This window comes from Engystomops pustulosus, chromosome 5 (assembly GCF_040894005.1).
Source record: "Engystomops pustulosus chromosome 5, aEngPut4.maternal, whole genome shotgun sequence".
Classification (NCBI taxonomy): Eukaryota; Metazoa; Chordata; class Amphibia; order Anura; family Leptodactylidae; genus Engystomops; species Engystomops pustulosus.
Window position 1 is genome coordinate 69,166,234 of NC_092415.1, and position 240,400 is coordinate 69,406,633.

The 240,400-nt window shown below is 41.1% G+C and overlaps 1 protein-coding gene across 4 annotated transcripts; it reads right to left on the bottom strand.

Moving 5' to 3' along the window:
• Positions 1-11,033: 11,033 nt before the first annotated feature.
• Positions 11,034-154,585, bottom strand: RTTN (rotatin). Of its 4 annotated transcripts, none has more exons than XM_072152310.1 (50): positions 154,567-154,585; positions 146,401-146,471; positions 144,721-144,908; positions 141,478-141,652; positions 140,537-140,620; positions 135,891-135,984; positions 127,540-127,654; positions 126,958-127,108; positions 125,871-126,030; positions 121,599-121,780; positions 120,481-120,596; positions 119,871-120,041; positions 117,346-117,558; positions 109,068-109,177; positions 108,056-108,182; positions 100,233-100,358; positions 98,446-98,562; positions 96,778-96,914; positions 94,560-94,731; positions 94,250-94,349; positions 93,119-93,207; positions 90,722-90,842; positions 90,286-90,382; positions 87,261-87,320; positions 83,005-83,196; positions 81,944-82,183; positions 78,970-79,114; positions 75,037-75,191; positions 68,263-68,482; positions 67,602-67,730; positions 65,758-65,868; positions 64,308-64,466; positions 62,787-62,864; positions 58,251-58,434; positions 55,987-56,069; positions 49,479-49,560; positions 46,731-46,929; positions 43,032-43,122; positions 40,764-40,914; positions 33,164-33,301; positions 30,089-30,285; positions 29,305-29,410; positions 28,825-28,922; positions 27,826-27,903; positions 25,274-25,400; positions 23,636-23,835; positions 20,356-20,623; positions 18,975-19,078; positions 13,487-13,556; positions 11,034-11,769 (listed from the first exon to the last, which is right to left on the bottom strand). In XM_072152310.1, exons 2-50 carry the CDS (start codon positions 146,429-146,431, stop codon positions 11,690-11,692), a joined length of 6,621 nt encoding a protein of 2,206 aa, XP_072008411.1. In that variant the 5' UTR covers positions 146,432-146,471; positions 154,567-154,585; the 3' UTR covers positions 11,034-11,689. The 4 variants fall into 4 exon arrangements, with proteins under 4 accessions (XP_072008411.1, XP_072008412.1, XP_072008409.1 ...); XM_072152311.1 differs by lacking the exon at positions 154,567-154,585 and adding an exon at positions 149,000-149,176 and having other exon boundaries at positions 90,722-90,839; XM_072152308.1 differs by lacking the exon at positions 154,567-154,585 and adding an exon at positions 149,000-149,176.
• Positions 154,586-240,400: the final 85,815 nt, after the last annotated feature.

A 240,400-nucleotide genomic window follows, 5' to 3' on the forward strand; every position in this document is an offset into this window, starting at 1 on the left:
AGAGGTGTCGGACGATGAGGAGACACAGTTGTCAGACAGTGGTGAAGTTGTTGTCAGGGCAGGAAGTCCGAGAGGGGAGCAGACTGAGGGATCGGAGGATGATGAGGTGACAGACCCAAGCTGGGTTGATAGGCCGGGTGAACACAGTGCTTCTGAGACGGAGGCGAGTCCTATAACAGAACAGGTTGGAATAGGCAGTGGTGGGGCCAGACGGAGAGGCAGGGCCAGAGCTGGTGCATCAGCGCCAAATGTTGCCCGTGGTCAAGCTCCCGTGGCGAGGGCTAGATTTTCAGAAGTCTGGAGGTTCTTTAAAGAAACACCGGATGACCGACGGACTGTGGTGTGCAACCTTTGCCAAACCAGGATCAGCAGGGGTTCCACCACTACTAGCTTAACTACCACCAGTATGCGCAGGCATCTGAATGCTAAACACCCCACTCAATGGCACCAAGCCCGTTCACCTCCGGCCGGGCACACCACTGCTCCTTCCCCTGTGTCATCTGCTAGTCAGCCCCCTGCCAAGGACCCCGGCCCAAACACCTCCCGTGCGAAAACCCCATCTTCGCCTCCACGATCCTCCACAGCATCCACCAGCGTTCAGCTCTCCATTCCCCAGACGCTGGAGCGCAAAAGGAGGTATAGCGCAACCCACCCACACGCCCAAGCCCTCAACGTCCACATCTCCAAGTTGCTTAGCCTGGAGATGCTGCCCTATAGGCTGGTAGAGACCGAGGCCTTTCGAAACCTCATGGCGGCGGCCGCCCCTCGGTATTCGGTCCCCAGCCGCCACTACTTTTCCCGATGTGCCGTCCCAGCCCTGCACAAGCACGTGTCAGACAACATCATCCGTGCCCTGACCAACGCCGTTTCTGACAAGGTCCACCTGACCACGGACACGTGGACGAGTGCTGCCGGGCAGGGCCACTATGTATCGCTGACGGCACATTGGGTTAACTTGGTGGAGGCTGGGACCGAGTCTGACCCTGGGGCTGGTCATATACTGCCGACGCCGAGGATTGCAGGGCCTATCTTGGTCCAGGTCTCAAAGGCCTACTATGCCTCCTCCTCCTCCCACCCCTCCTCCTCTGAATTACCATCCGTGGGCATGGCGCCATCAGTCGGTAGCTCTAGGCACAGCAGCAGTGCCATCGCTAAGCGACAGCAGGCGGTGCTCAAACTGCTGAGCCTAGGTGATAAAAGGCACACCGCCCAAGAGTTATTACAGGGCATCACGGCGCAGACTGATCTGTGGCTGGCACCGCTGAACCTGAAGCCAGGCATGGTTGTGTGTGACAACGGCCGTAAGCTGGTGGCAGCTCTGCAACTCGGCAGACTGACACATGCCATGCCTGGCCCATGTGTTAAATCTGATAGTTCAGCGTTTCCTCAAGACATACCCCAATCTGTCTGATTTGCTCACGAAGGTGCGCCGCATCTGTGCGCATTTCAGGAAGTCCAGCACAGATGCTGCCACTCTCAGGGCAGCGCAGCGCCGCCTCCAACTGCCCGCTCACCGACTGTTGTGCGACGTGCCCACGAGGTGGAATTCAACACTAACCATGTTATCCAGAGTTTACCAGCAGCGCAGAGCGATTGTAGACTGCCAGATGTCAACTTCCACCAGAACTGGTAGTCAGGTCAGTCAGCTTCCTCAAGTCTACAATGAGGAGTGGACGTGGATGTCTGATATCTGTCAGGTGCTGAGTAACTTTGAGGAGTCAACACAGATGGTCAGTGGTGATGCCGCCATCATCAGCCTCACCATCCCGCTGCTTGGCCTGTTGAAAAACTCTCTGGTCAGCATGAAGTCGGAAGCTTTGCGCTCGTCACAAGAGACGGGGGAAGAAGATTCCCTTGTTGATAGCCAAAGCACCCTTAGGTCTGTTTCTCAGCGCATATCGGAGGAGGTGGAGGAGGATGAGGAGGAGAATGTTGGCGAGACAGAAGAGGGGACCATTGTTCAGTCCTTTACTGTTCAGCGTGTATGGGCAGAAGAAGAGGAGTTGGAGGAGGAGGAAATGGACAGTCAGGCCAGTGAGGGGAGTGAATTCTTGCGCGTTGGGACTCTAGCGCATATGGCAGATTTCATGCCAAGCTGCCTATCCCGTGACCCTCGCGTTCAAAGAATTTATTCCAGCACCGATTACTGGGTATTCACTCTCCTGGACCCACAGTACAAGCAAAATCTTTCCACTCTCATCCCTGGAGAGGAAAGAGTGTGAGAATGCATGAATACCAGCAGGCCCTGGTGCACAAGCTGAAACAGTATTTCCCTTCTGACAGCGCTAGCGGCAGAGGGCGTACTTCTGCGGGACAAGTAGCGAGGGAGAGTAGGCAACCAGGCAGCTTGTCCAGCACTGGCAGGGGTACGCTTTACAAGGCCTTTGCCAGTTTTATGTCACCCCAGCAAGACACTGTCACCTGTCCCCAGTCTCGGCAGAGTAGGGCTGATCTTTACAGAAAGATGGTGAGGGAGTACGTAGCTGACCATACCATCGTCCTAAATGATCACACAGCTCCCTACAACTACTGGGTTTCAAAGCTGGACATGTGGCACGAACTGGCGCTGTACGCCTTGGAGGTTCTTGCCTGCCCTGCCGCTAGCGTGTTGTCCGTGCGGGTTTTCAGTGCAGCTGGTGGCATCATCACCGATAAGCGTACACGCCTGTCGACTGACAGCGCTGACAGGCTGACGCTTATCAAGATGAATAAAGCCTGGATTTCTCCGCATTTCCATTCTCCACCAGGTGAAAGAAGCTGAACCTGAATAATGTATGCACTCCTCCTCCTCATTGTCCTCCTTCTCCTCCTCTTTGTACACTAAAGCAGAGGAAACTGGCTATTTTTTTGCCAGGGACAACTGGCTCTGGCTATAGTACTCTATGTATTTAATTTTTCTGGAGGGCCAACTACCCTGTCCTCTGTTTTAAACAATTTTTGGGAGTGCCACATACAGGCACTCAATCTATGTAATTTTTCTGGAGGACCAGCTACCTGCTCCTCTGGTTTGAAAACTTTTTTGGACTGCCACATACAGGCACTATCCAAATTAAATTGTCTCCATAGCAGCCTCCACACGTCATCTTTTTAGCTGCCTTCACACGTTGTCTCCATTGCTACCTCCACACGTCATCGCCATAGCTGCCTCCAAAAGTAGTCCATATAGCTGCCTCCATACATGGTCCCCTTATCAAACGAGCTGTGTCAGGCAGAATTTTGGATTGTTTTCATGGCTTCCATGTTAACTTTGTCGCCACCCTGCTGTGTAATCCACAAAATATACTGGCAAACTTTGATCATTTACCAATATTCAGCGCTTCTTGTGCATCTGTTTACATTCCCCTCACCCGCCAGAACCCAAACTTATAAGAACGCTACTACACTTGATCTTATACAAAAGGTTCTTAGAAGTGCTGTTTGGGGAGTAGCCTAGAGACAGGGGCTTGGATTGGCGAAAGCTCGCCTGGCAGCGGAGCGCCAGCTCCATCCCAAGATCCAACTAACATAGTTTTAACTGCAGCACCTTTAATCTACTACTAGTTCACTGCCTCCATACATGGTCCCCTTATCAAACGAGCTGTGAATTTTGGGTTGTTTTCATGGCTTCCTCATCAAACTTGTTAACTTTGTCGCCACCCTGCTGTGTAATCCACAAAATATACTGCCAAACTTTTATAATTTACCGATATTATTTCAGCGCTTCTTGCTCACCTCCTTTGGTTCCTCTCTGCCACCCATTGGTTTTAAGCCTGAGTCCATTTGGGGTATGTTGCCAAGACACTCTCTAGCCTGCCGCTGCCTCTGCATAGTCCCCTATAGTGTCAGGGTCAATTATTGGATGTTTTAGATGCTATCTAGCCTCATTCGGTCACTCTGTCATTGCCATGCTGTTGCCCATAGTTTTGGCATAATGGTGCGATTAAGAAGCCTCAGAGGCATCCATGCATGCTGCCCCTGCTGTTTCCTGTCCATTTCCGTGGTGTTTCCATCCTTTTCTGAGGTTCCCAGGTGCTTGGCCAAGCTTCCCTGTGCAGATTCTTGGTCCCCTTGAAAAATGCTCGAGTCTCCAATTGACTTCAATGGGGCTCGTTATTCGAGACGAGCACTCGAGCATCGGGAAAAGTTCGTCTTAAATAACGAGTACCCGAGCATTTTATTGCTCGCTCATCTCTATTATAGACCCTTCCAAAGTCACAGCCACTCTCAGAAACCTTTGATAAGCTGGATGGATTGGTACATGATAATAGGCATTTGACAAATTATTGATGCCATGACACAGTCCTGAAAGAGCGAATTTACTTTTGACTTTAGAGTTTCCATCTTGAAACTTTCTACTAACAAATACCTGTTTAACGGTCTTAAATTGATTATTGTTTGCAGGGATCCATCTGGTTTCTTGACATGGAATAATGTGGAATAGAAAGCTTGACCCCTTTCTTGGGATGGAACCTCCACCAACACAGCTCTCTGAAGTAGGTTCTTTTTACTTTGGCTTTTAGAGCCAATTGTGCAGTTTGATTTGACATAACCATAGTCCTGAATCATGGTGGGGGTGGGGGAAAGGATAGGAAGCTTTAGACCCTTTTGTATGATGTTCAGCACCTAGCTGTTGTTGGAGAAATTCTTCGATTCCTGGAAAAAAATGCAAGAGGCTTCCCCCCACTGGACTTCTGGCGTCATTGCCAACTGCTTTTTCCAGCGAATCCGGAGGATTATTGAACAGGAATCCCATGGGGTTTTTGAGGACTTCCAGACCCCTTTTTTCTTATCTCGGGTTTTTTAAGTACAAAAGGAAAAAATTCTTGAATTCCTGGAAATCCTTTTTTTCTGCCTGAAGCCTTCTCTAAGATTTTGTCTATCATAGTGCCGAACATAAATTCTCTTTCACACGGGAGGGCACATTGACATCTTTTGGAAGCCACATATCCATACCAGCCTTTTAGCCATATGGCCCTTCTAGCTGAATTCGATAAGGCCGAAGATCTTGCCCTGAGTCTTAGGGCATCCACGGAAGCATTCGGAGCTTCCTTCAGGGCACCTTCTTTCAATTTCTCTTCCATCTGAGTTAGCCACATGAGGAGAGATCTAGCCACACAGGTAGCTGCAATATTTGGTTTGAATGGCGCCAATAAAGCCTCCCACAACCTTTTAAGAGACTACCAGCCTTCTTGTCCATCGGGTTTTTTTTAAAGCTCCTGCATCATCAAACATAAATGGGGACTTCTTTGATATTTTTGAATTGAATTTTTGAATATTTTTGGTGGCTTGTCCCAAAATTCTGTCTTTTTCGTCAAATGGGTATTTTCTCTTGCCAGGTTTAGGAGTAAACCCCCTTTTTCAGGCTTTTTTCATTCTGTTTTGATTAATGAGAATATGTTCAAATACAAGGGGAACACTCATCGTTTTTTTCTCACCCAGACCCTGGAACATGAGATCCTGGACTGAACGGTGCTCTCTTTGTTACTCAAGTTCCATAGTTGATCTGGCTAGTTTAACTAGATGGTCTGCGTCCTCCATGGGAAACAAGGGTCTTCCTGCATCCTCTTGCTCTAAACCTGATAAAGAGCTACCAGTAGACACATTGTAGTCAGTCCCTGAATCTGACACATACACCTTAGAAGAAACAGGAAAGGAAAAAGTAGATGGCTTTTTTGACGTGTTTTTAATAGAACATAGCTGAAGATTCTCGTGCAATCAAATCCTGTACACATGCCCACTTTTTTCACGGTAGCTTCCTCTCTCTGAACTACAAAAACATAGAAGAAGCCATATTAACAAAAAAAACCCCACCCGTTATAAAGGCCGGGAAAGGCTGTGCTCCACACTGTATGTCATACAATACGTTTGTCCCCTGAAGACTCTGGATTTCTCTTATCCATTTCGCAGAAAGGTTGTATAAGTCAGCGATACAATAACGCCAAGGAGTGGTCCAATATACAGCAGACGTATCAGCACTAACGCATACACGCATATGAGCATACACAGAATGATAACCAGCATAAGTATACAAAAAATGGATACATACAATGCTGAGGCGGCAGGAGTAACAATCCTGAGGTCGGCTGGTAGCATGGAAAGCTCACAAACCTGTGAGCTAGGCCTTTTAAGAGAAACCCAATTCAGATTTCCCACCCTGCGGCTTGGATCACGTGATATGCTGCAAGGCACGCCCACTTCCGGTTTGTGCACTGATGCGGCCTGCGGCTCCACAAAGTGCCTCGACCATAAGAGTTCAGAGGCAGAGAGTGGTGCCGCCTAGGAAGAGGTCCTCTCCAACTCCCAGTCCGGCACGCATTAGAAGGCCATCCGGGTCCGACTCCGCACCAGCCCCCCCACTGGGTATGGCGTTCCGACGGAGGGTACTCACAACTAAGCTGGGAGACCAGAGGACTCCCGGTCTCCCCCTGAGCTACGCATAGACCACCAGAGAGATCTTAAGGGATCCTAACTTGGGATCCCTCTGGGTCTCCCACAGGGACAGGAAACCATACTGCAGTGGAGATGGAGGTATGGAAATTTATGGGCTGGATTTCCTGTCCCTGGGGGCAGACCCCTCTCTCCGGTGGTGATATCTTGCTGAGGAGGCAATATTAGTCCTCAACCCAAGTTGAGCAAAGATGGGTAAACATATCTGTATGACCTAAAGGGAATCGGTGATGAGCTACAGTTGCACATGCGTTCCGTTTTGTCTCTCTGTCAGCAAAAAAGGTTTAACATTGCTTTGAATGCATCACACCTGGATTTTCAGCCTCACAGTAAAAAAAAAAATCAGACTTCATCAGTTCTTTTGCAGACCCAAAAATAGGACAAGTTTCATAATTTTTCCATGGACAACGGATGAGCGAAAATATAAGCCAATGTGAAAACACCCATAGAAATCAATGGCATTGTGAGGGATCTGTGGCAATCACTGAACCATGGAAGTGAAAACCAACACCAATGTGAAAGAGCTCTAAGGGCCAATCGTTACAACATGACATGATGTCAATAGTGGCAAAGTTCTACATCAATCATGGGGCAGCCCCATCTCCATTTATAGCACAGAACTGTTCTCCATAAAGTGCACTTTTGACCAAAGGGAAAATAATAGAGAAAAAAAAATTGTTATATCTTTTATGAAACTCTACATTTTTATTCACTATCAACTGTTAATGGCAATAGTTAGCAATTATGCAATCGTGCTTAACTCTTAAAGGAGCCCGCCTCTTTATTTAATTTATTTTTAGCTTGCTACCTTCGAAAATATAGAACTTTTTCATTCTTCTGTGTACTGAGCTGAATAAGGGCTTTTTGTCTGTGTAACAAATTGTACTTCATAGTGATCATATTTATTATTCTGTGCCTTTTACTGGAAAGTGGGAAAAAAAATCCAAAAAAGCACATTTCTGCCATTTACTTCTGGGCAGTTTTTATGGCTTTTACTGTACACTCCAAATAACACTTCTACTTTATACTTTAGTGTGGTACGACCACGGGAATACTATATTTATACAGGTGTTATAATACATATTTTAAAAATAAAACCATGTGTACAAAAAAAAGTTTCGGCATATTCTGACACTAATAACTTTCACACTTCAGTGTACGGAGCGGTGTATGTTGATGACGTTTTCATTGTTACAATTTGGGGACTGTACAACCTTTTGATCACTTTTTGTTAAATTTAGTATATGTTGCAAAATGGAGAATAAGTGGTGCTTCGGACATTTGGTGACTATTTTCTGCTGTTCAATGCTGGGAATAATTTATCAGTTACCTAACATGTTTATGATTTTACTTGTTTATTTTTATATCAATTCTAGGGAAAGGGGGCAATTAAAAAAAAAAAATTAATAAAACCTAAAAGTTCAACACTATTTTTCACACCCAAATTTGTTTTCTGCCTTTTCTAAGCATTTCCATTACAGCATACTTGTGTGTTATAACTTATCTTGCACTCTGACAAAAATCCTCTTTTAAGTTACAGGGGTTGGGCTTTGGATGCAAATCAAAAATCAACATGTGACTTGTCTGTGCTGCAGACTGTTCAGCTCTTGGCCCCCACCTTTGTGTTCCTGTACAGCTTCCCTCTCCTGCTCCTTCACAGAGGTCACAGTCTGGTGAGCTGACATCAGTGGGGGAGGGAGCTGCTGCACAGGATCATAAAGGTGGGGGCCAAGAGGTGAGGAGTGAGTAGTACAGACAAGTCACATGTTGTTTTTTGAAATGCATCCAAACCAAAGCCTAGGGCTACACAGAGGATTTTGTCAGGGTGCAAGATAAGTTATAACACAGAATTATATTGTAATGCAAATGCTTAGAAAAGGCAGAACGACATATTTGCACTACAGGCTTCTGTGAAAACAAGGTCCCTGGTGTCAGGTTCCCATTAAAACTACAGTATGGCAGTGTATGTGGATTGTCCATATTATATATCACAATGTGCAAATTGCACATTGTAACAGATCTACAAAAACAGTCATCCTCAGGTACATCTGGTGGATGTTGCCAGAGCCCCCCAGTGCTGCAGCATCACAGGTTGTTACATTAAGCCAAACATATCTCATCCTCCTCCTGCTCTCTCCCATTGTAATGTAGCAAAAGCAGGAAGTGGATGGGGAGGGGAGGGAAACTGGCTCTAATATCCTTTAAAAAGGCATAACTGGGCTGAGATGGGAACACCCACCAGAGCCCCAAAGGGTCATTAGAATAATTTTAAAAGTTGATTGTAGATGAAGGATGCCATGGGTAACAAATTTAATATTACCACAGTCACAGTGCCTGGACCTATTAGTAAGTGCCCCTGGTTTATCATGCTTGATTTTGAGTAGATATTTTCTAATAACAGGAATTCTTTTTTAAGTGTTTTTTGGAATATTGGACTCCAAATGAAAGAAAAACTATGATATTTTTTTTTAAACATTTTTCTTTACTTTTGCACATTTTATGCACTATAACAGTACAGCTATGGGATACTTTAAATGACCAAAGAAAGTAGGTTTCAGTATAATATGCAGGTAAGAAAATGTTAATACAAAGGAGTTAGTACAAATGCTGTGGTTCAGTCTGTCTGTCCAATTTAGTTTTCTTCCATTGACATTTAGAATGTGAATCTTGTATTTAAAAAGAAACAAAACAGATCCCCCACCTACCACATTTTTTATTAGCTACAGACAATTTCTGATGCTGCTTATGAAATATACATCACTTCTACTTGGTGACTTCTGCTTCAATTCACCAATTACACCAATTTCCCTTTTAACAATGAAATATAAGTGGATTTCCTTCCAGAGGTAAAAAGAAATGTGCCTTTTTCATATTCTCAAAACACTCAAAAATTTTTTATTGGATTCATTCCAAAAAACATTCGTTCATAGCACATGCTATAGCACGTAGTATGATACCCTTTGAGACCTATGGTTCACCACATGAGAATAGAAGGTTATACAGAACTGTTTCATACATATGCACAGGTAGATGGTTCTAAAGTTCCCATTGTTTAATGAGAGCAGATTCTCCATAACTTGACCTTATCAAATACAGTGACATTAAGTGGGCTGCCCAGGGCATGGTAGAAAAATGACACCTCTGCTTTATTAGTTCATAGATATTCTAAGTGTATATTCACACAGCAGATTCAAGTCTACATTCATTAGCTAAAGTCATGTTGCAAATTAAATTTATCTGCAAGTAGAAAATCAAAGACTGTGTCTCAATGACATGAATAGGAGACCTATTATGGTTGTTTCTTAAAGGAAACTTGTCAGTAGGAGCCCTTTTTTTGGCTACCCCATGTCCCCATAAAGAATAGTGTGTACATTGCCAAAGTGTTTTTATAATAAAACTGTCTTTTTTCCGAAAAAAAAAAGAAGAAAAGTTGGATGAAAGCTCACCTTTCTCTCTGCAGAGCAGTATCCTCTGTCCTATGGGAGTGGCCACCCTAGGGAAACCGCTCCATAATTTCAAATAGGAGGGAGAGGGACGACTTTTTTAAATTTGAAAGACTCATGACGGATCAGTTTCCATAGGGTGGGTCGGGTGGTGGTGGTGGGGGGGACCGCTTCTCACTGGCCACTCCCATAGGCAATGGGACACTGCTTTCCAGAGAGAGAGGTAAACTTTCATCTAACTTTTTTATTATTGGAAAAAATACAGTTTTATTATAAAAACACTTTGGCAATTGCACACTCTATGGTGACATGTGGGAACAAGAAAAAAAGCTCCTGATGACAGGTTCCCTTTCATGCTGTTTTTCTGATGGATGGACGTGCAAAACAGTCCCTGTGTTATGTTGTGATACGTTCCATTCTTCCATTGGAGGTATCCATCAGGAGGATCTCTACTGCAGTATTTCTACTCATTGTATACAGTGTAAGGCTTCAATCACACTACCGTTGCCCGCCATAGCGTAGCATGGCAGACACATGGCAGCGCGTGGAGAGGAGGAGGGGGAAAGTGCTGCTCACCCCCACCCCTCTCCACAGGGATACATTGCGCACGGCGCCGTATGGCGTGAAAAAATAGGACATGTCCTATTTTTTCACGGGGTACGGAGCGGTACGTTGCCGCACGTGTGCTGCACCGTACCACTCCCGTAGGGCGCCATGCGCCCATTGACGTCAATGGGGGACGTATATCGGCCGTACATATGTCCCCCATGAGACCTAAAGTATGCAAAAAAAAAAAACACATTATTGCAGAAGTATAATCTTTTGAAATATTGGAAAGAGAGGCTATGGCCTAGAGTCAGTGTTTGGGCAGTGACACAAATGTAAAATAATTGTGATATGAACAGATTCTAAATTTTCATATGTAACGTCTATGTAAAACTCATTGTTTCTCCGCACGCAGAGAGAATCATTCTTCAACTTCTTATGAACAGATATGCTTAATATGTATGCCTGAAGCTGTGCTCACTGCAGTTTTAATGAAGACTGATTTAAAAGAAATTTTTTCTCTGTGAAAACTAATTGTCAAAATTAAGTCAAAGACAATCAAAGGCTTGACTTATAAAATGTAGTAGAGACAGATTTTAGAAATATTTTAAACTGATACTGCACATTATAGAAACGATCATTTTATTATAATAATAAATACTTACAAATTAAGTTTTGCTTATATAAAACACACACAGAAAACATGTATCACACATAAAAGAGAAGACACAACCCCCTAAGTTAAAGGATGAAAACTACCAAGAGCTTGTAATTCAATTTTTAATCCAACCTCCAATCCTGAATTTATCACCTGTCATCCCCTTGAAATTATAGGTAGAGATTTCTAGACGTAGCTGGTAAATTCTTTTAGCAATCAGGATTCTTAGCTTTATTGCTCGTGTAAAGAGAAAACAGTCTTTTGTCATTTTAGGAAATTGTTTGACATAAATAGTACATGATGGAATTTAATGACCGCCATAGGAGTCAGAGCACTTCAACCACTGCTAGAACAATAAAACGCCTTAATGTGCTGCAATATGTTGTTCCACCTTAATTATGAAGTCAAGTCTTTCAGTGAACTCTCATGCTGGTAGGCAGAAATCTTTACCCGGTGTTTAACAGTGGGTAAATATTATACAAAAATGCTACATATGAAATAACATGCTACTGTATAGTGATGGCTGCCAGTGCTTACAACATCTGCTCTTCATGCAGTACAAGACAGAAATCGTGGCAGCGGCTTGGTCCGAGTATCATTCATTGGTGCATTATCTTCAACTAGCAAGAACAAGCTCCAAATTCTCCAGACATTTCAAATGATAAACTTCAAGCCTTTCTTCGAAAGAAGTACCGTCTGTGAATAGATAAACATAATGTTGTGATGCTCACCAAATGACCCAAACCGGAGATAATGGGAACACAGTACAAACCAGATTGCAAAAAGAATATATAGTATAGTGTGAGTTCATTACAAATGTGACATAATATGCAGGCGTCATTGTTCAGAAAACATCAATACTCACCACTGCCAGCAATTAAAACGCCTCGGGGCAAGCACACACATGGTAAATATGTGGGGGAATTTTGGTTCAAAATTCACACTGAACATACTGCACAATGTAAGTGAATGTTGTTTCAAGGCTTTATAGGATAGGTCAAGAATATAAGATTACTGGGTCCTAAAACTGGCAGCACTGAACAGCTTTCTGCAGCAACCATTACACAGACGAAACAGTCTTTCATAATTTCATGTGCTACTTGTGGCTCTATCCACTGTGTAGTGCTCGCTGTGAAAGGCTAGTCTTAAGGGGCGACAGATTTCAGATCCCTAGCAAATTAACATGCTCCAGTTATTGTATAGGACAAGAATATGCAAAAGAGAGGTGCACGGGACTGTAAGCAAATGAGGGGCTCCCGGCTCCATAGGTGTTAAAGGAGCTGGAGCCCCTCAGGCTGATTAGCATACAGTCTTTCATCCACGTGGTAAGAGGTCTTTTAAAAGACAATATGCATGGGGAGTCTCCCACCTTGCCCATGTTGTTTATAGTGCACACTGTATTCATTACATTTTTTCTTATAGTCATATGGTTTGCACCTGACATAACACACATTATTTTCTTGTCAAATACGTATAGCATTAAAAACAATTCTGCAGTGATTTAATAATAAAAAAAGAAACAAAAGTGATCAAAATATAATGGCTGGTCCAGAATAAGGGCCTCCAAAGATAATGCAGTTCTTTCAACACCTTCTCACTTTTCAAACAGTTCCAAACAGTCAATGAAGTGTCATTGTAAAATCTCGCTGAGAGCAGCATCTAAGTTGCCTGGGACAGCAGGAAGATTTGATGGATTTGGTCCTGTATGGTGACCTCTGTCCTGGGGCAATGGCCTGAGTGCCCACAGAAAAGGCTCCGAGTGCCACCTCTGGCACCTGTGCCATAGGTTCGCCACCACTGCCTTAGAGTGTCAGATCATTATTATTTTGTTGCTAAATTTGCTAAGGAAGTATATACCTTAAAGGGGTATTCTCATCTGGGCGTCCACATTCTGTTTCATTAATCTGCCATGTATACACATTTCTTAAATGAGATTAAAAAAATGTACCTGGGTGAAGATAATTTCTCATAAATGTAGTTGTGTGATCCCTTAGAAACAAGACTGACTCCTCGGATACGGCCACCTCTGAGGGAGGGATTGTATAAAGAAACAAAAAGTTTTTGTATATGAAATGTCCAGGAGTTACTGCATGTCCCACAGACGTCCTGTGGTAATGAACGCTGAAGCCAGGTGGTCAGGCAGGGCTTAATGGCGATGTCTGGCCACCGCTGCCAAAATGTGAGGTGGTCGTATCTGAGGAAGCTATCTCGTTTCTAAGGGACAACATGACATTATCTTCACACAGGAACATTTTTTTTTAATAACATCCAATTGAAGAAATGTTTACATAAGGCAAATGAATGAAATGAAATGTAAATGCCGAGATGGGAATACCCCTTTAAATAATATACACTGTACATCATCTGAAAAGTACAACATTTTACCAAAACCCAATCCCTTCACTTTACATACTCTTCCTCAACGTAGATAGTGCCTCTTCTACTCTCCCTTTTAACAATGGAGTCTTCAGAGTAACTTTTGCCTAAAAGACAAAATTAATTTAATCTGTTATTAGAAGAAATCTTACATAACAAATATCACACTATCTTAAATGAAATTCAATTAAATATCTCATTTCAGTCATCTGTTTTTTCACCCACAGTTAAAGTATCTTTAATTATTTTACGCTTTCATGAAAAAACTTACCTTTCTGATTAGCCTAAATGGGTAGTTTAGAATAACTAGGATTATTTAGTGAAGTTTCTTTTTTTAAATAAAAAGGAGACGCAACATACAAAAATAAATAAGAGCTATACAAAGGACTAAGGACTTTATTTACACAAGTCCCTCACCGACCCTCCCTTGGACTGATGTCATTCGCTGCTCTGAACTGCTAAAGGGAGGGGGGATGAGGGACATACCAAGAGACATGAGCCGAGAGACACACTGCGAATAACAAACACCCTTGCGACTTGCTTCTGACAGGGTTCCAGGTAGCCTTAAACTAAGGCCTTAACTACACATTTTTTTTAAACTATAAACAGTGTGAGCAAGAATTACTATAGTGTAAGGGTAACCTGTCATTAAATTTATTAGCAAAACCAGTAATTACTCACTAATTGTGTTTTCTTGAACCACAACAGCACTCAACTGGAGAGAGAGGTCTGGGGGCAGGAAACCTAGAACTTTAAAGATGTGGCCCCACCTTCATGCTCCAGTGGATTACAGAGACTGTATGGGACTCCATGATTGGTTATTTCCGACCACCGGTCTCATTCAAGAAGATAGATGCTTATAAATTCAAGCAGCATCACCCAAGGTTAAGATACACACACCTGTGCCACACACACATAACTGAACCACAAAGTGTGAGAAGAGGGAAAAACAAAAGGTGGGAATGCCCAGGAGGGGGTCGTGGTTCAAGGAAACACAATTAGCGGTGAGTAATTACCGGTTTCCCCTCTCACCACTTCAACACCCAACCAGAGAGAATAGAATTTAGGGAGGGATTACCGAAGACAACACTCTTTGCCCAAAGGTCAATATGCACCCGCCACTTCCAATCTACAGTGCTTGTAGAAGGTGTTTCGAGAAGACCAGGCAGCCTGACAGATCTGGCTTACTGACCCCTCTCTAAATTCTGCCCATGAAGAGGAGACTGCCCTGGTAGAATAGGCTCTAGGCCCTTCAGGCACTGGCCGATCTGCTGCTACATACACTGAACTAATGGCTAGCTGAATCCACCTAGATAATGCATTAGCTGAGGCCTTCCTGCCCTTATTCTTTCCTCCAAACAGTATAAATAGGCTGTCTGAATTCCTCCATTCCTCCAATCTGGCTAGGTAGATCTCAATAGCTCTTTTCACATCCAGCTTACTGTACCATCTTTCCCTGACTGTAGATGGATTATTACAAAAAGAAGGGAGTCTAATCTCCTGCGACAAACGGAACTTTGAGGCTACCTTGGAAAGAAAAGCCGGGTCTGTTGTCAGTAAAGCCCTATCTTCCAGGATCTTAGTGAAGGGTGCTCTACAGTATAGGGCCGACATCCCCTACCCCATCGGCTGAGGTAATTGCCACTAGAAAGACTCCCTGCAGTGTTAACCATTTCAAAGGGCATGTATCTAGAGGCTCAAACGGGTCCTTTAACAAATAATTCAGGACCAATGTGAAGTCCCAAGGAGGAACCGAACATCTCCTAAAAGGGAGAAATTCGAGATGCCGCTTTAATAAACTGGGCTATCCAAGAATGGGAGGCTAAGGCAGATTCAAAGAAGAAGGGAAAAAGTCTGCTTCCAGACGATCTTTTCTTCTTATGTGCACTGCTGAGAGCGAAGTTGATTTCTGCAAATCTGAATATTTGATCTGTCAGGCCCATTATTAGAGGTCCGCTCTTGGTTCCCCCCTGGCGATTTATGAAGGCTACTGCCATCACATAATCTTCAGAACAGTCCCTTGGACTAGTGGTAAGGACTCTCTGACTGCTCCCAGGGTGACTCTAAATACCTTGTAATTCAAGGACATCCTCTGAGCCTCCTTGTTCCATGCCCCCTGGTACAGAAGCTCTTTTACCTGAGCTCCCCATCCCCATGCATCCCCTTGCGTCCGTCACTATGGTCAGAGATCTTTCCTCTCTCCATAATCTTCCCACTTGTAGGTTCTCTTCTTTTAACCACTAACATAGGGATTCTAGCACCACCTGAGGAAGTGGAATCTTCCGGTCTAGGCTGGCCTGGTCTCCGCCCCAGACCTTTAACATATACAGCTGCAAGGGCCTTGCACGGAACATCGCCCAAGGCACTGCTGGCATTGCTGCTATGCACAGGCCTAGAGTTCTCATTACCGACCAGGAAACTCGTCCCTGCATAAATCTTCCACTGAGGTTCTTATCTCCAAAACCTTTTCGGGAGGAAAAACAGATTTATGGCAATCTGAATACTGTCGGATTCCTAGAAATATTTTCGACTTGGAGGGTGTGAGGGATGATTTTTTCAGATTCACCATCCACCCCAAACTGTGTATGATCCAAAGAACTAGATTTATCTGGACTGTTAGCTCTTCTATCTTCCTACTAGGAGAAAATCGTCTAGATATGGAACAAAAATTCCATGCCTTCTTACATAGGCTGCCACTTCTGATATTAGTTTTGTGAATACCCTTGGGGCTATAGCCACTCCAAAGGGTAGGGCCCTGAAATGGAGATGCGTTAGAATGCCCTGTAGCATTACCACTACTTTCAGGTACTTTTGGAAACTGTGATATATAGGAACATGGTAGTAAACATCTGCCATATCTATAGATGCCATGTAACACTCGATTTTATGGACTCCATCTTGCTCCTGTCTACCTGTAGGTTTTGATTTAGAGGCTTCAGGTTTATAATGGTTCGAAGGGAACCATCCAGCTTCTTTATGAAGAAAAGGGTTGAATAAAACCCTGTGCCTCGCTCCTGAGCACCTCCTTTTCCAGAAGGGTCTACACCTCTGTCTCCAAGGGCTGTTGAGCTTCCAGACCTGATACTAATGTTACTCTGAAGCGCAGTGGGGGAAGAGATACAAAGGGTAACTTTAGTCCATCCTGAATGATCCCCAGGATCCAGCCGCTTCCTGTGATCTTCTTCCATTCCTCCTTGAATAGAGAAAGTCTTCCTCCCACTGGTCCCCTGACATAATTGCTGACTGGGGCCGGAAAAAATGAAGCCTTCTTGGAGGATTTCCCTCTTTTTTTGTCTCTGGATCTCTGTGGAGACCTATATTTCCTTGAGGGATGAAAATTCTTCCCCTTGGCCTCATGCTTGGGAATCTTTTTTTCTTCTCTGCTGCCTTTTCTAAAATCTTATTCAGCGTGGACCCGAAAAGGAACTCTTCTTCACAAGTGATACTGCATAAATGACTTTTTGATGTAAAGTCCCCTGACCAATTTTTCAGCCATAAAGCTCTTCTGGCTGAGTTTGAAAAGGCTGATGACCTTGCTGACAACCAAAGTGCATCGACTGATGGGTCCACCAAAAAGGCTAAGGCTTTTTGTGCTGTAATGACATCCGCAATCAGTTGTGATCTTGGAGTGCCTGTCTTAATTTTTTTCTTCCAGCTGTGTGAGCCACATCAGAAGTAATCTTGAGACACAAGTGGCCGCAATATTCGGCTTGAAAGTTCCTGCAGAAGCCTCCCAGGAACGCCTGCCATCTTGTCCATGGGGTCCTTGAGGACGCCAGTATCCTCCACTGGAAACGCCACCTTCTTGGAGACCCATGAGATGGCTATGTCCACTTTGACTGCCTTGTCCCAAGAGTCTGTATTCTTTTCCGGCAAAGGGATACTTCCTTTTCATAGCCCAGGGAAAAAATACTTTTTTCTCCGGTTTCTTCCACTCTGCATTGATAAGCGAGGAGAGGTTTTCATGAATGGGGAATAACCTCTTCTTTCATTCCCCTAATCCCTGGAACATGACATCTGTCACAGAACATTCCTCGTTTTCGTCCTCCAATTCCATTGTTGCCCTGGCCAATTGTATTAAATGGTCAGTATCCTCCACTGGAAACAGAGGTCTGCCCGTAATCTGACTCTTTAGAAGTGCCTGGAGAACTATGGGACCCAAAGGACCTGCATAGAACTACGCACTTCCTGTTGTATTAAAGTGCGCATTGCCTTAAATAAAGCCAATTCATCCTGGTCTATCATACGTCAAATACACAAATCACAATTTAGCTTCTCCAGGTCATCTCCACAAATTCTACATACACGATTAGTCTTAGTAGTAGATTTTACCCTATGCGTCTCTTCCCTCTATATAAAAAAAAAAATCACATAAGAGACCATCAGAACCAGTTTAAAGGCTTGGTAAGGCCGCACTCAGCGGACTATCCCACTATCTGCAATTACCGAAGCGATGTCCACCGAATCTCTACCACCCTCATCCAAACTCATCGGATGAGAGAAAGCTGTCTTTGCGGGGTTCTCTGATGAAAGCACAGCAGCAGTCTGGAGCTGAATAGATCCTGTGGCCGGCTGCAGGTGTAGAATACACAAAGAGACTCCGGTGCGGGATCTCCAATTTAAATCTGCCGACTTCTGAAGTCACAGTCACGTGGGAAGCCAACTAGCGCATCACTTCCGGGCCCCGCTGAAAGTGGGGCAGAGACGCAGCACCCCGCCATTACTAAGCGGTGGCGGCTAGATAGCAGCTATGTGGAGCATTCCTGCAGCGCTCAGCCGCGTCCACTCCTCCTGTACGACCACCTCCAGACTTCAGCTACACCCGGCTGAGGCATACCCCCACTGTGGTAAGCCTCAGGCAGGGAATGATTTTCGGCCACCCGGGACTCCCATTTCCCCTCTTGCCACGCGTAGGAACCTCACCATGGTTTCCTGGGTCCCAGTCAGGGACAGGAAACCACAGAAGGATAAAGGTGGGGCCGTGCCTTTAAAGTTCTGGGTTTCCTGTCCCTGGGGGCGAATCCCTCTAATCCGGTTGGGTGCTGTTGTGGTAATAGGAGGAAAATATGGTGATATGTCAGCTTATTTAAAGGAAACACAAGTCAGGAGGCTAAACTGTGAACACCTTATTTATAACCAGATGACAAGAAGCAAATCAAAAATGAGTTACTGTGATCAAAATGTCTGTCTGATGAAGATGAATTGTCCATGCAATTGTCAAAACAGGTATTGCAGAAGTATGCATAGGCAATACGTCAGACTTAGAAAGCGTGCAGATTCCAAGTGATGCTTAGCAATCATCCAAGAGTAATATATAGCTATAGAAACAGCAAGAAAACAGGTGGGAGACCATGGAATAACTACTGTTTGCCTTTGCTGTATTGTCCCTTTAAAAACGGATTTTTTTGGTTTAGTTCATATACTCTTTGCAAGTAATTTTGAAAAATAACAACAGCATCTTTACACAGCATTGTAGAAAAATAAAATTATAAAAACTCTCCTGGCTTCTCCCTCTATTTACCAACCTTCTGATAATTGTGAAGTAAGGCCCATAAGGCAGAAGCTCCTATCCTTTGTATATTGGGATCGTCATCCTCCAGACAGGCAAATAGCAGAGTCATAATTTTATCTAGAATACACAAGAATACAAAAGTCCATTAACTATTGATGTAGTAATATGTACAAAGAAGGCATTAAATTACAAAAGAACTGTAAAATGGCTAACATAAAACATAGGAGTTACCAGAGCAACCCAGTGCTGTAGCTTCGCAGGTTGTTACACTGTGCAGGAGCACATCACCTCCCTCAGCACTTCCCCTTCCCCCTGCCTGATGTAATCTTGCGGCAGCAGTGAGTTTTAGCACACAGTGGGAAGTGGAAATGCTCCTGCACAATGTAAGTCTGTGAAGCTACAGCACAGAGGTACTCTAGTCAAACAACCCCAAACCCTTCTGGCTCATTAGCATAATTTAAAAAGTTGATTTTAGAAGGAAGGAGACCATGGATAACAAATATAAGAACAATATCACAGTCACAGTGCCTGGATCTCTGGTTTATCATGATGAATTTTGATGGTAGATTTCCGTTAACCCAATTAAAATTCATTTAATCTTGGACTTCTTGATACAATGTTAAGTAGAGGGGTTGTCCACTTTACACGAATCATATCAATTATTTGCTGAAAGTTATACAATTTCTCAATATACTTTCTGAATCAATTCCTCGCGGTTTGCAAGATCTCTGCTTTCCGTCATTCGATAGAAAACTTCTTTGTTTACTTCCAATGGATAGAAATCTGTCAGTGGTATGTGGTGGACATGTAGATGCATGATCTGCTAGTACCATACAGCTCTGATGCACCTATGTGTACATCACAAGGACAAGGACCATGGACAGATTTCTAGAAAACTGTGAATGTGTGCGGAATTGATACGGAAAGTATATTGGAAAATTGTATAACTTTTCCTTACACAAAGCATATTAATTATTTGCTCAAAGTGGACAGCCCCTTTAAGGTAAAGAGAAAACAATATTTTACAGTTATAGAGAACGTGTCATGACTGTCCGCAGATCATACTGACAAAATCTACTTCCTATTATAAGGAAGACAATGCTGTAGAAGCCTGCGCTTTCAGGTCACGAGCACAGACTATTAAAAGGAGTAGAATCTGGACACATCTTCTTTAATGACATTCACCATATTACGTATGCACAGTTTCTTCTACAATTGCCCTGTAATTGGACTGTGTTAAATTAGATCAATACCAAGGAAGAATTCCTGTTTGCTGCCTTCCCTGGTCCAGCTTATAGAAACGGAATAATAAAACAAACAAACATTCACCTGCAAATTGGCAAAACTTTTACAAGATAATGGGACAAAAAGAAAAGACCTTGATGACTCCTTACCATTGGAAAGGATCTTTGGTTTACTGACTTGATTGAAGCAGATGTTATGTATGATCAGTAAGGCGGTGGGGAATTTAACCTTCTGCTTGTGCTGTGTAAGCTCCAGAAGAAGGTCCAAGCTCCCCTTAAGCTTCATAATCATCATCTGACCGTCACTTCCCAATGACAAATTCCACAAGAATCTCAGCCACAGATTACAAGCAACATTAAGGCTTTTGTTACTGGCTTTTGACAAGGACAGGGATAAAAAGTTTTGTAGAAAGTTGCTCTGTAAATGGGAAAAACATAACATCAACATTGGTTCACATACAACATAAATCAGATATAACCATATTAAATGCTTAGTTAAAGGGGTTGTCCCTTTTCAGTAAATAATTGATGTTAGTTTAATTATTTCTCAAAACCTAGGCTTGTGTGCAGTATCCACATACTTTTACTTATAATTTGAACTTATCCCTAAACTAAACAGGTAAGTAGTCTCTTGGACGCACATACCTCTGCATATTTTTTGTTTCTCCTCCAGCGCACACAATTCATTTTCCCTGTCACTCTATAATAAGAAAAGCAATCCCTTTCAATAGAACGGCTTGTGCCACGTATAAAGTGGTGTTCCCCTGACAGGGCAGGATGTAAAAGTAGCAGTGCAGCATTTAGCCCCCTATCCCAGTCTTGTGGGTGGCAAAAATAGCTAATATTGTCTGCCTGGCTATTATTGCCCCTCTTTCTAAACGAGAGTTCCCACCTTACAGTAAGGCTACAATCACATGGCCGTATGGGGGACCTATATATAGGCCGGACATGTCCTATCTCTCCCCCTAATACAGTGCTGTGCGCCATACATTGCTATGGAGAGGGAGGGGGGTGAGCAGCTACTTCTCTCCCTGGCTGCGACGTGTGCCCGCTGTGCTACGGTACGACGCGCACACGTGTGTGTGAATATAGCTTAACGCATGCGTTTTCAAACACATCGGAGCAGCTGAGAAGAGATTTTGATTTCATAGCTGTTAACATAATGATTACAAAATGCACACGTTAATGCAATGTTAAAACATGTGCTTGTTAACACTATGTTAAAAAAAGTTAACACATGCGTTTTGTAAATGCAATGTTAACAGCTATGTAATCAGGCAAATCTCCACTTAACAACTGTTCTGACGCGTTTGAAAAAGCATGTGTTACTGCCACGTGTGAGCGGACCCTCACATAAAAAGGAAATCAGAGCATGTGTGTAGCCACTTGTCTCTAACCAAGATCAGACTACCACTTTAAAGTTTAACCCCTTTGCGATTGAAGGTCAATTTTTTCAGTTCTGTTATGCGCTCCTTTAAATGATGATACCTTTGAAAAGACATCAAAACTATTTTTACTTCATTTCTTTCATAACATGTGAGACTGTAACTTGATAGGATTGTTTTATTAATCACATTTCCTTTATAAAATTAACTGATAACTGACGACAAATTTGAAAGAAAATATTTTTTTGTCATTTTTCTGATTTAAGTTTCTATAGTAAGTAGTAAAACTGAATAAACTTAACAAAATGTTATAAATATGCACAGCATTATTCCATCTCCCTTTCCCAGGGTCAGCTACGAATGCAGAGAGTGCATGTACTTCTGCAATTCTGCAGATTGTAAGCGAAGTCTTTCCTGCAGCTCCTTCTACATTCAGCCTTTAGCTGACAGGCTGGATGGGGACACATTTCAACACCTATACCTCTTGAACCCTGGCACCTAGAAACACAATTCTGGTGTCATATTAAACAGAATCTTCACTTTAATACTGTATATGTTATATAATAGGATTGTGTATGGATGCTTCACAGAACTGGAGATATCCACTCTTAAAGTTACGATCTGAGAATCTCGGAAACAGAAAGTTGTACATAAATTTTTTTTTTTTTACTACAAATTTAAGAGTAGTTATCTCTGGTTCTGTGAAGCATCCATTGATAATCCAGCTATCATATTAAAGAGGAATTCCTCCTGTTTAATATGACACCAGAATTATAGGTGCCAGGGTTCAGGAGATATTTATAAACGTGATGACAGTGACCAACTTCAAACGGCTATGTCCTTTCTGCACAGGGCATTTGCAAATAGGACATATACAGATAGCCGTAATGCAATCATGAAAGTTTAAAAAGAACCGGTCACTGTTTGTACCTCACTAAACTACTGGTCCCCTCAGGTAGGGTATGAAATATCTTTTCTAGAATTTCCTCTTTTATGCTTTTATCCGAAAGATCACCTGTTTACCTATATATATAAAAAAAATGTCAGACAGACTCTTCTGATCTCATTTTGCAAGGGAGGGTCACTTCAAAATTTCTCATCTTTCCGATCACATCAGGCTTATGGCTTTGCTACAAATGCTAGCTGCAGATCCAGTTTTCTTCTTACTATCTATATGTTCAATTGTGAAGATCACAGAATGATAAGCTTGATGGGATCTGTAAGATGAGATTGTTTTCTTTAATGACATATATGCTATAGAACTAAAGAAAGCTTCTGAATTGACACTACCCCTGCAACCAGTAAACTTAACTCATCTCATGTGGAAATAAGATTAGAAGAGTAATATTTGCCTCAGTTTGGGGGAGATTTTGTTATAGGTAAATTATGATATTTCAACAAAAAAAGAGGGAATTCTAGAAGAGAGCTATTTCAACCTGAGGGAGCTAGTAGCTTAGCAGAGTAAAACATGACGACACGGTCCCTTTAAATTTTACAACCCCTAGAATCTATACATACAAATTAGGCATTCCTAATTATGCATTAGCTGCTAATTTGCTAATTAATTAATATCTTCTACACTCTGAGCAAAAATCAGTAACAGCAACCATCACATTCAACCTTAAATTCTACCCTTAATGTGCCTATGTCTCCATGTGCATCGTCCTCCTCTTCTACCATCCCCCTCCTCTGACTGCTCAATGCGCTTGACAGGAAGTGGAGAGGGGTGAGGGAGGAGGCAAAGGCTGCAGGTGCCCCGACTCGGGACTCACCACACACTGCTGGCAGAGAGCCAGGTAATGTAGAATAAACTACTGAAATGATGCAGATAAAGGCATTTTTAAAATCAGCATAGAATAGGCTATTGGAATCTGTCACCAGATAAAAATAACATTCCTGATGACAGGTTTATTTTAACATTATTACAATCCAGACAATAGATGACAGAAGATCAGGAAAGAATTATTACAATCAAGAGAAGATGATGCCAGTTTTAGCTGTAGAGCTGGCCATATTTTTATATCTAGTCCTCTTATTTCCCATACCTTCTGAATGATACACCTGCAGTCTTGAATATCAGCAACATTAGAAAGGAGACCAAATGCCCCTTGTAGATTGCTGCTACAGGATGATGGGTCTGCAGCAATCTTTAAAACGTTATGTAGAATGGAGTTGCCTGTTGGCGATTTCTGTGATGGCTGAGTCTGCGTTACCCCGCTGTGAGTCCAGGATAAAGAAGAACATGCTTGATAAGAAGGGAAAAAAATGCACCTTTTATTAAAACTTGTAGAAACAAAAATCTTGAGATACAGTGAATTATGGTCCCTATTTGCTTTCCGTACATACTTGAGCATAAGCAAAGTTTTTCAGCACAATTTTAGTATTCACCCTCAGGTGCTGACTCCCGGAGTCCTCTTTGGGTTCCGGCTGGCAGATCCACGTCTATGCACAGAACATAGTCATGCATCTGCCGGCCGGAACCCAAAGAGGTGGTGCAGGGAGAAGAGGATGCCTGTAATCAGAGCAGGAGGGGGCAAGTACTAGCTTTATTTTTTAAGGGGCCTTTGCTGTGCATTATACTAATGGGGGCACTTTGCTGGACATTATATTAATGGGGGTTCCCTGCTGGACATGATATTAATTGGTGGGGCTGCTGTGGACATTTCATTCATGAGGGGAAACTACTGGACACTTTATTGGATAGTAGTGGCTGCATTTCCCATCCTAGGCTTATAGTGGAGTCAATAAGTTTTCCGAATTTTTTTGTGGTAAAATTAGGACCCTCGGCTTATACTTGAGTATATATGAGTATGTGTGGTATCTTGTATAAGTGAGAGATAAATAATCCTGCACTATTCAAGATGAACAAAAGATTCAAGATTTTAAAAATGTTGGATTGTCATAACAACCAAGATTAAAAATAAAGCTTAATTTTAGACACCTTTGATAACTGTTATAGGTGTTTATTATAGCCTAAGGCTAAAGTACAGTAAATTACCAACATCCAGAGGTCTGTAAGTTGGCTGTTCCTTTAAAGCGGCTGTTCGTTATAATTACTGGCCTATCCCTAGAACAGGTTATTAATGAAGGGAATGAAGAAGAGCGCAGGTGAGTATCCTTACATGGTTTCTTGTTTTTTTAAATGGTTGACTTTTAAAAGAAAATCACTAGTGATTCCCAGCCCCCATTTTTTACATAGTGTAAACCATAGAGTAATACCGTTCATCACTGGTTAAAATGAAGAGGGGATGAGCTGCAAAGATTCAGCACAGCAAAGACAACGGGACAGATGTGGTTTCATTTAAGCACTGGCTGTGTAAAGTTAATATCTATGAGCACATTTACAAAAAAGGCAGTAGAATACAAGAAAGTGTCAACCACAGCACTAAGTTTGTCTTGCACCGCTAGAAAACTGGAATAGATCTGTGCCTTAGTGTGCAACCTTTTAGTAGCACTTCATAGAACAGTCTACAATATCTAGGTTGAAGTGAATAATTTGGAATAATTTTCTGAAGTGCAACAATTTACACCATTTTAAAGACATAAAACCCACAGTTTTTCAGATAGTAAGCAGAGGAAAATGAAGGGCTTATGAAACTCATCTTTTCAGTTACACTTAGAGCATGAAGTGACATTTAGGCATGATCGATCTAGGAGCATGGAGAATTTGTTCTTTTTTTTACCTGCTGGAAAGTTTGCCGTGTAGACACAAAGTAATTGCAATGCACCTTGCATCAGCGTATCATCCATCAAAAGCCATGGCCAAAGAGAACAGAGCACAGGAGCAAGCTGACACTCCAGGGCAGCTGCCTGCCAAAAGACAAACAAAACTTTGTGGTCTAGTTTGTTTCATGAAGACATTTAAAGGCAATCTACCATCTGGAATCTGCGTACTGAAAGTAGATCCGGTGGCATTTTCCGTAGGGAATGGTGAGGTCTTTCTTTAGGTAGTTTAGGGCCTCCTTTATCCATAAAATGTAACTTTTGTAATATACAAATTTGCTGCAGGGGTTACTATGGCATCACCATTTCCTCTGTTACCTCCGGGGTCTATGGCTTTTAGTAGTCCTGCATAGACGCCATCTTGCACGTCTGAGATTATAGTGAAGAGCCACGGGCCCACGCATGCACAGTTGTACCAAGGCAGCTGTGCGCAGTAGACCCTGTTAACCTTCCGGCTGCAGGGAAGCTGTGCGCATGCACGGAGCATCCCTAAAGCTGGCAGCACAACAAGAGCCACTGCACATTTAGCGGATCATGCTGCCCCTAATACCCCATGCAGCAATTTGACAGATTAAAAAAGTTATATTCCATAGACAAAGGAGACTTTTAACTAATTAAAGAAAGACATCACCATTCCTTGAGGAAACTGCCACTGCTTCTACTTTGGTAAGTAGATTCCAGATGGTAGATTTTGGTTAACACAATATGTATACTGCCATATAATACTTACCAGGATATTGCAATGTTAAAAGAAAAGAATAACCAACATCACTAACAATATTTGCTGAGCCAGGTATACTGGATTTCTGGCCCTTACAAACATGTAGACAGAATTTTATGGATTTTGTGAATTAGAATAAAAAAGTAAAGAGTGCATGTAAAACAGTCCGGTCACCAGCTAAAAATGACATTCCTGGTTGCAGGTTCGCTTTAAAGAGAACCCATCATGCAAAATAACCCACCTAAACTAAATATATTTTCATAAACTGCCATTAGAGAGCATTGCCTCTATCCCTTCATTGTCCCTCTACATGCCTGTAAACCTAAGCAATGAGGTCCTAAAGCTCTATGCAAATGACCTGTGAAATGTCCAATGAGTCATTAGCATATTCAAGCTGTTCAGCTTATTCATGAGAGAGCGGCACAGCCACTCCCCCAGTGCTTGACTGACAGCCTGTATAATGGTGTGAGGCTGTATAATGATGTGCTTCCTGGTGCTGGCGCCCCCTGCAGTCTGTGTGCGTGTATAGGAGAGATACAACAGCTGTGTATAAGGAGGGAGCAGCATGTCAGCAGATGCAGCACACACACTAGCAATGCCTTACTATACATTACACACAGACATGAGCAGGGGGAGGAGAGAGGATGAGAGGGGAGGGGTAACAGGGGTAACATCACTGCCTCTGACCATGTGACCAGCTTCATTTACATACTAAAGAAAAGATGATTTTGCAATGATTAATGTATGAATTGACTAGATAAAGGCTGCGCTGGAATCCTTGAGAGCTGCTCCAACAGGTAGTAGTGGAGGTAGACTAGTGACACAGACCTGATGACAGGTGTCCTTTAAGGTTCCTCTTAATAAAAAATGGTAACGCTTATTCCTGGGTTATATTTACTTTGTGACTGCCTGTATTAATACATTGCATCTATATATCTATATACATACATACAACAAAATCTTGACGCTTTTGCCATTGTCAATACATAAGCATGTACAAGGGCTTAACTAGGTGAGGCAGGGCCCCAAAGCAGACTTCTCAATGGGGACCCCCCTCATATCATATTCATAAATATGTATGTATATACATATTTATTTATACCCAAACACATTTATGAATTAATATATTTATACACAATCCATACATAATACACTTACATAGATCTGCCCCAGGTCACATGCGTGTACTTACACCCCTGAGCACGTAGACACCAGGTCTACTTCATGAGGGCCACATTCCAGCCTTCTAACTAGATCATGAAATGGTATTTTGCAGTTAAGACTACTCTTATAATAGACACTATGTGAGTCATATCACAGCTCTTCCATTCTTATTCAGCCCAGAGCAATGATTTTCATTATGATTAAGGAACAAGTGTTTTTGTTTCCTGCAATCTGTAACAAAACTGATAACATATCATCTAAAAGATTTAGGTATAAAGCTGTCAATACAAATAACAATACACATTGAGTGGGTGGAAAACTGATAATCTCTGCTGTATTCTTTCTTGTGCCAGTGCCAGCAGACCAGGGCAGAGCTGCGTAATCTGTGTGTGCTGTATAAATAAAGGGATTATTATTATTTATAACAGTGCAGGATTTGCAAGGTAAAGGTTGGTTGATGCCAAGGTTCCCATTTAGCCCCAGTCTTACAGAAACTTCTCCCTATCATCACAGTTTAGGGTATTTTTGGGAATCCTCTATGTGCCATTCTTTTATCTCTATTCTTTTATGTACAATATTTGCCCAGAAAACTGTCATTTCAAATCCCAATGGTCAATAACTACTTACTTTGCAATCTTCATTTTTGTAAATGCAGTTCCTCAGAAGATACATATTAACTTTTAACTGCTTGCAAAGATTTTCTTCCTATAAAACAGAATAAGAAGCACACACTAAAAATGTTTTTTTCCTTTTCAGTTTGCGCCAAAGTTAGATCAAAGCCCAATTGGGGATATAATCATAACCATAGTGCCCACCATACAGCTTTTTAAGAAGCAAAAAAAGGGTGTAGCAGGGACGATAGGGGGGATCTAACTACACCATTTTTACATTTTAAACATGTAAACAAAAATAATTAATTAATAAATAGACAAAGTTTACTAAACGATTTGATAAAAGTGATCAGATGCGCTGACTACAAAGTTGTCAGTATGGTATCTACTTTATGGGGAACATTTACTAGGCTCATGTGCCAGTTTTCTGTTGGACTTTGCACATTCTTTTAGGTGCAAACAGCAATATTTAAGAAGAGTCTACGCCACATTTGTGTCACAAACAACCCTTTTGTGGTGCAGCTGCACTATTTTCTGTACTGAAGGGGGTGCTCAGGGTGTTCCGGTGCTCAGTCAGACCAAGCGTCACATTTATCAAGCAAAGACCGACAAATGTGTTGCACAGCCAACGTTAAAGGTGAACCAGAGTCATGAAGAACGTGCGTCACAAATCCTGCATCTGGAGGACTCTGCACTATACACAGGTAAACTACACATAGTGCAGTTTGCACTGTTCTTAGTAAATGTGCCCCTTTGTGCAGTCATTGCTTGTGAGATGGACAGAAGAGGAAATGGAAGAAGAGCTCCTCTGAATTAGCATCTGTAAACTTGTTGCCATTACCGATAAGAGGTTTCACAAGTTAACCACACTCAACGTGCTATATATGCTCCCGCATCCTTCACCCACTTCCTCAGGAAGCTTATTTGTGTTCTGATAAAGTGCATGAGGCAGCTGGTATTAAAGAAAAATGACTTTTTCAGATTCACCATGTGTATAAAAAAAAACTTTATTTACCTTTCTTTTCTGTGAAGACTTTCCTTGTTTAAGTGACTCCAGAGTTAGCTGTGCATGGATATGCTTAATCTTCTCAATGCTGGTATCAATTAGCTGAGCTATAACAATCAGTATAAAAATGTTTAGAAAATAAAAACTAGACAACTTCATTTCAGAGGCTACAACTGGAAAACACTTCCTACGCAATGTAAAAATGAATGATCAGAAAGCCAACGGATGCCAATATCATCTGTTAAAAGTTCATCTATATTGCCACTACAGTAAAATCCTATACTTTCTGCTCAAAATTCTTGTAACAAATGAACACTTGTGAGGGACCCAAACCTTGAGTTTTTTCTTTCCACGGAGCCCAGAGATTTTAAAAATGTGAATAGAGAATAAGTATTTTTTGTGATTATTTTAGGCACTGAAGCAGAAAATAATCCAGGAGATTTCTGCACCTCTTCTAGTGTAATTCATTGTGTAAGTATAAAAGCTCACCTTGTAGACTGTACGCCTGGGCTCTTCTACTGACGGCCAAGAGTAGAATTAAACAATTCCCACAGATCTGTCTTAGAGGGTCCTCTGAAGATTTTTCTTCATATGTCTACAATAATGAGAAAATGTTATATTGGAAGTAATATAACTACACATACAAACCATTCACAAAAGTCAAACATTCGCTCCCATTGCCAAAAATCTATTTTTCCAGTGAACTTGACTATAGTGACAAGCACCATACTATACAAAGAAACAATGCCTGTGCATGTCACCCCGATGAAAGGCCAAAATGACATTGTCTGCATTGCAAAATGAGATTTTATACATGTTTTCTTTAATACAAACCACAATGTGCCAAGGCTTGGATAATTTATCAATCATCTGTAAACCGCTGTGACAACCAATGAGTAAAAACAAAAAAAGTTTCCTTTAGATTTCAAAAACTTGAAATTTGTGGTGATCAAAGTCAGAAGATAAATTACCATCTACCATGTCTGAAACCGCATGGTTATTATTGTAAAGAGGAACTTATTCACTGCCAACATATGTCAAAGAATTGTACCACAGCCCAAATGACACGATTCTCGCTTCTAAGACCATCTGCTTAGCGGTTTCTAAATAGTATCCAGCATACAGTAAGATACTAATACTGGAAGTAATAGTGAGACAATAGATCTGGTCCATTTAGATCCACTAAGTTATTGACTTTATTAGACTTCTGTACATTTGTATTATATTTGTATGTCCTTACATATATACAAACTGCAGACAAAACAACACTCACCTGTAAAATGATTTTACAAAGGCTACTTCCCATTCGGAGACTTCCGTCTAATACTGAAGTGAGTGTTGTATTTGAGTCATGGTCCTCATCGGGCTGCCGATGTCCTTCTTCTGCTAGAAGAACTGATAGAAATTGCAGGCTGCCGATGTACAGACTCAAATGTTTTCCAGAAAGTGTTAAGCATTCAGAAATGGTATCTAGACAAAATACATAAAACTTTGATATCAGAAATGTCCACAATATTTTAAATTTAACCCCTTAGCGCTCCGCGCCGTAGCTGTACTGCGCAGCTTCCGACGATTAGCGCTCAGCGCAGTACAGCTACGGCGCAGAGCCGATGCCGGTTCAGCGCTGCATAGCAGCCGAACCGGCATCGTTAGCCGCGGGATTTCAGCGGTGATTTACCGCTGACATCCCCGGCTAACACCCGCGGTCGGAGTGGGCTCTGATCGCGGGTGTTTAACCCGTTAAATGCCGCGGTCAACGCGACCGCGGCATTTAACTTGCCTTCTGGGGCTCTTTACCCCACGATCGGCCCCCCCGCACCGTTTTCGGGGGGGGCGATCGCTGTTTTGGCTCCTCTGGGGTCCGATCGGGACCCCAGAGAAGCCTGGAGGGTTTACCTTTAAGATGGCGTCTGTGACGTCATCTTAAAGGCAAAGTGTCAGCCTATGCATTTGCATAGGCTGGCACTGATAATACCCTGCAATACATTAGTATTGCAGAGTATTATCAAGAACAAGCAATCAGATGATTGCTTGTTCATATCCCATGGTGGATCATGTAAAAAATGTACAAAATAATGTTTTTCAATAAAAAATTACCTTATAAATCACTAAAAATGCCCATAAGCCCCAAAACATATAAAGAGACATATAACGCTCAAAAAAGTCTAAATCATAACACAAACCCCACATATATAGTATCACCGCGTCCGTAACAATCCGTAGAATAAAACTAAATAACTATTGAACCCATATGATGAACGCCGTAAAAAAAAAAACGTCAAAAACCCGCCAAAAATTATGATTTTTACCTATTATATCCCACTAAAAATGCAATAAAAAGTGATCAACAAAACATATGTACTCCAGAATGATATTGTTGCAAAGAATAACATGTCCCGCAAAAAACAAGCCATCAACCAGCTCTGTAGCCAAAAACGTAACAATGTTATGCCACTTGGAAGACAGCGATGCAAAAATGATAGATTTTTCCCCACATTAGGGTTTTATTTGGCAAATTTAGTAAAACATAAGAAAAAATATTCATGTCTGGTATCCCCGTAATCGTATCAACCCATAGAATAAAGATAACAGGATTATTAGGCTATACGGTGAACACGAAAAAAAAAAAAGTAAAAAATCCAGTACAGAATTGATGCTTTTCTACTCATGACCTCAAAAAAAAAGTTCCAAAATTTTCAACAATAGGTGATACCAACCCCAAAATGGTAACACTGGAAAAGGCATCTCGTCCCGCAAAAAAAATGCCGTCACATGGCCCCAATAACGGAAAAGCGAACATTTTATAGCCTTCAAAAGGGGGCAACCAGAAAACTAAAATCCTGGCAGCTGCATGGTGCTCCTTCCCTTCTGCGCCTCGCTGTGCCCCCATAACACAAGTAATGTCCACATGTGGGGAGTCGCTGCACTCAGGGGAAATTGTAGAACAAATTTTATGGTGAGTTTTCTCTTTTTATCTTTTGGAAATGTGTAAATTTTAGGGCTAAATGAACGTATAACCGACAAAATTTGACCATTCTAAATTTCACCGCCATTTTGATTCAATTACTATGAAGATCTCAAGGGGTTAACAATTTTTGTAAGTGCTGTTTCTGATAGTTTGTGGGGTGCAGATTTGAAAATGGGTTGGTTATATAGGGGGTTTTGTTGCTAAATATGTAAAATTTGATTTCAAACAGTATTTATCCCCAAAATAGTCAATTCCGAAAATACGGAAAATCGCTATTCGATTTGTAGGCCGCGTGACGTCAAAATAAATTATCCAAACATTTCAAAAATTATGAAAATGAAAAGTAGACAAATGGGAAATGTTATTCTGCAAGTTATTTAGGTGGTAAATCTATCTGCCTGAAAACGCGGTGATTTTGAATTTCGAAAATGGCAAATTTTTCTAAAAATTCATCATTTTTTTCTTTTTTTTGTAAATAAACGCAAAACTTATCAGCCAAAATTTACCACTAAAATGAAGTACAACATGTGGGGAAAAAACAATCTCAGAATCGCTTTGATAAGTAACAGTGTTCAAAAGTTATTACCACAGGAAGAGACACTGGTCAAATTTCAAAAAAAAGTTGCGAGCCTTAACCTGCAAACAGGCTGCGTCCTTAAGGGGTTAATATACTTAATATTAATGTATTAAATAAGCTCTACAGGATCTCCTCTCTTTGTGCAGTGCGTGGTAGACATCATCTTGATGTTTACAGCCATCACAAACAGAAGCTGTGGAGTAATCTGTGAGCAGCGCTCCCTAGTGGGGACTAAAGGTAGGCAGAATTTCATAGAACAAGGAAATCAAAAAAAGTTGGCCATTCTTAGGTATTGGGGGTCATTTGCTAAGGGCCCGATTCGCGGTTTCCTGACGTGTTACCTGAATATTTCCGATTTGCGCCTATTTCCCCTGAATTGCCCCGGGATTTTGGCGCATGCGATCGGATTGTGGCGCACCGGTGCTGGCATGCACGCGACGGAAATCGGGTGGGGGTGGGGGGGGTTTCAGGCGTTGCCGGACGAAAACCTGACGGATTCGGAAAAACCGCTGCTTTAAAAAAAAAAAAAAAGTGTCACGGGACTCGCGCTTATCTTCGCTCGGTCCAGCTTGGTGAAGATCAGTGCATTCCAGGGAACTTCAGCGCAGCAGCGCCACCTGGTGGACGGAAGAACTACCTTAGTGAATCCCGCCCGGACCCGAATCCACCGCAGAGAACGCGCCGCTGGATCGCGAATGGACCAGGTAAGTAAATCTGCCCCATTGTATGAAAGAAACTCAGTTCTACTTTGCCTGTTCTATAATACTTAACATTTTATTTATAATGTACAAAATATATCTTACCAAAGAATGCAATCCCACACTTTGTCAAAGCTGCTGTTATGGGAGTGATAACAACTGCTCCATTTTTTCTTAGTAAGGTGGTTAAAAATGAAAAAATGTCTGCCCATGTCTGATAGATTGCAGTTTTTAGCTCTATATCTGAAAAGAAACATATTTAAAATACATTATACAAGAATAACACCACCACCTACAATGTCTACATTCTGAGACATGTTTGGTAATTGTGTAAAAGAATAAAAGCTTCTACCATTTGTTTGATGGGCTGGCAGTAACAAACATACTTGTGCAGGTTTATGCAATGGGAAACAAGACTTAGTTTCATAAACTGCGGTGTCTTGCAGCTTGATGATGACGGCTATGATCAGTGACCGTATCAATCATAGATCTGTAACCCCTTAGATCAGTGATGGCAAACCTTTTAGAGACCGAGTGCCCAAACTTCAACAAAGAATTATTTATCGCAAAGTGCCAACACAGAAATTTAATGTGTGATTTATACTCCCTTCTCTGACACAGTTTTCATTGATAAAAGCACCCTGAGGCACCCATATAATAGAAAATAGTCCCAGGCACAGCAAGTCCTGGGCTGTCTGGGACTGCAGGAAGATACCTGGAGTCCTCTCTGGTGATGGCCTGGGTGCCCACAGAGAGGGATCTGAGTGCCACCTCTGGCACCAGTGCCATAGGTTAGCCATCACTGCCTTAGATGTTGTGGTCAATAGCCGTCTAAGCTGTTAGGCTGTATGGAGGCCACTAACTATAACCGTTGTTCCAGTGACAACAGAGGCCTGAGATTGGTAGCAGAGGTCATGGGATGCTCTGCACTTCCAGTCTGTCCTGAACTGTACACAGATCGGGGGGGGGGGGGGGGGGAAGGAAAGGGTTGTTTATAGGAATGGGGAGTCAGGCTGGGGTGATCATATTTAATTTTGTTTACTTCCCCATTCCTTGGTCTCCCTAGTAAAAGTATTCGACACATTACTGCAAAAGAAACACTTTTCTCATTGATGTTTACAAAAAGAAGAACTAGGATCCAGGCAGTTACAGACGTTGTCAAAAATGAGAGCTGCAGATTAAAATCCAATTCCCACTTTTTAACCGCCTACATCTCTGGTTCTGGAACTTAGAGCCCCTATCCTGATGTGATCTGAAAGATGAGATTCTTAAGTTTAATATGACACCAAAAGCATTGCACCATGGACCAGAGAAGCGTCTGAAGCAATCCCATTCAACCGCTAAAAGTGACAAAATTGTGGCAAAATGTGACTCTTCTCTGCTCATTTGCATATGACTTGTGAGGTGATTTACCTTTAAAAAAAACAAACAAACAAAGGTTTATATTTCACATAAAAAAGGCAACTTTTTAAAAGATATTTCCCCAGGAAGCTAGTAGTCTGGGGCTTTCATTTGTACCGACACCAATCTTTGACAGATTTAACTGGGTTAAGGACCTACAGTTATTCATAAGAAAATTAAAGTGGAAAAAATTTTTTGTTCAAAACGATAGGAGACAGTGTTATGAACTTGGGCTAGAGCAGAGTGACCTTGAGTGTCTGGAAGTCATGAATGAGCTTATCAATGAAAATGAACAAAACCCGGGTGAAGGCCCGTTCACTGACTTAAAGAGATCTTCTAAGAAATTCCCCCCTGTGAGTAATGACTCCCCACTAGATGTATTCCTGAGTTTGGTCATGGAAGATTTAAAAACTCTTGACGACCACATACAGGGTCCATACTCAAACATCAATAAGGAAGAGCATCAAGCTATCCAGGGATTGATATGTGATGACTCGATAGTCATCAAGCCCTCAGATAAGGGGGGAAACTTGGTCATTCTAAATAGGGAACAATATATAGGGATGTGCAAAAATATCCTGAAGGATGGGGCCTGTTATCGGATATTGGATGAGAATCCTACCCCTACCTTTACAAAAGCTCTTACATACATCCTTGATAAAGCTAGATACCTTAACCTGATCAGTGAAGTAGAGAGGGACTTCCTCAAACCACAACATCCGAAGATTGTGACATTTTACAGCCTTCCCAAGATCCATAAGGGATGTAATCCCCTTAAGGGACGCCCAATTGTATCTGGCATTGATAGTGTCACTCAGAATGCCAGTCTATAAGTGGACCGTATTCTTCGTCCGTATGTGCTATCGCTATCATCGTACGTAAGAGACACTACGGACGTGCTAAAACGGATCGAGGGCATAATGGTTGATTCAGAAACCTTCTTAGCATCATTGGATGTTGAAGCCCTGTACAGTTCTATACCCCACGATATCGGGTATCCTGCTGTGAGCACCTTTCTAAAAACCAGGGTGACTCAATTCAGTGAACATAACGAGTTCACGTTATCCCTCTTAAAATTTGTGCTTGAGCACAACTTTTTCACTTTTAATGGCAGATTCTACCACCAGCTCAGGGGGGTTGCTACGGGGAGCACTAAGATATATAGAAAATCGACAGCAACAAATTCCCTTCTTTTATGGAGCAGTTGGCACCCGAAACCACTTAAAAGGGGAATGAATACCCAAGGGACAATATCTCCGGGCGAAAAGAAATTGCTCCAAAATGTCGGAATATCTATCTGCAGCTTCAGATCTGAGATCTAGATTTCAGGACAGAGGATATCCTGATACGGTATTGAAAGAGGCACATCAAGCTGTGATGATAAGTAATCTGGACGATCTACTTACACCTAAGGTCAGAGATTGTTCAAAAACAACCACGCAAATCATAGGGACCTACGATTCTCGACACCAATCAGTGAGGGACATCTTGGCGACACATTGGAAGGTCCTTAAGTTGGACCCTGATATAGGAGACCAGATTGGTGACTTTCCCCAAATTACATACAGAAGAGGCCAAAATTTACGGGAAAAGCTGGTCCACAGTCACCTTGGACCACCGTCTGGGGATACACGGATGCCCAAACCACCGGCAGGTACATTCAAGTGTGGTGGTTGTAAAGCCTGCCAATCTATCTCCCCAAGCAGATCATTCACTAGTGGAGTTACATTCAAAAATAGGCAATTCAATAATTGCAAGAGTCCTGGAGTAATATACCTGATGACATGCCAGTGTGGCATTCAATATGTTGGAAAGACATTAAGAGAATTCAGGGTATGAATCAGAGAACACGTGAGGGACATAAAAAATTCGAAGGACACCACTATTGCGGGGAAAATCACAATGGCGACATCCAGAGCATTAAATTTCAGGGGGTAGAGCTGTTGACACCCCCAATACGGGGAGGGGATCCTGATCGAATCCTCCTCCAACGTGAAGCTCGTTGGAAAAACCTTTAGGTCTGAATGATCAAATCATCTACAGTTGCTTTTTATAATCTAGCAATTGCCTTGTGGTGGCTACATCATCCAACCTGGTTGCTTCATCTTTATGGATCAACTAATTCAATTGAGTTGATCGTGTTATTTTTTTGGGGGATGAGCATGTTCATCTATGCCCCCCATCCTGGATAAATTGAGATTGAGGTGTTACCCAACTTGTAATCACGTTATATTTAGTGTGGCCGAGGTATCGACTGTAGTACCTGGCCCCCTGTTAGGATGTTGCAGATACCCTCCAACCCTAATCATAGGAATTGTACAACATGATACATACATCTCAGGGATCCCTCCCTATATATATATACCTCTAACCCAACAACACTTTAATGTCTAGTGACTAACCGCAAAACGATCCCCTGTTTTAACTTGTATATGTCTCAGCCTGCCGTCGGGACTGCTCAATAACTGGATAATAGCCATGACACCTGGACCGTATTTGAATAATATAGGTCCAGATGGATACCGTGGACATGAGTACTCCGTGATTCAACAATCCTGTCACTAGGATTGATAGGCTATGCGAGTCCGTGCGGTGACCTTATTGGTCGTGCATGGACGAGCCCTCTTCCAGTTGGAGACGCTGTGATTGGCTCTTCCCCGTGAGGGGGCGTGGCGTTCTCTGTATAATCCGCGCGCACACGCGGCCTCAATAGTGCCGGAGCATGTCGGCAACTGCACGCACAAGGATAGGGTGTTAGTGCAATATAAAATCCTATAGTTTATTCTATAAGCCTCTGATGATGCGCTTCCAAATAGGGGAGTGTTGAAACGCATAAGGCGGAGGAAGCATATAGGAAAGACATGTGTGCATAACTAATGTGAACAGCACCTAAGTAGTGTGTTTGCTACGAGGCACTTTGCAGTGATCAACAACTGATCAAATTTGACTGCAGGGTAGCGAGACACACCTCACTCAGTGGGAGACAGGGTGGCTAATATTTAATGGGACCTTGAAAAGTTAAGGGTTACTTCGAATCTACCTCTGAGTACCCACTGAATTGCCTGTTTTACTTAATCTGTGGCTGAAGAGTGGCCTCAATTTTAATACATTATCAATAAAGTATTGTAGTTTTAAGTGTTCTAATTCTCAGGCAGTATACATAAGCTAGTAGTTCACCAGGGTAAAAGCTAGTGACATGGCAAATAGTGAATTTAGACACCTTTTTGGAAAAGTATTGTGTGGTAGTTAAAAATTTGCTAAACAACACTTAATATTTGTATGCAATACCAGGCAGTCCCCGGGTTACATACAAGATAGGGTCTGGAGGTTTGTTCTTAAGTTGAATTTGTATGTAAGTCGAAACTGTATATTTTATAATGGAAGTTCTAGACAATTTTTTTTCTTTTGCCCCAGTGACAATTGGAGTTTCAAAATTTTTGGTGTAATTGGACCAAGAATTATCAATAAAGCTTCATTACAGACACCTTACAGCTGATCATTGCAGTCTGGGACTATAGTAAAGCATCCAGAGAGCTTCACCAGAGGTCACAGTGGGCAGAGGGGTCTGTCTGTAACTATGGGTTGTCTGTAAGTCGGGTGTCCTTAAGTAGGGGACCGCCTGTACATTTATAGAAACAGCTCAACTACTTACACTTGTGTCCCTGAGATACAATTTATCAGTTCCAGATTTTTAATATAATCGATGGTTCTGATGAGTTTCAGATCTGCACTTGTCTAAGTCTTACTACTATACTTTACTACAAAAACACACTGCAACCCCTAAAGGGTAATGCTCCGCAAAATTTTACCATGTGCATTTTGTCTTGAAAAGTCCATTAGCTCAACGATTTTTCTGCTGTACATTGCTGAGTTACCATTAATTTTTGTTCAACCGCACTTAGTAGAGTGAGGAAAACAAACCTGGCAATTTGAATGGAATCGTAGAGTAAGTACAATTGCAGGACTACTTAATGGCGCATTACTGAATGTAAATTACAATTACATCTGATGCTAGGAGGACATCCCATTAGAGGGATAGTAATAGGAAGATGTAAAAGAGAGCATCAAGGTAAAGGCTTGTTTAAAAGGAATACATTTAATGTAAGCCTAAATGCCTGATTCTCCAAATTTATTACTTCATGTTTTTTTATATGTCAGAGTAACACTGTCATTAGTGCAGAGCATACTTTCTTCATCTAGATCAGTGGTTCTCAGCCTTCCTAAATCCACAAGCCTTTAATACAGTACCTCATGTTGTGGTGACTCCCACAATAAAATTATTTTTGTGGCTATTTCATAACTGTAATCCCCACTGTAGTCACACAGACGCCCCCAGTAGCCAGCAGTCACACAGACGCCCCCAGTAGCCAGCAGTCACAGCGATGCCCCCAGTAGCCAGCAGTCACACAGACGCCCCCAGTAGCCAGCAGTCACACAGACGCCCCCAGTAGCCAGCAGTCACAGCGATGCCCCCAGTAGCCAGCAGTCACAGCGATGCCCCCAGTAGCCAGCAGTCACAGAGATGCCCCCAGCAGCCAGCAGTCACACAGACGCCCCCAGTAGCCGGCAGTCACACAGACGCCCCCAGTAGCCGGCAGTCACACAGACGCCCCCAGTAGCCAGCAGTCACACAGACGCCCCCAGTAGCCAGCAGTCACACAGACGCCCCCAGTAGCCAGCAGTCACACAGACGCCCCCAGTAGCCAGCAGTCACAGCGATGCCCCCAGTAGCCAGCAGTCACAGCGATGCCCCCAGTAGCCAGCAGTCACAGAGATGCCCCCAGCAGCCAGCAGTCACAGCGATGCCCCCAGCAGCCAGCAGTCACAGGGATGCCCCCAACAGCCAGCAGTCACAAGGATGCCCCCAGCAGCCACAAGGATGCCCCCAGCAGCCAGCAGTCACAGGGATGCCCCCAGCAGCCAGCAGTCACAGGGATGCCCCCAGCAGCCAGCAGTCACAGGGATGCCCCCAGCAGCCACAGGTATGCCCCCAGTAGCCAGCAGTCACAGGGATGCCCCCCAAAGCCAGCAGTCACAGGGATGCCCCCCAAAGCCAGCAGTCACAGGGATGCCCCCAGTAGCCAGCAGTCACAGGGATGCCCCCAGTAGCCAGCAGTCACAGGGATGCCCCCAGTAGCCAGCAGTCACAGAAATGCCCCCAGTAGCCAGCAGTCACAGAAATGCCCCCAGTAGCCAGCAGTCACAGGGATGACCCCAGTAGCCAGCAGTCACAGGGATGACCCCAGTAGCCAGCAGTCACAGGGATGACCCCAGTAGCCAGCAGTCACAGGGATGCCACCATTAGCCACAGGAATGCTGTAAGCTCCACTGCTCCACTTCCATATGGGGAAGCTGGCACTCTCCATTGTCTTGATTCCAAAGGCCATCAGAAAACAAATATTTCCGGTGGTCTTAGGGCAACCCATGTGAAAGGGCCATTTGTCCCCCAAAGGGGTCTCCGTACTAAAGCATTATTGACTTAAGTATAAAATTGGTGGTCAAAGTAATGGTGTTCACAACACAAGTCTAATGAAAATCATCACACCAACTTTATGTTTATAAAAATCTGCTGTGGAGAATGAAAGCTGGAATCTGATGTACACACTATACATCTGACTTTTCAGGGCTTAAACTATAGGATAGGTTATTTATGTGTGATGGGTGTTGGGTATCGCACCCTAACCAAAGATAATCAAATGCGGAGCTGTTGACCACACCACTATGTTATAGACTGGCCAGGGTACAGGAAACGCTCTAGTGCAGTGGCCCTATTGTAGCCTTATTTGTGCAAGAGTGGCGCCTGCAGAGTTGGGACAGTTGCTAAACCCAAAGTCATCCGCTTCATCTGTAATGAACAGATCATGAATAGTTTGAAGAAGGAAAATCCCTTAACTCTTTTCTCACATAAAGTATGTAGCTTATAAATGATGGCATGGTGGCACTTCAGTAGCCAAGAACAAAAGAAACACAATTTTGGATCTCTTCCACAGTTCTGGTGTCATTTTAAACATGAGAATATGAGAATTACACTGTAGGTACTAAAGAGCCAGAGGTATCTCCAAATAAAGTCAGGAGTGGAAATGGAATGTAAAGCTCTTGTTTCAGGCTTTATGTGGATATATCCAGTTCTGTTGCATGGAGCAATCTGAAAGATTTAAAGTAATGGGCATCTGAAATACCAGCCTCCCCCAGCCTCTCAACTAAGAGAGAATCGTGATTGAGACCAGGGGCCACAGAAGTGTTGGGGAGTTAATAAATTGTGTCTTTAGAAAAAAATGAAACAAACTACAATAACCATACATACCAAAAGCTTTCTTTTGTTGTATAAACAGCACCGAAAACAAAGTTGCCAATAATGGAGATAACTTGTCTTCTGTCAGCAAACTAACATTAACCAGCAAACATGACTCCAGAAATCTGGTCAATGCAGACAGGTACTGAAGCAGGATATGCACCTATGTAACACAACAAATACAACAGTAAATACCATAGAAAAAAGTAAACCATAATTGTGATGTTAGAGAGTGGAAATTTCCATGCTATTTTCCAAGTTATAGAGAAATCTGATTACCAGTAACGCTATCTTGACTCTTTCACTATATATTCACAACAGCGCTATACTATGAGAATTGTTTTAGGAATAAACCTGCTATGGGGTTCAAAACCACAATTAGTACAAACAGAAGCTAGAGAGAAATCTAGCTTGGTCCATTACCTGAACCTTTTTGGTGTAGGGATTTAGATCCAGTAGCAGCCCTGGAAATTTGTCTGTAGGGTGCAAAAGCACTATTCAGCCCAATTGGTGGATATAATTATGTAAAAGGAGGGGGATTTTGAAATGGTCTTCTTGTCACAGCATTTTTTATTTGGAATTGGGGATCAGGATGAAACTGGCAGGACTATCTACTTCTTAAAAAGGTAATAAAAAAATTAGCATAAAATGATTATACTTTTTCATTGTTTTTTTTTTATGCCCGTCGAACGCCTTTTCGCCTCATGCGCGTGAAGCCGGAATAATACCCCAGTTCATTGCACATGCGCCGTACCCATGTGCATGCTTGGTAAAGTCAAGATTACTACTCTGGTGATTAATGCCCCAAATTGACCCTGAGAGGTTCTCTTTAAGACTACATTCAGAGGATATGAAGGACCGATGGCCTATTGCTGAATTAACCCATAAAAATGTTCAAAATAAAAACACATGCTATAGATGAAGGGAAAGAAGAAGAGGACTTAATTTCCATGTTTGATAAAGGGCAATAAATGCTTTGGGTTTCTCATAGATTTTTTCTTTTGGGTGGCAATAACATTTATCTTCGGAATTCTCCATCTTACTATGAAAAGCTGAAAGATCTTTAGATTTCACCCCTTAATGACAGACCCCTTACTGTGTACAGAGCTCTATGAGGGTTTATAGCTGCGTAATAAATGGCATTTCACAGTGATGGTATTTATTATTCCATACCTTGTACTGGGAAGCGGGAACAAAATTCCAAATGTGGTAAAATCGGTGAAAAAAATGTATTAACATCTTTTTCTAGTGACATCAGTTTTTACGACATTCACAATACGCTCCAAATTTTTTTTAGGAGATTGTCTAGATAAAATAGCAGGAGATTTCCCCAAGTCCATCACCGTCATCTGAGAGTTGCATTCCCCGGGCTATCGGACCAATAACCAACCTCCAAAGTTTCAAATGTGCTCTTAAAACCCATCTCTTTAGGCAGCCTATCACACTCTCTAACTGCATGAAATGTCAACTCTCTCTTTACTAATCTATATCCAATGTCTTCCTGGCGTCTGTTATACAGCAAACATCAGATACCAAGCTCCAGGCTTCTCTGCAGTCCAAATGACTTTGGACTTTGTATACAAGATGGCGATGGCTGGTTCAAGCAACAGCATTATTATTTATTAATAAATTATTTTACTTGGTTCCCTTGGAAAGAATGGCTGGAGAATTATACAAGCTCTTATATCTCTTGAGTCACCCCTCCATCCTTATGGACTGTAAGCTCTTGTGAGCCAGGCCCTCACTCCAATTGTTCCATTTGACTGTTTGTATATTATTATACATGTATTATTATATTTGTATATGTCCCGGATGATTTGTAAAGTGATACACAATATGATGGCGCTATTTAAAGATTATATATTATTATACAGACTGAATGGAGAGAAGGTAGATGAAGGTCAAGGAGAGACATAATTGCATATGTGAAGAATCTCTGGTTTATAGGGAAGTGAAAATAGGCATCCTATGGAAATTATATAGCAATCCTTCCATTGCATATTAACAATTGAATAGGAGAGTCTCATTGTTCCACTTTTAACAACGGAAGAGATTTAGACCAGATTCAGGTAGTGAAGGGTAGATGGGGTCCTCAGTTTTTTGTAACCAACAGAACAACATACTAGATAATAACACATTTCTATCAGAAAACAGCTCAATAAAGGTAATTCCACTGATTCTAAATGAATACAGCCAAGTACCTAGCGAGCTGAAAAGTTCAACACAATTCCATTACATGGTGCTAACTGTATTAGCCCATGTGTGGGAAGGAAAACTGACCTGTGACTTTACATTTCTAGCACGACCTTCAGGGCTGAATGAAGTCTTGAGATCAGAAAAACATCTTTCTAGCACAGCTGGCTTTACGAGACTGGAAATGAGAGGACACAAAGGAAAATCAGGAGCTTTTTCTACATGGTCAGATTACATTACACAGCAGATGCAGCAAGGACACACTGAAATGTACAAGGGATGGCTGCCCTGGGCTCCATCATTTCAGCTATGCAGCTCTTACTCATGCAACACACACGTAATGACATATATACATTTGTGCTTCCATTAAACTTTAATCACATGAAGAAAAAAAGACAAAACAGGAACATGCAGCCATGAATAGTAGAGAATCTGTGTTTATAGAAAAATATTTTACAAATGGTTTATTCGATTGTATACAGATGTATATTTTCCAATACTGTACCTAGCACATGGATTCTACTTTATGCAGATGACTAGATAATTTTTGGTCAACATTTTAATGCAGTATTCTAAAACTTGAATTAATGGCTTAAATTTAGGATATGCCAGTAACATTAGATTGGTGGAGGTCCAACTTTCAGTACCTGCTTGATAAGCTATTTAAAGAAGACTTTTAGCTCTCACACCATTAAAGGGAACCTGGCACCAGGAGACCCATTTTTAGCACTCTTATAGTCCCCACAGAGCATAGTACATACACTGCCAAAGTGTTTTTGTATTAAAAATTGGTTTTACAGAAAAACAGATATGTTATATTGTATTTCATTAGCATCTGCTGTGTGACTAGGCAGTTGCCAAATGGGAGGAGCTGGAAAGGAGCAGTCCCCCCCCCACACCCTTGGGGAACAGCTTCTCCATGTGACCTTTTCAAATATATGAAAATACCCATCACTTGGCTTAGCGACGCCCCCTGCTCCTCTACAGCCAATCCCCTCTACGGTGTGGGGAGTTATTCATATATTTGAAAAGGTCACATGTGTCCCAAGGGTGGGGGGAAACTACTCCTTTCCAGCCCCTCCTATTGGGCAACTGCCTAGTCACACAGCAGATGCTAATGAAAGATACAATATAACATATTTTTTTTTCTTTAAAACCAATTTTTTATACAAAAACACTTTGGCAGTGGGGACTGGGGGAGTGCCAAAAATGGGTCTCCTGGTGACAGGTTCCCTTTAATACCTGCTGGTAAAGGGTTAAAAGTCCTCCCCATATCATCGAAAATGATCTGCTACTGAGGCTCTGTATCTTTAAAACAACTGTTTTTGGATATGCATATGAGTAGACACTGGGGCACAGTTACCTAGCCAGTCGCCGTAGTTCACAGAAAGTGCATTGTCCGGCGATAATGAACTGTGCCGCGATTCACTAAGATCGTTCGCCCGATATCCTGCATCGCTTCCCTGCTCAGGTACGCCAGAGTTCACCATCTTTTAAGTGGTGCATGTAAGTGCTAGGGCTTGCAACATAATTTGAAAGTTAAAACCCACACTCACTCCAAATCAGTCTGACGGCATGCCGCCTAATTTGTGTCACATGGAAGTGTGTGACACAACTCCAGCGCAGGCACCCATTAAATACCTGTGCAAGCCGTGTAATCCCTGAAAAAGGTGCAAAGTCAGGCGAAAGTGAGCAGTGCGACCCTTAGGGTACATTCACACCCGGTATGCCCGCCGTGCGGGCATACCGCCGTGTGCTGGAGAGGAGGAGGAGGAGAACCCCTCCTCCCTCCATAGAGAATAGCGGCGCATGGCCGCACACACGCCGAAAGATGGAGCATGCTCTATCTTTTTGCGGTGTGCGGCCCGGATCGGTGCTATAAATGTGTGGCACCGTATCTGCGCTATTGCCGTCTATGGGGACGTACATGCGGCCGCAAATTTGCGGCGGCATGTACGTCCCCGCAGACGGCCATGTGAATGTGCCCTTAGCAAATAAGCCCAAATGAGTCAATTCTGAAGAGAAGAGTCACAATTTCTCCAGGCTGAAAGTGAACCACATATCCTTCTATTCACTGACAGCTCAGTGTCTCTTCAGATCTCAGTCCGGCAGACAGGACGTCCTCTCCCTATCCTTACCAGAATGCAGTCCCTCGCACTGCATGGTGAGCGAGTAACTGCAGATCTCAGCACCATTTCACGCAACCCGCCTTGTGATGGGCGGAGTGAACATAGACAGAAAAGGTTTGGTAAGCAATTTTACTGGTGGGGGGAGACAGACTTAAGCTGAGACCCCTGCACTGCACTTTTCAGAAAAGGCACAGTGGAAAGGTGTGGGGGGGAGTGGGGTGAGTGAAGGTTATTGTCCTTATTGTTCAGGACAGGTTCCCCCTTTAAAGAGCTATTGTTGCTATTGCACCACGATCTTTACAATAACATGTACACTCTAAAATCACAAAAAAAAAAATTATAAAACAAAAAACAAAAAAACCCACATCATGCTCTGGTATGATGACCAGGCCACCGTGACAATACAAGCTGTTTAATAGCAGAAGGCAGGGGAGATGTTTGGTGCAGTGACATTTTGTCCACACAGATCTAAAGTCCCAAGGCAGTCATTAGACTATGGGATCGCGTGGCGTGACATTACATTAGTCACACTGTCACTGTGGCCTAGTTAGTGAGGTGACTGGTAGCAGGGGACAAGCAAAGAGAAAGGATATTGCAAACATTTTTATTCCATCCATGTGTTGCAGGTTGACACAGCTTCTGCTATATTTGGCAAGGCCATATATTAGGTTTACATGAAAATTTCCTGCAGGTAGTAAGGACACTGCTGACCCTTACTGTCCAATCAAGACAAAATAATCCCATGTACAGAAAACACTACTGAAGAGCCTGTAGTTGGAGTGAACTTCTATGGTATATCCTATAGAGCAGTGGTGGTGCATGGGTGCCAGACGTGGAAATCAGAGCCCTTGGTGTGCACGTGGGCCATTGCCTCAGCACCCAGTTCACCAGACAGGACTCAATGCATGATCCACACCAAGGCAGCCCAGAAGATACCACGATCGGTGCTATTTTAAAGGGACACACAGTACAGGAAGAGCGAGAAACTGCAGACCGTATCGGATTATTGGAGCTATTAAAGTTCCTGTTTTGAGCAGCACAGTTTTCACTATTTTGGGGGTCATAGAGGGAAGCTACAATGACAATCCAGATTTCCTTGAATGGAGGTGTGAATAATTAGCAGACAATGGATCAGAAGGGACTCCTGTGAAGTAGGCAGCATCATTTGCATAATTTTAAAAGAGGTTTTCATCAAAAACTAAGCGAGTAGAAGAAAAAAAAGAAGAACTGATGCTGTTCCAGGAGGCACATGACAACATGTGAGTGGGCTTGGTATAGAAGTGATGCATCCATGTAGTAGAAGTCTTTTAAATTGCCATGTTAGGAGTTTCCTATAACCAAGTGGGTTTTGGGTTGCTGTTTGGGTACTTGTTTCTAAAAGGGTTGCCATACAATTCATTTTTACATTCAGAAGACCTGAACACAGCAAGTATATATGAAATAGCTTATGCTTTATCAAGTAAAAATATATATATACACAAACACATACATACATAAATACATACATACACAAATATACACACCAACAACATCAAATAAACGTTTAACTTTAAATAAAGCAGTTTTATAGAAACAGAAACTTTACAAAAATGAGTTTTTCTTAATGAAAACTATTGAAAGCAATAATAAAATAAACAAACTAGCTCTTTCCTTGCACCTTATCAGATCTGTCAAGAGATGTCTGTCAGACAAGATGTTTCCTACATCTTCAGGATTCAGTACAAGCAAATTCTCCAATAAGCCACATACAGCTGACAAGAGAGATGGAGTGACTAAAGATCGCTGGTCAGGCATGCACACAGAAGTGCAAATCTCATCTGAGCTCAGAGATGCTGTTCTGGCTTTATTGTTTTGACCTGCAGTAAAATGACAAAGGGTAATCCGTATTATATTAAAACAAAGGCAAATGATTCCTATTCATGACACAGTAAACTCTGTTAGAAAATATTAGAAATTAGAAAATATCATAGGCTTGTTAGATAAAAACGCAACATTTCTATATGCTGAACACTAAATAATATTTCTACGTCAGCACAGGTATAAATGCCCCAATAAAAAAAAAAAAATATTTAATAAATAGAAATGTACAAAAAAAAAAAAAAAAACCCATCTGTGCTTCAACTTCATGAGAAAAAGAGTTTAGACCAGAATGGGTTTTTGATTTCCTCAAACTTCTTCTATTAAAAATAGTAAATAAAAAGAGAAATGGACAAAATAATTGGAGGAAGCAGGATTCAAGAAAGCGGATCCTCCTGACAACCACAATGTAAATAGTTATTAGGAAGTTGGACTTGATTGAAATTCTGCATGTTGTGTTTGGAGTCAAATGAGGCAGTAGTTAAAGGGGTATTCCTACGAAGACAATATTCTTATCCACTTAACGACCAGGTCCTTTTTTGTTTTTTATTTTCATTTTTCAATTCAAAAATCTATAACTTTTTTACTTTTACACGTAAGGAGCTCTGCGAGGGCTTGTTTTCTGCGCCATATTTGCGCCGGTTTCTTGTGGGCTTGGATTTTACGGCACGGCTTTCACTGTGTGCCCCAAATGAGAGGTGTATGTATTCTTTGAACCATCGGCGTGCCACCTAACTGACTTTTTGATGATTCCACCTGAGTGCAAGTGCTGTGGGGGGTATTTATGGGAGCTGTACACCATAGGGGGCATCTATACTGGTTGGGCCGGCTGGTCCAACTAGGAGTTTGTTGATATGTACTTGTACATGTTTTAAGCGATTTTAACTTGCTCATGTTTTTGTCAGGATAAGTTATTTGTCATATTTCTAATAAAGTGATATTTATTCATACAGTCTTGTTGCCTATTGACACTCATTTTTTTCTCTTTCACATTGATATTCATATTACTGTTTTGGCAACTTTTCACATTAGTTGTGCAGGGACCATTCTTCTATATACCCCAAATGACAGTTTTAATTTATTCTTTGGGTTGGTGCGACTTTTTCATACGTCGGTGTACGGAGCTGTGGGTGGTGTAACTTTTTGCAATTTCTGATGACATTTTCAGTGCTACCATTTTTCGGACTGTACAACCTTTTGATCAATTTTTATTGAATTTTGTTACATTTTTCAAAATGGCAAAAAAGTGCCATTTTCAACTTTGGTTGCTATTTTCCATAATGGGGTTAAATGCAGTGAAAAACCATTATTATATTTCGATAGATCAGACATTTTTGGACATGGCGATACCTAATGTGTTTATGATTTTTACTGTTCATTTATATCAGTTCTTGGGAAAGGGGGCGGATTTGAATTTTTAGGTTTATTACAATTTTTATTTTTACATTTTTTTCAATTTTTACAATTTTTTTTAGACCCCCCCCCCCCAGGGTACTTTTAACCCTAGGTTGTCTGATTGATGCTACCATATACTGCCAGACTACAGTATGACAGCATATGGGGATTTTCCTCCTCATTCATTACAATGTGCAAATCGCACATTGTAATGAAATGGTTAAAACAATGCACTATGCAGCAAAGACTTAACGTCAATGGAGAGGGCTCAGCCCGTGAGCCCTCTCCATGCACTTGCACCAGACGCATACCATACTATTAGGGCATGCGTCATTAAGGGGTTAAATATACACAGGATAACGAAATAACACATTCTGGTGGGACAGGGCATATACTTCTAATGAATAGCTTCTCTTGTCTGCACATTGCAGTGCTCTCCGCATCCAGCCCCTACCCTCTGCATTACAAGACCAGCTCAGACACAGACAATTCCTGACGGCAAGCAGCATTGCGCAGAGACTTCCTCTACAAGCGACAGATAAGAGAAGGTCTTTAACCAGGGCAGGGAGGCATGCTGTGTGTGTTATAGCTGAGATGTAGCAGAGCTGAAGTCATTGTGTGTTATATCCATCTCATGGATCTCATCATCTACGAGATGGGCTAAAACAGTAATAAAACTGTAAAGTAAGGAGGTTAATAATGAGCTTTATTGTGTAAAAATCACTAGGGGATTAAAATTTGAGAACCTTTTGTAAAACAAAACAAAATGCAGCTCCGTATTGTGTGAGACCTCCACATGGCTGTATGACCCCCATAAAACGCCACGGCAACCCACACAAATGACTCAGGTAGTGCAGCTCATCCAAGACGGCACATCAAAGAAGGTTTGCTGTGTCTGTCAGCGTTGTGTCCAGAGGCTTGAGGCGCTACCTGGAGACTGGCCAGTACACCAGGAGACGTTGAAGGGGCTGTAAGCGGGCAACAACCCATGAACTGGACCACCACCTTCACTTTGTGCAAGGAAGAACAGGAGGAGCACTGCCAGAGCCCTGCCAAAGGGTTAAAAAATCGACTCCAATTTACTTGGTTACTAAAGCCTTAAACTATAGATATAAATCCAGGAAAGTAAGAGGTCCAGTTACTACACACATACCTTGATCAGCAGCATTTTCTAAGATAGAAGAAGCACAGATTGGAACCATGCGGTCTGAACTGCTCGCAGATGACGAGAGAATCTGTAAACATAAAACAAGCTCAGAATGCAAAATGAAGTACCGTAACTAAACTTAAACTAAAGCCTCAGGGTGCAACAATCTTAAATGCAGAATGCCATATCATTAAAAGCAAACAGTCTCTAAGGGCCGGTGTATAACACTTGCATTCCTCTTCATACAGTAGTAACATTCAGCAAAAAAGGTAATGCCAAGATAAATGCCATTTTACTTCCATAGAGTTCTGTTTACCTTAAAATGTTCAGCTTCAGTCTGTAAAACTTAAATTTGTTGACCAACTATAAATTATACAAAGTCCTACTGAATGGAAAGAAATTGACAAATATTGTTGGTTTGAAAAATCAATCTCTCCTACAATGAAGTGCACCTTGGGCAATTTGGTTTCACACAATGCTGCTCTTAATGGAAAAAGCAAAAATGCACAGCTATCTACAGAATAGAGAAGAGTCCTTTCTGAAGATGTACATATTGCTTTAAGGCAATAAAGGGCAGAGCACAAAAGTGAGAGGGGCAGCAATGTGTTACATACAAATGAAAGGAACAAATGTCACTCACAGGGAAAAGAGAAAATCACATCTACCGTATGTCTAAGTATAGGAACCTCAGTATTTATCCATGAAAAGTACAAGCTGATCAATACAATAAAAATCATGCTGTAACTTTTAAATTGTGCCGGACTCAACTTTTTAAGTTTCATGAAATTCTGGAGGCTGAAATAATGGGAGTTATGATTGCCAATTACGGTAATTCGATCTTGAAGTTACCAACAATTATTATTTTTATTTGCAACTGGTGCCACATTTTAATGCCAATAATAGATCTTTATATATCGTCATGATATTCTGTTTAACAGATCATGGGGTACATATACAGACACAATAAGGCAGCACGGACCAATAACATGACCACATGAAACAATAGGACCTGGCAAGAGAGGACAAGTTATACATACATCTCATTAGGGTAGGCAGTCATTTATAGGGCTGTGGAAGCATAAAGTCAGTAAGTTATGACTTTGTTTTAACTCAGACTCCTGACCAAATACCAATAATTGGTAATAACAAATTCACTGTAGCTAAATGATAAAATAGTGTTTTTTCTCACCATAACATCATTCAGGCTACTTTGACAAAAAAAAAGGTAATCACTGCAATATTTCTTTATTGCAATGCATTAGAATGGCCAGTCTTACAATGACCTCCAGTCTTTTAGACCCAGCCTATAGCAGGCCTTAATAGGCTTTCATACTTGGCAGACCTGAACATGCATCCTAGTGCCATGGCAACTCTTTGGCACCCTGTGAGTGCGTCGCTGTGGTCGGAGGAGCGAACCCTCCATCTGCAGAAGTTCAATGGGTATTCCAGGAATCAGCAAAATTCATATATAAATGAGTCCTTAAAATATAAGCTTACCTGTAATTAGTTGTTATTTACAATATGCCCCTCTTAAAAATTTTTTTTTTTTTTAATGTAAAAAGTAAAATAAATTACAGAGTTTTGGCCCCCACAAACCAAAATAAATGAAATAAAAAGTCTGCTGCGCCAGCACAAGCAGGTTCTAGGGGCTCTGCTGCGGCAGCCCAATCTGGTCTAAGGGGTCTGCTGCGGCAGCCCAATGTGGTCTAAGGGGTCTGCTGCATCAGACCTAACCTGATCTAAAGGGTCTACTGTGGCAGCCCAAGCTTGATCTAAGGGGTCTACGGCGGCAGCCCAATGTGGTCTAAGGGGTCTGCTGTGCCAGCCTTAGCCTGGTCCAGAGGTCTGCTGCTTTATTGTGTAAATAGACGTCTATTAACACTGTATACGCAAATGAGTTATTTATTTGTATTTTCTAAAAATATTATACTCCTCGATGGCTTAAACTAATCCTCAAAATTGGTAAGAGGAGCAATATTACGGTTCTGGTAAAATGTTAATGTGACCTCTGGCTGGGAGGGGACTCTGTGCTGACACACAATGGAGGGGAGGCATTTCTTCCTGTGTCTAGAAAAACTTCCATTCAATTGATGAAACAAAAATAAAAAGTGTTCTCACTTCTACCTCTGTTTCTGCTCTAAACACTAGCACCTTTCTTCAGCAGAGCTTTCCTTTTCAGGCATGATCAGGCAGCCTCCTCCCATGTATCAGTGTTGATCACTACATTTTCGCCAATACAAATTCCATTTGCGGCTGGGTCACAGTTTAGGCTTTGCTGCAGTGGTGACCAGGCTAAAATGTCACATCACACTGCTGAAAACAAAAGGGGAGCAGCACCAGTGCTGGAAACAGGGAGCCCCCTCTACTGCCAGATCATAAAAAAAATGGACATGACATTTATTTTATTTGTAGTTCTGCTAAACAGATAGATAGAAACACATTATGTCTGTGCAGCTGATTAATTAACCATTTAACAAAGCCTGCTCGTGTACTGGCATGACTCGAGTTGAATCATTTCTTTCCTAATTTCATTTCTCATTTGAAGTTGTGTGTCCAACAACAGATTGCACTGTCACTGTGTCACAGCCTGGTGTCTGCTTATCTTCCTTGGCACGCTGATAAGGGCTGTGCAGTTATGGCTGCAGAAAGCTGCTGCTGACTGACAAACATGGACTTGTTTAAAATGCAGTTATATCCTCAAAAAAAAAAAGAAAGTGTAATCCCCCGCCTTTTGGGGTTTTCATACCTTATGTATAATATTTTCTAATAAAATATATAAAAGTACCGTATATATTCGAGCATAAGCCGACCTGAGCATAAGCCGAGGTCCCTAATTTTACCACAAAAACTGGGAAAACTGCAGAGTGCCCCCCTGAGTGTAATGTCCACAGCAGAGTGCCCCCCTGAGTGTAATGTCCACAGCAGAGTGCCCCCCTGAGTGTAATGTCCACAGCAGAGTGCCCCCCTGAGTGTAATGTCCACAGCAGAGTGCCCCCCTGAGTGTAATGTCCACAGCAGAGTGCCCCCCTGAGTGTAATGTCCACAGCAGAGTGCCCCCCTGAGTGTAATGTCCACAGCAGAGTGCCCCCCTGAGTGTAATGTCCACAGCAGAGTGCCCCCCTGAGTGTAATGTCCACAGCAGAGTGCCCCCCTGAGTGTAATGTCCACAGCAGAGTGCCCCCCTGAGTGTAATGTCCACAGCAGAGTGCCCCCCTGAGTGTAATGTCCACAGCAGAGTGCCCCCCTGAGTGTAATGTCCACAGCAGAGTGCCCCCCTGAGTGTAATGTCCACAGCAGAGTGCCCCCCTGAGTGTAATGTCCACAGCAGAGTGCCCCCCTGAGTGTAATGTCCACAGCAGAGTGCCCCCCTGAGTGTAATGTCCACAGCAGAGTGCCCCCCTGAGTGTAATGTCCACAGCAGAGTGCCCCCCTGAGTGTAATGTCCACAGCAGAGTGCCCCCCTGAGTGTAATGTCCACAGCAGAGTGCCCCCCTGAGTGTAATGTCCACAGCAGAGTGCCCCCCTGAGTGTAATGTCCACAGCAGAGTGCCCCCCTGAGTGTAATGTCCACAGCAGAGTGCCCCCCTGAGTGTAATGTCCACAGCAGAGTGCCCCCCTGAGTGTAATGTCCACAGCAGAGTGCCCCCCTGAGTGTAATGTCCACAGCAGAGTGCCCCCCTGAGTGTAATGTCCACAGCAGAGTGCCCCCCTGAGTGTAATGTCCACAGCAGAGTGCCCCCCTGAGTGTAATGTCCACAGCAGAGTGCCCCCCTGAGTGTAATGTCCACAGCAGAGTGCCCCCCTGAGTGTAATGTCCACAGCAGAGTGCCCCCCTGAGTGTAATGTCCACAGCAGAGTGCCCCCCTGAGTGTAATGTCCACAGCAGAGTGCCCCCCTGAGTGTAATGTCCACAGCAGAGTGCCCCCCTTAGTGTAATGTCCACAGCAGAGTGCCCCCCTTAGTGTAATGTCCACAGCAGAGTGCCCCCCTTAGTGTAATGTCCACAGCAGAGTGCCCCCCTTAGTGTAATGTCCACAGCAGAGTGCCCCCCTTAGTGTAATGTCCACAGCAGAGTGCCCCCCTTAGTGTAATGTCCACAGCAGAGTGCCCCCCTTAGTGTAATGTCCACAGCAGAGTGCCCCCCTTAGTGTAATGTCCACAGCAGAGTGCCCCCCTTAGTGTAATGTCCACAGCAGAGTGCCCCCCTTAGTGTAATGTCCACAGCAGAGTGCCCCCCTTAGTGTAATGTCCACAGCAGAGTGCCCCCCTTAGTGTAATGTCCACAGCAGAGTGCCCCCCTTAGTGTAATGTCCACAGCAGAGTGCCCCCCTTAGTGTAATGTCCACAGCAGAGTGCCCCCCTTAGTGTAATGTCCACAGCAGAGTGCCCCCCTTAGTGTAATGTCCACAGCAGAGTGCCCCCCTTAGTGTAATGTCCACAGCAGAGTGCCCCCCTTAGTGTAATGTCCACAGCAGAGTGCCCCCCTTAGTGTAATGTCCACAGCAGAGTGCCCCCCTTAGTGTAATGTCCACAGCAGAGTGCCCCCCTTAGTGTAATGTCCACATACTCCAGTATGTACGATCATAAAAAAAGAAATAGCATACTATAGTAGCTTACTATGAAACAGTAACAAATTCTGTACATCGCTAAAAAAGTTACACTTTTTAGAAACATTTCTTTGCTAAAAATATCAAATAAACACAATTATAACAAAACCCAGTGAATAGATTTATACTATTGCAAAACAAATGTACCAGTACACGTCAGGATTCAAAGGAAGGTAAACAAATATTAAAAGAACAAAAAAAAAAAAAAAAAAAAATCGAATTTCCAGACATTTATCAAAATTTCCACATTTATCCAAACTAACCAAGTGTGCCGAGTGAGCCCGATTCATCAAAACTGGCAGATTGTATTAATCTGGAACACCCTGCACTGCTTGGGAAGTGTGCTATTTTAACATAGGGCGTTCAACACTGTTCTGTGGAGTCTGTGTAATAAATAAGGCGCAAGGTCCGACTTTGCACCAGAGCGCCCCTTTAGGTGCAGTTGCAACATAAAACTGGCGCTTACGCTTCATAAATACATGTGCAAGTAGTTTGCACTTTTTTTTCAGTGCAAAGTCAGACAGAAAAATGGTGCAAACACTTTAATAAATGGGTTTCACCATAAATGAAGCCAGGCGGCCATGGTTTTTTCTTTCTTATGAATCCATTTTAAAAATCTTTCAGTTGTTCTGATTATAAGCAGCAGCAGTATATCTTGGATACTTGCATTTTGACTGGTGTATTTTGAGAAGATCTGTAAGGAAAACTGAATTGTATGGCCTCTAACAAATTTTATAAGAATAGAATATTTCTGTATAGAAGCTGAATAGAAGCTTTCCCTGTGTTACATTAGGGACAATAATTAATAATGGTCTCAGCAAAAGTAGAACATTTTTGGACTGTAATAAAATGCCCTGCAGCAGACCCCTTAAAATAATAATTTTAAAGGGAACCCTGTCACTACATTTTCATATACACAACAAGTGGTAGGGTCCTATAGAGCCCTATTAACTAAGTTACACACTTCTTTTAGCTAAAAATTGTTTCTCTTAAATCATCATAAAACAACTTTATAATATATTCCCTGGCATCAGAGAAGGTTTTTTCCTGTTCATCCAGCCCCACCCATCTATTCTTTCCCATGTCCATGCCTCTTCTCAGCAGGTCATGCAAGCAGGGTGACATCATCCAGGGTCCTTTAGCCTCCTAAGATCAGCAAACTGTACCCCCTGTATTTATCTGATCAAATTAAATCACATCAGCCTCTATGGACTTCAACTCTTCCTCATCCTTTAAGGAGTTCTACTTTTCCCCATCCTCCATGCAGGCATGCTGTGATCTCATTTAATTAGATACATACATAGGGTAGACATTGCAGATCTAACATGACCATGGATGATGTCATCCTGGTCGGATTACTTTAAGTGCCAAATGATGGAACAGAGCTCTCACTCAATGTTCCATACAGCAGGATATCAAAGCACTTACACCTGTCAAATAGGAACAAGGAGGCAGGGCAATGAAAGTCAATTTTAATGTGCATACTGTGAAATATAAGCATCAGGAGAGTTGCATATTAGTTTACAAACTGTCAAAGACTGAAAAAGTCTATTTTGGTGGGTTGATTCGCATTTTTAATATTTACCTCCAGCGCTCACCCCGGCTGTCCTCTTCTCTTCGTGTATTCCTCCCGGCTCCCAGGATCAAGATTATTTATATACATATGCACTTGAGTATAAGCAGTGTGGGGATTTTTCAGCACAATTATGCTGAAAAACTAGGCTTATACTCGAGTATATACCTATACGTATTTTAGGGACCATGCATAAAATACTGAAGACAAGCAATAACAAGTGGTTTTTCTAATGTCTTTTTTATGAAACGGTACAGTGCCTCTAACCACGGATTGCAAAAAATTATTTGAGAATAAAAAAAAATAATACAAGAAAGAACAACAGGTGACTTACTATTGTGCTCAATGTGGATTCTGACTCAGAGATGCTTGATATAATGGGAGCACTATTCCAAACATAAAGTGAATCTTCTGAGCCTGAAAGGAAGGCCATATGAACATCACATCAAAATACAGCCACAAATTATAGTAAAATGGGGTATGTATGGAGCAGCGGATACCAATCTGGCGCTTTAGTCCTTTTATATTTATTATTTAAAATTGCAACTATATTGTACTATGTCACATAAAAAACTTACATGGTATTCTATTTTTAATATATATTTTATATTCTTCTTATATATTGTATATATTTATAATATTTTTATTATAAGATGGACTTTTTAGCAAAGCCTGTGTTTTCTAGTCCAAAAGTCAGAAAGATCTAGCATCGTCAGACTCTTGGGACTTGGGATTTCCTGGAGATCGGGTGAAGAGCTAACAAAGCATTTCTCCTGATTTTCATGAGAGAGGCGCCTCTGCCATCCCAACTTGTAAAAAAACTGGACCTGTGGCAATTACATTGGGTTATTTGACAGTATCAAGTCACATGGGAGCAGGGCTCTGATTATACACTAGGAGCTGCCTCTGCACAGCAGCTACAGGTTGCAAGCAGCTGGGAGTTGCAGAAGAATGGGAGGACAGAGTTACAGAGGTAATAAAGAGCAGACTGTAGATGGGCCCAGGTCCAGAGTCTGCAGCAACCTCTTTAGATGTCGCTGTAGTTTTAAATGCTTCCGGACTAGCCCGGGACACTCAGAGACGCTAGGTAGAAGCGATTCGTTAGTGCTTTTCCCCTCTCCGCTCCTCACAGCATTGTGCTGAAGGAGCACAACGCACGGAGGAGCAGAGTCGGCACTGCCACCGGCTCCATAGACTCGGCGGTCACATGACCGCGGGGTCTAAAGGGGTTAAACAAAGCTGCTGGGTCTAATTAGACCCAGTACAGCTCTGATCGGAGTGCCCAGTCACAGGTGGCTATTTACCCTGTAACTGAGGCTCTTATAGATGCAGTTACAGTGGAAATATTTGTGAGAGAAATTAAAGTAAAATGTAAAAAAAAAAAAGTGAAAAATGCCCCCCAGGGGTCTTTTGTGACATATCAAATAATAACACGCACAAAAAAAAATATTAATATTCAGAAAAATAAAATGACATTCCGCATATAATAAAAAAATAGTCACCCCATTTACATCGAGATTATACATATTATATATCAAAACAACCTAAACAAAATAGGGAATTCATTAATAATAATTATTTTGAGTTAATTTGAAAATTGAAAAAAGTACCGCACTATGAATTATAAAAAAAAGTTTTTTTTCCCCACTTTTAACCCCAAATAAAAATGGAAAAAAAAAGTAAAAAAAACTTTTATTACCTTTTTAACTAGCTCTATGTGTCCTGATAAAACAAGGTAGCATGCAAAAAAAAAAAGCCATTGCCCTACACCAATGCATACAAAAATTCGCTAAAAAGACTTTTCAGTCCTAAGGGGTTAATATAGAGAGTTGATGTTATATATGCATGTATATATTTATGTATATGTGTGTATGGGGAGCTGAGGAGATGTAGGGGGTTTAGAGCTAAAAAAAAAAAAAAGCATGTGTGTGGAGGGATGTCTAATGTAGTAGACATGCAGATATAGCAGAGCTATCTGTGTGCATGTTACAGAGCCATTTGTCCAGGAACAATTGCACAGATGTTTGTGTGACAAACAGGAAATTTTATTTGGTGCCAAATAAAATTTTTCCTTTTTTTGATGTCCAAATCTGGGATGTGTCTTAGAGCTTGAAAAATACAGACTATATTTTTTACAGCGAGTGTCAACAACTATAGTACACTACACAATTGCATATTTTGGGGCTATATGTTCAGCATGTATGTCAGGAGGTTTACCAGCATGTGATATGTGATGAATACATGTGCGGTCATACTGCTGAAGGCTTTGATAGTGAACTTCCCAGAATTTCCAGAACAGGATTACACTGCTGGCTTTGAAGGGGATCCTTTTCATTCTAGAAATCAGTGGTGGTCTAAGATCAGAGGCTACACTAAGGTGACAATACCCATGACGGACGAGAAGATAGTGTCCACTAGATATCACCTTCAAAGAAACAGAACTTTCCTCTAACAAAATACAAGTAAAAGCTGAGCGGCTTCAGAATAACATTAATTCCCAGTTACACGATGCTTAGAGTCCCTTTAGATCTGATTATATACATTATAAAAGTTCTTTAAAACTATTTGCATAAGGATAAATAGTTTACCAATACTTACAATTTGTATTTTCTTGCGTTTTATATTGCTCCATGGAATTATCAAAGTCAAAAGTAAAACAGTCAAGATAGCAGTTCTTAGCCATATGGCTCACATGTTCATAGAAGTGGTAGTCTCTCAAAAGGGCTTTAATTTCAGGTTGTCCTGTTGGATGTATTTCTGACTCTTCGTGTATGCTAGGATCCTGGAAAATAGAGGAAACCAAAACACTTCAATCACATTACAAAGAGGTTAAATTCTAACAGCATGTCAAAAACACTGGAGTATAACTTGCTTGGAGTCTGTAGATGACACTTGGACTTGTAACAAAGACAAGAAGGCAATAAATTTACTGTAAACTGATATGTAAAAACGTCTCTGATCTGAAGAGATGTGAAGAGGGTGCGGGCTGCTGCGGGACTGTAGCCTGTGCTGGACCTTGTATAAAACTACCCTACCAATGCTATGCTGCCGGGGTAGAAATAAGATCACATGCTGCCACAGATAGCACAAGCATACGTCTCCCCCATGTTTATTTTTTGTTTTTTTTAAATGGCAAAAAAAATTATTTGTGTTACCATAATCTTAATATTGATCCCAACCCTAACGAAAAAAATAATTTGCTGAAAATTATTGATACGAGATAAGACCTTTTTGTAACGGAAAAAGATTGGAGGAATAGAGGGGGTTATACAGTACTCTGCAAGACACATATATATATATATATATATATACACACACACACACAGTATATATAGAAAGTATATATTTGTACACATTGAAAGCCTCAGTAATCTCCATGAAAATTGTGTTCATTGGGGCTGTCATCATTTCTATATGCTGTTTTATAATGGTGAACAATCAAAAACGTTGGGCCTGCTTTAAATTCCCATTCATTCCTGTTATGCCTTACTGAGTGCTGCCAAAAATAACGTTCGCGATATAATTAAGAATTAGATAACACAAGTTCTGCTACTTTACGTGCTGTACAAATGCAGACTAAGCGATCTCTATTGCAAGGAAATGTAAATCAAGAAAGTGAAAAAGCAGGAACTTTGCATAGTTATTAAGAGAAATATCAACATAAGCAGTTTTTGTGCTTGACTGCTAAAAGACAAACATTGAATCACTAGATCTGTGTAATTGAAGCTTAAGAAAAAGAACGGTCTATGAAGGAGACCTGCTTATTAACAACGATGACTTTTCGGATGTGGAGAAGCAAACATTTTAAGGCTATAGAATAAATTATTTGGAAACAAAAAAATAAATGAAATAATAAAATAGAGAAACAACACTGAAGTTCAATGGGCTCTCTGGCTATATATATCTGCTTGGAAAGAGAAATTTACAGACAATTATTCTGCTGGCAAACAATATTAGTGCCACTTGTTCTGGTGGCCTTCCACTGACTATCAATGAAAATAAAGAGTAATTTAAATGATCAAGATATGCGGTGCTATGTCACCTGACACTGATGACATGGTGGAAGTGATTGCTGAGGGTCACATCGGGAGGACATCTACCACACCATTCCATCAGTGTCAGTCAAAAGACAACCATTTTAAATGCTATGGACAACTTCACATTTAGAATTTTTTTTTCTTGCCCCTTTTTATTCAAAATGAATGGATATCTACAAATCAAATCCAAGCATGGATAAAGCAGAGATCCAGGCACTGTGACTGGCAATCTTCTTATATTTGTTATTAGTTTTATGAAGTCCATGAGGCAGAGAGTTTAACGCTAAAGGCTACTTTCCCTGCCCTAGAACGCCCTCTTTACTGTAACTGATGGTCCTCCAACCATTGATCTGATCTCCTGAAGTCTGGTGAATGAGGTGTTTAGAGGCAGGGAGAGTTTGACTTCGGTGTTAAACTCTCTGCCTCCCTGACTTTATACGTCTAACTTACATCTCGGTAGATTTTCTTGATGATGTCTTTACACTGAGGCATGAAAGAAACAAGATCTAGAAGTTGTTCAACTGCTTGACAATATACTGTTAGTGGTTTATTTGTAAAATTTGCTCATTTGCTAAATTCTAAAAGCCTTTAAAAAAAAAAAAACAGGGCATAAAAAGAGCAGATCCTGATTTACAATCCTTGATCCTAGTGGTAGATGACCCTTGGGCCTTTTTCCACAGTCCCGCTGCTACTAACTACATTCAAAAATAAATGTATTAATGGTTAATAAGACATTTCATTGTTAAACTAGTTAAGAAAATTTTGTAGAGTACGTCTAAATAGTACAGAAATAGACTAACTACTGTACTTTGTCAATATATACATTATATGTATAACAGTCAATAGATATCCAATACAAGTATAGCAAATATAAAAGAATATATCCCTTCCAAACATCACTCAACCACCCTAACCCACACACAGGTTTCCCACCAAGAAAAAGTAAAGTATCACATTAAAAAAGCTACATTGTATCTATGAATAACTTGAATAAAGAAGTTTAAAAAAACATCTAGAAATCACATTTAGGATGTGTTATTGGTAGGGATAGTAAACAGTGGTTGCTCATTTAATTAGTTCTCCATTTATTATTTCTGTGCGGTCAAAGGACCCCCATAAAAGTAAAAGAACAGTGGCCCCTTCAATTTTTTTTTATCAACAATGGGTGCCAGGTCTAGCATTGTAGCTCGCCATCTGTCACAAGAGCTAAATCTTTGAGTTACCAGCCAACATTAACATTTGATCATTCTCAAATCTTATGGCCATGACTGTACAGCTGCCCCTAGACACAACCCTGTAACTTCTGACTTGGGGTCGGGTGCCCGCCATCTTGGATTTCTGTGCGACAGCCGTGCTGCTGAGATTTCTGTCTCTCTGCTCTGAGCCTGTAGCCCCGCTCCCTGCATGGAGCTCACACTGATCACTTCCTACCAGGAGATTGTCAGCAGAGAAAGAGGCTGCAAACTACAAACTATAAGCAAATAAGTCATTCGGGGGAGCCAGGCATATAAGGAAGGGGGAGGCAGGCAAATATCTGTAAGATGTAGCAGTGCTCACAGTGTAAAAGTCTGTCAGCCTCTGTGTAATCTCATGCATCTCTTATATGTCTCATCTCTCTCTATGTGTCAGTGTGTTAGTACAATGTCAGAACCCAGATGAAACTGTATATACACCTGTACCCTGATAATGTAATCCCATTGTCACCCCACAGAACTAAATGGATAATAATGTGTCCGATTACAGAGTCCCCACACACACCCTTTAATTTTGCATTGAGCAGCCTAGGGAATGATAGGGCCTAAACAGCTACAACACCGAGTAACATTGAAAAGTAAGGGTTAAAATGATCTTTATTGTGTAATCATCAATATTGGATTGAAATGTGAGAATTTTCTTTGGTGGGAAAACCCCTTTAATGTTTACTTCCGGTGGATAGAAATCTGCCTATTGTCTTGTGATGCACGAGCGTTAGTATCACGGAGAGTAATGATAGTAATGGCTTGTGCACATGCCTGTCTATCACATGACCATGGACAGATTCCTATCCCCTGGAAGTAACATAGAAGCAGAGATCTAAAAAAAAAACCCATGAGGAATTAATACAGAAAGTATATTGGAAAACTGTATAACTTTTCTTTGCTCAAACCATATCAATTATTTGTTGAAAGTGGACAATCCCTTTAACTCTTTGATCTCTGAAGTGATTAGACTATGAAGGGACTGTCTGCAAAGTCATCAAGGGACTTTCTAGGTTTGGAAAAAGTTAATCACGTGCCTGCTTGACTCTGGATGCTTTCAGATACACTGCTAACTGCTTGAAAAAAAGCAGAATCAAGGAACAGAGATGCTGCTTTACTTAATGAAGTATATAACAAAGATTTAGATTATCAACTGCTCTATACATTTTTTAAAATAAAAACATGTTTCAAAAGGTTCAGAGAATATAGCACTGGTTTATAGCTGTATTCACCCATAATGCTACTGGGTAGCTCTCACCAGGGTGAATAAGGCAGTACGTTTTTAGAAGCTGTGCTGCTGTATTTTGATAGCAATTAACTTTAATATTTATGTAAATGAAGTGAAAGGGCTCAAGGGGGCATCAATAGAGCCCCTCTTGTCTCAAGGGCACCGGCTCTCTTTCCCATCCCTCCTGTATGTTATATACAGTTCTCATAACTGCATATATAACATACCCTATTGTTAATTATTGTAATTACAGAACCACTTAAAAAAAAAATAATATTAAAATCTAATGGGAAATAAACTGCATATTTTTCAGATTTTTCTTAGTGCTTAATCCATGCTTTTTTCGGCCTTTCTAGGCTGCAAAATACCAAACTGTCTGCAGTTTTGTACTTTATTTTAACTTATCTGCTGGAAGAGCAAAGAAAGGGCAGTAATTTGATGTTACATTAATATACTAAGAGAAAAGTCAAAACAAAGTTTGAGGCAAAGAAATTTGTGTCACAGCATAATTACACATGTTACAATAAGTGTGAGTATCATTATTATCATGCGGGCAATAATTATGTTTTTTATTCTACAAGGGAATCATGAAACGGAATTGCGGATTTTCTGGACATAAATTGCTACTAACCTGAGAAGTTGATTCTTTAGAATCTTCTGCATTCTCTGACATTTGGATAACAAGCATGTTTTGCAGAATAAATGCAGCCTGCAAACAAAGAAAAAAATAAGATCTCAATACTGCCATCTAGCTGATACTGCATACAAGTGCAGTCAAAAAAAGGAATGAAATTGAAATCAATTGTCTCCGATGAATACATTGCACTGCTTATTCATGTAGTCCATAGCATTCTAACAGACTGAGTAATAAAAGACTGACACTGTTCTAACAACACTGGCAGAAAATACAGCTACAGATCTGCTTCTGAATATGTAACCAAGGCATGCATTACATGGACAACATGAGCAAATGAGAACAGAGCAATGTTTTGTGTACCCCTGGAGGTGACATGTGAAAAAATGCTCTGCTCTCTTGATATGTCTGGTTAAGTAAAAACCCTATAGCAAAACCATGACACAAAACACTGGCACGATGCAAACATAAAATAATAACCAAATATATTACAGCTTGTGGTTCAGTGTGTGTACTTATGGTACTGAGAAGTCTAGTGGAACTTTCTAACTCTAAAATATTTTGGCAAGTACACAGAGCATGGTTTGGGATAACCTAGTATTACGCCATTACTTTGTTAGAAGTACCAGTAAGACATGATTGGAAACAGCACAGTTGAGTGTGCTAGTAAGGTCCACACAGAAGTTAATTTTAGGTATTGCTAGTTTATTTTAAGATGACGAGTTTCGGAGGTGGACCACCACTTTCATCAGATCCTTGGGGAATCGAGGAGCTGATGTCATGTGTAGACATAATGTCATGTCCGCACACGGAATCAGCGCCTTGATTCCCAAAGGTTCTGACAAAGGAGGAGGACCGTCCGCCAAACACAGTACATTTAAAAAAAAAAAATAATACACATTACATCAGCGCCTTGATAAGCAAAGGATCGGAAAAAGTAGGTTTTCCAAAATGCGTGATCTTTAAATAAACTAATGATGCCTAAAATTAACTACTCTGTGGACCCTACTAACATTCTCAACTATCCCCTGGTGCCGTTTCCAGTCACATCTAACTGGTACCCTCACCACTGAAGAAACAGAGCACATTTCGGTTGACCGTTGAGCAGCCGTTTCATGGGATATTTCTAAGGCTACCATACAAGAATCCATAAGAGCGCACTGACTTGATTTAATCTTCCCTACTAGCCTTGTTAGTAGTGAACAGTGTGCGACCATAACCTTTATCAGATGGATTTGTTTAATATGGTCTGTAATGTCTAAAAATTATCCTTCTTGGTCCAAGCGCCAAAAAGCATTTTGTAATAAATCTGTACAAAAATTGACTGCAAGTGAAAATCTCTGGTATCTGATGTACAGAAACCTGCAAAAGAAACGGATCAATATAACCTGAACATTCCAGCATTTCAGCTTTCCATGTACTCTATTAGCTCTAAACCTGCATTTTATCTCTGTCCTAGTAAACATGAAAATTTGATGAGATGAAGTTGTAAATGTTAGGCAAAAAAAAAAGACTCACCTCTCTACGCACCATACTACATTCATACTGGTCAACAAAGATACTCAGCACTGTTCCCCATAAGCCTCCAGAAATGTTCTGACAGCTGTCAGACAGGATGACACAGCCTTCCTTAATGGATGTCAGTGCTGATCCAATAGCCAGGCTCGTAAACCTCACCTAGAAATAAGACAAAGAATTTTAACTGCTTACAATACTGTATTGCATGTAAAAAAAATAAAATAAAACATCAAATACACAAGATACACAGTAGTTGTCACAACAAGTTATCCTCGATCCAAAAGATAAAGGATAACTAGCTGATTTGTAGGGTTCTTAATGGATGATGATGGATCACGAGAATGGGAGTCTGTTGTACCACAATTGAATGGAGCAGCAGCCTGGACATGTGTACCGCTGCTCCATTCACTGCACATTCCGTCTCGTGTGACCACATGTGACTTGTTGCGCTAATCATTCTCATCAGACACCACCGTTCAGCAAGTTATCCCCTATTCCCAAAGGAGCAGTATTCACACTGACTGCTGACTTTTCAGAGGCACCACCGTCCTCTGTATAAAAAAAAAAACCCAGTACAACCCCTGACTACAATAAAAGTAAAATCCCCTTGTCCATCCTGAACCCTACACAGTAAGTAACATAAGTGTCCCCAATTATCACATTATATATTGTCCTATACATGAAACAAATAGACTTTAATCAAAGCAGCACTTTAATGCTTCATATAGTTCTTCTTCAAAATCTTTTCACTGAGTGGATGATACCTTTAAGTTTATTAAACTATTTAATAGCAAGAAATTTAAAGCAGATGCTCACTGTAGCTGATCCTCCGTGAAAGGTCAGAAACAAGTCAATGACATTTAATTACCAAGTAAATTAAAGATACATTCTATATTCTGTACGGAGGGTTCCCTGGAGCATTGCAGAGAAGAGCAGCACACACATCACAGGCCCATCACATCATTTATTTAAGGACAGAGCAGCACAACTGCAGATAACACGATGAATGTAATGTGCTTAAATATATTACCCCTAAGTTACTCGTACAAGATCCTACCAGCAGTGCTATCTATGTACTAGGATCTGTGCATGTGAGGAATTAAGGAATGTTATCATTTTTATTCTTCATTATTAAAAGGTGACAAATAAAATGCTCAATATACTTCATCCTAATTTAAAATGATAAAACATAACATAGCTAGCTGGGATGTCTTACAATACTCCTTTATTAAATAATTTATTGATGTGAATCTATAGATCTGACTTATTAAATAAGAGACATCTGAAAGAAAAAGAATATAGCAACAGCAAAAAAATAAATAAAAATCTAGTACTATAATAGCAAATACAGAACATAACTTATTTATAAGTTCTTACAATACTTCTTTCCATTTAAGATAAAAACAAGGTCAAGAAATTGTTTACTTCAAAGGTTATAATGTGTACTTACCTCTGGGTCTCTATCTACCCACAAAGGTATCAACCACTCTAAGCCCAGCCTTGGTATGACTTGCTCTTCGCTACCATGATCATAAGGTAAAGACCAAAGGTCAATCCAGTCCTGCATAGAGATATAACAAAAGATATTGTCCATCCACCTTGTACTTTTAGAAAACTTCTAGCATCTAGGGAAAGTGCTGCCAAAATATAAACATTTTTAAAAATATTTGTTCTAGAAAAATAAGGCAGCCTGTAACTCCATTGCTGTACACTTGGGCAGTACACTGTGTTTTATAATGATGTCAAACTAGAAGGGCTTGTCTTCTTATTAATAATTATGCAGTGCCATTTTGTTGTTCCCTGCAAAGTGGTTATGTTGTCGAGGAAAGCAGAAGATGGACCTACTTCCACTGTAAAGTATAACTTAACTCACCAGTCGCGTCTTGCAGGACTCTGCCCCAGAAACACCTTCCCTGACGCCTCCATATGATGACACCCAATACATTACGTGCACCCCCAACTTAACATGGCCCATACACAGCTTTTACCTATGCCCAATCCTTGATACCTGCAACTCTCAACTCTGATAATGATGGCCTAGACCAGTGATGGTGAACCTTTTGGAGACAAAGTGCCCAAGCTACAACCAAAACCCACTTATATGTCTCGAAGTGCCAACATGACAATTTAAGCAGTAAGTTATTGGAACCTGCTGTATCACAGGTTTTAATTGAATCGACGTCCTGAGTTCACCAATACAATTGAAAGATGATGGAGAAATTTGGATCATAGCTTCCTGCCAGGGTCCCCTGAAGAGGAAGGATCAGGTATCCCAGAGCAGGAGCTCCAACGATAATCCATCTCTATCCACACCTTCCCGCTCCTCCTGTAGTCCTGGCACTCAAGGATGTTGCTTTAAAATAGCACAGAGCTTGGCACATCCTGGGCTGTATTGGATCACAGGGGAAAGCCTTGAGTCCTATCTAGCAAACTCTAAATTGGGGTGAAGGCCTGGGTGCCCACAGAAAGAGCTCCGAGTGCCACCTCTGGCACCCGTGCCAAAGGTTCGCCACCACTGGCCTAGACAAAGGATGGCCAATCAATGCAATGGTCTATGGATATACCACTAACCATAAAAAAATAAATAGTCTCATTAAGAAAACTCCTGTCCATATTAGAGCATATGGATATTTTTCTTGGAAGATCCCCACTCTCTACCAACAGGGATTCCATCAAGGTCTCAGATCACAGACTTCATTATTTTTAGCACAAGAAATTCAGGTTCATGATGCTTCTGTTCTACCAAGACGTACATAAAATGTATGTCTCCGGCACCTGCTGCACTAGTGAACTTCATGTGACCCAGTAAAGACACATTACGTAGAAATAGATTTTAAAACGTGTGTACTAAGACAATATTTAGTGGGAAAAAAAGAAAACAAATCCAAAGAAATAAGGAACAAAACAAAGCTAAAGTACGCCATAAGGAGGAATTAATTGGTATTTTGCTTCAGTGCCTCAAAGGAGATACAGTTTCAAACAGCCATCTGCACATAATCTGATAGGTAGAAAAGAGATTTCAAAGGATGAATATATTTTTGTAAACCAAGCCATTGAACCATTGTTGTCAACAAATATTCCTTTTTAGCACACGGAACAAAAACATTTTCCACATTTGGAATTGCAGTTTAAAGGAACAGCATATCTCAGTATGGATTCCACCTTAAAAGATAAAAATTCTGCAGCAATTCATGCCTTCACAAAATGACATAGAACAAACATGAAAATCCATTCTTGACACTTCACAGATATAATTCTTAGCACACATCCCAAAGAGCATGATTCCTCTCTTACCATATTCTTGGCTTCAGCTGTCATCTCATGGGACAAGTGAAGCAAGCACAAGACCGTGCTCTTAGTGACACCTTTCCCCATATAGGAAAGAGCATTTCCTCCCCATTCCACATAAAAGGATGAGATGATCTGATAACAGAGGAAAACAATTTCATGGTAAATGGAGCAGTACTGCTGTAAACTCTATTTCTAAGTATACTCTATAGCAATGCCGGGCAATGAGGTCTTTAGTATGGGAAGAATCATTTGACTAGAAGTTTAAGTTAATAAGTATTACAGCATGATCTAAGGGAATTCTCACATCATGGAGAGCCCCTCTGAAAAAACTAAATCTAAAGCCATCACTACTTTGTGTGGAGGCGTTGATGTGTTGACTAACCAGGGTTTAGGTCTCATTTTCATACAAGGAAAAATTGATCAGCCACAATGACAAGAGTGCGATAAGAGGACTTCACAAAGTACTGGGTCATGTTTACTAACCATTGCTGCTTATGGACTCCTTTGTTGTGCCTTCTGTTAAAACATTTTTTTTTTTTTTTTTTTTTAACTTTGAGAGGTCCATACTGTTTATATGTACTATTATGTGTGCGTGTTGCAGAGTTCTGTTATTAAGTGGTCACAAATAATGGATCATGTATAAATATTTTGTCTGAAATGTTACCTCGAGAAGACTGGTCAGGGCCTTCACACAGATTGTCATTGGTTCAGTCGATGGACCATGTAAGCTCCAACCTGGCATTGATGTCACATGCACCATTCCTTTCAGAGTTCTTGCCAATGATGGAAGTCCATAAAAATGGGGAGCATCTGATACTTTCAAACAGTGAATCAACTGTAAGGACAGCTGCGTTCGGAAGGATGCAGCAAGAGCCAAACACTTCCTGGAAAGAAAATGTGACTATAATAACACAATAGAGGTCCCTCTTTATTCACAGCAAAATGTTAGATACAACATGTACAGACAATAACAATATCTCAAAAGAGCAGGAGCATGGGATATCGGCTTGGATTAGCATAAAGAGAAATAGAGAGCAAGAGATGATAGAAACCAGGAAGAAAAAAAATAAAAAGAAGATCCATTATTTGTAATAGGCACAACTTGTACCTGTACTTTATTAATACACATCTATAACTGCCCTTTTTTTGTGGAGGTCACACAACATTTATCTATGTATACAGACGATCCCCGGGTTATGTACAAGATGGGTTCTGCAGGTTTGTTCTTAAATTGAATTTGTACGTAAGTCGGAATTGTATACTTTAGAATTGTAGCTCCAGGCCAAATTTTTTGGGTCTCAATCCCTATTGGATTTTAAAAATGTTGGATTGTCATAAGAACCAGGATTAACAGTAAATGCTAATTGCAGACACCTCTGATTAATGTACTTTAGCCCAGGCTACAATAATCTGCTGTAACAGTTAATTGCCAAAATCCAGAGGTCCGTTTGTAACTAGGGGTCGTCTGTAAGTCGGGTGTTCTTAAGTAGGGGACCGCCTATATACACACATCATCTTACAGAAAATATCCACCACAAGTCATATGAACAGGGAAGAGTAACTTTTTGCAGGAGAAATATAAGAGAATGATGTTGTGTAAGGACTAACACAATGAATGGGAAAAAAGAAACATTGAGTGATATATATTTTAATGACGAGAGGAGTTAAATCATCTTCTGGGGAGCTCCTCTCCGCGATCCATGATAGACCAGACCTTCATGCACTTCATGTTGGACACAGACATATTCTGTTCGAGCCAAGGCTATAGATGAGTCGGCAGAGTAGTCAAATAACAGTATTAGAAGATTCTAATTCATGTAACTCACATCGAGAAGGCAAATCACACATCAACCCTGCAACATACTAGCCACTTTTAGAGTCTGAAGTGGAGGAGGGGGGAGTCCCTTCACATTTCTTTGGCTCTCTATAGTACCTGAAAGTCATGGGGCAGAGTACAGCCTTGTCCAGTCATGCAGTCTTTGTACTAAATTACACCCTGAGCCTGACATGTCTCTCATGGTCTTCTTTCATCTTCCTGCCCCTCAAACCGCCAAACCTCATGTGACATGGTGTGATGACTGCACGACTAGACAAAATTGTTTCTATGTAACTTTACGCATGCTGACCAATGAATCAAAAGTATATAAGTTGACTGGACAGAGCATTGGACGTCAGCCCAGGCATAGATTTCAGCTATAACCTCCGCCCCATCTAGCCCTAGGCACTGGGAAGTCCACTTTGAAAAAAGAAAGGTGTAAATTTCCTAGCTGTACGCCAGCCGATGCAACTTTTTCATGCCTTGTACATCAGAAAACCAATGTATAAGGCATGATAAATCCCCCCCACTAAGTTTAGTGTGCTACACCATTGAAATCTTTATTACTTGTTGCTCCAAATAGGAGTTAAGGGTGAAAAAAAAGACTGAATTCAGCAGAAATATAACAAGGTATAAACATAAGAGACTGTTCTCACACACTCACAAACTTCTATGCATTATTTTGGGAAAGCTAAGCGTCATTCTGCCATTTTCCCTAGAACTGTATCTGTGCCTTTGATGTATGACACAATAAAGGTATTTTCCAGTATAATATATGTCACATCAGAAAATCAAAAGACCCTATACATTCACATGTTATCCCAATGACAGCTTGTCACTGACCAGTAGTCGCAACCGCAGCATTTCTGGAAATTGACTGTGTATAACAAGCCTTCAAATAATGTAAAAAAATGTAATAAAAACAAAAAATATGAATGTAGCAAACATATATAAATCACAAACCTGTACATAAAACCAGCAGTCACTTTACGGTTAAATTAACAGCCAAATCTTGATGTAAGGCAAACATGAAGCGGGGACACGGAGATGGAAACACATCTGTTTAATGATGTACAGAGATCTGTATTCCAGGCCATACTCTGGCAGCAAACAAAGCAGCCGCCAAATTGTAATGTCTGTTATAGAGCATAAATTACATCAGTGTCATACGTTACTCTAACCTGCACAAAGCCTCGCAGTGTGGAAAAGAATTATAGGTTTTAAAAGAACCTTTCCAGTGACCTTAAACCAGTGACATGTTCCCCAAGTGACAGAACAATATACAACAAGCTCCCAACACACACGAGGTAAAAATTCTTTATGACTGCAACAGATGGGCTGATCCTGTTGATCAAATGCCAGTTTTAGTATCCAATTTGGCAATAAGCGGAGGTGGAAAACGAAAGGAGAAAATGGGATGAAAACTGGCAGGCTGACACACTGGTCCAGTCAAATAATCTTACCAGCCTGCTAGTTTACCTCAGCTATTTTAAAAGAATTACATTTTATAAAACTGACTTCGTATATGAAAAAAATAAAATAATTATGTTAATCACATTTCCATTTTATTTCCACTGATGTAAAAGGTGGTTTCTTAAATACAAGTTTTTACCCCACCTATGATATAATGTTAGAAACCACTTCTGTGGGTGTGAATCCTGGATGAGCTGGGGTAATTGTTAAGCGAGGGTCAAAGGGGGGGGGGGGGTAAGTCTCATTGCAGTTTTCTCAAAAATATGATCATTTCCTGTGGTTGAGGGACCAGTGTGAAGACACATTGGGTTGAGATGAAGGAGGGTAGCAGCTACACTTCTGTGGGCGTCGCACCATTCTCGGGCCTCGAGATAAAGGAAGAAAGTGTCTACAATTCGTACAAAGGATTCCCCGACCCAAAACATCTATACAAAGGATTCCCTGCCCGATATCTCCTCTGAAGATCCCTCTGTAGAACAGAATAAGGCATTTAGTACCGAAAATGACAGAAACCCATTATTGAACCTTTCTGAGTATGAAATTATCAAAAAAGTACAGAGGTTTCAATACATTGTGTAACCCTAGCTTGAAGATAGTTTTCTTTTAAACTATAAACCCCCCTTTAATGCTCATTTTTTTAATATAAATAATGATGCCAAGATTTAGATAACTGGGAGAAAGACCAGAATGTACAGTCTAAAGCAAACTTATCTTGATTGTCAATGGAGACCAATGCACTTTGCTTTACAAATCCAGGCTCCAAATGTGAAGGCAGAGACAAGAAAAGGGGGTAATGAACCTTTTAGGTTCTGTGTGGATAGATAGAACTTCATTTTTGATACAGCATTCATTAAAGGTTAATTACCATTAGAAAATTTATCAACCATGAAAAATCCTATTAAGAACGAAGTGAAAAAAAGAACCGGCAGCATCCGAGTGAGGCCATTTTATCATTAGATTTGCTGGTAGCCAATACCGCACTGCAGAAACAGATATGTCTTAAGACTCCTAAGCAGCAGGCATTCAACTATTAAAGTTAAGAGGATTAATTATTTCACAGTGTAATAAGCAACAATTAGTTCTTGTTTCCTAATAAAGTTTTCTCCCTTTATCTTTTCATACTAAACCAGATATGTGTGCTGAATTCTGAACAAAGCAACCATCATAAAACATTATGCTACATACAGGAAGGTTTATCTACAGTACAAAACAAACTGCAGAAAAAAAGAAAACCTTTACTACGTGTACCCCAAATACAGTTACTGGAGAAAAATCAAAAGAGAGAAGGCTTCAGGTCACAATTATGTAACACTGGATGACAATAACAGAATACATACCGTATGTGTGACAATTACACTCAAACAGGGAAAGATCTAAGCTATTTTAAACTTTAACACTCAAGATTTATGCAACTTTAATCATAAATGCGTGCCGACACATGATGGAATTTTTTTCATTTTTTTGCATATTGATGACCAACTCTGAGGATAGACAATTTATATTAGATTTGTAGGGGCTCCAACTTTAGGCACCCCACACTTTTCAATAAGGCTGTGGCATTTTGGTAAGCGCTGGGGACTTTTCTTGTTTAAAATGCTTCATATAGTAAGCTAGGTACAACTATTTTGTTTTATTCAGATCAAAACAACTTAGTATCTAGGCTAATCTAATAAACCTATCTTTACAACTATTTTTGCACAAATCAAGAACAGAAATTCCGTCTTTATTCAAATAAAATTTTAATTGTTTACTGGAGCACCTCAAATCCGCAGTAAGGTACTGAAGCGTTTTGAGCTTAAAGGGGGTTTCCCATTATTTTTCCTACATACACAAGTTAGGGCCCTATCCAGATCACAGACCCCCCGCTGATCAGAAAGTTAGTACCTATGCTGTGTTTGTGGGAAAACCCCTTATTTTATTACCTTTTCCGCACTCTAACAATAACAGTAGAACAAGCAATTTGGCACATTGGGCCACAATACACTTGTAACATACGAGCAAAGCTATGATTACAGCTTAAAATATAGTACATACATTCCATGCTTGGTTTTTATTGATCATTTGTTTCAGTCTTGCTTTCTTCCCTATTAGGTCTTCATGACAAGAACCAGGGAAAGCAAGAGTATGCTCACGTTTGTTTGGATTTTGGGGAAGGATTATAGGGGATGTATTAGGGTCCCTTTTTGTCCACAGCCTCGCCAGAAGTCCGGGGAGTGGAGGGAAAAATTAGCTTAATCTAGCTTAACAAAAACTCTTAATCGATGTGACTCTGAAAACCTGTCAATCTGTGCCCTTACTGGTGATTTTATATGCTTCAGTAAAGAGACACAGAGGGAGATTTATCAATGTTTCGCACATTAGACTAGTGTAGAGTTAGACAAACACCCACCACTAACACCTGTGTCAATCACAGGTGTTAAACAATTAAATGCTGCCGGCGCATGGGCACCACCATCTTGGGCCGGATCGCCACTAGCCCCTATGATGTCATCTGGCAGTGATAATCCACTGCCATCACATATGAGAGTCTATGTGAGAATCTCGGCCTACAATGTAACCCAATCTATAACCACGTGCCGGAGGAATACTGTTCTAGGAATATCCACCGTATTACTGGAGTATATGCTAGGATTGAACAGATCACTGGGGTTCAATTACTTTAGGGGATCTAAAAAAAAGGGAAAAAAATAAAATAACCAAAAACAAAAACATTTTTTAATAAAAACCTAAAAGCTCAAATCACCCCAAATCACCCCAAATCACCCATTGTCCCTTACAACGGATTTAAGATAAATATTTAGTCAGTCACTAAAATGATATAAATAAAAGAGTCTTCTAATCCTGCAAAAATGACACATTGTACAAGTACTTTGAAGTATGAAAAAGTTACTGGCCTCTGAATATGGGAAAGTGAAAACCTTTTAAAATCAAACTTATACAGAATAAAACATATATAAAATGTGATATCTCTGCAATCCTACCAAAAAATGAAAGTGTCATTTGGAGCGCACAGTAAAAGTTGTAAAAAAAAGGCCCAAAAGAAAATGGTGCAACTGTGTTTTTTCACATTTGGAACTTTTTTTCTACTTCCAAGTACACTGTATAGAATATTAAATACCATCACTAGGAAGTACTATTTGTTATGCAGAAAACAAGCCCTCATAGGCTCTGTACACAGAAAAAAAAGCGTGTAAAAAGTGGAAAAACCAAATCGAAAATGGGCTTCGTCCTTAAGCGGTTAATCCTGCAAATAAATGATTTTTGTGGTGCACTGACATAATCTTTTGGCGCATAGACTCTTTGCTATGTAGTCACGCTCCTTTTAGTACAAGTCGTGGAAGTGCCTTAAATGGACTAAAACCCTTTGTGAAAAACCTTACGCCACATTTATAAAGTCTATTAATCCAGAACCCTCACATAGACATATCTCCCCCGCAACACCTCTCCAATGAGCTTTCTGAGACATTACAGGCGGTCCCCTACTTAAGAACACTCGACTTACATACGACCCCTAGTTACAAACGGACCCCTGGATATTGGTAATTTATTGTACTTTAGTCCTAGGCTACAATAATCAGCTGTAACAGTTATCAAAGGTGTCTACAATGAAGCTTTAGTGTTGATCCTGATTCTTTTGACAACCCAACATTTTTAAAATCCAATTGTCACAGAGACCAAAAAAGTTCTGGCTGGGGTTACAATGATAAAATATACAGTTCCGACTTACATACAAATTCAACTTAAAAACAAACCTACAGACCCTATCTTGTATGTATTACTGCATTACTGAATTTTGCATAAAGAAGCAGTCTTTTCTACACTAAGCAAAATTTGTCTTTGGGTATGGGAAACAGGATCAGAAAGATGGTTTTATATTTACTTGGACTAATGAGCACCATTATATTTTCAAGCCTTATTATTGGGTATAAAAGGATTAAAAATAAAAGGAAGATGCAAGGTTCACTTAACTTACACATAAAAGGAACAGTTCTTAATTTACTGCTTGGCGAAAAACAAACAAGTAAGCAAAGAAAATGTTCCAATCTTAATGGTTCATAAATCAACAAAAAAAGTCAAACGTCCTTAAAGCCCTGCGTGACTAATCCGGCATACTCAAAATCTGGAATTAAAATGCAAGTTGGCACTTACCGATCAGTAACTGAAGTTAAACAGAGCATTAGCGTGTTAAAAAACCCCATCAGCTCTTTCTGCAGATGCTGCCTCACAGCTGCTTGTGTATCATCCAAGTCCTTTTTGGCCGTTTGCTCTTTCTGGACGATTAGATCTAGTAGTGGACTTGGACTCTGAAAAGTAACATTAAAATTAACTGTGTGCCTTGGCGATACACTTGCCCAAGAATTACATAATGATGGAAAGTTGTGATTGACATCAGAGGTCTTTAAACAAGCAAATAAAATTAATAGCACAGAACAGTGAACGGCAAGGTGACATTTGCAACCTGTTCCCACAAATTACCGACTTTGTGATGTAACCGTAAAAGAGAAACACATATGCTTGTATTTTTCATATTTTTATAACAATGTAATAACATTAAACAAATTACTCTGCATAAAGCAAAATATGAGTTTAGCAGCCAAAACCTCTATAATGCTTGCAGCTGCAGTGCTCAAAAAGCTACAAAATATTCATCATAAGCTACAACACAATACATCATTAACTAGATCCATCATCCCTGATAGCTGCACTAGAACTGAAAACATACTGAACCAAGAATCCAGTTAGAAAAAAAAAAGATACTATTAGGGGAAGATTTATCAAAAAACAGCAAAACTCTTCTATTTGCTCATGGCAATCAATCAGAGCTCCCACAGCAGTTTATAAAATGAAATATTAGATTTGATTGGATGCCATGTGCAAACATTACCGTTTTGCTAAACGAGGCTCATGTTTTTGCTGCTGCAAAATTGGGGCATATATCTCAGGGCGTAGAAGCACTAGCTTATTGCTAGCACTTGTATTTTCCCCTACCCCCCACCTTCATGCCAGTGGGACATGAAGAAACGTGAAGGGGGGACGCGGGCGGCCACGCGAAGGGCGGGTCCGGCTGGGATTTGACCGGCGTTGGGCGTTACTGTCCCATACCTGCGCACTCACTGCAGCCAGCAAAAATTGTGTACTTATATGGTAACCTCTGAGGCAACACGGCAACTGCGGGGGAAGGGTCCAGACGTAACTTGCAGATAATACAGGAGTGAGAAGGCAAATGGAGAATGTATACAGAAAATGATTTCTGTTCTCTCACACAAAGAGCTAAACTTTGCCTCTGACTATGAGCTATGACAGTTTGTAAGGAGGTAAGTTAGTAAACTGTATCAGGTGGCTTTATCTTTTGGCTGTCAGTGGAGTACAGGTGGGAAAGCAATCTACTTAAAACGCTAAAGCCGGGATGAAAGGCAGAGGGAAAAAAATGCATACAGGAACAATATTCTCTGATACTATTCACTTATGTACCTTAGTTACAGGGAACCGATCACCGCCGACAGGTAGGGTATGAAATATCCTGCCCAGAATTCCTTCTTTTAAGTTGAATCACCGTTTATCAAAAAAAAAAAATTCTCCAAAACTATGTGCAAATTAGCTGAGAAGGGCCTAATTTCCATGGACTTTAACCCCTTAACGACCAGACCAGTTTTTGTATTTCCATTTTTCACTCCACACCTTCAAAAATCTCTAACCATGTATAGAGCTGTGTGAGGATTTGTTTGTTGTGTAACAAATTGCACTTCAAAGTGACAGTGATCAATATTCTATGTCGTGGACTGGGAAGCGGGAAACAATTTCCAATGCAGTGAAATTGGTGATAAAATGCATTTGCGCCAGCTTCTTGTGGGCTTGGCTTTTACAGCTTTCACTGTGCACCCCAAATGACGTGTCTATTTTCTTCTATTTGTGGGTACAATCATGGGAATGATAATTTATATAAGTTTTATAATGTCTTCATACATTTAAGAGAATTAAAACCTCCTGTACAAACAAATTGGTGTCATTATTTGCAAGATTAGATGACATTTTCTCTGCTACCATTTTAAGGACTCACAGCCTATTGATCACTTTTTATTACATTTCTTATATGTTGCAAAATGGCGAAAAAGTGGCATTTTCGACTTTGGTCGCTATTTTCCGTTATACGACTGGGTAAAACGACTGGCTATTATATTTTAATAGATTGAACATTTTGGGACATGGCGATACCTAACATGTTTATGATTGTAACTGTTTATTTTTATATCAGTTCAAGGGAAAAAGGTGATTTGAATGTTTAGGGGTTTTTATTTATTTTTTATTTTTTCCATTATTCAGACCCCATAGGGTCATGGTGAGCGGCAATTAAAGCCAAGATGCTTTTTACTGACACCGCAGCTTTGTGATCTGAGAGTTGACACCCGTGGGTGGTACTGGTGGGTGTTTGTTGCAATATGCAGTAAACGGTTACTATGTATGGTGAGGGCTCAGCCAGTGACCCCTCTACATTCACCAGCAGCTGATGTGTGAGGTACATATACGTCACAAGTCGGTAAGGGTTTAAAAAGCTTTTTGTTTTTTTAAGCTAAACATGTGAGATTCTAGAATGGAAGCAAACTTAGAGCTGACTCTGCATCTCAGGACATGTAGGATCATGCGCTGTGACCAATGTAGAAATGCATGTTTTATCTCTGTCTATGGGGGTTCGGCCCCACTGTTATGGGCATGACTATATTTTTCTAGTTGAAGTAATGCGAGAAAGAATTAACGTTTGTTATGGACATAACTCAGTTTCATATTCGGAAGCTATGCAGGATTGTGTCTACGTGGTATGACCTCCAAGACAACATCATCTCCAACGTAGCCTTGAAGAGGGTACATCATGTTCCTCATGTGAGGACTACACTGTAAGGACTGGAGCCTTATTGTATATCTATATCACATGATATGTGCAATTTCACGGTTAAAATGAACAACATATCTGGAAACATGACCAAATTAGGATAAGCCAATCACAACCAAGCATAGCACCCAAAGGGGCTCCTCCCTTTTAATCTAGATAAAATACCCCGTAGTTCAATAATAAATAAGAGATTGTCTCTGTGATGTTGATTTCGCAGAGCTGCTTGTAATAACTATAGCTTCTATTCTAATTTGGAGCTGGATTAAATTCAAGGAGTAGTGCGCTGAAAATGACACTGACATCTTTAATGTTTTTCCCCCTACTATTGCCCAATTCTTTTTTAGTGGCAACTGTGGTGCAGACAAAAAACAAGAACAACCTTTTACTTTTCCGACCCAAAATGCAGAACTGGAAAATCAAAGTTACCCAAAATAAATAATATATAAACATTTATGTCACATATGTCCATAAACTCCAAACAAATTTTACTTTCATATGTGTAAGCTGCAATAGCACACAGCATGATCGGTGTGGAACGGTTTCTGGAATGCTACTCTTAGATGACTGCTTTACAACTAAATAATCCCAGTGCCTATACACTGGCTGTCATTTGCCAAAAGGTTATGAATGAATACGGCACTTAGGGTCAGCGCCGCAGCGTGAATGTTCCTGCAGATGTCCACAAGGGAAGGTGAAAGCAGTATTCAATTAAGAACCCCAAAATTAGTTTCAAAAGAGAAAAAAAAAAAACAATCTTGAAGCCTTCCATTAGCGGTCATAAAATAAATTCCCATCCTGACTTTAACCTTTAGAAACGGAAGCAGACGAGTTAGAAACAGAAGGGATATGTGGGGCAACAACAAAGGTCCAATTTCCCAGTCCTGCATTATTCCATAAATGCGAGGCAGAATACGAGCAGTAAGAGCAGTCAGGATGAATGGCTCTGTGAGCCAGCAAGCAAATAATAATGCTCTCTGATTATCATACAATGTCACTCCTGCCGCAGTATTTGCTGTTTTATAGAGACCCGGAGCATTGCGGGAGACAGATTCACTGCTCCCATCAGAATTCCACTGGCAGGTGAACAAAATAAATGTATACTCTTTACAGCTAAATTATCTTTATTGGCCATGGATGTTAATGCTGTGTCATCTGTCAGAAGTGGCAATTGCAATACTCCAAGGTACTGTTCTTACTTGTTTAAGTAGCATCTCTAGTATCCATTGGAGATCCTGCGAGTCTGAGTTTCCACTCTGTTCTCTCAGGATCTTGTTTAGGAAACTTATCACATCTGCCAGTAGCTTTTCATCTTCAGCACATGCTGGTTGAACCAGCAAAAACCTACAGAGGAAAAAGAACAAACATTAACCTTTCTTCTGCTTGGGGCAAAGGAAACTCTGACGGCAAACTACAGCCTGCATTTATGTGCTTATTGCAAAAATAACAGCGTTTGGGTTTGTGTATGAGTAATATCATGCTGGTGTAGTAATCCATGTAAAGATACAGCAGCACAGATAAAGGCAAGGAAACATAATCAAAATATTTCCAGTTAATATGGATAAAACCACTTAGGAATATGGCATAACTTTGTACAACTTATTGTGGCCTGCATAGCGTCAATGGTGTCTATAATGTGTCCTATCCAGCAGTGCCCAGGGACTCCCTTACTAAAAGGATTCCAAAATGTTAGTGTGAGCCTCCATACAGGAATATCCAGAAGAGAGATACCGTATATACTCGAGTATAAGCCGACCCGAGAATAAGCCAAGGGTGGAAAATGCATTGGTCACAGCCCCCACCGTATATAGCCAGCCCTCATGTAGTATACAGTCAGACAGCCAGCCCCCATGTCGTAGTCAGACAGCCAGCCCCCATGTCGTAGTCAGACAGCCAGCCCCCATGTCGTAGTCAGACAGCCAGCCCCCATGTCGTATACAGCCAGCCAGCCCCCATGTCGTATACAGCCAGCCAGCCCCCATGTCGTATACAGCCAGCCAGCCCCCATGTCGTATACAGCCAGCCAGCCCCCATGTCGTATACAGCCAGCCAGCCCCCATGTCGTATACAGCCAGCCAGCCCCCATGTCGTATACAGCTAGCCAGCCCCCATGTCGTATACAGCCAGCCAGCCCCCATGTCGTATACAGCCAGCCAGCCCCCATGTCGTATACAGCCAGCCAGCCCCCATGTCGTATACAGCCAGCCAGCCCCCATGTCGTATACAGCCAGCCAGCCCCCATGTCGTATACAGCCAGCCAGCCCCCATGTCGTATACAGCCAGCCAGCCCCCATGTCGTATACAGCCAGCCAGCCCCCATGTCGTATACAGCCAGCCAGCCCCCATGTCGTATACAGCCAGCCAGCCCCCATGTCGTATACAGCCAGCCAGCCCCCATGTCGTATACAGCCAGCCAGCCCCCATGTCGTATACAGCCAGCCAGCCCCCATGTCGTATACAGCCAGCCAGCCCCCATGTCGTATACAGCCAGCCAGCCCCCATGTCGTATACAGCCAGCCAGCCCCCATGTCGTATACAGCCAGCCAGCCCCCATGTCGTATACAGCCAGCCAGCCCCCATGTCGTATACAGCCAGCCAGCCCCCATGTCGTATACAGCCAGCCAGCCCCCATGTCGTATACAGCCAGCCAGCCCCCATGTCGTATACAGCCAGCCAGCCCCCATGTCGTATACAGCCAGCCAGCCCCCATGTCTTATACAGCCAGCCCCCATGTCTTATACAGCCAGCCAGCCCTCATGTCGTATACAGCCAGCCAGCCCCCATGTCGTATACAGCCAGCCAGCCCCATGTCGTATACAGCTAGCCAGCCAGCCCCCATGTCGTATACAGCCAGCCAGCCAGCCCCCATGTCGGATACAGCCAGCCAGCCTGGCCCCATGTAGTAAACAGCCAGCCTGGCCCGAGGTAGTATACAGCCAGCCTGGCCCCATGTAGTATACAGCCAGCCTGGCCCCATGTAGTATACAGCCAGCCTGGCCCCATGTAGTATACAGCCAGCCTGGCCCCATGTAGTATACAGCCAGCCTGGCCCCATGTAGTATACAGCCAGCCTGGCCCCATGTAGTATACAGCCAGCCTGGCCCCATGTAGTATACAGCCAGCCTGCCCCCATGTTGTATACAGCCTAAAAACTATGATTAAAAAGCATTGCCCTTATTATTTAATGGTTCCTTTCCATGGCTACAATGTTTGAAAAATCACTTTGTAAAGTTATATGCAACTCACCGAATGGGAGTCTAATCACACTAAGGGAGTCGAAGGAGGCTCAGCATATTCACTGGTTACTGCATTGCTCTGCTTCCTTATTCCTGATTGACATGTCTAACTAGGACAGTATTCTTTGTGGAATATTGAGAGAGCTCTGTCACACCATTAGGCAATTAAACTCATGTGACCGGGGTGATGTCATCTAAGGTCCTGTTACATTTGCAACATCTACCCCATGTATGTATCTGAGCACATGAAATCACAGCAGAGAGGCATGGGGGGGGGGTGTAGAAGTCCATGGAAACATGCTGTGATTTCATGTGATCAGATATATAGATGGGGCAAACATTGCAAATGTAACAGAACCTTAGATAATGTCACTCTGATTACATGAATTGCTGTGAAGAGGCATGGGACATGGGGAGTAGATGTGAGGGGTCGGCCAAGTGGAATAGCCCCACCCCCCCATTCTCATGCCAGGTAATATAAGAACGTTGAGTTATAGGAATGTACGGGAAATGATTTTTAGCTTAAAGAAGGGTGTTTTTTTTATTAGAGTTCTATGTGAATCTGCCTCTAGCTGTAAATCTATTTTGTTGTAGCTACAGCTAATAAAAAAAAAAATTAAATATTACACACACAAACACATATACATACAAATTCACATACGCACACATAGATAGATATAGAGAGAAAGAAATAAATATACTCATAGCCACATTTATACATATACAGGGATTTTTACCAGTAGTAACTTATTTCAGATATTCCATGTCCCCTAGTAAATATTTAACTCAAAAAAGAAATATTTACAATCCCTGAACGGAGATATAAATACGATGGAAAGTAAAAAGCTGCTTCCATGCCCCACTTTAATCGCCACGCGTGTGTGTGCATATTTTATGCAGAGCAAGCACATATTTGAAATTGCGCAGTGGGTCTTACCTGCTTAATGCAGTATGCCAAGGCAAACACTTCAAGGAAGACATGTTATAGTCAGTCAGGCAGTTTAGAACCAGTCTGTCATTTAGGAGATAAAAATTCATCCTAGCAACAGCAGAACGAACTTCCCCATGAGACACAGCCTGAATGATATAACTCAGGCAATCTTGCAGTCCACTGGTTGAGTGTGTCATCCTCAATGTCAGGACTTCTTCTGGGGATAACTTTAATGTATCGGAAAAACTTAGGAGAGGAAAGAAAAAAACACAGTCACAGTTTGAAATGTTATACACACAGGTACAGCAATAAAAATCCTAGCTGACACGAGGCACTGCTTGTCATAGTAATGTCTAATGGTGAGCTAAACAGCGGAAACAGGCCTTTCTATAGGACACAGCATTACTAATCATCCATATAGCTCAGTTTATCATGTCATACAACACAGGGGAAATGATACATACACAACTGTCAGCGATCCAGTCAGAGAAATTTTATAATTTTCTGAGAAGTCATCCATAATTTAGTGGAGTTTATCAGAATGATCTCTATGACCACCTAAAGTTATTTTAGTTTCTACCATACATTATTGTTTATCAATGTTATTACATATTGCAGAATCTACACTCAATACCAAGTTATGAGATTTAAACACTAATAGAAAATAAATTCAATAAATATATGAATAAATGTGTGAAACATTATAAAATAAATAGAAAACACTAAAACCAATAAAAATACTGTATTTTTATTCGGATTATAAGGTGCACCATCAATAAATGCCTGCTAAAACGTCTAGGTTCATATATAAGGCGCACCGGATTATAAAGTGCACCTGATTATAAGGATGAATGACCAGTAGGTGGCAGACCTGTGCACAGTTCAAGGCAGCTGTTGGCTGTAAGTACGGTTCATAGATGAGGCGCACTGGACTATAAGGCGCAATGGACTATAAAGTGCACCTTTGATTTCTGAGAAAATCAAAGGATTTTTTGTGTGCCTTATAGACCGAAAAATATGTTATACATATCATAAAAGGTACATATATTCTGTGTGTATTTACTTACGTTTCATTTTTATCCTGTTCTTTTTCAAGATTATTCAAAAAGTTATCCATTCCTTGGTTCCAGGACATATTCCATGCTATGCGCAGCATATCTGATACTGGCTTTGTGGTTATCCAGTCTGAACTCAAAGGAGAAGCCATGGTGTATGGACTTACTGCATGATGGCTGCTCACAGAGACAGGAAGGTGAAATCTAAAATAAAAAAAATAATGCACATGCACTGAAGAATGCAAAAATTGATCAACACTTTTTGTTACCTTTCTGCATTGTAGCAATTAACTTTCACAATGGAGTTCAAAATACCTGAGCTGAGTGCTCATACAGTGGGATAGGCCCTCTGGTTCAGGGCATCTCTGGACAGACTAAGCCGCCCTTATGTGAACAGTTACATCACTAGGGAACTACCAACAGTGTACACTCAGTGGATGCCAAGGGCTGATGCCATAACAGTTGCATCCTCTGAAGCTCTTATGGCTTCCACTAAACATAAACTTCACTCTCCAGTATAAAGCAGGATGAAAAGTGATGACTGCTGCATTTTTCATTAAAAGGGTTTGCCCATGAAAGAAAGTTGCTAAATTTTAATACTCTATTGGTGTTTCCAATATTACTCAGTGATGGTCAGTGTAAGATTCCAGAGTGTGGGTGGGCGCTCCCTAAGCAGACACTTCATGATTCCTCTGTGCTATAAAACGCTGTGTGCTGACAGTGTGGTTAGATTATCAAAGTACAAGGTTTATCTACACTTATTTAGCTCCTGAACATTCTACTAGTATCTAGAGAGATGAGACAGATCAGAGATATTGAGGTCCATGAGATGGATATATAAGTACAATGACACTCTCAGCTCTGCTCTCTCACCTAAGTCACTGCTATAAAGGCATTATCTTTCTGTAGCTTGTAGAGTAAGTCACTTCATGCTGCCTGATGGCAGGAAGTGCCTGTGTCTGAACTCGTCTTGTAATGCAGGAGGCAGAGAGCACTTCAGTGTGAAGGCAAGAGAAGCTATTCATGAGAAGAATTCGACCATAGTCAGAAGATTTACGGTCGGATCCAGTGCAACCAAAATTGTCAACACCAGGACTGATAGAAACAGGTTGGAATTATATAAGATTTAAGAATCTTGTCTTTGTGGGAATACCCCTTTAAAGACAAATTTCTTAAATGTACTCAGGTTAACAAAATAATAACATTGAATTAGAGAATGTGTTAACAAAAATGCAGCATTCCATAGATATAATTCCAACCTGTCTCTATCAGTCCTGCTATACACAATTTCAGTTGCCCCTAGACACAACCCTGTAACTTCTGATTTGGGGTCGGGTGGCCGCCATCTTGGATTTCTGTGTGAGATTGTGCAGATGAGATTTCTGTCTCTCTCTACTGTGTGCCTGTAGCCACGCCCCCTGAATGGAGCTCAGAGACTCTCACTGATTACATCCTGCCAGCACATGGTGAGCAGAGAGAGAGGCTGCAAACTACAAGCTACAAGGAGATAAGTGATCCGGGGGAAATGGGAGGCAGGTTCATATCTGTGAGATGTAGCAGAGCTCACAGTGCAACAGTGTAAAAGTCTGTCAGCCTCTGTCTGTCAGCCTATGTGAAATTTCATGCATCTCTGATCAGTCTCATCAGAAGCCAGATGAAAGTGTATATACACCTGTGCCCCGATAATCTAGCCACATTGTCACCCCACAGAACTTGATGGATAATAATGGGTCTGCTTAGAGAGTCCCCGCCCACACCCTGGAATTTTGCAGGCCTAAAGAGTGATAGGAGCTAAAGCAACAATAAAACTAAGTAACATTGTAAACTATGGGGTTAAAAGGGTAAACTAAGGGTTTATTGCATTAACATCAGTAGGGGATAGAAATGTGAGAATTTTCTTTCGTGGGAAACCCCTTCAAAGGAAATCTACCATCAAAATCTATCAGGATAAACGAGGGACACTTACTCATAGATCTAGGCACAGTGACTGTGGTAATCTTTTTATATATATCCTTGGCCTCTTTCCTTCTAAAATCTATTTTTTTACTTTATGCTAATGAGCCTCTGGCCGTACTTTTGCACAATGGGAGGAAGTAGTGCTCCTGCGCATTGTACGACCCTGTGAAACCATGTTGTTCTTCTGTCTGACGCTGCACTGAGCTGAGCTCCTCTCTGCAGTGGCTCCCACCATTGCATTCCAAGACGAGCTCACACACACATGGACCTCCTGCTGGTGTGTAAGGAGAGTAAAGCTACAAGCTACAGGCAGATAGGTCTTTATCCAGGGGAGGGAGGCATATAGCAGAGCTGTGTATGTTATGGCTGTGAAAGGAGAGCCGAGAAGGTCATGTGTTATATGCATCTCATGATCTCCTCATCACTGAGTGATAGGGGCTAAAACAGCAACAAAACGAAGTAAAATTGACAGGTTTCATGCATACTCCAGGAGCTTTCCTGATGTATACAGTAAACCTGTCCAAAAACGTGCTGTGAAAGTAGCCTTTGTCCCTTTTAATTTTTTTATATCCTAATAGACACACTCATTACTTTGACTTATGTGTTTTAATAAGAATTATAACAAGAAAGCTGACAAATCCTTTTAAAAGACTCAAGCTGCCTGTATATCAACATTACCCCCAACAGTAATGACAGGTTTACAGAAATCCTCCAATATAGATAGCTTTGATTGCTGCATTTCAGGAATAAAAATGGGTCTGAAAAAACTAAAACATCTACAAGATAGATTTTAACAGATTTAAGAAGAGCTCAATTTGCATACAGATAGCAGTGACACCAGCTGAAAATGCTAAAGCAGCAGCACTGGATAGTATTTACTAAGGGAACCCAGAGTTTTTGCAGCCATATGTAGGTAAATCAAGCCACTTTTTTCTTTCATTCATTAGTTTGTGGCAAAAAAGGAATGTTTCTTCTATAAAAGATCTTTATGTGCAATTATATTGGTATGGACAATACTATCAAAATCAAGCATGATAAACCGGGGACACTTGCTTCTGATATTTGTTCTCCATGTCCTCCTATCTTCTATAACCAACTTATAAAATTATGCTCATGAGCATGGAGGGTTTCTGGGGTGTTAACAGAGCCCCTCCGTGCTGAAGCTTCACAGGTTTGTACAATGCGAAGGGCAGTGTAACAGCTTGTGAAGCTGCAGCACGGAGGGGCTCTGGAAACGCACAGGGGCTCATTAGCATAAATTTAAAAAAAAAAAGATTTTAGAAGGAAGGAGGCCATCGATAAATGTGAAAAGATTACCACAGTGATGGTGCCTAGATCTATGAGTAAGTGTCCGTGGTTTATCCCGATGGATTTTGATGGTAGATTTCCTTTGAAGGGGTTTTCCCACAAAAGAAAATTCTCACATTTCTATCCCCTAGTGATGTTAACACAATAAAGATCATTTTAACCCCTTACTTTCCAATGTTACTCGGTTTTATCGCTGCTTTAGCTCCTATCACTCTTTAGGCTCCTCAGTGCAAAATTCCAGGGTGTGGGCGGGGACTCTCTAAGCAGAGACATTACGATCCCTCTAGTTCTGTGGGGTGACAATGTTTAGATTATCGGGGCACAGGTGTATATGCACTTTAATCTGGCTTTTGACATTGTACTAACACACTGACACAGTGAGATGAGAAAAATCAGAGATGCATGAGATTACACATAGGCTGACAGACAGAGGCGGACAGACTTTTACACGGTTACACTGTGAGGTCTGCTACATCTCACAGATATCTTCCTGCCTACCACTTCCCCCGGATCACTTATCTCCTTGTAGCTTGTAGTTTGCAGCCTCTCTGTCTGCTCACCATATGCTGGCAGGATGTGATCAGTGAGAGTGATACAAAAAACTTGTATTCATGGGAATACCCCTTTAAGAGTTTGATAGTCTCCTTAAATAGGCAGGATCATTGAAGTTTGCTATATTGTGAACGGTTGTCAGGGCTTACATGTGTGTCCCAAAAAGCCGGTGTTCCCCAGAGCTTTGGACATTCTCATTCATCCTGATCTCTTTGGGCTTTTCATGCTGCCTACCGGGCAGACTGCACTAGGGTTAAAAGTACAGGATGAATAGACTACTTGCAGAGGCCATTGGACACATGGATGATCAAAAGTTCCTCCACATTCCATAAGTGTCAAAGGGGTAATCTGCTCTAGAATAGATAACAATCTTTCCATGCAACACCTTTTCAAACCATTACAAAAAATGACATTTGGAAGGAAGTTATACAACATTTTCCTAGGTTACTTACCTTCTAACTACGGCTACAGGCAAACTGAATGGAGGGAAAGAGGTAGGTGCATCCTCTGACCTATGAATACAACACAGGTTATTAGTCGACTAGGTTCACACAAGCACTGGGGGTTCTATTGTTGTGATCTATTACACAGAATCCCCTATACGTAAAACAACAGACACTCCATCAAAAATGTTGGCAGAGTCTGCTAAGAATGTAAAGCGTGTATCTTCTTCCCCCTAATGGTTTCCTATCGAAATCCGGTGAAAAATTTGCGCCAACATCCTCAACACTTTCTGTTTCATTGCCGCCAAATGGTAAGATCAAAAAAGTTCTATTTTTTTTGCTCATGAATGTATACTCTGCACCCCATCTTGACAGAAAAAAACAAAAATGTAGATATTTTAACTAATTTAATAAACAAGAAAAACTGAAATATCATGAATATTTCATGAAATATATATGTAGTCAGACCCTTTGCAGTTGCACTCATATTTAACGCATCGGTGTCCATTTCCTTCTGATCCTGAGATGGTTCTACTTCTTCATTGGGGTCCAGCTGATGAAACTGATTGGACTTGAATAGGAAAGGCAAACACCTGTCTATATGAAGCCTCACAGTGCATGTCAGAGCACATGAGAATCATAAAGTCTAAGAAACTGCCCATGGAGCTCAGAAACAGAATTTTGGCAAGGCACAGATATGTTCAAGGTTACAAAAGAATTATTGCAGCACTCAAGGTTCCTTAAATGGAAGAAATTTGGGATGACCACCTGGCTGTCCAGCTACACTAAGCAATTGTGGGATAAGAGACGTGGTGAGAAAGCTAAAGAAGAGCCCAAAGATCACTGTGGCTGAACCCCAGAGGTCCAGCAGGGAGATGGAAGAAAGTTCTACAAAGTCAACTATCACTGCAGCCTCCAGCAGTCGGGGTTCATAGCAGAGTGTGCAGATAGAAACCTCTCCTCAGTGCAAGACATATGAGAGCTGCATACAGTTTGCAAAAGAACACACGAAGGACTCCCCCCAGACTATGAGAAATAAAATTCTCTGGTTTGATTTGACAAATATTTCATTTTTTGGTGTTAATAACCAGGTAACCAGGTACTGTTCATCACCTGCCAAATACAATCCCAACAGTGACGCAGGATGGTGGCAGCATCATGATTTATTTTCAGCTGCAGGGACAGGACAACTGTACTTGGACGCATTCATTTTGGGCTATAGGATCACCTTTCAACAAGACAATGACCCTAAGCACACAGCTAAAATAATAAAGTAATGGCTTCAGAACTTCTGTGATCATTCTTGATGGGTCCAGCCAGAGCCCTGACCCAAACCCAATTGAGCATCTCTGGAGAGACTTGAAAATGGTTCCACCAATGTTCACCATCCAACCTGAGGGAACTGGAGAGGATCTATAAGGAAGAATGGCAGATGATCCCCAAATCCAGGTTTGAACATCTTCTAGCATCATCCCCAAGAAGACTCATGACTGTACTAGCATGACTGTACTAGCTTCTTCTCAATACTGAGCAAAGGGTATGAATACTTATGACAATGTGATATTTCATTTTTTCTTGTTTAATAAATTAGAAAAAATATCTACATTTCTGTTTTTTCCGGTCAAGATGGGGTGCAGTGTGTACATTGATGAGCAAAATAGAACTTTTTTCACCATATCAAATGGCTGCACTAAAACAAAGAGTGAAAAATTTAAAGGGGACTGAATACTTTTCATACTCACTGTACCTCACAATGTGCCCCAATGGTTATTAGTAGGTGATTCTAATGGAATCTATGATGGAGGCTCCTAACAAAGAATCGAATACAGAAGTGATCATAGCCCATAGCTATAAATGTAAGTATTCAACCAAGGATAGTGTATAATCCTGATCCCATCAATGCCAATTTCACTCACTCCCACATCAGCTGCATTTTACATGTACAACTATGCTGTCAATGTAGATTTAGTTCTACCCAAGGAGCCACTTTAGATTTGTGTTACTACCCATGCTGGGAACACATTGCTCCTCTCATACTGTCCAGGTTCCTAGGTAACATTTTAACTTTCATAGACTCCATGACAAATGACAATCATATATAGAATTGGGAACAATATGAGTACATGGTTTCGATCTTGTAAAATTGTGTCAGTATTTAAACATTATGTTACAAAACATACACTATAGAGAATTAGTCAGCAGTGTTGACCATGTAAAACTGCAGGTGATTTAAGTTAGCAGCCCAAAAAAGCTATGTAAATTTTTCTTTAGGGGTGTTGTCAGTAGCAGTAGGACAAATGCAAAAAAGCATTTATAATCCATGATTGTGGCTGGACTTGGAGCACTTTAATGTAATTGTGCAGGAGAAAGCTTTACTGCACACAGTGCAGTACTCCCCTGAGTAACTTCTGTAGTATTCTTACAGCAGTGACTCATAGTAGGGGGAGGGGCTGTGCTGTGTTCAGGGAAGAGCTCTCACCAGCTACAGTCCCGCTACAGTCCCTGGACTACTACCTACATCCCCAACAATTTCTACTGCTGTTATATAGTCATAATAGCTGAATTTTTTTTTTAATCCAACCACAGGAGCTGGCAATAACTGAAAAATGTTTGCTAACAAGAATTTTTTTTACCCCAAAATTCACCTGGAGTACAGGAATGAATAATAATAACTACACTTCTTAAATATTAATATACAGTGTTAAAAATATCATCAGAGACCAACCACTACATACATTAGCCTTAATAATGGGGCTGCATACACCGTGCTTAAAATCTTCAAGGATGAAGACTGTAGAAGGCAGGGCCACTTTTTTCCTTTCTTTAATTGTATGGCACTAGATCTAATATGCTGCATGTATCAGGCACAGTATGTGTCAGAATAATCTTAGAAACAAGTATCCTTGTCGTTTAGGGAAACCAAATTATTTTTTTATTCTACTGGATCAGTTCACTAATTTGGACACTTTCTTTTCAAATATTCTGACCCATCCCCAAAGGGTGTGAAGGCAAAGAGCGATGAAACGTGTCCTACCATGTGTCCATTCGTGATACTTCATCGAATAAAAGAAGGCACATCACAGCTGCAGCTTCACCCAATAACACACTGTCATTTTGCGACAATAAGGATGCTGAAAATAGATATAAAATGCATTGCTTTATCATGTTACTTTTATCAAAGTAATACAGAGCTCATACACATCTAACAATAACTGAAAAAAAATGACCTACTGGCCAGTATGTTACTCTACTGTGCAGCTCAGTTACTTAGTAACACTACATACAAGAAGTGACTGCAGCCAGCGACTGTTCCTGGGGAAGAGGTCATTATTTAGGAATCTTTTACTTGGTTTTTACTATGACTATGGTTGGCACTACTATGTTTGCAGAGATGGTCTACTAAGACATTTCTCTACTCCGCGCACAAGACAGTCTGCGACACGCTAGATATTGCTTTAGGTGAAAGTTACCTCTAAATAAAGTTAAGATGAACTCTGCATCTTGTGCTAGAGACAAGCGCGATACAGGATCAGCATACACCATCTTTCGCAGCAAAGACAGACAAGGCAAAACCACATCCTCAAAATCCTGCTGATTACAAAAAGACAAAAACAATAAACTGAGCATAAAATACACATTCAAGGGCCTGTTGTATCATTTTAGGTCAATTGAGAATATAATTATCCAAGTACAACAAGCATTACCATCAAGATATATAGGGTATTATAGTCATATAGGCAGAACAAGGCACATATTCCCACGTCACATTTTCTGTATTAGTATTTTACATGACCCTTTATCATCACTGGTTAGATGTACAAGATGATTATCTATAGAAGTGCACATAGTGTTTAATGTACTGTGCCATGTAATACGTTGGTGCTTTATTAGGAATAAAAATAAGAGGACAGACACTTCATAGGGCTACATTTATCAATACTGTGAAACAAAGCTGTCCATTTTCTTTTTACCGTCAGACTTTGATAAATTAGGCCCAGAATTGTGACAAACCAATGACAAAAAAAAATGACACCAAACCCCAGCTTTGATGCACCGTCATGCAAACGTTTTAAAACTTTTTTGGTGAAAGTATTTGATGAATAATAATATATTATTTTTCATGGTTTTTTGCTTTTTATGCTGTTCACCGTGTGGGTTCAATATTGTTTTAGAGTTACTGTACTTATAAGTTTTTTCTTTGTATTTTTTCTTTAATTTTTATGTGTGGTGATTAGGGAACTTTTATTTTATTTACTGTTTTATATTATCTAAAAGATTTTACCCCCCTTCCCCCCCACTTGGACTTGAAGAAGCATTCGTTGAATCGGTTGTTCAAGCCTTTACACATTGTAATACACATGTAATTGCAGTGTGTACTGTATGTAACTGAATATGCTGACGGATGCTCAGCGACTTACATTCTTGTCCTGCAGGAAGCAGAGCCCGGTGTACAGGGGACCCAGCAGCCTCCGGGCAGATGGTGGACCCCGGGGCTGCACCAGGATTGATTGGATCCCCTTGTAAGCTCACAGGGTGGTTCGATCCAAGAGGCCGTGGCGTGTAAGGTGTTAAAAACACCCAGGATCGGAGCTTTTCAGATCCCGGGCATTAGTGCCGAGTCTGAGCTGTAATGACACAGTCCAGCAGCGTCACTTGCAGGACTCGACCTCTTGCAAACGGCTACTGACGCACCACCTTTCTATGCCAGCACGTCAGAAGATGGTTGCAGGAGATAGGGAACCCTTAAAGGGGTTTTCCCATGAAAGAAACTTCTCACATTTATATCCCCTAGTGATGTTAACACAATAAAGATCATTTTAACCCTTTACTTTACAATTTTACTCAGTTCCATTGCTGTTATAGCTCCTATCTCTCCCTTGGCTGCACAATGCAAAATCCCAGTGTGTGGGTGGGGCCTCACTAAGCAGACACATTATGACACATTTAGTTTTGTGGGGTGACCATGTGGTTAGATTATCAGGGTACAATGTGTATATGCACCTCACTATTCTGACCAGAAGACATCTGTAGCCACAACCTTGAACACATCCAGCTCTGCTACATACACAGAGAGCACAGTCACATGACCTCATCCTCTGTGAGAAGGGAGCAGCACACCCTCCCTCCCCTTCTCGAAATACGTAGAGTTTGTTTATACTACGGACTCCAGGGCTTGTCAGCACAGGGAAAGGAAGGAACTACTGCAGAACTGAGATATTCTGAGTGGTATAGCAAAGAAACTTCTGGATATAGGTAACAATGATAATCAACAACAAAAGTTGTTTTACATCCTAAGAGCTATTGATTTGTGGAAAAAAAAAACATTTCACACCCTACCTGAGGGGGCTGCTAGCTTAAAGTGATAAAATCATTTGATATGTTCCCTTCAACTAAATGGGAATTAAACCAGCAGTTTGAGCATGCTATGCTGCAGACAGTGTTAGGTAGCAGCCTGGAGATTCGTGTAACCATAGCTTTTTGTGAAGCAGCAGAACAGTGAAAATACATTTATATTCTAGGATAGTAATTGGAGCACTGGGGAAGTGTTCTCAATGTGATGTGTTCTTTCCTGTAATATCTACCCAGAAGCCTGCTACAACTCTCACCCTCAGAGATGAGGGCACTGGCTGTGCTACTAGTCCTCACAAGAGTGGTCCACGTCCAGTTACAATCCTGGAATATAAATGCATTTACATAGTCCTACCGCTAAGGTATGGCTACCCAACACTGTCTGCAGCCCTGTCTTACAACCCCATAATGTCCTATAACACTGAATAAAGTTGAACTAACAGCAAAGCACATACCAGGCTTAACTCAAATCATATTAGAGTGTTCATTTTCCATCCTTTCACAGTAGCTGCACTTACCTTTCCACTTTGATGCACACATTTTTGTAATATGTTACGGATCTTTTCCACTATCCCCAGCTCCTTAATAACACAGTGCATTGTCAGATCTGTAAATAAAATGCCAGCTAGAATTAACAAATCGCTACAAAGCAAAACTATCATTTTAAAATAAATTTCCTGAAATTGAAAATGATAACCTCAGATGTGATTATCACAAACTGGTATAAATGTTTTTTTTTCCCCTAATGTCTGTATTACTAGCAAGATGGGAATAAGCTCGTTGAGGAGTGAGATTACATAAAAGGCAAGGGGGAGGAGTAAGCAGGAGCTGAATCACAGCAACTCAGGCATAACTGAAAATCACACATACAGGGGGAGATCTATCAGAAATGTCAGAGGTAAAACTGTTCTGGTTGCCCATGGAATCCATTCGGAGCTCAGCTGTAATTTTATAAATCAGCAGAACCCCGATTTCTGCTCTCAGACACTTCTGATAAATCTCCCCCAGAGTGTGAGAGAGCCTACAGAGGGAGAAGGTTTAGAATATAAGTAAGGCCTCATGCACACGACCGCTTGAGCAGACATGTGCCTTGAGCCGCAAGCCAGCTGGAGAAGGAGGTGGTGAGCCCTGATCACCCCTCCCCTCTCCATAGGTCTCAGACACGGTGCAGGGAGACAAATGTCTGCTCACCGCACAGTGTCCGTATACAGTGTATGTCTATAGCAGCTGTGCCACGCTGACGATTTTGTGGCTAGCTCACGCGCATGTGTATACGAGGACTAATATTGGAAACTTTAAGTACATACAAGTATATGGACTGCTGACTGATTCATTAAGATAAATATGTTTATGGCACATATGTACAGAGCCTTCAGTTTATGTAATTGGACAATAAAATAACATGCAGTACTTAAGTCAGCTTTACAGGCAGAGCATGGTTTATATACTGTATACTCATCTCATGCTTAAAAAAATCCATTTAAATTAACTTTCCAAAAGAGATTTTAATAGCGGCAAGTCTACGAGAAGTAATGTAATGGATTTTGTGCGACCTGCTGATGTATCCTTTCTGTAGAGGACCAAAGTCAATCTAACTGATTATTCTCCGGTGACACGGGGAATAAAAACAAACATCTTGCTTATCTTACCTTGTGCTATAACTGCCAGCTGTTCAGCTGCTGATTTGCGAAGTGCCATGTCCACAGTTTCTGAAGTAAAGATTTCAGCCACTTTCCTGACAGTGTCTGCCTACAGATTCAATGCACATTGAATACTGATTACAAAATACACTGCAATAAACGCACACTGCTTGTGGTGATAATGGCGACATGTATTAAACAGCTCCACAAGACAAACTCGGGTACACACAGTCCTAACAATACGTACATGTATATACTTACAAACACGTCATGAGGCAAGAGCAGGGACTTTACACCAAAAATGAACATCAATACTAACCTTGAAAAAGGATGTCCCTTTGTCATCCAGCTTTAAGTCAATAGGTCGATCTGTGATATAAAGACTGACAGCCTTCGATATTACATTTCCTTGTAGTTCAGGGCGCTTGAAGTTCGACTCCTTCTCGTTCATTAAATGGACTGCTAACCATTTAATACCCAATGAACGCAGCCTGGAAAAATAAGACAATAAAAAGAAGATGAAAAACTGTAAAGTGACTTATAAAAGTAGAATGGGTCATTGTAGGTATTTGTGAAAGCTTCTCTTATCAACTATCAATATACAATTTTATGATGGCTATAACATTTTCCTGCAGTCAAAAGCACTTTAGCTGAATGTTTCAAAGTACCATACTTTCAAGAAGGTTCTTCATTATAGTAGCTAAGGTAGAAAAAGATGCTGGTCCATCAACTCCAACCTATAAGATGAAAGGATTCCTGCGACGGACAGCACAGGGACACGGAGAAGATTCCGGAGCAACGATGGATAGAAGAGGACCTGCCGGGGGGCGTCTGAAGGGGAGTACACAGTTTTTTTTGTTTTTTTTTTTACACAGGCTATATACAGCAGAGAGCTGGCAGGCTATATATACTAGAGGGGGGCGGCAGGCTATATACTACTAGGGGCTTGCTGGCTATATACTGGGGAGGATGTGACCAATGCATTTCCCACCATCGGCTTATACTCGAGTAAATAGGTTTTCCCACTTTTTGGTGGTAAAATTAGGGGTCTCAGCTTATACTCGGGTCGGCTTATACTCGAGTATATACGGTACCTTGCGAATGCTGTAGCTACACTGATGCAGAAACATATCTTGTTTAATCCCTGAACCTAGTGGTTTTGCTGGAAAAACTATTATAAAATTATGATAATGAGGCTCTGTTGCTCCTGTGGCGCTTCTCCTCTTACCCTAATTATGCATTGCTTCGGAGAACGCTCTATTCACTGTGTAATCAATCACTGCACCATCCCCCCAGCTGCTGTGTATGAGTCATCCAGCTCAGTTTGATTAGTCCTGTCTAGACAATTCAGGAAGCTCTATGAAATACAGCAGCCAGTATGCACCCAGATTTCCCTAGGTGCTGAATTTTATAATAGTTTTTTAGAGCAAAAGCAATCAGATTAAACAAGATATGCATCTGCATCAGTGTAGCTACAGCATTCACAAGGTATGTTTGGTTCCTAATATGGTTCATATATGGTCCATTATACGTGATATTTTTTCTCTCCAGAAAGGCATCCAGGCCTCTCTTGAACATGTACATAGAGTCCGCCATTACAACCTCCTGCGGCAGAGAGTTCCATAGTCTCACTGCTCTTACAGTAAAAAACCTTTGTCTATGTTGATGGTAGAATCACCTCTCCTCTAAGTGTAGAGGATGCCCCTGGTCACAGGCCTAGGTATAAAAAGATCTTTGGAGAGATTCTTGTACTGTCCGTTCAGGTATTTGTACATTGTAATGAGGTCTCCCCTCAGTCTTTTTTCTTAGCTGAATAATCCCAAAGTTAGTAATCTGTCATTGTATTCTAGTCCCCCCATTCCCCTAATGAGCATGGTTACACCTCAGCACCTGTTCCAGCTCTACTATGTCAGTTTTATACACTGTTGCTCAAAACTGTACACAATATTCCATGTATGGTCTGACTTGATTTGCATTATCATTTCATATTTATTTATCATAAGTCTCTAGTTACCCATGGCAACCAATCAGAGCTCAGCTTCCAAGAATAAAGTGCATCTGACATTTGGAGTTCACAGTGAAAGCCGTAAAAAAAAGAGACCAGAAGAAGATAGCGCAAAAGTGTTTAGTGTGAAGCTCACCACATTAGGAATTATTTTTCCTGCTTCCCTGGGCATGGAAAGTGAAATATCTTAAAAAAAGATTATGGATTTTTTAAAGAAGGGGAGCAAAAAATGATCCCAGACCCAAGAGAACTTTTGGAAAACAAATGTCTGCTGATAAAAGCCTGGGCTATGAATATAAATAACCTCCATGTAACGGAGGGAGCAAAATAGAAGCCTGTGACTACGGTCTAGCTTGGACAGCTTTAAAAAAATAAAAATCTTTCACAGAAAAACCATATGAAAAATATATCTAGTAGAGTTCTCATTTCTCAAGCACAAACTTTAGTAAAACCTTAAAAGTCTATTGATCCAAAAACAAGAATTGGGAGAAAGTTTTGAAATCTCTAGTTTAATACAGAAAACTTTACTCACGTCAGTTTTTTGGCAAACAGGAATCTAACCGCTGTTTTTAAGAGAGTTGTTTTAGGCAAAACTCCTTCCCCTCTCTCTGATGTTTCACATAAAGCCACAATTGCGGTTCCTAAAGTTTCCTCCATGTCGCCAAAGCCCTGAAGAATGGAATATTGACAAAGTGAATCTTAGTAGATGCTGCTACACAAAACCCTGCAGAACTGGAACATTTCTTAATAAAGGATCTTTAGTACACAATACAAAGTGCTGTGCAGTAACACAGACCAGACAATGTTGAGTTACATGAAAGCTGCTGGAAGAATGAAAAAGAATAATATAGTGGACGGCAGCTGGTCAGGAAATGGTAAAGAAAACAGGGATTCTCTTACTAGACTGAGGCATTTTAATAGGAGGCCATGAGGAGCTTTTCCCAAAGCAATGCCAGATCCAATGATAACCAGTAGCTGCGATCTATAGCCCCAGTAATCTCCCCAAGTGCCATGCTTATCTTCCCATCAAAAAAGACAATAACAGGACAAAACTTGGATTTCTTGGCATAACTTGCGGTGTTTGATAAGTGTGCTTCATTATAGTAACAGAAGTATTACAGCCCTAGTCCAACTCATTTACTCACCAGAACTTGCAATGTTCAATACTGCAATAACTGGACCGGCACAACATTACTACTCCTTCAGAAAAATTTAAACTTAAAAAGGGGTTTGCCCATGGAAGAAAAGTCTCAAAGTTTAATCCCCTAGTGATGTTTACACAATAAATTATCATTTTTAACCCCCTTGCTTTGCAATTTGACTCAGTTTTATTGCTATTTTAGCTCCTATCACTCAGTGATGGTAAGTGTAAGATTCCAGAGTGTGTGTGGCGGGGGAGGGGGGTCTCTCTCAGTAGACACTTCATGATTCCTTTAGTGCTACGAGATGATGTGTACTGACAATGTGCTTAGCTTATCAGGGTACAGGTTTATCAGGTACAGGAGGAGGGGCAGGAGACAGAGAGCACTGCCTGAAACAGACAAGAGAAGCTATTCATGAGAATAAATTTAAAGATTTAAAGTAGTATCCAGGGATAACCAAAATGGTAAACACCAGGACTGATAGAGACAGGTTGGACTTATATCTGTGAAATGCTGTATTCCTGTTAATAACAGTGAATTAGAGAATGTGTTATTTTGAACTTGTCAGAAAGACATCATCCGTCTCTGGGCAGTTCCCGAGCACGCATGGTTGGTTTTTCTTTGCGCAGCCGGACTGTGATACAGCCGGATGGACAATGAAGGGCTGAGGGTCTGGTGACAACACTGGCTCTCTGGCAGGACCGCAAGATGAAAGAGGAGGGAAATAAGGGCTGCTGAGTGTGTATTAGTGTGTGCCAACTGAGCAACTTTTGAAAAATTATTTTTTTAAGAGCTAAACGATATAACAGCTAACAAAAAGCAGATGTCAGCAGAGGGTGTAAGTGACGCTGCTTTATATTATTTAATTCTCTAGGTAGAATCCCTTTCAAAGGTTCATGAATCATGTTTTTTTTTTTAAATTGGGGCATCAGTGTAATAATAACATATGTGCTTTACTCATTACTCACATCTAATTCTTGTTTGTTTATCCCCCAGGACTAATTTTTAGAAATCCCGAACAACCCCAGTTTCATGAATTTCAGAAAGATGGGAATTACCTGTAAAATTGGTAATACTGGATACAAAGCTTCAATAAACTTATTCCAAGATGATGCAGTCATCACAAGACGTCCTTGCAGGAGATATGTGAGAATGGCCTTAGCAGCTGAGCAAACCTAAAAGAAAAGTAATGACATTCCAACTGTTTTGTGCAAACCTTATCGTCCTGAGCAACATATTTAATGACTACAGTAATTGAATTTAGCCAATATTTGTGATGTTACACACAGATAGCGGCTCCCATTCATTTTTTTGTCCGACTTTGCACATTGTTTTTAATGCAAACTGCTTGAACATATATCTATACCCGACACATACAGCCAGCCTGCCGGCCCGCTATCCTATACAGCCATCCCAATGTAGTATATAGGGATCCTGGCGGCCCACTGTAGTATATAGGGAGCCTGCCGGCCCACTGTAGTATATAGGGAGCCTGCCGGCCCACTGTAGTATATAGGGAGCCTGCCGGCCCACTGTAGTATATAGGGAGCCTGCCGGCCCACTGTAGTATATAGGGAGCCTGCCGGCCCACTGTAGTATATAGGGAGCCTGCCGGCCCACTGTAGTATATAGGGAGCCTGCCGGCCCACTGTAGTATATAGGGAGCCTGCCGGCCCACTGTAGTATATAGGGAGCCTGCCGGCCCACTGTAGTATATAGGGAGCCTGCCGGCCCACTGTAGTATATAGGGAGACTGCCGGCCCACTGTAGTATATAGGGAGCCTGCCGGCCCACTGTAGCATATAGCCAGCCCTCTGTAGCATATAGCCAGCCCTCTGTAGTATATAGCTGTCCAGTCCCCACTACATAAAAAAGTAAATACTCACCTTTCCGATGCCCGCTTACAAGTCCTTTGCTTGCTTCCTCTTCTTACCTCTGGCAGCAGCAGGTCCGTGCGTGCTGGCAGCGCACACACTATGACGTTAGTTGCCCCCGGCTCACACGGACCTGCTGCTCACAGAAGTAAGAAGAGGAGGCAAGAGGAAGACCTGTGGGGGTCGTCGGAAAGGTGAGTATTGACTTTTTTTTATTTTTTGACTTGCGTATAAGCGGAGTTTGGGTTTTTCAGCACATTTTTTAATACATTTTGATGCAGGCAAAGGGTTGGGCACTTTACTTCCAGTTTTCTGTAATATTTGGGGGTAGGATATTACCAACATACATCTACTTAAAGTTCTTCACCGCTTTCTCGATATGTAAAGTCAATCCTGCTTTAGAAATGCCTTTTACCTTAGCAGCAGTCATTCCTATCCATAAAATAGCAGCAAATGGAAGGTCACATGACCAACCACCCACCGCTCACACCCACGGCCGATGCCGAGGCAGGTACATGACAGCGGCGTGTAGGTGACCCATTTTGGATCAAGGAACTGTCATTTGGCAAGATGTCTAGAAAATTCTGTAGTATTGCAGTATGTGGTAGGAACGTTCACACCCCAAGGGTTAAACTACCCTTAGGGGGGGGGGGTCATAAAAGTAGAACAAAAAAAAGAAAAAAAAGAAAAAGGAGCCTTAATATTCACATCACCCCCTTTCCCTAGAACTGATATAATAGTAAATAAATATAATCATAAACATGTTAGGTATTGCCGCATCCAGAAAGTCCCGATATATCAAACTATAAAAACTATTATTCCCGGCAGTGAACCCCATAACGGAAATTGGCAGCCAAATGTTAGAAATGCCACCATTTAAACTCCTGATTGACTTTAATAGCGATTTCTGGAAAACCCTTTTAAAATTAAATTGACAAGTATTTTAGAAAAAAATAACATTTTGTAAGCACCTCACTGTTGGTGTCCTGTAGTCCAAAGGTAGCGATTTCATAGAGAACTTTCGGATGAAGGAGGAAATGTATACCATTGCAAATAGAGGATACTGGCTTGGTAACATTGTGAATTCCTAAAGAATCCTAAAATGAGAAAATATTAAACATAAATAAAACAAACATTCAACAGTCTAGAATACCTGCCAGCTGTTAATTCTCAATCGAATGTAATTATTGTAACCAGTCAGTCCTTGATCTAGTGTAATCACTGCCACCAGTCAGTTCCCAGTCTAGTGTAATCACTGCCACCAGTCAGTCCTCAGACTTAAAAAAAAAAAAAATCACTGCTAGCATTTAGTCCTTAGACTAGTATAACCAAGGCCACCAGTCAGTCCTCATATAAATCACTACCACCAGTCCTGTCTGTCTTTTTGTTTCCTTATCACACCAATAAACAGCATTGTGCCATGCTACAAAACAAACAAATTGACATATAGTTATATATATTTTTTTAATTATTACTGCTTTTTATGAATAAGTGACAATATGTGTCCTCAAGGCCTAAACAGGCTACAACCTGAAAGTGTTATATTAATAAATATGTAGAAGCTAAAGTAAAAAATACTTAGTGTGCGTGTGTCTGGTCAGTAAGTCATTTGAAGGCTCAGTCATGGATTTCCTCAATAATACCGGGTTCATACTACAGAAGGAGGAGAGGGTGGGGTTTGAGTGGCAGAGGAGTATCTTTTCAACCCGCCCACTTCACTGCAATTTACATGAAAAAAAATCTCTGATATTTAGTTGGTGAAATTACCACAACAGCACTGGCGATTATTATACTTACCTTCTCAAGGGACGAGAGCCCCAGGTACATTTAGATAATTTAAATCCATAAAAATATTTTTTTTTTCTGTTAACAATGTTCATTTGAATTTAAAGACACTATAGCACGTTTAGATGGGTCTTAAGCTTTTCTACTACTGGTGAGATAGACAAAGCTTATTTTGAGCTACAAATATCAGATATAAAAAATTAAAATATCTTTGAAGAAAATCCCAATGTTTTTCCCTGTTCTCTTCCACAATGGAAGTGCTGTTTTTTTTTACAGCTGCCATTTAATAGTATATGTAAGAAATACACAGGTGGACAAAATTGTTGGTACCCCTCCTTTGATGAAAGAAAACCCACAATGGTCACAGAAATAACTTGAATCTGACAAAAGTAACAATAAATAACATTTTTATGAAAATGAACAAATGAAAGGCAGACGTTGTTTTTAAACAGACTTAAAAAAAAACTAATGAAAAAGGTCTGGACAGAAGTGTTGGTACCCCTGGACATGTTAAATGAAGGGGTGCCCACTAATTAGCATCACAGGTGTCTACAATCTTGTAATCAAGTCAGTGGACCTGTATATAGGGCTACAGCTATTCACTGTGCATTTTAATTTTCATGAAAACGTTGGAAAGAAGAAACTGGCTCTCCACAAAAGATGAATGAAGAGGCGAAGTGGCACTCACCAGTCGTGAAAGCAGTCTTCTTTATTCATGTGTTCATACAGTGAGTACACTGGGGGGCACGCAGTGCCGCTAAGCCGACGGGCCGTTTCGCGCCTGCCGGTGCTTTCTCAAGGCAGTGACGACGCATGCACGCACCTCACCGGATATGAAGAGGAGGAAGCGCGCACTTGTCGTCATGGTAACAATAAACAATCTACTAAAACATACCGGTGCTGCCGATAAATCCTATATCAAGACAGAAGTTGTATACTGCTACAGCGTTGGGCAGTAATAGCTGTACAGATAAACGGTAATCATGTCAAGCAGCAGGGTAAGGCAATGTGTTAGTGGGTGAAAGGTCAAGATACAGACCGTGCTACCTGTTAAAAACACACTTAGTGGGGACACGACGTCATGTATACAAATAGAGCAATAAAGAGATACGGTCTCCGGACACATTATAGGGTTTTAACCCCTTCCCGACATTTGACGTAATAGTACTGCATGGCGGGAGGTGACTTCCCGCAAAATGCAGTACTATTACGTCAAGCTTCTGGCGCCGGCTCCTGAACGGAGCCGGCGCCAGAAGCTGCGGGTGTCGGCTATATATTATAGCTGACACCCGCCTCTAACACCCGCGATCGGAGATTTCTCCGATCGCGGGTGTTAACCCCTAACACGCCGCGGTCGCGCTGACCGCGGCGTGTTAGAGGCATTTAAATTCAATTACATGGCAATCGGACCCCCCCGCGGCGCTTACCGGGGGGGTCCGCAGCTCCGATCGCAGCCCCGGGACTGCCGGTGCCTGGGGCTGCGCGATCTTCCTCCGGAAGCCGGGTCCCTGCCTCCTGGCAGGACCCGGCTGTAAGACACTGAGCATGCGCAGCATGCTCAGTGTCTTACATTACACAGTGCAATACATCTGTATTGCACTGTGTAAGCTGTAAAAGAGCTTGAACAAGTGATCAGAAGATCACTTGTTCAAGCTAAGATGTTAGTAACTGTAAAAAAAGTAAAAAAAATAAATAAAGCTTTTTTTTAAATAAAAAGAAATAATAAAAGAAAGTGAAAGTCCCCCCAAACACCACATTTCCCTTTACACAAGTAATAAAGTATAAAAAACATTAAATCACAAAAAAAACCCACTTATTTGGTATCGCTGCGTCCGTAACAATCTGTACAATAAATCCTAATCATAATTGGACCCGCTCGGTGAACGTGGTAAAAAAAAAACCCCAAAAACTTGCCAAAAATTAAAACTTTTTATCAAATTTCTTTACAAAAAATGTTCTAAAAAGTGATCCGAAAAAGTTACAATCACAAAAATGATACCAATGAAAAGAACATCTTGTCACGCAAAAAATAAGCTTACAACCAGCTCCGTCAACCAAAAAATACTATAGTTATGCCGCTATAAAAATGGCAATACTAAAACAAATGCAATTTTTTCTATTCTAGTTTTCCTTCAATAAAATTGGACAAATATAAAATAAACTATATAAATGAGGTATCACCGTAATCGTAGTGATCCGTAGAATAAAGATAATATATTATTGTTATGCTACAGTGAACACCCCCCCAAAAAAATGCTAAAAATCCAAAACAAGAATTGATGATTTTATTTTCCTCCACACTTAAAAAGTTAATAAAATTGCTTCAATAAGCTAAATACCCACTAAAATGAAGTTTTTTTACAGTGCATCTCATCTCGCAAAAAATAAGCCCTTATTTGTCTAAATTGCTTAAAGGGGTTATCCGGGTTTAATTTTTTTTTTATGGCCGGGCTGGGGAGGGATAGTTAAACATAATAAACATGGACTTACCTCCTCCGGCGCCGCCGATGTCCCGCGCCGCGGTCACTTCGTTCCGTGCCCCTGTAAACAAACAGGGGCACGGAACCCGCGCACAGGGAGCTTCCGGTCCGCGTTGTGGACGGCTCCTCCCATCCGTCCCTATCTCTCAGCGTTGTAAGCGCTGGGAGATGGTGCGCATGGGAGCTTCCGGCCGGCCGGAAGCTCCCTGTGCGCACTGTTAGTGAAGCTGGCGCACGGAGAAGACGGGCCGCGGCGCGGGACATCGGCAGCACCGGAGGAGGTAAGTACATGTTTATTATGTTTAAATAGCCCTCCCCAGCCCGGCCATAAAAAAAAAAATTAAACCCGGATAACCCCTTTAAAAAATAAAGATTTGTATAGCCTATTCCCAACGTGCGTTGTTATAGAACGGTGCGGCGGGTAGTGACTTGCCAACACGGTTCAGACACAGTGATCGGGGCAAGATGGCGGCTGTTCCTGACGGCCATCCATCCTGCCCCATGGAACAGAAGGGTTACGTCCCACCCACATGATCGCTGCTATTGGCTCATCAATTCAGACCAGCCAATAGCAGCGAATTTACTTATGACGTCAGTAATACCGATCACCATGTCTGTTGACACGGTGATCGGGGCAGGGTGGCGGCTGTTCCTGACAGCCACCAATTGTGCTTTGCGGTCCAGAGGGGTTTTGTTTCCCCCCTCTGTCCATGTTTGCCGCTATTGGCTGGTTGATTTGGTCCAGCCAAAAGCAGCAGTATTCGTCACAATGGGCATCGCTAGGGTGAATAAGAGCAACACTTGGCGATAATTTCCCTACGAAAAAACGAAGATTTGGTACAAAAGCGCTGGCCGTACACATTGTAGAGATGATGCTGTACAACTCTTACGAGCTGTTCCAATGTGCAGGTCCTGCCGTATCATTTCTCCGTTTTCAAGAGGAAGATATTAGGAAACTAATATTGGGACAAGAAGGACGGGGCCCCAGTCGCTCTGGTTTAGATGTTCCTGTGTTTTGCCAGGACAGAATTTTCCCGGTGAATTCTGCTGCTTGTAAAGGTAGGACTCACTAAAGAGTCTGTTCCAAAAGAGGAGTTAGGATGGACACTACATACTACTAAGAGACCTGCGACACCTCCAGAGTGACAAAAGTTTAGATGGTCCCCTGGTCTATTCTACCTCCTTATACGCAACACATTCACAATTCACGCCTAACCTGTTGTGAATTAATTTTCGGTAAAATTAATAATTGTAACAACTGTTAGGTCCCATTGCTCCCTATACCCCTCCATTATTTCATAAGGGGCGCCATATAACGGGCACTGAACTCTCCAGAAATAATTGCAATTTCCATCTTGGACTGCATTGCACATCATATTTGGAAACCCCCATATGTTCAAAATGCTCATTTCACCACGTGTATTACCCTACACCACATATTACACCTTGCTAAATTCCCCAAGGGGTGTACATTCAACAATTAGGGTCACTTTTTGGGTTTTCCTCTGTTTTGGTACCACTACGGCTCTCCAAATGTATCCTGACACATGTGAAGGATTTCTGTCAAATTTGGCCTCTAAAAGACAAACATCCCTCTTTTCCTCTACTGTGCGCCCATAAAGCATTTTATATGCACATGTGGGGTACTTCTACACTCGGGAGAAATAGTTTTACACCTTTTTTGGGGTTATTTAATATATTATCCCTTGTGGCTTACAAAAATTAGGGGTAAAGTGACATTTATAGGAAAATTTTCACCTTTTTAATGTTTAGGGCCTAATTGGATCATTTACCTGTACGGGCAAATACATATATAAAACATTGCAAAATTCTCTAAGGGGTGTACATTCAAAAATTAGGGACACTTTTTCGGATTCTTATCCGTTTTATACCACTAGGGTTCTCCAAATGCATGTCAAACATTTGTCAAATTTGGCTTCTAAAAGGCAAACATCCCCCTTTCCTTTTACTGTGCGCCCATACGACATTTTATATACACATGTGGGGTACTTCTACACTCGAGAGAAATAGGTTTACACATTTTGGGGGGTTATTATATTTTTTTATCCCTTGTGGCTTACAAAAATTAGGGGTAAAATGACCTTTATAGGAAAATTTTTACCTTTTTCCTATTTAAGTCCTAATGAAATTAAACACCTTTACGGACAAATACACATATTACCCCTTGCTAAATTCTCTAAGGGGTGTGCTTTCCAAAATGGTGATACTTGTTTGGGTTCTCCTCTGTCTTGGTACCACTACAGCTCTCTAAATGCATCCTGACACATGTAAAGGATGTATGTCAAATTTGGCTTCTAAAAGGCCAACGCCCCTCTTTCCCTTCTGAGCTTCACTGCGTACCCATACAACATTTTATTTGCATGTGTGGGGCAATTTTATACTCGGGAGAAATGCTAGTACACATTTTTGGGGGTTGTTTCATCTTTAATGCCTTATGGGATACAAAAATTAGCCGTAAAAGTGACTTTTTTGGGAAAATGTTCATCTTTTTCCTTTTAGGGACCTAATTGAAACAAACACCTGTAGGGGAAAATACACATATTACACCTTGCTAAATTCTCCAAAGGGTGCACTTTCCAAAATGGTGACACTTGTTGGGGTTCCCCTCTGTTTTGGTACCACTAGGGCTTTCCAAATGCCTCCTGACACATGTAAAGGATGATTGTCAAATCTGGCTTCTAAAAGGCCAAAGCCCCACTTTCCCTTCTGAGCCCTACTGTGCACCCATACAACACTTTATATGCAAAAGTGGTGCAGTTCTGTGATTAGGAGAAATAGTTTTACACATTTATGGGGGTTGTTTCATCTTTTATCCCTTGTGGCTTACAAAAATTTGGGGTAAAAGTGACTTTTTTGAGAAAATTTTCACCTTTTTTCCCTTTTGGGGCCTAATTGAATCAAACATCTGTTGGGGGAAATACACAAATTACACCTTGCTAAACTCTCCAAGGGGTGTACTTTCCAAAATGGTGTCTCATGTTGGGGCTTTCCTCTGTTTTGGTACCATTATGGCTCTCCAAATGCATCCTGTCACATGAAAACTTTTTCAGCCATATTTGCCCTCCAAAAACGAAACAACGCTCTTTCCATTCCAAGTGCCCCCCTGTGCCCGTACAGCAGGGTACAGTGACAAAATGGGTATTGGCATGCTCAGGAGGAATTGCCCTAAACATTGTAAAATGCATTTTCCTTTTTAACCCATTGTGAAGGTGCAAATTTTAGTGTTCAATGAATCTATAGTAAGATAAAATTACATTTCTGTAATTTCACTTTCATTTATCTTTCACCCTCATGAAACGCTCATAGGGTTAACAAAATTCCCAAAGGTTGTTTTGAATATTTTGAGGGGTGTAGTTTCTAAAATGGTGTCATTTGTGGGGGTTTCTTGTCATGTGGGCCTTATAAAGTCACTTCTAACTAAATTGACCCTCCAAAAGTAGGTTTTGATGATTTTCGTGAAAATCTGAAAAATTGCACCTAAAGTTATAAGCCTCCTAACATCCTAAAAAAAGGAAAAGATTTTTGAAAAATGATGCCAAGTTAAAGCAGACATATGGAAAATGTTAGTTATCAAGTTATTTTAGTGATATGACCAACTTTCCAAAAAGTAGAAAATTTTTAATTTGGAAAACATTGTTTTTTTCAAAATTTTTGCCAAATTTCCATTTATTTCATTAATAAATACTAAACATATTGATTAAATTTCTCAACCAACATGAAGTACAATGTGTCACGAAAAAACAATCTCAAAATCAACTGGATATGTTAAAGTGTTCCAAAGTTATAACCACTTAAATAGACACATGTCAGATTTTAAAAAATGGGCCGTGTCAGGAAGGTGAAAAGTGGCTTCAGCGTTAAGGGGTTAAAGAAAAACCTTCATGTCATTGCGATCATTAAAGGAAACCTACCACTTCTGATGGTAGGTATGAGATGTAAACAGCGGGCACCAGCTCAGGGTGAGCTGGTGCCGGAGCTTACCTTAGCGAGTGTTTTAAACCGCTATATCGCGGTTTAAACACATTTTGATTTATCTCTCCGAGGTAGCTTCGGCGCTGCGCGCGGCCGTGCGCGCCTCCATGCGGAGTGCCGGAGGCGTCACGCGCGCAGCGCCGAAGCTACCTCGGAGAGGTAAATCAAAATGTGTTTAAACCGCGATATAGCGGTTTAAAACACTCGCTAAGGTAAGCTCCGGCACCAGCTCACCCTGAGCTGGTGCCCGGTGTTTACATCTCATACCTACCATCAGAAGTGGTAGGTTTCCTTTAAGTCCCAATGCACCTAAGGCTCCGAATTTCATAATACACCTACTCTCACTGCGTAGGACATTAAGGGAACGGTCCCCACCCTTCGGGCCACATTCCACCCTCTCTATGCCTGCAAACCTTAGAACATCAGCATTCCCATTGTGTTGCTGCCTTAAGAAACTGGCTCTCGCAATGACTCATACTTCATAAAATAATACAGTATTATGGAGTATAAAAGTTAAAACAATCGATCATTTGTACCTTAACGATTTCCAGGCAACAATGATAAGCCTCTGCCCGGACCGCAGGCACCCAATTAGACAACATGCGCAGCAGCACTTTCTGGCTTTCCTCCAATAATACAGGACCACTCTGAGCAGAGGTGTAGCTTTTTATGGACAAAAGAAAGTTAAAGATTAGTTTAAGAATACTTTCACTTTGAAGACCATTTTCCCATTTGTACAGTAAAAAATACAATGCTGTAAAGACTTCTAGTTGCTGCCCGTACTAATGTACACTGCTGCATCCAGATTACTGCTAGCTATAATAGGAAAAGATTAGGGAACATAGGACACCAGCAAGTCATTCTGGGCATGTATGCTACAACTTTTCCGCCCAAGAGTTGGAAAACATGGATATGTTCTTCCATACCTTTCATGGCTCATGGCTGGACATGTCCTTATGTGCGGGTCACAAAAGTGAACTGCTTTCCATGATACGTTATCACAAAATGATAGAATAACACAAAGCAATATGCCATTTATCCCATTTGGTCCATATTATCAAAGACTAGCTGCTTACTAAATGTCAACCAATGTACAGCATAGAGAATAATTTTACATTTTTCTCAATGGGTGACATATAACATATAGCTGTGGGAACTAATGCAGTCAAGACATATTGCAATTTAAAGAGAAAATAATGTAAAACATTAAAATATCAGATTAACAAATTGGAGGTATTTTCATCAGTCTTCATGAATAAAAAACGGTGTTTACGTGCTTTGTACAAATGCATGCATGTAAAAGCACAAATGATACAAGGAGAAATAAAGCTATGTAAGCAGGACAGCTCTTTATGTGGTATTGCCTGACCTCTGCTGGCTTCAAACACAAAGAGCTGTGCCGTTATTTTTATTTACCAGGAATAAACTACTGTAAACGATTACAAATTTTTATTACGATAATCAGAAAAGTAAAAGAAAAAATTATATATACACATACACTGAAAAACTACCAATATAAGTAAATCTAAGAAATAGATAATACTTTACATGTTTGAGCAAATGTGGATGAACTTCCGAACCAAAGGGAAATGTTTGTGGTAAGGGAGACTAGTGAGCGCTTTTTCAGCCAGCTCCACCGCTTCCAAAAAGTTTGTGCCCTGCGAAGAAGAAAACTAAATTATCATCAATCATGTACATCACTAGGACAAAATTATATTCCAACTACATAATACAAATACATGAAAAAAAAAAAACTATATAAGCTTAGTATCATAATTTGAAAAGTTGATATTAGAAAGCCATGAATAACAAATATTTACCACAGTCACAGTGGATCTACGAGTACGTGTCCCTGGTTTATCAGGCTTTATTTTGATGGCAAATATCCTTTAAATCGAATCCATTTAACATTAGAATGGAAGAGAATAATGAACATCTATAATGGTGATATGTACTTGACCTTTTAGATTTGTATAGAAAAAAGATTTTTAAACTTTACAGAAAAAAAATAAATTTATATATACACTCACCGGCCATTTTATTAGGTACACCTGTCCAACTGATTGTTAACACTTAATTTCCAATCAGCCAATCACATGGCGGCAACTCAGTGCATTTAGGCATGTAGACATGGTCAAGTCAATCTCCTGCAGTTCAAACCGAGCATCAGTATGGGGAAGAAAGGTGATTTGAGTGCCTTTGAACGTGGCATGGTTGTTGTTGCCAACAACGTGGCTGGTCTGAGTATTTCAGAAACTGCTGATCTACTGGGATTTTCACGCACAACCATCTCTAGGGTTTACAAAGATTTTGCCGAAAAAGAAAAAACATCCAGTGAGTGGCAGTTCTGTGGGCGGAAATGCCTTGTTGATGCCAGAGGAGAATGGGCAGACTGGTTCGAGCTGATAGAAAGGCAACAGTGACCACAATCGCCACCCGTTACAACCAAGGTAGTCAGAAGAGCATCTCTGAACGCACAGTACGTCGAACTTCGAGGCAGATGGGCTACAGCAGCAGAAGGCCACACCGGGTGCCACTCCTTTCAGTTAAGAACAGGAAACGGAGGCTACAATTTGCACAAGCTCATCGAAATTGGACAGTAGAAGATTGGAAAAACGTTGCCTGGTCTGATGAGTCTCGATTTCTGCTGCGACATTCGGATGGTAGGGTCAGAATTTGGTGTCAACAACATGAAAGCATGGATCCATCCTGCCTTGTATCAACGGTTCAGGCTGGTGGTGGTGGTGTCATGGTGTGGGGAATATTTTCTTGGCACTCTTTGGGCCCCTTGGTACCAATTGAGCATCAATGTACCCAACATCTGATGGCTACTTTCAGCAGGATAATGCGCCATGTCATAAAGCTGGAATCATCTCAGACTAGTTTCTTGAACATGACAATGAGTTCACTGTACTCAAATGGCCTCCTCAGTCACCAGATCTCAATCCAATAGAGCATCTTTGGGATGTGGTGGAACGGGAGATTCGCATCATGGATGTGCAGCCAACAAATCTGCGGCAACTGTGTGATGCCATCATGTCAATATGGACCAAAATCTCTGAGCAATGCTTCCAGCACCTTGTTGAATCTATGCCACGAAGAATTGAGGCAGTTATGAAGGTAAAAGGGGGTCCAACCCGTTACTAGCATGGTGTACCTAATAAAGTGGTGTGTGTGTGTGTGTGTGTGTGTGTGTGTATATAATATATATAATCCTACACCAAACCAAAATAATGAGGGAATGAGAACATGCCATGCTGTTATAAAATAAGTAATCTTTATTTTTTTACATAATTTGTTAAAATATTACCGTATATACCCGTATATACTCGAGTATAAGCCGACCCGAGACCCCTAATTTTAACACCAAAAACCGGGAAAACCTATTGACTCGAGTATAAGCCGAGGGTAAGAAATGCATTGATCACAGACCCCCCCAGTATACAGCCAGGCCAGCCTGCCCCGTGTAGTATACAGCCAGGCCAGCCTGCCCCGTGTAGTATACAGCCAGGCCAGCCTGCCCCGTGTAGTATACAGCCAGGCCAGCCTGCCCCGTGTAGTATACAGCCAGGCCAGCCTGCCCCGTGTAGTATACAGCCAGGCCAGCTTGCCCCGTGTAGTATACAGCCAGGCCAGCTTGCCACGTGTAGTATACAGCCAGGCCAGCTTGCCCCGTGTAGTATACAGCCAGGCCAGCCTGCCCCCAGTAGTATACAGCACTGCCCAGCCTACTCCCAGTAGTATACAGCACTGCCCATCCTGCCCCCAGTAGTATACAGCACTGCCCAGCCTGCCCCCAGTAGTATACAGCCAGCCCAGGCAGCCCCCAGGCTACATGGCGCATACACACATGGCGTTTGTTTTACCTTTACAAATTCTATGAAAAGAACCTGGAAACAAAGATGCAATCACCACAAGCCCCAGCCCCATGAACGCAACGCAAACACCACATGTGAACACACCCTCATAGTTTACATCCACAAAAAGCAGTGAATGGTCATGTGATGTTAAACAGATATATACTCAACTGTGTGAAGTCGCATGATCACAGAAAAATAAACAACCCATTTAGTTTCCTTCCCATTCCTACAATTTTCAGTTAACAAATGGCCAAGGGGCAGGACTAGGAGAAAACCTAGTTTAGCTTGGTACTATTGTTCCTTTATCGCAATGATACGGGAACCGCTTTCTACATACTGCCATAAGGGTGGCAATACTAATGCATCTAATGATCTTCTATTTCGTTGCACTGCAACCTCCTGCAATTGCAGCATAACCAATTGGATATTTTATTGACTTCTTACCATACAGCACAAATCAATTTAAAAGAATATCAATTTATAGATAAAAATTACATTTGTACACAAATTATTTCTTAATTCAATAGCTCTAGTCATGCAAGACAACTTTGCCTATTACTTTCATTGCCAGCTTTTTCTTTGCTATCCTCCTTAGTTTAGCGTGTCACTGAAGTTGTTGATTGCTCTATCAATGGCAAATCTCTGTTAAACTGTTTTTTTTTCAACACAAAAAATGATTTGGACTGACTACAAGAGGGGAGGGTCTGCTGCTCCCTGCTAACTCAGGAGAGGGGCAGATCATCTGCTGCTGCCATGTGTAGCTAGAAGAAGAGCCTTACATCTGCGCAGCTCTGTGGATGCTAAATTCTTCTGCAGAAAATACATGGATAGAAAGGTTCCCTAGTTCATCATCAGTCCTTGAAGGCCAGTCTGTAAATCTGCATAACTTTCTCTGTCTCTTTATGCACCTCAAGCTTTAGCAAAGATTCTTCAATCCTACTCCCAGCTATCCAGACACCATCTTAAAAGCAGGGAAGCTTTGAACTATTCGTGCTCACACAGAACAGAACTATACACTTAGTCTAACTATTTAACTGCTGGTTTCCATGTGATGAAAGCTGCCAGGATAGTCACTATATAGATAGCAAGTGTGCAGACCATGGTAACCAAGACCGTCAGAGGTTGCAATAACATTTTCTCTAGAAGGATAATAAAAATCCTTCTCACCATTTTTGAGGAGACACAACCGTTTTTGTCTTCTCAGAAATTTCAACCTACAGACCAGGCTATGGCTGATGCCCCAGCCCCCCTAATTCCCCCTACTTCCCATCCAGGCTGTGGCTGACACCCCAGACCCGAGCCCCTGTCCTGCCCCTTGCCAAAGTACAGGATCAGCCTGTCAAACTGACAGCTCGATCCTGCCAATGGCAGGAGTCTGACAAGTAGTTTTAGAATTGTAAAATGCCATAACTGGGGGGAAAAAGGCAAGCAACTCAATATGGCAATCTGTTTGTTTTAAAAGACCGAATCACATAATAATCATACTGATTTTACTATATTGTACTGAGTTGAAGAAATGAAGTAAATTTTTACCTAGCTTACGAAAATGTTTTTAACAATCCTAACATTTAAAATATCCCAGTAATTTACAGAACAGAACAAACTGTCCTTGCAGCCAGCCCAGTGGCAAGAAGGATCGGTAAAGAATGTAACATGTCATGTAATCCTCTGTTATTTTGGTAAATTTTATCAGATAAGACAAGAGAAGTTTGAGTATACTTTTCACAAAATTAGTTTTGCGCTCAAAATTTTGTCATCCAGGTAGTCACATTTTCATACACTTTATTACGACACATGGAGACTATAGATGGGATCGATGATCTGGACGCCCTTTCGGTATCCATTTCAGAGAGTTTTGTAAAATAACACTTGTACAGGAGTTTTCTTGATAAGACAATACTTCTTACAGTTAAAATAAAGAATGTATAAGGACACAATGCCAATATGTTGACATTTTCATCTAGGTTCCTTGCAGTTGTTTTCATGGTTTATTGCCACCTTTGCTGTTGAATTAGGCCCTACTATCATTATTGCAATACAGTACAAATGGTATAAACAGTCTTTAATGGGAAGAGTCTGTCAGAATTATTGTAAAGAAAATTATTAGAATAGTAAAAGTTATATAAACAAGAGAAGAAAAAAAAAAAAAAAAGGTAAATCAGCAGCACTACCTTCTACTGAACCAAGAAAATGGGATCCCTCTGGGGACACAGCGGCATACGTGGGGATATGTACATTTTCTTCATTTTAGTTTAAAACAACTAATGGACGTTTCACAAAACAGTTTCAAGCCTTTTTTAAAGCCAAACTAATTCTTTGACTCTAATATTTTAATCGCAAAAGTTAATATAAAGTATAGTACCTTTTTACTGGGTGAAATATTTTGAAAGATATATAAATATTCTTAAAGCACATTATACATGTTTTGTTTGTACAGTGCTAGAAGTATATATCCAGCGTTACATTAACTGTGTATTTGTTTATAAAAACCTTTCCATATTCCCATGGGTGACATTTTTCATTGATGGACTTACTCCCCTTACATAAAGCAGTGATAATGATAATATTGTTAATGACTCTATAATTATATTGATAGTGGTGGATAAATACAGTAAGTGGAGCAACTGAGACCTACATGTTAGCTGTTATGGAAGTAGACCGAGAGAGACATTTCATCATATGTATTATTGATAAAAACAAAGTCAGAGCAAAGGCCTGACTTCCCGTTTAAAGATCCTGAAATACCTTTTGCATCAGATTATAAAGTAGCTGGACCACATCTCCTCCTGTTTTATGCTCTACACAGTTAAATACACTTTGTAGCCTTCATTTTTGCTCCTAGGTCTATAATAAAATACGTCTTAGGTGCCAAGGGAAAATTCCCACCACTTGACAGCACGGCAATAAACTGATCAAAAGAAGCTACTATTTCCAAAGATCAATGGCCCTTAAGGCACTGAGAAAAATTCTGTTTGGTTATTTATTCATCAAAGACAGGAACATATTGCTGCCGATAAAGTGTAGAGTAGCAAATGGAAGAAATAAATAAATAAAAATCAAGAAGGGGAACCCTATTATTTGAGTTGGTGTTATAGTTCAGAAGAAAAATAACCGGTCCTGTAGAGAAAATATGGAGGTTCAAGTACATCTAAGGCCCTGAATGACGTGCCATCTATAAGGCTATGCTCACATTCAGTTTTTGCCCTACAGTTGAGTCATACATTTTTTACTGCTCGGTGTGTCAAAATAAATAAATACATAAAAAACACAGTAACTAGAAAAAAAATATACTGCTAAAATAAAACTGTGTGCACCAACAGCTGGAATCTACATCCACTGAGAATGGGGTCTCTGACATTCACAGTATGCTGTAGTCGTGGGACAAAACCTATAGAGACCTCTAATAACCTGCCCAGATGAGCCGCACACCGGATGTACTCTTATCTTACAGGGGTTCTTAGAAATCTGCATCAGTTATTATACTCTTATAATGTAAACAAAAAGAGAAAAAAGTATGCACCAAAAAGCTCTATCAGATAAGTATAAAGTGAATAATACAAACTTTATTTAATACCAAACAAAGAACATATATGACACACAATTAAAAACATCTAAAAAATGTAATATACATGCATTTCAACTAGTGACCAAGATATAGGTCTACCCAGTAATAACACCTGCTGGATTACCCTGTGGTGATCACAATTCCTCCCAAAAAGGTATATTAAAGGGTTGTTCCCATTACAGCAAATTCATGTTATTATTTGTTATTTAAAAGTTATACAGTTTTCCGACATACTTTCTGTATCAATTCCTCACGGTTTTCTAGATCTCTGCTTGCTGTCATTCTGTAGAAAGCTTCGAAGTTTATTAGCAGTGGACAGAAATCTGACCATGGTCAGACAGGTGTGCGGCTCATTATATCACACAGCTCTGATTACTCTGTATGATACTAACGGGCCGCACACCTATGTGACCATGGTCATGATCAGATTTCTGTCCACTGCTAGTAATCTTAGAAGTTTTCTATAGAATGACAGCAAGCAGAGATTTAGAAAACTGATGAATTGATACATAAAGTACATTGGAAAATTGTATAACTTTTTAAATTACAAATAATAACATTAATTTGCTAAAATGGGGACACCCCTTTAAGGATTATAAAGTATCAAAAACATGTAATGCCGTTTCCCCAGCTTTTTCTCCCGCCTGTATGCCAGCCTGTTAGGAGCACTTAGGATGCCGACATAGTGAAATATTTTGATATTTGTTGACTCCTTACCATGTGGTGACTATAATTTTTTCTAATGCACTTGCACTTTAAGAGCAGTTGATGAATTTTAGTAGAATCTGACACGCTACAGGGACGTACCAGATACAGGGACGTACCACTATGATCCATCTGTGACATTACACGTTTTTGATACTTAATTCTTTATATACGTTTTTGGGAGGAATTTTGATCACCACAGGGTAATCCAGCAGGTGTTATTACTGGGTAGACCTATATTTTGGTCACCAGTTGAAATGCATGTATATTAAAATTTTTAGATGTTTTTAATTGTGTGTCATATATGTTCACTGGTTTGATACTGAGATATACCATTTTGAAAAATATACTGGCCCTTCAAAATCATCCTTTGTATGCATACTATGTGTATGAATATATGTATATATTTGTATCTAGTAAAAAAATATGCCGGTACAGGCGGTCCCCTGCTTAAGAACACCTGACTTACATACGACCCCTAGTTACAAACGGACCTCTGGAAGTTGGCAATTTACTGTACAGGCGGTCCCCTACTTAAGAACACCTGACTTACAGACGACCCCTAGTTACAAACGGACCTCCGGATATTAGTAATTTACTGTACTTTAGTCATAGGCTACAATGATCAGCTATAACAGTTATCAGAGGTGTCTGAAATGAAGTTTTATTGTTAATCCTGGTTCTTATGACAATCCAACATTTTTTAAATCCAATTTTTACAGAGACCAAAAAAATTCTGGCTGGGGCTACAATGATAAAATATACAGTTCCGACTTACATACAAACTCAACTTAAGAACAAACCTACAGACCCCATCTTGTACGTTACCCAGGAACTGCTTGTACTTTAGTCTTGGACTACAATAAACAGCTGTAACAGTTATCAGAGGTGTCTGTAATGAAGCTTTATTGTTAATCCTGGTTCTTATGACAATTAAACATTTTTAAAATCCAATTGTCACAGAGACCAAAAAAAATTTGGCTGGGATTACAATGATAAAGTATACGGTTCCGACTTACATACAAATTCAACTTAAGAACAAACCTACAGACCCTATCTTGTACGTAACCCGGGGACTGTCTGTATTCAAATTAAAGTGAAAAAGATTTACGGTAATTTATTTACCATTTGTCAACAACAGCAACATTTTGGCTCCTTGTAGATAGAGACTTCTTATTTTAAGTATCATATTCCAAGAATGCTCCTTTAATTGACACTAATTATGTTTTTGTGGTTTTGCATATATGATGGACATATGAAGGACCTAACCTTTTTATTTGTGGGCATACTAAATCTTACCACCTCTTTTGAGAACATGTAGAGCTGTAAATTAGCAACCCATCAACAGTACTTTTCACAAATAACATTTGTCTCTGAGAGAACGGCTCTCATACCAAAACAGATTTGTTTTAGAGGAAATTAGAAAAGGAGTTGCTTAAGGTTCTTCTAATGAAGGCTTCCTAGACTGCAGGTCTACGTGGTCCTAGTGGCTGCTGTAAAGCATACTTCTACATGCTGCGAATACCAGCTCAGGTAAAATGGCTGTGCCAAATTCATGTATAAAAAACACAATCAGCATCTGGTCCCAATTTGTAGAATACATACAGCTATTTCATTCCCTTGGATGGTTATGCACATTATTAAGTGTGGTTATACTATCCTTACACACATACTTATAAATATGCTCCATACAAACCTCTTTTGTGGCACAGGACATAAAAGAAGTTGTGCATTCGATGGAATAGGCGGTCTCCGAGGCTTGTTTATAAACCCAATAGTCGTCAGAATTCAGCTGCTCCATAAAAGCTATAACGGATTCATGAACGCTGGGGTATGAAGTCCGGAACGGCAGGTCGACAGATAAGAGAAACAACGCGTTCATCAAGCTCTCTGGTATCACTTGATTTGCCTTTAGAAACAGAATAAAGGACATGTAAAAAAAAAAAATATATATATATATATAAGCATTCAGGAAGGTCACAACATCATTGGTACTGTAATGGCCTTCTGTTAACGCCACAAATTTTACAAATATCTTAAATATTTTATTGAGGAACATTAGATTTAAATATTTCATTGAGCGACACAAAGACATAAAACCCTGCCATAAACGTGCCCAGTGCAGTTCCCTAAAGGACCAATTTGGAGAAGCTTGTTCAGTGAGCTCTGTGGCTTTCTCCGGAATATCGCCAATGCTGATTATAATTCCTAGCTCCACCGTAATGTCTTCAGAAATCAAACCCACTAAAGGGAGTCACTTTTGTGACTTAATGTGCTTAGCACAGCATGTATTTTCAATGACTAGGAATATGAGCAGAATATCAACCTATCTTTTCTGTCCTCATTATTTTATAGTCACTGGAGTGAAGACAAGATCCATCACAAGGAGTGTTTTTCTTCCCTTACATCTGGCTGATCATATGTAGCAAATCTCTCCGAAATGGAAATATGAATGAGCAGCGACAGACGAGTTCTGGATTATTAATCCTATGCTAAGCAACCTGGTGGTGCTAAATACTAGAATATTGTCATGTATTTTACTGGGAGGAAAATTGGTGGAGATTAAATTGTCAAAAATAAAAAGGAAGCAGATACACTGAGAGGATTGCAGCATTTATCTGTAGACAGGCAGAGGGCAGCAGAGCCCCATGAATAGCACAAGAACCAACTTTACATCTAACTGCTATGGACCACAGCATGGAAGACGTAGTACAGGGAAATATAAAAATCTATTTTCTCTATATCTTTTGATATAGAAATATGATAAACTTGTTTCTCTCTACAGTAGTACTAGATGTGCTTTTTATGTGCCAAAACTGGTTTCTATCCTGGATTTAGGCCACCCATCTCATTAGGCTTCATGAAGGTAATGTTTTCCTTATCCCATCCTGGAAAATGTACAGTATTTGCATATTTCCCAGAATCCCCTAGTGGAGAATCATTTGCCGTTAGTCTCCACACGCCTATAAGGCTGCCTTAATTGGCAAAGTTCTCCTAGTCAAAAGCCTCCTACTCAGCTAAACCACTTCACTACACTTTACTGAAGAGATGCAAAGACATTGAAACAGCATTGTCTACAGTTTGGAATCTATTCCTTTGGGAACAGATATACTGGTTTACCTTTAATCATGTTATTAGGCTTCCTGAAAGTCATGCTTCATGTTAAATGAGGCTGCCTACCTAAGATCAGGAAGTACCGTATATACTCGAGTACAAGCCGACCCGAGTATAAGCCGAGGCCCCTAATTTTACCACAAAAAAACTGGGAAAAACCTATTAACTCGACTATAAGCCGAGGGTGGGAAATGCATTGGTCACAGCCCCTGCCCCAGTGCATATAGCCAGCTCCCTGCCTTGTCGTGCAGCCAGTTGATTTAAAAAAAAAAATAAAAAAAAAAATAAAAACTCACCTTTCCGGCAGCCCCTACGGGTCTTCAATGCGATCTGTCCGTCAACCGCAAGTCCGTGCAGCGCACAGTTTTGACGTCAGCCGCCACCGGCTGCCGGCACACACAATACCATTATTGCATGTGCCTACAGGGGCTGCCAGAAAGGTGAGTTTTTATTTGTTTTTGACTCGAGTAAAAGCCGAGTATATACATTAAGAGTTCTCCTTATGGAGACTTTTTTAATATAGGCTGCTTTGTAGGAGTGTGAAAACGCAACACAAGCACCACATGTGACTGCACCCAGAGACACCTCTAGAAAAGGGTTATCACACAAATATTTGGCATGAAGAAATCCAATATTATTGCATTAGTGGAGACCAGGCTCTCCTTTACACATTAGCTGGTTGGCAGGTTTGGCTGAAATGTTATTAATGTATACTTGGTTCTCTATGAAATGTTAATTTTGGGTAGATTGTATCCGGCTGTAACAGATTTATATTAGGCTTCAGCAAGCATTTCCCACAGCATACAATTCACTTTGGACAGCAATGGGAAGAGAAATAAACTACAGTGTATTATACGTGCATATCATGTTTGCTGCCTCTGTATTATTTCACAAAGGGTAATGGACTGATCAATACAGTGTATAGATAAACGATTCCCGACTGTAAATTTAAGTCTAAAAGTGGTCACAAAACACCTTCAACTCAAAGTAGAGCTCAGGAGTGAAGATTGCAGAGAATAACCTGGGGCATTAATATTAACCAAAACAATCTTGAGAAAGAAGCCTTTAAAAGGTTTCTGCTTTTCAGGATTGTTCTTCATCTCTTACCTTTTCCACTGGGATAAGTGTTTGCAGAAGTCGCATTGTAAAAAGAGAGATGCTGATAAATGCCATTCTGTGGTTCACAAGAGAAGAGTCAGGCTTCTCAGAACGATTGTTATTTTTATGATGCAATATAGTCTCCCCGAGTGTATCAAGCACGAAAAGCAGTTTACATCTCTGGAAAAAAAAAGCCAAGCCGAGGTTCTTATTACATTATTGGAATAGGTTTAAATCATATAAGAAGGCTGCAATTTATAGGAAAAAAAACATACAAAAAAAAAAAAACACACACAGGCATCCCTCTCCAAAAATCATTTGTAATCAGGTTCTGCAGCATTGTCCTCCATGCATAACCTTTAGGAGATGAAGAAATATCAGAGAAATAAAAGGCGTTATTGGCATTGTCTTATTGTTTGCCTTCTTAGGTTGTCACAGCAACCAGGGCGCCTGGCTAGGCCTTTTATATCAAGATAAGCCAAGAAGTGCTTTGAAGGAAAGTTTTTATTGATGCAAACTTATTATAGGTTGAAGAGCGAATATCAACATCTAATAGTCTGAAAAGGAGATATTTAGGGCATGTATTATCCCTTCCATAATCATAACACTGCTCTCTCACCAGTTCTCGTCCTATGAGGCTTCCGTCCTCCCAGACATTTTCGGAAATGGCCCTTTCAAGAAGAACCAGGTTTTCAGTAAGAAGCTCGAGAACCAAGATCAAAAGCTTTCGCCTTTCTGAATGGGGAGGGAAAAAACTATAAGTTAATGGAATCAGAATAATGACAATAAAGAAAAACATCCTGACTATCCACAGGGATGTACATATTGCTAGGTTTTCCACCAAAGGTTAATCTCATGTGTGATGGTGTAAGCATGAGACAAATATCAAATTGATCCAGTACCAAAAATCTCCTGTTATTTAAAAAGTTTTGTTTTCAGACGTTATTTGAGAAATTCCAATCATTCTATCAAACATATCCGGCACAGGTAAAGGGATCATGACATCATCTAAGCCTTTACAGCTCGTAATCATGGCCATGACTGACAGAAGTTACCTGTACCTGTGCTGGATATGTTTTATGGACCGATTGGAATTAATCAAATAAAAGTCTGAAGACAAAACCTTTTAAATAGCTGGAATGTTTTGATGCAGTGATAAGCCCTCATCTATGTGGATGAACTCCCTCGAAAGCATAACTTTTGTACACATATTAGCAACCAACCATAAGTACAGACCTCTAACTTCAAAATAAAAGGTTTCTGAAGTTATGGTGGGGCTCCAGTTGACAGTTAGAGAGCCTGGAGTCCCTCAGGCTCATTTGCACAGCTTGTAAAGCTTTTATTTTGTAAAAAGAAGGGCAGAAAAAGCCAAAAGAAGAGCAAATCCTACCAGAGGGGGCAAACACCAGTACGTCAATCAGTACAATCCTTGAAATTGGTGGTAGATGTTGTTTAAAACCTACACATTTCCTGCTGCATCTCAATTAGGAGATTGACGATTTTCCTGTGTACCTTAAAGGGGTTGGCCCCTTTTCAATAAATGTATTCCATTTGATATGCCTCTGCATGTATATGTACCTGTGTCTTTGCCTCCTTCAGCCTTCCCTGTCAGTAGGCACACAGGCAATTTACCTTACAGAGTGGCCATTCCCTTTAAATCCTGTTAGATTAAGGTTTTACTAGTAAACAAATATCTTATTCTACCAATTAATAAATGTGCACATATGTTAAACTGACCTGATTTTAAGAGAGGGGCAGCATTTTCCAAAACCAGAACAGAAAACTGTGGGAGACTGAGCTGCTGAAACTGGAGATCTAAGGTATCTTCATTCTCAAGTTCTGCAGAGTCTGAATTGGCTCTGTCCAATGGAGACCAATGTGAAGTCCTGGAGTTTGCATGTGCTTGAGTACTGTTTCCACTTTTAAAAAAGAAGTAAATAATTCAATTCTGACATGATAAATAGATGAGATGAAAGATCACCCTGTGTATTAGGCATAAAGGAGAGGTATAACAGATTCTTAGCTTTTTAGCACAGATGCAAGGGTCCTCAGCATCAGATTTACATAAAAGTACAAATATCTAGTATTTAATCTACTTTTAGTACTTGTATATAAACAATATTTTATTTGACCATTAAAGTGAACCCTTCTCCAGATTTTACCATACAGTAACAAACTACTGGTCCCCTCAGGTAGCATTTAAAATGTCCTTTCTACAACTCCCTTTGTTATGCGAAATCTCCTCCAAAGTAATTTGAAAATGAGCAGAGAAAAAGACGCCGAGGGCATTTAAATGCTGGAGGCGCGTGGCCTCCATCTTGGGCTGGATCGTCAGCACAATCTATACAGTGTTATTGCAGTATATGTTAAGATCTGTTAGACCACCGAAGGTTCAAGAATTTATATAAAGATAAACAATAAACAAATGAAATCATAAACATGTGAGGCATTGCCGCATCCCCAAAATGTCCAATGTATCAAAGTATAAAACCAGTTATTCCCGGTGGTGAACCCCGTAACGGAAAATAGCCCCCCAAATGTCAATATAGCCCCTTTTTCTGCAATACATAAACATTTTAATAAAAAAATGATTAAAAGGTTGTAGGAGTCCCTGTATTGGTAGCAATGAAAACTTAATGACTCCGTACACAGCTTAGTACACTGAACTATGAAAAAGATATTTTGCCATATGCTGAGATCAATGAATTTTTTTTTGTATAAAAGATTACATTTTTTTTTAAAATCTACTAAACCATAATGCTTATATAAATTTGGTATCTCGATGATTGTATTGATCCAAAGAATAGCACAGTGAAAGCCATAAAAACAGGACCTAAATGAAAATGTGGTTTCTTTTGTCAATTTCACCACATTTGGAATTTTTCCCAGTACATGACATAGGATATTAAATATTTATAGCAATAATAGCAATAATAATTACTGTAGTTAACAGTTTTGAAAAAAAAAAAAAAAACAAGCCCTTATGATGCTCGAAATAAATTTATGGAATTTTGAAAAAGTGGGGAGTAAAAAAATAGAAACACAAAAATGAAAAAAGGGCTGTGTCCCCAAGTGGTTAAACAACTATGATCATCTTTAACAATACAACACCAATATTTCTATTCTCTGGAAGAACATTTGAGAATCTTTGCTGCAGGTTCCTATATTTTTTGGTTCAGGATGTTGTTTAACTGCTTTTTTAAAGGTTCCAAAAAGAACTTGAAAAAAAACTTGGGCCAAATAAGATGTAAACTCTGAGTGAGTTTCAACATCATACACAACAAAATGTGCATTGTTTTCTAGCTCCTATTTCAAATAAAATGAAGTTATAAAAACTACTTGTTAAAATGCATGGAAAACCTAATTGACAAGATATTGCTTCATAAAATGCTACATGCTCTGCTGATCCACTTGATGCCCTGGTACTGTCAACTACGCTCCTTATGCTTCTAAAATAACATTTTCCTGGACAGAAAAACCCACACAACTGTGATATCTAATCCCAGGGGAACAATCTGAAAAGCAAAAATGAAACAAAAACTAAATGTCTGTTCACTATGCCAATAAGTAATAAATAATGCAACTTAAAAAAGGCTCTATTACCGTATATACTTGCGTATAAGCAGAGTTTTTCAGAACAAAAAAATGTGCTGAAAAAACTCATCTTGGCATATACTCGAGTGTATAAAAAAATAAACTTGTATACCTGCCCTCCAGCAGTCACCCCCGGTGTCCTCTTCTCAATGAATATCCATATTCCTGGCAGTGCGGGCAGAGGAACGTGTATGCTCTCTGCCTGTGCACACACTATAACACAGCGTGTTTCCACCGAATGAAGTCAGTGTGTGCGTACGGACGGGCAGAGCGCATATATCTGCCCGCACTGCCAGGAACCCGGAGATGCAGTGAGAAGAGGGTGCCGGGGTTGCTGGATGTTTCGGGGGGCTGAGCTGCTGGACATTTAATTATTAGGGGGGCTCTGCTGCTGGACATTTAATTATTAGGGGGGCTCTGCTGCTGGACATTTCATTAAAGAGTACCTTCCTGTATTTCCCACCCTTAGCTTATACTCAAGTCAATAAGTTTTCCCAATTTTTGTGGTAAAAGTAGGTACCTCCGTTTATACTCGAGTGTATACGTTATCCAGTTTTTAGCATTCACAAATACATGCATTATTATGTAAGCATATTTATCAAAGAGAATAAACCTTACAGTGTGTTTTAGCCTGCATTATTCCCAACAAATATACCAAAGGCTGCTGTGAGAACAAAGTGGGCAGCGGGCTCACTAAATATACAGTATTAGGTCACTCCTAGGTCTCCGGCTCTTACTGCACACATGTTCTTCCCACATCCTAATGTTACTTGAATTCCTGGTCACCTACAAAAAGGTGGTAGTCCCTGCTGATCTTGATCTTTGGGCAAGAGCTGGCAGCACAAACTGCAGCCAGATAACAGCCCCATAGACTTCAATTGTGCATGGTCACAGTGCAATAAGGCACGGCGCATGCATCGGTCGCTCATTTTCAATGGACAATGGTGGGGGGAGTGGTGTTTCCCCTCAATGTCCATATAGCTATAACAGTACAAACCTCCTCCTTTACTAGTTGAAGACTAAGTAGGGCTATGCCTACACTTGTCACCCATAACTTTGTTTTTATTTTCATGCCAAAGGTTAAAGGGAACCGGTCACCACATTTTTGCATATACAGATAGTGAAAGGTTCCTATAGAGTCCTATTAACTAACTGACACCCTTCTTTTAGCTAAAAATTGTTTCCCTTCAGATCTAGTACAGACCTGATCCACCTGATTGGAACTGCCCTAGATTACGCTAATTGGCAAGAGGTTCTCAGAATTTATTCCTAGGGCCAATCTTCTATTACGACTGGATAAATTTGTCTACCAAAAGCAAAATTCAATTAAAACATTTGAAGCCATATGGGGTCCCTGGCTTGATTCCCCAGGCTTAGCTCTTCTAACCCTAACTAGGGATAGAAGAATTCAAGGTACAGGCAGACCCCTACTTAAGAACACATGACTAACAGACGACCCCTAGTTAAAGACGGACCGCTTTGCCCACTGTGACCTCTGGTGAAGCTCTGTGGATCCTTTACTTTAATGATCAGCTGTAAGGTGTCTGTAATGAAGTTTTATTGATAATCCCTGGTCGCATTGCAGCTAAAATTTTGAAAATCTAATTGTCACTGGGGCAAAAAAAATTTTTTGTCTGAAACTAAATATACAGTTTTTACTTATACAAATTCAACCAAAGAACAAACCGATGGTCCGTATCTTGTACATAACCCGGGGACTGCCTGTATTGTAAGATAACCGTCATCACCATTCTGTTAGACCATGGCAGGAAACGCTAATTGATGTTATAACACATGTTTGTTTTATACCTATAAATATAATTATTTGACCCAATGTATAATGTATGAACTGTGAAAGGCTTTTGGATATCCTGGATGGACTTTCTCTCTGGCCTTATAAGCCCAACCAGATGCGCACTGGATCCAAGCTATATATGCTCTATATAAGCTCTGTATGGATTCCAGGACATTCTACCCACCAGGAAATGGAAGGGAGGGGGGTTGGGGAGGCTTTCTTTATAAACCATCTTTATCTTATATTACCTGGCATCAGAGGGGGGGGGGGGGGTGTCCTGATAGGCCAGCCCATCTTATCCTCCCCATACCTTGTGCCTTTTAGTTGATGGGTAGCACTTGTATCCCTTTATCAGCATGCATTGTTGCTTAGGGGGTGAGGGGGGGTTAAATTCTGGTGACAGGTATCCTTTATGAAAATTACACTAAAGTGCTTGGTGGAGGGGGTTAGTTAGAAGAGCACCTCAGGGTTTTTGGTCAGGAGGGGAAAGTAAGAAAGGAGTCTAGTCTTTCATGGATTGCAGCTCAAACTATGTAGCCTTCAACATTTTAATAAATTTGGCATCAGAAACAACCGTTCGATTGTACACACACAGTAAATTATGGACATGTGTATCTTGCCTGGAAGATGTAGCATCCCAATCCTGTCCATCTCCACTCAGTCTTTGGTTGGCACGTCCCACCACAGAAGGTCGGAGAAGCTCATTTTCAGGGGAAGGATTCTGTGAATTCCGAGCGCCTGGAGTGTGGTAGGACACAGAGGAATTCTGGGAAATGACATCTGCAAAATATGCAATGCATAGAAATAGAATCTGTAGAAGCGTAGAGTGAGCAGGGAAAGCCTGTAAAGCTTTTAGCTTTTCTGACAGAGAAGATCCATAGTTCATAGTATACTACAGCAGACTACAAAGATACTACAAAGTTCACTTTTCTCAGTCCTTCTGCCACACACATAGGTATGACGGACCCCTCCCCGCTCCTCAGACTAATGGAGCAGACAGCCGCGCATTACCATTCCGCTGCATAATTCACTATAGAGCTGACAGGGATCTTGGAGCATGGCGCTCGGCAATTTGCGGGCTGGTGATGCTTTGTAGTCATTAATTAAAGTGATAGATTTCCTTTAAAAGAAAACTACCACCAGGATTAAGGATTGTAAACCAAGCACACTGACATACTGGTGTGTGCCCCCTCTAGGTTGTTTTTACAAAAAAAAAAAGAAAAAAAATTTGCAAATAAGCCTGAGAGGCTCCAGGTTAAATAAACATCTATGGAGCCCACAGCCTCTCATGCTCATTTGCATATTTTTAAAGGGTATTTTTTGGAAAAACAAAAACATATGAAGCTAAAAGAAGAGCAGATTCTGCCAGAGAGAGTGACACCAGTATTTCAGTGGTGGTAGACTTCCTTTAAGGAGTGAGCTGATGAAGGGAAATAAGTATGGCTTTTTACAACGACCTCTGGCAAAAATCATACTGTACGTTTGTCAGGGGAAAGCAATTAAAAATGCAACCAACAACATTTTTTGACCATAGTAACCATTATGACATTAACAAATGCAGTAGTTATACAGCCATTCAGAATAATGACCTTCAATGTAATACAGCTCAACCAGAGCAGGATCCGTTACTAACAAATCCATTAAAATCAAGTTTTCATTCACTAAACTTATTTTCTACCAAAAAAAGAAATGATAGATTCTGCTTACCTTGTTTAGTACTCAAGAAGCCGGGGTCTCTATGAAAGTTCAGTCGGCTTCTCAGCAGTATACACAAGCGATGCAAGCAGCAAGCAGACTGAAAGGCCAAATGTTGCTGGCCATCTTTTTCAAATGCAAGACTCAATAATGACAAAAGACTCTAGGTACAATAGCAGGAGAATATCACATCAGTCTCAGAAAGGAAGTCATTAAAATTACAGAAAGGCAAGTCTCGTAGCAATTAAATTAAAAAGGGGTACACTAAGATTAATGCTATAAAAGTAAGTCATAGTAAGTGTAACCAGACAAAGTACAATGCAACGCGTCTTCTTATTCTGGGTGCAAACTATTCACAGACCGAGGTGTCCTGTTCTGGATAATCTACTAAGAAAAGATAAGTGGCAAATCTATCTGCAGGCACAGGCTTCTGATGCTTAATCTGTAGTCTACTATGGAGAAATAGGTGTCCGTTGCAGTTATGGCCACAATTTTTAATTACCAGCAGGTTGCAAAAGTTGACTTGTCATATAAGAATGCTACATATCGGGTAATAAAATAGAATATTTAAAACATCACATGTTTTCAGCTAACCTTCACAATCTTCGGTCTCTGGAGAAAGATTTCAGAGGGAAAATCTTCCATCACAACATCTTGTAGTAGATGACAACTTCTCCAGATTAAACCGTGGTCTTTGCTTCTCAGTGAACTAAAATGAGTCATGTGTTAACAAGTCCAATTTCAGCGGCTTACATTTTTGTTAAATACTTGCATCACATTAACAGTAGAACATTATATTTTGATATGTGAAAATATATGCAAATAAAGGAATATAAAAATGCACAAAATGAAAAAAAGGACAGGTCATAATTCCCTTATGGCAGGGTGTTGTAGTATTCAAGATTCTGACAAAGGAATTTTAGAATCAGCAAAGCATAAGTTATTGGAACCTTTCACCAGCTAAAAATGACATTCCTGGTGACAGGTTTGCTTTAAGGGATCATTCAGATGGCCATCTATGTGCCCCATATATGCCGCATATACGTCCCCATAGACGGCAATGGCGGCACGGCGGTGCCACTGCTCCGCACTGCACACCGGGAAAAGATAAAGCATGCTCTAACTTATCCCGAGTGTGAGCATACCGCCATGTGAATGCACCCCAAAAGTTGATATCTGGTCTTTTAATAAAACCTGAAACAGCCGTTTGCGCTTCCATTCACCTCTCTGCAAATTTGTAACTTGCAATGTGGTGACATTGTATACTCCCTGAATGAGACTTATCAGATCCTCATGATGTCACCCCCCCCCCAAACAGAAACCTCTCTTATCGGACATTTCCTCCAGTGGTTGTTGCTCCCACAGACAAAAACATTCCCGGTAATGTGACAAGGAGGTAAAGAGAAGGATAGGGGAGGATCATGACTTTTTTGGCATTAAGGCTAGTGTAATTGTCAGTAAGAGACGCATGTTTTTAAATAACAGGTTTGGTGACATATCAAAAACTACTAACAGAATAAAAGCAAAAGTTTAGATTATTTTCCCTCTTTTTTTCTAAACAAAGTAAAGGAGACAGCACAGCCAGTGGCAAAGGCCCTTTGGGGACAGGGACTCCTCTGTTCACGCTATATAAATAAAGGAATTATTATAAAGGGGTATTCCCACTTCTGCAAATTTATGTTCATTTTTGTATGATGAAAAAGTATACTATTTTTCAACAGTTCTTTCTGTATCAATTCCTCATGATTTTCTAGATCTCTGCTTGCTGTCACTCTAAAGAAAGCTTCTATGTTAACTTCCAGTGGAGAGAAATCTGACCATGGTCACACAAGGATTGTTAGTATAGAGAATAACCAGAGCTGTAGTTTATAACTAGCTGTGCACCTGTGTGACCATGGTCTGATTTCTCTCCGCTGGAAATGAACAACAAAGCTTTCTATAGAATAACAGCAAGCAGAGATATAGAAAATGTTGAGGAATTGATATAGAAAGTATATTGAAATGTGTATAACTTTTCATCATTCAAACAGTATCAATTAGTTGCTGAAATTGGAACACCCCTTTAAGAACAGGAGGTACAGCTCTAATTTTCAAAATGCACCCCATTCCTTAGGTCTTGCAGCCAACTCAAGTAACTGGCTTGCAAATCACATCTAGAAAGAAAAAAAAAAGAAATAGCTTTGATTTTAGAACGTTTAACCTAATGGAAGATAAAGGTATGTAACCAGGGTTTATTTACTCCTTTTGATTTCTCAAATTAGAAAGATTTGAGTCAGACAATTCTCCATGCAATTCATGAAACCAGAAGACAGCAGAGTAGCAATCTTGTTCTAGGGATCCTTTCACACAGTACAAAGAGTAATAGCTAAAATTACAGTCATTTTATGTGGCCTACATTCTTACAAACAGGCCATCTCACCTTCATTTTCACAGCATGCGCCATCATACTAAATACTTATCAGGAAATGAAGACACATGTTATTATTTCTCAAACATGCCTACAGTAGTTAAAATATATATATTTTTTTAAATATAAAAACAACTAGAAAGGGCTTAGTATTTTATTTCTAAAATACACAAAAATGTAAAACCTCTTGTGTTGTGAAAGGAATTAAACTGGAATATCATTGACAAGGGGGGCAGTTTAGAAACCTTAGTGGGAAAGATGAACTAAACTTTTTTATAACATAGATGTTCTGGCATTTTCTGATCTGCAAGTGTTCGACAAAATTCTTTCTTACCAGAGGTGAAGTGGGCGGAGACTAATATCTGTCAGTCTATGCCAGTGATGGCGAACCTTTTAGAGAGCGAGTGCCCAAACTACAACCAAAATCCACTTATTTACCATGACATCCAAACATGGCATTTCAAGCAGTAACTTATTGCTACCTGTTTTTCAACATCATTCAATGTATTGGCTCTCCTAAGGCCACCAATAGAGTTGAAAGAAGGTGGGCAAAAAAATTCAGACCATCATTGTAGCTTCTCTCCAGGAAGAGTGGTGGGTCCAGCATGATGACCTCCAAAGACAATGCAGTTCTGTCCACACCTTCTCACTTTTCCCGCAGTTCGAACAGCCAATGAAATGTCGCTTTAAAATAGCTCTGAGAGCAGTATCTTTTAAGACGCTGGGGACTGCAGGAAGATTTGGTGGATTTGGTCCTGTTTGGTGAAATTGGGACATTGACCTGAGTGCCCACAGAAAAGGCTCTGAGTGCCACCTCTGGCACCCGTGCCATAGGTTCGCCACCACTGGTCTATGCCCTCACGATGAGGCCAGTTAGCTTGCCCACAGATCCCATGATGCCTTGTGTTCGCTCTCAAAGTAATTTAGCATTTAGTTTAAGTAAATCCACTGAACACTGCACAGTGCACCTACAGGATGTATATGGTGACCAGCCTTGCCGCTTCCATCACATGGAGGAGCAGGGAACATGTAATAAGGGAGAGAAAGCATAAGTACATGAAGTCTATAGCCTGTGCTGTGTGAGCACTAAGGGTAAATAGCTTATCTGCACAGAGCTGATACTGCCGATTACAAGGTGGGGGAAGGGAGCAGCATAAGGCTGAGAGACAGAGAAAGTTCTGTAGAATCACAGACTGGGATGTAGGTACTGTTAGGGAACAGGGAAGATCTTGTACCTCACTATTCTGTGAAGGAGACGTCTGTATTCACCATCTTAGACACATCTACCTCTGATTCATACACTGTCACATGACCTCCTACCCTCCCATGAAACCAACCAAGAAACAAAGTGTAAACGAGGTACAGATTCATAGGGCTTATCAGCACATGGAGAGGAAGCAGCCATTGCAGCACTGAGGTAATCTGAGGCTACAGCAAAGAAACTACTCAATAAAGATAATAGGCAAAGTTGTTTTACTTCCCAAGAACTATTGATATGTGGAAAAAAAAACCTTTACAGTTAATCTTTAAATTCATACCTGAAAATGGCCAAAAATTTTATTTCATATTTTTTAGGTGCACAGTGTTAGAAACATGCCTTTTTTGTACAGGTCGTTAAATTGACAAAAACCATGAGTAAAGAAAAAGAAGGGGTGGAGATAAACTCTCTGCTCTATAGTTATCAGCCTCATTGACTGTTTAATACTACTACAATTAAATACAGAAGACAGATGAAAGCATGGAGGCGTTCAACACAAAATAATAGCCACTATGGCTAAAGGGTACCAGTCAGTGGCCTGAGCGTTTCTCTACCCTGTATTAACAAATGTCTACAGCATGCTTTCAAGTGCCCCCCCCCCCCCCAATAACATCAAATTTGATTCACAAATCAATAGCTTCTGTGTTCTAGGAAAACTTTGCCTATTACGTTCATTGCATATATCCAGCAGTTTCTATTCTGAGTATATCCTCTCATAGCAGCAACTTTTCAAAAGAAAAAAAAAAAAAAACAGTAAGGCCATCATAGACTGGGGGGCTGTGGCTCCCTGATAAGTATGGAGGGAGGTGGAAGCAGGGGTGACCATTTGATGCTGCTCTGTGGGTGCAGAACTCTACTGCAAAGAATAAGGGTGGCAGAGGTTTTCCCCTGTTCCCTGTGATCACTTCCATATAATCTGTGATCCTGCAGAACATTCTTCATCTTTCTCTGCACCTCAAGACCTATCACTCCTCGGCAGTCATCTTATCCCAGCAGCTACTCTATGGACACTTTCTTCACAGCAGGGAAGCTTTTAACCCTCAGTGCTTACACAACATAGGTTACACTTCATGAAACTATTTAACTTCGGTTTTTACTACTTATTCAAAAATTCTGCATGTGTTAAAAGCTGACAGGCTAGTCACTATATAGCTCCTGTATGTACTGAATGTGCTGCGATTAGTGGGTTGACTTGGATAGTGGAAATGAGTGGAGAGTGGAAATCTCATTTGCTGCTGATCTCTTTCATGAGAGAAAACAAGACATCATGTTAAGTGAGGGCTGTAGACAACACACTCAATTCTATGCCAAAGACTGGAAGAGGAAGTAGGAACAACACATGGGTATCATTCGATTGTTTATAGGGTAAAATCAGATAGGAATATGCATTACGTTATCCACTCATTTTGCGGATGCTGGCATATTCACCGTTCCTGCAGCACTTTCTTTTGCAGTTGCGCCAGAATTCTGGTGCATTGTGCATATTTGATCTCCCTTTTTGTATTGTTCATGGAATTTGGGTCTGTTTGAAGCCAATCTTAGAATAAACCATGCAAATGACAGCAATTAGAAAGGACTCAAATGTCTGTACTTTCCACGCGGACATATGTTTTTCGAGTTGAGAACGCCTGTTCCCTTAATGAAATTGACTGAGGTACTGAGCCATTTATTGAAATCACAAACTAAATAAATATGATAAACCAAACAAGTCAAATAAATCACTATGAGAGCTCCTCGAGACACCAGCCTAGTGGTTCTGTCCAGAACAAGAGATGACACTTTAAACACTATTCAGCGACAAAGATTTCAATCATCTAAGCAAAATGCAATGCCATCAGCGACTTAAGGAAAAAAAAAAAAAACTGCACTTCAAACCTCCATTGACTTAGCTTTTTTTACATGATGCAGACTCAAATGTCACCACATAAGAAAGCTAAACAAAAACAGGTCTGGGAATAAAGGTTTACGAACAGCACTAAATTCTCAGCGGACTGGAACAAAGCTCTGTATTCGGAGTATTTATGCCTTGTATCACTTGCCTGATAACTACATATCTTTTGCCCATTTGTTTGGCTCAGGGGACTTGAGAAATATATGCATGTGTACTGCGCCAATTGTGAAATCTCTTAGCTGTTCTTGTGTCTGCAGTTTATCTGCTACAGCAATAAATCTACAACACAGAACCTTACCCTGGAAATAATAAGGAGAGATCGTAAATGGAAAATGCAATAAAATGATGCGGAGTCCTCTCATTATAGGGGAAAACCACAAGTCGCATCAATACTCTATACATGGTGGGGGTTACAGAACCCGTCACCTGTAATAAAACTAGATCATTGTACACAAGGGAAGATAAAAGGCAATTATCTGTACATGTGTACTCTCTGCACTTATCCCACATGTATGTAAATGACTCCTTCAAGGAAAAGCCTGCTTGTCACATTGGAGAGTGGCCGAATGCATCACCAGATGTGTCAAGTTTACTGCTCTATAAAAAGGATGGTGCAAACGGACCAGGGAGTTCTGGGAAGGGTCATCTGTGTATATGGCAAGGGTGTTTTCTGATACCACAATCGTTCTGGTCTTTACCATAAAAGCAAAGGTCTATTTGTGAGGAATAAATAGTTACAGGTTAGCCAAAACGCTGTGAAAGGCAAAATAAATCTATTTACTCCTTATAATAAAGAATCACACATGTTGTGGTCATCACACACATCTTTCTACAAGAAAAGGGGTCTAAAAACTATGGACATTATTGGCTGATAAGGCAATTCAGGCCCTTAACCCCTTAATGACCAGACCCTTTTTTTGTTTCTGCATTTCCATTCTTTATTCCCATAAATCTACAACTTTTTTATTTTCAAAGTAAAGATGTCTTGTTTTCTGCGTAACAAATTGTACTTCATAGTGACGGTATTTAATATTCCATGTCATGTACTGGCATGGAAAAAGTGGCATTTTCGATCTTGGGCACTATTTTCAGTTACAAGGGGTAAACGCTTGGATTAACAGTTATTATATGTTGATAAATTAGACATTTTTTGACACGGCGATGCCTAATACGTTTATGATTTTTACAGTTTATTTCTATATCAGTTCTAGGGAAAAGGGGGGGGGGGCTATTTACTATTTTTCAAACCCCCTAGGGTACTTTGACCCTAGGTTGTCGGATCGATCCCACTACATACTATTCCATACTAAACTATACACTATGGCAGTACATGGGGATTTTATTGACCAATTGCTAAATTGTAACAAAATGGCCAGAAATCATACAGACAGATCATGGAGACAGATCGTCAATGCCCAATGACATTGAAGGGAGCGAAAATCTAAGGCAAACATGGCGGCACCGTTGGCTTTTTACCGTTGGGACTTATCGCGGGTGTTATCAGCGGGTGTTTGCTGCAATATGCAGCAAAAACAAACCATGGACGGAGGGTTTGTCAATAAAAGAAAAGTTCTCAAATTTTAATACCCTAGTGAGGTATACAATAAAGATAATTTTAACCCCCTTACTTACAGTTTTATTGCTATTATTTCGGCACTAGGAGCTGCTTACCAAAGTAAGCAGCTCCTAGTGCTTAAACAAATGCCGCAGTGTTAGAAGGACAGTGTTACCGGAAAACTCCGGTAACACTATCTAACACTGCGGCAGAGTACAATTTAAAAGTGGGACCGCTCGCAAAGCGGTCCAATGTATTCATGAGGGGGCAGGGTTGGGGCATGGTTAGGGACCTATGGAGCGAGCAGGGCGGTCGGGGGAAGAGGCAGCACCTCGGACTGCCGCCTCATGAGTAAATTGGACCGCTTTGCGAGCGGCCAGACTTTTACATTGTACTCTGCCGCAGTGTTAGGCTATATTCACACTGCCGTTGCTCGCCCGTACCGTACCGTAGCGGGCAACGGCAGTGTACGGGGAGAGGAGGAGGAGGTGAGCGCAGCTCACCCCCGCCCCTCTCCATAGCAACCTATGGCGCACGGCGCCGTATTACGGGAAAAGATAGGACAGGTCCTATCTTTTTCCCGGGTACGGAACGGTACGGTGCCGCACGTGTGCTGCACCGTACCGCTCCCGTAGGGTGCCGTGCACCCATAGAAGTGTATTGGGGACGTATATCGGCCGTATATACGTCCCCCATACGTTAGTGTGAATGTAGCCTAAGTGTTACCGGAGTTTTCCGGTAACTCTATCCTTCTAACACTGCAGCGTTTGTTTAAGCACTAGGAGCTGCTTACTTTGGTAAGCAGCTCCTAGTTCTGAAATTATGTGTGACAAGTCCTCTTTAAGGATCGGTTTAATTTTTTGGGAAACATGGTAGTAATATTCTTGTATGTAGAGGGTAATTTTATAGTGTGTATAATCTTTAATAGATGGTGGTGTAATTGTACTCTTATTCTTGTACATAAGGAAAAGTATTATTGCAATTATATCGCACATAGACGGCAATATTATAGTATTTACATTCTTTCATAGTAGGCATTAGCATTACATTCTTGTACATAAGGGGGCAGTATTATAGTAATTATATAAATGTACATAGGGGACAGTATCAGAGTAGTTACTATGGTTTGCAAATGTATTCATAACTCATAACCAACTAATTTTTGAAGGTTACAGCCACAAAAGTATATCTATTTTATTGATATTTTATGATAGAGCAACATAAAGTATCAAGTATTTTTGAAGTGTAAAGAAATCCTGTTAGAGGCTGCAAAAGATTTGAGACTGAGGTGAAGGGTCACCATCCCTAAATATACAGAGCTACATTGATATGGTATACGACAAACCATATTCATGTGTTAGAATGGCTCAGTCAAAGTCCAGACCTAAATCCCATTGTGAATCTGTGGCTTCACTATGCTGTTCACAAAGCAGAATGGGCAAAAATACTAGCCTTTAGATGTGCCAAGCTGGCAAGACATGCCCCAGACTTAGATGTTACTGCACCTGCTTCATTTATCCCCACCAATGACATAAGGCCACCGTTAATTTTTTCCAGGAACACTTTAAGCTCCCAGTTGGCCCATGTGTTTGGGCAACTGGCGGGTATAAACTAAAACAGGTTTGGGATTCTCATGGCTTACAGATTCAAAATGAGCTGTGAGTTGTAAATGAACATTTTAATGGAAAAAGCACTGTGGTAATTCAGTGAGACATGTCACTTACCACTCTGTACGTAGTAACAAGATCCCATTAGAACAATATTAATAAATCAGCCGCAATACCCATTCCTAAGCAGGCATTTTTTTTGCAGTATAACATTAAAAATGACTTACGATTCATTTGATGAGAGCACATGCTTATCTGTTGTAGTCAACGTCAGCCAGGGAAATGTAGAGAACTTCAAACACAAAGTTTTACCATGATGTACTGTAAGAGGATAAAGAAAATATGATATGAAAATACCACATATAGAAAATGCATAACACATACATGATGGACATAAAAAAGTATGCTTCTATTTCCTCAAACAACATGACACAAAAGCATTTGTATTAGATTTGGATTCTAGATACGTGTACGATAGCCGTATGCAATTCAATCATTCCTTATTTGCCTTCAACAAAATGAATAGATGTAAAACAAGTCTTTCGCTATATTCACACTGCCGGCAGCTCACCCCCGGCCCTCTCCATAGCAACCTATGGCGCACGGCCCCGTATTACGGGAAAAGATAGGACAGGTCCTATCTTTTTCCCGGGTACGGAACGGTACGGTGCCGCACATGTGCTGCACCGTACCGCTCCCGTAGGGTGCCGTGCGCCCATAGGAGTGTATGGGGGACGTATATCGGCCGTATATACGTCGGCCGTATATACGTCCCCCATACGTTCGTGTGAATGTAGCCTTTCTGTTGTCATTTCAGCACAAAAATCTGCATGTACATACAATACAATAAAGCTTTATTGATCCCTTATGAAAGTGTGGTGTACATGGCTCCAGCATTTAGATTATACAAAAGAATCATCAACAGTTAGAAACAAAGATGATAACACATGAAATAGGGGTACAATATGGCTTGGGGGTGGGACTTTTGTTGGAGGGGCAAGTGGGGGTTATTAAGTTGATTTGGCTGCTCCTCACACTCACCCTTGTGCTCCTCACACACCCTCACCTGCTCTTCAACATTGGAGAGGATTATAATAGTCAGATATCAGAACTGACAACCCATTATAAAATCCTATTTTCTTTATTATGTAAATGAGGCTGGCCATATGGTCAGAGGCAGTGATGTCATCCCTGTTACCCCTCCCCTCTCTTCCCCCTGCTCATGTCTGTGTGTAATGTATAGTAAAGAATTGCTGGTGTCTGTGCTTTATCTGCTGACATGCTGTTACCTCACATACACATGTGTGAGACATAGACATTAGCTACACAAGTACCTGACAGGTTCTGCTATAACATGGCTGCCTGGAGCTGTTGTATCTCTCCTATACAAACACACAGGCTGCAGAGGGCCCCAGCACCAGGAAGCACATCATTATACAGCCTCACACCATTATACAGGTTGCCAGTCAAGCACTGGGGGTGTGGCTGTGCCTCCCACTCATGAATAAGCTTGACAGCTTGAATATGCTAATGACTCATTGGACATTTCACAGGTCATTTGCATACAGCTTTAGGACCTCATTACTTAGGTTTACAGGCATGTAGAGGGACAATGAAGGGATAGAGTCAATGCTTTCTAATGGCAGTTTATGAAAATATATTTAGTTTAGGGGCTTAATTTGCCTGATGGGTTCTCTTTAAGCATAGTTTACTGACCACAACTGCATTCAGAGCAAATTCCCCCTGGATTATCTATGGATTTTGTTGTGGGTCAGCCAGATGTGCCTCAGCTAATGCAATGGTTGGTGAGCGAGTGTCACTTCTTAGTGACAGCAGTGAGTGGCAAAGGGAGCATATGAGGTGCTCCAAGGACAAAGGCAATGTTTCGGTGCACCAACTGCCCAATTTACATCAACCTTCAGGATCATTTTCTAGAAACGGAATACCGCTTTCTAAAGTTATGTTCTAGATCTAGCTTATCAGTGTTAAGTCCAACTGTCTGAAGCAATAGTAAGCTATTACAGTAGTAATTGGCTATAAATAAGCAGCCAAAACACTTTTCTAACATAAGGTAACTGAAAATAGTGACTGTCTTGAACTTATTTGTTGCCCTTTCTTTCTTCACAGAAGTATCACTCAATTCAGGAGAGGGCTGGGGCTGATGCAAGTATTTAGGAGCTTTTACACCCCCCCCCCCTCACTCTTCCATTCAGTCACCTACTACAGTAGTATTAATGTTTGGAGTTATCTGAATACATACAAATATTTCAAGGAGCCTTCGACAGTCTTTTTGAGCGGCTACCACTTTGTCTATGGGGAGATTTATCAGAGGTGTCTGAGAGTAGAACTGTTCTAGTTGCCCATAGCAACCAATCAGAGCTAAAGTTTCATTTCCACACAGCTGTTTATAAAATTACAGCTGATCTCTGATTGGCATAGGCAACTGGAACAGTTTTACCTCAGACATTTGTGATAAATCTTCCCCCATCTCTGTATTCCTATCCATCTTACCTCACAAATAAGTGTCTTCTACTCATTGCCTATAGTAACCAAAGCTCAGACAGAGCTCATATTAACCCCTTCCTGACATTTGACGTACTATTACTGCATGGCGGGAGGTGCGTTCCCGCAAAATGCGGTAATAGTACGTCATGCTTCTGGCGCCGGCTCCAGAACGGAGCCCGCGCCAGAAGCTGCGGGTGTCGGCTATATATTATAGCCGACACCCGCCTCTAACACCCGCGATCGGAGATTTCTCAAATCGCGAGTGTTAACCCCTGACATGCCGCGGTCGCGATGACCGCGGCGTGCTAGGGGCATTTGAGAAGAATCGGACCCCCCCGCGGCGTTAACCGGGGGGGGTCCGCTGCTCCGATCGCAGCCCCGGGACTGCTGGTGCCCGGGGCTGCGCGATCCTCTTCTGTGAGCCGGGTCCGTGCCTTCTGGCAGTGTGTTACATTACACAGTGTAATACATCTGTATTACACTGTGTAATGTGAAGAAGAGCTTGAACAAGTGATCAGTGGATCACTTGTTCAAGCTAACCTGTAAAAGTTAATTAAAAAATGTTAAAAATACTACATAAAATAATTTTTTAATAAAAAGAATTAAGTTAAAGTCCCCTAAACACAAAAATTTACATTTTTCATAAAATCTCTACACAAAAATGTTCTAAAAAGTGATCAAAAAAGTTATGTGCGCCAAAATGGTACCACTGAAAAGAACAACTCAACTCGTAAAAAATAAGCCCAAAACTAGCTCTGTCAACCAAAAAATATTAAAGTTACGTCTCCGAAAAGATGGCGATGCAAAAACAAATGAGATTTCCTCTATATTACTTTTTATCCAGTAAAATTGTAAAAATAAATGAAAAACTGTATAAATGAGGTATCACCGTAATCGTAGGGACCTATAGAATAAAGATAATATAATACTTTTAGTGTACGGTGTACGACCCCCAAAAAATACGAAAAAAAAGTAAACCAAAATTGACAATTTTCTTTTCACCCATACATTCAAGAGTTAATAAAATCTCATCAATAAGCTAATGACCCACGAAAATTAATTATTTGTAAAGTGCATATCATGTCGCAAAAAATAAGCCCTTATATGTCCAAATTGCCAAAAAAATAAAGATTGTATAGCCAATAAAAAGTGACAATGCATAATCTGCTCTGAATGGCGCAGCTTCCCCGCGATGCCCTGGCGTGTGCCCATACAGCAGGTTACCACCACATATGGGGTATTGTTATACGGCGGAGGAATTGGGTATCAAATTTTGTGGAGCGTTTTGGTATTTTATCCACTGAGAATTTGTAAATTTTTTGAAAAACACATTCATTTAGCCAAAAAAGTTTACTTTCAAACTTTCAAAATTGTATCCGATTTTGTTTTAACCCCTGTAAAATAATTAAAGGGTTAATAAACTTCATAAAGTTGTTTTACGTACGTTGAGGGGTGTAGTTTCTATAATGGGGTAATTTATGGGGTTTTACTTTTATTTAGGCCTCTCAAAGTGATTTAAAACCTGAGCAGGTCCCTCAATAGCAGGATTTTGCGTTTTTTATGAAAATGTGAAAAATCGCACCTAACGTTCAAAGGCACATAACATCCTACAAATATAAGAGTATGCATAAAAAACCATATCCACATAAATTAGACATTTAGTGAATGTTAGTTATTACGTTTTTTTGCGGTTATGACTATGTATGGAAAAAGTAGAACATTTTGAATTTCGAAAATCAAGAATTTTTCCAAATTTTCACCAAACATCTGATTTTCTCATAAATAAATGCAAAACATACCACCAAAATTTTTCAACTAACATGAAGTACAAAGCGTCACGGGAAAACAATTTTAAAATCACTTGTATATGTTAAAGCGTTCCGAAGTTATAACCATTTATAGTGACACAGGGCAGATTTGAAAAAATGGGCTGTGTCAGGAAGGTGAAAAGTGGCTCCAGCGTTAAGGGGTTAATGACCTGTGGCAGAACAGCATCCAATCACGGCACAGTTTCCAACTGACACAGCAACAGCCAGTGGTTACTGTATATGGTGGTTAAAAAGTGGATTTTGGAAAGCGCGGGGTGAAAAATTTGTCTCAAAACCAAGTCTGTGACATAGTCACAGAGAGCGGCTGTGTAAAATTTGGTGACTTTAAACTCGACGGTGCAGATTCCTTTAGCGAACATACATACATACAATCAGCTTTATATATTAGTTGAATAAATTCATTATTATAACCATGTATGGTTACAAAAATTGCAACACAATTATTTCTGTAGAACCACAAGAGAACAACATGAAGGAAACACGTAGGCACAACCATCTCCAGTTTATCCTTAATAATACAGATGCCTTATGATCCATACCTCGGTTTTCTTGACATACTTCTGTGGGTTGAAGCCTTAAAGTGTCTTGCTGAAAATATCCAACATCTTCCTTTTGCTCTACGGCTACAGAGAGAAAGCACAATTGAGACTGCAGCAGTACATTCTGTCCCCTGGCACAGGCTTCTAGCCAGATATTGTATTTTGTAGTGTATATTTTTAGCAGACATTCTGCCAGGCAAAATTGCTAGAGGTAATACTGTAACAGGCTGTACAGGACATGTTCTATTGTAACAGTTAATACTCCCATTATATCCATAGGAATAGGAGCCTCTATCAGATCTGATCTGTTACAGAGATGTCCTTTTTAACTTCTAAATTTAGCATGTGTTAACAAAGGAAGATAATACAATTACATCTAAAGCATTTCTTTCGTTTTAATCTAAAGAGGATGCAAATTCTGCGCTTATTCATTTCTTAATACGTCTTCATAGCGGTCTGATATTTGATGCTAACTCTTGTTGTGTTACTGCCGGGCACTGAACCCGGAACAATGGCAAATCCAGGTGCATCGCGCCAATCAGTGGCAGCTAATTACCTTTAGGAATTAAATTCTGAATTACTACCCCCTGCTTTGTACATAGAGCAGCAGGGATGATGAGGCTGCAAACTATCTTCCACAAGTCATGTACAGCTCTCCTCTCTGACATCAAATGAATTCTACATGAAAGCGCCAGATATAACCTTTGCCACCACTGTGAAAGAGGTAAATCTATATTTATCAATCTAGATATTTCCAGAGCTAGGCAGCAGAAAAACTAAACTTTGTTTTCATTCAACATTTTCTAAATGAAGAAATAAGCGGATTCTACTCCCCAAAAGACAATAGTGGCAGCCCAATAACACCAGAGGTACCCACAGCAAATAAATCTTCTCTCTTTCTGCTATAATGGAAATATCTGAAATGTATTGTAGATAGTTACCTGGATAATCTTGTGCTGGCCACGGTGAATTACATGGCATTTCAGTGGGGAGAAGGAAAAGGCCATCCAAAATATCATCTACTATAGCTTGGAGACATGGTTCTACATGTGGTCGCAGCTGAGAGAAGAAGTCAACTGCCTCCATATCAATCAACCACTGAGCAGCTATAGGATGCTGAAAAATATAATGCAGAATAATGAGAATACAGGTATGTTCATTTTTTTACTTCCATAGATAAAGTGTTTGACTAAAAGGTTTCGTTTCAGGTTTGGTGGGTCCAGGACCCAGTACCCACATGATCAGCTGAAGCTACAAGAGACATGAACACTGGCCAGCAGCGTCTTAGTAAGTAGTAAACTACAAGAGTCCCTTTATATGTAAACGCTAGGCAATCAGGACAAGCTCCTCCCCACAGCATTTTAATTGCATTTCAAAACTCAAATCCCGTGTGTGAACCCGGACTTAAGGAATCCTTAAGCCTTCTGTGCCCTGTTCTTTACTTGTTCTGGGTTTTCTAAAACCTTCCCAAGAAATTTGTCACAATATCATTTGCATGTCTTGTGTGCTCATCTTAGACTTATTGGCAACATAAAACACTTAACCCCTTAACGCTGAAGCCACTTTTCACCTTCCTGACACGGCCCATTTTTTCAAATCTGCCCTGTGTCACTATAAGTGGTTATAACTTTGGAACGCTTTAACATAACCAAGTGATTTGGAAATTGTTTTCTCGGGACACATTGTACTTCATGTTAGTTACAAAATTTTGGTGGTATGTTTTGCATTTATTTATGAGAAAATCAGATATTTGGTGAAAATTTGGAAAAATTCTCAATGTTCTACTTTTTCCCACACACGAGTCATAACACCAGAAAACGTAATAACTAACATTCACCAAATGTCTACTTTATACCTCCGTGGTTTTTTATACATACTATCATTTTTGTAGGATGTTATGGGGCTTTGAACGTTAAGTGCGATTTTTCACATTTTCATAAAAAAAGCTAAATCCTGCTATTGAGGGACCTGCTCTGGTTTGAAGTCACTTTGAGAAGCCTAAATAAAAGTAAAACCCCATAAATTAGCCCATTATAGAAACTACACCCCTCAACGTACGTAAAACAACTTTTATGAAGTTTGTTAACCCTGGTTTACAGGGGTTAAAACAAAATCAGATGCAATTTTGAAATTAATTTTTTTTTTTTACTAAATTAATGTGTTTTTCATAAAATGTACAAATTCTCAGTGGATAAAATACTAAAACGCTCCACAAAATTTGATACCCAATCCCTCCCGTGTATAATAATACCCCATATGTGGTGGTAACCTGCTGTATGGGCACACGCCAGGGCATTGAGGGGGAGCTGCGCCGTTCAGAGCAGATTATGCATTGTAACTTTATAATGGCTATACAATCTATTTTTTTGGCAATTTGGACATATAAGGGCTTATTTTTTGCGACATGAGATGCACTTTACAAATACTTCATTTTAGTGGGTCTGGAGCTTTTTGATGAGATTTTATTAACTCTTTAATGTATGGAGGAAAAGAAAATTGTCAGTTTTGGGTTCTTTTTTTTCTATATTTTGGGGGTCGTAAACCGTACACTAAAAATACTATATTTTTATTCTCTAGATCACTACGATTACGGTGATACCTCATTTATATAGTTTATATATTTTACAATTTTAGAGGAAAAAAACGAATATAAAGAAAATCTCATTTGTTTTTGCATCGCCATAACTTTAATATTTTTTGGTTGACAGTGCTAGTTTAGGGCTTATTTTTTACATGTTGAGTTGTCCTTTTCAGTGGTACCATTTTGGTGCACATAACTTTTCTTTGATCACTTTTTGGAACATTTTTGTGAAGGGATTTTATGAAAATTTACATTTTTGTCGTGTTTTGTTTTTACAGCGTTCACCATACGGGTCCAATAATGTTTCTGACTTATTGTACAGATTGTTACGGATGCGGCGATACCAAATATGTGGGTTTTTTTAATGATTTTCAGGTTTTTTCACTTTATTAGATGTGTATAGGGAATGTTTGTGTTTAGGGGACTTTAACTTTATTTAATTAATTCTTTTTATTCAAAAGTGTGTTTATTTAGCGTTTTTCACTTGTTCAAGCTATTCTTCCCCTAATACAGTGTAATACAGATGTCACAGCCGGGTCCTGCCTTCTGGCTCCCGGAAGGAGGATCGGACTGGCAGTCCCGGGGCTGCAATCGGAGCAGCGGACCTCCCCCGGTAAGCGCCGTGGGGGGGTCCGATTCCAGCTAAATGCCCCTGACACGCCGTGGTGTTAGGGGTTAACACCCACGATCTGAGAAATCTCCTATCGCGGGTGTTAGAGCTTCTGGCGCCGGCTCCTGAACGGAAGCTCCAGAAGCTTGACGTACTATTACTGCATTTTGCGGGAACGCACCTCCTGCCATGCAGTAATAGTACGTCAAATGTCGGGAAGGGGTTAAAGCATAAACACTCTGAAAAAGCAATGGGTGCAGCCATCCATATGGTCTCCCTAGACAGTAACAAGAGCAAATCTATAGGGTGTAATGCAGCATGTTACAGTCACATCTACTCCTCTGCTATAACATAAAGGATAGATAATATGACATGCTCGCTTTCTGTTTGTGGTGATCCCCTGTGCACCAATTTATCACTATGTATGTGTTATATGTCTGTATGTGAATTTTATTTGAAGCATGTATATTGGCATCCTAGCACAGCTAATGATGTCTCGTTTGTAGTGTCGGAACTGAAAGAACTGTATGGCCAGCAGACAGGAAGTCTTTGCATCACATTTCTGCGTGATGCAAGGACTCCCATTGTGTGCAATCTGTGCAGTTTGTGGGATCAGGCCAATATATGAATCTGTTTCCAAAGGCAACTCTTTTCAGCACATTTAAATAAACAGGGCATTTCATACTCTCCCTAAGGGTGCTGGTAATTCAGTGACGTAAACGATGGTGAAGGGTTTTATTTAATGGGAATTTGTCAGATTTGACTGTACAAAACTGCAGACTATAAGATGTTCATGCACACTATTTACCAGTTCTAGTAAATGGGTTTTTGGAAATAGCAAATCACACATGGGCTGATTCTGGACACAGTCAAGAATGTAGCCCAACACAGATATTTCTTCTATAGGAGAACTTCTATAGGACCACAAAACTTTCAGCATTAAACCTGTCACATGTAGAGGTATTTAACAATGCATATCAATCATATACGCACCTTTATCAGCTTACTTAGGAGTTGTAGTACTTCCTCCTTCATGGTTACTTCAGGGAAGTTGAACCATTCAAGAAGACAGACAAACAATGACTTTTCCTGTATTAGATCCACAGGGGTAAGTAGGTTATGATCCAGTTTACCAAGTATGTTTTTTAGTGCTCGCTCTCTTATTTCTGTAAGATGATGGCCTGAAGGAGATAAAACCAAGTTGTGTCAATAACAGTTTAATCTTTAGAAATTCCCTAAAAGTAGCCAAAATGTTATCATAGGGTCATCAAAGCAGGAGGAGGTGAGCTGAGCAGTTCTCATTCTTATTAATTAGTCTTTTATTCCTGCTTGTTCTGGGCTTAGGAGTCTGATGGGTGGTCCTACTTAGTGATTGAAAGCTTTCCCTTTATACAGTACCACCATTCCTGGATTCCTGAGACCTCCTGCTCTATAACATACTGTCTTCAGACTGAAATGCGTTTTGAAAATAATGGGGGAGAAGCATTAGGCTACATGCAGACAACTGTAGCCTAATGCTGGGACACAAACCTTGGGTTAGCACAGGGCCGTGTTCTGAAGAAGGGGGCAAGTGCTTCTCACTCTCCATAGAAAGCCAAGCGGCCACAATACAACACAACATAGGACATGCTCAATGCAATGTTACCAGGTGCCATAGACATCTATTATGGGGGCCATGTTCTGGTGCAGCTATATCATGGCCACCATTACAGTCGTGTACATGGGCCCTCTAAGTGTCGCACATTAGACCAGTGCAGAGCAGAACTAGATAGTATTATGCTGCGCCAGAATTATTAGTGGGTCTGATGCTGGATAATTAATCTGGTGCAGTAGAAGACTGGCGAGTCGTAACGTGCACCTCCTATTAGCTGTTCTTGTTTGCTGCAGCATATTTCTCATATTTTATCAGCATAAGTCTGAAAAATTACCCTCAATAAATGCATCGGTTGGCATTTCAAATGCAAAGTACCCCAGTATTCACGCATAGACAGATTAACACATCTCTGTATCCACGGGATAGGGCCTAACTTGCTGATAAGTGGGGGTCTCGGACCCCCAGGCCCCTCGTCCCTCTATCAGACTAACGGAGAAGACGGCCGAGCATGACGGTTCTGCTCCATTAATCTCTATGGAGCTGATGAAAATTGCCCAATCCCCGTCAGCTCCACAGAGACAACTATAGGGGTCCGAAGGACTTCTCGTTTTCGCGAACTGTGGGGGTCTCAGCACTGAGTCCCCCACTGATCAGTAAGTTAGGGCCTAGTTCATGGGAAAACCCCTTTAACAACCCTCAGCTACGGAAATGGCAGCCACGTCCTGTACCTGCTTTTTCTAGGGGTACATTCACAGAGATCTATACCTGACCTGCTGTAGCCGTCTGCGCTGCTCACGACTCCCCTATCCATAGAAAATAATGCTGCACGGCCATTCTTGCGGACAAAGATAAAGCATGCTTTATCTTTTTTTAGGCCACGGCTCGGAATGCTCACCATACCGAGCGCCATAGACTCCTTTGGGGAGTGTATATCCAGTTGTAAATTTGCAAATATACGTCCCTCATACGTTTGAGTTTTACTATCACAAAGTGGTAGATTTCTTTTAATAATATAGAACATTCTGACTGTAAGATATCTCGACGCTTGAGGTATACGAGCAGAGAAAATAAAATCTTACCAAGCTTCTTCACTAGTGAAGATAGATCCATGATGGTTTATTAAATCTTCTATTCTTAAGTTTACTATGTTCTGTTAAACAAAAATAATGCAATTTAATACAAAACACAGCATTACAAATACATCAGTAGTAACTCAGAGCATTCCAAAACCCCAAAACATTTTATTTTTATGTCAAAATACTATACCTCTATGGATGCTTGTTTTTTGTAATTTATATTATTCAACGATACCAATATTGTGCATTGTGAAGGAAACGCTAATTTATACATAGCAGTTTTACCCTCAACAACACAATGAGCTAAAAATAAAAATAAACGTGTACTCACCTCCTCTATTGCTACTGATGACTCTCGCCAGGGTCCGTCTGATCTGTGTCCCGATCTGTCTACAAGGGCACGGAAACTGTGCTTGGGGAGCTCCCGGCCGGCGGAGGTGGCTGGTCACTCCAACCCTTCCCTACCTCTCAGCACTGTATCAGGCGCTGGGATATGGTGACGGGTGGGCGTACCAAGCAACCTCGGCTGGCCGGAAGCTCCCCAATCAGATGGACCACGGCGCGGGACATCAGCAGTGACGGAGGAGGCGAGTACTAATTTTTTTGATCTCTCGGACAACCCCTTTAAAAGGGTTTGCCCATGTAATAAAGTTCTCAAATTACAACCCCCTAGTGATGTTTACACAAAAAAAAAAATAATTTTAACCCCTTACCTTACAATTTTACTATTGCTGTTTTAGCTCCTATCAATCCGTGATGGTCAGTGTGAAATTCCAGAGTGTGGGTGGGGACTCTCTAAGCAGACACTTCTCCTGTCTGCTAGATGCAGTGTGATCTCTGCCCCTCCCGCTCCATTACAAGACAAGCTCACACACAGGCACTTCCAGATACTTACAACCAGCAAGCAGTGTGCACAGACTTACTCTACAAGCTACATGCAAGATAAGGTCTCTATTGCAGGGGAAGGAGGCAAGGTCTGACAGTGTGTATTATAGCTGAGTTAGCAGTGTGTCATTGAGTGTTGTTATATCCATCTCATGGATCTCATTATCTCTCATCTCTGACCTGTCTCATATCTCTTGGTAAGATACTGGTGAATGTTCAGAAGCAAAATGAAAGTGTACATAAACACTGGATCCTGATAATCTAAACACATTTTAAACACACAGCATCTTATAGACCTAGAGGGATCCTAAAGAACCTGTCCTGTTTGACCATAGAAGTTAGAAGATTTATGGTTGGATCCCAGTGCAACCAAAATTGTATACACCTGGAAAATGCTGTATTTTTGTTAATAACAGTGAATTAGAGAATGTGTTCTTTTGTTATTCTGAGTAGATTTAAGATTCTAGTCTTTGTGGGAATACCCCTTTAATGAATCGGTTGCAGTCTGTTAAAATAATATCTGTGGGCACTGATATATTAAAAGGTATAACATTTAGTGCAGCCAAATGCTGTCTGTTCATAGGGGGAGATTTATCATACGCTGGCACCCCTCGCCATCATGAGGCTTAAAGCTCATGATGTATCTGCCAACACGCTGCGCTGGGGGACAAAACAACCCCCGGTCCGACCTGCGAACATTCAGCGGTATGTGCAAGTGCGCAGTTGCAGGGCAAGTGGTGTGGTTGTAGAGGTGGCATAGCCGTGATAACCACAATTTCTTGCATTACTGGAGTAGAAGCCAGTGGCGTAACTAGGAGTGGCAGGGCCCCATAAGCAGGCTTCTGCATGGGGCCTCCCACTTAAAAACTATATACACTTATGCTCATAAAGAGCATATACACACACATACAGTGACATTTACGGACACACAGCATATATACACACATACAGTATATGCAGACGCCATACACACATACACATCACAGATGCAGCATATATACATCACATATATGTTATATACATATTATGCAGCATAATATGGATATAATGATGCACATCCTCCACTCTTTAGTGTGTCAGGTCGGATGCTGGGGCCCCCTGACACTGTGGGCCTCATAACGGCTGTTATGGCTGCTACCACTGTAGTTACGCCCCTGGTAGAAGCACTGATAATTGTCCTCCATAAAATGGACAGTGCACAACCAATTTTAACTGTTGTGTACATCAGCCCTTAATGTTATCGGCTATTGACAAGATAGTGGATAACATGCGGATCCGTAGGGCTCCAAGTGCTGGGATCTCCAATGACCACAACAGGAGTCGCAGATGAAGTGAAAGTCGTACATGAGCGCAGCAGCTTCATCTATCTCCATGGCATTGGAGGAGATAGTGGAGTATCATTACCACTGAGGATTATCAGAGAATCAACAGGGAATGCATACTTCCCCAGTGCATGGAAACCCCCTTTAAGGATAGGTTTAATACTTGTGAAGTGCTCCAGCTCCTGATACACTGATGTGTTGATCTGCTGTAGCCAAAGATCAATAATCGAATGTCCGAAAGAGCACACAAATAGAAGCACACCTTACGGCCAATACCTGGATACATGTAAGGGAAGCTGCACCTGTGTGACCTGGACTGCTGGGCTTTCTAGTGCAGCTACAGGTGCATTTCTCCATCAGCTCATCGTCGGATGTGAACACAAAGCGTCACCTACCTCTCCCGGTGACAGCCGCGGCAGCCAGGCCCCTGCACACCGGCTCATGCGCTGCAGGTGACAGATACAGGTAACGGACGGTTACCGGGTACAGAAAGCTTCACACTAACCCGAAACCACTGCACTTCCCGGCTGCTCGCAGCCCCGCCCACTCACAGCTAATCAGCATAGCTTTTACCAGTAACTAATCAGCGGCGCTGTTACATTTTCTGCAGCATGAGGCACAAACGAGAGAAGCGATAGGATTGGCTGGCAGCATTTGCCTGAGGGTTTGTCTATGTACACAGTGAGCTGTGGAGGGAAGAAAGGAGGGAGATTTGTAAAACTTTCCTGGTGGAGCAGTGAAGCATGTCATCCCTGCGGCCACTCTCCACACCACTGGAGACATAAGAGTACTGGATAATCATTACATTATTTATTGTTCAAGGCTAGCCAGATCCATGAGGTATAAACAGCTAAAATTTGCATGAAAACAGAAATAAACAACCATAGAATTGGTAAAATGAGTTTATGCCACTGCTCTGACTCCACCATCAAACAAAGCAGTCACATTGTTAGGGAAACCTGCCAATACCTCTCCTCCCTCATCCCAGTACGACAACCAGGTTTGTAACTACAGTGGTAGCAGCCGCTATGGGGCCCTCAATGTCAGGGGGCCCCGTCATCCAACCTGATAATAAAGAATGGATGTATGCACTCACCGGCCACTTTATTAGGTACACCTGTCCAACTGCTCGTTAGCACTTAATTTCTAATCAGCCAATCACATGGCGGCAACTCAGTGCATTTAGGCATCTAGACATGGTCAAGACAATCTGCAGTTCAAACCGAGCATCAGCATACCTCCCAACTTTTGGGCGAGAGAAAGAGGGACAAAAAGCCCCTCCCCTTTTTCCAAACCACGCCCATTGCCACACCCACAAGCATAATATAATATTGACCTTGATGGTCCCCACATAGAACAATGCCCCTTACTTTGCCTCCACCCCCCGTGGACCCGTATAATTACACTTAATGCAACTCTCCAGTATCCTCCTGTTCCCCATCCTTCTCCAGTATCCTCCATCCTCCTCCTGTCCTCCATCCTTCTCCAGTATCCTCCATCCTCCTCCTGTCCTCCATCCTTCTCCAGTATCCTCCATCCTCCTCCTGTCCTCCATCCTTCTCCAGTATCCTCCATCCTCCTCCTGTCCTCCATCCTTCTCCAGTATCCTCCATCCTCCTCCTGTCCTCCATCCTTCTCCAGTATCCTCCATCCTCCTCCTGTCCTCCATCCTTCTCCAGTATCCTCCATCCTCCTCCTGTTCCCCATCCTTCTCCAGTATCCTCCATCCTCCTCCTGTCCTCCATCCTTCTCCAGTATCCTCCATCCTCCTCCTGTCCTCCATCCTTCTCCAGTATCCTCCATCCTCCTCCTGTCCTCCATCCTTCTCCAGTATCCTCCATCCTCCTCCTGTCCTCCATCCTTCTCCAGTATCCTCCATCCTCCTCCTGTCCTCCATCCTCCTCCTGTCCTCCATCCTCCTCCTGTCCTCCATCCTTCTCCAGTATCCTCCATCCTCCTCCTGTCCTCCATCCTCCTCCTGTCCTCCATCCTTCTCCAGTATCCTCCATCCTCCTCCTGTCCTCCATCCTCCTCCTGTCCTCCATCCTCCTCCTGTGACCTCCATCCTCCTCCTGTGACCTCCATCCTCCTCCTGTGACCTCCATCCTCCTCCTGTGACCTCCATCCTCCTCCTGTGGCCTCCATCCTCCTCCTGTGGCCTCCATCCTCCTCCTGCAGCTCCTGTCCTCCAGCCTCTTCCGGTGTCCTCCAGCAGCCTCCTCCAGTGTCCCCCAGCAGCCTTCACCTGTCCCCCCAGTAGCCTCCTCCTGTCCCCCCAGCAGCCTCCTCCTGTCCCCCCAGCAGCCTTCACTGTCCCCCAGCAGCCTCCTCCTGTCCCCCAGCAGCCTTCACTGTCCCCCAGCAGCCTCCTCCTGTCCCCCAGTAGCCTCCTCCTGTCCCCCAGTAGCCTCCTCCTGTCCCCCAGTAGCCTCCTCCTGTCCCCCAGTAGCCTCCTCCTGCCCCCCAGTAGCCTCCTCCTGTCCCCCAGTAGCCTCCACTGTCCCCCAGTAGTCTCCACTGTCCCCCAGTAGCCTCCTCCTGTCCCCCAGCAGCCTTCACTGTCCCCCAGTAGCCTCCTCCTGTCCCCCAGTAGCCTCCTCCTGTCCCCCAGTAGCCTCCTCCTGTCCCCCAGTAGCCTCCACCTGTCCCTCAGCAGCCTCCTCCTGTCCCCCAGTAGCCTCCTCCTGTCCCCCCAGCAGCCTTCACTGTCCCCCAGCAGCCTCCTCCTGTCCCCCAGCAGCCTTCACTGTCCCCCAGCAGCCTCCTCCTGTCCCCCAGTAGCCTCCTCCTGTCCCCCAGTAGCCTCCTCCTGTCCCCCAGTAGCCTCCTCCTATCCCCCAGTAGCCTCCTCCTGTCCCCCAGTAGCCTCCTCCTGTCCCCCAGTAGCCTCCTCCTGTCCCCCAGTAGCCTCCTCCTGTCCCCCAGTAGTCTCCACTGTCCCCCAGTAGCCTCCACTGTCCCCCAGTAGTCTCCACTGTCCCCCAGTAGCCTCCTCCTGTCCCCCAGCAGCCTTCACTGTCCCCCAGTAGCCTCCTCCTGTCCCCCAGTAGCCTCCTCCTGTCCCCCAGTAGCCTCCTCCTGTCCCCCAGTAGCCTCCTCCTGTCCCCCAGTAGCCTCCACCTGTCCCTCAGCAGCCTTCACTGTCCCCCAGTAGCCTCCTCCTGTCCCCCAGTAGCCTCCTCCTGTCCCCCAGTAGCCTCCACTGTCCCCCAGTAGCCTCCTCCTGTCCCCCAGTAGCCTTCACTGCCCCCCAGTAGCCTCCTCCTGTCCCCCAGCAGCCTTCAACAGTGCCCTGCAGCCTTCACCTGTGTCCTCCAGCTCTCCTTGTCCTGTATCCTCCTCCTGGCCCCCTCTTCCTGTGGCCCCCTGTCCCCATGTTCTTACCTACTTCTCCCGGGCTCCGACTTGACTCGCGGAGGGGGCGGGGCCAGCCGGGGGCGGAGCTACCGTCTCACATGACTTCATCATGTGAGGAGGTAGCAGGGGCTGGTCCCGCCTCCTCCTGGCTCCGATGCTTCCGCTGCTCTGCAGCTCTTATCTACGGGGCCAGGAGGAGGCGGGACAAAGCGGGGGAGAGGGGGGGGAGCCGTGACATTCTCCCAACCGCCCGTGACGCGTGTACAGAGCCCAAAAAACGGGACTGTCACGTCAAAAACGGGACGGTTGGGAGGTATGCATCAGTATGGGGAAGAAAGGTGATTTGAGTGCCTTTGAACGTGGCATGGTTGTTGGTGCCAGAAGGGCTGGTCTGAGTATTTCAGAAACTGCTGATCTACTGGGATTTTCACGCACAACCATCTCTAGGGTTTACAGTGAATGGTCCGAAAAAGAAAAAACATCCAGTGAGCGGCAGTTCTGTGGGCGGAAATGCCTTGTTGATGCCAGAGTTCCAAGGAGAATGGGCAGACTGGTTTGAGCTGATAGAAAGGCAACAGTGACTCAAATCGCCACCCGTTACAACCAAGGTAGGCAGAAGAGCATCTCTGAACGCACAGTACATCGAACTTTGAGGCAGATGGGCTACAGCAGCAGAAGACCACACTGGGTGCCACTCCTTTCAGCTAAGAACAGGAAACTGAGGCTACAATTTGCACAAGCTCATCAAAATTGGACAATAGAAGATTGGAAAAACGTTGCCTGGTCTGATGAGTCTTGATTTCTGCTGCGACATTCGGATGGTTGGGTCAGAATTTGGCGTCAACAACATGAAAGCATGGATCCATCCTGCCTTGTATCAACGGTTCAGGCCGGTGGTGTCATGGTGTGGGGAATATTTTCTTGGCACTCTTTGGGCCCCTTGGTACCAATTGAGCATCGTTGCAATGCCACAGCCTACCTGAGTATTGTTGCTGACCATGTCCATCCCTTTATGACCACAATGTACCCAACATTGTTGCCGCTATTTGTGATTGGCTGATTAGAAATTAAGTGTTAACGAGCAGTTGGACAGGTGTACCTAATAAAGTGGCCGGTGAGTGTATACATAGTCACAGCACATTTCCCCCAGTATATAGGCGTCACGGGTGCTTCCGCAACCCACATCTCGGATTGCGTGCTCACTTGTACCCCAGCGCCCCCATTGATTGGTGCTGGCCATTCACAGAATTCCTGATAAGCCAGTGCAACACCCCTGCCAATACATGGTCAGAGGGGTAATTGCGAACAGTGTCCTTTTCAGGTTAGGAGCTGACAGAGGGAGTCGCAAACCTTCCAGGAAGGTTCTAGACCTGGTCATCAGGGGTTAACAGTGGTAGATACTGCCTATGCAGGCAAAGGTTAACTATTCTAAAGTTATCATCCAATTGTATTCCTTTATGTGAACTGGAGTGTGATTGGAGACAGAGCCACCACCTGACTAGGGAATGACCAAACCCCTGGAAAGGAAGGGGAAAGGTCTTCTTCTACAGCCACAAAGAGATAGTGTGACGCACACCTTCAATGCTACACACAGAATACGCAGGACAAAGCTGCAGCTTCCATATCTGGACACAGCTACATCCCAGCCTGCACCTACCGCTACATCCCAACCTACACCTACTACTATTTCTGAGGATCACTCTCCATGGCCACTCCAGTAATCCAGAATCTCCAACAATCCGGCATCTGTAACAAGAACGTTTGGCCCGTTGCCTGCAGGTGTTGTAATAAAGAACCGTGAATTATTTTGCACAACGCTGCCTCCGTCTGTTCCCTGGATACGGCTGTAACACCAAGGGCTCCCCATCCATTACCAAGGGGCTCATAATACAGACACAAAAAGTTGCACCAGGGAGATCGAGTACATCAGCATCTCCCTCCATGTTTCTTGCACACACCACCTGCTGTAGACCTGTCAGGCTGCAGGACAGCCCTCTGGTCCCCATACCAAGCACTGTAACAACAGCGTTCCCTAGGCCGCAACCACCAGCCACTCCGGTATTCTGGGCTAGGCCCTGGTGGGGGATGTTGCACCAGCCTCTTTCTGCACACCCCGCCGGATCTTTGTGCCTTATAGCTATTGAGAAAGCTTGTTCCTGATGCGCTGTTTTTACTCTGTGATTTACGCTGTGATTTCCTGTTGTGACCCTGGTTCTGTTAAATGCACTCAACCTTTAACCCCTTAGCGACCAGTTCCTTTTTTGTCTTTGTGTTTTCAATATTCAAAAATCCATAACTTTTTAGTTTTCCATGTAAAGAACTCCGTGGGGGCTTGTTTTCTTTTTAGCAAAATTGCAATTCATAATGACAGTATTAAATATTCCATGCCATGTACTTGGAAGTGGGGGAAAAAATTCCAAATGTAGTGAAATTGGTGAAAAAAATGCAATTGCACTGTTTTCTTGTAGGCTTGCTTTTTACAGCTTTCACTGTGCGTTATGGTCATCTTGTACCGTGCATTAATCCTGATGTGAGTTTTGTGCTTTTAGTACTATGTTCTGCTATAAGTTTTAAATCTGCCTTTGACTACCTTTCTGAACCTTACCCACAACCTCTCCTGGCGGTTCCATGAACCATGAACCAGATAACAGGGGCAGCACAAACCATCTTCTGATGCTTCTTTGAAGAGCTCCAAAGCTTGAATGAGCAGTGAGGCTGTCCCAGCTGCCAGCTGAACCTGGCCCTTTATGATGTCATAGTCCCAGTTTCCAAGGAGCTCAACTATGACACATGCAGTGTTCTGTTTTATGCAAGTTAGCCTCAAGGTTTATTCTTGTGGCAGCAAACTTGAATCTTTTCCTCTGGGGAAGCCATTTTTAATCTCCATTGCCAAACTTCTCTGATACACAAATGGCACTTTGAAGCACCTAAAATAAAGACAACTGTCTACAAGGTAATAGGATTGAGCACAAACCAGCAGTACAGACAACTCTATTGATGTTTTTTAATATTCACTTTTCATGTTGCATAACTCATATCTACATTGACATTGATGCTTCAGATGTTGCAAAAAACTTGTGGAATTTTCCTTAAATTGTTATACAAATGAAGCATGGATAACCCTAATTAAAAGGATTCAACTTACGAAAAAAGAGGACAATGACACAATAGGTAGGAAACTAAATGCAATTCAAGAAGGAGGTCTTGCATCCAGGTATATATGCTTCCATTAGATAAAACCTTTCATTCCAGTTAAAAAGTCAGATTTTTAATTGGATTAATAAAGATGGCTGTTTAGCAGCAGAAGCAAGCATCTCAGGCTGATGCTACTTTGCATTGAGTTATCTGGGCATGGGGAGTGCAAGTCTTGATATGGATTTGTGCTTCTGGTAATATGCACCAAAAACATATTTATGTGTAGTAAGAAAGGGGATAGGTTAGGGGAAAAGGGAGACTTACTTCTACCTTATGGTCATCTTGTACCTTGCATCAATCCTGATGTAAGTTTTGTGCATTCAATATTATGTTCTGCTTTAAGCTTTAAATCTGCCTCTGACTACCTTTCTCGACCTGGCCCATTACCCCTCCTGGGGGTTCCATGAACACTCAGATAACAGGACTAGCACAAGCCATCTTCTGATGCTTCCATGAAGAGCTCCAAAGCTTGAATGAGCAGTGAGGCTGTCCCAGCTGCCAGTAGAATCTGGCCCTTTATGATGTCATGGTCCCCGTTTCCAAGGAGCTTAACTATGACACGTGCAGTGTTCCATTTTATGCAAGTAAGCCTCACAGTTTCTTCTTGTGGTCAGCCAACTTGAATCATATCCTCTGTGGAAGCCATTTTGAATCTCCATTGCCAAACCTCTCTCACACACAAATGGCACAAATGGCTCTTGTAAGCACCTAAAATGAAGGCAGCTTCCTACAAGGTAAAATGATTAAGCACAAACCAGGAGCACAGACATCTATATTCATGCTCTTTAATATTTCTTTTTCAGTTTGCATAACTCATAACTACATTGACATTGATGCTTCAGATGTTGCAAAAAAACTTGTGGAATTTTCCTAAAATGTTATAAAAATGAGGCATGGATAACCCTAATTAAAAGGATTTAACTGAAGGCAAAAGAGGACAATGACACATTTGGTTGGATGTAGGGAAGTAAATGCATTTCATGACGGAGGTCCTACATCCAGCCATATATGCTTCCATTAGATGTAGACCTTTCATTCCAATGAAAAAGTATGATTTTTAATTAGATTAATAAAGATCAGTGTTTAGTAGCAGAAGCAAGCATCTCAGGCTGATGCTACTTTGTATAGAGATATCTGGGCATGGGTAATGGAGGTCTTGATATTAATTAGTCCTTCTGGTAATATGTACCAAAAACATATTTATGTGTAGTATGATAGGGGATAGTGTAGAGGGATAAGGGACATTTACCTAAACGTTATGGTCATCTTGTACCGTGCATTAATCCTGATGTGAGTTTTGTGCTTTTAGTACTATGTTCTGCTATAAGTTTTAAATCTGCCTTTGACTACCTTTCTGGACCTTACCCACAACCTCTCCTGGCGGTTCCATGAACCATGAACCAGATAACAGGGGCAGCACAAACCATCTTCTGATGCTTCTTTGAAGAGCTCCAAAGCTTGAATGAGCAGTGAGGCTGTCCCAGCTGCCAGCAGAACCTGGCCCTTTATGATGTCATAGTCCCAGTTTCCAAGGAGCTTAACTATGACACGTGCAGTGTTCCGTTTTATGCAAGTAAGCCTCACAGTTTCTTCTTGTGGTCAGCCAACTTGAATCATATCCTCTGTGGAAGCCATTTTGAATCTCCATTGCCAAACCTCTCTCACACACAAATGGCACAAATGGCTCTTGCAAGCACCTAAAATGAAGGCAACTGCCTACAAGGTAAAATGATTAAGCACAAACCAGGAGCACAGACATCTATATTCATGCTCTTTAATATTTCTTTTTCAGTTTGCATAACTCATAACTACATTGACATTGATGCTTCAGATGTTGCAAAAAAACTTGTGGAATTTTCCTAAAATGTTATAAAAATGAGGCATGGATAACCCTAATTGAAAGGATTTAACTGAAGGCAAAAGAGGACAATGACACATTTGGTTGGATGTTGGGAAGTAAATGCATTTCATGACGGAGGTCCTACATCCAGCCATATATGCTTCCATTAGATGTAGGCCTTTCATTCCAATGAAAAAGTATGATTTTTAATTAGATTAATAAAGATCAGTGTTTAGTAGCAGAAGCAAGCATCTCAGGCTGATGCTACTTTGTGTAGAGATATCTGGGCATGGGTAATGGAGGTCTTGATATTAATTAGTCCTTCTGGTAATACGCACCAAAAACATATTTATGTGTAGTATGTTAGGTGATAGTGTAGAGGGATAAGGGACATTTACCTAAACGTTATGGTCATCTTGTACCGTGCATTAATCCTGATGTGAGTTTTGTGCTTTTAGTACTATGTTCTGCTATAAGTTTTAAATCTGCCTTTGACTACCTTTCTGGACCTTACCCACAACCTCTCCTAGCAGTTCCATGAACCATGAACCAGATAACAGGGGCAGCACAAACCATCTTCTGATGGTTCTTTGAAGAGCTCCAAAGCTTGAATGAGCAGTGAGGCTGTCCCAGCTGCCAGCAGAACCTGGCCCTTTATGATGTCATAGTCCCAGTTTCCAAGGAGCTCAACTATGACACATGCAGTGTTCTGTTTTATGCAAGTTAGCCTCAAGGTTTATTCTTGTGGCATCAAACTTGAATCTTTTCCTCTGGGGAAGCCATTTTTAATCTCCATTGCCAAACTTCTCTGATACACAAATGGCACTTTGAAGCACCTAAAATAAAGACAACTGTCTACAAGGTAAAAGGATTGAGCACAAACCAGCAGTACAGACAACTCTATTGATGTTTTTTAATATTCATTTTTCATGTTGCATAACTCATATCTACATTGACATTGATGCTTCAGATGTTGCAAAAAACTTGTGGAATTTTCCTTAAATTGTTATACAAATGAAGCATGGATAACCCTAATTAAAAGGATTCAACTTACGAAAAAAGAGGACAATGACACAATAGGTAGGAAACTAAATGCACTTCAAGAAGGAGGTCTTGCATCCAGGTATATATGCTTCCATTAGATAAAACCTTTCATTCCAGTTAAAAAGTCAGATTTTTAATTGGATTAATAAAGATGGCTGTTTAGCAGCAGAAGCAAGCATCTCAGGCTGATGCTACTTTGCATTGAGTTATCTGGGCATGGGGAGTGCAAGTCTTGATATGGATTTGTGCTTCTGGTAATATGCACCAAAAACATATTTATGTGTAGTAAGAAAGGGGATAGGTTAGGGGAAAAGGGAGACTTACTTCTACCTTATGGTCATCTTGTACCTTGCATCAATCCTGATGTAAGTTTTGTGCATTCAATATTATGTTCTGCTTTAAGCTTTAAATCTGCCTCTGACTACCTTTCTCGACCTGGCCCATTACCCCTCCTGGGGGTTCCATGAACACTCAGATAACAGGACTAGCACAAACCATCTTCTGATGCTTCTATGAAGAGCTCCAAAGCTTGAATGAGCAGTGAGGCTGTCCCAGCTGCCAGTAGAATCTGGCCCTTTATGATGTCATGGTCCCCGTTTCCAAGGAGCTTAACTATGACACGTGCAGTGTTCCATTTTATGCAAGTAAGCCTCACAGTTTCTTCTTGTGGTCAGCCAACTTGAATCATATCCTCTGTGGAAGCCATTTTGAATCTCCATTGCCAAACCTCTCTCACACACAAATGGCACAAATGGCTCTTGTAAGCACCTAAAATGAAGGCAGCTTCCTACAAGGTAAAATGATTAAGCACAAACCAGGAGCACAGACATCTATATTCATGCTCTTTAATATTTCTTTTTCAGTTTGCATAACTCATAACTACATTGACATTGATGCTTCAGATGTTGCAAAAAAACTTGTGGAATTTTCCTAAAATGTTATAAAAATGAGGCATGGATAACCCTAATTAAAAGGATTTAACTGAAGGCAAAAGAGGACAATGACACATTTGGTTGGATGTAGGGAAGTAAATGCATTTCATGACGGAGGTCCTACATCCAGCCATATATGCTTCCATTAGATGTAGGCCTTTCATTCCAATGAAAAAGTATGATTTTTAATTAGATTAATAATGATCAGTGTTTAGTAGCAGAAGCAAGCATCTCAGGCTGATGCTACTTTGTATAGAGATATCTGGGCATGGGTAATGGAGGTCTTGATATTAATTAGTCCTTCTGGTAATATGTACCAAAAACATATTTATGTGTAGTATGATAGGGGATAGTGTAGAGGGATAAGGGACATTTACCTAAACGTTATGGTCATCTTGTACCGTGCATTAATCCTGATGTGAGTTTTGTGCTTTTAGTACTATGTTCTGCTATAAGTTTTAAATCTGCCTTTGACTACCTTTCTGGACCTTACCCACAACCTCTCCTGGCGGTTCCATGAACCATGAACCAGATAACAGGGGCAGCACAAACCATCTTCTGATGCTTCTTTGAAGAGCTCCAAAGCTTGAATGAGCAGTGAGGCTGTCCCAGCTGCCAGCAGAACCTGGCCCTTTATGATGTCATAGTCCCAGTTTCCAAGGAGCTCAACTATGACACATGCAGTGTTCTGTTTTATGCAAGTTAGCCTCAAGGTTTATTCTTGTGGCAGCAAACTTGAATCTTTTCCTCTGGGGAAGCCATTTTTAATCTCCATTGCCAAACTTCTCTGATACACAAATGGCACTTTGAAGCATCTAAAATAAAGACAACTGTCTACAAGGTAAAAGGATTGAGCACAAACCAGCAGTACAGACAACTCTATTAATGTGTTTTAATATTCATTTTTCATGTTGCATAACTCATATCTACATTGACATTGATGCTTCAGATGTTGCAAGAAACTTGTGGAATTTTCCTTAAATTGTTATACAAATGATGCATGGATAACCCTAATTAAAAGGATTCAACTTACGAAAAAAGAGGACAATGACACAATAGGTAGGGAACTAAATGCACTTCAAGAAGGAGGTCTTGCATCCAGGTATATATGCTTCCATTAGATAAAACCTTTCATTCCAGATAAAAAGTCAGATTTTTAATTGGATTAATAAAGATGGCTGTTTAGCAGCAGAAGCAAGCATCTCAGGCTGATTCTACTTTGCATTGAGTTATCTGGGCATGGGGAGTGCAAGTCTTGATATTGATTTGTGCTTCTGGTAATATGCACCAAAAACAGATTTATGTGTAGTAAGAAAGGGGATAGGTTAGGGGAAAAGGGAGACTTACTTCTACCTTATGGTCATCTTGTACCTTGCATCAATCCTGATGTAAGTTTTGTGCATTCAATATTATGTTCTGCTTTAAGCTTTAAATCTGCCTCTGACTACCTTTCTCGACCTGGCCCATTACCCCTCCTGGGGGTTCCATGAACACTCAGATAACAGGACTAGCACAAACCATCTTCTGATGCTTCCATGAAGAGCTCCAAAGCTTGAATGAGCAGTGAGGCTGTCCCAGCTGCCAGTAGAATCTGGCCCTTTATGATGTCATGGTCCCCGTTTCCAAGGAGCTTAACTATGACACGTGCAGTGTTCCATTTTATGCAAGTAAGCCTCACAGTTTCTTCTTGTGGTCAGCCAGCTTGAATCATATCCTCTGTGGAAGCCATTTTGAATCTCCATTGCCAAACCTCTCTCACACACAAATGGCACAAATGGCTCTTGTAAGCACCTAAAATGAAGACAACTGCCTACAAGGTAAAATGATTAAGCACAAACCAGGAGCACAGACATCTATATTCATGCTCTTTAATATTTCTTTTTCAGTTTGCATAACTCATAACTTCATTGACATTGATGCTTCACATGTTGCAAAAAAACTTGTGGAATTTTCCTAAAATGTTATAAAAATGAGGCATGGATAACCCTAATTAAAAGGATTTAACTGAAGGCAAAAGAGGACAATGACACATTTGGTTGGATGTAGGGAAGTAAATGCATTTCATGACGGAGGTCCTACATCCAGCCATATATGCTTCCATTAGATGTAGGCCTTTCATTCCAATGAAAAAGTATGATTTTTAATTAGATTAATAATGATCAGTGTTTAGTAGCAGAAGCAATCATCTCAGGCTGATGCTACTTTGTATAGAGATATCTGGGCATGGGTAATGGAGGTCTTGATATTAATTAGTCCTTCTGGTAATACGCACCAAAAACATATTTATGTGTAGTATGTTAGGTGATAGTGTAGAGGGATAAGGGACATTTACCTAAACGTTATGGTCATCTTGTACCGTGCATTAATCCTGATGTGAGTTTTGTGCTTTTAGTACTATGTTCTGCTATAAGTTTTAAATCTGCCTTTGACTACCTTTCTGGACCTTACCCACAACCTCTCCTAGCAGTTCCATGAACCAGATAACAGGGGCAGCACAAACCATCTTCTGATGGTTCTTTGAAGAGCTCCAAAGCTTGAATGAGCAGTGAGGCTGTCCCAGCTGCCAGCAGAACCTGGCCCTTTATGATGTCATAGTCCCAGTTTCCAAGGAGCTCAACTATGACACATGCAGTGTTCTGTTTTATGCAAGTTAGCCTCAAGGTTTATTCTTGTGGCAGCAAACTTGAATCTTTTCCTCTGGGGAAGCCATTTTTAATCTCCATTGCCAAACTTCTCTGATACACAAATGGCACTTTGAAGCACCTAAAATAAAGACAACTGTCTACAAGGTAAAAGGATTGAGCACAAACCAGCAGTACAGACAACTCTATTGATGTTTTTTAATATTCATTTTTCATGTTGCATAACTCATATCTACATTGACATTGATGCTTCAGATGTTGCAAAAAACTTGTGGAATTTTCCTTAAATTGTTATACAAATGAAGCATGGATAACCCTAATTAAAAGGATTCAACTTACGAAAAAAGAGGACAATGACACAATAGGTAGGGAACTAAATGCACATCAAGAAGGAGGTCTTGCATCCAGGTATATATGCTTCCATTAGATAAAACCTTTCATTCCAGTTAAAAAGTCAGATTTTTCATTGGATTAATAAAGATGGCTGTTTAGGTGCAGAAGCAAGCATCTCAGGCTGATTCTACTTTGCATATATCTGGGCATGGGGAGTGCAAGTCTTGATATGTATTTGTGCTTCTGGTAATATGCACCAAAAACATATTTATGTGTAGTAAGAAAGGGGATAGGTTAGGGGAAAAGGGAGACTTATTTCTACCTTATGGTCATCTTGTACCTTGCATCAATCCTGATGTAAGTTTTGTGCATTCAATATTATGTTCTGCTTTAAGTTTTAAATCTGCCTCTGACTACCGTTCTGGACCTGGCCCATTACCCCTCCTGGGGGTTCCATGAACACTCAGATAACAGGACTAGCACAAACCATCTTCTGATGCTTCCATGAAGAGCTCCAAAGCTTGAATGAGCAGTGAGGCTGTTCCAGCTGCCAGTAGAATCTGGCCCTTTATGATGTCATGGTCCCCGTTTTCAAGGAGCTTAACTATGACACGTGCAGTGTTCCGTTTTATGCAAGTAAGCCTCACAGTTTCTTCTTGTGGTCAGCCAACTTGAATCATATCCTCTGTGGAAGCCATTTTGAATCTCCATTGCCAAACCTCTCTCACACACAAATGGCACAAATGGCTCTTGCAAGCACCTAAAATGAAGACAACTGCCTACAAGGTAAAATGATGAAGCACAAACCAGGAGCACAGACATATATATTCATGCTCTTTAATATTTCTTTTTCAGTTTGCATAACTCATAACTACATTGACATTGATGCTTCAGATGTTGCAAAAAAACTTGTGGAATTTTCCTAAAATGTTATAAAAATGAGGCATGGATAACCCTAATTAAAAGGATTTAACTGAAGGCAAAAGAGGACAATGACACTTTTGGTTGGATGTAGGGAAGTAAATGCATTTCATGACGGAGGTCCTACATCCAGCCATATATGCTTCCATTAGATGTAGGCCTTTCATTCCAATGAAAAAGTATGATTTTTAATTAGATTAATAATGATCAGTGTTTAGTAGCAGAAGCAATCATCTCAGGCTGATGCTACTTTGTATAGAGATATCTGGGCATGGGTAATGGAGGTCTTGATATTAATTAGTCCTTCTGGTAATATGCACCAAAAACATATTTATGTGTAGTATGATAGGGGATAGTGTAGAGGGATAAGGGACATTTACCTAAACGTTATGGTCATCTTGTACCGTGCATTAATCCTGATGTGAGTTTTGTGCTTTTAGCACTATGTTCTGCTATAAGTTTTAAATCTGCCTTTGACTACCTTTCTGGACCTTACCCACAACCTCTCCTAGCAGTTCCATGAACCATGAACCAGATAACAGGGGCAGCACAAACCATCTTCTGATGCTTCTTTGAAGAGCTCCAAAGCTTGAATGAGCAGTGAGGCTGTCCCAGCTGCCAGCAGAACCTGGCCCTTTATGATGTCATAGTCCCAGTTTCCAAGGAGCTCAACTATGACACATGCAGTGTTCTGTTTTATGCAAGTTAGCCTCAAGGTTTATTCTTGTGGCAGCAAACTTGAATCTTTTCCTCTGGGGAAGCCATTTTTAATCTCCATTGCCAAACTTCTCTGATACACAAATGGCACTTTGAAGCACCTAAAATAAAGACAACTGTCTACAAGGTAAAAGGATTGAGCACAAACCAGCAGTACAGACAACTCTATTGATGTTTTTTAATATTCATTTTTCATGTTGCATAACTCATATCTACATTGACATTGATGCTTCAGATGTTGCAAAAAACTTGTGGAATTTTCCTTAAATTGTTATACAAATGAAGCATGGATAACCCTAATTAAAAGGATTCAACTTACGGAAAAAGAGGACAATGACACAATAGGTAGGGAACTAAATGCACATCAAGAAGGAGGTCTTGCATCCAGGTATATATGCTTCCATTAGATAAAACCTTTCATTCCAGTTAAAAAGTCAGATTTTTAATTGGATTAATAAAGATGGCTGTTTAGCAGCAGAAGCAAGCATCTCAGGCTGATGCTAATTTGCATTGAGATATCTGGGCATGGGTAGTGCAAGTCTTGATATGGATTTGTGCTTCTGGTAATATGCACAAAAACATATTTATGTGTAGTAAGAAAGGGGATAGGTTAGGGGAAAAGGGAGACTTACTTCTACCTTATGGTCATCTTGTACCTTGCATCAATCCTGATGTAAGTTTTGTGCATTCAATGTTATGTTCTGCTTTAAGCTTTAAATCTGCCTCTGATTACCTTTCTGGACCTGGCCCATTACCCCTCCTGGGGGTTCCATGAACACTCAGATAACAGGACTAGCACAAACCATCTTCTGATGCTTCCATGAAGAGCTCCAAAGCTTGAATGAGCAGTGAGGCTGTCCCAGCTGCCAGTAGAATCTGGCCCTTTATGATGTCATGGTCCCCGTTTCCAAGGAGCTTAACTATGACACGTGCAGTGTTCCGTTTTATGCAAGTAAGCCTCACAGTTTCTTCTTGTGGTCAGCCAACTTGAATCATATCCTCTGTGGAAGCCATTTTGAATCTCCATTGCCAAACCTCTCTCACACACAAATGGCACAAATGGCTCTTGCAAGCACCTAAAATGAAGACAACTGCCTACAAGGTAAAATGATTAAGCACAAACCAGGAGCACAGACATCTATATTCATGCTCTTTAATATTTCTTTTTCAGTTTGCATAACTCATAACTACATTGACATTGATGCATCAGATGTTGCAAAAAAACTTGTGGAATTTTCCTAAAATGTTATAAAAATGAGGCATGGATAACCCTAATTGAAAGGATTTAACTGAAGGCAAAAGAGGACAATGACACATTTGGTTGGATGTAGGGAAGTAAATGCATTTCATGACGGAGGTCCTACATCCAGCCATATATGCTTCCATTAGATGTAGGCCTTTCATTCCAATGAAAAAGTATGATTTTTAATTAGATTAATAAAGATCAGTGTTTAGTAGCAGAAGCAAGCATCTCAGGCTGATGCTACTTTGTGTAGAGATATCTGGGCATGGGTAATGGAGGTCTTGATATTAATTAGTCCTTCTGGTAATATGCACCAAAAACATATTTATGTGTAGTATGATAGGGGATAGTGTAGAGGGATAAGGGACATTTACCTAAACGTTATGGTCATCTTGTACCGTGCATTAATCCTGATGTGAGTTTTGTGCTTTTAGTACTATGTTCTGCTTCAAGTTTTAAATCTGCCTTTGACTACCTTTCTGGACCTTACCCACAACCTCTCCTGGCGGTTCCATGAACCAGATAACAGGGGCAGCACAAACCATCTTCTGATGCTTCTTTGAGGAGCTCCAAAGCTTGAATGAGCAGTGAGGCTGTCCCAGCTGCCAGCAGAACCTGGCCCTTTATGATGTCATAGTCCTAGTTTCCAAGGAGCTCAACTATGACACATGCAGTGTTCTGTTTTATGCAAGTTAGCCTCAAGGTTTATTCTTGTGGCAGCAAACTTGAATCTTTTCCTCTGGGGAAGCCATTTTTAATCTCCATTGCCAAACTTCTCTGATACACAAATGGCACTTTGAAGCACCTAAAATAAAGACAACTGTCTACAAGGTAAAAGGGTTGAGCACAAACCAGCAGTACAGACAACTCTATTGATGTTTTTTAATATTAATTTTTCATGTTGCATAACTCATATCTACATTGACATTGATGCTTCAGATGTTGCAAAAAACTTGTGGAATTTTCCTTAAATTGTTATACAAATGAAGCATGGATAACCCTAATTAAAAGGATCCAACTAACGGAAAAAGAGGACAATGACACAATAGGGAGGGAACTAAATGCACATCAAGAAGGAGGTCTTGCATCCAGGTATATATGCTTCCATTAGATAAAACCTTTCATTCCAGTTAAAAAGTCAGATTTTTCATTGGATTAATAAAGATGGCTGTTTAGCAGCAGAAGCAAGCATCTCAGGCTGATTCTACTTTGCATTGAGATATCTGGGCTTGGGTAGTGCAAGTCTTGATATGGATTTGTGCTTCTGGTAATATGCACAAAAACATATTTATGTGTAGTAAGAAAGGGGATAGGTTAGGGGAAAAGGGAGACTTACTTCTACCTTATGGTCATCTTGTACCTTGCATCAATCCTGATGTAAGTTTTGTGCATTCAATATTATGTTCTGCTTTAAGCTTTAAATCTGCCTCTGATTACCTTTCTGGACCTGGCCCATTACCCCTCCTGGGGGTTCCATGAACACTCAGATAACAGGACTAGCACAAACCATCTTCTGATGCTTCCATGAAGAGCTCCAAAGCTTGAATGAGCAGTGAGGCTGTCCCAGCTGCCAGTAGAATCTGGCCCTTTATGATGTCATGGTCCCCGTTTCCAAGGAGCTTAACTATGACACGTGCAGTGTTCCATTTTATGCAAGTAAGCCTCACAGTTTCTTCTTGTGGTCAGCCAACTTGAATCATATCCTCTGTGGAAGCCATTTTGAATCTCCATTGCCAAACCTCTCTCACACACAAATGGCACAAATGGCTCTTGCAAGCACCTAAAATGAAGACAACTGCCTACAAGGTAAAATGATTAAGCACAAACCAGGAGCACAGACATCTATATTCATGCTCTTTAATATTTCTTTTTCAGTTTGCATAACTCATAACTACATTGACATTGATGCTTCAGATGTTGCAACAAAACTTGTGGAATTTTCCTAAAATGTTATAAAAATGAGGCATGGATAACCCTAATTGAAAGGATTTAACTGAAGGCAAAAGAGGACAATGACACATTTGGTTGGATGTCGGGAAGTAAATGCATTTCATGACGGAGGTCCTACATCCAGTCATATATGCTTCCATTAGATGTAGGCCTTTCATTCCAATGAAAAAGTATGATTTTTAATTAGATTAATAAAGATCAGTGTTTAGTAGCAGAAGCAAGCATCTCAGGCTGATGCTACTTTGTATAGAGATATCCGGGCATGGGTAATGGAGGTCTTGATATTAATTAGTCCTTCTGGTAATATGCACCAAAAACATATTTATGTGTAGTATGATAGGGGATAGTGTAGAGGGATAAGGGACATTTACCTAAACGTTATGGTCATCTTGTACCGTGCATTAATCCTGATGTGAGTTTTGTGCTTTTAGTACTATGTTCTGCTATAAGTTTTAAATCTGCCTTTGACTACCTTTCTGGACCTTACCCACAACCTCTCCTGGCGGTTCCATGAACCATGAACCAGATAACAGGGGCAGCACAAACCATCTTCTGATGCTTCTTTGAAGAGCTCCAAAGCTTGAATGAGCAGTGAGGCTGTCCCAGCTGCCAGCAGAACCTGACCCTTTATGATGTCATAGTCCCAGTTTCCAAGGAGCTCAACTATGACACATGCAGTGTTCTGTTTTATGCAAGTTAGCCTCAAGGTTTATTCTTGTGGCAGCAAACTTGAATCTTTTCCTCTGGGGAAGCCATTTTTAATCTCCATTGCCAAACTTCTCTGATACACAAATGGCACTTTGAAGCACCTAAAATAAAGACAACTGTCTACAAGGTGAAAGGATTGAGCACAAACCAGCAGTACAGACAACTCTATTGATGTTTTTTAATATTCATTTTTCATGTTGCATAACTCATATCTACATTGACATTGATGCTTCAGATGTTGCAAAAAACTTGTGGAATTTTCCTTAAATTGTTATACAAATGAAGCATGGATAACCCTAATTAAAAGGATTCAACTTATGAAAAAAGAGGACGATGACACAATAGGTAGGGAACTAAATGCACTTCAAGAAGGAGGTCTTGCATCCAGGTATATATGCTTCCATTAGATAAAACCTTTCATTCCAGTTAAAAAGTCAGATTTTTAATTGGATTAATAAAGATGGCTGTTTAGGTGCAGAAGCAAGCATCTCAGGCTGATGCTACTTTGCATTGAGGTATCTGGGCATGGGGAGTGCAAGTCTTGATATGGATTTGTGCTTCTGGTAATATGCACCAAAAACATATTTATTTATAGTAAGAAAGGGGATAGGTTAGGGGAAAAGGGAGACTTACTTCTACCTTATGGTCATCTTGTACCTTGCATCAATCCTGATGTAAGTTTTGTGCATTCAATATTATGTTCTGCTATAAGCTTTAAATCTGCCTCTGACTACCTTTCTGGACCTGGCCCATTACCCCTCCTGGGGGTTCCATGAACACTCAGATAACAGGACTAGCACAAACCATCTTCTGATGCTTCCATGAAGAGCTCCAAAGCTTGAATGAGCAGTGAGGCTGTCCCAGCTGCCAGTAGAATTTGGCCCTTTATGATGTCATGGTCCCCGTTTCCAAGGAGCTTAACTATGACACGTGCAGTGTTCCGTTTTATGCAAGTAAGCCTCACAGTTTCTTCTTGTGGTCAGCCAACTTGAATCATATCCTCTGTGGAAGCCATTTTGAATCTCCATTGCCAAACCTCTCTCACACACAAATGGCACAAATGGCTCTTGCAAGCACCTAAAATGAAGACAACTGCCTACAAGGTAAAATGATTAAGCACAAACCAGGAGCACAGACATCTATATTCATGCTCTTTAATATTTCTTTTTCAGTTTGCATAACTCATAACTACATTGACATTGATGCTTCAGATGTTGCAAAAAAACTTGTGGAATTTTCCTAAAATGTTATAAAAATGAGGCATGGATAACCCTAATTGAAAGGATTTAACTGAAGGCAAAAGAGGACAATGACACATTTGGTTGGATGTAGGGAAGTAAATGCATTTCATGACGGAGGTCCTACATCCAGCCATATATGCTTCCATTAGATGTAGGCCTTTCATTCCAATGAAAAAGTATGATTTTTAATTAGATTAATAAAGATCAGTGTTTAGTAGCAGAAGCAAGCATCTCAGGCTGATGCTACTTTGTATAGAGATATCTGGGCATGGGTAATGGAGGTCTTGATATTAATTAGTCCTTCTGGTAATATGCACCAAAAACATATTTATGTGTAGTATGATAGGGGATAGTGTAGAGGGATAAGGGACATTTACCTAAACGTTATGGTCATCTTGTACCGTGCATTAATCCTGATGTGAGTTTTGTGCTTTTAGTACTATGTTCTGCTATAAGTTTTAAATCTGCCTTTGACTACCTTTCTGGACCTTACCCACAACCTCTCCTGGCGGTTCCATGAACCAGATAACAGGGGCAGCACAAACCATCTTCTGATGCTTCTTTGAGGAGCTCCAAAGCTTGAATGAGCAGTGAGGCTGTCCCAGCTGCCAGCAGAACCTGGCCCTTTATGATGTCATAGTCCCAGTTTCCAAGGAGCTCAACTATGACACATGCAGTGTTCTGTTTTATGCAAGTTAGCCTCAAGGTTTATTCTTGTGGCATCAAACTTGAATCTTTTCCTCTGGGGAAGCCATTTTTAATCTCCATTGCCAAACTTCTCTGATACACAAATGGCACTTTGAAGCACCTAAAATAAAGACAACTGTCTACAAGGTAAAAGGATTGAGCACAAACCAGCAGTACAGACAACTCTATTGATGTTTTTTAATATTCATTTTTCATGTTGCATAACTCATATCTACATTGACATTGATGCTTCAGATGTTGCAAAAAACTTGTGGAATTTTCCTTAAATTGTTATACAAATGAAGCATGGATAACCCTAATTAAAAGGATTCAACTTATGAAAAAAGAGGACAATGACACAATAGGTAGGGAACTAAATGCACATCAAGAAGGAGGTCTTGCATCCAGGTATATATGCTTCCATTAGATAAAACCTTTCATTCCAGTTAAAAAGTCAGATTTTTAATTGGATTAATAAAGATGGCTGTTTAGGTGCAGAAGCAAGCATCTCAGGCTGATTCTACTTTGCATATATCTGGGCATGGGGAGTGCAAGTCTTGATATGGATTTGTGCTTCTGGTAATATGCACCAAAAACATATTTATGTGTAGTAAGAAAGGGGATAGGTTAGGGGAAAAGGGAGACTTACTTCTACCTTATGGTCATCTTGTACCTTGCATCAATCCTGATGTAAGTTTTGTGCATTCAATATTATGTTCTGCTTTAAGTTTTAAATCTGCCTCTGATTACCTTTCTGGACCTGGCCCATTACCCCTCCTGGGGGTTCCATGAACACTCAGATAACAGGACTAGCACAAACCATCTTCTGATGCTTCCATGAAGAGCTCCAAAGCTTGAATGAGCAGTGAGGCTGTTCCAGCTGCCAGTAGAATCTGGCCCTTTATGATGTCATGGTCCCCGTTTTCAAGGAGCTTAACTATGACACGTGCAGTGTTCCGTTTTATGCAAGTAAGCCTCACAGTTTCTTCTTGTGGTCAGCCAACTTGAATCATATCCTCTGTGGAAGCCATTTTGAATCTCCATTGCCAAACCTCTCTCACGCACAAATGGCACAAATGGCTCTTGCAAGCACCTAAAATGAAGACAACTGCCTACAAGGTAAAATGATTAAGCACAAACCAGGAGCACAGACATCTATATTCATGCTCTTTAATATTTCTTTTTCAGTTTGCATAACTCATAACTACATTGACATTGATGCTTCAGATGTTGCAAAAAAACTTGTGGAATTTTCCTAAAATGTTATAAAAATGAGGCATGGATGACCCTAATTGAAAGGATTTAACTGAAGGCAAAAGAGGACAATGGCACATTTGGTTGGATGTTGGGAAGTAAATGCATTTCATGACGGAGGTCCTACATCCAGCCATATATGCTTCCATTAGATGTAGGCCTTTCATTCCAATGAAAAAGTATGATTTTTAATTAGATTAATAAAGATCAGTGTTTAGTAGCAGAAGCAAGCATCTCAGGCTGATGCTACTTTGTATAGAGATATCTGGGCATGGGTAATGGAGGTCTTGATATTAATTAGTCCTTCTGGTAATACGCACCAAAAACATATTTATGTGTAGTATGATAGGGGATAGTGTAGAGGGATAAGGGACATTTACCTAAACGTTATGGTCATCTTGTACCGTGCATTAATCCTGATGTGAGTTTTGTGCTTTTAGTACTATGTTCTGCTATAAGTTTTAAATCTGCCTTTGACTACCTTTCTGGACCTTACCCACAACCTCTCCTGGCGGTTCCATGAACCAGATAACAGGGGCAGCACAAACCATCTTCTGATGCTTCTTTGAGGAGCTCCAAAGCTTGAATGAGCAGTGAGGCTGTCCCAGCTGCCAGCAGAACCTGGCCCTTTATGATGTCATAGTCCCAGTTTCCAAGGAGCTCAACTATGACACATGCAGTGTTCTGTTTTATGCAAGTTAGCCTCAAGGTTTATTCTTGTGGTATCAAACTTGAATCTTTTCCTCTGGGGAAGCCATTTTTAATCTCCATTGCCAAACTTCTCTGATACACAAATGGCACTTTGAAGCACCTAAAATAAAGACAACTGTCTACAAGGTAAAAGGATTGAGCACAAACCAGCAGTACAGACAACTCTATTGATGTTTTTTAATATTCATTTTTCATGTTGCATAACTCATATCTACATTGACATTGATGCTTCAGATGTTGCAAAAAACTTGTGGAATTTTCCTTAAATTGTTATACAAATGAAGCATGGATAACCCTAATTAAAAGGATTCAACTTACGAAAAAAGAGGACAATGACACAATAGGTAGGGAACTAAATGCACTTCAAGAAGGAGGTCTTGCATCCAGGTATATATGCTTCCATTAGATAAAACCTTTCATTCCAGTTAAAAAGTCAGATTTTTCATTGGATTAATAAAGATGGCTGTTTAGGTGCAGAAGCAAGCATCTCAGGCTGATGCTACTTTGCATATATCTGGGCATGGGGAGTGCAAGTCTTGATATGGATTTGTGCTTCTGGTAATATGCACCAAAACATATTTATGTGTAGTAACAAAGGGGATAGGTTAGGGGAAAAGGGAGACTTACTTCTACCTTATGGTCATCTTGTACCTTGCATCAATCCTGATGTAAGTTTTGTGCATTCAATATTATGTTCTGCTTTAAGTTTTAAATCTGCCTCTGACTACCGTTCTGGACCTGGCCCATTACCCCTCCTGGGGGTTCCATGAACACTCAGATAACAGGACTAGCACAAGCCATCTTCTGATGCTTCCATGAAGAGCTCCAAAGCTTGAATGAGCAGTGAGGCTGTTCCAGCTGCCAGTAGAATCTGGCCCTTTATGATGTCATGGTCCCCGTTTTCAAGGAGCTTAACTATGACACGTGCAGTGTTCCGTTTTATGCAAGTAAGCCTCACAGTTTCTTCTTGTGGTCAGCCAACTTGAATCATATCCTCTGTGGAAGCCATTTTGAATCTCCATTGCCAAACCTCTCTCACACACAAATGGCACAAATGGCTCTTGCAAGCACCTAAAATGAAGACAACTGCCTACAAGGTAAAATGATTAAGCACAAACCAGGAGCACAGACATATATATTCATGCTCTTTAATATTTCTTTTTCAGTTTGCATAACTCATAACTACATTGACATTGATGCTTCAGATGTTGCAAAAAAACTTGTGGAATTTTCCTAAAATGTTATAAAAATGAGGCATGGATAACCCTAATTAAAAGGATTTAACTGAAGGCAAAAGAGGACAATGACACATTTGGTTGGATGTAGGGAAGTAAATGCATTTCATGACGGAGGTCCTACATCCAGCCATATATGCTTCCATTAGATGTAGGCCTTTCATTCCAATGAAAAAGTATGATTTTTAATTAGATTAATAATGATCAGTGTTTAGTAGCAGAAGCAGTCATCTCAGGCTGATGCTACTTTGTATAGAGATATCTGGGCATGGGTAATGGAGGTCTTGATATTAACCCCTAGGCGCACCAGGACGTTATAGTACGTCCCCGGGGCTAGATGCTTAGCGCACGGGGACGTTCTATAACGTCCTGCTTCTGGCACCGGCTCACGAACGGAGCCGGTACCAGAAGCAGCGGCTGTCAGCTGTCTAGTACAGCTGACAGCCTGCGCTAACACCCGCGATCGGAGCCTGCTCCGATCGCGGGTGTTAACCCCTTACACGCCGCGGTCAAACATGACCGCGGCGTGTAAGGGTGTTTGCGCTGTGGATCGGATCCCCCGTGCCGCTTACCGGGGGATCCGATCCACTTCTGGGCAGCTCCGAGGACTGGCATGTGCCCCGGAGCTGCCCGGTCTCCATGGCAGCCAGACCCCTTCCGGGTCTGACTGTAAACTGTCTGAGCATGCGCAAGCTTGCTCAGACAGTTTACACTGCTCTACAATAAAATAGTATTGTAGAGCAGTGTATTGGACTTAAACCAGTGATCAGAGCATCACTGGTTTAAGTTCAAGTATGTAGAAGTAAAATTATGCAAAAACAGTTAACACTACACATTATAATAAATAAAAAATAAATACATAAAAATATAAGCCCCTAAAATGTCACTTTCCCATAAAAACACTTAATAAAGTATAAAAAACACAAAAACACAAAAAACCCTGCATATTTGGTATCGCCGCGTCCGTAACAATCTGTATAATAAAACAGAATCGTTACTGGACCCGCACGGTACACGCCGTAGAAAAAAAACGCAAAAACGTTCCGAAAAAAGATAATTTTTTAATTAATACCCTATAAAAAAATGCTCTAAAAAGTCATTTAAAAAATGTTATGCACTCCAAAATAAGCCCACTAAAAAGAACAACTCTTCTCGCAAAAAATAAGCCCCTAACTAGATTTGTCAGCCGAAAAATAAAAAAGTTATGCATATGAAAAGATGATGATGCTAAAATGAACAAGATTTTCTCCAAATTGTTTTTAATTCAGTACAATTGAATAAAATACACAAAACCCCCACATATTTGGTATCCCTGCGTCCGTAACAATCTGCATAATAAAACAGAATCGTTATTAGATCCGCAAAGTGAACCCCGTAAAAAAACAAAACAAAAAAAAGCTCCAGAAAAAAGATCATTTTCAATTAATACCCTATAAAAATGCTCTAAAAAGGGATTTAAAAAATGTTACGCACTCTAAAATAAGACCACTAAAAAGAACAATCCTTCTCGCAAAAAATAAGCCCTTAAACAGATTTGTGAGGCGAAAAATAAAAAAGTTATGCATATGAAAGACGGTGATGCTAAAAGTAACAACATTTTTGCCAAATTACTTTTTATGCACTAAAAATGGGAAAAAAATAAAAAATCTATATAAATGAGGTCTTTTTGTAATCGTGGCGACCCATAGAATAAAAATAATATACTATTTTTATGGTATGGTAAACAGCCAAAAAAAAAAACCCATAAAAATCTTCCTGAAAAGTCATGATTTTCATTTCCTCCACCAACAAAGAGTTAATAAAATCTCACCAATTAGCCTATAGATTCCCCCAAATTACATACCAGAAAAGTGCATCTCATGTGGCAAAAGAAATAAACCCCTATAGGTCCACATTAAAAAAAGAAAAAAATTATAGCCTGTATAATGTGACATAGCAAATCTGATCTGGATGGCGCCTCTTTCCCTTCTATGCCCGGCCGTGCGCCCATACAGCAGGTTACCACCACATATAGAGTATCAGTGTACTCGGGAGAAATTGGGTAACAAACTTTGTGGAGCCTTTATTCATTTAATCCATTGTAAATGTTTAATTTTCCACCCAAAATGAGTGTATTGTGAAAAAATATTACAATTTGCAGACTGCACCTCCATTTTGTTTTAACCCCTATAAAACACGTAAAGCGTTAACAAACTTCTTAAAAGTGGTTTTTCATACGTTGAGGTGTGTAGTTTCCACAATGGGGTATTTTACGAGTCTCACTATTATTTAGGCCTCTCAGTGTCAATTAGAAGTAGAGCAGGTCCATCTAAATACAGGTTTTGGTGATTTTACAAAAAATTTGAAAAATGATACCTAAATTCTGAGCCTCATAACATTCTAGTAAAATATGTGGAATCTTAAAAAACCATGCCAACATAAAGCAGACATTTGGGAAATGTAAGTTATGAATTTATTTGGGAGCTATGACTATCTGCATCAAAAGTAGAGAATTTAGAACGTTGAAAATAAAGAATTTTTCCAAATTTTTGCCAAATTTAGTTTTTTTTCATAACTAAACACAAAAGATATCATCCAAATTTTTAAACTAATTTGAAGTACAATGTGTCACGAGAAAACAATCTCAAAATCCCCTGGATATCTCATAGCGTTCCAAAACTATAACCACTTATAGTGACACAGGTCAGATTTGAAGAATGGGGCCGCGTCCTTAAGGCCAAAATAGGCTGTGTCCCCTAGGGGTTAATTAGTCCTTCTGGTAATATGCACCAAAAACATATTTATGTGTAGTATGATAGGGGATAGTGTAGAGGGATAAGGGACATTTACCTAAACGTTATGGTCATCTTGTACCGTGCATTAATCCTGATGTGAGTTTTGTGCTTTTAGCACTATGTTCTGCTATAAGTTTTAAATCTGCCTTTGACTACCTTTCTGGACCTTACCCACAACCTCTCCTGGCGGTTCCATGAACCATGAACCAGATAACAGGGGCAGCACAAACCATCTTCTGATGCTTCTTTGAAGAGCTCCAAAGCTTGAATGAGCAGTGAGGCTGTCCCAGCTGCCAGCAGAACCTGGCCCTTTATGATGTCATAGTCCCAGTTTCCAAGGAGCTCAACTATGACACATGCAGTGTTCTGTTTTATGCAAGTTAGCCTCAAGGTTTATTCTTGTGGCAGCAAACTTGAATCTTTTCCTCTGGGGAAGCCATTTTTAATCTCCATTGCCAAACTTCTCTGATACACAAATGGCACTTTGAAGCACCTAAAATAAAGACAACTGTCTACAAGGTAAAAGGATTGAGCACAAACCAGCAGTACAGACAACTCTATTGATGTTTTTTAATATTCATTTTTCATGTTGCATAACTCATATCTACATTGACATTGATGCTTCAGATGTTGCAAAAAACTTGTGGAATTTTCCTTAAATTGTTATACAAATGAAGCATGGATAACCCTAATTAAAAGGATTCAACTTAAGAAAAAAGAGGACAATGAAACTATAGGTAGGAAACTAAATGCACTTCAAGAAGGAGGTCTTGCATCCAGGTATATATGCTTCCATTAGATAAAACCTTTAATTCCAGTTAAAAAGTCAGATTTTTAATTGGATTAATAAAGATGGCTGTTTAGCAGCAGAAGCAAGCATCTCAGGCTGATGCTACTTTGCATTGAGATATCTGGGCATGGGGAGTGCAAGTCTTGATATGGATTTGTGCTTCTGCTAATATGCACCAAAAACATATTTATGTGTATTAAGAAAGGGGATCGGTTAGGGCAGTGATGGCGAACCTTTTAGAGCCTGAGTGCCCAAACTTCAACCAAAAGCCACTTATTTATTGCGAAGTGCCAGCACAGAAATTTAAGCAGTAATTTATTTCTCCTTGTTCTATAACAACTTTCAATCATTCAGCCTCCTAAAGACACCAACGCAGTTAAAAGGAGGAGGGCAAATTCCCCTATCATTGTAGGAAGATTCTGTAGAAAGATTCCTTGAGTGCTGTCTGGTGAACTTCATGCTGGGGTGATGACCTGGGTGCCCACAGAGAGGGCTCCGAGTGCCGCCTCTGGCACCAGTGCCATAGGTTCGCCACCACTGGGTTAGGGGAAAAGGGAGACTTACTTCTACCTTATGGTCATCTTGTACCTTGCATCAATCCTGATGTAAGTTTTGTGCATTCAATATTATGTTCTGCTTTAAGCTTTAAATCTGCCTCTGAATTCCATTCTCGACCTGGCCCATTACCCCTCCTGGGGGTTCCGTGAACACTCAGATAACAGGACTAGCACAAACCATCTTCTGATGTTTCCATGAAGAGCTCCAAAGCTTGAATGAGCAGTGAGGCTGTCCCAGCTGCCAGTAGAATCTGGCCCTTTATGATGTCATGGTCCCCGTTTCCAAGGAGCTTAACTATGGCACGTGCAGTGTTCCGTTTTATGCAAGTAAGCCTCACAGTTTCTTCTTGTGGTCAGCCAACTTGAATCATATCCTCTGTGGAAGCCATTTTGAATCTCCATTGCCAAACCTCTCTCACACACAAATGGCACAAATGGCTCTTGCAAGCACCTTAAATGAAGACAACTGCCTACAAGGTAAAATGATTAAGCACAAACCAGGAGCACAGACATCTATATTCATGCTCTTTAATATTTCTTTTTCAGTTTGCATAACTCATAACTACATTGACATTGATGCTTCAGATGTTGCAAAAAAACTTGTGGAATTTTCCTAAAATGTTATAAAAATGAGGCATGGATAACCCTAATTAAAAGGATTTAACTGAAGGCAAAAGAGGACAATGACACATTTGGTTGGATGTAGGGAAGTAAATGCATTTCATGACGGAGGTCCTACATCCAGCCATATATGCTTCCATTAGATGTAGGCCTTTCATTTCAATGAAAAAGTATGATATTTAATTAGATTAATAATGATCAGTGTTTAGTAGCAGAAGCAAGCATCTCAGGCTGATGCTATTTTGTATAGAGATATCTGGGCATGGGTAATGGAGGTCTTGATATTAATTAGTCCTTCTGGTAATATGCACCAAAAACATATTTATGTGTAGTATGATAGTGGATAGTGTAGAGGGATAAGGGACATTTACCTAAACGTTATGGTCATCTTGTACCGTGCATTAATCCTGATGTGAGTTTTGTGCTTTTAGTACTATGTTCTGCTATAAGTTTTAAATCTGCCTTTGACTACCTTTCTGGACCTTACCCACAACCTCTCCTGGCAGTTCCATGAACCAAGAACCAGATAACAGGGGCAGCACAAACCATCTTCTGATGCGTCTTTGAAGAGCTCCAAAGCTTGAATGAGCAGTGAGGCTGTCCCAGCTGCCAGCAGAACCTGGCCCTTTATGATGTCATAGTCCCAGTTTCCAAGGAGCTCAACTATGACACATGCAGTGTTCTGTTTTATGCAAGTTAGCCTCAAGGTTTATGCTTGTGGCAGCAAACTTGAGTCTTTTCCTTTGGGGAAGCCATTTTTAATCTCCATTGCCAAACTTCTCTGATACACAAATGGCACTTTGAAGCACCTAAAATAAAGACAACTGTCTACAAGGTAAAATGATTGAGCACAAACCAGCAGTACAGACAACTCTATTGATGTTTTTTAATATTCATTTTTCATGTTGCATAACTCATATGTACATTGACATTGATGCTTCAGATGTTGCAAAAAACTTGTGGAATTTTCCTTAAATTGTTATACAAATGAAGCATGGATAACCCTAATTAAAAGGATTCAACTTACGAAAAAAGAGGACAATGACACGATAGGTAGGGAACTAAATGCACATCAAGAAGGAGGTCTTGCATCCAGTTATATATGCTTCCATTAGATAAAACCTTTCATTCCAGTTAAAAAGTCAGATTTTTCATTGGATTAATAAAGATGGCTGTTTAGGTGCAGAAGCAAGCATCTCAGGCTGATTCTACTTTGCATTGAGATATCTGGGCATGGGTAGTGCAAGTCTTGATATTGATTTGTGCTTCTGGTAATATGCACCAAAAATATATTTATTTAGAGTAAGAAAGGGGATAGGTTAGGGGAAAAGGGAGATTTACTTCTACCTTATGGTCATCTTGTACCTTGCATCAATCCTGATGTAAGTTTTGTGCATTCAATATTATGTTCTGCTTTAAGTTTTAAATCTGCCTCTGACTACCGTTCTGGACCTGGCCCATTACCCCTCCTGGGGGTTCCATGAACACTCAGATAACAGGACTAGCACAAACCATCTTCTGATGCTTCCATGAAGAGCTCCAAAGCTTGAATGAGCAGTGAGGCTGTTCCAGCTGCCAGTAGAATCTGGCCCTTTATGATTTCATGGTCCCCGTTTTCAAGGAGCTTAACTATGACACGTGCAGTGTTCCGTTTTATGCAAGTAAGCCTCACAGTTTCTTCTTGTGGTCAGCCAACTTGAATCATATCCTCTGTGGAAGCCATTTTGAATCTCCATTGCCAAACCTCTCTCACACACAAATGGCACAAATGGCTCTTGCAAGCACCTAAAATGAAGACAACTGCCTACAAGGTAAAATGATTAAGCACAAACCAGGAGCACAGACATCTATATTCATGCTCTTTAACCTCTTAACGCTCAGCGTCCGATATATCGGACGCTGAGCGCTGTGACTTAGCGCTCAGCGTCCGATATATCGGACGCTGAGCTGATGCCGGTTCAGCTCAAGATCTGAGCCGAACCGGCATCGGGAAAGACGGGGTGCCGGCTGTAACTAATAGCCGGCACCCCAGTGTAACACCCGCGATCGGAGTTGTCTCCGATCGCGGGTGCTTAACCCGTTAAATGCCGCGGTCAGCGCGACCGCGGCATCTAACATGTATCTGGGGGATCTTTCCCCCACGATCGGCCCCCCCGAACCGTTTTCGGGGTGCGCCGATCGTTGCTATAGTAACTCTGGGGTCCGATCTGGACCCCAGAGTTACCTGCAAGAATTGCCAGTAAGATGGCGTCTGTGACGTCATCTTACTGGCACAGTGCCAGCCTATGCAAGTGTATAGGCTGACACTGATAATACTCTGCAATACATGAGTATTGCAGAATATTATCATGAAGAAGCAATCAGATGATTGCTTCTTCATGTCCCATGGTATAAAAGTGAAAAAGTAAAAAAAAAAGTTATTCAATAAAAAAATAAAGTCATAAATCACTAAAAATGCCCCAAACCCCCAAAACATATAAAGAGACATATAACTCAAAAAAAAGTCTAAATCATAACACCAACCCCACATATATAGTATCACCGCGTCCGTAACAACCCGTAGAATAAAAGTAAATCATTATTGAACCCGCACGATAAACGCCGTAAAAAAAAACTGTTATAAACCCTCCAAAAATTATGATTTTTACCTTTTCAATCCCACAAAAAATGCTATAAAATGTGATTAAAAAACCATATGTACTGCGACATGATACTGGTGCAATGTACAACATGTCCCGCAAAAAACAAGCCATCAACCAGCTCCGTAGCCAAAAAAGTAACAACGTTATGCCACTTGGAAGACGGCAATACATAAATGATAGATTTTTCCCCACATTAGGGTTTTGTTTGACAAATTTAGTAAAACGTAAGAAAATATATTCATGTTTGGTATCCCCGTAATCGTATCGACCCATAGAATAAAGATAACATGATTATTAGTCTATACGGTGAACACCAAAAAAAAAAAGAAGTAAAAAATCCAGTACAGAATTGATGCTTTTCTACTCCTGTCCTCAAAAAACGTTCCTAAATTTTCAACAATAGGTGATACAAACCCCAAAATGGTAACATTGGAAAAAGCATCTCATCCCGCAAAAAAAATGGCATCACATGGCCCCAATAACGAAAAAGCGAAAATTTTATAGCCTTCAAAAGGGGCCAATGAGGAAACTAAAATCCTGGCAGCTGCAGCGCCCTCCTTCCCTTCTGCACCTCGCTGTGCCCCCATAACACAAGTCACAGCCACATGTGGGGGGTCTTTGTACTCAGGAGAAATTGCAGAACAAATTGTATGGTGGGTTTTCTCTTTTTATCTTTTGGAAATGTGTAAATTTTAGGGCTAAATGAACGTATAAGGGAACAATATGACCATTCTAAATTTCACCTCCATTTTGATTCAATTACTATGAAGATCTCAAGGGGTTAACAATCTTCGTAAAAGCTGTTTCTGATAGCTTGAGGGGTGCAGATTTGAAAATGGGTTGGTTATATAGGGGGTTTTGATGCTAAATATGTAAAATTTCATTCCAAACTGTATTTATCCCCAAAATAGTCAATTCTGAAAATCCGGAAAAGCGATATTCTATTTGCAAGCCGCGTGACATCAAAATAAATTATCCAGACATTTCAGAAATTATGAAAATGTAAAGTAGACAAATGGGAAATGTTATTCAGCAACTTATTTAGGTGGTAAATCGATCTGCCTGAAAACGCAATGATTTTGAATTTCGAAAATGGCAAATTTTTCCAAAAATGTATCATATTTTCTTTTTTTTTGTAAATAAATGCAAAACTTATCAGCCAAAATTTACCACTAAAATGAAGTACAACATGTGGGGAAAAAACAATCTCAGAATCGCTTTGATAAGTAACAGTGTTCAAAAGTTATAACCGTATAAAGAGACGCAAGTCAGAATCCAAAAAATCGGGCTGAGCCTTAAGCTACAAAATGGCTGTGTCCTTAAGGGGTTAATATTTCCTTTTCAGTTTGCATAACTCATAACTACATTGACATTGATGCTTCAGATGTTGCAAAAAAACTTGTGGAATTTTCCTAAAATGTTATAAAAATGAGGCATGGATAACCCTAATTGAAAGGATTTAACTGAAGGCAAAAGAGGACAATGACACATTTGGTTGGATGTTGGGAAGTAAATGCATTTCATGACGGAGGTCCTACATCCAGCCATATATGCTTCCATTAGATGTAGGCCTTTCATTCCAATGAAAAAGTATGATTTTTAATTAGATTAATAAAGATCAGTGTTTAGTAGCAGAAGCAAGCATCTCAGGCTGATGCTACTTTGTATAGAGATATCTGGGCATGGGTAATGGAGGTCTTGATATTAATTAGTCCTTCTGGTAATACGCACCAAAAACATATTTATGTGTAGTATGATAGGGGATAGTGTAGAGGGATAAGGGACATTTACCTAAACGTTATGGTCATCTTGTACCGTGCATTAATCCTGATGTGAGTTTTGTGCTTTTAGTACTATGTTCTGCTATAAGTTTTAAATCTGCCTTTGACTACCTTTCTGGACCTTACCCACAACCTCTCCTGGCGGTTCCATGGACCAGAAAACAGGGGCAGCACAAACCATCTTCTGATGCTTCTTTGAGGAGCTCCAAAGCTTGAATGAGCAGTGAGGCTGTCCCAGCTGCCAGCAGAACCTGGCCCTTTATGATGTCATAGTCCCAGTTTCCAAGGAGCTCAACTATGACACATGCAGTGTTCTGTTTTATGCAAGTTAGCCTCAAGGTTTATTCTTGTGGCATCAAACTTGAATCTTTTCCTCTGGGGAAGCCATTTTTAATCTCCGTTGCCAAACTTCTCTGATACACAAATGGCACTTTGAAGCACCTAAAATAAAGACAACTGTCTACAAGGTAAAAGGATTGAGCACAAACCAGCAGTACAGACAACTCTATTGATGTTTTTTAATATTCATTTTTCATGTTGCATAACTCATATCTACATTGACATTGATGCTTCAGATGTTGCAAAAAACTTGTGGAATTTTCCTTAAATTGTTATACAAATGAAGCATGGATAACCCTAATTAAAAGGATCCAACTAACGGAAAAAGAGGACAATGACACAATAGGTAGGGAACTAAATGCACATCAAGAAGGAGGTCTTGCATCCAGGTATATATGCTTCCATTAGATAAAACCTTTCATTCCAGTTAAAAAGTCAGATTTTTAATTGGATTAATAAAGATGGCTGTTTAGCAGCAGAAGCAAGCATCTCAGGCTGATTCTACTTTGCATTGAGATATCTGGGCATGGGTAGTGCAAGTCTTGATATGGATTTGTGCTTCTGGTAATATGCACAAAAACATATTTATGTGTAGTAAGAAAGGGGATAGGTTAGGGGAAAAGGGAGACTTACTTCTACCTTATGGTCATCTTGTACCTTGTATCAATCCTGATGTAAGTTTTGTGCATTCAATATTATGTTCTGCTTTAAGCTTTAAATCTGCCTCTGATTACCTTTCTGGACCTGGCCCATTACCCCTCCTGGGGGTTCCATGAACACTCAGATAACAGGACTAGCACAAACCATCTTCTGATGCTTCCATGAAGAGCTCCAAAGCTTGAATGAGCAGTGAGGCTGTTCCAGCTGCCAGTAGAATCTGGCCCTTTATGATGTCATGGTCCCCGTTTCCAAGGAGCTTAACTATGACACGTGCAGTGTTCCATTTTATGCAAGTAAGCCTCACAGTTTCTTCTTGTGGTCAGCCAACTTGAATCATATCCTCTGTGGAAGCCATTTTGAATCTCCATTGCCAAACCTCTCTCACACACAAATGGCACAAATGGCTCTTGCAAGCACCTAAAATGAAGACAACTGCCTACAAGGTAAAATGATTAAGCACAAACCAGGAGCACAGACATCTATATTCATGCTCTTTAATATTTCTTTTTCAGTTTGCATAACTCATAACTACATTGACATTGATGCTTCAGATGTTGCAACAAAACTTGTGGAATTTTCCTAAAATGTTATAAAAATGAGGCATGGATAACCCTAATTGAAATGATTTAACTGAAGGCAAAAGAGGACAATGACACATTTGGTTGGATGTCGGGAAGTAAATGCATTTCATGACGGAGGTCCTACATCCAGCCATATATGCTTCCATTAGATGTAGGCCTTTCATTCCAATGAAAAAGTATGATTTTTAATTAGATTAATAAAGATCAGTGTTTAGTAGCAGAAGCAAGCATCTCAGGCTGATGCTACTTTGTATAGAGATATCCGGGCATGGGTAATGGAGGTCTTGATATTAATTAGTCCTTCTGGTAATATGCACCAAAAACATATTTATGTGTAGTATGATAGGGGATAGTGTAGAGGGATAAGGGACATTTACCTAAACGTTATGGTCATCTTGTACCGTGCATTAATCCTGATGTGAGTTTTGTGCTTTTAGTACTATGTTCTGCTATAAGTTTTAAATCTGCCTTTGACTACCTTTCTGGACCTTACCCACAACCTCGCCTGGCGGTTCCATGAACCAGATAACAGGGGCAGCACAAACCATCTTCTGATGCTTCTTTGAGGAGCTCCAAAGCTTGAATGAGCAGTGAGGCTGTCCCAGCTGCCAGCAGAACCTGGCCCTTTATGATGTCATAGTCCCAGTTTCCAAGGAGCTCAACTATGAAACATGCAGTGTTCTGTTTTATGCAAGTTAGCCTCAAGGTTTATTCTTGTGGCAGCAAACTTGAAACTTTTCCTCTGGGGAAGCCATTTTTAATCTCCATTGCCAAACTTCTCTGATACACAAATGGCACTTTGAAGCACCTAAAATAAAGACAACTGTCTACAAGGTAAAAGGATTGAGCACAAACCAGCAGTACAGACAACTCTATTGATGTTTTTTAATATTCATTTTTCATGTTGCATAACTCATATCTACATTGACATTGATGCTTCAGATATTGCAAAAAACTTGTGGAATTTTCCTTAAATTGTTATACAAATGAAGTATGGATAACCCTAATTAAAAGGATTCAACTTACGAAAAAAGAGGACAATGACACAATAGGTAGGGAACTAAATGCACTTCAAGAAGGAGGTCTTGCAACCAGCTATATATGCTTCCATTAGATAAAACCTTTCATTCCAGTTAAAAAGTCAGATTTTTAATTGGATTAATAAAGATGGCTGTTTAGGTGCAGAAGCAAGCATCTCAGGCTGATTCTACTTTGCATATATCTGGGCATGGGGAGTGCAAGTCTTGATATGGATTTGTGCTTCTGGTAATATGTACCAAAAACATATTTATGTGTAGTAAGAAAGGGGATAGGTTAGGGGAAAAGGGAGACTTACTTCTACATTATGGTCATCTTGTACCTTGCATCAATCCTGATGTAAGTTTTGTGCATTCAATATTATGTTCTGCTTTAAGTTTTAAATCTGCCTCTGACTACCGTTCTGGACCTGGCCCATTACCCCTCCTGGGGGTTCCATGAACACTCAGATAACAGGACTAGCACAAACCATCTTCTGATGCTTCCATGAAGAGCTCCAAAGCTTGAATGAGCAGTGAGGCTGTCCCAGCTGCCAGTAGAATCTGGCCCTTTATGATGTCATGGTCCCCGTTTCCAAGGAGCTTAACTATGACACGTGCAGTGTTCCGTTTTATGCAAGTAAGCCTCACAGTTTCTTCTTGTGGTCAGCCAACTTGAATCATATCCTCTGTGGAAGCCATTTTGAATCTCCATTGCCAAACCTCTCTCACACACAAATGGCACAAATGGCTCTTGCAAGCACCTAAAATTAAGACAACTGCCTACAAGGTAAAATGATTAAGCACAAACCAGGAGCACAGACATCTATATTCATGCTCTTTAATATTTCTTTTTCAGTTTGCATAACTCATAACTACATTGACATTGATGCTTCAGATGTTGCAAAAAAACTTGTGGAATTTTCCTAAAATGTTATAAAAATGAGGCATGGATAACCCTAATTGAAAGGGTTTAACTGAAGGCAAAAGTGGACAATGACACATTTGGTTGGATGTAGGGAAGTAAATGCATTTCATGACGGAGGTCCTACATCCAGCCATATATGCTTCCATTAGATGTAGGCCTTTCATTCCAATGAAAAAGTATGATTTTTAATTAGATTAATAAAGATCAGTGTTTAGTAGCAGAAGCAAGCATCTCAGGCTGATGCTACTTTGTATAGAGATATCTGGGCATGGGTAATGGAGGTCTTGATATTAATTAGTCCTTCTGGTAATATGCACCAAAAACATATTTATGTGTAGTATGATAGGGGATAGTGTAGAGGGATAAGGGGCATTTAGCTAAACGTTATGGTCATCTTGTACCGTGTATTAATCCTGATGTGAGTTTTGTGCTTTTAGTACTATGTTCTACTATAAGTTTTAAATCTGCCTTTGACTACCTTTCTGGACCTTACCCACAACCTCTCCTAGCGGTTCCATGAACCATGAACCAGATAACAGGGGCAGCACAAACCATCTTCTGATGCTTCTTTGAAGAGCTCCAAAGCTTGAATGAGCAGTGAGGCTGTCCCAGCTGCCAGCAGAACCTGGCCCTTTATGATGTCATAGTCCCAGTTTCCAAGGAGCTCAACTATGACACATGCAGTGTTCTGTTTTATGCAAGTTAGCCTCAAGGTTTATTCTTGTGGCAGCAAACTTGAATCTTTTCCTCTGGGGAAGCCATTTTTAATCTCCATTGCCAAACTTCTCTGATACACAAATGGCACTTTGAAGCACCTAAAATAAAGACAACTGTCTACAAGGTAAAAGGATTGAGCACAAACCAGCAGTACAGACAACTCTATTGATGTTTTTTAATATTCATTTTTCATGTTGCATAACTCATATCTACATTGACATTGATGCTTCAGATGTTGCAAAAAACGTGTGGAATTTTCCTTAAATTGTTATACAAATGAAGCATGGATAACCCTAATTAAAAGGATTCAACTTACGAAAAAAGAGGACAATGACACAATAGGTAGGAAACTAAATGCACTTCAAGAAGGAGGTCTTGCATCCAGGTATATATGCTTCCATTAGATAAAACCTTTCATTCCAGTTAAAAAGTCAGATTTTTAATTGGATTAATAAAGATGGATGTTTAGGTGCAGAAGCAAGCATCTCAGGCTGATTCTACTTTGCATTGAGAAATTTGGGCATAGGGAGTGCAAGTTTTGATATGGATTTGTGCTTCTGGTAATATGCACCAAAAACATATTTATGTGTAGTAAGAAAGGGGATAGGTTAGGGGAAAAGGTGAGACTTACTTCTACCTTATGGTCATCTTGTACCTTGCATCAATCCTAATGTAAGTTTTATGCATTCAATATTATGTTCTGCTTTAAGCTTTAAATCTGCCTCTGACTACCTTTCTGGACCTGGCCCATTACCCCTCCTGGGGGTTCCATGAACACTCAGATAACAGGACTAGCACAAACAATCTTCTGATGCTTCCATGAAGAGCTCCAAAGCTTGAATGAGCAGTGAGGCTGTCCCAGCTGCCAGTAGAATCTGGCCCTTTATGGTGTCATGGTCCCCGTTTCCAAGGAGCTTAACTATGACACGTGCAGTGTTCCGTTTTATGCAAGAAAGCCTCACAGTTTCTTCTTGTGGTCAGCCAACTTGAATCATATCCTCTGTGGAAGCCATTTTGAATCTCCATTGCCAAACCTCTCTCACACACAAATGGCACAAATGGCTCTTGCAAGCACCTAAAATGAAGACAACTGCCTACAAGGTAAAATGATTAAGCACAAACCAGGAGCACAGACATCTATATTCATGCTCTTTAATATTTCTTTTTCAGTTTGCATAACTCATAACTACATTGACATTGATGCTTCAGATGTTGCAAAAAAACTTGTGGAATTTTCCTAAAATGTTATAAAAATGAGGCATGGATAACCCTAATTGAAAGGATTTAACTAAAGGCAAAAGAGGACAATGACACATTTGGTTGGATGTCGGGAAGTAAATGCATTTCATGACGGAGGTCCTACATCCAGCCATATATGCTTCCATTAGATTTAGGCCTTTCATTCCAATGAAAAAGTATGATTTTTAATTAGATTAATAAAGATCAGTGTTTAGTAGCAGAAGCAATCATCTCAGGCTGATGCTACTTTGTATAGAGATATCTGGGCATGGGTAATGGAGGTCTTGATATTAATTAGTCCTTCTGGTAATATGCACCAAAATCATATTTATGTGTAGTATGATAGGGGATAGTGTAGAGGGATAAGGGACATTTACCTAAACGTTATGGTCATCTTGTACCGTGCATTAATCCTGATGTGAGTTTTGTGCTTTTAGCACTATGTTCTGCTATAAGTTTTATATCTGCCTTTGACTACCTTTCTGGACCTTACCCACAACCTCTCCTGGCGGTTCCATGAACCATGAACCAGATAACAGGGGCAGCACAAACCATCTTCTGATGCTTCTTTGAAGAGCTCCAAAGCTTGAATGAGCAGTGAGGTTGTCCCAGCTGCCAGCAGAACCTGGCCCTTTATGATGTCATAGTCCCAGTTTCCAAGGAGCTCAACTATGACACATGCAGTGTTCTGTTTTATGCAAGTTAGCCTCAAGGTTTATTCTTGTGGCAGCAAACTTGAATCTTTTCCTCTGGGGAAGCCATTTTTAATCTCCATTGCCAAACTTCTCTGATACACAAATGGCACTTTGAAGCACCTAAAGTAAAGACAACTGTCTACAAGGTAAAAGGATTGAGCACAAACCAGCAGTACAGACAACTTTATTGATGTTTTTTAATATTCATTTTTCATGTTGCATAACTCATATCTACATTGACATTGATGCTTCAGATGTTGCAAAAAACTTGTGGAATTTTCCTTAAATTGTTATACAAATGAAGCATGGATAACCCTAATTAAAAGGATTCAACTTACGAAAAAAGAGGACAATTACACAATAGGTAGGGAACTAAATGCACTTCAAGAAGGAGGTCTTGCATCCAGGTATATATGCTTCCATTAGATAAAACCTTTCATTCCAGTTAAAAAGTCAGATTTTTAATTGGATTAATAAAGATGGATGTTTAGGTGCAGAAGCAAGCATCTCAGGCTGATTCTACTTTGCATTGAGATATCTGGGCATGGGGAGTGCAAGTTTTGATATGGATTTGTGCTTCTGGTAATATGCACCAAAAACATATTTATGTGTAGTAAGAAAGGGGATAGGTTAGGGGAAAAGGTGAGACTTACTTCTACCTTATGGTCATCTTGTACCTTGGATCAATCCTAATGTAAGTTTTATGCATTCAATATTATGTTCTGCTTTAAGCTTTAAATCTGCCTCTGACTACCTTTCTGGACCTGGCCCATTACCCCTCCTGGGGGTTCCATGAACACTCAGATAACAGGACTAGCACAAACAATCTTCTGATGCTTCCATGAAGAGCTCCAAAGCTTGAATGAGCAGTGAGGCTGTCCCAGCTGCCAGTAGAATCTGGCCCTTTATGATGTCATGGTCCCCGTTTCCAAGGAGCTTAACTTTGACACGTGCAGTGTTCCGTTTTATGCAAGAAAGCCTCACAGTTTCTTCTTGTGGTCAGCCAACTTGAATCATATCCTCTGTGGAAGCCATTTTGAATCTCCATTGCCAAACCTCTCTCACACACAAATGGCACAAATGGCTCTTGCAAGCACCTAAAATTAAGACAACTGCCTACAAGGTAAAATGATTAAGCACAAACCAGGAGCACAGACATCTATATTCATGCTCTTTAATATTTCTTTTTCAGTTTGCATAACTCATAACTACATTGACATTGATGCTTCAGATGTTGCAAAAAAACTTGTGGAATTTTCCTAAAATGTTATAAAAATGAGGCATGGATAACCCTAATTGAAAGGATTTAACTAAAGGCAAAAGAGGACAATGACACATTTGGTTGGATGTCGGGAAGTAAATGCATTTCATGATGGAGGTCCTACATCCAGCCATATATGCTTCCATTAGATGTAGGCCTTTCATTCCAATGAAAAAGTATGATTTTTAATTAGATTAATAAAGATCAGTGTTTAGTAGCAGAAGCAATCATCTCAGGCTGATGCTACTTTGTATAGAGATATCTGGGCATGGGTAATGGAGGTCTTGATATTAATTAGTCCTTCTGGTAATATGCACCAAAATCATATTTATGTGTAGTATGATAGGGGATAGTGTAGAGGGATAAGGGACATTTACCTAAACGTTATGGTCATCTTGTACCGTGCATTAATCCTGATGTGAGTTTTGTGCTTTTAGCACTATGTTCTGCTATAAGTTTTATATCTGCCTTTGACTACCTTTCTGGACCTTACCCACAACCTCTCCTGGCGGTTCCATGAACCATGAACCAGATAACAGGGGCAGCACAAACCATCTTCTGATGCTTCTTTGAAGAGCTCCAAATCTTGAATGAGCAGTGAGATTGTCCCAGCTGCCAGCAGAACCTGGCCCTTTATGATGTCATAGTCCCAGTTTCCAAGGAGCTCAACTATGACACATGCAGTGTTCTGTTTTATGCAAGTTAGCCTCAAGGTTTATTCTTGTGGCAGCAAACTTGAATCTTTTCCTCTGGGGAAGCCATTTTTAATCTCCATTGCCAAACTTCTCTGATACACAAATGGCACTTTGAAGAACCTAAAGTAAAGACAACTGTCTACAAGGTAAAAGGATTGAGCACAAACCAGCAGTACAGACAACTTTATTGATGTTTTTTAATATTCATTTTTCATGTTGCATAACTCATATCTACATTGACATTGATGCTTCAGATGTTGCAAAAAACTTGTGGAATTTTCCTTAAATTGTTATACAAATGAAGCATGGATAACCCTAATTAAAAGGATTCAACTTACGAAAAAAGAGGACAATTACACAATAGGTAGGGAACTAAATGCACTTCAAGAAGGAGGTCTTGCATCCAGGTATATATGCTTCCATTAGATAAAACCTTTCATTCCAGTTAAAAAGTCAGATTTTTAATTGGATTAATAAAGATGGCTGTTTAGGTGCAGAAGCAAGCATCTCAGGCTGATGCTACTTTGCATTGAGATATCTGGGCATGGGGAGTGCAAGTCTTGATATGGATTTGTGCTTCTGGTAATATGCACCAAAAACATATTTATGTGTAGTAAGAAAGGGGATAGGTTAGGGGAAAAGGGAGACTTACTTCTACCTTATGGTCATCATGTACCTTGCATCAATCCTGATGTAAGTTTTGTGCATTTAATATTATGTTCTGCTTTAAGCTTTAAATCTGCCTCTGACTACCTTTCTGGACCTGGCCCATTACCCCTCCTGGGGGTTCCATGAACACTCAGATAACAGGACTAGCACAAACCATCTTCTGATGCTTCCATGAAGAGCTCCAAAGCTTGAATGAGCAGTGAGGCTGTCCCAGCTGCCAGTAGAATCTGGCCCTTTATGATGTCACAGTCCCCGTTTCCAAGGAGCTTAACTATGACACGTGCAGTGTTCCGTTTTATGCAAGTAAGCCTCACAGTTTCTTCTTGTGGTCAGCCAACTTGAATCATATCCTCTGTGGAAGCCATTTTGAATCTCCATTGCCAAACCTCTCTCACACACAAATGGCACAAATGGCTCTTGCAAGCACCTAAAATGAAGACAACTGCCTACAAGGTAAAATGATTAAGCACAAACCAGGAGCACAGACATCTATATTCATGCTCTTTAATATTTCTTTTTCAGTTTGCAGAACTCATAACTACATTGACATTGATGCTTCAGATGTTGCAAAAAAACTTGTGGAATTTTCCTAAAATGTTATAAAAATGAGGCATGGATAACCCTAATTGAAAGGATTTAACTGAAGGCAAAAGAGGACAATGACACATTTGGTTGGATGTAGGGAAGTAAATGCATTTCATGATGGAGGTCCTACATCCAGCCATATATGCTTCCATTAGATGTAGGCCTTTCATTCCAATGAAAAAGTATGATTTTTAATTAGATTAATAAAGATCAGTGTTTAGTAGCAGAAGCAATCATCTCAGGCTGATGCTATTTTGTATAGAGATATCTGGGCATGGGTAATGGAGGTCTTGATATTAAATAGTCCTGCTGGTAATATGCACCAAAAACATATTTATGTGTAGTATGATAGGGGATAGTGTAGAGGGATAAGGGACATTTACCTAAACGTTATGGTCATCTTGTACCGTGCATTAATCCTGATGTGAGTTTTGTGCTTTTAGTACTATGTTCTGCTATAAGTTTTAAATCTGCCTTTGACTACCTTTCTGGACCTTACCCACAACCTCTCCTGGCGGTTCCATGAACCATGAACCAAATAACAGGGGCAGCACAAACCATCTTCTGATGCTTCTTTGAAGAGCTCCAAAGCTTGAATGAGCAGTGAGGCTGTCCCAGTTGCCAGCAGAACCTGGCCCTTTATGATGTCATAGTCCCAGTTTCCAAGGAGCTCAACTATGACACATGCAGTGTTCTGTTTTATGCAAGTTAGCCTCAAGGTTTATTCTTGTGGCAGCAAACTTGAATCTTTTCCTCTGGGGAAGCCATTTTTAATTTCCATTGCCAAACTTCTCTGATACACAAATGGCACTATGAAGCACCTAAAATAAAGACAACTGTCTACAAGGTAAAAGGATTGAGCACAAACCAGCAGTACAGACAACTCTATTGATGTTTTTTAATATTCATTTTTCATGTTGCATAACTCATATCTACATTGACATTGATGCTTCAGATGTTGCAAAAAACGTGTGGAATTTTCCTTAAATTGTTATACAAATGAAGCATGGATAACCCTAATTAAAAGGATTCAACTTACGAAAAAAGAGGACAATTACACAATAGGTAGGGAACTAAATGCACTTCAAGAAGGAGGTCTTGCATCCAGGTATATATGCTTCCATTAGATAAAACCTTTCATTCCAGTTAAAAAGTCAGATTTTTAATTGGATTAATAAAGATGGCTGTTTAGGTGCAGAAGCAAGCATCTCAGGCTGATTCTACTTTGCATTGAGATATCTGGACATGGGGAGTGCAAGTCTTGATATGGATTTGTGCTTCTGGTAATATGCACCAAAAACATATTTATGTGTAGTAAGAAAGGGGATAGGTTAGGGGAAAAGGGAGACTTACTTCTAGCTTTTGGTCATCTTGTACCTTGCATCAATCCTGATGTAAGTTTTGTGCATTCAATATTATGTTCAGCTTTAAGCTTTAAATCTGCCTCTGACTACCTTTCTCGACCTGGCCCATTACCCCTCCTGGGGGTTCCATGAACACTCAGATAACAGGACTAGCACAAACCATCTTCTGATGCTTCCATGAAGAGCTCCAAAGCTTGATTGAGCAGTGAGGCTGTCCCAGCTGCCAGTAGAATCTGGCCCTTTATGATGTCACGGTCCCCGTTTCCAAGGAGCTTAACTATGACACGTGCAGTGTTCCGTTTTATGCAAGTAAGCCTCACAGTTTCTTCTTGTGGTCAGCCAACTTGAATCATATCCTCTGTGGAAGCCATTTTGAATCTCCATTGCCAAACCTCTCTCACACACAAATGGCACAAATGGCTCTTGCAAGCACCTAAAATGAAGACAACTGCCTACAAGGTAAAATGATTAAGCACAAACCAGGAGCACAGACATCTATATTCATGCTCTTTAATATTTCTTTTTCAGTTTGCATAACTCATAACTACATTGACATTGATGCTTCAGATGTTGCAAAAAAACTTGTGGAATTTTCCTAAAATGTTATAAAAATGAGGCATGGATAACCCTAATTGAAAGGATTTAACTGAAGGCAAAAGAGGACAATGACACATTTGGTTGGATGTAGGGAAGTAAATGCATTTCATGACGGAGGTCCTACATCCAGCCATATATGCTTCCATTAGATGTAGGCCTTTCATTCCAATGAAAAAGTATGATTTTTAATTAGATTAATAAAGATCAGTGTTTAGTAGCAGAAGCAAGCATCTCAGGCTGATGCTACTTTGTATAGAGATATCTGGGCATGGGTAATGGAGGTCTTGATATTAATTAGTCCTTCTGGTAATATGCACCAAAAACATATTTATGTGTAGTATGATAGGGGATAGTGTAGAGGGATAAGGGACATTTACCTAAACGTTATGGTCATCTTGTACCGTGCATTAATCCTGAGGTGAGTTTTGTGATTTTAGCACTATGTTCTGCTATATGATTTAAATCTGCCTTTGACTACCTTTCTGGACCTTACCCACAACCTCTCCTGGCGGTTCCATGAACCATGAACCAGATAACAGGGGCAGCACAAACCATCTTCTGATGCTTCTTTGAAGAGCTCCAAAGCTTGAATGAGCAGTGAGGCTGTCCCAGCTGCCAGCAGAACCTGGCCCTTTATGATGTCATAGTCCCAGTTTCCAAGGAGCTCAACTATGACACATGCAGTGTTCTGTTTTATGCAAGTTAGCCTCAAGGTTTATTCTTGTGGCAGCAAACTTGAATCTTTTCCTCTGGGGAAGCCATTTTTAATTTCCATTGCCAAACTTCTCTGATACACAAATGGCACTTTGAAGAACCTAAAATAAAGACAACTGTCTACAAGTTAAAAGGATTGAGCACAAACCAGCAGTACAGACAACTCTATTGATGTTTTTTAATATTCATTTTTCATGTTGCATAACTCATATCTACATTGACATTGATGCTTCAGATGTTGCAAAAAACTTGTGGAATTTTCCTTAAATTGTTATACAAATAAAGCATGGATAACCCTAATTAAAAGGATTCAACTTATGAAAAAAGAGGACAATGACACAATAGGTAGGAAACTAAATGCACTTCAAGAAGGAGGTCTTGCATCCAGGTATATATGCTTCCATTAGATAAAACCTTTCATTCCAGTTAAAAGTCAGATTTTAAATTGGATTAATAAAGATGGCTGTTTAGCAGCAGAAGCAAGCATCTCAGGCTGATGCTACTTTGCATTGAGATATCTGGGCATGGGGAGTGCAAGTCTTGATATTGATTTGTGCTTCTGGTAATATGCACCAAAAACATATTTATTTGTAGTAAGAAAGGGGATAGGTTAGGGGAAAAGGGAGACTTACTTCTACCTTATGGTCATCTTGTACCTTGCATCAATCCTGATGTAAGTTTTGTGCATTCAATATTATGTTCTGCTTTAAGCTTTAAATCTGCCTCTGACTATCTTTCTCGACCTGGCCCATTACCCCTCCTGGGGGTTCCATGAACACTCAGATAACAGGACTAGCACAAACCATCTTCTGATTCTTCCATGAAGAGCTCCAAAGCTTGAATGAGCAGTGAGGCTGTCCCAGCTGCCAGTAGAATCTGGCCCTTTATGATGTCATGGTCCCCGTTTCCAAGGAGCTTAACTATGACACGTGCAGTGTTCCGTTTTATGCAAGTAAGCCTCACAGTTTCTTCTTGTGGTCAGCCAACTTGAATCATACCCTCTGTGGAAGCCATTTTGAATCTCCATTGCCAAACCTCTCTCACACACAAATGGCACAAATGGCTCTTGCAAGCACTGAAAATGAAGACAACTGCCTACAAGGTAAAATGATTAAGCACAAACCAGGAGCACAGACATCTATATTCATGCTCTTTAATATTTCTTTTTCAGTTTGCATAACTCATAACTACATTGACATTGATGCTTCAGATGTTGCAAAAAAACTTGTGGAATTTTCCTAAAATGTTATAAAAATGAGGCATGGATAACCCTAATTAAAAGGATTTAACTGAAGGCAAAAGAGGACAATGACACATTTGGTTGGATGTAGGGAAGTAAAGGCATTTCATGACGGAGGTCCTACATCCAGCCATATATGCTTCCATTAGATGTAGGCCTTTCATTCCAATGAAAAAGTATGATTTTTAATTAGATTAATAAAGATCAGTGTTTAGTAGCAGAAGCAATCATCTCAGGCTGATGCTACTTTGTATAGAGATATCTGGGCATGGGTAATGGAGGTCTTGATATTAATTAGTCCTTCTGGTAATATGCACCAAAAACATATTTATGTGTAGTATGATAGGGGATAGTGTAGAGGGATAAGGGACATTTACCTAAACGTTATGGTCATCTTGTACCGTGCATTAATCCTGATCTGAGTTTTGTGCTTTTAGCACTATGTTCTGCTATAAGTTTTAAATCTGCCTTTGACTACCTTTCTGGACCTTACCCACAACCTCTCCTGGCGGTTCCATGAACCATGAACCAGATAACAGGGGCAGCACAAACCATCTTCTGATGCTTCTTTGAGGAGCTCCAAAGCTTGAATGAGCAGTGAGGCTGTCCCAGCTGCCAGCAGAACCTGGCCCTTTATGATGTCATAGTCCCAGTTTCCAAGGAGCTCAACCATGACACATGCAGTGTTCTGTTTTATGCAAGTTAGCCTCAAGGTTTATTCTTGTGGCAGCAAACTTGAATCTTTTCCTCTGGGGAAGCCATTTTTAATCTCCATTGCCAAACTTCTCTGATACACAAATGGCACTTTGAAGCACCTAAAATAAAGACAACTGTCTACAAGGTAAAAGGATTGAGCACAAACCAGCAGTACAGACAACTCTATTGATGTTTTTTAATATTCATTTTTCATGTTGCATAACTCATATCTACATTGACATTGATGCTTCAGATGTTGCAAAAAACTTGTGGAATTTTCCTTAAATTGTTATACAAATAAATCATGGATAACCCTAATTAAAAGGATTCAACTTATGAAAAAAGAGGACAATGACACAATAGGTAGGAAACTAAATGCACTTCAAGAAGGAGGTCTTGCATCCAGGTATATATGCTTCCATTAGATAAAACCTTTCATTCCAGTTAAAAGTCAGATTTTTAATTGGATTAATAGAGATGGCTGTTTAGTAGCAGAAGCAAGCATCTCAGGCTGATGCTACTTTGCATTGAGATATCTGGGCATGGGGAGTGCAAGTCTTGATATTGATTTGTGCTTCTGGTAATATGCACCAAAAACATATTTCTTTGTAGTAAGAAAGGGGATAGGTTAGGGGAAAAGGGAGACTTACTTCTACCTTATGGTCATCTTGTACCTTGCATCAATCCTGATGTAAGTTTTGTGCATTCAATATTATGTTCTGCTTTAAGCTTTAAATCTGCCTCTGACTACCTTTCTCGACCTGGCCCATTACCCCTCCTGGGGGTTCCATGAACACTCAGAAAACTTGACTAGCACAAACCATCTTCTGATTCTTCCATGAAGAGCTCCAAAGCTTGAATGAGCAGTGAGGCTGTCCCAGCTGCCAGTAGAATCTGGCCCTTTATGATGTCATGGTCCCCGTTTCCAAGGAGCTTAACTATGACACGTGCAGTGTTCCGTTTTATGCAAGTAAGCCTCACAGTTTCTTCTTGTGGTCAGCCAACTTGAATCATACCCTCTGTGGAAGCCATTTTGAATCTCCATTGCCAAACCTCTCTCACACACAAATGGCACAAATGGCTCTTGCAAGCACTGAAAATGAAGACAACTGCCTACAAGGTAAAATGATTAAGCACAAACCAGGAGCACAGACATCTATATTCATGCTCTTTAATATTTCTTTTTCAGTTTGCAGAACTCATAACTACATTGACATTGATGCTTCAGATGTTGCAAAAAAACTTGTGGAATTTTCCTAAAATGTTATAAAAATGAGGCATGGATAACCCTAATTAAAAGGATTTAACTGAAGGCAAAAGAGGACAATGACACATTTGGTTGGATGTAGGGAAGTAAAGGCATTTCATGACGGAGGTCCTACATCCAGCCATATATGCTTCCATTAGATGTAGGCCTTTCATTCCAATGAAAAAGTATGATTTTTAATTAGATTAATAAAGATCAGTGTTTAGTAGCAGAAGCAAGCATCTCAGGCTGATGCTACTTTGTATAGAGATATCTGGGCATGGGTAATGGAGGTCTTGATATTAATTAGTCCTTCTGGTAATATGCACCAAAAACATATTTATGTGTAGTATGATAGGGGATAGTGTAGAGGGATAAGGGACATTTACCTAAACGTTATGGTCATCTTGTACCGTGCATTAATCCTGATGTGAGTTTTGTGCTTTTAGCACTATGTTCTGCTAAAAGTTTTAAATCTGCCTTTGACTAGCCACAACCTCTCCTGGCAGTTCCATGAACCATGAACCAGATAACAGGGGCAGCACAAACCATCTTCTGATGCTTCTTTGAAGAGCTCCAAAGCTTGAATGAGCAGTGAGGCTGTCCCAGCTGCCAGCAGAACCTGGCCCTTTATGATGTCATAGTCCCAGTTTCCAAGGAGCTCAACTATGACACATGCAGTGTTCTGTTTTATGCAAGTTAGCCTCAAGGTTTATTCTTGTGGCAGAAAACTTGAATCTTTTCCTCTGGGGAAGCCATTTTTAATCTCCATTGCCAAACTTCTCTGATACACAAATGGCACTTTGAAGCACCTTAAATAAAGACAACTGTCTACAAGGTAAAAGGATTGAGCACAAACCAGCAGTACAGACAACTCTATTGATGTTTTTTAATATTCATTTTTCATGTTGCATAACTCTTATCTACATTGACATTGATGCTTCAGATGTTGCAAAAAACTTGTGGAATTTTCCTTAAATTGTTATACAAATGAAGCATGGATAACCCTAATTAAAAGGATTCAACTTACGAAAAAAGAGGACAATGACACAATAGGTAGGAAACTAAATGCACTTCAAGAAGGAGGTATTGCATCCAGGCATATATGCTTCCATTAGATAAAACCTTTCATTCCAGTTAAAAAGTCAGATTTTTAATTGGATTAATAAAGATGGCTGTTTAGCAGCAGAAGCAAGCATCTCAGGCTGATGCTACTTTGCATTGAGATATCTGGGCATGGGGAGTGCAAGTCTTGATATTGATTTGTGCTTCTGGTAATATGCACCAAAAACATATTTATTTGTAGTAAGAAAGGGGATAGGTTAGGGGAAAAGGAAGACTTACTTCTACCTTGTGGTCATCTTGTACCTTGCATCAATCCTGATGTAAGTTTTGTGCATTCAATATTATGTTCTGCTTTAAGCTTTAAATCTGCCTCTGACTACCGTTCTGGACCTGGCCCATTACCCCTCCTGGGGGTTCCATGAACACTCAGATAACAGGACTAGCACAAACCACCTTCTGATTCTTCCATGAAGAGCTCCAAAGCTTGAATGAGCAGTGAGGCTGTCCCAGCTGCCAGTAGAATCTGGCCCTTTATGATGTCATGGTCCCCGTTTCCAAGGAGCTTAACTATGACACGTGCAGTGTTCCGTTTTATGCAAGTAAGCCTTACAGTTTCTTCTTGTGGTCAGCCAACTTGAATCATATCCTCTGTGGAAGCCATTTTGAATCTCCATTGCCAAACCTCTCTCACACACAAATGGCACAAATGGCTCTTGCAAGCACCTAAAATGAAGACAACTGCCTACAAGGTAAAATGATTAAGCACAAACCAGGAGCACAGACATCTATATTCATGCTCTTTAATATTTCTTTTTCAGTTTGCATAACTCATAACTACATTGACATTGATGCTTCAGATGTTGCAAAAAAACTTGTGGAATTTTCCTAAAATGTTATAAAAATGAGGCATGGATAATCCTAATTAAAAGGATTTAACTGAAGGCAAAAGAGGACAATGACACTTTTGGTTGGATGTAGGGAAGTAAATGCATTTCATGACGGAGGTCCTACATCCAGCCATATATGCTTCCATTAGATGTAGTCCTTTAATTCCAATGAAAAAGTATGATTTTTAATTAGATTAATAAAGATCAGTGTTTAGTAGCAGAAGCAAGCATCTCAGGCTGATGCTACTTTGTATAGAGATATCTGGCCATGGGTAATGGAGGTCTTGATATTAATTAGTCCTTCTGGTAATATGCACCAAAATCATATTTATGTGTAGTATGATAGGGGATAGTGTAGAGGGATAAGGGACATTTACCTAAACGTTATGGTCATCTTGTACCGTGCATTAATCCTGATGTGAGTTTTGTGCTTTTAGTACTATGTTCTGCTATAAGTTTTAAATCTGCCTTTGACTACCTTTCTGGACCTTACCCACAACCTCTCCTGGCGGTTCCATGAACCATGAACCAGATAACAGGGGCAGCACAAACCATCTTCTGATGCTTCTTTGAAGAGCTCCAAAGCTTGAATGAGCAGTGAGGCTGTCCCAGCTGCCAGCAGAACCTGGCCCTTTATGATGTCATAGTCCCAGTTTCCAAGGAGCTCAACTATGACACATGCAGTGTTCTGTTTTATGCAAGTTAGCCTCAAGGTTTATTCTTGTGGCAGCAAACTTGAATCTTTTCCTCTGGGGAAGCCATTTTTAATCTCCATTGCCAAACTTCTCTGATACACAAATGGCACTTTGAAGCACCTAAAATAAAGACAACTGTCTACAAGGTAAAGGATTGAGCACAAACCAGCAGTACAGACAACTCTATTGATGTTTTTTAATATTCATTTTTCATGTTGCATAACTCATATCTACATTGACATTGATGCTTCAGATGTTGCAAAAAACTTGTGGAATTTTCCTTAAATTGTTATTCAAATGAAGCATGGATAACCCTAATTAAAAGGATTCAACTTACGAAAAAAGAGGACAATGACACAATAGGTAGGAAACTAAATGCACTTCAAGAAGGAGGTCTTGCATCCAGGTATATATGCCTCCATTAGATAAAACCTTTCATTCCAGTTAAAAAGTCAGATTTTAATTGGATTAATAAAGATGGCTGTTTAGCAGCAGAAGCAAGCATCTCAGGCTGATTCTACTTTGCATTGAGATATCTGGGCATGGGGAGTGCAAGTCTTGATATTGATTTGTGCTTCTGGTAATATGCACCAAAAACATATTTATGTGTAGTAAGAAAGGGGATAGGTTAGAGGAAAAGGGAGACTTACTTCTACCTTATGGTCATCTTGTACCTTGCATCAATCCTGATGTAAGTTTTGTGCATTCAAAATTATGTTCTGTTTTAAGCTTTAAATCTGCCTCTGACTACCTTTCTCGACCTGCCCATTACCCCTCCTGGGGGTTCCGTGAACACTCAGATAACAGGACTAGCACAAACCATCTTCTGATGCTTCCATGAAGAGCTCCAAAGCTTGAATGAGCAGTGAGGCTGTCCCAGCTGCCAGTAGAATCTGGCCCTTTATGATGTCATGGTCCCCGTTTCCAAGAAGCTTAACACCTTGCCGACCGAGGACGAACTATATCGTCCGCGGCACCAAACTTACAGTTAAATGCTGGCTGCCATCTTGGATGCCTGATCGCCGCCCCCTGGAACGTCATCGGAGGGCAGCGATCGGTCGCTATGGCAGCCTAGAATCTCATTGAGACTTGTAGGCTTGCCAGGTGCAATGATTTCTAATAGCCACCAGAGGGCAGGCTATTAAAAATTATTGTAAAATAGCTATATACTGCAATACAGTAGTATTGCAGTATATAGTATTAGCAATCGCACCCTGCAGGTTTAAATTACCCTGGAGGATCTAAAATGATGGTAAAAAATTTTTTTTATTTATTTAAAAAAATATGAAAAAATTGTTTAAAGGGAACCTGTCACCAGAGACCCATTTTTAGCACTCCCCCAGTTCCCACAGAGCATACTACATACACTGCCAAAGTGTTTTTGTATAAAAAATAGGTTTTACAGATATGTTATATTGTACCTTTCATTAGCATCTGCTCTGTGACTAGGCAGTTGCCTTTTGGGAGGAGCTGGAAAGGAGCAGTTCCCCCCCACCCTTGGGAAACATGTGACCTTTTCAAATATATGAATAACTCTCTTCACTCGGGATTGGCTGTAGAGGAGCAGGGGGCGTCGCTAAGCCCAGTAATGTGTGTTTTCATATATTTGAAAAGGTCACATGGAGTAGCTGTTCCCAAGGGTGGGGGGGAACTGCTCATTTCCAGCCCCTCCCAAAAGGCAACTGCCTAGTCACACAGCAGATGCAAATGAAAGGTACAATATAAAATATATTTTTTTCTGTATTCATATATTTTTAATACAAAAACACTTTGGCAGTGTATGTACTATGCACTGTGGGGACTGGGGGAGTGCTAAAAATGGGTCTCCTGGTGACAGGTTCCCTTTAAATCACCCCCCCTTTCCCTAGAACTGATATAAATATAAATAAACAGTAAAAATCATAAATACATTAGGTATCATAGCGTCCCAAAATGTCTGATCTATCAAATTATATTAGCGATTTTTCCCAGCGTTTAACCCCGTAACGGAAATTGGCTCCCAAAGTCGAAAATGCCCCTTTTTTGCCATTTTGAAAAATATTAAAAATTCTATGAAAAGTTATCAAAATCCCATACAGTGCTAAAAATGAAAGCATTAAAAACGTCATCAAAAGTCGCAAAAAATGACACCACCCACAGCTCCATGCACTGAAGTATGGAAAAGTTATAAGTGCCAGAACATGGCAAAATGAAGAATTTTTTTTTTGTACAGAAGGTTTTAATTTTTTTAAATGTATGAAAACATTATAAAACCTGTACAAATTTGGTATCCTCGTGATTGTACCGAACCAAAGAATAAAATAGACATGTGATTTGGGGCACTCCGTGAAAGCTGTAATATCCAAGCCCACAAGAAAACGGCGCAAATGCGTTTTTTCATCATTTTTACTGCATTCTGAATTTTTTTCCCACTTCCCAGTATATGGCTTGGAATAATAAATGCCATCACTGTAAAGTTCAATTTGTTACGCAATAAACAAGCCCAAACAGAGCTCTTTACATGGAAAAATAAAAAAGTTACAGATTTTTGAATGTGGGGAGTGAAAAATGAAAATGCAAAACCGAAAAAGGGCCACGTCCCTAAGGTGTTAAAGATGACCTTTCACCACCTCACACATGTAGAGAGTATAATACCATCCTGTATGGGCTGCTACACAGATTCAGGGGCACTTAGAATTTTCCTTCTAACCCCCACGGTTGCGGAGATAACATTCTCAGTGTTTGACCATTGTAATCATTGTTTGGTCAGAGAGGAGGAGCTGGGGGTGGTGCCGGGGGCGTATGTTATTCTAATCTTCTCTTATACTGTCAGTGGCAGGCAATGTCAGAGTAGTTATTATGAATATTGAGCTGTGAGTTTTTTCTATGTTTATCTAATAGCTGTGTTCACACACATTCTGCTAATATTCTCTTGACAGTGTGTTAACATAATCACAATGTTTTGTCAGTTTTGCTTGTGGTTGCATTTACGTAGCATTTGCGTCGTGCTTACACTGTGTTTGCGCCACGGTTGGGCTTATGCGGCGTTTGCGACACAGTTACTTTTACGTGGCGTTTGAATTACGTTTATTTTTATACAACGTTTGTGTAATATTTACGCTTACACAGCATTTGCGCCACATTTACGCAGCATTTGCATCACGTTTACACGCCATTTGCTTCACATTTACGAGGCGTTTGCGGCACATTTAAGCTTACACGCTGCTTGCGTCACATTTGTGCTTATGCGGCGTTTGCATCACGTTTACGCTCACGCAGCGTTTGCATCACATTTATGAGGCCTTTAGATATACATAGAGAAATTACATCTCACCACTGACAGTATGAGAGAATATTAGCATAAGACACGCCCCCAGCTCCAGCCCCAGCTCCTCCTCTCTGACCAAACACTCATTATAATGGTCACATCTCGGGACTAATAACTCCGCAACCATGGGGGCTAGAAGGAAAATTCAAAGTGCCTGTGAATCTATGTAGCAGTCCCTACAGAGTGGCTAATCTTTAATCATGAAGACGTTTTAACGTCATTATTGCAAATGTTCCCTGGCAACAAATGTTTCATTGTTTGGGGTGTGCAATGCCATGCAAAGGTGGATTTACTATTGCTCAGCCACTCCACCCTGGACCAGATGTATGATTTTAAGAATTCTTAAATGATCCCACCGTCTATCTGTTTGTTAAATATTCACAGAGGCTCTATAAATCAATAATTCAAAGATGGTCTACTTAGATCTGATCTTCACATTATGTTGGCCTGCCTTTATAAACAAATATTTAAAAGGAACTTTTTTTTTATTTAAATGTGTGTTTATTAAAGTTTTGAGTATAGTAAATAATTAACCTAGGACATGAAACAATACAAGCATGTCAGATACATATTTACACATAAGAGATTGCAATCTGTCAATCACAGCATACATTCAAGAATTTCAGTATGCATAAACAATCATCTTTTTGCGTTATAATATTAGCATGAAATATAACATAGTCCGTGGGCCTCAGGTTTATCAATAAAATTGTCAAGTAACTACTCCGAGAGGCCCAACTGAGAGAAAATTAATAAGTATAAAACATTTATAAGTATAAAACAATACTGAAAGACAGACAAACAAAGGGAAAAGACACAAGGAACTAATCTGTAATCCTCCTTACTGTAGTTGCGAACCCCAATACTGGTCCCATGGAGCCCACACTTTAGAAAATTCTGTCCTAGTGGGCGGCACCGGTCTTTTCCAATATTCCAATATCAGACATCTAGCTGCTGTGAGTATATGTAAACTCAGCTTCATCAGACCCTTGGGTAGAGGTTACGGCTTGGTTCGGATTGTGGCGCATTGGTGCCGACATGCACACTACGGAAATAGGGGGGCATGGCCGTACAAAAACCAGACGGATTTGGAAAAACCGCCGCATTTTTAAATAAAAAGTGTCGCTGACCTGCACTCGGCCCGGTTTGGTGAAGATCAGTGCATTCCGATGAACTTCAGCGCAGCAGCAACACCTGGTGCACGTCGGAGGAACTACCTTAGTGAATCGCCGGAAGACCCGAATCCACTGCAGCGAATGGACCGGGTAAGTAAATCTGCCCCTGTGTCCGAGTTGCCCAGAGCTTGCAATAGATGTCTGATCTGCAAGTAGTGGTATAGGGAGGATTGTGGAATATCAAATTTTTCTTGCAGTACATGAAAGGGCAAAACTGTTTGGGACACGTGGTCTACTATGTCCGTATATTTGAACAAACATTTACAATGCCAGGGCTTCACAGCTGTCCCTGTTAATGTATGTGGAAGGTATGCGGGAAAATGGGAGGTGTGCAGGAAAATGTAACTTTTTTTTGATGACCATTTGCACATTCTTTGAAATGTGAGTGATTTTAAATATATAAAGTTCAAATTATTACCTTGTGTTTTGTGTTTTGTTTAGGTTTGTTGCAAGGAGCATGAATGAATTTTTGTGTTTTATTTTTATTAATACAAATAAATTGTGATTATTTCCAATGGAAATAACTAACAAGATATTAAAAATGGCGATTAATAAAATAAACCACACATATTTATGATTAAGGACACATTAGTAGAAAAAATGCAAACAAAATAACATAGAACATGGAGACATTTATCACAATATAAAAAGACTATGTTAAATTAGGCACACCAATTTAAAAACAGAAAAAAAGCTAAATGTCCCCAATAGATCCAGGCACTGTGACTGTGGTCCTTCTTATATTTGTTATCCATTGCCTCTTCTAAAATGAACTTTTAAAACAATGATAATGAGCTTAAAGGGCTCCTAGTGGTGTTACCAGAGCATGAATGAGCAGGGGGAGGGTGAAACAGTGTAACAGTCTATGAAGCCAGATCCCAGAGTGGTTAGGATAGGGCTAGGGTTGCTTGAATTATTTTTTTATATTGTTCCTTATATAATTTTTTGTATTAGCTTTTACTTCTATCAATCTTCATTGGATAATATGTTCAATTCATTTTTTCACTAATATGAATCAAGATTATTAGATTATTTTGAAAACAAACTAAGGAAATAAGATAGTAAGAAAGATAGTGCCAGAAATACCATTTGTACTTCTAAATGTCAAATATTTTGTTCAAAAAGTGATTTAGAACTATAGTATGAATTCATACTGTACAATATTAAAAATGTGTTTATCTATGCATTTAGATTTTTTATCATGTTCTGAGATTAGGATGTACTTTTCTTGCTGTTCTCGCAGTGTATTTGTATAAATGGAATATAATCTAGGAGACAGTCATTCTCATTCATTCTCATTCATTGTATAACTGAGAGCTATAATTACTCCAGAAGTATCAATTAAATTTATATATACACATCCCATTTATTCTGCAAAGCCATGTAAAACCGTAACTACAAGCTGCCTGATGTCTTAGCATGAAAGCTCACCGTAGAAGCAATTAAAATATATTTTTTATGAAAGATGCCTACTCTGTAAAGTTGTGAAGCTGCACTTCTCATCCTTTGTATAGCTTTTCCTTACAATTATGGCTTTGATGTTCAAAGGCTTTGAAACATTGTCTAACTCAAAGTTCGAGATGCTAAACGTATAATTATCGAAAATGAAGCACCTTTTGTTTTCCAAATATGAATATTTAGTTGTAGAGTAAAATATCATACCCAGCATATTCTGTATGTGAAGTACCTACAGCTGTATACAGTACATGCCTCTTTGATTCAGAATGCATTGCTCTTATCATATGGTACAGTTGAGGGAATTTGACAAGGGCTTTGGCTATCTACCTGTCAACAGACTACAACTCCCCATATCCTCTAATACAAGTACTTTCTATACAATCGCTCTAAAAGGACCATTGTCTGTATTTAATTGTATCCTATTAAGCTGTAAAGCACAACAAAGTCTCTATAATCCTGGAGATGATCAACATTGGATATCCTTTGCCGGACAACATTTGGAGGCTTACAGACACAAGAGGGCATCCTTGCACTGTCGGATTGACTTTCCTTAATTATGGTTAAGATATCAACATATTCACATATTCATAGGATGTACTAATTGGAATGCAGTCATACTCTGAAAAGATCCACTAAGAATTCATTTGACAAGACTAAGGAGGCCATATATCACCCTACACATTTTTCCCTAGTTTTAATCCCAATGATCCATTTTACATAATATGAGAGGGCCACAGCCACATCCTTTAGATAGAATACTGTAGTTAAGTCCCATTAAGTAATGCTAGAGCAATATGTTTATATTATTACATTTATGTTTATATGTATGTGGTATTCTATGATTTCATTTTATATTTTGTTAATTTAGTTAAAATTAAAAAAAAAAATTAAATTTAGTGCAAATGCTTTGCAATTTATACCATATCTGTTGAAAGAGAATCTGTCACATGGACGGGACCGCAGGTTAAAAAGCAGGAAGAACTAAACCAAATATGTGTTTTGAAGGCAGCATGTTATAGGGCAGGAGTAACTGGGCAGAATGTATATAGACTTCGATCTGCATGAAAGATGTTATAGACTAGAAGAAACTTGGCAGATTGTACAAGCAGCATGTTACACACTAGAGATCAAAATTAAAGAACAACACACAATTTTCTAAATATCAAGGTAATTGTATGTGAATCTATCCTAACATAAGTAAAATAGCAGTATTTTAAGCTTATTTCATAATATATATATATATATATATATATATATATATATATATATATATATATATATATATATTTAAGTACATAATAAAAATGTAAATGAAATAATTGAAAAAGAACACTGATCAAAATTACAGAACACTTTCAGCTACCCGCTGGTTATTGACGTGAATCTGGCATCTGGTACTAATTTCTAAATTATCAGACAAACCCCATTTGTGAGACTAACTTGTGAGTTTGCACTGATTTTGCAAAAAATGTGCTATTCCAAAGTGACTGAACTAGAGATGAGCGAACATACTCGTCCGAGCTTGATGCTCGTTCGAGCATTAGCGTACTCGAAACTGCTCGTTGCTCGGACGAATACTTCGCCCGCTCGAGAAAATGGCATCTCCCGCCGTTTTGCTTTTTGGCGGCCAGAAACAGAGCCAATCACAAGCCAGGAGACTCTGCACTCCACCCAGCATGACGTGGTACCCTTACACGTCGATAGCAGTGGTTGGCTGGCCTGATCAGGTGACCCTGGAATAGACTAGCCCCTGCCCGCGCTGCTCGGATCATTCTGTGTCTGGATGCCGCTAGGGAGAGAGCTGCTGCTGGTCAGGGAAAGCGTTAGGCTGTTCTATTAGAATAGTGTTAGGCAGGAGTGATTCTACAAGAACCCAACAGCCCTTCTTAGGGCTACAATAACGTTATACTTTTTTTTTTTTATTTGCTTGTAGCTGGGCTTGCTGGCACTAGTAGTGCAGCTAGTACCATATTGTGAGGAATTTGCAGGGGGACTTGCTACCGTTGTGTTTAGCTCTTAGTGACACACATATCCACCTCAAACACCAAAGTGGGACAATTTATTAGGGGTTTTAGTAGAATTAGGCAGAGTCTGCTGATTTATTTTTTTTTTACCTTTATTTCATTTTAAACTCAAACTCATCTTGCAAAGCAGTGTGCTCTCATTGTAGGCTACAAAATAGCCATAGGAGAACCCCAACGGCTTACTTAGGCCTACAATAGCGTTATATTTTCCTTTTTTTTGTTTGCTTGTGGCTGGGCTTGCTGGCACTAGTAGTGCAGCTAGTACCATACTGTGAGGAATTTGCTGGGAGACCTGCGACCGTTGTGTTTAGCTCTTAGTGACACGCATATCCACCTCAAACCCCGAAGTGGGACAATTTATTAGGGGTTTGAGTAGAATTAGGCAGAGTCTGCTGATTTATTTTATTTTTTTACCTTTATTTCATTTTATAGCTCAAACTCATCTTGCAAAGCACAAAATCCAGTTGTGTGCTGTCAGTGTAGGTTAGAAACTCGCCATAGCAATAGGACAGCATCGTTTTGTTAAAAAAAATAAAAAACTAAAAAAAAATAAACACAAAAATTTTTTTTTTTCAAGTTTACACTTTAATTTGGAAAATGTTTAACCCGAGGGCTAGGGGTAGAGGACGAGGGCGTGGACGTGGGCGTCCAACTACTGCAGGGGTCAGAGGCCGTGGTCCTGGGCGGGGTGAGACACCACCTGCTGATGGGGGAGCAGGGGAACGCCGCAGAGGTACACTCCCTAGGTTCATCATGTCTCAAGTTACTGGGACTCGTGGTAGAGCACTGTTGAGGCCAGAACAGTGCGAAGAGGTGATGTCGTGGATTGCGGACAATGCTTCTAGCCATTTGTCCACCAGTCAGTCTTCCACGCAGTCCACCCATGTCACCGAAATCGGCACTCCTCCAGCTCCTCCACCTCAGCCTCCTTCCCCCCAGTCTGCCCCCTCCCACCAAAATTTGGCATTTGAACCGGCATACTCTGAGGAACTGTTTTCTGGACCCTTCCCACAGTCACAAACCACTTGTCCTGCTGCTGCTGAGCTATTTTCCGATGCCCAGGTTTTCCACCAGTCGCAGTCTGTGGGTGATGATGACATTATTCACATAGTGGAAGAAGTGTGTAAAGAGGTGTCGGACGAAGAGGAGACACAGTTGTCAGACAGTGGTGAAGTTGTTGTCAGGGCAGGAAGTCCGAGGGGGGAGCAGACTGAGGGATCGGAGGATGATGAGGTGACAGACCCAAGCTGGGTTGATAGGCCGGGTGAACACAGTGCTTCTGAGACCGAGGCGAGTCCTATAGCAGAACAGGTTGGAAGAGGCAGTGGTGGGGCCAGACGGAGAAGCAGGGCCAGAGCTGGTGCATCAGCGCCAAATGTTGCCCGTAGTCAAGCTCCCGTGGCGAGGGCTAGATTTTCAGTAGTCTGGAGGTTCTTTAAAGAAACACCGGATGACCGACGGACTGTGGTGTGCAACCTTTGCCAAACCAGGATCAGCAGGGGTTCCACCACTACTAGCTTAACTACCACCAGTATGCGCAGGCATCTGAATGCTTAACACCCCACTCAATGGCACCAAGCCCGTTCACCTCCGGCCGGGCACACCACTGCTCCTTCCCCTGTGTCATCTGCTAGTCAGCCCCCTGCCCAGGACCCCGGCCCAAACACCTCCCGTGCGAAAACCCCATCTTCACCTCCACGATCCTCCACAGCATCCACCAGCGTTCAGCTCTCCATACCCCAGACGCTGGAGCGCAAAAGGAGGTATAGCGCAACCCACCCACACGCCCAAGCCCTCAACGTCCACATCTCCAAGTTGCTTAGCCTGGAGATGCTGCCCTATAGGCTGGTAGAGACCGAGGCCTTTCGAAACCTCATGGCGGCGGCCGCCCCTCGGTATTCGGTCCCCAGCCGCCCAGCCCTGCACAAGCACGTGTCAGAGAACATCCTCCGTGCCCTGACCAACGCCGTTTCTGACAAGGTCCACCTGACCACGGACACGTGGACGAGTGCTGCCGGGCAGGGCCACTATATATCGCTGACGGCACATTGGGTTAACTTGGTGGAGGCTGGGACCGAGTCTGACCCTGGGGCTGGTCATATACTGCCGACGCCGAGGATTGCGGGGCCTACCTCGGTCCAGGTCTCAAAGGCCTACTATGCCTCCTCCTCCTCCCACCCCTCCTCCACCTCCTCCTCTGAATTACCATCCGTGGGCATGGCGCCATCAGTCGGTAGCTCTAGGCACAGCAGCAGTGCCATCGCTAAGCGACAGCAGGCGGTGCTCAAACTGCTGAGCCTAGGCGATAAAAGGCACACCGCCCAAGAGTTATTACAGGGCATCACGGCGCAGACTGATCTGTGGCTGGCACCGCTGAACCTGAAGCCAGGCATGGTTGTGTGTGACAACGGCCGTAACCTGGTGGCAGCTCTGCAACTCGGCAGACTGACACATGTGCCATGCCTGGCCCATGTGTTAAATCTCATAGTTCAGCGTTTCCTCAAGACATACCCCAATCTGTCTGATTTGCTCACGAAGGTGCGCCGCATCTGTGCGCATTTCAGGAAGTCCAGCACAGATGCTGCCACTCTCAGGGCAGCAAAGCGCCGCCTCCAACTGCCCGCTCACCGACTGTTGTGCGACGTGCCCACGAGGTGGAATTCAACACTAACCTTGTTATCCAGAGTTTGCCAGCAGCGCAGAGCGATTGTAGACTGCCAGATGTCAACTTCCACCAGAACTGGTAGTCAGGTCAGTCAGCTTCCTCAAGTCTACAATGAGAAGTGGACGTGGATGTCTGATATCTGTCAGGTGCTGAGTAACTTTGAGGAGTCAACACAGATGGTCAGTGGTGATGCCGCCATCATCGGCCTCACCATCCCGCTGCTTGGCCTGTTGAAAAACTCTCTGGTCAGCATGAAGTCGGAAGCTTTGCGCTCGTCACAAGAGACGGGGGAAGAAGATTCCCTTGTTGATAGCCAAAGCACCCTTAGGTCTGTTTCTCAGCGCATATCGGAGGAAGTGGAGGAGGATGAGGAGGAAGAGGAGGAGAATGTTGGCGAGACAGAAGAGGGGACCATTGTTCAGTCCTTCACTGTTCAGCGTGTATGGGTAGAAGAAGAGGAGTTGGAGGAGTTGGAAGAGGAGGAAATGGACAGTCAGGCCAGTGAGGGGAGTGAATTCTTGCGCGTTGGGACTCAGGCGCATATGGCAGATTTCATGCTAAGCTGCCGATCCCGTGACCCTCACGTTCAAAGAATTTATTCCAGCACCGATTACTGGGTATTCACTCTCCTGGACCCACGGTACAAGCAAAATCTTTCCACTCTCATCCCTGGAGAGGAAAGGAGTGTGAGAATGCATGAATACCAGCAGGCCCTGGTGCACAAGCTGAAACAGTATTTCCCTTCTGACAGCGCTAGCAGCAGAGGGCGTACTTCTGCGGGACAAGTAGCGAGGGAGAGTAGGCGACCAGGCAGCTTGTCCAGCACTGGCAGGGGTACGCTTTACAAGGCCTTTGCCAGTTTTATGTCACCCCAGCAAGACACTGTCACCTGCCCCCAGTCTCGGCAGAGTAGGGCTGATCTTTACAGAAAGATGGTGAGGGAGTACGTAGCTGACCATACCATCGTCCTAAATGATCACACAGCTCCCTACAACTACTGGGTTTCAAAGCTGGACATGTGGCACGAACTGGCGCTGTACGCCTTGGAGGTTCTTGCCTGCCCTGCCGCTAGCGTGTTGTCCGAGCGGGTTTTCAGTGCAGCTGGTGGCTTCATCACCGATAAGCGTACACGCCTGTCGACTGACAGCGCTGACAGGCTGACGCTTATCAAGATGAATAAAGCCTGGATTTCTCCGCATTTCCATTCTCCACCAGGTGAAAGAAGCTGAACCTGAATAATGTATGCACTCCTCCTCCTCATTGTCCTCCTTCTCCTCCTCTTTGTACACTAAAGCAGAGGAAACTGGCTTTTTTTTTGCCAGGGCCAACTGGCTCTGGCTATAGTACTCTATGTATTTAATTTTTCTGGAGGGCCAACTACCCTGTCCTCTGTTTTAAACAATATTTGGGAGTGCCACATACAGGCACTCAATCTATGTAATTTTTCTGAAGGACCAGCTACCTGCTCCTCTGGCTTGAAAACTTTTTTGGACTGCCACATACAGGCACTCAATTTATTTAATCTTTTTGGAGGACCAGCTACCTGCTCCTCTGGTTTGAAAACTTTTTTGGACTGCCACATACAGGCACTCAATCTATGTAATTTTTCTGGAGGACCAGCTACCTGCTCCTCTGGTTTGAAAACTTTTTTGGACTGCCACATAAAGGCACTATCCAAATTAAATTGTCTCCATAGCAGCCTCCACACGTCGTCTTTTTAGCTGCCTTCACACGTTGTCTCCATTGCTACCTCCACACGTCATCGCCATAGCTGCCTCCAAAAGTAGTCCATATAGCTGCCTCCATACATGGTCCCCTTATCAAACGAGCTGTGTCAGGCAGAATTTTGAATTGTTTTCATGGCTTCCATGTTAACTTTGTCGCCACCCTGCTGTGTAATCCACAAAATATACTGGCAAACTTTTATCATTTACCAATATTATTTCAGCGCTTCTTGCGCATCTGTTTACATTCCCCTCACCCGCCAGAACCCAAACTTATAAGAACGCTACTACACTTGATCTTATGCAAAAGGTTCTTAGAAGTGCTGTTTGGGGAGTAGCCTAGAGACAGGGGCTTGGATTGGCGAAAGCTCGCCTGGCATCGGAGCGCCAGCTCCATCCCAAGATCCAACTAACATAGTTTTAACTGCAGCACCTTTAATCTACTACTAGTTCACTGCCTCCATACATGGTCCCCTTATCAAACGAGCTGTGTCAGGCAGAATTTTGGGTTGTTTTCATGGCTTCCACATCAAACTTGTTAACTTTGTCGCCACCCTGCTGTGTAATCCACAAAATATACTGGCAAACTTTTATCATTTACCAATATTATTTCAGCGCTTCTTGCGCATCTGTTTACATTCCCCTCACCCGCCATATCCTAAACTTATAAGAACGCTACTACACTTGATCTTATACAAAAGGTTCTTAGAAGTGCTGTTTGGGGAGTAGCCTAGAGACAGGGGCTTGGATTGGCGAAAGCTCGCCTGGCAGCGGAGCGCCAGCTCCATCCCAAGATCCAACTAACATAGTTTTAACTGCAGCACCTTTAATCTACTAGTTCACTGCCTCCATACATGGTCCCCTTATCAAACGAGCTGTGTCAGGCAGAATTTTGGGTTGTTTTCATGGCTTCCTCATCAAACTTGTTAACTTTGTCGCCACCCTGCTGTGTAATCCACAAAATATACTGCCAAACTTTTATCATTTACCAATATTATTTGAGCGCTTCTTGCTCACCTCCTTTGGTTCCTCTCTGCCACCCATTGGTTTTAAGCCTGAGTCCATTTGGGGTATGTTGCCAAGACACTCTCTAGCCTGCCGCTGCTGCCGCTGCCTCTGCATAGTCCCCTATAGTGTCAGGGTCAATTATTGGATGTTTTAGATGCTATCTAGCCTCATTCGGTCACTCTGTCATTGCCATGCTGTTGCCCACAGTTTTGGCATAATGGTGCGATTAAGCAGCCTCAGAGGCATCCATGCATGCTGCCCCTGCTGTTTCCTGTCCATTTCCGTGGTGTTTCCATCCTTTTCTGAGGTTCCCAGGTGCTTGGCCAAGCTTCCCTGTGCAGATCCTTGTTCCCTTTGAAAAATGCTCGAGTCTCCCATTGACTTCAATGGGGCTCGTTATTCGAGACGAGCACTCGAGCATCGGGAAAAGTTTGTCTCGAATAACGAGTACCCGAGCATTTTAGTGCTCGCTCATCTTTAGACTGAACCCTTTTGGCAACAGGTTGTTCAGATAAAGGCCAAAGGGGTTACTTTATCAGCCATAACATGAGAAGTTAGCTTTTCCAAGTCTAGAATATTTTATCTTTACACAACAAACTGAATCTCTAATCTCAAAGTTTAAAGTTCTCCAAGAAGGCTGGTCGCCATGCAAAGAAAAATCCAAGAGAGGACAGGATAATGCAGAGAATCCCCGTGGATAATTGTTTTCCACAATGCAGCTGGAATTGCTTGCCAGTAGAGCACTGAACAGGGTAAGGATCAGTCTCCTCATAAGGTGTCTAAACATTTAAGAGTATTTGGACAACTCTACTCTACAGTGGAATCAAAAGTCTCACCATTGCTGAGGAGCATGTTGTGTGGATATAGGAGAAGTACTCCACAGTACATTTTAGCGATGAGAAAGACTGAACCCACTGGGTGTAATAAGTCAGTAAAATGTGGTGGAGGATGCGTCATGGTTTGGGAAATGTTTTTTTGCAGCATGAGTTGGACCTCACATAGAGCTACATGGCAGAGAAGAGTGAATTCACGTGTGTATATAAACCTCCTTCAACAACACATGGTTCCTTCCTTGTTCCCATTAATCAGCCAACATTTTTTATGCAGGACAATGTCCCCTGTCATACAGCAAAATAGGTGAAGCGGTTCCTTGAAATAGAAATCATTGAAACAAACCCTATATGACTGGCAGCCTAACATTCCAGTTTGCACTGACTTTGCAAAAAAGGTGTCAATGTGACTGAACCCTTCCAGCAGCATGTTGTCTAGATGAAGCCCAAATATTTGACTTTACCAACCATAGCAACAGAAGTTGGCTGTTCCAAGTCTGTGACTTCTAGAATACTACATCTATACTATATCACAACCTCATTCAAGTCCCCAAGAAGGGTGGTTGCCCTACAATGACAAATGCAAGAGAGAAAGTGATCATTACAACACTGCAGCTGGAAAAGCTCGTCAGCTCAGCACGGAACAGGGTAAGGATCTGTCTCATCATGCAGTGTCTCAACATTTAAGAGCATTTAGACTGAAAGTCCAATCTGCAGTGACCAAACCTCCTAATAGCAGAAAGAATCAAAAGGCTCGACGTTGTGCCGACATAGGAGAAGTTCATTTTAAAGGACATCTTCTATTAATCTACATGATGGTGGAAGCTTTCTACTCACGTCCCTTGCACATCTGCAGTAAACTTCTTTTAGCTTCTTAAAAGTGAAAATCACCATACAAACCCCACATATAAGGTATCTATAATGACCCGTTCAATAAAATAAAATCATTATTAAACCTGCACGATGAACGGAATAAAATAAATAAAAAAACCACCAAGAATTGTGACTTTTACCTTTACTGTCCCACATAGAATGCAATAAAAAGTGATTTAAAAAAAGTAAGCTTTTGTTCTATAAAATTAGTAAAATGTAAGAAAAAGTATAGAAATTTGGTAATTCTTTAATTGTACTAACCATAGAATATAAATAACATGTTACATAGGCTACATTCACACAAACATGTTCCCACACCAGCGGCATATGGGAGAGGAGGAGGGGGTGAGCTCTGCTTGCCCCGACCCTTTCCACAGAGATGCACAACACCATATTACGGGTAAAGATAGAACATGTCCCAACTTTTCTTCGGGCATGGAGCTCCGTGTGGCCATTGCCAACCTATGTGAAAAAGTGTAAAAAAAGTTATTGATCTCAGAATTTGGCAAAATGGAAAATATTTTTTAGGTACAAAAGATTTTCATTTTTAAAAATCCATTTAAACCTAATAAACCTATATAAATTTGATATCCCTGTGATCATACTGACCCAAAGAATAAAGGGAAAGTGTAATTTGGAGCCCCGAATAAAACCCCTATTAACAGGGGCCACAAGAAAAAACCACAAATGTGTATTTTTTTGTCAATTTCACCGCACTTGGAATTTTTTTTCTTACAGTTCATTGCATGGAATATTAAATGGCACCTCTAAAAAGTACAATTTGTCCCGCAGATAAGAAGCCCTTATACCATATTTATGTGTCATTCCTTACTGCAAATGTAGAGAAGAAGTGTTTAGAGATAGCTTATTGTAAAGGAGTAACTGCCATTTGAATACGTAGCTATGTCTTTGGTAGCCTGGTCCTTAAGAGGTTAAAAATCCTGGCGGTTGATTTCCTATAAGGGTGTATTGTGTGCATTGGTCGTCTTGCCTTAACTGTGCATTGTTAGTTATTGCAAAGTGGCTCCAATAAAAACACTTGTTCTTTACAATAATATTGTGTAGCTTTTTATCTTGTGGATTGATGCCTGTAGCAGTAAAGTGATCTTTGCTTTACCAGTGTCAGGGCTTAACCTTTATATGACCCAGCCCTGTTTTTTACTCCCAATCTTCAAAAAAGCCTAACTTTTTTTTAATCTTCCACTTACAAAGATAAAATAAAGGCTTGTTATCTAAAGGATAAAAATAACTTTTTTGTGGAGCCATTAAATATTCCATGCAATGCACTAGAAATCTGGAGAAAAAATTCTAAATGCAATGAAATGAAATGAAAAATTCACTTGCACCATTTTCTTGGTGTAACCTTTTCGAGTAGTGAGCTGAAGTTTTCACTGCTACCATTTTGGGACCTATACAACCTCTTGATCAATTTTTATTCATATATTTATAAGTTGCAAATTTGTGCAAAAATTGGCAATTCAGTCAATTGTCCATTTTTTTAGTTATGAAATTCATTAATCCTTTTTATTTTTTGACACATCATGGATTTTGGGACATGGGTATACCAATAGTGTGTCAGATCACAATGTATTGCAGTAACTTATTATTATTGCATATTGGGGGGAATTTTTAAACGCACTTGTGCCACAATTGTGGTGGTTTGGTGCCAAAAACACTGTCTAAAATGCCTTGCACCACAATTATCAATGCTTTTAGACCTTTTTTGGCACTTGTCCAATTAAGGTGACGTGACCTTTGAGACATGGGCGTAGCCTCATGAGAAATGGGAGGGAAATCGTCCATATAATCAAAATTCTGGTGCCCTAAAAGGGTTGTACACTTTCAGGAAATAATTGATATGGTTTGTGGAAAATTTATGCAACATTCCAATATACTTTCTGTATATACAGACGGTACCCGGGTTACGTACAAGATGGGTTCCATAGGTTTGTACTTAAGTTGAATTTGTATATAGGTCAAAATTGTATATTTTATAATTGTAGTTCCAGACAAAATTTGTTTTTTTTCCCAGTGACAATTGGAGTTTCAACATTTTTTGTTGTAATTGGACCATGTATTATCAATAAAGCTTCATTGCAGACACCTTACAGCTGATCATTGCAGTCTGTGACTATAGTAAAGCATTCAGAGAGCTTTACCAGAGATCACAGTGGGCAAACGGGTCCGTCTTTAACTAGAGGTCGTCTGTAAGTCGAGTGTTCTTAAGTAGGTTACCGCCTGTATCCACTTTCAGTAGATAGAAATCTGCCGTAGTCTTGGGATGGACATGTAGGTCCTTCCAGTCATTAGTATCACATGGCACTGATTACTTTCTGTGATAATAACAGCTTGTGTACCTTTCTGTCCATTACATGACCAGCGACAGATTTCTATCCACTGGAAGTAAACATAGAAGATTATTATAGGATGACAGCAAGCAGAGATCTAGAAAACAAGGAATCATATATTGAAAAATTGTATAACTTTTAAATACACAAACAATATCATTTATTTGCTGAAAATGGACAACCTCTTTAAGTATCAGATCAGATGCTGGTTTTAGGTGACCTAAACACGGCACTGAACTGGTTAACCTCTGCAATCAGTGCCAGCAAGAAACAAGTCAGTTGTCAGTTAGCTGTGTAATACAACAGAGAGCGCAGTCTGTGATCCCCTTGCAACAGCCTTTGTAGCACCATGACGTGCTATGCCGTCATGGTGTGTGTAAGTGATAAATGATGAGCTGGAGTGTTTTGCTTTAATTTACAGCTGCGGTGGAGGCCAGACAGCTGCATCCATATTCCATTAAGCTTTGTAGAACCCGCTATTCTTTTTTTTCAATATACACTCACCGGCCACTTTATTAGGAACACCTGTCCAACTGCTCGTTAACACTTAATTTCAGCCAATTACATGGTGGCAACTGAGTGCATTAAGGCATGTAGACATGGTCAAGACAATCTCCTGCAGTTCAAACCGAGCATCAGTATGGGGAAGAAAGGTGATTTGAGTGCCTTTGAACGTGGCATGGTTGTTGGTGCCAGAAAGGCTGGTCTGAGTATTTCAGAAACTGCTGATCTACTGGGATTTTCACGCACAACCATCTCTAGCGTTTACAGAGAATGGGCCGAAAAAGAAAAAACATCTAGTGAGCGGCAGTTCTGTGGGCGGAAATGCCTTGTTGATGCCAGAGGTCAGAGGAGAATGGGCAGACTGGTTTGAGCTGATAGAAAGGCAACAGTGACTCAAATCGCCACCCGTTACAACCAAGGTAGGCAGAAGAGCACCTCTGAATCCACAGTACGTCGAACTTTGAGGCAGATGGGCTACAGCAGCAGAAGACCACACTGGGTGCCACTCCTTTCAGCTAAGAACAGGAAACTGAGGCTACAATTTGCACAAGCTCATCAAAATTGGACAGTAGGAGATTGGAAAAACGTTGCCTGGTCTGATGAGTCTCGATTTCTGCTGCGACATTCGGATGGTAGGGTCAGAATTTGGCGTCAACAACATGAAAGCATGGATCCATCCTGCCTTGTATCAACGGTTCAGGCTGGTGGTAGTGGTGTCATGGTGTGGTGAATATTTTCTTGGCACTCTTTGGGCCCCTTGGTACCAATTGAACATCGTTGCAATGCCACAGCCTACCTGAGTATTGTTGCTGACTATGTCCATCCCTTTATGACCACAATGTACCCAACATCTGATGGCTACTTTCAGCAGGATAATGCACCATGTCATAAAGCTGGAATCATCTCAGACTGGTTTCTGAACATGACAATGAGTTCACTGTACTCAAATGGCCTCCACAGTCACCAGATCTCAATCCAATAGAGCATCTTTGGGATGTGGTGGAACGGGAGATTCGCATCATGGATGTGCAGCGGACAAATCTGCGGCAACTGTGTGATGCCATCATGTCAATATGGACAAAAATCTCTGAGGAATGCTTCCAGCACCTTGTTGAATCTATGGGTCCAACCCATTACTAGCATGGTGTACCTAATAAAGTGGCCGGTGAGTGTAACTCACTGCACAGAACAACCAGGAAGACAGAAAGGGTGAATGGGGGCCAACAAATCATTTTACCGATGCACCAAAACCCCTTCAGCTGAAATAGTTTTGATTAACAATTTGCCAATTTTACAATAGTCAAGAGACTTTCTTTCATATATAGTACTTCCTGTACCTACCTCTGGTAAGTTAATTTATATAATATGCAGGCTCTATATAAATGGGAATGTATTTGTTATTATCCTTTCTCGTTTATAAAAAGCTTTACTTTCTTCCTAGTGTGTGTATAGCACAGCAATACTAACACCTGTAATGTCTCCTGTGTTGAAAAAAAATCTATTTTGCATAAAAGACATCTGCCCAGCCTTCTTCATTATGAATGAAAAACCTAGAGATGAGAAATTATTGGTAATATCCACAGTGATAAGTCATGATTGTTATTTCTCTGTATCATCCCATATGATAAAGTAAGGAACAATGCATTGTGACTGTCGTGGTGTGCAGAGAAGAAATTGCTGGATGGAACAGATTCTGAGAAAAGTGGATTGTAGAACCTAATCACATTTCACATGCTGTTGGAATGAAACAAGCCTTTCTGCTATGTAATTTAGTAATACACCATCTGATTCTTTTACTTGACCAGGATAAAAGGCATAAGCTTAGTTTGTTCATCTTTTGATATCCTTTCTGTTCTGCATAAAGGAAATTTACCATTTGATTTCATGCATTTTGAAACAAACATACCTTGAGAAAGCTGTAGCTACACTGATGTAGAAACATATCTTGTTTAATACCTGAGTTGAGTAGTTTTGCTGAAAAAAACAATTAACCCCTTAAGGACGCAGGGTTTTTCGGCTCATTTCTCGCTCTCCAACTTCAAAAATCCATAACTTTTTCATTTTTACGTGTACAGACCTGTGTGAGGGCTTATTTTGTGCGTAACAAATTTTACTTTCCCGTAATGTTATTTATTTTAACATGCCGTGTACTGCGAAGCTGAAAAAAAATTCCAAATGTGGAAAAATCAAAAAAAAAAAACGTCACGTTCTTGTGGGCTCAGTTTTTACGACTTTCACTCTTCGCTCCAAATAACACGCCTACTTTATTCTTTGGTTCGGTGCGATCGCGGTGATACCAAATTTATATAGGTTTTATTGTGTTTTAATACATTTTCAAAAATTAAACGAATGTGTACAAAAAAGGAAAAAAAAATTTTTGCCATCTTCTGACGCTAATAACTTTTTCATACTTTGGTGCACGGAGATGTGTGAGGGGTCATTTTTTGCGAAATGAGGCAAAGTTTTCATTGCTATCATTTTGAGGTCTGTGCGAGATTTTGATCATTTTTTATTTCATTTTTATGTTATGTAAAAAGGTGTAAAAGTCGCATTTCGGGCATTTGGGCGCCATTTCCCGCCTCGGAGGTCACCGCCGCCCGTAACCGTTTTTATATTTTGATAGATCGGGCATTTTGGGACGCGGCGATACCTAATATGTTTGTGATTTTTACTGTTTATTATGTTTTATATCCGTTTTAGGGAAAGGGGGGTGATTTGAACTTTTAATATTTTATTAATTTTTTTTATTTTTTAAACTTTTTTTTTTCTTTTTTTTTTTCACTATTTTTTAGACCATCTAGGGTACATTAACCCTAGATGGTCAGATCGCTCCTACCATATACTGCAATACTACAGTATTGCAATATATGGCATTTTTGCAGGTCATACATTACAATGAGCCACTGGATAACCTGCATAAGCCATGTAGCCTTGTGTCAAAAGAAGACCCGAGGCTACCATGGTAACCGATCGCCGCCCCCTGATGACGTTCGGGGGCACGGCGATCGTAAAAAAGATGGCGGCGCCCGCGCCGCCGTCTTTTAAATGCCGCCGGCGACTTTGCCGGCGGCGTTGAGAGGGTTAATAGCCGCGATCGGTGCAAGCACTGACCGCGGTTATTAGCGGTGGGGGTTTTCTGCAAAATGCAAAAACCCCCACCTTTGTATGAAGAGGACTCAGCCCGTGAGCCCTCTTCATACATCCCTTATACCTCTGCGCCATAGAGCTACGGCGCAGAGCGTTAAGGGGTTAAAACATTCAGGATTGCATGCTGCTTGCAGTCCATAAACAGATTACACGGAGCTGTTTGCACTGTCCAGACAGCACTAATCCTTCACTGTGCTGGATCACTCATACACAGCAGCTGGGGGATGGTGCAGTGATTGATTTCTTCTGCCTGTCAGGCACAATACAGTGATTACATCATTCTCTCGAGCAGTGCCTACTTAATGTAAGAAGAAAAGCGCTGGAGTCAGGCAAAAAGTTTAATTATCATAATTTTATAATTGTTTTTTCGGCAAAACCACTCAGATCTTTGATTAAGCAAGATATGTGCCTGCGTCAGTGTAGCTACAGCACTCTCAACATATGTTTGGTTCATAATGCATAAAATCAAATGGTAGATTTTCTTTAAATTCTGTGCTTAGGTTGGCAGCTAATAAATACAGTTTCACATTTAACAATAAATCCCAGCCAATAGCACTTTTTCTAAAGGGAGTTAATCTCTAAACATAATTCAGTTATTGCTCAATACTATCCATTCAGATGCTACTTTTATTTAATGCGTTCTGTTTAATTTAGTTCAATTTAAAGCGTAACTGTTAAGTTATAATGATTTTACCAAATTCTCAAAACAAACAGAACAATGTCCATATGGTGCTGCTTGCCCTTTTCTTTTACATTTTCTGTTCTGAAAGTGTTTAGTAAAAGTGGGTGAACATTAACCTCTCCCTGTATCTGCCCTGAAGCTGACTCCAACAAAATGCATCACGGGATCTGTGGGCAAAGTAATTTAGCAATTAGTAATTAAATCCATTTAGTTCCCCACAAGTAAATCCACTGAACACTGCATAGTGTACATACAGGATGCATATGGTGACTAGCCTGGCAGCTTTCATCACATCAAGTGGAAGAAATCATAAGTAAAACAGTTACATGAAGTGTATAGCCTGTGCTGTGTGAACACTAAGGGTTAATAGCTTCTCTGCACTGTGCAGAAAGTTCTGAGTACAAGGTGGGGGAGGGGTGCAGCATGAGGTACAGAGAGAGAGAGAAACACAGAATCACAGACTGGATGGAGGAACTGATAGGTTACAGGGGAGATCTTGTACCTGTCATGTTCGCTAGGGAGAATGCTGGGACTTCTGGTTCTTCTGTTGGTGCTAGCAGCGTTCTCCGACCTCCGGCGCATATCCACGCAAACTCCACCTCTAGTCCGCTACCAGCGGTCTCTGGTGTGCGCCCCGGGCAGCACCTCTGCTTGGTGCCTGCTATTGTGCTTGGTTATTCTGCACCATGAGGGGTTAATTCCCAGAAGTTGTCCAGCTCCAATCAGGTTCTGGAGGAGGGGTTCTGGCTGCATAAATTGCAGCTTTACTAGTCACCTGTGTGCCAGTGTTTGAAATCCCTTTCATTGCTTGCTCTCTGTATTATGGTTGACTAGCTCTGTGTCTGAATTGTTGTGACCTCGGCTAGTTTTTTGACATTGACTTTTTGCTTACTGATTTTGTTCTTGACGTACCCTCTCGTTGTGACCCCGGCTAGTTTACCATTCTTTTGTGTTTTATGTTTGTCAGTCTGTTCGTGTTTTCCATTTTTTCCATCTTATGTATGATCATGTCTTTTTACTTGTTATACATGTTCAGTTTTTCCTATCCTGGCAGGCGTAAACTTTGGCGTCTTTTTGACACTTTTTGTTGCAAATGTCTCAAATCCACATTTAATTTGGGATTTGAGGCTGTGTCTTGCATTTTTAAACACGCTAGTCACACCCGAAGGAGATGATGACATATGAGGCTGCGGTCACACATTGCCTTTTGATTGCATTTTGATTTGCATTTTGATTTGCCTAATTACATTTCTGTTAACATTTGCATCTTCAAAACACTAGTAAACACGATGTGTACACATGCGTTAACATTGTGTTTCTATTGCTTTTGTAAACGCAAATGTTAACAGTAATGTAATTAGGCAAATCACCTCTCCTCAGCTCTTGTAATAGCTTTCAAAATGCAATGTGTTAAAAAAAAATGTAAATGCTAAAATTTCTGAATGTTCAAAAAACAGGTTACTATGGAGGTTTTTTTTTCAATGGGCCAATATCCAATTTGGTCAAATTGGATTTTGGCCCATTGAAAAAACCCTCTAGTCTTCTTTGTCAATTACTAAAAAGTTTTCCCTGTTTGAATCGTGGGAATAGCAAACTTATCATTATGGGCAATACGTTTAGCAATAGACACGCTGGCAAGGAATATCATATAAGACATTGGGGCTCTTTTACTAAGGGTCCGTATCACGCATTTTCGTCGGGGTCCCCGAATTTTTCCGATTTGCGGTGAATTGCCCTTGGATTTTGGCACACGCGATCGGATTGTGGCGCATCGGCGCCGGCTTTCAGGCAACAGAAATCAGGGGGGCATGGCCGTTGGAAAACCTGAAGGGTTCGGAAAAAACGCAGAATTTAAAGAAAAAAATTGTGTTGCAAGAATAGCACTCACATACACCGAGTAAAAAGGTGAACTCCGGCAGACTTCAGCGCAGCAGCGATACCTAGTGGACATCGGGCGCACAACCTTCGTGAATCCCGGCAGAACACGAATCGGAGAATGGGCCGCTACAGCTTAGAGAAAGCTTCCCCGCAAAATTCCTGCGTTCCTGCTCCTTAGTTCCAGTGTTCCTGCGTTCCTGTGTTCCTGTTCCCATGCTCCTGTGTGATCCTGCGTTCCTACTCCCGTGCTCCGGTGTGTTCCTGCCGTAGGCCGTAGATCCAGCAGGGAACATAGGAAGGCGATGGAATCTATCAGCGCAGGCAGCTGGCCAGCGCTAATTAGCTGCACGCTGGCCCTTTAAATTTCATAGAGCTGTCGCACACGTGCCCTAGGACACAGGAGCGTGTGCGCGCCAGAGCACGGACATAGCAGGGACCACTGCTGGAGCCGGCACAGGTACGTTTCGAAACTGGGGCACACCGAGGTAAATGGGTGCACCTGTGACCAGGGATATGGGTCGCTGGGGCACCCGTGACAGTATCCCCCCCCCCTTCGGCCTCACCCTCTTTTTGGACTGAAGGAACCTTTGCTCCCAAGACTTCTCCTCCAGCCCGAACCCCTTCCACTCATCAAGAAAAGACTGCTTCACTCTGACTGACTTCATACCCAGGACATCTTTCACCTCATAGACATTGGTGGAATGCGCCTCAGGAGCTGGAGGTGGTACTTTAAGAGAGAAGCAGTTCCAGATGACTGGCTTCAGAAGGGAGACGTGGAAGGAATTCGGGATGCGCATGGTGGAGCTCATAGGCCGCAGAATTGATGTGCTTTAGCACTTCCAATGGACCCAGATAGCGAGGACCAAGCTTGTAGCTGGGAACCTTCAGCCGGACGTATCTTGAAGACATCCACACCTTATCTCCTGGAGAGAAGACTGGAGGAGGCCTGCATCTCTTGTCTGCCTGGGTCTTGGTGTGGGTGGAGGCCCGAAGTAGCGACTGCCATGTTTGCTCCCAGATGGACTTGATATCTTGAACCAAATCCTCCACAGCAGAATCATCAGAAGTCTCAGACAGAGGAAGAGGTGGGCTTGGATGTTGCCCAAAGGCAACAAAAAATGGAGTGGAGCTGGCAGATTCAGAGTCCAGAGTTGTAAGAAAATGCCACCCATGGCAGCTGGGTGGCCCAGTCGTCCTGTTGGGCAGAGACAAAATGACGAAAATAGCATCCCAGGGTCTGTCCATTGGACTGTGGATGGTATGCAGATGAAATGTCTAGTTTAACCTGTAGTTGACCGCACAGAGAGCTCCAGAAACCAAAAGCACACTGGACTCCACGGTCCGTGTCAATGTGCAGGGAAAGTCCATGAAGCCAGAAGATGTGCAGGTAGAACAGGCTTGCAAGGCGTGGAGCCGGTGGCAGACCTGGCAGAGGAACAAAGTGGGACACCTTAGAGAAGCAATCCATTACAACACAGATGACTATATTACCGGAAGAAGATGGGAGATCCATAGCTATGGCTATATGACACCACGGGCAACTGGGTATCGGCAATGGAAGCAGCAGACCTGCAGGCTTTAGATGTGCTGACTTGTTACGGGCACAGGAAGCCCAGGAACACAAAATCTGGAACGTCCTTGACCAGATCTGGCCACCAGTAGTAACGAGATATGAGGGCAACAGGGTGCCCAGCCACACGAGAGCAATGTCCCCATGTTGATATCCTCTTCTGTAGAGCAGGTCGGACATGGATCTTGCCAGGAAGGAGCTGCTGTAGGTCCACAGGTGCCGCAGCAACCAGTCATTCTGCAGGAACGATATGACAAGGAACCGAATCTTCCCCAACAACATCAGAGGCACAACAGAGGGCATCAGCTTTGATGTTCTTCTTGGCTGGACAAGAGTGAATAAGGAAGTTTAATCGCAAGAAAAAGAGGGACCAGCGAGCCTGACAAGGATTGAGACGTTAAGCAGTCTGGAGATACAGGAGATTCTTGTGGTAGATATAGACCGGATGAGGAGCCCCTTCGAGAAGATAGCGCCATTCCTCCAAAGCAAGCTTTGTGGCCGGAAGTTCCCGATCACCAATGGAATAATTCCAACTGATGAGGCGTCAACCTCAACTTGAATGGCTTCTCCGTATCAGTCCGTGTGAGACTGGCGGAGATATAAAGACCTGGTGAAGGCTTCTTCAGCTGCCGGTGGCCAGAGTCTTGGATTGGCATTCTTCTTAGTCAGTGCCACAATGGGAGATATAAGAGAGAAGGAATGTGGAATAAATTGCCGGTAATAATTGGCGAAGCCCAGAAATCTCTGTATGGCACGTAGTCCCACTGGGCAAGGCTTGGTAGGATCCATCTGTAGTCCTTTGTCAAAAATGATGTATCACAGGAATGGAAGACTTCTCTGATGAAATTTGGCATTTCTTGAGCTTGGCATATAAGTGATTGGCCCTTAGGCGCCTGATAACTTACCAGACGTGGATTAGATGAGACTGTATGTCATGAGAAAACACCAGAATATAGTCCAACTAAATAACTACACAAATGTAGAGCAAATCTCTGAAGATATCATTGACAAATTCTTGGAACACTGCATTGCAGAGTCCAAAGGGGATAACCAAATACTCCAAATGCCTGTCACGAGTATTGAAAGCCGTCTTCCACTCATCGCCTTAAGGGATGTGGATGAGGTTATATGTCCCTCGCAGATCCAGCTTGGTGAAAACCTTGGCACCCCGTAGGTGATCAAAAAGTTCAGTGTGAGAGGCAAAGGGTAGCTGTTTTTCACAGTGACTTGATTAAGGCAGTGGTAGTCGATGCACAGACAGTAGGAACCATCCTTCTTGGACACAATGAAGAATCCAGCACCAGCAGGAGAAGACAACTTGCAGATGAATTCATTCTTCAAATTCTCCTTGATGTAGGCTGACATAGCCGCAGTCTCAGGCACAGATAATGTGTATACTCGACCTCGTGGAGGAGATTTGTCCCTCAGCAGGTCTATGGGACAGTCATAGCGGCAGTGCGGTGGCAGAATCTCCACTTGGTTCTCAGAGAAGACATCTGTAAAATCCATATAAGCAGCAAGAAGACCTGCCACCTCAGAAGACAGAAAAGTCTACTAGTCGAGCACCAGAGTGTGTTCCTGCATGGGAGGCCCAAAAGCACTGAGGACGTAGAGTGGGGGAGCACATAAAACATCAGTCTCTCCTTGTTCAACGCCACAATTTGCAGCGACAGGGGCTCAGTACGATACTGGACTGGGTCATGGAGAAACTGTCCACTGAAGGAAGAGATAACCAGCTGCTTCTCTAGGAGAACCACAGCAAAATGATGCTGGCAGACCAAGGCAGCATCCATGAAATTCCCTGCAGAGCCAGAGTCCAGGAAGGCTGAGACTTGAAGTGGGTTGCCTGTTTAAAAACTGAGAAGAGCAGGGACATTCAGACAAGGGGAAGCTTTGCTCTTAACTAGGGATGCTTTTCCCAAGAACCAAGGAGGCAGAGATTCTCCTCTTTTCATCTGGAACGTTCCTGGGGAGATAGATGAGCTATACCCACTTGCATGGACTCCTCTGCAACAGGCACGGAAGACAGCTGAGGTGGTCTTTGGAAGAGTGGAGCCAAACGGGGCAGATGAAGGGTCCTGACTTGTGGTTGTTCCAGGCGTCACTCCTCAGAGCGTTCAGTAAATTGGATGTCTATCTAAGTGGCCAGAGAGATTACTGTCAGGATTCGGGATCAGTGGATCCTCTGGACCACCGAGCAAGGTGGTACTAGCCAACACCTGGGATCGGAAGCAGGATGGTCTTACTGTGGCGAGGTACCACCAGGTCGTTCCACAGGTGCAACTAGCCCATGGTGGCAGCCAAAGTCAGGGTACCTTAGCAGAAGACAGTCTTGTGGTCAGATTCAGAATCAGGGCAGGTGGCAGAGATGCAAGGTCAAGTCCAATCCGGGGTCAGCAATGGGAGGTCCAGGCAGATGGGAACGGGAACACAGGAATGGACAGGAACACACAGGAGCACAGGAACACGGGACACAGGAACGCAGGAACACGGGAACCTAGGAAAATCGCAGGGGAGATTTCTCTAAGGCGTAGGTATAAATATCCGTCAGGAAAGGGGCTGGAATTCATCAGGGCAAGCAGCTGGCCAGCGCCAATTAGCGGCGCACTGGTCCTTTAAATTTTACAGAGGCGTTGCGCGTGCGCCCTAGGACACGGCGCGCATGTGCCAGAAGCACGGAGATCACGGGGACCGCCGCTGGAGCCAGGACAGATAAGTTTAGAAGCTGGGGCACACAGAGGTACAAGGGTGCGCCTGCGACCCAGGATCTGGGTCACAAGGGCACCCGTGACAATCAGGGTATAACCCAGGTATAACATTACCAATGGAACAGGCACCAAAACACCCTGAACACCCGCTGACCCTTGGTTTAGAATCAATATGGTGTGGGAATTTCCTTTACCAATGTATTCTGCACAGCCTTTATTTCCCATTTTTGAGTTTGTTTATCCTCAGTTCACCCCTTAATGAATTAATGAGGGGTGTATTTTTCATAATGGGGTCCCTGTCTAGCGCTTCCACTTTACAAAAGCTTCACAAAACCAGCATGGCATTCAAAAGCAAAACCATCTAAATCTGATTTACAAAAGTTAAGTATCACTCTTCTCCTTCTATGCCATGCTGTGTGCCAGACCTACTTTGTATACCTGTCTATGACAGTTTGGTTCTTAAGATCACAAATTAAGATTGTGGTTTCCAGACAACATGCCACTTTTCCAGAGCCACTCCTGTGCGCATCTAGTGGAACCCCATTTTGGAAACAACAATCTTAATTAAATTTATCAAGGGCTGTTGTGAACATTTTGACTCCTACATAGGTGTGGCAGAATTTTTTAGTAATTAATGGGAAGTAATTTTGACTATTTTTTATTATAGTGACCAACATATTGGGGAGAGATCCATTATGCATTCCCCACCAGTCTTTTGACGTTAAAAGGTACCTAAATCCCCATCCTTGCATGTTTCCCTGCTTTTCTGACCAGCATGCCACTTTGGGCATTTTGGGGCGGGAAACATGGCAGACTGTGGCTGGCATAGTGGTGAATGCACCAACCCTCCTTATTTACAATAGTCTCCACCGGAAAAATCGCAGATAGTCTATTCAGACTTGGCCTTAGATCCAACCTAAAGGAGTTTGGAGCTTAGGAGTGAGTAACACAGACAAGTTACATGTTGTTTTTTGAAAAGCATCCAAACTAAAGCCTAACCCATATGACTACACAGAGGATTCAGTCAGGGTGCAAGGTAAATTATAACACACAATTATATTGTAATGCAAATTTTTAAAGCAGAAAGACATATTTGTGTGATGGGCTTCTTCAAACCGTTTCTAGTAAAAATGAGGTCCCTGGTGAAAGGTTCCCTTTAATGAATTCCCCACATTATGCCCAGTTTGAATCAACAGAGACACGCACTCTAATTTTTTACCAGAAATTACCCACATTTTTTTTTTTAAATCAACAAACTTTATTTAAAGGTACTTGGGAGATAGAATTAACACAGCATAGAAGTTGTGGTCACGCAGGTGCTTTTATGTTATGTACACACAGTGAACAAGCGAAAGGATCATCTCCACATGTTCGTGTTTTGTATGATTTATTGGTTTTAGAGCAATTTGGAGAGCGGGCTCTTGGAACAACTGCTCCTCCGAAATGCAACTCTCTTGAAGCAGAATCTATAAGCTAAATCTCAGTAGTTAAATATGCTTAGGAGAGTATATAAACCTTAGACATTCTGCCACCAGCGTGCCTGCGTTGGAGCAGACGTGCATTTAATGTGGGTGGAAATTAACTCCCTATACAACCGGAATATAAGGTCTTTGTCCAGGACTTCCAGGAGAATAGAAAGAACAGGAAAGGAATGGTAACTCTGCATTTATGGCGAGGGGAAGATGGAGACATAGTAGGTTGAAGGAGTTTGGTAAGTCCAGGGAACCCTTCAGCTGTTCAAACAAGCAAAGTACTCCATCTATACAGACACATAACAGTTTTTGTGGCGTCTTTCTATGTTGACACAATCTTGGCACAACACATTAGGGGAGATGTGTCAATCTGTCTACTGGAGTAATTTACACCTGAAATGCCGTGCATCACATATATTGAGGGTTTTAGGCCAATTTTTGGCAGTTTTCTGACTTGTCTGAAAATTCTAATTGTGGTACAGTAAACTAGACCAACTAATGCGAGATGCAAACTAAGAATCGCCAGACTTACACTGCAACAGAATAATCATCCAGCATCAGGTACAGTGATAAATATGGCACAACACAATACAGGCATTCCCCGGGTTACATAAAAGATAGGGTCTGTAGGTTTGTTCTTAAGTTGAATTTGTATGTAAGTCGGAACTGTATTTTTTTTCATTGTAATCCCAGCCAAAACTTTTTTGGTCTCTGTGACAATTGGATTTTTAAAAATGTTGGGTTGTCATAAAAACCAGGATTAACACTAAAGCTTCATTGTAGACACCTTTGATAACTGTTATAGCTGTTTATTGTAGTCTAGGACTAAAGTACAATAAATTACCAATATCCAGTGGTCCGTTTGTAACTAGGGGTCGTATGTAAGTCGAGTGTTCTTAAGTAGGGGGCCGCCTGTAGTGGTCTAATTTTATTTTGGAATCTAATGGAGTGCCTGGATCACAAACACCTTCTGAACAGTTTGGGGGTGCGCAACAGAAAAGCCTAGATGTCAAACAGCACAAAAAGTGAGGTAACATCAATGGATTTTACTGGCAAAATCCTAACTGAATTTATTCTAAGTTTGAATCAATATATTCATAAAAAGTATTTCATAAAAAAATTCAGAAAATCAGTTTATACGAAAATTACAAGCACAAATCTTACAGTTTCATAACATGAAATGTGGGTTATTTTTTTAATTTGAAAATGCAATATCCACCCAATGCACTTATTCACTTATGGGAGGTGTCACAAAAACATGGGGCCACTTTTAGGGTGTTTCTTACATCCAAAATACTGTATTTTAATTAGAGATATGATGAGATATGATTTTACATACCGATAATATTCTGTACTCGAGTATAAGCAGAGATTTTCAGCACAATTTTTGTGTTGAAAAAGCCCCACTTGACTTATACTTGTGTAAACAAAAAAAAAATTTGTACTCACTGCTGGCGCTCAACCCTGGTGTCCTCTTCTAACCTGGCGGGTCTTCTCCACACAGCTGCTGCCTCCTGGCACAATGTATCGTAGTGTGTGTATGCAGGCAGAGAGCATAGACATGCCTCTACCTGCACTGCCGGGAAGACGGAAGATGAGGGGAGAAGATGAGCCGCAGAGAGTAGAGGATGCTGGGGTTGAGCACCGGTGGTGAGTACTAAGTTTATTATTTTATCATGAACAGGGTTACTGCGGGAGAGTAATTTTTTAAAGGGGGCACTGCTGGACATTTGTTTTTTAAAGGGGGAACTGCTGGACATTTATTTGTAAAGGGGGTCTCGGCTGGACATTTCTTTTTAAAGGGGTTGTCTGCTGGACATTTTATTTATTTCTGCTGTACATTTTTTTTAAAGGGGGGCTCTGCTGGACATTTTATTGATGAGGGGAGGGTGCTTCTGGACATTTTATTAAAGAGTAGTTGCTGCATTTTTCACCCTAGTCAATACTTTTTCCCAGTTTTTTGTGGGTACCTTGGCTTATACCTGAGTTTACATGGTATTTGGCACTAAAGTGTCATATTTGTACAAAAATTGCAAATTTCACTTTTCAACAGCCTTTTAACATTAATCTTTGAAAAGCGTCCGTGGGGTCAAAATGACCATTATATCCCTTAAAGAACCTAAGAAATGTAGTTTCGAAAATGGGTTCCCTTTTTGGGTATTTCACTATTATGGTATGCTAGGGGCTCTGCATTTTCAGAAAAGTACCTAGCAGCTATTCCAAATAAAATCTTCCTTCAAAAAGGGAAATAGCAATCTTTCCCTTTGCAGAAGGCAACGTGCCCCTATGGCAGTTTATGTGGCTAAAGTCAATTATTAAAATAAAAATCTCATTCTCATTTTCTCAAAAACTTTGTTGAAACAACCGTGTGTACAAAATGGCGCATAAAAAATACTGTAGGAAGTGTAGTTTCAGTTTATTCTGTTTTGGCTCCCCAAATATATCATCATAGATGAAAACGTGTCCAGCCAAATCTGCTCTCTAAAAATGAAAATAGTGCTCTTTCTCGGCCATGCTCTGCCCATACACCAGTTTACATGTACATGTTTGGTATTTACTTATGTGAATATAGCCTCTTGCAGAAATGAAATTAAAAAAAAAAATGTGAAAGAAATAAGTAATTTTTTCTGCAGCCATATCTATGCTAACAATACCCTTTGGTAAATTATTTGCAAAGTGTAATTTACAAAATGGTGTCACTTTTTAGGGATTTCTATTGACTATGGTCCCAGGGCTTCCCGAATGCATCCTGGTAGCTGAAAACCACTTTAACCAAATCTTTTCTTTAGGAGTTCAGTGGTATAAAAACTGTGGGGTGAATTTTTTATTCAGCCACTTGTGAATGTGAAAAAATGTAAAGGGCTATTTTGTTATTTAGGCATTTAAAATTATTTGAGACCTAAACTGGTCGGCCAAAAAGTATTTTTTCCCCGATTTCCATGAAAATGTAAAAGATTGCTTGTATAGTTAAGCTTCCTAACATACAAAAAACTAAAAGGATGCTTAATTTTGATGGTATGGCGATAAGGTATAACTTTTCCAAATTTTTGCCAAATTTCCATTTTTATGATAAACGCAAAGCATTTCGTACACATTTTTCTACTAACATTAAGTACAATGTGCCATGAAAAAACAATCTTAATATGTTTTGGGTATATTCAAGCCAAGGGTTAATATGGTAATTCAAAAGGGTCTGTATCCAAAGACAAGGGTTAATATGGTAATTCAAAAGGGTCTGTGTAACTAGACAGCAATTTTAAATAATCTCACAATGGATACTAGCTGCTACATGCACCAAAATCAAGCTATGGAAAATTCCCACAGATGTATGTCTTCATCTTCAAAAGGGCATCTGCTTATTTTATGGGAACAGATTTTCCTAAAGCGGCACTTCACATTGTATGAAATAAAAGCAGATCAGTCACATCATATTAATCTATTTTTAAACATCAATACAGAAAAAATGTATTTTACAAAACGGCAGTAAGGCAGCATTTACAAGTCTATAAAAGCAAGACACCTGCCCACATAAAAGCCTCTGTAGCCGTCATGCATTCTTTATTATTGTCACTTGGGAATTGGCATATAAGCTTGTATAATAACTGACCTCAATGTTTGCCTATTAGAGGCACAGGTCACATTTTTTAACAATACAATTCATAGTCTAACAGGGACTTGCTTACACTGCAGTTTGATAATACTTTGTCTATAAAAATGTTAACCTTTACCTTCGTCTTTTCATTTATAACTGTGTAATAATACAGTCGATTTTTACACATTTTAATATTATTCAGTGTCTCCTTCTGATCTCATGACATGTTGTGCACCACTAACAATCAGGTATGACTGCTAGGAAAACAAAGTGTGGCTACATTTTCTCCCTGTTGGAGGTAGGGCCTTTTGGGCTGCCCTTCTGATTGATTTTTACAGCTACAGTTTAATACACTGTAACAAAAATATATTGCTTAGTCAACTCTTTTAGTAAGACTAAGATACAACATAAAGCTAAAAAGTTAATATGAACCTGATAACTATCACCTGCCATCTATGGTGGTCAGAGGTGCATGTCTAGAGCAATGCCTTTAAGCACTGAACAGGTAACAGAGTATGACTACTTCCCCCAGAAGAGGTTGATCCCCCTGTAACTGTGGCTCTTGTAGATGCCTCATTTACAGTGAAAAACTTGCAAAAATCTAATGTTAGAAAACAGACCTATTTTCAATTAAAACTTCAAAAAGGCTTGTTGTCAGGACTCACTGAATTTGCTACTGTCGTGTTCTGAAAGGGATCATGTTTCAGGTTTCTCTGCTTATAGCCACACCCAGGGCAGTGACAGGACACCGTACAACTCAGTGGTGTAAATTCACCCCCCCCCCCCCGACAGATATAACTATAGCTAATGTAGTATGGCTCGGCATTGATATTGAGTGGTATCTGTGTCGTACTGTGTGAAATTGGCTATAAAAACTAACTAGGTTCAAAATTGATGTGGTACAATACTGCATTGAATATGATGAAAAAAAGTTAAACCTTTATTTATACAGGCATAGAAAAAAGTGCAACGTTTCGATTCACAATGAATCTTTGTAAAGCATGACACAGATTCATTGTGAATCGAAACGTTGCACTTTTTTCTATACCTGTGTGAATAAAGGCTAAACCTTTTTTCATCATATTGGATGCTGTGGCCTTCTATCCCCTTTTTGGTCTTGGACTATGGATCCTGCACACTAGGACCCTGGGCTGCGTGCATCAAACAAAACAGCTTTTGCTAAATAGATTGGTTGCTGTCTTTTTTCTTTTTTTTTGACAATACTGCATTGGTTACTACCTCAGAGGTGGTAACGCTCCACTAGATTCCTAGGCCACTGGGACGATGTCCTGGTTCGTTCCTACTTACCATCTCGGCAGTTAGCACTTTAATATTGTGATAAAATGGCTCTCCCTAGAACTGGCCTTAAAACTAACCTAGTAAATTGGCATCTCTCCATGGTGAACATGTCCGCCCATCTCCTCTGACAGGTTAGTGGCTACTTTGATCATGACACGTTGCATTGATAATTGAGGGGTATCAGTGGGAAAACGACATTATTACGGCAGGTAGTTACCTATGGTAACTATATGTCAGTACAAAAACAATATTAATGCAGTATATTTTTATGCTGCATTGATTAATAAGGATTTCCCCAGCCCAGCAGAACAATGTTCTGGTGTTGTTCTCCTTCCACCTAGTGCAGGTCCCTGGTGTTTTTTATCATACTGTGTTACTGTGATAACTGAGAGGTTATCACTTTAATGCCGCAATGAGAATGGCTGTACAGGTCAGATATTAGCAGTAGAGAGGGCTGTTAGATCCCGTAGTGACATGACAGCTCACCATACAACTCTATGGTGAACATGTCAACAGGTTAGTTATAGCTCCTGTAGCATGACTCATGGCATTGATAATTGAGGGGTTATCAGTTAAGCACCGTGTAAAGGAGCTATATAATAAAATGTGTGTACATTGATGATTGTGCATCAATATATTATAGTAGAAGCCCAAGTATCATGCTTCAAGCATGAAGAAGCCACCATGCGTGGAGGTACTCACTGTAATCCGTTGCCACTGTAAAATAGTCAAATGGCCACAGCCACCATAAGCCCTTGGTCACTGCTAAAACAAAAATATGAAAAGCCTGCAGTTGCTGTAATACCTTGCCACTGCAATATGGCCACATGGCCAGAGCCGCCATTAACCCTTGGCCGCTGATAAAAGAAAATGAAAAGGCCGCAGTCAATGTGATTCCTTTGCTGCTGCAACATTGTCACATGGCCAGAGCTGCCATAAACCCTTGGGCGCTCATAAAAGAAAATGAGAGGGCCGCAGTCTCTGTAATCCCTTTGCTGCTGCAACATAGTCACATGGCCACATCTGCCATCATCCCTTGGTCGCTGCTAAAAGATGCCCACATCTGGTGTCAACCACTGCTGCAACATAGTCACATGGCCACATCTGCCATCATCCCTTGGTCGCTGCTAAAAGATGCCCACATCTGGTGTCAACCACTGCTGCAACATAGTCACATGGCCACATCTGCCATCATCCCTTGGTCGCTGCTAAAAGATGCCCACATCTGGTGTCAATCACTGCCGCAACATAGTCATTTTTTTCTATAAAAAGCAAGCAATACATTCTTTTTTGCTCAAAGCTTTGTAGTTGACTTTCATCAAGTCTCTGCTTTCATGTGTTGACATTTGTCAATTTATGGAAACGTTTTTGACCTCACTCATCTTCTTTTTTACTGTAGGTCTGGAAAGTTCACTTCATTGTCTATTGGACCCCAGAAGGGCTAGAAAGAACAGACTACACTCCCAGACAATGCTCATTTCATGTAAATGGCATCAAACATGGCAAAAAGTGGAAGGTTTCCATTAGTAGTCTAAAGCTGGTTTCTGAGACTTCTATTTCATTTTGGATCTAATCCTTTTAGTGTTGATGGGATGGTTGGGGACATAATCAGTGGTGGGCTATTATTCAATGATTTGGCTTGTATCAACTGGTAGTCTAAAGCTGGTTCCTGAGACTTCTATTTCATTTTCATTGAAAGGCGTAAAGGTTTATAATTTCCTTGTTATGAATCTAATCCCTTTAGTATTAAAGGGGTTTTCCCGCAAACCAAATTAGGCCCTATTCATAGTACTTCAGCCGCACATGACTATTCTGAGCACCGCGCTCAGTGATCTCAGTCAGCTCCATATAGATGAATGGAGCAGAACAGTCATGCTCTCTGGAGCATTAATCTCTTGGAGCGACAAGGGGTCCGACTGAAGTACCTGGAACCCTATCAGACCCCTCATTCTCATTATATGTGGGGTTTGCATCACTAAGACCCCCACGATCAGTAAGTTAGGCCCTATCCTGTTGATAGGGCCTAACTTGGTGTGTGGGAAAACCCCTTTAATGGGATGGTTGTGGACGGAATAAGTAGTGGGCTATTATTGGATGCTTTAGCTTGTATCCAGTGGTAGTCTAAAGCTGGTTCCTGACACTTCTGTTTCATTATCATTGAAAGGCTTTTAGTGTTGATGAGATGGTCGTGGACGGTTTTGGTGGAAGGCTGTTATTGGATGCATTTGGATTATAGTTTCATGTTTAGGATCTTCTTATTACAGATTCCCAGTGATTAACAAGAATGTGTTCCATGAAGATGTGCTTCTACCATAATGTTATACAAACATCACTGATGAAATGGTCATTATTTGAATTTGACTTGTTTTCTTTAAAATGTATTTGATTTTCTATTTTTACTGCGATGCTGATTTCTACTGTTCTGTAAATAAAAATTTCCTTTCAAAAGTAGCTTTGAACCCCACCCTCCACCCCACATAACATCCACCTCATGCTGCACCCTCACATAACCTCCCTCTATACACCCATATAACATCCACGTCACATTGCCCCCTCACATAACCTCCCTCTATATACCCATATAGCATCTACGTCATGTTCAACCCTCACATAACCTCCCTCTATACACCCATATGACATCCACGTCACGTTGCCCCCTCACATAACCTTCCTCTATATACCCATATAGCATCTACGTGACGTTCAGTGGCGTAACTAGTAGTGGCTGGGCCCCATAGCAGATTTCTGCATGGGGCCCCCTTCCCCTTTAAAAGATATATGCAAATTTATACAGACATATACACACATATAAAGTTCTACACTCATACATTCACTATCCTATACTCGCATCCACATACATACATGTATACACTCATATGCATACATTTATGTAAACAAATACATTTATACACATATATACAAACTCATACAGTATATACACTTCAAATTTGCACACTAACTGTATACTACATACACATTATATACATATAGTATGCATATGTATACTTATACATACAGTATAAACACAACATATACATACAGTGTTTACATACAGTACATACAGCATTTACACACATACATTTAGTATATATAGCATATACACACACGTATAGCATGTACACACATACAGCACATGCATACATTCACACCATATACAAAAACACACATACAGCATTTACACACATAAGCACTAGCATATATACATATATATATATATATATATATATACATATATATATATATATATATATATATATATATACATATATATATATATATATATATACACACACACACACAAGCATATATATATATATATATATATGCACACACAAATACACAAGCATATATAGATGCACACACACACATACATACATAAGCATAAATATATGCACACACACACACATACATACATAAGCATATATATATGCACACACACACACACACATACATACATAAGCATATATATATGCACACACACACATACATACGCATATATATACACGCACACACACACATACATACGCATATATATACACGCACACACATACATAAGCATATATATGCACACACACATAAGCATATATATGCACACACACATACATAAGCATATATATACACACACACATACATACATTAGCATATATATACACACACATAAGCATATATATATATACAAACACACACACATAAGCATATATATATGCACACACACATAAGCATATGGATAAGCAGACACGCACATAAGCATATATATACACGCACAAACATAAGCATATATATATATATATATATATATATATACAAAACACACACATTAGCATATATATACAAACACATGTAAATAATAGTACTTACATTTTTGATGTCCAGCGTGGTGGCTGTGTAGGCCATCAGCTGGGTGGTTCGGCGTTCGGGCGGGCAGGTGGGTTCGCGGGCAGTTGGCAAGTGCGGGGGGCGGGTGGTTGGCAAGTGCGGGGGGGCGGCGGATGGCAAGCGTGGGGGGCCGGCGGATGGCAAGCGCGGGGGGGGGGGCGGCGGACAGCAAGCGTGGGGGGCGGGTGGTTGGCAAGCGCGGGGGGCGGGCGGATGGCAAGCGTGGGGGGCCGGCGGATGGCAAGCGCGGGGGGGGGGGCGGCGGACAGCAAGCGTGGGGGGCGGGTGGTTGGCAAGCGCGGGGGGCGGGCGGATGGCAAGCGCGGGGGGCGGGCGGTTGCAAAGGCGCGGGGGGCGGGCGCTGGCAAGTGCGGGGGGCGGGCGGATGTCAAGTGCGGGCGGGGGGCGGACGGATGTCAAGTGCGGGGGGGCGGGCGGATGGCAAGTGCGAGGGGCGGGCGGATGGTAAGTGCGGGGGGCGGGCGGCAAGTGCGGGGGGCGCGCGGGGGGATAGTGCGGTGGGGGCGGGCAGTGTGGTCGGAGGTTCCTTGTGCCCGCGGCTGGGAGGGAAGTTCAGTATTCGGGCGGGCAATGCACTATGTCAGTCACGGGGTGGGTGGTCAGTTCCCTTTGTCGGCCGGCGTATGGGAGACTGTTTGGAAGGGAGTAGGCGGGTTAGGCACATGCGGCCGTGCGTCCCCGGGCCCCTTAAGTTCACGGGCCCCGTAGCAACCGCTACGGCTGCTACGGTGGTAGTTACGCCACTGGTGACGTTGCACCCTCACATAACCTTCCTCTATATACCTATATAACATTCATGTCAAGCTGCAACCCACATTTTCCTCTGCACCCTGACATTACATTCAAGATCCCTATCACGCTGCACCCCCACATTGCCCATTGCACCCCACATTACATGCATATCATGCTGCCCCCCACACACACATTACATCCATGTCACGCTGCCCCCCCCCACAGATTACACCCATGTCATGCTGCCCCTCCTCCCCCCACACACATTACATCCATGTCACGCTGCCCTCCCCCCCCAGATTACACCCATGTCACGCTGCCCCCCCACACACACATTACACCCAAGTCATGCTACCCCTCCTCCCCCACACACATTACATCCATGTCACGCTGCACTCCCACATTACATCCATGTAATGCTGGAGGTTATGTCAAGATGTGTACTTCTATTACATGTAAAGCAATTTTATCACTGGAATTACTCTGTTATGCGATTATATTTGGGTTTTCTGGTTTTAAATAAGCTGAGCTCTGGTTGTTAAGGGCAACTAGAATATTTCTGCTCTGATACACTTCTAATACATTTCCCCACAGAGGCCCAGTAATTAACCCCTTACCAACGCATGCAGTAATAGTATGAGGGCTGAGCCCTCTCCATACCAGGTGGGTCTTTCTGCCATTTTGCAACATCTAAAAAGTTTTATAAAAAGTTATCAAAAGGGCGTACAGTCATCAACAGTCCGCACACTGAAGGAGATTTTTTTTAAGGTTTTACTTAAAAACATATTTGATTCAATTACCATACTGAAATCAAGTATGCAATGGTCTTATATAGCAAGTATATTCCAAACTTTACTGGAAAACGATGAGGCTCTTCTTTTACGCCAGAAAATACGGTATTTGTGCACTGTCCGTACATTAGCAGACACTAGGGTGGATTGAGTGTCCCATGGGCCCTGGGCTGTTTATACTACTGCGATGCCCCCCCCCCATGTCCAAACCAACAAGTGCTAGGGTGTTAGGACTCTATATCCTCTATATAATCTGTATCCTTAATCTTGCACTGTTCATAAAAGTAATTTAATGATGAATTTCAAATGTGCTTCATTCTCTAACTGCATTAAACCTTGTACCCCGACTACCATCCAGACCAGATCTCCCAGGCATTGTAGGAGATCTGGACTGCTCCATCTGGCTGGCTGGTTGTTTTTATGAGACAACCACAATTTGTAGTAGCCATATTTGCAAAAATGACAACAGGAATAGTTCCCTTGTTGGTTGTCACATTTGATTTTAAAACCAAGGGGTTAGGCAGCTTGAGAATGCGCTAGGTGGCGCGAAACGACCTGTCCCCCGACCCACGCTATTCCTGTACAGCATCTTCTTAATAAAGATTCTTGCACATATCAGTGAGTGCTGCCTTACCCCTTTTTGTTTGGTTTCTACATGGACTATTATCTTTGGTTTGATCACCATTGTTTGCATGCGATCCGTATACCTTACCTTACATGGATAAACCAGCGACACTTACTTGTAGATCAAGGCACCGTTACTATTTGCTATACATGGTCTCCTCCCTTTTAAAATCAACTTTTAAAATTGTGCTGCAGATTCAGACCCTCCCACTATGTAATTGAACTTCCTGTGATACAGTGAGGTGTAGGAAGGAGGAGAGGGAAGTGCTTGGCGTGGAGAGACAGTCCCTGAAGAATTAGCATTGAGGGAACTGGAAACTGCCCCAATAGCCCTTCAGACTCATAAGCATAATTTTAAAAGGTGAATTAAAAGGAAGGAAGCCATGGATAAAAAATATAAAACGAATACCACAGACACGGTGCC

Bases quoted from the DNA above. Each gene is read 5' to 3' on its own strand.
- RTTN (XM_072152310.1), bottom strand. From the start codon at position 146,431: ATGGATCTATCTTCACTAGTGAAGAAGCTTG. The intron at 127,655-135,890 runs GTAAGTCATTTT...GACTCATTTTAG, and splicing joins GTGCTCTCATCAAATGAATC to TTCACTGAGAAGCAAAGACC. The intron at 75,192-78,969 runs GTAAGAACAGTA...GTTACTTTTCAG, and splicing joins TAGAGATGCTACTTAAACAA to AGTCCAAGTCCACTACTAGA.